At 49.3% G+C, this 251,974-nt stretch overlaps 86 protein-coding genes across 86 annotated transcripts in view; 45 read left to right on the top strand and 41 right to left on the bottom strand.

The window, feature by feature from the left end:
• The window catches only part of EI90DRAFT_2971042 (uncharacterized protein), a gene marked incomplete at its 5' end in the record, with an annotated part of 2,554 nt that extends 313 nt beyond the window's left edge, over positions 1-2,241 (top strand). Inside the window, 4 exons of the mRNA XM_039055711.1 lie at positions 1-19; positions 77-140; positions 197-349; positions 405-2,241. The exon at positions 1-19 is cut by the window's left edge and continues 34 nt beyond it. Of these exons, the coding sequence (XP_038917576.1) occupies positions 1-19; positions 77-140; positions 197-349; positions 405-1,903 (1,735 nt within the window). The 3' untranslated portion in view covers positions 1,904-2,241. The remainder of the gene's footprint in view (positions 20-76; positions 141-196; positions 350-404) is intronic.
• Positions 2,242-2,565: 324 nt separating this feature from the next.
• On the top strand, positions 2,566-4,272 carry EI90DRAFT_3121904 (uncharacterized protein; the record flags this gene model as incomplete). Its single annotated transcript, XM_039063446.1, has 11 exons — positions 2,566-2,728; positions 2,802-2,820; positions 2,891-2,967; positions 3,028-3,122; positions 3,176-3,408; positions 3,443-3,479; positions 3,528-3,650; positions 3,706-3,794; positions 3,863-3,955; positions 4,024-4,068; positions 4,122-4,272. The coding sequence occupies 11 exons, from the start codon at positions 2,566-2,568 to the stop codon at positions 4,270-4,272; spliced, it is 1,125 nt and encodes a 374-aa protein (XP_038917575.1).
• A 1,594-nt stretch (positions 4,273-5,866) lies between these two features.
• EI90DRAFT_2916367 (uncharacterized protein) lies at positions 5,867-6,862 on the top strand (the record flags this gene model as incomplete). The annotated part of the gene is made up of 3 exons (XM_039054582.1): positions 5,867-6,081; positions 6,146-6,352; positions 6,412-6,862. The coding sequence occupies 3 exons, from the start codon at positions 5,867-5,869 to the stop codon at positions 6,860-6,862; spliced, it is 873 nt and encodes a 290-aa protein (XP_038917574.1).
• A 1,065-nt stretch (positions 6,863-7,927) lies between these two features.
• Positions 7,928-13,010, top strand: EI90DRAFT_3153736 (NAD-specific glutamate dehydrogenase; the record flags this gene model as incomplete). Its single annotated transcript, XM_039065885.1, has 31 exons — positions 7,928-8,097; positions 8,155-8,258; positions 8,330-8,374; positions 8,427-8,487; positions 8,555-8,668; positions 8,733-8,860; positions 8,912-8,970; positions 9,033-9,059; positions 9,112-9,391; positions 9,457-9,512; positions 9,564-9,593; positions 9,650-9,853; positions 9,910-9,974; positions 10,033-10,155; positions 10,204-10,268; positions 10,327-10,458; positions 10,514-10,635; positions 10,692-10,773; positions 10,829-10,889; positions 10,946-10,993; positions 11,046-11,196; positions 11,258-11,290; positions 11,352-11,369; positions 11,423-11,466; positions 11,520-11,649; positions 11,700-11,966; positions 12,026-12,113; positions 12,171-12,211; positions 12,274-12,398; positions 12,457-12,792; positions 12,846-13,010. The coding sequence occupies exons 1-31, from the start codon at positions 8,056-8,058 to the stop codon at positions 13,008-13,010; spliced, it is 3,246 nt and encodes a 1,081-aa protein (XP_038917573.1). The 5' UTR covers positions 7,928-8,055.
• EI90DRAFT_2994520 (uncharacterized protein) lies at positions 13,002-14,862 on the bottom strand. The gene is made up of 6 exons (XM_039056165.1): positions 14,724-14,862; positions 14,544-14,652; positions 14,430-14,492; positions 14,284-14,377; positions 14,102-14,218; positions 13,002-14,049 (listed from the first exon to the last, which is right to left on the bottom strand). Exons 1-6 carry the CDS (start codon positions 14,827-14,829, stop codon positions 13,108-13,110), a joined length of 1,431 nt encoding a protein of 476 aa, XP_038917572.1. The 5' UTR covers positions 14,830-14,862; the 3' UTR covers positions 13,002-13,107.
• Positions 14,863-15,363: 501 nt separating this feature from the next.
• Positions 15,364-20,228, bottom strand: EI90DRAFT_3153734 (trafficking protein particle complex subunit 10). Its single transcript, XM_039065884.1, has 18 exons — positions 19,924-20,228; positions 19,665-19,864; positions 19,426-19,615; positions 18,983-19,369; positions 18,775-18,933; positions 18,464-18,729; positions 18,096-18,412; positions 17,923-18,041; positions 17,753-17,869; positions 17,534-17,690; positions 16,992-17,481; positions 16,818-16,938; positions 16,704-16,770; positions 16,606-16,647; positions 16,239-16,555; positions 16,102-16,185; positions 15,841-16,050; positions 15,364-15,790 (listed from the first exon to the last, which is right to left on the bottom strand). Exons 1-18 carry the CDS (start codon positions 20,197-20,199, stop codon positions 15,557-15,559), a joined length of 3,753 nt encoding a protein of 1,250 aa, XP_038917571.1. The 5' UTR covers positions 20,200-20,228; the 3' UTR covers positions 15,364-15,556.
• A 77-nt stretch (positions 20,229-20,305) lies between these two features.
• EI90DRAFT_3052391 (glutathione synthase) lies at positions 20,306-22,087 on the top strand. Its single transcript, XM_039059938.1, has 5 exons — positions 20,306-20,754; positions 20,805-20,956; positions 21,008-21,220; positions 21,270-21,705; positions 21,747-22,087. Exons 1-5 carry the CDS (start codon positions 20,380-20,382, stop codon positions 22,029-22,031), a joined length of 1,461 nt encoding a protein of 486 aa, XP_038917570.1. The 5' UTR covers positions 20,306-20,379; the 3' UTR covers positions 22,032-22,087.
• A 21,509-nt stretch (positions 22,088-43,596) lies between these two features.
• EI90DRAFT_2971031 (ArfGap-domain-containing protein) lies at positions 43,597-45,571 on the bottom strand (the record flags this gene model as incomplete). The annotated part of the gene is made up of 7 exons (XM_039055710.1): positions 43,597-43,849; positions 43,902-44,141; positions 44,191-44,206; positions 44,266-45,021; positions 45,071-45,271; positions 45,332-45,450; positions 45,503-45,571. The coding sequence occupies 7 exons, from the start codon at positions 45,569-45,571 to the stop codon at positions 43,811-43,813; spliced, it is 1,440 nt and encodes a 479-aa protein (XP_038917569.1). The 3' UTR covers positions 43,597-43,810.
• A 469-nt stretch (positions 45,572-46,040) lies between these two features.
• On the top strand, positions 46,041-47,093 carry EI90DRAFT_3052388 (5'-AMP-activated protein kinase beta subunit, interation domain-containing protein). The gene is made up of 3 exons (XM_039059937.1): positions 46,041-46,219; positions 46,268-46,775; positions 46,825-47,093. Exons 1-3 carry the CDS (start codon positions 46,071-46,073, stop codon positions 46,855-46,857), a joined length of 690 nt encoding a protein of 229 aa, XP_038917568.1. The 5' UTR covers positions 46,041-46,070; the 3' UTR covers positions 46,858-47,093.
• EI90DRAFT_3153730 (uncharacterized protein) lies at positions 46,954-48,150 on the bottom strand (the record flags this gene model as incomplete). The annotated part of the gene is made up of 7 exons (XM_039065883.1): positions 46,954-47,118; positions 47,172-47,621; positions 47,675-47,716; positions 47,774-47,815; positions 47,873-47,950; positions 48,004-48,036; positions 48,085-48,150. The coding sequence occupies 7 exons, from the start codon at positions 48,148-48,150 to the stop codon at positions 46,972-46,974; spliced, it is 858 nt and encodes a 285-aa protein (XP_038917567.1). The 3' UTR covers positions 46,954-46,971.
• A 22-nt stretch (positions 48,151-48,172) lies between these two features.
• Positions 48,173-49,619, top strand: EI90DRAFT_3052386 (ribosomal protein L1p/L10e family-domain-containing protein). The gene is made up of 4 exons (XM_039059936.1): positions 48,173-48,413; positions 48,467-48,733; positions 48,797-48,895; positions 48,943-49,619. Exons 1-4 carry the CDS (start codon positions 48,217-48,219, stop codon positions 49,442-49,444), a joined length of 1,065 nt encoding a protein of 354 aa, XP_038917566.1. The 5' UTR covers positions 48,173-48,216; the 3' UTR covers positions 49,445-49,619.
• EI90DRAFT_2916763 (kinase) lies at positions 49,551-51,001 on the bottom strand (the record flags this gene model as incomplete). The annotated part of the gene is made up of 5 exons (XM_039054595.1): positions 49,551-49,619; positions 49,692-50,150; positions 50,201-50,325; positions 50,378-50,654; positions 50,714-51,001. 5 exons carry the CDS (start codon positions 50,999-51,001, stop codon positions 49,551-49,553), a joined length of 1,218 nt encoding a protein of 405 aa, XP_038917565.1.
• A 719-nt stretch (positions 51,002-51,720) lies between these two features.
• EI90DRAFT_3145218 (glucosyltransferase) lies at positions 51,721-53,752 on the bottom strand (the record flags this gene model as incomplete). The annotated part of the gene is made up of 8 exons (XM_039065246.1): positions 51,721-51,963; positions 51,988-52,141; positions 52,193-52,783; positions 52,834-53,016; positions 53,064-53,128; positions 53,182-53,356; positions 53,408-53,570; positions 53,626-53,752. The coding sequence occupies 8 exons, from the start codon at positions 53,750-53,752 to the stop codon at positions 51,721-51,723; spliced, it is 1,701 nt and encodes a 566-aa protein (XP_038917564.1).
• Positions 53,753-58,009: 4,257 nt separating this feature from the next.
• Positions 58,010-59,270, bottom strand: EI90DRAFT_3121889 (uncharacterized protein; the record flags this gene model as incomplete). The annotated part of the gene is made up of 8 exons (XM_039063445.1): positions 58,010-58,041; positions 58,098-58,169; positions 58,232-58,317; positions 58,367-58,481; positions 58,549-58,739; positions 58,795-58,976; positions 59,029-59,144; positions 59,207-59,270. The coding sequence occupies 8 exons, from the start codon at positions 59,268-59,270 to the stop codon at positions 58,010-58,012; spliced, it is 858 nt and encodes a 285-aa protein (XP_038917563.1).
• Positions 59,271-59,331: 61 nt separating this feature from the next.
• EI90DRAFT_574356 (ribosomal protein L5 domain-containing protein) lies at positions 59,332-60,778 on the top strand. The gene is made up of 2 exons (XM_039067821.1): positions 59,332-60,359; positions 60,426-60,778. Exon 1 carries the CDS (start codon positions 59,518-59,520, stop codon positions 60,337-60,339), a length of 822 nt encoding a protein of 273 aa, XP_038917562.1. The 5' UTR covers positions 59,332-59,517; the 3' UTR covers positions 60,340-60,359; positions 60,426-60,778.
• Positions 60,779-61,392: 614 nt separating this feature from the next.
• EI90DRAFT_3052367 (uncharacterized protein) lies at positions 61,393-63,470 on the top strand. The gene has a single exon (XM_039059935.1). The coding sequence runs from the start codon at positions 61,610-61,612 to the stop codon at positions 63,272-63,274; it is 1,665 nt and encodes a 554-aa protein (XP_038917561.1). The 5' UTR covers positions 61,393-61,609; the 3' UTR covers positions 63,275-63,470.
• A 201-nt stretch (positions 63,471-63,671) lies between these two features.
• On the top strand, positions 63,672-68,456 carry EI90DRAFT_3145216 (uncharacterized protein; the record flags this gene model as incomplete). The annotated part of the gene is made up of 24 exons (XM_039065245.1): positions 63,672-63,723; positions 63,788-63,876; positions 63,938-63,967; positions 64,021-64,170; positions 64,218-64,389; positions 64,440-64,491; positions 64,548-64,674; positions 64,728-64,923; positions 64,978-65,250; positions 65,303-65,496; positions 65,549-65,681; positions 65,747-65,890; positions 65,939-65,997; positions 66,050-66,091; positions 66,143-66,289; positions 66,341-66,475; positions 66,525-66,571; positions 66,635-66,654; positions 66,709-66,811; positions 66,866-66,974; positions 67,026-67,239; positions 67,291-67,457; positions 67,511-67,791; positions 67,844-68,456. The coding sequence occupies 24 exons, from the start codon at positions 63,672-63,674 to the stop codon at positions 68,454-68,456; spliced, it is 3,549 nt and encodes a 1,182-aa protein (XP_038917560.1).
• Positions 68,457-68,693: 237 nt separating this feature from the next.
• On the top strand, positions 68,694-72,044 carry EI90DRAFT_3052363 (P-loop containing nucleoside triphosphate hydrolase protein). Its single transcript, XM_039059934.1, has 13 exons — positions 68,694-68,864; positions 68,923-68,971; positions 69,023-69,268; positions 69,320-69,537; positions 69,587-69,710; positions 69,763-70,194; positions 70,259-70,764; positions 70,813-70,902; positions 70,952-71,095; positions 71,146-71,292; positions 71,350-71,436; positions 71,490-71,628; positions 71,688-72,044. Exons 1-12 carry the CDS (start codon positions 68,700-68,702, stop codon positions 71,598-71,600), a joined length of 2,319 nt encoding a protein of 772 aa, XP_038917559.1. The 5' UTR covers positions 68,694-68,699; the 3' UTR covers positions 71,601-71,628; positions 71,688-72,044.
• EI90DRAFT_575902 (GPI transamidase component PIG-T) lies at positions 71,555-73,861 on the bottom strand. Its single transcript, XM_039067823.1, has 9 exons — positions 73,821-73,861; positions 73,418-73,767; positions 73,179-73,365; positions 72,987-73,120; positions 72,669-72,929; positions 72,452-72,622; positions 72,349-72,399; positions 72,106-72,291; positions 71,555-72,048 (listed from the first exon to the last, which is right to left on the bottom strand). Exons 2-9 carry the CDS (start codon positions 73,635-73,637, stop codon positions 71,636-71,638), a joined length of 1,623 nt encoding a protein of 540 aa, XP_038917558.1. The 5' UTR covers positions 73,638-73,767; positions 73,821-73,861; the 3' UTR covers positions 71,555-71,635.
• On the bottom strand, positions 73,717-74,701 carry EI90DRAFT_2916284 (Thioesterase/thiol ester dehydrase-isomerase; the record flags this gene model as incomplete). Its single annotated transcript, XM_039054579.1, has 8 exons — positions 73,717-73,767; positions 73,821-73,858; positions 73,925-73,990; positions 74,042-74,119; positions 74,174-74,202; positions 74,260-74,324; positions 74,511-74,584; positions 74,644-74,701. 8 exons carry the CDS (start codon positions 74,699-74,701, stop codon positions 73,717-73,719), a joined length of 459 nt encoding a protein of 152 aa, XP_038917557.1.
• A 540-nt stretch (positions 74,702-75,241) lies between these two features.
• EI90DRAFT_2971007 (alpha/beta-hydrolase) lies at positions 75,242-78,810 on the top strand. The gene is made up of 18 exons (XM_039055709.1): positions 75,242-75,516; positions 75,581-75,820; positions 75,873-76,140; positions 76,197-76,310; positions 76,361-76,462; positions 76,520-76,557; positions 76,612-76,726; positions 76,779-77,238; positions 77,292-77,300; positions 77,354-77,381; positions 77,438-77,451; positions 77,506-77,663; positions 77,718-77,773; positions 77,823-77,886; positions 77,936-77,983; positions 78,040-78,215; positions 78,274-78,342; positions 78,394-78,810. The coding sequence occupies exons 1-18, from the start codon at positions 75,338-75,340 to the stop codon at positions 78,470-78,472; spliced, it is 2,217 nt and encodes a 738-aa protein (XP_038917556.1). The 5' UTR covers positions 75,242-75,337; the 3' UTR covers positions 78,473-78,810.
• A 325-nt stretch (positions 78,811-79,135) lies between these two features.
• EI90DRAFT_3052352 (PP-loop family-domain-containing protein) lies at positions 79,136-81,071 on the top strand. The gene is made up of 4 exons (XM_039059933.1): positions 79,136-79,219; positions 79,272-79,810; positions 79,861-80,158; positions 80,215-81,071. The coding sequence occupies exons 1-4, from the start codon at positions 79,141-79,143 to the stop codon at positions 80,925-80,927; spliced, it is 1,629 nt and encodes a 542-aa protein (XP_038917555.1). The 5' UTR covers positions 79,136-79,140; the 3' UTR covers positions 80,928-81,071.
• A 1,408-nt stretch (positions 81,072-82,479) lies between these two features.
• EI90DRAFT_574645 (Translin) lies at positions 82,480-83,836 on the bottom strand. The gene is made up of 11 exons (XM_039067822.1): positions 83,801-83,836; positions 83,705-83,726; positions 83,577-83,653; positions 83,419-83,509; positions 83,265-83,361; positions 83,087-83,202; positions 82,979-83,035; positions 82,901-82,923; positions 82,740-82,835; positions 82,643-82,683; positions 82,480-82,589 (listed from the first exon to the last, which is right to left on the bottom strand). Exons 3-11 carry the CDS (start codon positions 83,634-83,636, stop codon positions 82,517-82,519), a joined length of 654 nt encoding a protein of 217 aa, XP_038917554.1. The 5' UTR covers positions 83,637-83,653; positions 83,705-83,726; positions 83,801-83,836; the 3' UTR covers positions 82,480-82,516.
• Positions 83,837-84,242: 406 nt separating this feature from the next.
• Positions 84,243-86,418, top strand: EI90DRAFT_3052349 (kinase-like domain-containing protein). The gene has a single exon (XM_039059932.1). It carries the CDS (start codon positions 84,340-84,342, stop codon positions 86,296-86,298), a length of 1,959 nt encoding a protein of 652 aa, XP_038917553.1. The 5' UTR covers positions 84,243-84,339; the 3' UTR covers positions 86,299-86,418.
• Positions 86,419-88,362: 1,944 nt separating this feature from the next.
• Positions 88,363-90,752, top strand: EI90DRAFT_2970998 (uncharacterized protein). The gene is made up of 6 exons (XM_039055708.1): positions 88,363-88,886; positions 88,940-89,006; positions 89,064-89,174; positions 89,228-89,256; positions 89,317-90,342; positions 90,463-90,752. The coding sequence occupies exons 1-6, from the start codon at positions 88,766-88,768 to the stop codon at positions 90,558-90,560; spliced, it is 1,452 nt and encodes a 483-aa protein (XP_038917552.1). The 5' UTR covers positions 88,363-88,765; the 3' UTR covers positions 90,561-90,752.
• A 1,124-nt stretch (positions 90,753-91,876) lies between these two features.
• Positions 91,877-94,314, top strand: EI90DRAFT_3153717 (T-complex protein 11-domain-containing protein; the record flags this gene model as incomplete). The annotated part of the gene is made up of 3 exons (XM_039065882.1): positions 91,877-92,105; positions 92,158-92,963; positions 93,021-94,314. 3 exons carry the CDS (start codon positions 91,877-91,879, stop codon positions 94,116-94,118), a joined length of 2,133 nt encoding a protein of 710 aa, XP_038917551.1. The 3' UTR covers positions 94,119-94,314.
• On the bottom strand, positions 94,218-95,171 carry EI90DRAFT_574086 (uncharacterized protein). The gene has a single exon (XM_039067820.1). It carries the CDS (start codon positions 94,843-94,845, stop codon positions 94,336-94,338), a length of 510 nt encoding a protein of 169 aa, XP_038917550.1. The 5' UTR covers positions 94,846-95,171; the 3' UTR covers positions 94,218-94,335.
• A 202-nt stretch (positions 95,172-95,373) lies between these two features.
• Positions 95,374-98,143, top strand: EI90DRAFT_3052336 (Pleckstrin homology domain-containing protein). Its single transcript, XM_039059931.1, has 10 exons — positions 95,374-95,410; positions 95,462-95,671; positions 95,726-95,908; positions 95,962-96,005; positions 96,061-96,391; positions 96,452-97,024; positions 97,135-97,442; positions 97,502-97,735; positions 97,788-97,874; positions 97,931-98,143. The coding sequence occupies exons 2-10, from the start codon at positions 95,549-95,551 to the stop codon at positions 98,013-98,015; spliced, it is 1,968 nt and encodes a 655-aa protein (XP_038917549.1). The 5' UTR covers positions 95,374-95,410; positions 95,462-95,548; the 3' UTR covers positions 98,016-98,143.
• On the bottom strand, positions 97,872-98,790 carry EI90DRAFT_3052332 (ribosomal protein S12/S23-domain-containing protein). Its single transcript, XM_039059930.1, has 3 exons — positions 98,376-98,790; positions 98,248-98,321; positions 97,872-98,185 (listed from the first exon to the last, which is right to left on the bottom strand). The coding sequence occupies exons 1-3, from the start codon at positions 98,753-98,755 to the stop codon at positions 98,154-98,156; spliced, it is 486 nt and encodes a 161-aa protein (XP_038917548.1). The 5' UTR covers positions 98,756-98,790; the 3' UTR covers positions 97,872-98,153.
• Positions 98,791-99,531: 741 nt separating this feature from the next.
• EI90DRAFT_3052329 (uncharacterized protein) lies at positions 99,532-100,015 on the bottom strand (the record flags this gene model as incomplete). The annotated part of the gene is made up of 3 exons (XM_039059929.1): positions 99,532-99,716; positions 99,768-99,829; positions 99,930-100,015. 3 exons carry the CDS (start codon positions 100,013-100,015, stop codon positions 99,532-99,534), a joined length of 333 nt encoding a protein of 110 aa, XP_038917547.1.
• On the top strand, positions 99,865-100,771 carry EI90DRAFT_573586 (uncharacterized protein). The gene is made up of 2 exons (XM_039067818.1): positions 99,865-100,542; positions 100,606-100,771. The coding sequence occupies exon 1, from the start codon at positions 100,008-100,010 to the stop codon at positions 100,440-100,442; it is 435 nt and encodes a 144-aa protein (XP_038917546.1). The 5' UTR covers positions 99,865-100,007; the 3' UTR covers positions 100,443-100,542; positions 100,606-100,771.
• On the top strand, positions 100,772-102,129 carry EI90DRAFT_573587 (uncharacterized protein). Its single transcript, XM_039067819.1, has 3 exons — positions 100,772-100,822; positions 100,875-101,809; positions 101,870-102,129. The coding sequence occupies exons 2-3, from the start codon at positions 101,090-101,092 to the stop codon at positions 101,909-101,911; spliced, it is 762 nt and encodes a 253-aa protein (XP_038917545.1). The 5' UTR covers positions 100,772-100,822; positions 100,875-101,089; the 3' UTR covers positions 101,912-102,129.
• Positions 102,130-102,609: 480 nt separating this feature from the next.
• On the top strand, positions 102,610-104,773 carry EI90DRAFT_3052323 (uncharacterized protein). The gene is made up of 6 exons (XM_039059928.1): positions 102,610-103,127; positions 103,176-103,306; positions 103,361-103,577; positions 103,632-104,075; positions 104,102-104,581; positions 104,638-104,773. Exons 1-6 carry the CDS (start codon positions 102,771-102,773, stop codon positions 104,677-104,679), a joined length of 1,671 nt encoding a protein of 556 aa, XP_038917544.1. The 5' UTR covers positions 102,610-102,770; the 3' UTR covers positions 104,680-104,773.
• Positions 104,774-105,510: 737 nt separating this feature from the next.
• On the top strand, positions 105,511-107,413 carry EI90DRAFT_3052317 (uncharacterized protein; the record flags this gene model as incomplete). Its single annotated transcript, XM_039059927.1, has 7 exons — positions 105,511-105,871; positions 105,920-106,050; positions 106,105-106,321; positions 106,376-106,438; positions 106,619-107,086; positions 107,113-107,310; positions 107,372-107,413. The coding sequence occupies exons 1-7, from the start codon at positions 105,515-105,517 to the stop codon at positions 107,411-107,413; spliced, it is 1,476 nt and encodes a 491-aa protein (XP_038917543.1). The 5' UTR covers positions 105,511-105,514.
• Positions 107,414-107,540: 127 nt separating this feature from the next.
• On the bottom strand, positions 107,541-109,033 carry EI90DRAFT_3052315 (putative vacuolar atp synthase subunit D). Its single transcript, XM_039059926.1, has 6 exons — positions 108,973-109,033; positions 108,817-108,916; positions 108,557-108,728; positions 108,323-108,501; positions 108,044-108,257; positions 107,541-108,023 (listed from the first exon to the last, which is right to left on the bottom strand). The coding sequence occupies exons 1-6, from the start codon at positions 108,991-108,993 to the stop codon at positions 107,630-107,632; spliced, it is 1,080 nt and encodes a 359-aa protein (XP_038917542.1). The 5' UTR covers positions 108,994-109,033; the 3' UTR covers positions 107,541-107,629.
• A 1,202-nt stretch (positions 109,034-110,235) lies between these two features.
• EI90DRAFT_3121875 (alternative oxidase) lies at positions 110,236-112,073 on the top strand (the record flags this gene model as incomplete). Its single annotated transcript, XM_039063444.1, has 13 exons — positions 110,236-110,392; positions 110,456-110,524; positions 110,563-110,594; positions 110,651-110,715; positions 110,778-110,895; positions 110,959-111,079; positions 111,138-111,228; positions 111,291-111,329; positions 111,388-111,444; positions 111,510-111,554; positions 111,636-111,695; positions 111,761-111,904; positions 111,983-112,073. 13 exons carry the CDS (start codon positions 110,236-110,238, stop codon positions 112,071-112,073), a joined length of 1,089 nt encoding a protein of 362 aa, XP_038917541.1.
• A 1,790-nt stretch (positions 112,074-113,863) lies between these two features.
• EI90DRAFT_3052304 (uncharacterized protein) lies at positions 113,864-114,764 on the bottom strand (the record flags this gene model as incomplete). Its single annotated transcript, XM_039059925.1, has 4 exons — positions 114,462-114,764; positions 114,319-114,426; positions 114,173-114,271; positions 113,864-113,958 (listed from the first exon to the last, which is right to left on the bottom strand). Coding segments are annotated over exons 1-3 (308 nt in total), but the record flags the coding sequence as incomplete, so codon positions are not given.
• A 913-nt stretch (positions 114,765-115,677) lies between these two features.
• EI90DRAFT_2970988 (uncharacterized protein) lies at positions 115,678-117,392 on the bottom strand (the record flags this gene model as incomplete). The annotated part of the gene is made up of 5 exons (XM_039055707.1): positions 117,074-117,392; positions 116,915-117,004; positions 116,551-116,817; positions 116,339-116,480; positions 115,678-116,215 (listed from the first exon to the last, which is right to left on the bottom strand). Exons 1-5 carry the CDS (start codon positions 117,321-117,323, stop codon positions 115,678-115,680), a joined length of 1,287 nt encoding a protein of 428 aa, XP_038917539.1. The 5' UTR covers positions 117,324-117,392.
• Positions 117,393-118,353: 961 nt separating this feature from the next.
• Positions 118,354-122,990, top strand: EI90DRAFT_3052302 (uncharacterized protein). The gene is made up of 8 exons (XM_039059924.1): positions 118,354-118,869; positions 119,009-119,158; positions 119,225-119,315; positions 119,382-119,500; positions 119,552-120,197; positions 120,271-122,226; positions 122,288-122,454; positions 122,518-122,990. Exons 1-8 carry the CDS (start codon positions 118,759-118,761, stop codon positions 122,896-122,898), a joined length of 3,621 nt encoding a protein of 1,206 aa, XP_038917538.1. The 5' UTR covers positions 118,354-118,758; the 3' UTR covers positions 122,899-122,990.
• Positions 122,680-124,479, top strand: EI90DRAFT_573232 (uncharacterized protein). Its single transcript, XM_039067817.1, has 5 exons — positions 122,680-123,249; positions 123,341-123,914; positions 123,972-124,102; positions 124,158-124,221; positions 124,300-124,479. The coding sequence occupies exons 1-4, from the start codon at positions 123,031-123,033 to the stop codon at positions 124,161-124,163; spliced, it is 930 nt and encodes a 309-aa protein (XP_038917537.1). The 5' UTR covers positions 122,680-123,030; the 3' UTR covers positions 124,164-124,221; positions 124,300-124,479.
• On the bottom strand, positions 124,225-125,902 carry EI90DRAFT_2994468 (uncharacterized protein). Its single transcript, XM_039056164.1, has 4 exons — positions 125,658-125,902; positions 125,323-125,589; positions 124,493-125,260; positions 124,225-124,426 (listed from the first exon to the last, which is right to left on the bottom strand). The coding sequence occupies exons 1-3, from the start codon at positions 125,745-125,747 to the stop codon at positions 124,691-124,693; spliced, it is 927 nt and encodes a 308-aa protein (XP_038917536.1). The 5' UTR covers positions 125,748-125,902; the 3' UTR covers positions 124,225-124,426; positions 124,493-124,690.
• Positions 125,903-125,929: 27 nt separating this feature from the next.
• On the top strand, positions 125,930-127,285 carry EI90DRAFT_3052296 (histidine phosphatase superfamily). Its single transcript, XM_039059923.1, has 5 exons — positions 125,930-126,022; positions 126,072-126,125; positions 126,186-126,719; positions 126,789-126,968; positions 127,044-127,285. The coding sequence occupies exons 1-5, from the start codon at positions 125,957-125,959 to the stop codon at positions 127,140-127,142; spliced, it is 933 nt and encodes a 310-aa protein (XP_038917535.1). The 5' UTR covers positions 125,930-125,956; the 3' UTR covers positions 127,143-127,285.
• Positions 127,286-127,694: 409 nt separating this feature from the next.
• On the bottom strand, positions 127,695-130,932 carry EI90DRAFT_3121870 (uncharacterized protein; the record flags this gene model as incomplete). Its single annotated transcript, XM_039063443.1, has 6 exons — positions 127,695-127,998; positions 128,055-128,656; positions 128,704-129,239; positions 129,294-129,620; positions 129,668-130,313; positions 130,375-130,932. 6 exons carry the CDS (start codon positions 130,930-130,932, stop codon positions 127,695-127,697), a joined length of 2,973 nt encoding a protein of 990 aa, XP_038917534.1.
• A 337-nt stretch (positions 130,933-131,269) lies between these two features.
• EI90DRAFT_3145207 (histidine kinase, phosphotransfer Hpt) lies at positions 131,270-131,727 on the bottom strand (the record flags this gene model as incomplete). The annotated part of the gene is made up of 2 exons (XM_039065244.1): positions 131,270-131,522; positions 131,606-131,727. The coding sequence occupies 2 exons, from the start codon at positions 131,725-131,727 to the stop codon at positions 131,270-131,272; spliced, it is 375 nt and encodes a 124-aa protein (XP_038917533.1).
• Positions 131,728-134,560: 2,833 nt separating this feature from the next.
• EI90DRAFT_3052286 (uncharacterized protein) lies at positions 134,561-135,303 on the bottom strand. Its single transcript, XM_039059922.1, has 2 exons — positions 134,762-135,303; positions 134,561-134,664 (listed from the first exon to the last, which is right to left on the bottom strand). The coding sequence occupies exons 1-2, from the start codon at positions 134,957-134,959 to the stop codon at positions 134,629-134,631; spliced, it is 234 nt and encodes a 77-aa protein (XP_038917532.1). The 5' UTR covers positions 134,960-135,303; the 3' UTR covers positions 134,561-134,628.
• On the top strand, positions 135,294-136,906 carry EI90DRAFT_3121868 (uncharacterized protein; the record flags this gene model as incomplete). The annotated part of the gene is made up of 4 exons (XM_039063442.1): positions 135,294-135,803; positions 135,861-136,103; positions 136,158-136,790; positions 136,847-136,906. The coding sequence occupies 4 exons, from the start codon at positions 135,294-135,296 to the stop codon at positions 136,904-136,906; spliced, it is 1,446 nt and encodes a 481-aa protein (XP_038917531.1).
• Positions 136,907-137,060: 154 nt separating this feature from the next.
• On the top strand, positions 137,061-139,173 carry EI90DRAFT_568338 (uncharacterized protein). The gene is made up of 5 exons (XM_039067807.1): positions 137,061-137,218; positions 137,276-137,797; positions 137,862-138,104; positions 138,164-138,778; positions 138,839-139,173. Exons 2-5 carry the CDS (start codon positions 137,327-137,329, stop codon positions 138,896-138,898), a joined length of 1,389 nt encoding a protein of 462 aa, XP_038917530.1. The 5' UTR covers positions 137,061-137,218; positions 137,276-137,326; the 3' UTR covers positions 138,899-139,173.
• A 27-nt stretch (positions 139,174-139,200) lies between these two features.
• Positions 139,201-141,030, top strand: EI90DRAFT_3183265 (PapD-like protein; the record flags this gene model as incomplete). Its single annotated transcript, XM_039066370.1, has 7 exons — positions 139,201-139,243; positions 139,329-139,420; positions 139,483-139,543; positions 139,659-139,774; positions 139,872-139,988; positions 140,068-140,371; positions 140,411-141,030. 7 exons carry the CDS (start codon positions 139,201-139,203, stop codon positions 140,722-140,724), a joined length of 1,047 nt encoding a protein of 348 aa, XP_038917529.1. The 3' UTR covers positions 140,725-141,030.
• Positions 141,031-141,272: 242 nt separating this feature from the next.
• On the bottom strand, positions 141,273-143,752 carry EI90DRAFT_2970966 (DNA polymerase alpha/epsilon subunit B-domain-containing protein; the record flags this gene model as incomplete). The annotated part of the gene is made up of 10 exons (XM_039055706.1): positions 143,655-143,752; positions 143,196-143,591; positions 143,087-143,125; positions 142,941-143,029; positions 142,603-142,881; positions 142,368-142,538; positions 142,091-142,315; positions 141,820-142,040; positions 141,525-141,750; positions 141,273-141,464 (listed from the first exon to the last, which is right to left on the bottom strand). Exons 1-10 carry the CDS (start codon positions 143,734-143,736, stop codon positions 141,273-141,275), a joined length of 1,920 nt encoding a protein of 639 aa, XP_038917528.1. The 5' UTR covers positions 143,737-143,752.
• A 107-nt stretch (positions 143,753-143,859) lies between these two features.
• On the top strand, positions 143,860-145,709 carry EI90DRAFT_3153702 (CobW/HypB/UreG, nucleotide-binding domain-containing protein; the record flags this gene model as incomplete). The annotated part of the gene is made up of 8 exons (XM_039065881.1): positions 143,860-143,882; positions 143,949-144,047; positions 144,103-144,154; positions 144,202-144,226; positions 144,347-144,538; positions 144,591-144,688; positions 144,748-144,788; positions 144,841-145,709. The coding sequence occupies 8 exons, from the start codon at positions 143,860-143,862 to the stop codon at positions 145,520-145,522; spliced, it is 1,212 nt and encodes a 403-aa protein (XP_038917527.1). The 3' UTR covers positions 145,523-145,709.
• On the bottom strand, positions 145,532-147,474 carry EI90DRAFT_3052268 (ERG4/ERG24 ergosterol biosynthesis protein). Its single transcript, XM_039059921.1, has 8 exons — positions 147,374-147,474; positions 147,002-147,316; positions 146,728-146,942; positions 146,462-146,671; positions 146,171-146,411; positions 146,037-146,118; positions 145,846-145,980; positions 145,532-145,791 (listed from the first exon to the last, which is right to left on the bottom strand). The coding sequence occupies exons 1-8, from the start codon at positions 147,417-147,419 to the stop codon at positions 145,725-145,727; spliced, it is 1,311 nt and encodes a 436-aa protein (XP_038917526.1). The 5' UTR covers positions 147,420-147,474; the 3' UTR covers positions 145,532-145,724.
• Positions 147,475-147,481: 7 nt separating this feature from the next.
• On the top strand, positions 147,482-148,064 carry EI90DRAFT_2970958 (Sybindin-like protein; the record flags this gene model as incomplete). Its single annotated transcript, XM_039055705.1, has 3 exons — positions 147,482-147,616; positions 147,674-147,835; positions 147,892-148,064. The coding sequence occupies exons 1-3, from the start codon at positions 147,550-147,552 to the stop codon at positions 148,062-148,064; spliced, it is 402 nt and encodes a 133-aa protein (XP_038917525.1). The 5' UTR covers positions 147,482-147,549.
• A 610-nt stretch (positions 148,065-148,674) lies between these two features.
• EI90DRAFT_3015394 (mono-functional DNA-alkylating methyl methanesulfonate N-term-domain-containing protein) lies at positions 148,675-152,954 on the top strand (the record flags this gene model as incomplete). Its single annotated transcript, XM_039056894.1, has 16 exons — positions 148,675-148,863; positions 148,917-149,161; positions 149,275-149,664; positions 149,723-149,849; positions 149,907-150,113; positions 150,165-150,206; positions 150,256-150,353; positions 150,409-150,780; positions 150,838-151,325; positions 151,361-151,473; positions 151,525-151,681; positions 151,731-151,999; positions 152,059-152,319; positions 152,369-152,465; positions 152,519-152,696; positions 152,747-152,954. 16 exons carry the CDS (start codon positions 148,675-148,677, stop codon positions 152,952-152,954), a joined length of 3,441 nt encoding a protein of 1,146 aa, XP_038917524.1.
• A 116-nt stretch (positions 152,955-153,070) lies between these two features.
• On the bottom strand, positions 153,071-156,729 carry EI90DRAFT_2916517 (uncharacterized protein; the record flags this gene model as incomplete). The annotated part of the gene is made up of 7 exons (XM_039054588.1): positions 153,071-153,215; positions 153,274-153,387; positions 153,441-153,554; positions 153,612-153,759; positions 153,816-154,503; positions 154,556-154,714; positions 154,768-156,729. 7 exons carry the CDS (start codon positions 156,727-156,729, stop codon positions 153,071-153,073), a joined length of 3,330 nt encoding a protein of 1,109 aa, XP_038917523.1.
• A 498-nt stretch (positions 156,730-157,227) lies between these two features.
• Positions 157,228-159,413, bottom strand: EI90DRAFT_2916457 (beta-tubulin; the record flags this gene model as incomplete). The annotated part of the gene is made up of 16 exons (XM_039054586.1): positions 157,228-157,261; positions 157,319-157,422; positions 157,477-157,515; positions 157,570-157,628; positions 157,683-157,708; positions 157,772-158,014; positions 158,077-158,118; positions 158,178-158,297; positions 158,358-158,424; positions 158,490-158,520; positions 158,571-158,656; positions 158,709-158,831; positions 158,885-158,964; positions 159,027-159,034; positions 159,095-159,229; positions 159,330-159,413. The coding sequence occupies 16 exons, from the start codon at positions 159,411-159,413 to the stop codon at positions 157,228-157,230; spliced, it is 1,281 nt and encodes a 426-aa protein (XP_038917522.1).
• A 1,705-nt stretch (positions 159,414-161,118) lies between these two features.
• On the top strand, positions 161,119-162,449 carry EI90DRAFT_568546 (uncharacterized protein). Its single transcript, XM_039067809.1, has 3 exons — positions 161,119-161,557; positions 161,622-161,706; positions 161,768-162,449. The coding sequence occupies exons 1-3, from the start codon at positions 161,243-161,245 to the stop codon at positions 162,265-162,267; spliced, it is 900 nt and encodes a 299-aa protein (XP_038917521.1). The 5' UTR covers positions 161,119-161,242; the 3' UTR covers positions 162,268-162,449.
• Positions 162,348-162,996, bottom strand: EI90DRAFT_2916125 (HIT-like domain-containing protein; the record flags this gene model as incomplete). Its single annotated transcript, XM_039054576.1, has 4 exons — positions 162,348-162,500; positions 162,569-162,630; positions 162,699-162,833; positions 162,888-162,996. 4 exons carry the CDS (start codon positions 162,994-162,996, stop codon positions 162,348-162,350), a joined length of 459 nt encoding a protein of 152 aa, XP_038917520.1.
• Positions 162,997-167,071: 4,075 nt separating this feature from the next.
• Positions 167,072-169,462, bottom strand: EI90DRAFT_572922 (origin recognition complex subunit 2-domain-containing protein). The gene is made up of 2 exons (XM_039067816.1): positions 169,197-169,462; positions 167,072-169,106 (listed from the first exon to the last, which is right to left on the bottom strand). Exon 2 carries the CDS (start codon positions 169,069-169,071, stop codon positions 167,215-167,217), a length of 1,857 nt encoding a protein of 618 aa, XP_038917519.1. The 5' UTR covers positions 169,072-169,106; positions 169,197-169,462; the 3' UTR covers positions 167,072-167,214.
• A 100-nt stretch (positions 169,463-169,562) lies between these two features.
• EI90DRAFT_3153694 (uncharacterized protein) lies at positions 169,563-171,669 on the bottom strand. Its single transcript, XM_039065880.1, has 5 exons — positions 171,497-171,669; positions 171,295-171,449; positions 171,178-171,237; positions 170,993-171,099; positions 169,563-170,936 (listed from the first exon to the last, which is right to left on the bottom strand). Exons 1-5 carry the CDS (start codon positions 171,587-171,589, stop codon positions 169,912-169,914), a joined length of 1,440 nt encoding a protein of 479 aa, XP_038917518.1. The 5' UTR covers positions 171,590-171,669; the 3' UTR covers positions 169,563-169,911.
• A 9-nt stretch (positions 171,670-171,678) lies between these two features.
• EI90DRAFT_3052241 (uncharacterized protein) lies at positions 171,679-174,630 on the top strand. The gene is made up of 3 exons (XM_039059920.1): positions 171,679-172,689; positions 172,744-173,079; positions 173,150-174,630. The coding sequence occupies exons 1-3, from the start codon at positions 171,796-171,798 to the stop codon at positions 174,377-174,379; spliced, it is 2,460 nt and encodes an 819-aa protein (XP_038917517.1). The 5' UTR covers positions 171,679-171,795; the 3' UTR covers positions 174,380-174,630.
• A 30-nt stretch (positions 174,631-174,660) lies between these two features.
• On the top strand, positions 174,661-176,040 carry EI90DRAFT_3052239 (uncharacterized protein). Its single transcript, XM_039059919.1, has one exon. It carries the CDS (start codon positions 174,858-174,860, stop codon positions 175,848-175,850), a length of 993 nt encoding a protein of 330 aa, XP_038917516.1. The 5' UTR covers positions 174,661-174,857; the 3' UTR covers positions 175,851-176,040.
• Positions 176,041-176,054: 14 nt separating this feature from the next.
• On the bottom strand, positions 176,055-179,560 carry EI90DRAFT_3145195 (uncharacterized protein; the record flags this gene model as incomplete). The annotated part of the gene is made up of 14 exons (XM_039065243.1): positions 176,055-176,096; positions 176,151-176,325; positions 176,382-176,482; positions 176,539-176,809; positions 176,866-176,981; positions 177,035-177,150; positions 177,202-177,520; positions 177,572-177,718; positions 177,781-177,886; positions 177,940-178,027; positions 178,088-178,284; positions 178,342-178,444; positions 178,502-178,662; positions 179,262-179,560. The coding sequence occupies 14 exons, from the start codon at positions 179,558-179,560 to the stop codon at positions 176,055-176,057; spliced, it is 2,241 nt and encodes a 746-aa protein (XP_038917515.1).
• On the bottom strand, positions 179,391-180,604 carry EI90DRAFT_569143 (mitochondrial carrier domain-containing protein). The gene is made up of 5 exons (XM_039067811.1): positions 180,103-180,604; positions 179,924-180,036; positions 179,750-179,861; positions 179,558-179,688; positions 179,391-179,506 (listed from the first exon to the last, which is right to left on the bottom strand). Exons 1-4 carry the CDS (start codon positions 180,515-180,517, stop codon positions 179,645-179,647), a joined length of 684 nt encoding a protein of 227 aa, XP_038917514.1. The 5' UTR covers positions 180,518-180,604; the 3' UTR covers positions 179,391-179,506; positions 179,558-179,644.
• A 430-nt stretch (positions 180,605-181,034) lies between these two features.
• EI90DRAFT_3052230 (mRNA splicing factor RNA helicase) lies at positions 181,035-183,474 on the bottom strand. Its single transcript, XM_039059918.1, has 11 exons — positions 183,354-183,474; positions 183,197-183,299; positions 183,013-183,146; positions 182,670-182,960; positions 182,242-182,619; positions 182,011-182,180; positions 181,910-181,956; positions 181,725-181,849; positions 181,514-181,665; positions 181,422-181,459; positions 181,035-181,368 (listed from the first exon to the last, which is right to left on the bottom strand). The coding sequence occupies exons 1-11, from the start codon at positions 183,465-183,467 to the stop codon at positions 181,262-181,264; spliced, it is 1,659 nt and encodes a 552-aa protein (XP_038917513.1). The 5' UTR covers positions 183,468-183,474; the 3' UTR covers positions 181,035-181,261.
• Positions 183,475-183,613: 139 nt separating this feature from the next.
• Positions 183,614-184,775, bottom strand: EI90DRAFT_571409 (uncharacterized protein). Its single transcript, XM_039067812.1, has 2 exons — positions 183,860-184,775; positions 183,614-183,794 (listed from the first exon to the last, which is right to left on the bottom strand). The coding sequence occupies exons 1-2, from the start codon at positions 184,599-184,601 to the stop codon at positions 183,697-183,699; spliced, it is 840 nt and encodes a 279-aa protein (XP_038917512.1). The 5' UTR covers positions 184,602-184,775; the 3' UTR covers positions 183,614-183,696.
• Positions 184,776-185,421: 646 nt separating this feature from the next.
• Positions 185,422-186,320, bottom strand: EI90DRAFT_2994418 (HIT-like protein). Its single transcript, XM_039056163.1, has 4 exons — positions 186,038-186,320; positions 185,869-185,978; positions 185,785-185,808; positions 185,422-185,719 (listed from the first exon to the last, which is right to left on the bottom strand). The coding sequence occupies exons 1-4, from the start codon at positions 186,180-186,182 to the stop codon at positions 185,579-185,581; spliced, it is 420 nt and encodes a 139-aa protein (XP_038917511.1). The 5' UTR covers positions 186,183-186,320; the 3' UTR covers positions 185,422-185,578.
• Positions 186,302-190,664, top strand: EI90DRAFT_3121852 (uncharacterized protein; the record flags this gene model as incomplete). The annotated part of the gene is made up of 3 exons (XM_039063441.1): positions 186,302-186,737; positions 186,798-186,878; positions 186,946-190,664. The coding sequence occupies 3 exons, from the start codon at positions 186,302-186,304 to the stop codon at positions 190,662-190,664; spliced, it is 4,236 nt and encodes a 1,411-aa protein (XP_038917510.1).
• A 235-nt stretch (positions 190,665-190,899) lies between these two features.
• EI90DRAFT_572078 (uncharacterized protein) lies at positions 190,900-192,306 on the top strand. Its single transcript, XM_039067813.1, has 3 exons — positions 190,900-191,715; positions 191,769-192,143; positions 192,197-192,306. The coding sequence occupies exons 1-3, from the start codon at positions 191,056-191,058 to the stop codon at positions 192,215-192,217; spliced, it is 1,056 nt and encodes a 351-aa protein (XP_038917509.1). The 5' UTR covers positions 190,900-191,055; the 3' UTR covers positions 192,218-192,306.
• A 1,547-nt stretch (positions 192,307-193,853) lies between these two features.
• EI90DRAFT_2916382 (uncharacterized protein) lies at positions 193,854-194,201 on the top strand (the record flags this gene model as incomplete). Its single annotated transcript, XM_039054583.1, has 1 exon — positions 193,854-194,201. The coding sequence occupies one exon, from the start codon at positions 193,854-193,856 to the stop codon at positions 194,199-194,201; it is 348 nt and encodes a 115-aa protein (XP_038917508.1).
• A 1,087-nt stretch (positions 194,202-195,288) lies between these two features.
• Positions 195,289-196,105, bottom strand: EI90DRAFT_3153687 (camp-regulated phosphoprotein/endosulfine conserved region-domain-containing protein). Its single transcript, XM_039065879.1, has 5 exons — positions 195,963-196,105; positions 195,796-195,873; positions 195,621-195,693; positions 195,530-195,551; positions 195,289-195,460 (listed from the first exon to the last, which is right to left on the bottom strand). The coding sequence occupies exons 1-5, from the start codon at positions 196,002-196,004 to the stop codon at positions 195,349-195,351; spliced, it is 327 nt and encodes a 108-aa protein (XP_038917507.1). The 5' UTR covers positions 196,005-196,105; the 3' UTR covers positions 195,289-195,348.
• A 619-nt stretch (positions 196,106-196,724) lies between these two features.
• On the top strand, positions 196,725-197,822 carry EI90DRAFT_3052221 (uncharacterized protein). Its single transcript, XM_039059917.1, has 2 exons — positions 196,725-197,278; positions 197,349-197,822. Exons 1-2 carry the CDS (start codon positions 196,963-196,965, stop codon positions 197,483-197,485), a joined length of 453 nt encoding a protein of 150 aa, XP_038917506.1. The 5' UTR covers positions 196,725-196,962; the 3' UTR covers positions 197,486-197,822.
• Positions 197,823-199,939: 2,117 nt separating this feature from the next.
• Positions 199,940-203,898, bottom strand: EI90DRAFT_3145192 (uncharacterized protein; the record flags this gene model as incomplete). Its single annotated transcript, XM_039065242.1, has 14 exons — positions 199,940-199,963; positions 200,037-200,156; positions 200,223-200,363; positions 200,413-200,573; positions 200,652-200,794; positions 200,846-201,085; positions 201,139-201,391; positions 201,475-201,927; positions 201,985-202,117; positions 202,168-202,430; positions 202,485-203,066; positions 203,118-203,381; positions 203,440-203,848; positions 203,884-203,898. The coding sequence occupies 14 exons, from the start codon at positions 203,896-203,898 to the stop codon at positions 199,940-199,942; spliced, it is 3,201 nt and encodes a 1,066-aa protein (XP_038917505.1).
• Positions 203,899-204,079: 181 nt separating this feature from the next.
• Positions 204,080-209,223, bottom strand: EI90DRAFT_572278 (ras guanine nucleotide exchange factor domain-containing protein). The gene is made up of 12 exons (XM_039067814.1): positions 208,902-209,223; positions 208,260-208,823; positions 206,941-208,201; positions 206,088-206,885; positions 205,821-206,030; positions 205,603-205,768; positions 205,398-205,548; positions 205,087-205,344; positions 204,931-205,020; positions 204,729-204,875; positions 204,595-204,664; positions 204,080-204,533 (listed from the first exon to the last, which is right to left on the bottom strand). The coding sequence occupies exons 2-12, from the start codon at positions 208,734-208,736 to the stop codon at positions 204,232-204,234; spliced, it is 3,930 nt and encodes a 1,309-aa protein (XP_038917504.1). The 5' UTR covers positions 208,737-208,823; positions 208,902-209,223; the 3' UTR covers positions 204,080-204,231.
• Positions 209,224-209,633: 410 nt separating this feature from the next.
• On the bottom strand, positions 209,634-213,577 carry EI90DRAFT_3121847 (translation elongation factor 2; the record flags this gene model as incomplete). The annotated part of the gene is made up of 13 exons (XM_039063440.1): positions 209,634-209,823; positions 209,883-209,934; positions 209,987-210,124; positions 210,185-210,313; positions 210,369-210,586; positions 210,644-211,067; positions 211,119-211,215; positions 211,274-211,395; positions 211,445-211,487; positions 211,543-212,416; positions 212,490-213,085; positions 213,143-213,282; positions 213,346-213,577. The coding sequence occupies 13 exons, from the start codon at positions 213,575-213,577 to the stop codon at positions 209,634-209,636; spliced, it is 3,255 nt and encodes a 1,084-aa protein (XP_038917503.1).
• A 110-nt stretch (positions 213,578-213,687) lies between these two features.
• Positions 213,688-215,376, top strand: EI90DRAFT_2970915 (UAA transporter). Its single transcript, XM_039055703.1, has 5 exons — positions 213,688-213,878; positions 213,929-213,953; positions 214,008-214,911; positions 214,968-215,107; positions 215,161-215,376. The coding sequence occupies exons 1-5, from the start codon at positions 213,825-213,827 to the stop codon at positions 215,217-215,219; spliced, it is 1,182 nt and encodes a 393-aa protein (XP_038917502.1). The 5' UTR covers positions 213,688-213,824; the 3' UTR covers positions 215,220-215,376.
• A 63-nt stretch (positions 215,377-215,439) lies between these two features.
• Positions 215,440-216,915, top strand: EI90DRAFT_3052202 (protein-tyrosine phosphatase-like protein). The gene is made up of 7 exons (XM_039059916.1): positions 215,440-215,569; positions 215,639-215,746; positions 215,951-216,073; positions 216,191-216,252; positions 216,318-216,457; positions 216,514-216,638; positions 216,692-216,915. The coding sequence occupies exons 1-7, from the start codon at positions 215,505-215,507 to the stop codon at positions 216,747-216,749; spliced, it is 681 nt and encodes a 226-aa protein (XP_038917501.1). The 5' UTR covers positions 215,440-215,504; the 3' UTR covers positions 216,750-216,915.
• EI90DRAFT_3153682 (uncharacterized protein) lies at positions 216,784-217,724 on the bottom strand (the record flags this gene model as incomplete). Its single annotated transcript, XM_039065878.1, has 2 exons — positions 216,784-217,422; positions 217,492-217,724. The coding sequence occupies 2 exons, from the start codon at positions 217,722-217,724 to the stop codon at positions 216,819-216,821; spliced, it is 837 nt and encodes a 278-aa protein (XP_038917500.1). The 3' UTR covers positions 216,784-216,818.
• Positions 217,725-218,059: 335 nt separating this feature from the next.
• EI90DRAFT_2970908 (Mdm33 family-domain-containing protein) lies at positions 218,060-219,137 on the top strand (the record flags this gene model as incomplete). Its single annotated transcript, XM_039055702.1, has 2 exons — positions 218,060-218,353; positions 218,413-219,137. The coding sequence occupies exons 1-2, from the start codon at positions 218,086-218,088 to the stop codon at positions 219,135-219,137; spliced, it is 993 nt and encodes a 330-aa protein (XP_038917499.1). The 5' UTR covers positions 218,060-218,085.
• Positions 219,138-219,179: 42 nt separating this feature from the next.
• On the bottom strand, positions 219,180-222,832 carry EI90DRAFT_3121843 (DNA repair helicase; the record flags this gene model as incomplete). Its single annotated transcript, XM_039063439.1, has 20 exons — positions 219,180-219,288; positions 219,343-219,433; positions 219,489-219,507; positions 219,565-219,789; positions 219,840-220,079; positions 220,135-220,305; positions 220,358-220,617; positions 220,677-220,719; positions 220,773-221,075; positions 221,133-221,206; positions 221,254-221,349; positions 221,428-221,500; positions 221,567-221,646; positions 221,698-221,878; positions 221,946-221,994; positions 222,058-222,188; positions 222,238-222,363; positions 222,420-222,442; positions 222,501-222,662; positions 222,715-222,832. The coding sequence occupies 20 exons, from the start codon at positions 222,830-222,832 to the stop codon at positions 219,180-219,182; spliced, it is 2,574 nt and encodes an 857-aa protein (XP_038917498.1).
• An 85-nt stretch (positions 222,833-222,917) lies between these two features.
• On the top strand, positions 222,918-226,778 carry EI90DRAFT_3052195 (DNA unwinding-related protein). The gene is made up of 10 exons (XM_039059915.1): positions 222,918-223,306; positions 223,362-224,015; positions 224,072-224,339; positions 224,396-224,564; positions 224,618-224,759; positions 224,809-225,349; positions 225,399-225,560; positions 225,618-226,217; positions 226,289-226,553; positions 226,709-226,778. The coding sequence occupies exons 1-9, from the start codon at positions 222,999-223,001 to the stop codon at positions 226,427-226,429; spliced, it is 2,985 nt and encodes a 994-aa protein (XP_038917497.1). The 5' UTR covers positions 222,918-222,998; the 3' UTR covers positions 226,430-226,553; positions 226,709-226,778.
• On the bottom strand, positions 226,554-227,812 carry EI90DRAFT_3052192 (uncharacterized protein). Its single transcript, XM_039059914.1, has 7 exons — positions 227,538-227,812; positions 227,426-227,455; positions 227,196-227,321; positions 227,096-227,134; positions 226,941-227,036; positions 226,709-226,869; positions 226,554-226,651 (listed from the first exon to the last, which is right to left on the bottom strand). Exons 1-6 carry the CDS (start codon positions 227,724-227,726, stop codon positions 226,753-226,755), a joined length of 597 nt encoding a protein of 198 aa, XP_038917496.1. The 5' UTR covers positions 227,727-227,812; the 3' UTR covers positions 226,554-226,651; positions 226,709-226,752.
• A 5,784-nt stretch (positions 227,813-233,596) lies between these two features.
• On the top strand, positions 233,597-234,790 carry EI90DRAFT_3121840 (uncharacterized protein; the record flags this gene model as incomplete). The annotated part of the gene is made up of 3 exons (XM_039063438.1): positions 233,597-233,689; positions 233,743-233,929; positions 234,591-234,790. The coding sequence occupies 3 exons, from the start codon at positions 233,597-233,599 to the stop codon at positions 234,788-234,790; spliced, it is 480 nt and encodes a 159-aa protein (XP_038917495.1).
• Positions 234,791-235,308: 518 nt separating this feature from the next.
• Positions 235,309-236,039, bottom strand: EI90DRAFT_3052184 (uncharacterized protein). The gene has a single exon (XM_039059913.1). The coding sequence runs from the start codon at positions 235,689-235,691 to the stop codon at positions 235,359-235,361; it is 333 nt and encodes a 110-aa protein (XP_038917494.1). The 5' UTR covers positions 235,692-236,039; the 3' UTR covers positions 235,309-235,358.
• Positions 236,040-240,333: 4,294 nt separating this feature from the next.
• EI90DRAFT_3052176 (uncharacterized protein) lies at positions 240,334-241,253 on the top strand (the record flags this gene model as incomplete). Its single annotated transcript, XM_039059912.1, has 3 exons — positions 240,334-240,465; positions 240,560-240,675; positions 240,737-241,253. Coding segments are annotated over 3 exons (456 nt in total), but the record flags the coding sequence as incomplete, so codon positions are not given.
• Positions 241,254-241,771: 518 nt separating this feature from the next.
• EI90DRAFT_3052174 (uncharacterized protein) lies at positions 241,772-242,486 on the top strand. The gene is made up of 4 exons (XM_039059911.1): positions 241,772-241,802; positions 241,868-241,937; positions 241,984-242,124; positions 242,185-242,486. Exons 3-4 carry the CDS (start codon positions 241,998-242,000, stop codon positions 242,454-242,456), a joined length of 399 nt encoding a protein of 132 aa, XP_038917492.1. The 5' UTR covers positions 241,772-241,802; positions 241,868-241,937; positions 241,984-241,997; the 3' UTR covers positions 242,457-242,486.
• Positions 242,487-244,650: 2,164 nt separating this feature from the next.
• On the bottom strand, positions 244,651-245,091 carry EI90DRAFT_3015372 (uncharacterized protein; the record flags this gene model as incomplete). The annotated part of the gene is made up of 2 exons (XM_039056893.1): positions 244,651-244,910; positions 244,968-245,091. 2 exons carry the CDS (start codon positions 245,089-245,091, stop codon positions 244,651-244,653), a joined length of 384 nt encoding a protein of 127 aa, XP_038917491.1.
• Between the last annotated feature and the right edge of the window lie 6,883 nt (positions 245,092-251,974).

The raw sequence follows: 251,974 nt of genomic DNA, 5'->3' as shown, positions 1-251,974 counted from the left end.
AAATTACGAGACTACCTTAGTGAGTAAACGCAACCCTCCCTGGATGAAACGCTCAGCAGTCTGCGCTGCTGGATAGGAAGAAATGGCGGCCGCCTCTTTGGATGCAAACTTTAAGGAGGAACTCAGTGCAATTGAACAATGTACATCAGCCTTACTCAGCCCTGCCAATTGCATTATACTCAACTCTATTTGATAGGGTTTCGGGTTCTCTCTGAAGCGGAGAGGACCGCTGCTCTGTACAGTCTTCTGCAGCACTCCACGCAAATGCAAATTCGATTTTTTGTCACGGTGCTACAGCAGATGGCTCGCTCGGATCCTATGACAGCGTTGTTGAGTCCTGCAATCGGGGGTGTGTTGTGTGACACATTAGGACGAACCCTCTAACTGACAATGGTCTCCTATAGCGTCGATGCAGTCTCAAATGGAGGCAAAATTAGCAAGCATGGGACTTAAGTCTCCTGGACTGCCTGCTTCCCCTTCCACTAGGACGTTTGGCTCCTCCCTTAACCGCCAATCTATTGCTGGAGATTCTTCGAATTTCCTCTCGCCTGATTCTGCCAACGTCAATCCGGGACCCGGTGGATCTGGAGAAGCCGCTGCGACTTTGGCACATCAACGGGCGAAACTGAAGGCTAATGCTGCTCATCGTATATCCGCCCCTGGTACACTCATTAGCGAACGCGGTGGGACTGTGTGGACTTCCAGCCAGCTGGGACAGGTGGCAGAGAGATCTCCCTCCCCCAACAATGAAGCAACACTTTCCCTTTCCCCTCCCGTCCCATCTTCGGCGAGGCCAAAGAGCACTGATTTCACTGGTGTTGCCAACTCGTTCCGCCCACAGCGCATGAACGCTGTTCAAGCTGAATCGAATTATGAGGACCAACTCTCCCCCATGGTTGGGGGCAACTGGGCGAGTATGGTTAACACCCCTCTCAACCCGATGTTTGGGGATAACCAATCAACAGCCCCGAATGGCAACAATCTCGACGCTGCAGCCGTCAAGCTTGCTAATTGGAATATGTCGAATAACGCAAACGGACGGGTAGTTCTCGACGACGCTCGGAAGTTCCGTCGGCCGTCTGCCGTTAAGCCCGAAAATCCTGATGCAAAAAATGCTTTATATGGTGACGATGGCGAGCCCATCAATTCAACCCCCATGAATAGCCGAGGCGTCCTACCCAAGAACGTGTCCTTGACAAATTCTGCCGTCGCTGGTGGTCTATTGCCTGGCGGCCAGAATTGGGCTGCTAACCCTCAAAGGAGTCCCGCTTTATCTGCTGTCTCCGGGCGATTCAACAGCAATGAGCAGGAGGCAATGGCAAACTTAAGTTTTGCCGCCTTGGGAGCTGGAGGACCGTTGAGTGCGAACGGGATGGGTATGGGTATGAATGGCTTGCCATTTAACATGTTCAATGGCATGAATGGGATGCCCAACCTTAGCCCCATGAATGGACTCGTGGGTGGCATGGAGGGTTTGACGCTTAATCCGCTCCAACAGGCTCAAATTCTCGCTGCGCAGCTTGCAGCCAGTGGGTTTCACCCCAATGCATTCGGCGTAGGTGGCCTTCAACAACAGAGCGGTCGTCGTCAGGGTGGACGGTCACCTGGTAGGTCCTCTGCCAACGGACGTACCGACGGTGCAGGGAAAGAAGGCAAAGATGACGAAATTAATCCCGAATTGCTCACCGACGTGCCTGCCTGGCTCCGATCCCTTCGTTTGCATAAATACACGCCGAATTTTGAAGGCATGACGTGGAAAGAAATGGTGATGTTGGACGAGTCTGAATTGGAGGCGAAAGGTGTCGCCGCTCTCGGGGCAAGGCGCAAGTTGCTGAAGACGTTCGATGCCGTCAAGGTCAAGATGGGGATGCAGGAAGCGCCTGCCACTCCTTCGTCGTCGTGAACAGCTACGCTAGCCTTTGCTGTTAGTTCCAATCTGCGCCTGATGCCGGGGCGCGCCTATCTAGTTTAATGTACTGTCGCGTTTCTTCATCTGTGTCCATTCCGTGCGCTCGTCCAAACATTGCGACGCCTCTGGCTGAGAGTTTGTGAAGGACGCGTTTCGTGGAGTTAATTGATGGTTTTCTCCTGTAAACAGCTTACGACTGGAGTGTTCGAATGGGGATACTTTAATATTAATGTCGATATTGCTCCATTTGCTTGAGCGCTTTTTCTTTCCATCGACGGCCCCGAAATAAATGGGTGGGCCTAGAGCTCTTGCGATGGGATGCAACACCTCTGTCCGCATGCAAACACTTGCGATCGCGATATTAAAATTGAGATTGCAAAATGCCTAGCTTTCCTTAATACATGCGTGTGCAAACCTTTACATATAGAATGGTATCGGCCTCTAGTGACTTCTAACCGTATTCGATTCGGATAACTACTGAACTAGGGTGAAAAACATTTTGTCACTCGGCAGTGCCAGCTATAGTATCCAGTAGTGGTCATTCTCTAAAGTGGTTGTGAGATGGCGCCTCATTCTATAAATTCTCTGATCAATAATCAATCCCTTCCTCTGCCTCCCCAATTTCAAGTCAAGACTTCAACTCCTGTGATTAATCAATGTCCCGCCCATCCTCGCAATCTCGACAGCCTTCGCCACTCTCTGCCAGGCGACTAAGGAATGGTTCTGATGTCGCCGAGCTTCTGGGAACAGACTCGTCTGCCATTTATGCCGGCAGAACAGCGGTGATTACGGGAGCAGCCAGTGGTATCGGTTTAGCGGGTGCGATCGATCCGCATCCCTATATGTGGTTATCATCTTCCCTCCCTGCCCACTGATATCCTTTCTTCCCCAGCTGCAAAGAAGTTCGCTCAGTGAGCCCTCCTTTCCCGTCTGTCCATCATCATGGCACATCGTCTGATATCGCCAACCTAAATTAACAAGACACGGATTACAAGTTTGTTTGGCGGACATTGACCTAGACCGATTACTACAGGCTGAAGCAGAGGTAGCCGAAATCAGTGCGGGCCTTCTTCTATGACTATTTTAGGCTGGGCAAACTCACCTGTGGGAATCCCAAGTCGGCAAAGAGAATACGCTGGCCGTACCTACAGATGTCTCCAGACTCGATCAGGTCGAGCACTTGCGCGACGAAGTCTTCAAGAAATTTGGCCAAGTGCGTTACTCATGCATCCGATGGGGACGTAATGCGATAGGTTGAACATATAGGCCAACGTGCTCATGAACAATGCCGCAATTTCCAAAGGCAGAGATGGAACAATAGGCGCCTCGTATGAGAACCTGGGGACTTGGAAAGATGTTTTGGATGTGAACCTGGGGGGTGTAAGCCTTCACATCCCTAATCTCAAGGATGAGATTCCTCATCTATCCTTATCGATCCAGGTAATCAATGTTATTCACACATTCACCGCCCCCATGATTGCGCAGGAAAATCCCAGTTTGTGAGTCATTAAGGTATCAGCTCAAATTGTGCAGGCTTGGCTCTGACAACCCAGAGGCAGGATTATTAACAGTATGTCTTTCTTCCGAATCATTCGATCTGGTTTCACAATCTTGCCAGCTGGGTCGAAACAAGGCATCACCAATCCTCCGTAAGTTCGAGTTTTATGCCCCTATGCCAGAATATATTGAAATGAATCTGGACGACGATGGGATCATCAGGGGCAATCCTGCGTATAATGTTGTAGCATACTTCTATTTCTGGAAGTCAGTCTTCGACTTACTGTACGTCGTTCTAGGTTTCTAAAGCTGCAGTGAAAATCCTGTCGGAACACTTGGCTCACGATCTAAGGACTCGCGGCGCTCGAACGACCGTCCACCTCTTTGTGTTCGTTTGCATCTTTTAATCTCCTCTTCCCTGTCCTTTCCTAACCGAACCTGTTCATTCGCTTCAAGCCCTGGGTGGACTTGGACAGGAATGACTGGTGCCTCGGTCGTGGCAGAAAAGCCTGATGGAGCATGGACAGCTGAAGAGACGGTGAACTACATGTTCGACAGGCGAGTCAATGTCAATTTCCTTTAGTTTCAATGGTCGTGACGTGCACGCCTTCTCACAGGGTGCGACTTGGAGATTTCTATATAGTTTGTCCAGATAATGAGACGTGAGTTTCATCCCCATACTCAGATCATTTCTTGATCATTTCTCCTATCACAGGTCGCCTGAGTTGGATCGGTTGCGAATTCTTTGGGCTGCTCAAGATGTCGCTGAGGGCCGACCACCACTTTCGAGGTGGCATCCGGAATGGCATCCTAGGTTTGCTGAATTCGTTCGTGATCGCCTTTCGCAGAACCAATGGGAAGACTAAGAACTCCGCTGATGGAGGTAATTAGTAGTGAAAAACTGTCGCATGTAATACTTAAGTAGTTGTCGCGTTTCCTGTGTGCGCCTCAGTCAGAATGTTAGAGTGTGAATGATAGGCGCCTATTCCAAGGCACATGTTGTTAAATCTAAGAATTATTTCCTAATTAGGTCATCAAGTTGTGCCAAACCCCCACACGAAAGACTGCGAACTCCGGACACCAAGTTCACTCTAATATCTGCGAAAGTCTTACACCGGAGGCGAAATTGCTGAACTTAAATTTCTCCGCCATAATATTCTTTTAGATGAACCGCTCAAGTAGGCTCTCACATCATCCTGTACATAGGTCAAAAACTTTAACTCGACCATGACTTCGCAGACAGTATCACTCCGGCGCCTGGGTTGGGCTCGACAAGCAACTACAGAGTCCCATACCCCTCATCGGGTATGTCCCTGAAGTCCTGCACACCATTTGTTTCATTTGCCATCATTTGATTCCTTTTTCGCACTGAATGTGACGAACATTGACACTGTTCCTTCTTCAAGGTGGTCAAAACCCTCAGGCATCCCAGGCGTCTTTTGGTGTCCCTCGGACCTCCAACACACTGAATCGGAACGGCTACCCATTTCCCATGCCTACGGCGGACGATCAGCAAAGACAGCGACTTCAAACCTCCACGCTGCAACAGCAACACGCGATGCAGCAGCAACAACTACAGTTCGCCTTAGGACATCAGCAGCAGTCACAGTCTATGCTACCGCCACAGCCTCCGTCATCGTCTCAACAGCCTCCGAGTACCGGTACCGACCTCACTTGTTGACATTATTCTGGATCTCAATACAAGTAATTTGTGTCATTGATTGTAGATCTTAATGACTTTCCTGCTCTCGGCACGACGCTGCCATCCAGCGGGAATGTGGCCAACCCGGCCGGTGGGCAAGTCGCTAACGGTCACTCTTCAAGCTACGCAAGTCAGCTGGTCTCGCAAACCGGTGCGAATGTTGCACCCAACGGGATCGGCGCTACCGCAAGTAGTGGATTCGGCCCAGACGACTTTCCTGCTCTTGGCCAATCTGTTGGAGGACACTCATTGTCGACCCCTGTCGATGGACACTCCTTGAACGGATTCCCTGCACCAACTCAAGACGTCAATGCTCACCAACATAATCGTTCAAGTCTTCTTGGTGGCATACAATCTGGGTCTCGCCTCACCCCAACATCGGACTCTCAGAGGGTATGTTACAGCTGTGAATTTTCAGGGCACTCGCTCAAACCTTGCGTCAGTCAAATCCTCAGTATCAACTTCTCAAGGCGTATCAAAAGGACTCGAAGTCTTCCAGCCCAGCACCTCATGGCCAATTCGTGAACTGGAACCAGGCACCAGCTACAACTTCGAACCCACCAAATTTTCAGCCTTCGTCTAGCGTGAATTCGGGCGCGCCTGCCAACAGTGCTTTAAGTGGGCCAAATCTTGACACACTTTCTCAGCAACAAAGCAACAACTCGTCATCGGCCTCGCAACCGCAATCAAATAGCGCGCTGAACCAAGTGCAGAGTACGAATTTTCAGCAAACTGTGCCAGACATACAATCACATCCTATGCGCGATCTTTCCGTCCAAACTTCATTGGGAACCCAAGGTCAAGGCAACTCAAATGTACCACAGACGCCAGCACAGCAAGTTCTGATCAGTCCTGCAGATCGATGGGGACTCCTAGGACTGTTGGCGGTCATAAGAAGTGCGGACCCAGATACAGCGTTGCTGGGCATGGGGACAGATCTTGGTGCTGTCGGATTGGACATGGGGAACCTGGAGTGAGTGTTTGTTGTGACATTGCTGTCCTTCGGACAACTTATCTCATGTTTAATTTATGTACAGCAACTTGTATTCAGCTCTTATTACACCATGGTCTGACGCTAGCGCGGCCTTGGCGGTTGAACCCGACTTCCATGTCCCTGCTTGCTATAATGTTCAACCCACGCTCCCGGGCCCAACGAAGGCAGCCTCTTTCAGCGACGAAACTCTCTTCTGGATGTTTTACTCGTCGCCTAGGGATGTGCTGCAGGAGGTCGCGGCGCAGGAATTGTCAGTATGGATCTCGCTTTCCGTGTTGGGTTGCTTACTCGCTTAACGTGACCGGGAAGGTATAATCGTAACTGGCGTTTCCACAAGGATAATCGGTTATGGCTGACCAAGGAAAGTGGGACAGCCCCTTCGGTGAAGACGGCCACTTACGAACGCGGAATATACACCTTCTTTGATCCGGAGAATTGGGAACGAGTGAAGAAAGATTCTGTGATTGTGTATGATCTGTTAGAGGAGAAGATTCCGATGGGAGGTGTGTTGGGAGGTGTCCCTGTTGGTGGTCCACAGCAACAAGGGCCACCACCACCACCACCAGGGATGAATGTCCTCGGACCTGGAGCGGGGCCTAATCAAACCCAGCCCCAGCTGCCCCAGCAACAGCAGCAGCATCCGACGCAGCACCAGCTTCATCAACAACAGCTGGTTGATGCGCGTCATCGCCATAGCGAACTCCAGGGCATGCAGAACCCGCGTTATCCTGGGGTGGGGACACCAGGGCTGGGATTATAGTTGTATCTGACGGGTATTGGGGGGAATATTCTGGATGTTGTGCACATTCCATGGCTTTGGGACAGGCCTGATTGCCCATTGTTTATTCGCAATTTTCACTTTCCTTTTCCTTATTAAATGCAATATTCCCTGCATTTGAAGTCACCCTTGATCATCTTAATGTACGTTCAGACCCTTTTGAACTCAGAGCTTCCATATTATCCAGGCATGTTCGTTCTAGGATGGCCATTTTAAAGATCTGGCCTGTCTTGAGCATGGGGACCCGCAGGCTGAACGATTTTACGACCTTCATCGGGTTCGGGAAGTGGGGAAGGCCCAGCCCTGATCCATATCCGGCTGGAATATGGTGTGTTGAAGTCCCATTTGTCATTCGGTGCGTGATGGCATGGGGACAGCGCAAGAAAGTAAGAAGCAATGGCGTATACTGCGCAATGGATTCAATCGAAAGTCAACTAATAGTATTACATCCGCGGTGTCGCTAAGTAATGAGATGATGTGCAGGGGGGTCCATCATGGGGCAGCGGACATGGGTTGGTTGCGATTTGGCGTTGGTCGCAATTATTATTGTGAAAGTCTCACCAGCAGCCAGAACCGCCGGGTATCGGAACTGCCGTTCTTTGGAAGTCACCGCGCCATGCCTCGTTAGGGATAGGGTTAACGTGTCGAGCAAACGTGTGATACAAATCCTTCCCAGCTGACCAGTGCGAGTGGAATTGTGTCCATATGACGTGCGAGGATTGCCGCCTAAGAAATATCCTAGTGAGGAGATCTCATCACGCGAACGAGTCTGGTGATATTCCCATCTCAGGGCCTGTGAAGAGGGGCTTGCGTGAGTTGCGGTGAGGAAAGCGCTCGCGTAATGATAATTGACTCATTGCTGAAACAGGGGATTATGTAATTGAAATTTTGAGATCACGGGGTCTGGTGCGCGTGACATGCACGGATCTCTATGAGCTATTTTGAATTTAGAGTGTCAATAACCCCGTAAACCAGTGAACAAAGCAGATCCCTCTCTACTCCTCACTAGCACCCGGTCCAATGGTTTTTCGTAGACTTTGCCCCCCCAAAAAATAAATAATAAAATATACAGATCAAATTGAGAGGATCGTGATCGGGGTCTCCTCAGGGTATAAAAACCTGATCCCAGGCGAAGAACCTCGCCAAAACCGCGTTTCCCCCTCTTCTCGTATGTCATGTCTCTTCCACCGGATCCCGTCATCTTGAGGAACGCAATCGTCAGTACCGTCCTTCATATCCTGGCTTCGACCTTCCTCAACCTCCCCGTCCTACAGCTCGCTGGTCCGACAAACACGTTCCATGTCAATGGCGATCTCACTCCTCACTCAATTTCGAGTCCCGGAAGTGACATTTCCGTCCAGAAGGTCAAAAACTTACCGTGGGTGCTCTGTCTCCTTAAACTTAAACCACTCCTATCGTTTTTGACCTGGCCATCCTACCCTTCCTCAGAGGCTACAAGACTCCCATTTTCTCTGGAAAGGACGAACAACGCCTGTAGGAACCTTTCTCAGTTTCGTTCATGTCATATCTTTGATCCCGTCATTAGCAAAGTACAAGCGATCGCGGCGTCCAAAGGCTTTATTCCAACTGAACTGGTACCCACTGAAGTATGCAACCCCCCTTTGTGCAGATGATATTTCTTCCCAGTGAACCTTCCCCAAACGTTTACCTTAGGTCAAATGGTTTTATTCGAACCTCGGCGTTGATGATTCCTATTTCCAATCCGAGACTGCGGATGCAATCGCTGACAACATTTTGGCTCTCTATGGCGCGAAGCTTCTGGCTTACGTACGTTTTCTCTCATGGCTCAACATAATCCTTATTTGACGAGACCTTGTTTCTGTTCACGCAGGTCAAACATGATCCCGAAAAACTCGTCGTTGATCTAGAGAAGGTTCGCGATGATGGGGCCGTATTTATCCATACATCGCCCCCTGGTGTCACGTCCAAGGAAGGGCCAGGAGCGACTTGTGAACGGCGGTCGGTCTCTGCGTGCGTCTTTATGTTGGACTGACCCCAAAATATTGCCAGAATCGACGGGTGGCTCGATAATTCTTCCCCAGAAAAGGCTTTTCGATTAGAAACTTACCGTGAGTCCGAGGAGCGCTCATTCTTTGCGAATATGGGCATGCTTACAATTAGCTCACATTAGGTTCCGCTGGCTCCATAAGTGCTACTGGTGAATTTCCTATTCTTCATGCCTAGGAGGATGCCCCTGACTCTCCCATTAGCTTCACAACAGTTGCGATGCTACTTCCTTTCCAAGTGTCAATGGGTTGTGCCTCCAACGAACTCCACTGGGCAGCCGGAGCAGAAAACCGACATAAGAACCGTTTCAGATCGTGTTTTTCTCGAAAGAGCCTCGGAAAATACACTCGAGATTTACCAGCGAGTTATCTGGGATGTTGAATCACGCTATGGCCCTGTTATTGAGATTTTTGAAGTGGAGGGGACCCTTGAGCGGCGCCTTGTCATTGGGTATAAAATAGGCGGCACTCGGCATCTCTTCAGGTTCGTATCCAAGAAAGGAAGAAAAAACTCCCTCTGTGGTTCAACTCACTAAATGGTTTTCCCAGTGCCCTCTCTGAGTTGTACCATTTTTATGGTTTATACTCGTCACGCAAATATGTCGGTATGTGAGAACCATCTGTCAGACCTGTTCAATCTCTAACTTCCTCTGCAGAGCACTTTAGCAATGGAATAACAATTATTTGTAGGAAACGCAATATTCTCTCGTAGAAAGAGTTGATTTTGACTCCGCCTTTTTAGCGTTATACCTTAATCCAATGCCTCATTCTCAATCACCGCATATCGATCATTCGATTTTACAGATTAAGAAGGAGGCAAGTCTTTTGTACTGTCTCCCTGATAATCCGTTCTTCGGTACAAAGCAAATTACGGACACGGATCCCTCGCTGTCTGCGGAAATTTTGCAAGGTGGAGGACATGCGGTTCAGGAGGCTACGTATGCTTGTAAGTGCTACGAGTGCTGCTCAGTGGTGCGATGTTGCCTGACCGTCATTTGTAAGATGCGGGCTGGGTTTTCGCGCAACATTTCTGCAACAGACTTGGGCCTTCATATGTTGCGCTGAAGGTAATATAATATGCTTGATCGACGTTTATCTAGCCGTATCTGATTACCCCATTCCCAGAACGTCCTGGATGAATCTGACCCTGCACAAGCCGATGTTTTGAACGCCATTAAGACACGTTTCAGACAAGAAACTTTTACTCGTCAGAGTATCATGGAAGTAATCGTCGCTTACCCTCAGCTGGTAGGTCATGAATATATCGGGTCCACTTTCTCGCTTAACGATGGGCAGATTCGAATGCTTTATGTTCATTTTGCTGCGATACATTACCCTCCAGTTAATAAACAAGGGCTTGAGTGAGTTGTCTCCCCGATGACTCCAGGCACTAATCATCCATCTGACCATTCACGGAAGACCTACGCTGAGTTATATCCGACTCCAAAACGAGACGCCACTTTCGGATGAAGACCTTTACGACCGAATTCGCAAGACCGTTAGCAGCAAGCACGAGTTGCATGTCCTCGAGTCCTTCTTGATCTTTAACAAGTAAGTGGTCAAGCGATGGTAACACGTGTGCCTTGTCGATTTTATACCGAAATAGGCATGTTCTCAAAACGAATTTTTATACGCCAACAAAGGTCGCCGTTTCTTTCCGTTTATCACCTGCATTTTTGCCTGAATCGGAGTATCCGAAACGACCCTTCGGCATGTTCTTTGTGATTGGTTCGTCATTTCAGGAGTGTAGGCACTATCAGCGTGATTGGTGGAAATGTTTTTAGGTTCAGAGTTCAGAGGTTTCCATGTCCGCTTCCGCGATGTGGCTCGGGGTGGTATCCGACTCGTTCGGTCCCGAGGTCGAGAGTACGCCTCCAAAATTTGCCTTTTTGTGGGGGAAGTCACTTATTGCGGTATAAAGGAACTACTCGATTAATCAGCGTTCCCTTTTTGACGAGAACTATGCGTTAGCCTCGACACAGGTGGGTGAACTTCGTGCCAAGCATTGGCTTCATGATTTATGCATGCCTTTTTGTAGGATCTCAAAAATAAAGACATACCAGAGGGGGGCGCCAAGGGCACCATTGTTAGTCATTCTGTTCTCTGTGTGCCAGTTGTTACACTCAGAAGTCACAAAGCTTCCGAGTCTGGGCGCAAATCCACGTCTTTGCTTTGAAAAGTATTGCGACGCAATGATGGATTTATTGCTGGAAGGGGTGAGCCCTGGAATCAAGGAGCCCATCGTTGACTTGTGTGGCAAATCGGAACTCTTGTTCTTTGGACCTGATGGTATGCGACCTTTCGGACCCGACGCACTATGTATCTCCTAACTGATTATGGCTGTTGACAGAGGGGACAGCGGATCTGATGGATTGGGCTGCGCGTGAGTGAACAGTTGGTGCTATTGCCGCCAATCTGTAGTCATACTTTTATCTTCCCATTAGTGCATGCTCGCTCACGAGGTTGTACTTGTCGTGTATCCTGCGGTTTTCGAAGACTGAACAGCGGCTTGTAGGTGCGCCATGGTGGAAGTCTTTCACAACTGGAAAGAGTGCATCAGTGTGTACTATTACCGTTTGCTCTCTGACCTTCTTAAATCCCCACCTGTTTAGCTCCTGGGAGGTGTTCCCCATGACACTTATGGCATGACGAGCCTTTCGGTCCGGCAATACGTCCTTGGTATTTACAAACACCTCGGAATTAGGGAAAAGGATGTTACCAAGGTGCAAACAGGGGGGCCTGGTAAGCTCGACTTCCATGTTCTGCGAGCTGTCTGAAATTTTGCCTTCCAGACGGCGACCTTGGGTCTAGTGAGTGTGGTCATTTATGCGTCCCTCACGGTCGGCTTAAGGCTTCTTCAGACGAGATTCTTTTGAGTTCCGATCGAACCATTACCGTCATCGATGGTTCCGGCGTCATTCATGACCCAGCAGGTATCGACCGCAATGAGTTGGTTCGCCTAGCTAAAGCGCGCAAAATGATATCCCATTTCAACCGGGCTTGTCTTGGGAAGGGTGGCTACGTCGTCTTGGTGGAGGATCAAGATGTCAAACTTCCATGTACGTTGTTATAGTACGATGTCGAGCACTTCCTTCTGATCTACCTGGCATTGGTGTAGCTGGAGAGATTGTGGCTGATGGGACTGAATTCAGGAATACTGCTCACTTCAGGTACAAGGCTGACTTATTTGTACCGTGTGGTGGAAGGTCAGTGTTTCTGAGATGTATAGATCTGGTTTTGAACATTCGTTATTTGATGAATAGACCAGAGGCAGTGAACATATCCAACGTTTCGCAAATGCTAGGTGCCTCTGCTAACATCAATGTATATGTATAAATACTCGTGCTAACAGTCCGTTTTTGTTAGACTCGGAACTCAAGCCCAGATACAAATACATCGTAGAAGGCGCAAATCTCTTCATCACACAACAAGCACGCCTATTCTTGGAGAAGCGGAAATGCATCTTGTTCAAAGATAGCAGTGCAAACAAGGTTTATTCTACGACTATCATCCATTCACCCATTACTCATGGAGCAAACTGCCTTTCAGGGTGGAGTTTCTTGCTCGTCCCTCGACGTCCTTGCGGGTCTATCGTTAAATGATGACGAACACACCAATCTTATGACGTTCCCTAATCAACCAGTAGCTCCACCATTTTATCAGTCTTACGTGAAAGACATTCAAGACAAGATATGCCAGAATGCCAGTTTGGAATTTTCGTGTATATGGAAAGAGCACGTCAGGCTTGGAGGCACCAAATCGCGAACCATCCTATCTGACGAGTTGAGCACAAAAATCAACGAACTGCAAACCGAACTCGAAGCTTCAGATTTGTTCGATGACATTGCTACCCGAAAAGCCGTCCTCCATCAAGCTATCCCTCAGGTTTGTCTGTATGGCTCTTATGACGATATTTTCGTTCATATTGTCGGTTCTAGACGTTGTTGGCAGAGGTCGGTTGGGACACTCTTTTGAATAGACTGCCGACTGCATATCAGAAGGCACTTTTTTCGTCGTGGGCCGCATCGCATTTCATCTACACTTATGGCATCAATGCTAGCGCTGTGAACTTCTTTCATTTCTGCAGGGGTTTGGCGGCGTAATCTTATTCCACGGCGTGGAGCTGTTGCATTGTAAAAAAAAATTGGTACACCAATTAATCACTTGGACCTACTGGCTGTCTACAATGAACGTCGGGGATTATAAGCCTTCATCATACAACTTCCGGCACAATGCAATGTAAAAACGTTCTAGGTTGAAATGAAGCGGAGAGGTTCGAGTGACTCTGGGAGGTGACCGTAGTTCAGACGCAGAAAATGAGGCCGGGGTCGTGAGCTGAAGCGAAGACAGCCTTGACGTTGTATTTTCGGTTGGCACTCGGTTGGCGATCCACTTAAAGGCGGCTTTTAACTTGGTCCTCTCCTGAAAATGCTTCTCCTGTTCTACTGGAGATGGCTCATCGAGAATAGATGAGGCGTGCGTCTTCAAGGAGTCATTCACAGGCTTAGGAACTCCACAATCAGGATCAATCGCCAACTTCCCGCTGTCGCGAGAGTTCTGCCATCCGAAGAACTCCGACCAGCCACCCTTTCCACTGCGGCCTACTCTCTCCCATGCATTGGAAAATCCCTGAGCCCCTCGAATATCCCAATGGTCACAATTTTCGACAATGCCAAGAAATTCTCCCCATTTGGCCGATTCCACAGGAACGAGACCATCGTTACCGTGATCATAGCCTTCTGAGCCGTGAATGCCTTGAGGAGAATGACTGTTACGTAGGGCGCCTTCGGTTTCGTCGAGAATCAGCTTGGGGAGCCAAAGTGGGTGAAAGATGCTGGTCCGTCGCGTCCGTGCGGCGACACTGAAATATTTGACGTGCCGCATGTCCGGAGTGGCAGGGTTAAAAACATTGGTACAGAAACGCGCCGTCAAATTCCCATATGCAGGGGAATCTACCAAGGAAAGCAGTAAAGTTGTCAGTGATGAAGGTAATCGGATAAAACTTGGGACATTGTCCTGGCCGGCGGCAGCACCATTCGTTGGACTAGGGCTCGAAAGAATGGGACTTTTGAGGGTGTAAGGAAGGGTAAATGCTTTTGGATTGTCCAAGGCTTCGCGCAGAGCACCTATCCCAATGTTTGCCTGAAAATAATGAGATTGTCCACAAAACTTTAGTGTGTTCAGTGTTACGTACCGCGCACCAATCCATGAATGGACTCCCCCTATGGGGCGTACATAGGGTGGTCAATGAAAGAGGATGATACGCGGTGGGTTTGACTCGGGAAATTAAGTGTCGGCAGTCAAGACCCCCCTATATACATGTCAATGGTTAATGCTACAAGACTACTGAGACTATCTGTAGGTCCAATTGTTCACCATCGAATGTGCAATAAGGTTCAGTCTTTTGCCTCGATGATTGTTGTCCAAGAACTCATGCATTTTCTCGGCTCTAGACGCGACAGATCCCCTGCTACGATCTGATGGTATAGTCATTACATATGGCCAGCCATATAGAGCCTTACCTCGGAACACCCGTAACAATTACTTCCGCCCCGATCTTTCTGAGGACTGCCAGAATATTGGACCTGCACACGTTATAATGAGTATCCGCCGCATTAGTGTTGCTAATTAGATACCAGTAGTGAATTTGGAATTTCGGATTTGTAGCGGGACCAAATGATATGACGTCCCAGCCATAAAGCCCGTGAGCAAGAACCAAGCTGTGGTGCGGTTTGCGAACAGGTTCTGTCATGACCGCGGGATAAGACACGTAACAGGCTTTCGAGCTATTTCGACACTCTGTTGGTCAGACGCACCGTACAAGGTGGGGTTAGAGAGCAGTTGTTGCAGTTGAGAACCCTTCGGTAGGTCCACGCTTGCTTTGCTCTCAGCATCCCTGTCGTCTTCGCTTGCGAGTGGCATCTTTTGGGCACTAAGGGAACGACAGAGTCCGGCATCTGCTCGGATGGCACCCCTTGATGCCAACAACACCCTTTGGTGTCGGATTACCATTAATGTTCCCTCTACTAGTCACTCAGAGATCCGTGGGAATTACTTTCCCACCTGTTTACAGCGTTGAAAATTGTCACGTACCAAGTTGCACCAGCGATATGCAAAATGCCTCCGATGGCTAATAGTCAAAGAAAGAGCATCACAAAATGACACCAGTGGGAAGTTGAAGATGAACCGTGACAGCGAGTTTGTGGCAAGTACGAAAACTGGCGAGTATGAATGAGAGCACATGAGGAACGTGATTAATCTGGGGAGTATGTGGGAGTGGGAGAGCACTGGCGCAGCATGGTGGTGCTCTGGGAGTTGGGAGAGCAAAACCGAGTTTGCTGATGCACTCAGAATGTTAGGTGTTCGGCATGCAATCGTTGTGTGTAGGGCAGAGAATTTGGATGAAATCAGCATTGCTGGGCCAACCTTGACATGCCCTTTCTAGGGCCTTTCTAGCATACATCATCTTAGCAGCGTCGTTGGATCCAAGCCAAGTGAAAATGCTGAGCTACTTTTGTCTCTGTTGTCAAATGGGGCCCCCCTGAACGAAATATCAACGAAGCCAATCCTTCTGTTGTGCTCGATTTCATATTATTGTGCTCCAAAGCTTCAAGTCTTTGTAAATAAATTCATTGAAGTTCATTAACGGCTACGCATCGTAAATATCCGTCTCGCGCTCGGCCACTGGGAGGCTGACTAAAAACGATGCATGATTGCCTCTTGGGAGCACCTGCACCCTGGTTGCAGCCTGCTTTTGGTAAGTCTCATGCGTGTAGTTACCGCTATCGGCATCAAGCACAGGTCTGACTTCCACACTGGGGATGGGAAGTGATCCATGACGCAACGGGATTAAGCTGAGTCCGAATTGGTGCTGGACGCCATCCTAACAGACTGTGTCAAATTGTGACTGCATTAGCCTTCGTCGATGCACACCTTGCCGAAATATTCGCCTCGACTTGGCCCACTAATAAGCCATGCATTGCTCTCGGTTCCGTGTACATTGTACTTGAGACGGCAAACCTCAAGTTGCATCCCAGACCAGCGGTGTTGGAACAGTGTCAGAATTGAGACTTTGCAATCCACCGGTTGCCCAGCGTAATGACGGATGGAATCTGGTACCAGAACATCCACGCGGCTCAGAACCTTCCAAAGTGGTCAGTGGTTTGAATGCAGGACTGCCGATGCGAGACACACGTTCACAGCAGGAAGATCGACTGGCAAGATCATCTCTCTTTCTTTCCAATTATCCATTGCATAATTACCAGTGTCACTGAGATCCTATTCATAGAGGTTGAGCACCATTCGGAATGCAACGCATGAATGATTCCTACTACGACGATAGAACGGATGGAAGGTAGCAACTTGGAAATGATGGGAACTGTATCTGAGAAGGGGGTGCAACCGAGAGATGGTTCATAAGCTTTGACCAGGTTCTTCCATTGGGCGTCCTTAGAGCAGTCATCTTGATGTTCCACTTGATAACTCTTCCCCACGCGGAATACCTTTGTGTGCAGGTATGAGCGGGTCCAATCTTCGCTCTGCTGGACTGCTTCCTTGATGCTCTGGTGGATCACCAGTTTGTGTCGTTGGGCAAATGTGTTCCGAGCTAGACGTTTATTTTCCAGGTGTGCTAGGACTGCATCTAGCTCTGAGATCACGCATGTGAGGTAACGTCACTACGCTGAATCATCGGCCCACCTTCGTCTAGCGTGCGGTAAACCAAATGAAATGTGAGGCGCTCTAGATTCACAAGTAGTGTAAGAGGACGTTCCAAAGGTGGCAGACAGTCCGTCTACCTTGGACTCCCGCGCCTTCAGAGCGTATTAGGAAGAGGAAATCGATGGGTTGGGTGGGAGTTAGAATCTGTATAGTGGATAAATTACCTTTTCGTATATCAAGGGCTTTCTTACCTCTTCCGTAAACTTGTTGTTCGATGTGATACCTAAGCACCCCGACATGCTATTCAGGGAAACCTGTCTAATCCGGACCCAGTGCGTTCCGTCCGACGATACTGTGAAGCGAGATATGCATCTGCAAGCTGTGAGTTGGCAACGGGTATCTAGAAAACACGTCAAGAACTCAACCGTTGGTGGCGAATATGCTCTTGGACATTCACAATAACGGGAAAATCTTCCTGTAGTTGGGTTTCTTGCCAATATGATATGGGGTGTTCAAGGTGCTTCGGAAGCCTGTAGCCGACCTGCTCAAGGTTCCAGGGGATGCCTGATGTTAAATGTCGTGCAGTTGCATTACCTTGAGGCATGAAGTTGCAATGCTCCCAATGTATGGGGCTGCCACATGAATTATGGAGTTCGGAGGAAGATGCGGAATGACAACACGGTCTGGGTAAAATTCGGCTGATCCCACCCCCAAATTCGCTTTGGCTCAATTTCGTCAGTGTCATAGGATGCACATACTGATGGTGTGACGCACGCTCAGTGAATGATGCTGTGTTCAATAAGTAAACTACATTGGAATCTTTCTGGCATTTCTCCAGGACAATGGTAACGTCTTGAACGTCATCTAGGCCAGACTCGAGGGTAATAATTACGAAAGATGGTTTCCCAATTTCAACTGCGAGAATATCAATCAGCAAATTTTCGCATGATGTGCCTGGCAATCATACCGTGTCTCGGGAGCTCCAGCCTTGCTTGAAGCAACTGCTCTGTGTTTGGGATAAAGACTGTCGAAATGACCCTAGAGTCCTGCGTCGATAGCCGTAAGGTCAACTTCGAGATGTGAATTGAAACGCTCTCTACGAGCAATTGCCCCATTTGTCCAACCTAAGATGATATGCTAAGCCACGCTCCGCTACGACCAAGATGCATTTTACCAGCCCCCGCACCTCAAGGGTGTTCGGCCCCTGAAGAAGCTTCCCATCATCGCTTGAGAATGTGTATCGGACGGGTCGGGTCCCATTTCCGCGCAATAATTCAATACAGACCCGGCTGGCAAGGACTTCCTAGCACTATAAGATGAGTCTCAAAGTGGCAGTAGGAAGAAGCCATCACATACGAAAGGCAGATTATTAACGATCACCAGAGGGATGACGTACAGTCGGCTCTGTTCATCAAATCGAGCCATATGACAGCCGGATTTGAGGCTAACTAGCTGGTCACTGGGTACAGTTACCTCTAAATAAGGCAATAAGTACGCAGGGGTACGTCAATACATGCCAAGGTGATGACCTTTGGTTAACTGGGAAGCAGCGAAATGGAGTGCTTCACCGATCTTGGAGAATCCCTCGTGAGCATCCCGTCCGTCATGCCCCAGGCTTGGGAGTAACACATGCGTTGAATGGAGATCACTCTCTAGAGCGACCACACAGCGAAGAAAGGAAAGGGTGGCAAGGACCCAATCTTGGTCACGAGGTTTCGCTGAATGTTTCAGAATCTCGAGCGCATGTCTCCGCATTTTTCCCTCCAAAGCCATCCATCTAGTGCCTGCGTAATGGGGGGGCAAGGAGGTGAAAGCAAGGGACGCTGCTGGTGACTTATTGCGAAGACTGGAATCGGGAGTCAGGGCAGTCATAAACTTGAGAATTTGACCATCTTACAAGTCAAACGCAGCAAGATATCCATGCAATTTTAATGCCGCTCTTTTCCTATTCCCAGCCGTAAAACATTCGATGGCCCGGTGAGTTGTGATTGTGTAGAGTTTGTCAAATATGTCCTTTTGTTCCACCGCAGAGAGAAGGTCTTTTTGCGAAACCAACCGGCCCACAGAGTCAATTGGACCCACGTAAGAGCTTGAGCCTGACAGCGCGATTGTAAAAGGCGAAGAGAGTGGGAGGTGGCCACTCCGCATCCCAATTTTGTCAAGCTTAAATAATCAGCCTCGTGTGGAGAACGTCACTTCATCACCAACCTGCAACTTCGCTAATTCTAACAGCTCGCCTCGAAGACCGCTCAGCTTCTGGACCACGTCATTATGATCTGACGCAGGGGTCCATGTCTGGCTCATGTCCACCACATTCAGAGACCCAGAATATATCCAAGATTCCACAAAGAAAGGATGCAAGCCGTTCTGTCTTGATGGTCAGCGCAACTGAGGCGAATCAATGAACGAGTCCAACCTGTAACATGGTTCGACTGAATGTTTGGATGAACCGCAAACATTTCCTCAATGACCCAGTAACATCTCCAACTCGAGCAAGTGCACGGCACTGACGGGAAATTAGGAATATTCTGAAGTCAAACTCGGAAATGGTTTTCATGACGATCAGATCTCTGTATGGCTTTTTCGAAGCAGACAGCAACGGCAGAGAGTCATCTTTTACACCCAACCCCCCGAACGACCGGAGTGGGGACCTGCCCCATTCTTGGAGAGGGTCATTTGGGAAATTGTTTGGAGATGAAAACCTACCATTATACAGTTGGTAGAGGTAGGCTTCTAGCTCGTCGAGTTGGACGATGGTGTCTTCCCACAAACCCATTCGTTCGAACAGCGATGCCAGCGTGTCCTGCATCGGGTGACACAATGAAAATCAACAACAACGGGACCACCATTCTACAGCACCTTTATGGCACAGAACGCGCAAAATTCCCAGCCCTCGTGATGCCGTTGACCTTCGCACTTCTTTGCTTCTTCCTCAAGAACCAACACATACGAGTCAATGGTGGAAATAATACCCTCTTTAATACGATTGAGGAAATCTGCCCAAGGAACGGGATCTGTCATGCCCGGTGCCCATTGAAGCTGGACGCATCTGATTGGGGTTTGGGGGTACGAACAAGCGTTTGGTCTTGGGGAAATACCTTTCACGTTTTTCAGTCATGAAATCTGACTTTATTTTGTCCAAAACGGTGCTCTTCTTCTGGAATAGCCGTTTACTGCCTGTCTGCACGTCCGGTTTGACGAGGAGAACAATGAGCCAGTCCTGATGGGTTTTGGTAGCTATTGACTGCCTCCATTCCTGTACCTGTTTTCGTTCGGTAGCTCTGTATTGATCTACATCCTAACACAAAGCGATTCGAGTGAACATTCAGATGGTGTGCCAAGGCGTAGGTGCCGTACATCGCATATCATGAAGTAAATGTGTAGAAAAGGGCCGTCAAGAAAGATATTAAGTGGGTCTGTTGATGGTTCTGTAGGGCCTAGAGGTATCAGGTCAACATCTAACTCTTGGATTGTTCGGATAGCCGGCCGCGAGGCTGATTTCCAATGAAGGTTACGCAGAGGCATTTGGCCTGTTATGGATGCGAACAGATCGTGCCAGAGTTCGTTGGACTGTAGAGCCAGAGATATGGTGTATGTTGCCTTTACGATAACCATGTTGGCGGGCGGGCTCATGTCACTGGATCTGCACTCGGGACTTGCCGTAAACGCGTCACGCGAAGTATTTGGATTGAATGATAGAAGTTGAATTGATTGGCACCTTTCGGGGAGGCCGTGGGAACCGGTGAGGGTATCCAGAATTCGCACGGATACACACATTCGCCAGCGCAATTCTGCCATTTGAGTCCCAGATCGATGACTCCAATAATCCCAGCGTGGCCGCCTTCACTATCAAAGCAACAGCTTGATGTGCTGACATTGGAAGCAAACGCTTTCGCTTTATCCCATGGATTGTCCTACTTGCCCGAAGGATTTGAGGATCCCCCGACCAGCGCGATTCATGCTCCATTCACACTCCTGCCTACTCCCTTTCCCCGCGTTCTGTTCCAGCAAGCCCAAGGCCTTCAGCCGCTTTACAATGTGCTTTACTCAAAAGTGGCCATGAACACTGCATTGATTGATGAAGTTATGGGTGCTGAGGTCGGTGCAGGAGCAGCGGACGATTTTACTGGTACCTTGTGGAAAGGATGGAAAGGGCTTCGGGATCAGGTCACCCCTTGGCCCCAGCAAGTTCGTGTTTGCTCATGATCTGAAATCCAGACCCACTTAGTCTGCTGAAGACGATGCAGCTTGGCCTATTCCGATCGGACTATATGCTCGATACTGCAAGCGATGGCAGCACTGAACTCAAGCTCTCCCTGAAGCAAGTGGAATTCAACACGATTGCGGCGTCATTCGGGGCATTATCTGACCAAACGTCGAAGCTCCACAAGTATGTGGAGGGCTTTCATTTGTCAGGATTTGAGAACTGAGCGTTCCCAAGACACCTCCTCAACGTTTCCAACTTTTTTGGAGTGTCGCCGTCATTGGTTGCCGAGAACATGCCCTTGAATGGATCCCTCACACGCTTGGCGGCTGGTTTAGCAGCTGCCCATAAGCAGTACGGATCCATGGATGCGTGTATTCTGATGGTGGTCCAGCATAGAGAACGAAATATTTTCGATCAAAGGTTGCTGCAGTATGAGTTGCTGGGGAAGTGAGTTGATCACTGATGCTTCCGCAGTGGTACTTACTGGTCTCCGCAGTCACGGAATAGTTGTTCTGCGACTTACTTTTGACGAGCTCATTTCAAGTGCTACTGTTGATCCTGCGACCGGCGTGCTGTCTGTCAACCATGCGTTGGGTTCAGCCCGTGAAGTGGCCGTAATTTACTATCGAGCAGGATATTCTCCAGCAGATTATTCATCTTTTGAGCATTTCCAAGTGAGATTCAAATTGGAGGCATCAAGGTCTATCAAATGTCCCTCAATTCCCCTCCAACTTGCGGGTGGAAAGAAGATGCAAGAGTATCTAACACGCCCAGGAATTCTAGAGTCTGTTTTGCATAACCATCCTCATTCCACTTTGGAACAATTGCGGGAGAATTGGGTCCAAATGTGGAGTCTTGATGCAGAGGGAGCTGTGTCAAGAGTTTTTGAGCAGCACCGAAACCTCGTGCTCAAACCACAGCGGGAAGGAGGGGTAACAACATTTATCATGCCCAAATCCCAAATTTTTTGGAGGAGTTACCACAGAAGGAGCTACCTGCCTGGATTGCAATGCAGTTAATCTGTCCTCCAAACAATATCTTCAATTATATGGTGAAGACTGGCAAGCCTCAAAATGTTTGCACAAATGTTGTCACTGAGTTAGGTATATTTGGGTGGTCACTCTTTGGACAGCATGGGGGAGGGGAGAACATCATAGAGGAGGCTGCTGGCTGGCTTGCCAGAACCAAAGGCAAGGAAAGTGATGAAGGAGGCATAGCAGTTGGCTTTTCAGTGCTGGACTCCATTGTTCTGGTGTGATATTTAGTTAGACTACAACTCATCCCAAAATGATGACTTGTGATATTAGAATACCAACTCTATTCACATCTTGGAATGAGTGATGTTGTGTGGTGGATCCTTTGGGGTGCTTTGAGGTACTTTGATGCTTTTGTTTACAGCAAGGTGCAAAAAAATCGACATGCCCCAATTTGGATGAATGTCTGTGCAGGTCATGTGATGGTCATGTGATTATCCACATGGTAGAAAATAAATGATGATCAACTTGCAGTTTCCTAAATAGAGCTGATCACATGACCCAACATCCAAATCTATTGTGCCATTTGTTTTGCAGCTTGTGTCAGGGATGGGTCCAACCTGGTACAGTGCCCAGTGCTGGAGGCCTGATGAGGAGAGATGCAGGCATGCATAATGGCAGGCCCAATGTGTCAGGGACAGCTCCAAAAGTGGTGAGGTCCCAGCGTGCAGGACTCGGTGGGACAAATAGCAGCTATGCGTAGCGGTGATCTGTCAGAGTCCGCATGTCAGTTCGCACGTAAGGATCTCCCCGGGAAACTAGTCGTTGTAAAAGCTGGGGAGCCAACCCAGCTGGCAATAAGGCCTTATATACATAAGTCCCGCAACTCATAAGAGCGTGGCTACATTGGGAATACATGGTAGCCAATAGAGAAGCGACATGAGATAGGGAAATAGATCATGTGGATAAGGGGGCGATAATGGGTAAGGGATGACACAATAGCAGAAATAGCACATTGAATACAACCTGCATTCTAACTACGGCAAATCACACGCAGATATCGACTTACTGTCAGGGCACACCCGCCTGACCCGGCTCCACCCGGCCCAACCTGACCCGGTACCCCGCCAGTCCACCCTTCCTTACCCCCTCCCCCTTTCCCTTCTTCCCCCTCATCCTCCCCTCCTCAGTTTCTCCTTATCTTACTTCCCCTTTATTCTCTCTTTATTCTACATGGACGACTTTCTCTGTATCAATGTACAACTGACCCATCTGCAGCGCGCCCACCATGTACCCGGCCTGGGCACCTCGGGCGACTTCCCACTGTGCCCAGCACGCGTGCCTGCACCGGATACCCTCGGGATCTCCCACGGAGACACCCGGGTGGTTACGGCTGTGTGCGAGGGTGACGTGGCATCCGTCATGTGATCCAAGCCGCATGTATATAAATGAACCTGAAGTGGGAACCGAAGAAGTAGCCTTCTTCTCAACTTTCCACTTCAGGTAAGTAGTACAATATTTCTCCTTTAATAATAATAACAACTTTCCACTTCAGTCTAAGTGGCCAGGGACTACTGTCCCACATCGGGCCTGTCAGTACGCACGCCCGATCCGCCCCCCGCCAGGCTCTCGGTCCCGGACGCTACACCCGGACCCCCTCGACCCCGGATGAGTCCCTGACACTGTCGCTAATTCCACCCTTCATCTACCCACTCCACAATGCTCGATAAGGTGATTCTCTCATGAGCTTGCCGACCCTGTCAGAAACCCCCACAAAGGGATGTGAGACCGAATGCAGGTGGGGCTCAACTAGAGGGGTTCCGAGAGCTCTGGTAGTGAACCGAAGCTTCTCCAGGAAGCCCTAGTCTGCTGGGTTGTACAAGAGGCTCTAAGAAGGACACAGCCTCAGCGACTCGGAGGGAGCGTGTCAGGGACCGGTCCAGGGTCGAGAGCATCTGGGTATATTGCCCGGCGCTGAGGGCCCGGTGGGGTGTGAAGCGGGCGTGTACGGCAACGGGTCCGGTGCAGGCAGATGTCCCTGAAGTGGGAATGGTGTTAATTATTATTAGAAGGAAAACTCAGCTACTTACCTGAAGTGGGAATGGTGAGAAGAAGACTGCTTCTCTGGTTCCCACCCCAGGTATGTTTATATATGTACATGGTGCTCAGGTCACATGAGAGTTGCCACGTCGTCCCCATGCACAGCCCCAGCCACCCGGGTATTCCCATGGGGGATCCCGAAGGGATCCGCTGCAGGCGCGCGTGCTGGGCATACCCAGGGGTTGTCTGGAGCATCCAGGGCTGGGTGCATCGTGCATGGGTCGCAGGCAGGTTAGTAGTACATCGATCAAGGAAAGTCGTCCATGTAAATAGAAATAGGAAGAATAGAGAATGAGACAGAGAAGAAATAAGAAGAGGAGGAAGTGGAGGAGGAGACAGGAAGGGGAAGAAGGGGGTAGCGGGTGGGGTGGAGCCGGGTGGAGCCGGGTGAGGCGGGTGTGCCCTGACATCACCCCCCCTTAAGCCGCTTCACCTCGAAGCGGCCAGAGGGTTTTCCCTTTCCCTCCCTGGGGCGTGGGGGTGTGTCTGGTGGAACTCCTTAATTCGGTTGGGGGCATGGGTTAGTTGGTCGCGGGGAAGCCATTCATTTTCTGAGTCCGGCCAGCCAGTGAACTTTACCAAATACCAAAGTCTCTGGCATAGCCACTTGGAGTCCAATATTTTCTCCACCTCATATTCCTCCTTTCCATCTACAGGTTCTGGACCTGGGCGGGGGTCGGGAGGTTGTTCTGCAATCTCATCCGGGTGGTGCGGTCTGATGTTCGTCATGGACACGACTGGGTGGACTCCCTTTTGTCATGCGGTGAGTTGGAGTTTGACAGTGGCTGGGGAGACGACTTTAATAATCTTGAAGGGGCCTAGCCATTTGTGGTCCAACTTCTTGGTTGGCTGGTCCGTTGTGTAGTTCTGGGCGCTAAGCCAGACCTGGTCGCCCTCTTGGTACTTTGGGGCTGCCTCACGGTCTCGGTCATAATAGTGGGCCATCTCGTCCGCTGCGTGTTCCAGCGCTGCTTTCACCTCTTCCTGCATTTTCATCATCCTAGACAAGAAGGCATCTGCAGCTTCCACTTCAGATGTGCGTGTGGGTTCTGTCCCCATCCTGGGGTGCTGCCCGGTGTCGAGTTCGAAGGGGGTCCGGCGGGTGGAGGAGTGGACGCGGTTGTTGTGGGCAAACTCTGCCAAGGGTAGCCAGTCCGCCCAGTCGTCCTGGCAGTGGTTGACAAATACCCGGAGGTAGGCCTCGATCTCCTGGTTAACTTGCTCTGTCTGTCCATCCATCTGGGGGTGGTAGGGTGTCGAGGGGGTCAGCTTCACTCCTAGGAGGTCCGCGAGCTCTCTCGAGAAGCGGGAGATGAAGGCGCTCCCTCTATCACTGAGGATCTCTTCTGGGAGCCCATGGTGTTTCCAGACATGGTCCAGGAAGAGCCGTGTGATACCAGCCGAGTCCACTGATGTCATGGTGGGGATCGCGTGGATACGTTTGGATAGGCGGTCCACTACAACTAGGATGGCATTGTAGCCCTTCGACTCAGGGAGTTCTCCCACCATGTCTACTGAGATCACCTGCCAGCGGTGGGTAGGGATCTTGTTTGGGGTGAGCTTTCCCACTTTGCATGTGGGGAAGGGCTTGACGCGGTTGCAGGTGTCGCACCCACGTACGTATCGCCCAACATACTCTGCCATCTGGGGCCACCAGTAGTCACGGGAGACGAGATCCAGGGTTTTCCATCGCCCCGGGTGTCCTGTCGCCCATGCATCATGGTGTAGCCGTACCAGATCATGGCGGAGTTGGGGGTCCTTCGGGATGTACACCCTCCCCCGGTAGAGAACCAGCTCTCCTTGCTTCTCCCATTCGTCCGACCTGAGTGTTCCCTCTCCTAACTCTCGCATAGCTTTCACCACCCTCTCATCATGGTCCTTTGCCCTATGTATCCTCTCCAGTATACCTGCCTCTTCGCCTTCTACTGAGATCGCCTCCATCCCCCGGGCTTCGAACCAAGCTGGTTGAAGGAGCGTCAGCCCTTCGTTGTCATCCTTCCCTCTCGGGTGGTCCAAACGGCAGGAGAGTGTGTCAGGTTTCCCCATGAGTTTCCCTGGGCAATGGATGAGGGTGAAGTAGAAGCGGGAGAGGAAGAGGGACCATTGTGCTTGCCACCGGTTCAGCCTCTGGGCCGTCTGGAAATACCCCAGGTTACGGTGATCCATGTAAACCTCGACCCTCTCTTGGGTGCCCTCCAGGAAGTGTCTCCATTCTTCGAGAGCTCGAACGATCGCAAGCATCTCCTTGTCGTATATTTCGTAGTTGCATTCTACGTCCGTGAAGCTTTTGGACATGAGCACTACCAGGTGGAACTCTCCGTCCGACTGGAGTTGGGAGAGGACCGCGCCGGTTGCGAAATTGGAGGCATCACACTTGAGCCTGAAGCACCCGGAATCGGTGGGGAAGGAGAGGACAGGGGCAGTGGTGACGGCTTCCTTCAGAGCGTGGAAGGCCAGATCCTCGTCCGGGCCCCAGCTCCAAACCTTGGTCTTCCGGGTGAGTGCGTGGAGTGGGTGTGCCTTCTCTGAGAAGTCCTTGATGAACCGGCGATAGAAGTTCACGAACCCTAGGAAGGACTGCACCTCCTTCACCTTGGTCGGAACTGGCCAGTCAAGAACTCCCCGGACCTTTACAGGGTCCATTGCCACGCTACCTTCAGAAATGACGAGCCCCAAGTAGTCGATCCATGTCCATTCGAACTTACATTTCTCGGGCTTCAGGAAGAGCTTCCTCCTCTGCAGTGTCTCCAAGACTTCTCGTACTACCCTCCGGTGTTCCTCCAGGGTAGCAGTGAAGATGAGGATGTCATCCATGTAACAGATGACAACCTCTCAGTTGATGAAATCCCGAAGGATGTCGTTCATCATGGTTTGGAAAGTCGCAGGTGAGTTGCACAACCCGAAGAACATCACCAGGGGCTCGAACAGCCCTCGGTTGGTCACGAACATGGCCTTCCACTCGTCACCATCCTTGATCCGGACATTGTTGAACCCCCAGTGCAGGTCTAGTGCAGAGAAGTACTTAGCACCGCGGAGGCAGGCAAGGACGTCCAAGATGAGTGGGAGCGGATACGAGTTCTTCACTGTGATCTCGTTCAGCTTCTGGTAGTTTTGGACTGTTAGAACTAGCGGATTCGGACGACTCCGGAATGGAATCGGAGACTTAGCATGGAAGGACCTTGGCCTCAGTGACTCAGGCAGAGCGCTGTGCCATTGCTGGTTGTCCTAGGGGTCCCTAATTTCAGATCTAGCAGAGGGAAAGTCTCTTGGGGGAATTCAAGTCGATTTCGGACTGAGATTACAAGTTACTAGGTACATTGTATATAAGGAGGGGTCCGGAATCAAAAGGAACAAGGGTAGGACAAAAGGAGACAAAGGGAGATGGAAAGACGAACAACACCGAGGGTCAAGTGTTTGACTCAATGGTGTTTCCCAAAGGAGGAATGAAGGGCCAAGGCCCAAGGAGGAAGGAAGGAGGATGGGAGTCAGGAATGGCTAGCTGACTGAATAGAAGGAAGCAGCAGCCCAAATAGGAATGAGGGAGAATAGCGGAATTGAAATGGACAATGCAATAGTTGCAAGGTCCGGAGTAAGTCCGGAAAGTCCGAACTCGGAAGTTAAACTCCGGAATATTGGCAAACGTAATTAAATGGAATGAGCTAACCAATACAATGGGTATAAGTGGAGGTGGGGTCAAAGTCCGAGGTCGGAGCTAAGACCGGAGGTTCCGGAGACAGAGACGCAAACGGGATTCCGGAGCGGAGGTCCGGAGTCGGGAGCATAGGTGTTGCATACTTGTCTGGAAGGTGTCGAGGTTGGGGTCGGACCCGGAATGTTCCGGAGTCGGACCGAAGGTGGTGTTGGAGCCGGAGGTGGGATAACCTCTTGGGAGTCGGCAAGGAGAAGGTGACGGAAGGGAAGTAGGGCTCCGGAAGTCAGGTTCGGAGTTCCGGGAGCCCGGAGCAGAGGTCGGGATTGTATGGATATGACATGGACCAGGCGTAGGGACCTGTCCTTCTTCTTGACAAAGAAGACTGGGGCCCCCATTGGGGACTTGGATGGTTGTATGCACCCGTTCTGCAGGTTTTCGCGCAGAAACTCGTCCAGCTCCTTCTGCTCCGACCGTGAGAGTGGGAAGGTCCTCCCCCTGGGGAGTTTAGTGTCCGGTACCAGATCAATGGCATGGTCCCAAGGTTTCTGGGGAGGTAGCTGGTCAAAGGCCTCTTTCGAAAACACGTCCCGGAAGTCTTGGTACTGCTCTGGTACCAGTGTTTCAAACAGTGCGGGTTCCACCTCTGGGTTGTGGGCCTCTTGGGCCATCCGCTGGGAAGGGGTAGTAGTCGCCCTCAGTTCATGTCCCCAGTCTGGGGGGATGATTGCGGCATAGATCCCATCTCCGGGCTCTAGCATGGGGTCTTGCTCATCTCGTGCTCGTGGCAGCTGGCAAGAGGATGGGCAGCGGGACATGGTGATCTTTTGTTGTACCCAGTCCACCTCCGGGTTGTGGTGCAGCAGCCACGAGTGCCCTATGATGAGGGATTGTCACCCGAGGTTTGCGGGCCCGTTCTGTATGCTGTCCGAACGTCAGGAGGGCTTCTAGTTCCTCCGTTATGGCTCCATTCTCATTTGGGGTCCCATCGATGTTACGGACAGGGATGGGCTGAGGGAGCGGGGTGGTTTCGAGCCTGTGCTTCCGGATGAACTCGGGGCTTACGAAGTTCCCAGTGGCCCCCGAGTCTAGGAGGGCTGACACGGACACAGAGGCGAGGGAGGTGAGGGTGGTCAGCTTCACGGAGAGGTTCAGAGATCTCGGGGAGCGTTTGGAGAGGACATAGATGGCGGGTGGGGATACTGCTATTTCTGGGGCCTCCTCCGTGGCCTTCTCATCTCTGTGGGCTGAGGGTGCACCCTTCCTCCTCTTCTTTGCAATGAGTCGGTGGAGCTTTGGTGCTGGTGACGATTTACGTGTGTCGCTGCATCTGCACAGGCAACTCTCTGTAACCGGCCGGTGTGTATCCTTCGCGGGATGGTCCCCTGGGCGTTCTCTCGGGTCTGGCCTTACCCCCTTTTCCCTTGTCTCTGATCCTTTCGTTGCTTGGCCCTTCAGCCCTTTCATCAGCGCTTGAAGGTCTTCAGGGTGCAAGCGTTGGATCTGGTGGGCTCTGCAGTGCGGGCTCGTCCCTGTCTTGGGGTGGGCTGCAGGGGTTACGGATGGTGTTGGTGGGAGAGGGGGTTCGGGTGTGGGCGTCCATGGTTGCGTCCCCTGGAAGCGCTGCCACTGGCTGTCGAGGAGGGTGGCCTCACGCTTCCATTCGGCCCAGGTGGTGGGCATGGGGCGGAGCTGGTAGATGCTCTCATGGAGCCGGGGGTTGATCGCTTGCTCAAAGCGGTCGACTAGCCCCACATCGCTTAGCTGCGAGATGGGTCCCAGTACCTCAAACTCTTGGATGACCCTGTCCACGGACTCACTCCCCTGCCGGATGGTTGCTAGCTTCTGCTGGGCTGTAGCTCCCTGGTTCGGGTCTTGGAACATGGTGTCAAGTTCTGAATCGAACTCATCCATGGTGGGTGTGGGAGAGCTTGCTGCCAGCAGTGCCATGGTGCATTGTGTCACCCACGCCCCTGCAGTCCCTCCTTTCATGTAGGACAGCACAAAGAGGACCTGGGAGAGGGCGTCAGGGAACTCGTCCGCACGGACGTAGAGGTAGATTCCGCATTCGGCCCTGAAACGGTCGAGGTCCCTGCTGGCTCTGGAGAAGGGGGTGGGGGGGCGACCTTCGGTGGCTTGGGTCTGGGTGCATGCGTGGGCTGGTCCCGGGTTCGGCTCTCTACAATGGTCTGTAGTTTCTGGAACCGGGCCAGCAGGTCGTCATATTGTTCTTGCATCACCATGGCAAGGGGGGGGGTGGGAGAGGTGGGGGGGAATGAGGTTAAAGTCTTCTTCTGCTGTCAGGGACCGGTCCAGGGTCGAGAGCGTCCGGGTATATCGCCCAGCGCTGAGGGCCCGGTGGGGTGTGAAGCAGGCGCATACGGCAATGGGTCCGGCGCAGGCAGATGTCCCTGAAGTGGGAATGGTGAGAAGAAGACTGCTTCTCTGGTTCCCACCCCAGGTATGTTTATATACATGGTGCTCAGGTCACATGAGAGTTGCCACATCGTCCCCATGCACAGCCCCAGCCACCCGGGTATTCCCATGGGGGATCCTGAAGGGATCCGCTGCAGGCGCGCATGCTGGGTGTACCCGGGGGTCGTCCGGAGCATCCGGGGCTGGGTGCGTCGTGCATGGGTCGTGGGCGGGTTAGTAGTACATCGATCAAGGAAAGTCGTCCATGTAAATAGAAATAGGAAGAATAGAGAATGAGACAGAGAAGAAATAAGAAGAGGGGGAAGTGGAGGGAGGAGGAGACAGGAAGGGGAAGAAGGGGGTAGCGGGTGGGGTGGAGCCGGGTGGAGTGTCAGGGCACACCCACCTGACCCAGGTCCACCCGGACCCACCCGGCCACACCACACCCGCTCCCCACTGTCCATCCCTCTCCCTCCTCCTTCCTCCCTCTCTTCCCCTTCCTTTTCCCTCTTCCTTCTCCTTTCTTTATTTCATTCTTCTCATCTTCCTCTTCCTGTTTATCTCTTTCTATCTACATGGACCATCTTCCTTTGTATCGATGTACTATTGACCCGTCCGGCCCACACACCCTGGACGGCTTCCCGCTGTGCCCAGCACACATGCATGCAGCGGATGCTCTTGGGATCCCCCACGGGGACACCCGGATGCCTGCAGCTGTCTCCGAGGATGACGTGGCACTCGTCATGTGACTCAAGCCGCATGTACATAAATGTACCTGAAGTGGGAACCGAAGAAGTAACCTTCTTCTCACATTCTCCACTTCAGGTAAGTAGTATAGTTTTCCCCTTTAATAATAATAACACATTCTCCACTTCAGTCTGAGTGGCCAGGGACCATTGTCCCGGATCGGGCCCGCCAGTACACACGCCCACTCCACACCCCGCGATGGCCTCAGTGCCGGGCATTACTCCCGGGCCCTCTCGACCCCAGACGCGTCCCTGACATGGAGCTGGGTGAGGCGGGTGTGCCCTGACAGAGCGCTGTGCCTCCATTACATCTCAGTTAGTCCTTTCATTTCAGATGTCTGAGGTATCTTGTAGAAGGGGGTCAGGAATCACTCATAGAGGAACTTGGGGTAGTCTTAGTCGAGATTAGAACTGGCATACAACGGGTTCTAATCTACACATATATATAGAGGGAGGAGGAGAAGGACTTGAGTCAAAGTCCGAGTGATACCGACAGATACTGAAAGGTACTGAATGATTCCAAACAATGTTCGTTGACAGGTGTCAGGGCACATACCCTGACTTAGCCCGGACCCGGACCCACGTCCGGACCCGCTCCACTTCCCGCGCACTTCCTGTGCCACACGCTCCGTGCGCCGCATGATCCGACCCCGGATCCCACCTCATGTGACTTCCGGGTATCCCCGGAAGTTTTCGCCATATTGGGGCCACTGTGGGAAAGTGAGAAGTTAACCTTCTTCTCACTTTCTTACCCACAGTAGGTTATGCCTTAGGATAGGCTGTTTACACACAGGGCTGTGGGCTATAGAGAGAGGGGTCATGGGGACCCAGGGTTTGTCCCCTGACAACAGGGAACCAAGGTGTCGGGTTGAGGAGGGTGGAGTAGAAGGCCAGGGAATGAATGGGAATGAGAAATGGGTAAGGGGGAGTTAGCCAACTGAATGGAAAGAAGACAACAGTCGGACTACAAGTGGAAGGTGACTAATTTAAGATGACAAGAGTGGGGTCACCGGAGGATAAGGGTAGCTCCGAAGCCGGAGTTACATATCTGAAGAATGTTGGGTGACTCCACTAAATGAAATGGGAGGGGGAATGGTTTAGAAGTATGTAACAACATGTCGGAGATCCGTTGGGAGGTCCAAGCAAATCCGGGGGTTCCGAATGTTCTGATTCGGGACCGAGCTTCCGGGATGGAGATGGCCAAGGGCAAGTGTGCTGAAGTCCAGGCCGGAGCTGAGACAGTTGGGGAGGAAGGTGTCATTGGAAAGTGGGGAGGTATGGTGTAGGGGATGATGAGGTTGTTAGGAAGGTGCAGTGAGGTGGGAGATTATGGGGTCAGGATTCTGGGATATGACAGACCCGGCAAGTGGGTAAGTCCCTCTTGGGTTTTCCCTTTGTTCCCATTTGTCTTGTATTATGTATATAAGTCATGTACTGTAGTTGATGACACCTCAGTGCAAAATCGACAACAACGACTATTCCCCCAGAGTTCACGCCCCCACGTTCTGAAGTTAAGGACCTAACACTAAGCGTTACCGAACGCAGGCACAGCGCTCCCCTCTGAGTCGCTGAGGCTGCAGTCCTTCTGCTTGTCCTCTACCTCCAGCCTCCCTTCCAGGGAAAGGTCCAGACACGCCCCTCCCGGCCATGTTCTGACACGTACCAGGTTTGCTGATGTGGGGCATGAGATGTATAGTAAAGAAAGAGAGAATATATACACTTGCCTATGTGGGGCATGAGATGAGAAGAAGGGTAAAGGTCTCATCTCCCCACATGGTTGCTACATAAAGGAATGGGTTACATGCCCACAACTATACAGCTCCTAGAGTTGTGTAGTGTGACCCAGAGGGAACATCCAGGTGGCAGTGCCCAGAGTGTGGGGGGATTCTGGGCAAGTCGCTCACCCAGAATGTTACCACGGTTGTGGCTGTGCGGGATTCTGGGCAAGCTGCTCACTCAGAAAGTTCCCACACTATCCTGTGCATGTGGATACACAACACATAGAAGCAACAACAGGGCAACAATGAAGAAATGGGAGGAAGGGAGTGGTTGGGGAGTCTGGGGCACCCCAGGGCAGGGTGCTGAACCCTGACACTGAGTGGCAGGCATGAGAATTGCGAAATTAGCCCATGTGCAGGGTTAAACATCCCAGGAAGTGTCCGCAAAAGTTCCTAGGTCAATTTAATCTATGTTTGCATGTTTTGTGATTTTTCTGAATTTTGCTGGGCACTCCAGAGTGCATTTTGATAGTTTGTCTACTTCGGAATGGCTTGTGATTTCCATTTTGGGCCAAAAACCAGTTTCACAATCTTCCAAAGTACAGATCTCAGCTCCACCACACAGGACTTTTGGCACTGCCACCCTCATGTGTCTTTCGACATTGTGCGGAACCTTGTGGTAAGATAAGAAATTGTTGCCACCATTGCTCCACAATGGCTGGGTCGATCTGGATGAAACTTGGGGAATCCATATTTATTGTTTTTCTCTATTTTTTGAGCACTTGCTCGTCCCTCGGTGACCAGTAGCGCCAAGTGTAGTTTTTTGGGCTGGACCAATTCAGTGCTCGTGCCTTATGTGGAATTGTAATCCATAGGAAATGAAATAAAATGCATTAATGCTCCATGAGCATTGGCAGTTGGTCCTTGCATGTGGGGAACCTGTAAGGAATGTGTAGCGGAAAATATTCTGGCAGTGAAGGGTATAGGTTATCCTGCCTACAGCAGATCAGCCTTTACCTCTACCCTGTCATTATACAGCTCATTAAAGCGTATCATATAGATGGAACATCTGAGGCCTGAGGCGACCTGGGGAACAGAACATCACCATCCCCAACCAAGTAAGCAGCTCTACAGACCATGATTATTTATATGTTGGAAAAAAATAGAGAAATGCATGCTTTGCATGCATCATCCATTCCCTATTTATTCCTTACACCTTTCTTTTCTTTCCTTATCCCATGGACAACCTTTCCTTGTATCAATGTATCACTGACCCAGCTGCAGTCCATGCACAACACACCTCAACCCCAGGCACACTGGACGACCCTCCTGTGCACCCATTGTGCACCCACAGTGGATGCCCTTGGGATCTCCCATGGAGACACCCAGACAGGTGTGGCTGTGTGCAAGGATGATGTGGCAACCTCCATGTGACTCCAGCCACATGTATATAAGCATAGCCGAAGTCTTCAGTCTAAGTGGCCAGGGATGCATACCCTGCATTGTGTCAGGGCACGCCCTGACATGCCCTGCCTGACCCCCACTCCACTTCCCCACTCCACACCGCATCTTCCTCCCTTCCTCTTTCTTTCTTCTTCTTTTCTTCTTTCTTTCTTTCTTTCTCTCTCTTACATGGACCACCTTTCCCACTGCTCAATGTATCACCGGGGCACACGCCCATTTCCCCTCCTGTATCTTACCATCCCCATATCACCGTCATCGCCGCTGCGCTGTAATAATATTCAAAGAATAAAACAATGATCTATCAGAATAGTCAACAAAAAGGTGACAAGTTGTCAGGGGACGACTCCTGGGTCCCCATGACCCTCCCCTATGGTCCACAGCCTGGCCTATGAACAGCCCTGTCCAGGGCAACAACTCTACTGTGGGTAAGGAGATGAATAGATAAAGGCAATGTAGAATACACTTGCCTACTGTGGGTAAGGAGATGAGAAGGAAGCTAACTTCTCATCTTCCCACAGCGTGCGCGCATGCGGGAAGTGCGGCAGGTGGAAGCGGGTCCGGATGCGGGTCCGGGTCCGGGCTAGTCAGGGTGTGTGCCCTGACACAAGTTCAGATGTTTAACAGGTCTCATGATCTTTATGAGACTGGACAGACATTAGAAGATCATTATAAATTATCTACACCCATGTAGCATGAGATTTAATCTACTACAAGCATGCCTAGAACCTGGCATAGGTGTAATATTCAAAGAATATATCCCTACAACAAGAAAATAGCACATAGACGGCAGAATAAGAAGGAACATTGGGAAAGAAATGTGAATATCTCGGGAACCAGTAAACTTTTGACTGTAATCTTTTTACCATCTGAAAGGACTGTTTCTAAACTTTATCCACGGTTTTGTTTCATTCTAAAAGCTTCAAAACTGACGGAGATATCGCTCAAACAGCGAAACACCTTATAATTCATATATATTTATTTGCTAATTCTTATAAAAAGTAATGTGACTCAAGGGAAATATATTGGAGCCCGGAAGTCTGGCGGACCGAATACCATATGACAGAGTATTCCCCGACGCGGGCGGACAGTTTTTGATTGCATCAGAAGAGGAGAAAATGCTAAAAAACCGGATCTTGTATATTTTCCCATGATTCATCAAAACTTTTTGATTTTAAGCTCAAATAAATCGGAACAAAGGAATGATTGATGATCTGGATCTCGGATCATAAGCATAAAGTGATTCAGAAGTCCGCGGATCAGTTAATTAATTGGGAAAGCTCTAGAACATTAGTAATGATGCGGCTTCACAAAAAGGGGTGAATTAGAGAACAGTCTAGAAAGTTCCTTTATAGCCGAGTCATTTCTAAAGATAACCGTTCGTAATTAAGGTGGTGTAGAGCATAGCTTTAGCGCTACAAGACCCCGCTAAGATCGGCCCAAAAGACAAAGAACTGAATTACTTATTGCTGAGTCATGTCCTAAGTCCATTATTAAGCTTACACAGCCCAAGCCCCTATATCATTCTAGAACTATCTATAATACAAATGTAGCACATGTAACTAGTGCGAGGCGTGGGAGTAGAGAGGCCTCTGAAAAGCATAAAAGGCCGCCGCTTCTGCCCCCTCTCAAACCTCAGGTAGAAATAAAAGTTTAATTCTCCTCACCAGTGGTTGGTTCGTTTGCTCCAAAAGATAAAAGCAAATATTAGTTGTTAGCTAATATAAAAACTAACACGTCACTCTAAGCGTGAGTTAGGGTCAGTTAGACACAGCTGAACAAAAGTGTCATAGTGAGAATTAGTGAGAATTTGGTGGAGGGACTTCTTAATTGAATAATCTCTCAGCAATACTTGGTTATCACACCACAGGAGAAAAGTGAGCGATCCTGAACCTGCTAGATAACTAGCACGCACTCTAAGCGATAGAAAGAGCAGTTTGGTCACTCCTGTATTGAGTAACATTTATTGTGGAATTATTTTATTAGTAGTTTTCCTTCAATAAAATATCAGGAAAATCACGTCCTACTGAAAAGTGGTATATCTAGGTGTAATATTGACTAGAAATCATAGTAAAGTCAATATAGAATTTTATCCATAGACGATCTATACGTCAGGTGAGATCGTTGGGGGGTGTTTATTGTTGTTTAGACAGTGAACAATTATATATTTGGCAACCAAAACACGGTCAGTACGCAAATCAGCACAAACTCTAATATTGTTATTGGACGTAGGAAACTGGTTACATAAGGTGATCCAGCTCCGCTCCTTCAGCGCTCACCCTGCGCCTGCAACGGGCCCTCTCAGGATCTCCCGCAGAGACACCCAGAGAGCCATGGCTGTGTGCGAGGGTGATGTGGCGCACCCCACGTGATCAACCCTGCATGTATATAATAACAGCTGGAGTGGGAACCGAAGAAGTAGCCTTCTTCTCACATTCCCACTTCAGACTAAGTGGTCGGGGACGCTCACCCCACGACAGGATCGTGTCAGGGCACGGGCGGTTATCCAGCCGGCCCGGACCCCTATCCGGATAGGTTGAGTACCCGTAAGTGTCAGGGACTCGTCCGGGGTCGAGGGGGTCCGGGTGTAGCGTCCAGGACCGAGAGCCTGGCGGGGGGCGGATCAGGCGTGCGTACTGACAGGCCCGATGTGGGACAGTAGTCCCTGGCCACTTAGACTGAAGTGGAAAGTTGTTATTATTATTAAAGGAGAAATATTGTACTACTTACCTGAAGTGGAAAGTTGAGAAGAAGGCTACTTCTTCGGTTCCCACTTCAGGTTCGTTTATATACATGCGGCTTGGATCACATGACGGATGCCACGTCACCCTCGCACACAGCCGTAACCACCCGGGTGTCTCCGTGGGAGATCCCGAGGGTATCCAGTGCAGGCGCGCGTGCTGGGCACAGTGGGAAGTCGCCCGAGGTGCCCGGGCCGGGTACATGGTGGGTGCGCTGCAGATGGGTCAGTTGTACATTGATACAGAGAAAGTCATCCATGTAGAATAAAGAGAGAATAAAGGGGAAGTAAGATAAGGAGAAACTGAGGAGGGGAGGATGAGGGGGAAGAAGGGAAAGGGGGAGGGGGTAAGGAAGGGTGGACTGGCGGGGTACCGGGTCAGGTTGGGCCGGGTGGAGCCGGGTCAGGCGGGTGTGCCCTGACAGACAGCTATTGGATAGTGGGAAAACCTTTGTGGGATTGACGGAGGTCCTAGGAGGTCCATAGTAATGTTGGGTAGGTAGGAATATTAATAACCTTCTATGATTAGGATAAGGGGTACTGGAGATGGTACCGGAGATCAGAGGTGGAGGTGGACCGGAGGTATACTGGAGGGTATGGTGGAGGTTATGAGGGAGGATGGACTGGAGGTGGACCGGAATGGTGGTGGAGTAGATAGGAGGTCAGGTGGAGTTGGTATGGATATGACAGTACAGACCGCTCAGAGCTCTGTGAGCAAATTGAGTCTTTTGCTGTGCACCCTCTACACATAGAGTCAAGAAAATGAAATATATATATGATTTTGTTCTCATAAGGATGCAGAAGTGCAAAGATAATATGGATATCCATTTTTGGAAATGCATGTAAAATAGCCATCATCATCACTCGAAAAGCTCTATGAGCTCAGTGGGCTCATAGAGCTCATAGAGCTTTGTGTTTTTTTTTTTACTAATGAATGGTCTTCATGTCTCCATGGAATCTGCTGAGTTATCTTGGCACCAGTAGTGCAATGGTAATATGGATATATGTTTCTGTAAATGTGCGGAAAATAGCCATCCACATCACTCCAAAGGCTCCAAAGGCTCTATGAGCTCTATGATCTCAGCAGGCTCATAGACCTCATAGACCTTTTGTGTTTACTGATGTATCCATGGAATATGGTGAGAGACAGCACCTTGTTTATTGTTATTTGCAAAATTTGAGGAAAACTCAAAACTTTGCACTTTATCTTTCATCTCATTTCTTGCTCAAAACTCATCCAATTTTGATGATTCTATCTATGTGCATTGGAAAGCACTTAAGTGTGGCAATGTAACCATGCATGTTATGTAAATCAGTTTTGAAAAGTGTCCCAAAAAGAGTAAATTTAAAATACAGCCCAATAAAGCAAACAGAAAGCTGATGTATCCTTCAGATATCATCCATACATCCATACCAAGCCTTTTGAATTGTCAAAATTGGTTGAGTTTTGGGTGAGAAAGGAGATGAAATATATAGTGTAAATTTTTGGATTTTGGAGTTTGCCTTGAATTTTTCAGACAGCAAAAATTTTATGATAGAAAGGTGATTTCAATTTTTTTAAATTATTTCTAAATGTCCTGAAATTTCTCTCCCTAACATTTCCCAAGATTTCTGAATTTTCCCTAATTCTCCCTGATTTTTTAGAAATTTTCCTTTTCTCAATTTTTTTTGAAAGTCCCCCATTTCTCCCTGAATTTTCTGAAATTTCCTTAATTTTCCCTGACTTTTTTTCAAGTTTTTAGAAACCCCCCAGTTCCCCCTCATTTTCCTCCCATTTTCCCCTTCATCCCCCCCTCAATTCCCCCCCCCAATTCCCTCTGCAATTCTCCCCCCATCCCCCCCTTCAATTTTCCCCTCATTCCCCCCCAATTCCTCCTTAATTTTCTCCTCATTTCCCCCTCATTCTCCCCTCCAAATTTCACCCATTCCCCCCCTCATTTCCCCCCTCAATTACCCCCCATTTCCTCCCTCATTTTCCCCCTCATTGCCCCCTCCAAATGTCACCCCATTCCCCCCATTTCCCCCCTTTAATTTTCCCCTCATTCCCCCTCCCAATTCCCCCTCATTTTCTCCCTCATCCCCCCCCCATTCCCCCCCTCAATTTTCCCCTCATTTCCCCCCCCCCCCCTTTCCCCCCTATTTTCCCCCTCATTCTCCCCCCCATTTCCCCCTATTTTCCCCCTCATTTTTCCCCCCATTTTACCCTAAGTAATTTTGGATTAACCCTATTTATAACCCTAAATTCAGTGTATATATCAATTGGGTTGTGTGGCCTTGATGTGCAGTGCCACATGAGGGGTTGCAAGTTAAGTAGACTGTTGTCCAGTTGACCCTGGGGTAGGGACTTGACTGTGGCCAGTCACATGATAGTGTAGTCAAGCTTTTTAATTTTTTGAATATTTTGTGAATTAAACATGGGCTCAGGGTGCTCATAGAGCTAATAGTCCTCTGTGGGCAAATATATCTCTATGAGCTCTCAGAGAGGGGGACCTGCAATTTTCAAAGTTCTTAGCTCTGTGAGCTCTGAGAGTCTCATACCCCCTGGTTGGGTTTGCTGATGCTGGAACTTGTCTCCTGTGACTACTGGTGGCCCCAGATGGCAGAGTATGTCAGGTGGTATGTACATGGGTGCGATACCTGCAACCATGTCAAGTCATTCCCCTCACAAAAGGTCAGGAAGCTCACCCCAAACAAAGTCCCCACCTGTCACTGGCAGGTGATCTTGGTGGATATGGTAGGGGAGCTCCCAGAGTCAAAGGGATACAATGCCATCCTTGTTGTAGTGGACCACCTGTCCAAATGCATCCATGTGGTCCCCACTGTGACAACTGTAAACTCGGGGGGTATCACACAGCTCTTCCTAGAGCATGTCTGGAGGCACCACAGGCTCCCTGAGGAGATCCTCAGTGACAGGGGGAGTGCCTTCATCTCCCGCTTCTCAAAAGAGCTTGCAGACCTCCTAGGCGTCAAGCTGACTCCCTCAACACCCTACCACCCCCAGACGGATGGACAGACTGAGCAGATCAATCAAGAGATTGAGTGTAAGGAGTGGTAACCCCACCCTTCATTCATTATCTTATTGTATATTTGTCTCGATTTAAACATGTATAAACAATGTATATACAATAATGTGGGAATTTGGGAAAAGGAACAGAACTCCTTTTCCTCCCCATTGTTGATAATTAAAGCTCCATACAGCTCAACTTTATTGACGACCTGAGGATTGAGGAGAACTGGGGTTGGAACCTACACCAACCCCTTACATTGAGGCCTACCTCCAGGTGTTCGTCAACCACTGCCAGGATGACTGGGCAGACTGGCTCCCCCTAGCAGAATTCTCCACATCCACTCCTCCACCCACTGAACCCCTTTCGAACTCAACACTGGCCAACACCCCAGGATGAGGACAGAACCCACATGCATGTTGTAGGTGGGAATCTCCGCTACCATACAAACTAGCCCAGAAATTTCAATTCTAACACCCTGATGAACACCCCATACCCGAGGCACTTCATACATGGTCCCAGATACCTTTTCTACCATTTCCCCATTTTCCCAATTTTTCCGATGCATTTCCAGCCCTATGTCAGGGCACACACCCTGACTAGCCCGGACCCACTACACTTCCCGCACGCATTCCCACACCACATGCTCCATGTGCCGCATGATCCAGCCCTGGATCCTGCCTTCATGCGACTTCCAGATATTCCCAGAAGTTTTCCTGATATGGTGGCCACTGTGGGAAGATGAGAAGTTAGCTTCCTTCTCATCTCCTTACCCACAGTAGGTTGTGCCCTGGATAGGGCTGGTTACACCAGTAGGTTGTGGACCATAGGGGAGGGTCATGGGGACCCGGGAGTCATCCCCTGACACCCTACAGTCAAGATTCCCACGCCTGTCAATCCCAATTCCAGTCATATCTCAAGAACCACTGGATGGATTTGGATGAAATTAGTACCATTGGAAAGCTACGAGAGAGGAGAGTCCATTCGGTCGGCAGGAGAAGGTTGTTGGATGCTCGATTAGGAGGGATACTATTTCCATCATTCATTTTATTGTTTCTGATATTGTTTTCATTGCTTTTATTTGTATTTCCTTTCCATAACTTTCTTTGCTATTCTGTGTCACCATAGAGGTGAATTTCTATTCTTCCCCTTTGCCCTGCAATTTCTCACTTATAGCACACATTTTCATGTATGGTACAGAGGACTCCCCCAATGAGAAGGGACACCCCCACCAAGTAACAAGTTGTTTGATAAGTTTAGTGACGCCAGAGGGTGATGTATGAGTTTATACAGTATCTCTGACTCCTGACGATAGTCCAGAGTGACCAGGAGTGAGTACTTATTTTGTGAGATTTTGTTGATTGTTTTCTAGCACCCGGACCACAGCACAGTATTGGCACTGTTGCCACCATCCTTCCTTTCCCTCCTTCCAACCCGACTCAGACACTTCCCCCAGGTCCCTACTCTCTTGCCTGGGCAGCCTTCTTGCCCGGTTACAACGTCCAAGGTGGAGGCTGCTGATGCGTTCTCGTCAAGGATGATGAAAATGCAGGAGGAGGCAAAAGCAGCACTGGAACATGCAGTGGACGAAATGGCCCATTACTATGACCAAGACCATGAGACGGCCCCAAAGTATCAAGAGGGTGACCAAGTCTGGCTCAGTGCCCAAAACTACATGACTGACTGCCCAACCAAAAAGTTGGACCACAAGTGGCTTGGCCCTTTCAAGATTGTCAAAGTCATCTCCCCAGCCACCATCAAACTTCAACTTACCGCATGACAGAAGGGAGTCCACCCAGTTGTATCCATGATGAACATCAGGCCATACTGCCCGGATGACATCACAGAACAACCCACTGACCCTTGCCCAGGCCTGGAACTCGTAGATGGAGAAGAAGAATATGAAGTCAAGAAGGTATTGGACTCTAAGTGGCTACACTGGAAACTCTGGTATCTGGTAAAGTTTGCTGGCTGGCCAAACTCAGAGAACCAATGGCTCCAGCGGGACCACTTAGCCCATGCCCCCGACCAGATTGAGGAATTCCACAGGACACACCCCCAGGCCCCAGGAAGAGAGAGGGAGAACCACCTGGCCGCTTTGAGGTGAAGCGGCTTAAGGAGGGGGTGATGTCAGGGCACTGTCAGGGACAGCTCCAAAAATGGTGAAGTCCTGGCACAGGGGACTTGATGGGATGAGTAGCAGCTATGCATAGCAGTGGTCCTGTCATGGGGTGAGCGTCCCTGACCACTTAGTCTGAAGTGGGAAAGTGAGAAGAAGGCTGCTTCTTCTGTTCCCACCCCAGGTACTGTTATATACATGCAGCTAGGGTCACATGAATGGGGCCATGTCATCTCCACACACAGCTGCACCGCTCCGGGTGTCTCCATGGGAGATCCCGAGGGTGGCTGCTGTGTGGGCGGGGATGCATGCAGCAGGTGCAGCGATAGAGGTGGTGGCCTTAGGGTGTGGTGGTACATAGAGAAAGAGGAAATCAACCATAGAATAGGAATAGAAAGAAAGGAGAAGGAAGAAAGAGGAAAGAAGGGATAGGGGGAGCAGGGAGTGATGGCAGGGGAAGCGGAGTAGGGCAACGTGGTGCAGGGTGCAGCATGGGGTCAGGTGGGGTATGCCCTGACAGGCACACCCACCTGACCTGGCCCCACCCAGCCCCACTTCACCCAGTGCCCCGCTACCCACTCCTCTCCTACCTCCTCCCCCCTTCTCTTCCTTTCCCTTTCTTCACTCTCCTCTTATTTTACTTTCTCTTTATTTTCTCTTTATTCTACACAGACAACCTTCCCTTGTATCAATGTACCATTGACCCACCTGCAGCGCACCTACGACACACCTGGCCCAGGCACCTCAGGCTCCCGCTGTGCCCAGCATGCATGCTTGCAGCAGATGCCCTTGGGATCCCCCACAGGGACACCCAGGTGACTATGGCTGTGTGCGAAGGTGACATGGCACCCATCATGTGACCCAAGCCACATGTATATAAACATACCTGAAGTGGGAACCGAAGAAGTAGCCTTCTTCTCACCCTTTCCACCTTTAATAATAATAACACCCTTTCCACTTCAGTCTAAGTGGCCAGGGACCACATCCCGAGTTGGGCCCACCAGTATGCATGCCTGCTCCATGTCAGAGACCAGATTCGAGATGAGGGAGAGTCTCCATAGCGGAGGGCTTTGGCCTCAGCGACTTATGCCAAGAGCGCTGTGCCTAGTGACACGTCCATGCCCTAACTTACTGACTGGCAATCAGAACCAAAGGGGGGTAACTCTAGTTGATTTTATTACTGGAGTGTAACCTATGTACAAGTGGGATATATATATGGTTACAGCGAAGACGGGTCCGCAATTGGCAGAGCCAAACGGAGCAGAGCTAACGGGGTTAAACATTAGCCGACTGAATATTACCGATGAGTCGGGTCGCAGGGTTAGCGGAAAGGCAGGCGATAACCCAGAAACAGAAAGGAGGGATAGGCCTGAAGGTGGGCTCTGCAGGGCAGGCGAGTGTATTGCCCAGCGGAGACGGGAGTGCGCTAGCAGACGTCAGAGCTGTCCGGAAGTCTTCAGGGCTCCATACTTAGGGAGGCGTAGGTAATAAATTGAAATGAGGGGGTGGTGACCATCAAGGGGTACCGAGAGGATTGCGGAATACGGGAGCTCCGAGGTTAGTGAGGAAGGAGCGGAGTTAGACCGGAGGGATCGGAGGGACCGGAAGTCGATGGCCGGGGATGGATATGACACTCCACACCCTGTGAGGCTTCTGGTGTCAGGCATTACACCCCGGCCCCCTCGACCCCGGATGTGTCCCTGACACTATGTACAACTTGCTCAAACCAACATGGCAACAATGAGAATTGAATGGAATGAGTAACTATATTACAGAAGTCCCCTTTTGTATTAATTACATAAGAGTCTGTACCTTAATGCAATTTGAAATTTGACCCCTATACAGTTGGTCAAGTCACTAGTAGTGACCATTGGCTGGTTTCAAAATAATTTCCATCAATTTTCACATGACTATTGCATCACACTCTGGGAGGTTGGTTTAGGTTTAGTGTGATTATACAAGCTCCTCAAGACCCCCGGGTTCAATTCATTTGTAACAGTTGCCACATGCTATGCAAACTCCAGCAGCAGTGCTGCCATTAAAATCATAGAAACATGGTGTCTTTAATATCCATCTGACCTCTTATAACTAATGATAGCGAAGAGACAAGTCACCTCTGCTCGCTCATCTGTGCCAAGTAGTCCGAAAGCTACAATGAAATGTATTAGCGGTATTTGCAGATATGACCATGAAGTGCCCACCTTCAAAGCTCCGGCACGAATGGAATCAGCTGCACTCTGTACATCAGGATTCGACAAAACGCGGCTAATTGCATCCCTAGTAGCAGTCTCCAGCGCAGAGAGGGACTCGTTCCCAGTAAAAGGCCCAATGGACCCCGGCTCTGCTTCAGAAGTGGCTTCATCCTCGTCACGACCAAAATATTGATTGCTTGATATGCTAGTTGCATTTGAGAAGTTTGCCAACCTGGACTGAGCCTCATTCTGGAAGAGTTTTGAATAACTGAGTTTACAGCAACCGCAAATCACGTACCCGAGCGTGAGGATCACTAAGGCAGACAGCATTAGTATCTTAAAATCCCTCATCGTATCTAATGTGATAGCTCACTATGCGTTGCGCTCGAAATACATGTCTGAGGAAATTGCCTTTTGATTTCCAAACCTCTCACGGGCTGTACTTGGTGAATCGTCTGCAACCTTCACAATGGATGGGAGGACAGATGATGCAGAAGCAGTAGATTGGCCAAGCCCAAGCTTCCTGAAGCCAATGCCTAGCCTCTCAAGATCTTGAGTGGCATGTTTCGCATCCATTGCAATAGAGGGTGTCATAGTGGAGCTCCTTGCAGACTGTTGAGAGTCGGTTGAAATTTCAGCAATGCCAGGGGCCGCTTGGCCTTTATTCTTGTCTTGCTGAACCTCCTTTTTCGAATCGTATCCAAGCTGCTTGACCCTCTCTTCCTCCACTCGCGCCTTCTGCTCGGCTTCCTCGAAATTGACGGTAGGCCCCGCACGCTTAGCCCCCAACTTAACAGATCGATTGGACGATGCAACAGAAGGCAAACTGCCTAGCCGATATCCTTGCTTCGTGGGTCGTTGGGCTGACGCAGAAGATGAAGGGCTGCCGGCGACCGATGATGGCTGTGAAAGCAAAGCAGCTGAGGTGACAATCCGCGGCCCCGTAGCTGAGACTGTGCCAAAAGGTGGCGCAGACCTTGACATGCTAGTAGAAGGAGCGCCTGTAGTAGTAGTTTTCTGATCCCAATTCGAGAAGAAATCGTCTTCCTCCTTTGCTGTCTTGACAGTTGTATCGCCAGGAGATGGAATAGGATCCGAAATACCATCAAGATAGATGCCTTGGGGAAATCTTCAACCAGTTTAGTTGCCAATGCAAGTAGCCCCTCCGCAGAACTGACCTAATAACGTCATCGGCGACCCTCCTCGCAAGTTCATCCTTGTACAGCTCTGAAACGCGCCCAGAATATTTCTTCTTTACATCCGAGTCTGATAGAAGAGCCGTCGCCCCATTTCGCATATAGAATTCAGCAGCTGCGGCATTACCCCCGACTTTCATCGTACGGAGTTGATGCAATTGCCAGCTGTCAAGGGTTGTCGACCTTGAAACGAAGTAAACCTAGTCAATCTTGTCGGGAAAGTTCGGAAACACGCGCTCTAACCTAACAAAACTTATGTGTACACCCATGTTTCGATGAATGCTAGAACAATCGAGGCATATGTAGACTCCGAACGTCACGCTCGCCCATGTAGGGTTGCGAGCCTGGCAATCGAAACATGTCTGCGAATCGTAACTAAGAATGCAGTGACTTGTGTAGACTGTCCATCTGCACCTTGTTCGCCTTTTGGCATTTGAGCGCATTGAAAACTTCATCAGTCTGAGCTTTCGTCGGATCGAACATGACTTATTGCTGTTGGTCAGATGTATTGCCCGATTTGGAAGTCAATGTGAGAGCTTCATCCGTTCAACACTTTTGGAACATGGGCCAGAACGCATCCAACAACAGTCCAAGTCCACGCCCCGGAACACAGCTCCCTCAAGAGGCTCGAAGACGCCCACAGCCTTCGCGCAGAACTAGCCTGGAACTACCCGATATCAATCGTCTCTCCCTCTCGCCTCTTCGTCGTCCCGAAACCACCACCGCCCCCGCACCTATTCCCATTCCTCCAGGCAACAATACACAAGGAATGGTGGACATAGGGAGCCACTTGGACACCTCCCCTATTTCGCCGCCGAACCTTTCTCAACCCGAGTCCTCTCATCCTCGATATATCCCCCAAGCAGAGGCACCCCGCCACGATGATTATGCTCATGATTACGACAGGTATCCAGAAGGGGGTATGCATACACCGGAGGTTCACATCCATAGCAGTATCCCTCTAGGAATCCCTCTTCCTGTGATGGGGACCTCCCAATCTTCTCCTTTCCAGCCTGAAGGGAATGACGGTCTCGTGCAAACAACGATTACTTGGAGAGGAGGTGGGACAAACGTCTTTTTGTCGGGAACGTTCGAAAGCTCATGGAAGGGTCGTGTCCGCATGATTCCTGAGTATGTTGCTTCTTTGGCCTTGTACCGATTAATTGACGTTATTGGCAGATCAAGCCCTGGTGTTTTCTCTGTTGCGATTAGGTTGCCGCCCGGGAATCATCGTTTGAAATTCTTAGTGGATGACCAGTGGAGATGCTCAGACGAGCTACCCACTGCAACAGATAACGATGGACATTTAGTGAATTATATCGAAGTTCCCCCCTCTGCATGGGATCCGTCGGAGACGGCCTCATCCCGAACTTCTCGCCAACAAACACCGTTTATCAGTCACATTCCACCTCACCTCGTGCATTCTGCTGTGCAGGAGGAAAGGTACCTTTCCCAACAACTTGCAGATCCTCCCCCAATACCGCATCCTGCCACGTTGCCCCGTCATCTTGAGAAGGTCATATTAAATGCTCAGCGGCACGGACGAGATCGAGCTGTAATGGAGGGTAGCCGGGATGATAACTCCGTCCTTCCTATACCAAACCACGTCGTGCTTAACCATCTAGGCACCAGCGCAATCAAGAATGGGGTGCTGGCGGTCGCAACCACAATGAGGTATCATAAGAAGGTGATCACAGGGTTTTTTTTGGCTGTGCACGAACTAATGTTGTTCCTAGTACATATCAACACTATACTTCAAACCCGCTTGATCATAGGTTGGTATCCCCACGCCCGCGCCGTTCACCCTGCAAGACCATACGCTGGGCTAGCTGAATCTCCATTGTATTCCAATGTCCAGCTTCCTGCTGTACGAGAATTTGCTATCATCGCTTTGCTTTTTTGGAATTTATAGCTTGAGGTGCTTTCCGCTTCTTGGACGAACGAACTGAATCGGCTGTAGATGGAATATGGAGTGAGGATTCGAACAAAGCATGCCCGATAGTCTGGGCATCAGAAGTTCTCTTCCGACGCTAGGTGTGAAGGTCAATAACTAACTTGTGAAAAAACAATATATATGGCTCACACTGGAGGGAATTATTGCCATCTCATCCACCTCCGAATCGTTATGATCTTCTCCAGTGTAATATCCAGCTTCAGCTTGCCGACCATTAGAATGTCGTCGAAATGAAGTGTTCAGTGTGCGAGGATCATTCACGTCGCCAGAACTAGTCGATGGTCTCGTTACGGAAGTGTTGAACGAGCCCCCGAATCCTGGCATATCGGATTCGGTTTTGGCAGCTGGCTCGCAGTGAACAGCCTCTGACGAAAGGAAATTGTAACCGGGAATATTTCGTCCGTGATACAACTGTGAGAGGCTGGTGTGCCGCTCATGGAGAGCCTGGATAAGAGCATCAATCTGGGAGGCTCGTACCTCCCGAGCCTGCTCTATCCGAGTACATTGTTCGTGCCATCTGTTAGCCTCTTCCCTGGCTTCTGCAAGCGCTTGATTTTTCAGTCTACTGGTAAGTTCAGCCTATATAAAAGATTCATCAGTATGTTGTTTCAACTAGATTGCATGGGACCCACAGCGTCTCGGTGTGATCGAAATTCCTTCAAAGTTGACGAGAGCTTTGGGGAAAATGGTAAAGCAGCATTGTCCATGTGTGTTTGTTACGTCTACATTACCTGGTTTTCTAACTCTAACACCCTTTCGTTTGCTTGATTCAACTACATTGCTTGAATGAGCACAACGACAACCAACTTTCCACCTGTGTAAAAGCTTACATTGTCCTGAAGATTATCACGCTCCTCCGCCACTTTTTGGAATTCTTCTAATGTCACACTGGACTTGTACTCCCTTGCCTGGAACGAATAGTTAGGTCAGATTAGATCTGCGCCGTCAGTGGGACATTTACCAACGAGCCCAGCCTAGCTTCCTGTTCGCCAATCTGACAGGAATTATTCATCGTTCACGATGGGCCAAAATTGATACGCACTATCCTTGCGGCTTTGGATAACAAGTGAACAACACCCAAAAGTTCATCTTGTGGTTTGGGAGGCATGGTTGTTGACGATTGTTGATGACGAGCTTCGGTTCCGAACGTTCTGCAACGCTTTTTCATTCCGGCATGGAGGATCTCATCTGTTCTCGGGTCTCCCGGGCTCAAGTGAAGAAGGCGGTAAAGGCACTCTCGTCTTACACTCTAAAGCTAAGAGCAGAAGATGAAAAACGACTGGTTCTTGGTGCCAAAGACGACTTCGTATACCTTGTCATTGCCACCAAACCAATGCCTTCCGAAGCTACCAGCATTAGGCCAATAAGAATGTGAGTGTCACCTTACAGATCACATTTCAAGGGATGACAACATGCGCTGCTAGACCTATTACATATCCTATTGTTGACCCACGAAACCACCCAGTTTGCCTTCTCACTAAGGATCCTCAGCGAGAATATAAAGCCCTCTTGACCAACAAGCAGATAGGATTCATCAGCAAGGTTGTTGGCATCGAGAAGCTGCGAGGGAAGTTTAAAGCTTTTGAAAGCCGTAGAGAGCTCGTACAAAGTCATGCGTTGTTTCTTGCCGATGACCGCATCATACATCGTTTACCTCAGTTATGGGGGAGATATTTATTCAAAGCAAAGACGTATGTGCCTGAGCTTGCCTGCGTGAGTTCAGCCACACTGAGTCTTGCTTCATCTGATTCTAGGCAACCTCTCCCTGTCAACCTCCGGAGTTCAAACTTAAAAGCCGAGCTCGAGCAAGCCATTTGTTCAGCCTACATGCACAGAATCCAAGGGCCGTGTATGTGAGTACATTTTCCGCTCCAAAGTATACTGCTTAGATCTCCTGCAGGAATGTTAAAATTGCTACAGCAACATTTACCGACAACCAGATCATCGAGAATATCGCAATTGCTATCCCGGCGATTGTTTCAAAAATCGAAGGAGGGTGGGACAATGTGCAAAGTTTACACATAAAAACATCGCAAAGTGTCAGCCTTCCGGTTTGGAGCTCGCCACATCTCAACTTGGACCCCACTCCCACGGATGAACAACCGTCAGCGCGAGAGTCCGACCAAGGGACTGATCTAGAGAACCGAGTGGACACCAAAAGCGTTCCTTTTGACGCTCCCTGCCCCAGTGACCCTCCATCCCCACAATCAACCATGGCCGACCAGAATGTTTCAACAAACCAAGTGCTTCATCCCAAAGGACTGGCTGTGGAAATCCTCAAAGTTAAGTGCAAACCTGCCAGTCGGATAAAACGTAAAGGGGAGAAGGACAGAGCACGGAGGCGCAAAATAAAAAACCGAGGACCCAAACAGAATGTGCTTGGTGGAAGGCGCGGCCGATAAGCACCGGGTATGATATTCAAGGTCGGGTGATTTTGGATCGATTCCCGAATGCACCACCGGAAAAGCCATAATTATCAGAGCAAATTATACATATCACAGTTGCAATTTAAACAAGACTGGCCCATTGCTTCAAATCGAAATTGCTCGCGCGCGCCTGTACTATCCATTCATGAGTCTGTCAGAAGTTAGTAAGCAATGTACGAGAGCTAGTGTTCATGAGATCATTGGTTCATCCACCAATACTTACTAATAATTCTTTGGGCGTTGGACGTTCATGAACGTTCTTCCGCAGGCAAAGATCCAAGAACTCCTCGCTTTGCTTTGGAAACTTTCCATCGGGTGTAAGGCGAGGTGCTGGTTCGTTAACAATATGTTGTAGTAACTCCAGGATAGACATGGTCATTCCCCCGCCCTCAAGGCTCACACCTCGACTCTTCCGTTTGTCACGAACGGACCGTGTCGTATCAATCTGGGATGCCCTTGATACGGGAAAAGGCTGAAACGACGATGGTCTGCCTGGGTGAACTGTCGACTCGGTATCGTTGAAATGAGGAGATAATGTGCCTTCAAGGTCATGAAGGTCTGAGTCATCGGACTCATCGGAGTCAGCGAAAGGGAAACGCCCCAATGCCAACTCTATCAAACTGATGCCCAATGACCATGCATCCGATTTAACGGAGTACTGCGCCCCCTGGATTCTTTCAGGCTGTGGCTGGAGGTCGGTTTCTTACTTGAGCAAGTGGACTGACCACTCACACTCATGTAGGTGGAAGTCCCAACGAAAGTGTCGGCTATGGAGTTAATAAGTTCCCCCGATACTCCAAAATCGCATATCTTGATTTGTCCTTCAGAATTGAGGAGGATGTTGGAGGGCTTAATGTCTGGAAGTGCCCTGAGCGAAACAGGAATACCAATAAAAATCAGGGTATTCACCTCGATGAATGATGCGATGCTCATCATAAAGATAAGTGAGGCCCTCGAGGACTGCCAGCGAGATTAAAGCCACCACGTCGATCGGGATTGGCCCAAATTTCTTGTATACACCATCCAAACTACCTTTATCCATGTACTCCATGCAAATGCAGATGTGGGGATCGGAAATATAGGCGCCATGAAACGAAATGATATATTTCGAGTTGCAATGATGCATTATTTGTAGCTCCCGAAGAATCTGTTTTCGAACAACGGGCTTTGCATCTATGAGGACTACCTACTTTTGATTCTTGAACTACTGTGTCATGTTCGTAGTAAGGAGAAACCGAACGATACCTTCTTGGCCATGATTTTATGTGTAGGGATATGCTCAACTTTGGTGACGGTACCACCGTTCCCTTGGCCCAGCTCGCCAATGGTTCTTAAATCGTCCTGCCGAAGATCTAAGATAGCCTCAGGATTGCGGACATCCAATGTAGCGATCTGTTCCTGCAATCGGCTGTGATAAGTTGATCGCGATGCTGATGACGGCGCTGACTGGACTGGAGCCGCGATGACCAGGCTTGGAGAATCGATCACAGTCGATTCTCGATGAACAGGCCGCTTTGACTTGGTAAGATCCATGGCTGGAGGCTTCCGGCGCGGGGCGTTGGGTATGGCAGGAGGAGCCCTCGACGCGAAGGCAGTCACTCCCGTATTCTGCGGTGCTGCGGAACGCGATGCAAGAGGGGAGTCGTCAACTTCGGACTTTGATGACTCGACATCAAGGTGAAGGGCCTTGAAGTTTCGCTTCTTCCTAACGACAGAGGCAGCAGACATGATGATGGATGACCGGAGCCCTCCGCAATAGGAAACTACAACCGAAACTATAGATAGATTATTTACAGCATTAAACCAAATAATGACTGATCGCAGTAATGGTCAGCTTCACGTTGAGTGAACTGAGAATGTATATATACCTAATCGCTGTAATGCTAACATACATCGGTTATCAGTGAGATTCACAATAGCCAAGGTGGTCACCGCTCTCACCTCAGCTTCACGTTGAGTGAACAGCTGAGGGAGGCAGGATGCAGCGAAAAAGTGAGCATTTTGTAGATAAGAGTCAAGGACCCAGCGCGTAGTACGCCAGGCCAAAGAGGAATCAAGGCGCTCAAGGCGCTGTGTTTAGATGAAATAGAATAAAGAAAGTCAAAGTGAGGTTTCGGCACGCCACCTTATTTCCATCGTCGCTGCATAATGACGCGTACTGCAGATAGCCATCCACACATGCGTCGCGTCGGTCAAGGCCAAGTTGGGCCTACGCTATGCCCCCAAGTAGCCGTTGAATTTCCAACACATCATTATTCCAATTTTGCTCTAACATTGCGGGTGTCTAGCACGGCCCCATTCCGGGATGGTGTCGCATCCACCCAAGATATTGACCATCCGACTTCCAACTGTCGCTTCATTCCCCATAACCAACACATCCCAAATATCGCGGTGCATAGTACAACATTCAGAACCACGTAGAGGTCGGGATAGCGCACGGGAGGTGCTAGGAAGACCTCAAGTATATGCAGACAAATCAATCCACCGTACGATCCCTTCAATAGCACATCAGCGAGAACACTAGTGGTCACGAGGACAACCCTTGCCTGGGTGATTACTTTGAGCCACGAAGACGGCATGGTCCATGGATTGTGTCCAATGAGGTAGTTCCAAAACAGTGTCAATACTACGTATTGCAAAGTCTGGCCATCACGACGTAGCAATGGCCACAAACTGTCATCGAAGCAATGAGGAGTGGTGGATCTGCGGAAACCGGTTTCATACCTGAACACAGCGACATTGTTTAATAACACGCCCCACTCCCAAACTCCGACCGCGGAAGGGCCCAGATCCTCCCTGCCGCCCATCATCAATGTAAATGGTAGCAGGGGAAGAAGGATCGACTTTTCGTGCACCTGAAACGAGAATAAGAAGAACGAAAAGGCACAATTACCTAATACGTATGGTAAGAGGATTATCGTAGGAGCAGCAGGACGTCGCATCCGAAATAAATTTCGTATGGAGTTCGTGCTCCCAGGAGATCCGGTACAACCCTCATTTGATGCCAGTCTGGGCCGTAACATCCACGACAGGTACAGCATGTGCAACATGCTAGGTAGGAACCCTAGCGTGGTAAGAATAGTCGCGAAGAGGGGTAAACGGCCTTTTATCCACGATCTTTCTCTCCATTTCATGAGAATGTTAGAGGCGCACCAAAAGTTGGCAACTTTATCCTCAAAGAGACCTCGGGAAATTGGGAAGATCCGATGGATGGATTCCAGGAATAAAACTGGAAATGGACTTCGCAGAAAGGGGGAAAACAATAAACAAAGCGTTGTCAGGCTTGTGATGCCAAGGGCCAAGAATAAAGATAGCCTATAAGTCATTTTAGCATAGTATTTACCCTAACGGAGTTAAGGACACACCCCGATTTTCCACCCAGATAGATACACTTTCCAAACAGGTAGGCAAAAATAGCAGGGGAATAGTATAGGGCCATTTGTTTGAAAGTCAGAGCGAGGGTGAAGACGACAGCACCAAGTATGTCATGTCCTTCGTGAAACAGATTGAAAGAAATAATGCAGAGGCCCAGCATAATGGAATTATACCTTGAAATAGATGAGGTCAAGTATATCTGCCAATTGCGTGTCCTTACTGGAAATGCCCATGGTCGACGAGCAGGAGGGCGGGTTGCAAGAGTAGAGTAAGCATGGCAATCGTCTAATTGTAGGCGAGTAATGAGAGAGAAGTTATGTTCTTATCCATGAACAAACCTGAGATCTTTGGGACCTTGCTTTCAACCAGCACCGAGAGAAGCACCAAATCGATGGGGAATAGATAATGATATCCCAAGCAATAACCGTGCTTCGCATGTATGCCTTACTTCCGTCAGACTCAATGCCACGAGAGTCCGTTAGTGCGAACCACCGAGGGTCAAAAGTCTCCCCTCTTTAGTGGTGGTCAAAGACAAGTTACACAATTTAAGGGTCACAAACGTACATATAGCCACACAGCCAACTCACATATGCTGTGAGGGGAGGGTAGTCCAATCCCCAGTAAAGAACGTCATACTTGTACCACTGCGACACTGGAAGGTGCAAAGTCAGCTCCATCCAATGCCGCTGTGCCTCGAAGTCTCCATAGAGAGGTGGGGTCCCCTCGCCTGCTTTTGCATCAGAAAACTGTCGCTCAATGGATGAAGGGGTCAGTACGCGCACCTGAATATCCCCCGAGTCCGACCAACCACCGAATCAAGATCGACAAGAGAAGGATGGATGGAGAGGCCCAAGTTTTACTCCTTCCCTTTGCAAGCCATCGAATCCATCTTCTCGCCATACTGTCCATGTGAGCGCTGCGAAGTGTGCTCGTGCGAAGAGAGTTTGAATCCTTCACAGTGTGAGCATTGCACGTTGATGAGGGCGCGTTCAATGACCAGTTCATCGAAGAGAATGCTCCAACACTAGTATCGTCACGGAGTGGAGAGCCGAGTGAGCGCGGCACAGGAGATATGGGGCGGCTATCTTGTCCGTATAGCCAGGGCTGAATCAAATGAGATGACGACTGTCTGGGACGGGGCGCATAAAGGATGTCTCCACCACAGTCCGTTTCTGATCTGAAACCAATTGGGAACCATCTGGTGGGTGAGAGACATCAACTGCTGCATAGGGCATAAGACGTACTCCAGACGACTGTGACGAGTCGAATTTGATGCAGCACTAGACAGTCGCTGACGGGAAGGCCGTGTGAGATTAGGACCATAAACAGCACGGACTGAGGATTCAGATAAGGGCACCACATGGGAGCGTGACGACCAAGATAATCGACTGTGATCATCCATTTCAGGAAAGACTACAGGGTGCCAGAAAGTGGCTGCACGGATTATCACCTGTCGTTGGAGGAAATGGATATCTCCTCCATCGGCATATGCCGCGTCATGAAGTCGCCGCAAGTGGATGAGATGTTGAAGACAAACCACTGAAGTGGAGGTCGCAGTAATTCGTGGTTGGGTCGTGTTCCCTTTATAAGCCGTTACGTCCTCGAATACCTCGTGTGGAGTCGCCGGCAGGACCTCCGAACGTACCCGACCTCCCACCTCTGAATCTACCGGCTGGTGAACTCTTGGCGTTCAACCCCCTCCATTCCCAGCCATCGTCAAGGTGGAGGGGAGGGCTTGAACACCACTCTACACGGATGCCACGTAATTCACAAACCTTTGTCGTTGAGGGTCACCGATTCGTCGTAAGCCCTTATCAAATCCATATCGGGCATGGTGTGTACGCTTTCTTATCACAGAGGGAATTAGTGATGCGTAAAAGATCATCTTAACCATTGTATAATACACTCATTTTTAACATGATTAAAACTGTGTTTTACAATGTGGTCCATTGCATTTTACCAGGATTCCTTTACCACGTTAAAGGAGGTAGATGACCTGTTTTTTAATGATTCTCCACCACGATAACGATTGTAAACGGTCAATTTACAAGGGTGCATTTTGTAATTTACCAGTCGGATTTCGTCATTTACAATATTGTTAATTTGGTGAAAAACGTGGTTATTTATCGTCATTTACAACTACATTTATGGCGATATACAGCGGAGACTCTAGGTTACGTTGCAATGAATAGCAGTCATTGCAAGTGAGGAAATGAACCGAGTTGAGGTGAGCAAAAGACAGAAAGGTCAATTCGAGGAGTGACGAAGAAGACCCGATCCGGAAAGCATAACGCAGGATTGAAGCCTTGGGCTCACGAGAAAAGTACGGAGTTGAGTGCGAGCAAGAGACGGGTAGCATAAAAGTCGAGCATCAATTCGATTTTGATGAGGTTGATTTGACAGAGCATAACCTAATGAAAGTGGAGGAAGTCTCGGGCTGTGAATAAGACGGTAGAAGATACCATAAGTGAACTTCAACCCTTGCGCACAACTTCGCGAGGCAGTCTTTCCTTCTGAGTGGGCCAGGTTAATCGATTCAGACTTTCTTCTGTTGTGGGGCCATCATAGTGACGGCCACGGGGGTTCTTTTTTGGCAGTACTAGTAGAGGTGGTTGTCATCGGGCCTTGGTCATTATCATCGCTTTCGAATTCCAGTCGCGTTTTTTGGTTACTAGCACAGGGGGAAATTAGCAAGGCAGCAGTGGGGGAAGAGGTAGTTGGGAGATAAACTAATGAGCGCACATGGGGCCAAACTACGCCCTAAGCAGATGCACGAGCTTTTCTACCACAGGTGTGACCCTTGGGTAACATAGATTCCTGTTTGCTGTGAGAGGCTTGACGATTTTCTAAAATAAATAAATAAATAAATGCTATTTCTCATTCACCAATGAGTTAAAGACGCGTAAAGACGCGTTGAAACACGTCCAGATGGAAGCCATTCATGGCATCGCTGTCAGTGAGGCAGCATGCCCAGTGTCCATATTCATAAGTACTTGCCACTTCTGAGAAGAGTAGCTAGTTGCATAGCGAAAGGATAGTCAAATTGGGAGGAAATGAGCAGGTTGCAGAACGTGTATGGTATGGTCGAGAGGATAAGGCACTGAGTGGAATGGAAACTGCCGAGAACAACTTAGTCCGATTTCAGTCTAAGCGCCACAGTCTCTGCCCACCTACCCTTACATCTTTAAGTGCCAGCTTCCATACTTGGGGCTCCTCGCGACAAGAAACATTCCTGACAATTCCACCCATCGCAAAGTCGCGATCTAGTTTACTAATGTCTACAACAAGCCGTACCAACATATAATCGAGCTCTTGGTTATGCCTCGCTAGGGAAATCATGCATTGTCGGGGGAGGTGACAAAGTTTCCACAATGTGGGCCCAAAAACGACGAATTGAATTTAGGGACTTATCCTTCGTCTGGGTAGGAGTGTTTGAATTTCATGGCTCTCACTATTGAGCTGAAGTAGCTGTGGACTCAAATCCCCGAGCACGTCACAAAACGTCGCTTGTGAGAACATGCGTCACCTCGTTGACCTTGTCTCAGATAGCGGTGCTTACATGGATGCTGCCTTGGCACCGACCTCTTTTACTACACTCAAATTATCGCTCTCGCTTCGGTCTCTTCAGTATGTGGCCGATTTCCCTATGGTACGTACGCATTCCCGTCGTTGGGCCATCATCGATCGCAGTTGCAAGCTCGCAAGGTCAATCGACGACGATGACTAACCGAACTCCGGCCGTCCATACCTCTGACCTTTGTACAATACATCGCAGCTCGAATACCATGAATTGAGTGGTAATTTATGCAGGGAAGAGTCTGGTATTTAGCATCGTGAAACGTATATTGTAATTTACAATGAAAAAAATATCACGAAAACAATGGTAAATGGTCAAAAACCAGACCAAAAATGGTTTTTTACGGCCATTTACTTCCCACAGTGTTATGCCACTTTATCAGGTTCCAAGGGCTCTACTGGTCCAAAATAGCGATGTATTCCTCGAGATCAGTTCTGATGCAATGACCACATTGGATGATGATGCCTGCCTTATCTCACTCATGGCACGTCTCCTTATTCATTTGGCAGGAAGAATTTGGCCTCATTCAGCGCCTCTGTTCGCCCTTCTCTCCCACTTCAAATTTCTCCTAGGCTACACCATCGCATGGTTCCCCATGCACGCTGGCCCTGTATTTTCAATCAGTTTAGGTGCTCATTACATAAAACATCGATGTTTATGCGTCCGCATAATATTAAATATACAACTACGTATCCTTGGTGCAGTTGCCCAAATAATTCACGCTTGCCTTCCCTAAGAATGAACCAATGTCAGCATCTCTCCGAACAGCAGATCACAACTAAATGCCACGGCTCAGAGAGTAATGCTATATCAATCCAGCGATAACTGGTCAACAATAGCCTCTAGTACGAACATCTCATCATTGCCAAAAGGCAGCTACGCTGGGAACTCACCACTAGCAAGGAAACGTTGACGTGAATGGGTGACGAGGATGACGATCCGCCCTGATACTCGCTACCATCCTGACCGGGTCCAACGTAAAGTTTGGCGTTGCCTCAACGTCTGACGTTCAAGTACATGTAGGTGTTCAATCTGCGAGAACGTGCTTTTTATGCATACCAAGAGTGGCAGTGCAATCCCGCCGGAGTCGGCCGATTGCAAGGCCTCTATCGAAGTCATAGACCTCCTGACCCCATGTAAGCTGGATGAAGCGGTGTAATTTCTGAAGTAAAAGCCTCTCATCCTGTGGCTATCTCGTGCCCCGTACATCACAGAATGACGATCAAAATTTTAATTAACCGACCAGCTGTGATATTTGTCCACAACTTGAGCCTGGGGAAGACAACGCGACCATTTCAAATGTACCAATCTGTAATTTCTTCAGCAAGTCAAGACAGATTGCTATCTTGATGAACAATTGTATTTCCCCTCCCATCTTGCTTGATGGGTGTTCTCCAACCTACTCTTAGATATGGCTTCTGTGTAAGAAAAGTCCAGGTACCGTGCTCATGAAGTGGTCCTAACAAACACACACACTTAGCCGTATCACCGTCGCCTTTTCTGGCACGACTCGTACCTGGAGTCATTCATGGTTATCAGCATCATCAAACTAACACAATGGTAATGTACGGCAAAATAACCTCCACCCTTCAAAAGTCATATTCGCTGTCGTAATCGCCGTCTGACAACGCAACACGACATCATCCTCTGAGTGTTTGTCAGGCCAGCAGAACTCACCACCAAAGACATCCACACTTGCGTCTGAACCCCCGGATTCGTCTGGATAATCATTGAGTGGGTTATCTTCGGCTGTTTGAATCACGATATGAGACATTACGATGAGGGGTAGTGATTTCAACTATGACGCGCACCGTTTGAGTCGACATCATCTTCATATGGCTCGGTTTCATCGTCAGAGGAACTTATGAATTCGATTTCATCTTCGGGTTGCAAAAAACTACCCCAGGATTAGAACCGTACTTATTCTGGCCCAAGAAGGGACGTACACCAGGCCAACATTGGTGGAGTCTAAATCCATTCGCTCTGTTGAGCTCTGTCTTTGGAGAAGGAATAGATCATATACGTATTCGTCTTCAATTTCAGAAGATGTCACCACCCGCCCTGCACTGGCGAATCTGTCAACTCTGATATCGTTCACTAAAGTGGTGATGCTATCATTAATAAGCACAAGGACATAACAAAGCATTCAACGAGCCTGTTAGGTATTCTTGGACCATGCGGTTGAACTGCTCCATCTCAAAACCTGAAACGGAATCACGAAAATCGCCAGTTGTGGATGATGGAGCCACGCCGCTGCTGCGCAGTGTGGCGCCGTGAGGAATCGCATCGCGAAAACCAACGGCATCTCGTGAAATTTCCCTGAAAATGGGTGGCCATGGGCAATATTGTCGGCTTGAGTGGTTCATCAACTCACCGAATACTGGATCCTGTCTGCGCAAACTCATCCACATCAGGTACCGTGCTTTTTCTTATTGTGAATCTAGGAGTGGTAACGCGGTTCTTGGCGGTCCCAGATAACAATTTGACGGAGGATATGGAATGGTTCGCACATGCGCTTGATGTGTTCGGGTTTGTCGAGTATGAAGCAACACGAGTCTGAGTGACATTCATTCACATCCGCGAGGGTTCAGGTCCATAACCACCCTACCTCCAAGCTTCGCCTTTTTTCAACGTCTAAAAATTCCTCATCTCCCTGCACCGTCTCCAAATACTTGAAGATGCCAGCGTTGGCCTCGCGTTGTTTCTTTCGGCGCAAGTCGACAACTGTGCAAATCCACCTGTGAAAAAACCATAAAATAGGGATTCATAATGCGCAGGGCATCTACCAAGAGCATCGAGCGGTTCATCATTACGCTTCCTTTTCACCCTCAACACCAGGTTGGCACTCATGGATGTTTGCAAACTGACGGGGGTATCAGTCATGTGACCATGCTCTTTTGTTGGGTGGCCACCAACGTTTATTTTTTAATATCTTTTTTTTCGTGTTCCTTGCTACTATGAGAATCGAGGATGGTCGTTTGCATTTTATTGGTTTTGCCCTGGACAGACCCACATTGAGTCAGGCCCTATGTAGCTGTTGTAGCGGAGTTGGCCGAATGCATTCTTGTGTTTGTCAACTATCTGCCGGTCAGCGCTGATGGTTGGGCGTTGGAAACCGCGCCATATCCTACGAATTCCACCTGTCCATATCCAAATCGGTCCTACACACCCATCCCGGCTCGCCAGCCACTATAACAATACCCTCGTTCATGATCTCCTCTATTTGCACTATTCGCACACCCATGCTGCCCATGCGACCCATGGACCCAATCTTTCACAGCTAGACCCCTCCAACCCCTACCAATCCAATCGGAAGTTATCGCCTCTTAAGGGGAACCGACCGCCCCGACCTTCCGCCCTCCCCATCTCTACCGAGAACGTTACGCGACTCGAGCGCATCATCCTTCATACAATGGTGAAGGAGGCTGTCACCAGCAAAAATGCCCTAGTGTCGGCAGCTATGGCATTCAAGGCGCTATCTGGCGAGTCATACCACGGAGGAGGCAATTCCAATTCCCTCGGGGTGCAAATTATTAAATCCAAGTCCGGGGTCGCGGAGTTCAAGGTTCGCGCTGGGCTGCAAATATCAGCTCAGGTTGAACTGAGAGGGGAAAAAATGTGGGAATTTGTCGGATCATTGGTGGACTTTGTGTTGCCCAAGCTTCGAGATTTCCGCGGTATTCCAATGCCTTCGCCATCGTCCAGTTCTACAAGTCCTAGCGCTGTATCCGGAGTTGTGGCCTTCGGACTACCACCAACTGCGATGGGCCTGTTTCCCCAAATTGAGGTCAATGTAGATTCATATCCCCGATTGCCTGGGATACACATACAGTTCATTACGAATGCCAGGGGCAAAGGCGCGCAAGACCGCGCACGGGCATTGCTGTCCGGGCTACGAATACCATTTATTAGGGGGTAGGAATGGGCAGGAATTTTGAGGTAGGATTGCACGCGGTTATAGCCTCTACATATTCTGATATGGTTCTGGGACTTTGAAATATATAGATGGTACACACAAAGATGCATAATTTCCTTCCAATGAACGCCGAGTACAAGTGTGAGCACTGGACGGATAGATGAGTGGACGTTTCATTTTGGCGTGCATCCATACTGTTTGATTTATGCCGCTCAAAAAAAAAAGTGGGGGCCATGTGTATGTGTATGTGGGAGGTCGGAATGATGAAGTCAATGAGCATGGGGCATGACCGCACTGGATTGGCGCAAGTGGTGTGAGGACAGTAAACGAAGTTCAAACCAAGATAGGGCGTATGGGATGGCATGAACTAAGTAAATGGGTCTGGCTATATATAGATGTGCTGAGTGATTCGCGTCCTGCCCGGACGAGGTTGAGGTAGCGTGTTCCCATCTGGTGGGTTAACATAAATTGAATGATCCAATTCAGCCATAGCGCTAGGAGGTTGTGGGTGGGCCGTAAGGTCCACGTACGTGTAGGCAATGCTATCTCTCAACCCTCTACGGATGCTTTACATAAATAGTGACGTTGTCGTGTAGTGTACTTATATAGAGGCTATATACTGTACAGCCTGCGTGAGTGGTGACAAGCGGCTTCTTGAGCTAAATAGCGGCGAGAGGCTTCTGAGCGCTAATTGAGGCTCCTGGCTTGAGTGGACCGAAAAAGGGAGGGGGAGTGGAAGGATTTGTGACAACGACTATGGCCGAACAGTGAATTTGGCCAACTCCGCTTGCAAGCTACAGACTCTCTGAAGACAATGATGACAATACGGACCAACTCCGGACAAATAGACAAATTCGACCAACTAATGTTAATGTCACATGATCGTTCACTTGCATCCGCCACACGGTTCGAGTCCGCCTCCGCCCCAAATCAATTCTTATCTCGGGTCTCCTTACATTGTATTTCAACTCATCGAGAGAGACGAGAACGCCCTAGACGTGTCGTCCACTCCTTTAACCTTTCATTATTTTTTCCTTCCCCCCCTCTTTTGTCACTTGCTCTAATCTGTCGATCATGGCCTTGATTGCTCCAGCAGGCACTCCACCTCACCTCTCCCATTACGACAGGGATCTATATGAAGACCAGATAGTTCCGACCCTTAGGAAGAGTTCGCTTTTCTATTCTAATGACGTGACGAAGGGCTTACTCTGAGATTGCAACAGGGCTTGAGGATGAGTCCCGTCGCCTGGACAGGCGGATATCCACCCATTCTATGCTTTCGGGTGATCAGTCTCCTATCATCCCGACCCATCATATGCTCCCAATCAATGACCGAGGTGATTATACAGCCTCTACCAGCAGTTCAGGCCTTAAGGGCAATGGCTTCAACAGCCTGCCTGACAACTCCGTGAACGTTGCTCTGGTGCGGTCTTCCCAAGCTGCATCGTCATTTCCGTCGCCTCCATCGACAGCATTGCCCGTGCCCTTCCGTCGTGTGCGCACATACTCTACCCCCCGTCCGTTCCATACCAACACACAACATAAGCAAGAAGCACCAGTACTGCAGGCAACTTCATCTGAATTCCGCCCCAATCCCTCTGGCTCGAAACTCCCCTCACGCATCCCAAAGCCAACACCCCGAGCACGTTCATCCTCTCGACGAGAACCAAATCCGTCTTCTTATGGCAACCCACTTCCTCATGACCCATCAAGCCCGACGACTTACAATGGATCCGCCCCTCATAACATTCTTGGAACTATTAGCAGTAATCTCAAGACCAATGGCTCGGCTTGTCACTCAGATCCAGAAGACGACTCCTATGAGGCGTCGCAACAAGATGACAAGCCTCATCAATATGAACACTGGTATCGTGGAGAAGGACGTGAAGGAGGAGGAAGGAATGGGGGTAGAGGCGAAATCTTGGCCGGCACCAAAGAAATGCTAGAGATTGCAATGGGGGGGCACCCCCCAGGGAGTTATACACGACGCCGCAGCTGGAGAACTCGATACGACCCACCCGTCAATTCTCCTGACGCAGAATCATTCTGGAGCTCAAGCCGTCCTGGCTCGTCTGTTCATAAGTGGGAAGACGAGTACATGCTGGACGAACCTCCGTTGACCGATTTAGAGGCTGACGACGGTGCAACAATTAATGATTGTGAGCCGACATTAGGAACCCAGAGCCCAACCCAACCCAATCGCGCAGTCACACCGCCCAAAGTGACACCACCCGTTTCTGCGCCTCCTGCTTCTGCCGTGACTCTACGGTCGAATTCTAACCTCCAGACTGAGAACGTGCCTCGATCCAATGCTGCTCTCACACATAAATCGGCAAACATTCCGAGTGCTGTCGTTGCCAAGAAACGCCCCAGAAAGCAGTCCATTTCTAGGCCTAAGAATTTAATGTCGCGATCTCGCTCTGCTCATGAGGTCCCATCGCATGACGGCCCGCTTGCCGATGCCATCCCCCCTCAGCCAGACACTCACATTATACCCCCATCGGGCAATTGGGACGATGTGATCCTTCCTACGGTTGCGAAGAAACTTAGGCTCGCACGAGGGCAGAACAGTGACGACTTTACAACATTCATAGCCACTCCAGGGAGCCAAGCAGATGTTATTCAAAAGTTGGCGGTAGTCACCCATGAAGGAATACACCCTGAGGCAGCAAATCACAATTCTCCACACCACGTGGGCAACGTAGAGCTAGCCGAACTGGGAATGCGAGCCAGGAATCGGCGCTCTGTCCAGCGGACCTCACTAGCACCACCCCCAACATCACCACCAGACACTCGCACTTCGCTTCCCAAATCTTTTCCTGGGTCGCCCATGACAATGAATCCGCCGTTACCGTTACCCGAGTCTCAAGAGGGAAAACAATTCAGGGAGCATGATGACATTCACAGTAGCGGATGCTGCAGATGTGTTATTATGTAGTTTCCACAGCCTATGTCCATCATGTCCACACCCAATTACCCTGTCTTCAATTGTCTTCCATTTGAGGCCCCACATAACCTATATCTCATCGCTGCCTTTTCTTTCGTTTTTTGCTTGGTCGTCTGTAGTCATCTGGTGTTCCATAAACGCTTTTTCTCTTGAATATCCCAATGCATCTTCATTTAGGATCCTTGCGAAAACCCAAGCCTGTTAGATTGACCAATATTGGCATATTGCTGCAATACCGCAAACCGCGGTAGTGGCTGTGCATTGCTTCAAGTTGATACTGCACGTCGTCAGGGGCGGTTTGCCCACGTTGAACCCCCCCGAGGATGGGTACCACCATCGCCAATTACGTGCGTTCCCCTATCCTCTTGATACTTACTATTTACTTTCAATGCAGCAACTCGGGGATCTACTTGGGAAAGGTGCCTTCGGCCAAGTTTACCGTACATTCCACCCACTTTTTAGCCATTGATCTCCACCTCATTATATCTTGTCCTCTGCGATTAGGGGCGTTGAATTGGACAACTGGAGAAACCGTTGCTGTTAAGCAAATCCAGTTATCCAGCATACCCAAGGCTGAGCTTGGGGAGATCATGGTGGAGTCTTCTTACCCTTCATCAATTGGGCAATTGGGTCATGCTAACGACGATGCGACAGTCAGAGATAGATCTACTAAAAAATTTGAATGTTCGAATTCATTATGATTTTGCCTGCGGCCGCACTGATGCACACAACTTCAGCACCCAAACATCGTGAAGTACAAGGGCTTCGTCAAAACCCGTGAATATCTATACATTATTCTAGAATATTGTGAAAACGGCTCCCTCCATAATATTTGCAAAAAATTTGGGAAGTTTCCTGAGAACTTGGTCGCTGTCTATATCTCACAAGTTAGGTGTTTATGGAGACTTTTCTTCTGTCACTTATCCAGTCTTAGGTTCTGGAAGGTCTCGTGTACCTTCATGAACAAGGCGTTATCCACAGGGATATCAAGGGAGCAAACTTACTTACAAACAAAGATGGACGTGTGAAACTTGCGGATTTTGGGGTGGCGACCACCCATAACGGAGCCATCAATGACGCGGCTGTGGTCGGATCCCCATATTGGAGTGAGTTGAATAGCAGAGACTCTGAATCATATCCTAACAACGTCCTTAAGTGGCGCCGGAGGTTATCGAGCAATCTGGCGCAACTACGGCCTCCGACATTTGGTATGCATTATTCCAGCGTCATATCGAAACACTTTCTTATCGTACGATCTGTAAAGGAGTGTGGGATGCGTCGTTATAGAGCTTCTGGAAGGAAAGCCCCCATACCATTTCTTGGACCCCATGCCCGCTTTGTTTCGCATTGTACAAGACGATTCCCCACCAATACCTGAGGGCGCTTCTGCTGTCAGTTGCCTCCTTGATTTGCCTTGTCTTGGCTAAGACTCCTTTACCCCCAGATCGTGAAGGATTTCCTTTATCACTGTTTTCAGAAGGATTGTAACCTGCGAATTTCAGCTAAAAAGCTACTCAAGCATCACTGGATGGTATCTGTACGAAAGCAACTGAAGACTGATGGCATTTCGGGGGAGAATTCCCTTTCAAATTTTGATGAAGCCTTGCAGAAGGTGCAAGAATGGAACGAAGCTTTAAAGTGTTCGTCTTCGGCTATTGGCTCAAAAAGATACTGACTGTTTGTCATTTCGGTAGCACCTTCCCGGCCGTTGAGGCAAAAAGATCAAGTTTCTCCTTTTGAACAACGTGATCGTCGAATAGTTTCACCAACACTACCCACTTCGAAAAACGGAACGAGCAGCAATAATCCCCTGTTAAATTTTTCGCACGGCCTTTCTCTCCCTCTGTCAAACCAACTACTCCCTGTTGACAAGAACCCCAATGGAGTACTCATCCAGCAACCGGAAGAAGACAACGATAACTGGGACGACGACTTTGAGGGTAATATCCTTCTCGAAAAACTCAGAGGTGTGTCTTTCCCTTCTCCGGATAAATCTCGCGCGCCATAACCTTCACGCAGCGGATAAGTCTGTCGATGCGGATAAGTGCGAGATGGAAGACAATGCGCAAACAATTCGGCCCACTAAGAGTCCAAGCATAAAGGGTCTTGATGTTTCGGAACAACTGCAGGATTTACCCCCGATTGTTGAAGACTATTCCGACATCGCTGGAGATGAAGATAACGATCTTCAAGCAAAGGTCAAGGAATTCAAAGTCAGTGTACATACTGCCGGGGTTTCCGCCACGTCCCCAACAATTATCACAGATGAGGACTACTGCTCGGAAAACATTGTATCATCCCGATGACATTAAAGGCCTCGGGTATACACAACCTCGGTCACGGTCCGGACCTTCATCTTCAAGCAACTTTTCCTCATCCCCTCCTCGTTCTCCCTCTAGTTCCTTGGCTTCCAGGAGTGTAACGACAAGGCCGGGTCTCTCTTCGATTGCCCCCCATCTGCAGGGCATACTCGTTCGTTATCGTTGGGCAGTGGATCAGTGGGCAAGTCGGAGGCGCGTTGGCTCCATACCCAGAGTAAACTTGGCAGATACATCGAAGGCGATGAGGAAGATTATGAAGATGTATTTGCGACCTCAAACGATGCGCGTAAGTGTGTGTTTGATGCATTGGTAAAATGTGCTCAACCTTCCCGAGTCCCAAGCTCTTCCGCTTCAACTCTGCAACTGACCACGCGGCTCTCGAGAAAGTCCTGGGTGAGCAGCCTTCATGGTCCATTCTCATTGCGTTTCCATGAACAAATTCTAGTTCGGTGACGATGACCTGGGCGATGACGACCCGTTCGCTGAAGTGAGCAGACTATTCCGACTGAGTGCCTTGTTCTCAAGTGCGATTCCGTAGATAGATGAAGAGTTCGCCGAGAACGATCTTGAGACTAACCTCATTCGGGACAGATTTGCTCGACTGTGCGCTTTAATCTCTCAGCTGGTGGACCAACTTGTTCCCACTGCTGCTGATTACACCTTACGAGAGATATGCCATCAATTAGTGGGCTGGAAACTCTGCGACACCCTTTATTTCTTCTGATGCACCTTCTAGTTAGTTGTGCTCACAGAAAACCCAGACATGCAAGTTCAGTTCGTTTTGTCCCACGGACTCCTTGCTGTTGTTGAGATCCTGGAATCACGACCTTCTCGGGATGTCCTAATCAGCCTTCTCAAATTAACTAATATGGTAAATATTCACTCCACTATTTGGGATCAGCCTGATCAACATATCCCAGCTAGTCACAAATGACTTAGGCATCCTGGAGAGTTTCTGTTTAATAGGGTATGTTTGTGCAATGCGATACCAACTAAGCTGATTCCATACAATTTTATCTTACTACTGCAGAGGTATTCCTGTCGTCATGGGTGTGTGGTCCAAATAGCTCGTGTGTGCAGCGCAGTTTCACTCACTAATTGTAGCATTCACAAGCAAGAAATATTCCTTGGAATGTCGTTCGGAAGCCTCCAACTTTGTCCAACTTCTTTGCCAATCCTCGATGCTGACCCTACAAATGTTCATTTCGTATGTGCCTACTAGACAACTTCCAGTCTTCCAGATCCCAACAACTCCATGTAGCTGTCGAGGACTTAAAGTCCTCGTTGAGCTACTCGACGAGGATTATTCAGAGCAGAAAGACCTCGTTGTGCACGCTTTGAGCGGTGTAGCCAGTGTTTTCGAACTGCAAGTAAGTTGCTCCAGTTTGTACGTCGACCGCTCTAATAATCATGTTCGACAGAGTCCCACATCTAAAAATGACTTCTGCAGGATGTTCATTCGGGAGGGTCTGCTGGACCCTCTGACGTCTGCTTTACTGAGTATCATTGCGTCTCAGCACGCTTCGAGTCCCGAGCCTAAAGCAAAGGCCTTGCAAATACTTCTCATCTTTTGCCAGGTCTCGCAATCGGACAGCCATGTGCGCCAAGCTCTTGGGACTCGAAAACTGATTCGACGTACGCTAGTGTCACTATTACCTTTCCGGTTGTCTGACCCACCTCAACAAGGCCTGTTACGTGCATGTGAACTTCTCGACCCTGAATACATCGTAACGATGTTGAAGGCGATTAAACATCTTTCAATGAATTCGACACTTCTGGATGTCCTTCAGAATTCGAATGCGATTGAAATCCTGGTGCAAATTCTTGCTAAAGCCATGGACTCCCAAACCACCGTAGGTTATCCTGCACAATGCGCTGTGCGCTTTTCAATTTTTCGCCTTCTCAGGAAACGTCCAATCACATTTTCCAAACTTGCTTCAATCTCTGTCGCCTCAATAAGCTGCGACAAGAGGAGGCGGCACAAGCTGGAATTATTCCACACTTGTTGAGGATCATCGACGTCAACTCGCCTCTCAAACAATTTGCTCTGCCCATACTTTGTGACCTAGCAAGTGCCGGGAAGAGTTGCAGATCACTGCTATGGCAACACAATGGCCTATCCGTTTATCTAAATCTCTTATCAGACCCATACTTCCAGGTCAGCGCCTTGGAAGCAATATTATCGTGGTATGTCCATTTCAACTACCAAAAGGCCTTGACGCTGCTGATGGTTGGAAAGGCTTCAAGATGAAACATCGCGTGTCGAAGATATCGTCGGCGAAGCCACAGCAGTGGATCAGGTGGTCAACTGCTTCATCAACGCCAAGGCCAACTCTTTCGAAAATCTACTGGACCCATTCATCAAAATTTTTCGAATATCATCTTCCATCACTCTGGCCATTTCGGCATCTCCAAAATTCCTGAAGAAGCTGGTTGAACGACTTAATCATAACAAAGCTATTGTTCGCCTCAACTTGCTCCGCATCCTCCGAGCAATCTGCGACACCTCACAGGATAAGCAAGCTCTTGTTCAACGCTACGGTTTTCACAATGCCGTGCAAAAACTCAGCCAGAATGATGGTGCCGTTCTTGTACGAGAATTAGCCCGGGAAATAGCACCGGCCCTTATGCCAAATTCATCCACGGCGGGCGGCGTTGAACCAGAGCAATCGAATACTGATGCACGAGGGGGAAGAAGGCGAACACCTGGGCGAAGAGCTGCATCGGATGCCTCAGGACTTGCATATAAAGTTGAAACTGTCTTACTTCCCAAACCTGGGCGTGGGCGACTGAAACCGGTGCCACGGACCAAATTGAACGACCTATGGAGAGCCTCGGAAGACAGGAATTAGGAACCTAATCGTAATCATTATACCAATGCCCATTTTTTTTTACCCGCTGTTGTACGTATTCCGAACCACTGTGGTGATACTATCTATACATACCTCGGTCACATTAACAGTGATCTGGGTCCCGTATCACCTCCCTAACGGTAATCGTGGCCCAGAATCACATGGCAGTGCGTCTATCTCGTCGTTACATCAGGTGTGCAAGTAGCATTAAATTTGCCGATCCAATCTCGTTGCACTGCCACAATGTTAACTTTCCTCGCCACTGGGCTTCAGAGTCGTTCCACGAATTGCGCGGAGTTACCATTCAATGGGTGCCGCCGTGTTCACCTAAACCAAGAATTTATGAGGAAAAATGGGATATCATCAGGGGAATTGTTATTCTTAAGTGCCAGTGCCGACCCCAATCAGGTATTTCGCTCGCGTCTGTCGCTCTCTCACACGCCAAACATTCGCACAACCATTCTAGCCGTATGCATTCTCTACTGCTTGGCCCTCCGCCGAGCTACAGACATCATGTAAGGCACACTGCCACGAGTTCCAGAGCTTCACCTTGAGTCCCCAGCCAGGTATTGAAGTCTCTTCATGCATCTTGCGAACGATAAATGCTACAAACGAAGACATGCTTTCGGTTGCAAAAATTATCTCGGCTCGTGGACCCCATCCGGCTTGTGGGGACTTCCCATTAGCACGAGCTATAATCGTTGAGGAACTTGACATTACATCTCATTCCTTCGGGTTTCGGCATGCTACTACCAACGAACGTAGTGATTCAGTTTCTGATTTGCTTTTACTCTCCCTCAAAGAGAAGCTTGGTAACTTGCTCCCAGGTTTATTGATATTCACACAATTGATGTTTTATTCAGTAGGAGTAAGACATATTTCAGATCAGCAAATTGTTGAAATAAACTATCAAGGGGTTAAGCGTTCGTTCAGAGTGGTTTCAGTGCGCACGTCACTTACCACGGCTGCAATCGAGGACTCGTTCGGCGACCTTGCCCTCTGGGAAGGCAAGCAATTTTTCGCTCATGGCGCATGGCGGGTTGGTTGGGACTCTGATGTTTCAATTCGCCAAACCAACGACGTAAGGCAGTCCCCAGTCCTAATGGTTCGGTCGCGGCTGATTTACACAGGGTCTTGAGTCAATTTCAAAGTACACCATAGACCAAGAACTGGGAGGATTGGAACGACAAATTCAGGAAGTCAGAGAACTCATCGACTTGCCTCTCTCTCATCCTAAGCTATACCGTCAATTTGGTTTGTCGTTTAAACATCTGGTCATTCGTAAACTTCACATCTTCAATGGCAGGGATTAAGCCACCTCGAGGAATCCTCCTTCACGGCCCTCCCGGTACAGGGAAGACTCACTTTGCTAAAACTATAGCCAAATCATCTGAATGCAACTTCATGTCTGTGTCTGGACCTGAGTTATCTTCTGCTTTCCATGGGGAAACAGAGGCCAAGTTGCGATCCGTGTTTCGGGAAGCAGAACTTCGAGCCCCATGCATCATACTTTTTGACGAAATTGATGCCATATGTCCTAAACGGGAAGAGTCGGGTGCAGGCGTCGAAGCACGAGTAGTGACGACCCTTCTCACCCTATTGGATGGCCTGACCAGCACGCAATCCGAAGCCAATGGCAAGAGCTCGTATGTGATCGTTGTGGCCACTACTAACCGCCCAAACGCCATTGACCCTGCCCTGAGACGTCCAGGCCGGCTCGACAGGGAAATTGAAGTTGGCGAGTACACATTCCACATTCAAAGCACTTGGCGGGAAGAATTGAGAAATATTTTTGTAATTAGGAATTCCTGATGCTAAAGCGCGGCATTCGATCCTTTCAGTTCTACTGAAGCAGATACCTCATACAATCCCACAGACAGAGCTCCAGCAAATTGCATTCCAGAGGACTCACGGCTTTGTTGGTGCTGACCTCGGAGCCGCTATTCGAGATGCAAGTAATCGTGCTATTAGACGGTTTCTTGAGGAAAAGGTCACTTCTGCCCCTTCTGTCACTTCCGCGGACCTTCTTCTCGCGATAAGCTCCACTCGACCCTCAGCCCTCAGGGAGTACTTCGTGGAAACACCAACAGTCCGCTGGGGTGACATTGGTGGTCAGTCGTTAGTAAAACAGAAGCTCCGGGAGTCTGTTGAATGGCCTTTACTTCACTGGGAGACGTTTAATCGTCTAGGCGTTAGGCCACCAAAAGGAGTCCTTCTATACGGGCCTCCTGGCTGCAGCAAAACCCTGACCGCGAAAGCCCTAGCCACAGAAAGCGGCATCAATTTCATTGCTGTGAAAGGTCCAGAAGTAGGTGTATCTCACGTCGTGTAGTCAAGATTCTAAATCCGCCCCTAGCTGCTCAACAAGTATGTGGGTGAATCAGAACGGGCAGTGCGTCAAATATTCCAAAAGGCCAGACAGGCTGCACCTTCCATTATTTTTTTTGTACGTACGGGGGTCACAAGCGCTTGCGCGAGGTCTCATGGCAATAAAGGACGAGGTAGATGCACTGGCTGCGTCGCGCTCTGGGGAAGATCATCATAAAGGTGTTCTCACCAGTCTTCTAAATGAATTGGACGGTATACAGGAACTAGTCGGTGTCGTGGTGGTGGCTGCAACCAATCAGCCCGAAGTCATGGTATGGGCCCGGACTTGTGGAGCTTTAGGTAGTATTCAGTATCTACGCAGGACACAGCTATCATTAGGCCAGGCCGCCTGGACCGTTTGTTGTACGTGGGTCCTCCAGATTCAAGCGCTCGGCTAGAGATTCTGGAAGTGATCACAAAGAGAATGGCGGTGGATCCCTCGTTGAATCTAGAGCAGTTGGCGGAGCTGGTAAGCAACACCTCTCAGCCCGCCTAGTTACTGCTGACTTTACATACATTCATGCAGACGCATGGATGCTCAGGGGCGGAGATTGCATACATGTGCCAAGAAGCAGCTCTATTAACGATGAAACGAGACATTGGATCTCTATTTGTGCGAATCAATCCCTGAAGATTTTTTCGAAGTGTTGATCTCCTTCCTACTAGGTACACCAATCGGACTTTATTCAGGCAGCTCGCAATATTCAAAGGCAGATAACACCGGAATTGATTACCAAATTTGAAAGATGGGGGCAAACCTGTGGCGCCGGTTATTGAGTAACCCTCCATATTCGAAAAGTATATTGTAAGCATTAATCTGTTTTCAGCTTATCTTCCTTGTCTAATGGCAAGAGACGTATCCAGGCGAAAGACCTGGTGAACAGGTTGAAAATGCTACCGAAGAAGAGAGCCATCAAGGTGCTTGTCATGATAATTACGTTGTAAGGCATGCTGAAATCTGGAGTTGCGAGGTCGCCTAGCAGGATGTGTGTGTAAATCCGCTTCACCGTTCCAACGTCAGACAACGAGAAAATGGCTGGAGGTAAATCCCAACCACGGCTGGCATCCGGAGGATGTTCTGTGTAAGAGATGGATGCCTTGTTTAGGTCCATTTGAAGGTTTAGACGTGACAGTGGCGGGAGGTTGATGTTGGCCTCCAACAGCAGCGCCTGTTTTTGAATGGGTGGATTATAGGAAAGAATATCCACAATGTCCTCGACTTGAGCTGAGAGGATCAGATATCCTCAGTGGATAGGAGAACAAAGTAGCAATCACAACGCACGTTGTTCTACCCCGTTCAGCGCAGCCCGCAACGTGTGGAGATAGTATGTTACGAACCAAGGCATAGTTTCCAGCCATTGAATTACCACGGTCTCGTTCTTATAGTTGTGAAGATCGATGACGAGTCTCCCGTACGTTTGACCACCCTGCAATTGGCGACGAGCAACAAGTGGGAACTCCAGGTAATCTCCTAAATGAAAGAGTGTGAGGCATAGAGAAAGAAAAACAACTGAAATGCGCCCACTTGATCGTCGAATAGGCGGCCACTGCATACCGAGATCGAGTGTGCCTCTGACTGCCAAATAACATCGAACCAACAGTTTATAAGGGGAGAATAGTAGACGTACGATTACGAAGATCATATTTCGCAATACCATCAGGGGAGGTAAGGGATGTATCTGGAGTTGGAGTCAATGCATAAGGTTGACCAACGGGTAATTGGACTTCGATGTAACTGCTGGTGGCAACTAAACACGAGCGAGTAATCGCCCTGTCGAATGAAGACCTGAAAGACCAATCTTGGCAAGGTCAACCGTATGAAATATCGAGTGGACACTATCTTACCCCTAACGAGCGGCTCATGGGATAGCCTGGTGGGGTCTAATACTGCTGTCACTGTCAGTCGAAGTTCGATCCCTTGGCCCTTCAACCAACGGGCATGTACGCCGATTCCGTGCCAGTCCGCATCGAATAGACGGTGAGGGTCAAGGAGCATGGCAATTCCGGAGTGTGATTTGCAGGGGAGGAGCTTAATAAATGGAGTCAGGTTTTCGGTGCACACGTTCTCAGAAGGCAGTGGCGCATATAACAAAGTGTGGTTCATCCCTAAAATCTTCCACATGAATTGCTGATTCGAGTGTGTTTGGCTAGGAAAATGCTCGCCTGGAGGCAGATCGCCTTCTGGTCTCAAAGCGAAATTCGGCGACACCGTCCTCTTTTCGTCTAGTGAGCCCAGAGACGCGCACAGCAATCCGGACAGGCCATTAGTAAGGCCCTTCCAGCGCTCCCTGGCGCTTCTATAATGGGGAAGGACTTGATCAGGGCTTTCTTCCTCGAATTAAGGCAACTCATTACGTTTGGCTTTGTATAGGCATCCATGCCCAAAGATCTGCCCCAGACCCAACAGAATCATAAGGCGGGAAGCCCCATGATACATAGTCCCATTTCCCAGAATTCAGAGTCAGGTGCATCTCGGCAACCTTATGTTGTTGTAGGATCTGTCCAAGGGCCAAGGGGAATCGTGTGAAGTGATGCTCACCCACTGGTCCGTTCAGAATGGTATGGAAACATTTAGTAAGGAGCAGACAGCTTACGCTTTACAGAAGGAGACGAAAACGGCTGCGACTGGTTCAACTGAACAATGAACTCAAAGTGCGCCAGAAGCCTCCCATCTCTGATAGGGCGAAGGTGTAGGAGCTCATTGAAGTGCTCGGCATTTCCGGAGATCTGCCCATCATTAGCCCGGGAAGGTGTCACATTAAGCGCAAACGAAAACAACAACAACAACAACATAGAGTGTCTGAGCGAATTCATGTTGCCATCAAACGACGTAGGCTGTTGGTTTTGCACCGCCACACAGGCCACAATGATTATTAATGTACATGCGCATGACTCAAGAGCCCTCAATCACCTGATCACCATTTTCCAGAAACTTGACGTTATCCTATTGAAAAAATCCTTTCAGCGGAGGCCAACTCGGGAACGCTCTCATCCTACCGCACGTCCGATAATACTGGCTATATACTTGGTATGGCCTGGTCCAAACGCATTTCAGCATGATGGGAGACATGAGTTCCAGAATGTATATGTATCAGTCTCACTTCCATATGCAACAAGCTTCCCTGCCGAATCCTCGACGTCGATCCTCGTGTAGGCGAGCGTTTTGCCTTCAGAGGCCGAACATGAACGCGCACACTTGATCTGATGTGATAACATACCAAAGCCGACTACCCTCCCCCTTACGTGTAAGGTATCACCAGCAATGCCAGCCGGCCTGAGAAAGCTTCCATTGATATCTGCATATGTGCTCACATCGGCAACTACTCTGAAAATATCCCGTATGTTCTCACCGACTGAAACCCCAGTCATGAAGTGACCCCTTGTCTCAGTCAGTCAGAGATACGCCCCGCAACAGATTTCGAAAGAAATGCCATACTTGCTTGCCACGGCGAGCGAGCCGACAGTGTCGACGAGAGACAGAATAAGTCCTCCGTGGACAGTCTAGCCGATCTAAACAGAAATGGATAGCAAAAAGATTGGTCTCTGATCATACCTTGTTTCGGTTTACTTAATCCAGTGAATAAGTTCGCTTTGCACAGCGTGCAGCATCCATACTACTTACAGTTGTAGTCGACAATCTTTAAAAGGGTCAAGGCAACCATGGCCTATTTCTACTTAGCAGCTCACCTGAAGAGTGCATTCGATCGTTCCCGGAACGGCCCTCTGAATCTGAAGATTTGGGAAGCATCTTGCATCATGTCCTGTGATTCAATGATATGGTACGTGAGATCAAAGAAGCGGGTAATACAGGTCAGTGTACCACAATTTTCCAAGAAGGACTTCCAAACTCTTTGAGTGAAGCGCAAACACGCTGTCATTATGTCAATGTGAGGGCTTGAGCAGAATTCGTCGGAAGATCGATACTGTCGTGGAAAGTGCCGATATATGAGAGAGGGACGGGCATCCACCAGAAAATTGTGAACGTGTGCATTCCACTGAGGCATTTCTCATCTTGAGATGACCAAATGGCGGCCTGACTGGATTTAGGAAGAACCGTTCTATTGAAATATCAACGTTTATTCACGACAACCGAGTGGCTACGGAGGTATCGCGAGCTTCGGGAGCTTTGGAAGGACGAGGACGTTGTTTGTTTTTTTACATGTTCCATCATTGTTCACAATTGTCCGATGACTTTGCCACTGGGCACTAGTCATGTATAAAGGGGGGGTTTTTGGAAAGCCTCACCCTCAGTCTCTAAGTCGAGACTGAGGTGAGGCCATGCGATCTTTTCTATATATTTTACACGATAACTTCGTGTCGCAGCTAATGCGACATAGATAACTACAATATATATTAAGTGGAGACTGAGCTAACGCGACAACCGTTCACTGTTCACGGTGCTGCTTGTTTATGGTCCGGTTGATACCGGCGGACCATTCAATCGTTGTAGCCAAGCTGTCGATCTGGGCCTCAATTCTGGCCTCGGAGGATCTGTGTGACTAAACGCTATTAGCATGGACCAGCTACCAATATCGAGGGATGCCCCTCAACAATCTTTTCAGTTTCGAGAGGATGCCTCCATCCTTTCTCCCCGCGAGATGATAGAACTTGAGCGACCGGAGACAGGCGTGGCCAATTCTGTTGGCGATCTTGCCCTTCTGCCCGTAACCCAGCATTCGCTATCTGATGGCAAGTAAGTCGCTGACAAATCACTTACCCAACATAGCACACTATCTACGCTAAACTTGTTCCTCCAGATCGAAGAGGCACATATACATCGTGTCTCTGGACTTAGAAACAACTTCTTTCCGTCACCCTTTCCTCGATGAAGGAGAAGCCTTCTGGCTAGATTCTCGCACGATCGGCTACGTGAAGACATCCGAGGCATCTAACCAACAAGAAATCTATGCTGTGTCTCTGCAGCACTCGACGGGAGGTTCGTTTGAACCTGTTTCTCCGACGTTGGTTGGAAAGCTCCCACCAGGGGCCTCTGCTGCGTAAATGCGATAATTGCCACAGTTGTCGGCATCTGGCTTACCCCAGCTACAGCAATTTTAAATACCTTGTTACTCAGGGCACTTTGGTTTTCTCCGCCTATGTCTACGATGACGAAGACTTGGACACAGTGCAGGACCAAGATGACACATGGAAAGAAAGCAAAGTTACAGCTAGAGCGTACGATTCACTCTACGTCCGGCACTGGGATCGATACATTGGACCCAAACATTCGTCTCTATTCACTGTGCGATTGCACAAAGAGAATGGCGTCTGGTCACTTGAGGAGAAAATCCATGCTCCGCTCAAAGGGACTCGGCATGTGAGGCTGTTGTTGAGTTTCTGTATCTGTTGGATGATGATCGACTTGCTCTGTAGTCAGTGCCCGTGGAGCCTTTCGGTGGTCCCAAGGATTTCGATATTCATGATGTAGGTCTCGTATACACCACTAAGGACCCTACCGTAAATGAGGCAACACACACACGCCAAAACGTATGGGTCAACTTATAACTGGGTCACTCACTTCTGACGGTTGGGCACAGATTTACTTGGTGCCCTCACAACTCGGAGAGCGACCGAGGCACCTTACTTCAGGGAACCAGGGAGCCACAAGCAATCCCGCCTTCTCTCATGACGGAACCAAAGTAAGGAAGATATTAGTCATTCCGGACTGTGCGGTGTTGTAATGAATCCCTCAATAGGTGGTATGGCTAGAAATGGCTACCGATGGCTATGAATCGTACGCCCTTCTCAACCACACTTCGGGATATCGGATCTGAGAACATGCATTCAGCGACCAGAATTTTGTTACCATCTACGACCTTGCAGTCGAACGGCGGTTCACCGTGGACTTCCACGACGGAGGCGAACTACCTTCGAGGTGGGATAGAAGTCCAAGCGCGGTTACTGTAAGCCTTGTCAGGTTTCAGTTCCCTTCTGAGGGTCTGATCACGCTTCAAGTGGTCTCTAGATGACAAATCCTTATACATAACGGTTGGCGATTCAGCCAGGGTCAAGATATTTCAAGCCAAGGTACCTCTGACCCCCACAACATCTGAGACAGGAGAGTGGGACCCTGTCGTCAAGGCTCCATTGCCTATTCCATTCACTCAAGAACATGCTGCGGGAGGCGTGCAATGCATCAATGATGGATTGCTTCTGTTTACTAGGTCGTCTTTGCTAAGCCCGAACAATTTATATATTCTTTCCGGTTTAGCAAACTCCGGGAAGGCTCGCCCAATTCATCAGCTTACAAAGTTTGGTGAACCTGTGTTGAAGGATAAGAAGCTTTCCGATTACGAAGAATTTTGGTTTGAAGGGGCAGAAGGGGCACGCGTGCAAGGCTGGTCGGTCAAGCCAGCGGGATGGTCGAAGGATGATAGCAGCGCTACCTGGCCAATGATATTTTTGATCCACGGAGGTGAGGGGCCCTTGCCAGGGAATACCCATCATCTGTAACAGTCGCATCCACAGGTCCTCAAGGTATCTTTCCATAGACTAGTGGCCATGCAACTGCTAATTGCAACACTTGAAAGGAGCTTGGGAAGATCAATGGAGTACTAGGTAAAGTTGCGGGTCGCTTCGAATCATTGTCGCTGCTCTTACTCATCCGTGATCAGATGGAATCCCATGGGTGAGTGAGATATCTCTGCTGTAACTTGTCCCTTTCGAATCCTTTCCATGCAAGTTTTTGCTCAGCAAGGGTACTTTGTTGTGGCTATCAATCCTACTGGATCCACGACATTCGGTCAAAGCTTCACAGATGCAATAGCGAAGGACTGGGGAGGACGACCCTTCATTGACCTTTCCAGAGGATACAAACACGCTCTGAGAATTTTTCCTGAAGTGAGCACATGTCTCCAGAGATGCTCTTGATAATGGCTGAAGTCAACGTCGCAGATCGACTGTGAGAGAACAGTTGCTGCCGGAGCTAGCTGGGGAGGCTTCGCAATTAAGTAGGCTTATTCATGCAATATTGAAACTACAAGCTTAAGAACGTGACAGTTGGATAGCGGGACATCAAGAGAAATATGGTTTTAACTTCAAGGCTTTGATAACGCATGACGGAGTACGTTTTCTGGCCCTAATGATTTACTTCGGCATTAACTCGCACCAAGATATTTGACACTCGATTCGGAGGATATGTGACGGAGGAGCTTTTCTTCGTTGAGTACCTAATGGTTCTAATGACGGGGAAATGACTGAGATGGAGTCCGAACAGTTCATGCATGAATTTGGAGGTCCCCCATATGATCCAGAGGTTATAAAGAATGCAGAGCAGTTCAACCCTGCGAACCACGTCTCCAAATGGAATACACCACATCTTATCATTCACGGGACTAAAGATTACCGTCTCCCGATCACTGATGCTCTGGCTGGATTTACCGCATTACAGTTGTGGGTGGTGCCTTTGTGCTCATGGACATATGTACGCTGAGCCATGATGATACATTAGGAAATCCGTTCCCAGCCGTCTCGTCGTCTTTGAAGAGGAAAATCATTGGGTGCTCCGGCCTGAGAATAGGTGAGGACGCGACCGTTTGTCGATACAAGCGTTCTGACCTTAGGGAACCAGCCTTAGATGGCACGAGGAAGTTTTCAGTTGGGTACACAAGTACGTTGGGAGAGGCAGCCATTACAGCAAGTCCGGTTGAGCTGTGTTGTATACGCTAATTGATGCCAGGGTCACAAAAGCGTATGGGATTTCGATTGAAAATCCCGCTGCGGACGACATTCGTTGTTCGTATGTAGCTGTGGTGTAATGGATAGTGGCTCGGAAATTCTGCGAGTGCATCCCAACCTTCAAAAAACGATGCCAAACAGAAGCGCAATAACAACTAGAATTCTCAATGCATGGATCTACGCAAAGACCGTCTGAGAACGGGGCCGCTTTGTTGACGAAGTGCGGTGTTTATGAGAAGAGGCTGGTAAACGAATCACAGCTGACCGTTTCGACACCGGCAACAGGTACTTAAACCTATCAACGATAGGCAATCTTAAATGGATCCTACTAGTAGGACAAGAGTGGGCGAGTGGATTGAAATCGAACTTGATTCCATTTCTACTATAGTTTCGTGTGCTATTACTGAGATCCACCAGGATGCTTTGCGAGCAGCTTAATTATTACAATACCATTTGCAACTTCCAAAATACAAATGATCAGTGGGTGGCGCCAGTCGCTGTAAGTGCCCGCTACTCACCAGTCGCAAACCAGCTGCGCGCTTAGCAGGGAAGACCATGTCCTTTGAATCCTCATTGCTGTAACTGCACTCAGATGCCAATAAGCGGAATCAGCCGAATTTTATAATGAGTGATTAGATTTATGTTCCCCATATCACGCCTTGAGTTCTTGGAGGTGACCAAACCTCTGCTTGGTCCATTGCAACATAAAACGAAATTAGGTGCCCCGGTTCCTATGCACATCGGCGGAACGACTTATCTCTTATCTCTTAGCACTAGCTTTCTCTGGTGGGGCGGATTCGCTTTGTTTGCTGTTCCTTTTGCATCGTCTCCTCTTATCAAAAGAGGGCAGTGCTTCTTGTTTCCCTAAATCGACCCCTCCAACAATTGTCGCCTTCACGATTGATCATGGACTTCAGAGGAACTCCAAGGCCGCCGCAGATCAGGCCGCAGAGCTTGCACGGCGACTGTCTGTCGAGCATCATACCATATCCATACCATGGGACTCCCACCCATTCCCATCCAAACCCCTGGATGGCTCGGCAATGGAACAGAAGTCCCGAGATGCACGCTATCATCTCATGTTTGCCGCAATGCAGAGCCATCACATTAACTGGCTGGGACTAGGGCATCACGCGGACGATCAAGTTGAAACAGCTGTAATGCGGCTGAGTCACGGAAGTGCACAATTCGGGCTCTCCGGAATGCGACCTATACGCCGTTGGGGAATGGGAGGACTCTCCGCACTAACTTGGGCGGGGCTACCGGGCATGACTACTTGGATTGCCCGACCACTCCTGACGTTTCCCAAGGTAGCAGCGGTGAATTGCATTAGTATATCCATTTCTCAATGTCCCAGTAGGAACGCATCATCGCGACATGCTCAGCTGAAGGATTGCAATTCATCACCGACATCACCAACTTCCAGCCATCACTAACTATTCGCAATTCTATTCGTGCAACTATTGCTGCTCTGGATTCAACAGGAGGGTTGGCTTCCGACTCCCTTCCTTTGCTCGGTCGTGGTCCCTCTATGGTCATGAGAGCAAAAGAGAATGCTCGGCATTGCTTAAGTGAGGATCTAGAAGAATCCACTTCTGCTCAGCTTCATAGGTGGGTAACGCACCACGGGTCCCAATCTCAATACCACGAAAAACAAGGTAAGGCATCACATACCTTCATCACCCACGCGAATGGCCTAGAACGCTCCTTGTAGCTAGCGAATACATTAGTAAATATTCCAGACCATCACCACCGTCTACATTGCTCTTATGTACACAGCTAGTACCTTCTCCGGAGGTCCAAGCCGCCATCATACTCCGCGTCCTTCGATACGTGTCTCCAAACCCTTGGGGACACAACACGTCACAGTCAAGGAGGAAAGCCACAAGTATCGCTCTCATAGCCTCTCGACTCTGGCCGATGGCGGGGCAAGAGCTTCATGCCCCTTTTGCTGCTGGTTCTCAGGTTCTCTGGGCCTCGGTCCCAACATTGCAGGAGGGGTTGCTACTACGCACGAGCTCAGTTTGTGAAAGGGGCGCGGTCACACCTGCTTGGCTCGCGGTCCGCCAACCGCTGTATCGCCGTAGATGTCCTTGCCATAATAATGGTTCTCCCGAAACTGGTTCTCTTTGTCTTCCTCATGATGGCGATGGCACGGTTATCACTGTTGTATTTGACCTTCGCTTTCTTATTCGCATCACACCACACGCGAACCCTCTCATCTCTCGTCTCAAAATGGACAAGCTCTGCTTCTCAGTCTCCGGCCATGGCCCTTATCATCTTCCTCTCATCACTCTACGGGGTCCGGGTCTGTCTGGAGTTGTGATTTGGAAGCTAGACACCTCGAACGTCCCCCTTTCGGCAACTGTCCTCACAAAAAGTGAATGGCTTGAGGTGAAACTGATACGTTCGCTGGAACCATGTTGACGAAGAAGTACTCTGCGCTACACCCCACGCCATATTTTGCACCGGATACATTGTATGGAAAGAGGGAAGAATCCCAGTCCGAGCTGACCATGTAGTTGACGAAATGCACAAAGTCCCAGATCGCTGGGGTCTTTAGGGATGGGTCCGGTTCGGAATGCCACTAAAATGTCGGCGTAAGTGGTGCTGCATGCCTACACCGGGATACACTAGCACTATTGGAGAGATCATGGAAGGGTAGCGATTTCTTTGGCCTGTCGATAATCCAAATAATGATGCCGCCCATCGATGTTCGGGCGCCCCAGCAAGTAAAGCACTTCATCCGAATCCTGACGAAATCAAATTGTAAATATACTTATACTAACACTGAGGACATGAGTCTACCGACCTAGGAAGTTGATCGGGTAGGTGGATTCAGTGCTTGAAGCTGATGGTTGGCGAGATGCCAGAGGTCAGATCGATCTGACGTCAGAATCAAGCCTGAATCTATGACATTTCCAACTGAACAGCAGTCATGGGAGTAAATAAGTTTAGAAGTTTTCTTGGCACCTCACGAGATTCTTTCTGGCGATCAAAACGCCGGAGTGCAAATATTAAATGTAGGTTCTGAACGAAGGCATTCGTTTGGAATATATGATACCATGTCTAGTTGATCTGATAAATGAAACGAGAGTAGGCAGGACTCCAGCCTCTAGGGCTTCGTAATATTCGATAGAAAGCGAGAAAAGATGGCCTCTGAGCTAGGCCAAATCGATAATGTAGTCATGCATGGAGAATGTACGACAAGCCGTGTCAGAATAATGATATATGACCTCTAAATTGTGCAATAAAATACTACAAGAAAGGAACGTGTCACGTTGAACTAGTGGCTAGTCCATCATGTATCGGAAATTAATAATTAGCGTCATCTACATATGGTTTCCTGCATTTCGTCGCCAGGTGTTCAATTATAAATCTGTAGTGGTACAACTTTGCCTCATTGCAGCAATCCCATTCAAGACGTAATGGGTACCAGATAGGGTTGATTGGCACTTTCCAAACCAGACGCTCGCAACTGAGTGCCAATAGACAGTGCACAGACACCCACAGCTCGATGGCAGCGACGTCAAGGCACATTGCTGGATGCTGGAGATGTCCGTGACTCCGCCCCTCTCCTGTTAGTCTTTGAGAGACTCTTGGATATGACGATCCACCCAGATCAGGTGAGAAGGGAAAAATATGTCGACAACATTAATCCCGAGGCATGAGGGCCAGTCGAACGCACATGTTCTACGACTGCCCAACATCGAACCACTTCGGTCTGCTGAACCGAGGCGACTATTTCGGCGAGTCCACCGAAGATTGGGATCTAACACTCGCACAGAGGCACCTCGACAACCTGAGCCCCTACAACCAACGCTCGATGGTCACCCAAGAGAGAACCAAGACTTGAGTCAGGATGCAATTGGTTTGATGTGGGTAATGCATACATCCTATGTGGGTGGATGTACACTACACATAGATGAACGGGGAATGTAGTTCGATCTGATGATTCCGGGTATCAACAATCTTGCACTAAAATTTCAACACCCATCTTCGCTCGGGACGCGAGTTCAGGCGGCGTTCAACCCCCTTAAAGATATATCATACACAACTTCTTCAATCTTTTTCACATCGTACTTGATTCTGCAGTGTTTTCTAAGTGAGCGATTTGGTTAAAATACTACTGATCAACGTACGAGTCAAATCTTCTCCGAAGTGAGTCATTTTTGAGGTTCAACTTGAGGTTACTACGGCGTCAAAAATAGCAGAAAAGGCACGTCATATTGGACGAACCAGCTGGAATGCGCTAAAGAGGTCCTTAACGAAAGAATTGATCTTGTGTGGGGCTTTATAATCTCCCAGAGTTACCATGTTAATGGCAAGCCTTGACTTGGAAAACACGGTTTGGAGTGAACCCTGCACCAGGTGGGAACATGCTGACGGAAATAGCGCACCAATTCGTTTATGAGAAGGATGACTGGAGAAACCTATGTTGAGCAAGGAAGACAGGAATCCCGACAGATTTCACCGACGGCCATGCAAGTAATCCTCGACTTGAAGACAGTACCTGTCTTTCCACGCATCCTTCACTATAATCCAGTATCGATCAGAAGGCTAGAGGCTGAATAGTTGGGACTAACTCCCGAGGACCTCATTGGCAGCTGTGATGGAGAGCAGCTGCCCAGATTCCAAGTATTGAAGGAAAGCCGAAACGAAAACCAGATTCTGGATATGCCTTGTCCAGAGATCCTTCCATCTTAACCATTGTTCGGTATGCGGGGACGTCCTGGATAATTGATATGGGAATCGATCACTTACCTCCAATACTGATTGGGAGGTACAATTTCTGCGAGTTCGACCGAGTGTTGAGGTATAGTTACAAGAATCTCACGCAGAGATAATAACAGCGGTTGTACTACGAGGGGATTGTCAATGTCATCTGAAAAGCGATACCACATGCAAAGCAACAGACGATCTTTGGGTTGTGTTGAATGAACTTTGTTGAGCAAGCCCAACATTGTTCGTAATTTCTTGTCAAGTTCGATCGTCTCATCACGGATGCGCTAAGAGGGAGCGTGACCATGAGTCGGCGGGCAGATATTCCTCGTATGCGGGCTATAAGATCCTTACGTCTCGGACATGAGTTTCCTGTGAGAGCTGTAACTCAATCTCAAGGAGATCGATCTCCATGATATGTCAGGGTCCGGCTGAGACAATTTTAACTGAAGGGGATGGTTGTGTCGTTGAGCGTCGCTCACGATTTTTCCGAGGCTAACACAACTTGTGTTATCCAGAATATCAGCGCGACGTTTGGCCCAGTGACCGGGCGCTGAATCTTACTGAAAATAGCATACCGGATCACGCGGGATGGCCAATACAATCGCTTCGGGCGGCCAGCTGTGTGAGTTCCTGTGGGCGAAGCAACCAGATTATATATCGAGCACTCAAACATTTTTCCTGAGGGTGGGTGTGGTACGCATATGAAGCCTCGGTAGGAGAAAATACACATCTGCGGTTCATCACTGGAAGCGGTGACGGTTTATATTGTAGGATCCCCTTCGTCTGTATATAATGCAAAGCGGCTGGTGTCCTGTTTTACTATACTACTACTGCCACATCGGGATGCTCAGCTGCTGGAGGCTTGGTCAGGCCTCTTAATGAAGATCAGCCGGAATGAGGGATAAAAATCCACCATCCCAAAGTCAAGGGGACGGAAGATTTTTTTTCGGAAGGGCCCGAAGCGGATAACATGGCATCGCCACAGAAACAAACCCCTTGTCTCAGCACTGGCTCACAGTCCAGGATCACCTCGCACTCACCTTTGGTTTCCCCTAATAACCCCCTCAGGAAAGTTCACTCTAAAACTGCTGATATTCATTCACCTAACCTAAGAATGAACATTCCGTGTCCCCCTCCCGTAACCTCTCTCACGAACCATCTAGGCTTAGGGGAGGGCACCGACTTACACTTGGGACACTCAGATGCTGAACCCTCTGCACTTCCTCCATCGGCACTCTCACCTGCCGCCCTTTTCCTTGCCTCTTTCTCTCCTCCAAGTCTCCACGACGTTGCTTTTCTAACCTCTCCACAAAATGAAGAGGGAAATATGTCCTCCCTTTCCCCAGCCGCTCAGTTCCTAGCATCATATTCCTCGCCTCCACCCCCTGCGACGCTTGGCCCCAAACAACTCCTGCATAATCACGGCTATAGTCTTGGCCGTCATCTTGGTACCGGTGGATTTGCGTCTGTGTATGAAGCGGTTTCGCATGCCACAGGGGCGGCGGTCGCAGTCAAGATTGTTAATAGGATTTCCCTCGGTTTCTCCTCCCCGCACGCGCTGTTGCGGTTGGGGAAAGAAGAGAAGATATGGAGCAGCCTTAATCACGAGCACATTCTTCCGCTATACTCAACACACCACACCTTTGATACGTCCTTATTCTTCATGCTACTCTGTCCCGAAGGCAACTTGTTGCAGATTCTGTCGAGGGAGCAAGAAAGCTATGGGAAGGGCCTTGAGCATGATGTAGTGCGGACATTGTTCCAGAAGATTATACGTGGTGTGAGGTATCTCCATGAAACGATGCGGATCGTGCATGGGGACCTGAAGCTTGAGAACATCTTGGTTGATGATAGCGGGATGCCACGCATCACCGACTTTGGATTGGCGTCATACATTGAGGATGATGAATCTTCCTATCAATCGGCCGGCGAACATCCAGAAGCCGAAACCGATTCAGTACGCTCACATCCCTCGATCCGCCGTCCGGATGCACCACACTTTCGTCACACCAGCGTCAACACTCCTCATGAGGCTGTCGAGGTTGATGACGGCTACGGGATGGCAGGCTCTTTGCACTACGCCGCGCCAGAAATTCTACGGCCATCGGCGTCTGCATCACGACGCAAGTTGTATCCCAGCCAGGATGTGTGGGCTCTAGGATGTATTCTCCATGCGCTCCTCTCTGGAACCCTCCCGTTCACGGATGCGTTTGAGCCCCGCCTAGTGATGAAGATAGTAAATGGGGACTGGGAAAGGGACAGTACTACAGTGGTCGAAGATAGGATTGTTTTGAGAGGCTGTTTTGCCTTGAATCCTGACGACCGCTGGTCGATTTCAAAGTTGGACGAGAACTCACATCAGATTGGGGTTTCGGAGTACCAAAAGTTACGGGATTGTCGCCGATCTCCCCCAACTGCTTTGCATTCGACGTCTCGATCCCGCTCACGCTCACGCTTTAAGCACGCTACGCCCTACACCGTGTCGGAAGGAGCGGAACATGAGGGAAATTCTGGCTACGAAGTGTCGACTTTGGCTAGCGAGCCGAATTTCCGGCGTGCGCGGTCCACATCGCGTTCTCGGATGAGGCGCCGGGTGAGTCTCCCATATGGGAAAGGCGACCCTCGAGGGGTGAACTCGTTCGATGGAAGTTCTAGCCGCATCAGTACCGAACGGAGATTGCTCACAGCTTCGCGTTCCTTGTCATCGGACTCGTACTCTCTATCTGCACTGGGCTCCGATGACGCCACAAGGACCCCACCTGATGACGGCGACCTATTCGTTTTCGAGCGGCATCCTAGGAGTGACAAGCGGTCCAAGTCGAGTGTCGCTAACCGGCGCGGGCTCCAAGCCCGCGCCTATCGATCAACCTCTCGCAATTCACGAGATCTAATTCCTCGACGTTCAAGGAGCAGAGGTCGCGCTTCTGCACGTGATTTCTCTGAGGGAGGAACCTTCCTTGACACTCGGATCCACAACCGTGAGCTATCCGAACACGGTGGTCTATCCACGGCGATGTACATCCGGGGACTGCAGCTAGAGTCCACATTGAATGATTCGAAGGAAATTGGGTAAAAAGGGTGTGTTGATTTTGCAGGGGGTCAGAATTGTTTTAGACCTCCCATATTCCAACTTGCTCGGTATTTTGAAAGGACTGGACATTCAGAAAGTATGCATAATCACAGATTGATATATTGGGGTGTATATTCCCGCCACCCCCTGCGGGTCTTGCAAATCTCTCGGACCAGAAATACATTCACCTCAAAACCCCTTACCTCCACTTGTCCATCCCTGCGCACGCAAATGGATCTTGCTCCTCCACTAGGTTTGTGCGTATTGCCCTCTTTTGTCTCTTTCTGAGGCCTCGATGGCTTTTGACTCCCGCCATATTGAGTATCCTCATATGATGACTTGCGATGCTGTAATTCATGGCATTTCTGTAAATATTTTGTCCATAATTCATGTTCGTGAACGTTTGCTTGGTCATACGTTAGAGTGGCCTAAAATATATCTAGGTGACATCGAGTTTGGGAGAACGAGACGGGATTGCCTTGCGCGAACCAAAACCCCAACTTGCAAACAGTCTGTGCAGCCAAATGAAAGCACCGTTCCACCAGTTATTAACGCACGGCGTCGACACTTAACAGGCGGGCGCAAAATGGATAAAACTCGGGCGGTTTCCGGTACGTGAATACAACATGATTCCGGACGGCCACTCGAAGGTGTCCCGAATCTCTTTCCCTCTTCCAGGTTTAAAGCTCGTACCAAAGCACCGACTCGGTGATATGGAGTGTCTATCAAGGACGGTGAAATGACTCGAACACTAGATAATGGCAAATATTCGCCGTCACGCTTGAGCCACCTCTGCATGAAGACAAGTGATACTTTGGGGGTCAGCAAATGAAGGGAGACGTCTGAGGTAATGTTGTAACCACGTGATACAAAAAAAATGGCCGTCATCCTCATGCAAAAACAATTCCTCTTGACAGTACAACCATGTTTCAAGTATTACCATAATTATTACTTAATAATGATATTGAGATACCGCACAGGATGTGAGCCCATTTTGAAGCGGTTTTATGGATGATTATGGAATATCACAAAATGTGCGGGATCTTCTTGAGCTTTTCTCATGCACCAGGAAGAATTTCGGAAATCCACTAGGCCGAAACCTGCATTCGCACCTATAGAGCAATCTCGCAAAGTTTGAGCCCAATCGGAAAAGAGGAAAGGTACATTCTGTGACTTGGAAGCCACAATGGATGTAGTAGGCCCAAGCTCCATATAATATATAGTTGTGCCAAGGTAATAACTGAGCAAAGAGTCAGTCCAATGCTATTTTAGCATTCCATCGAAGTTTGATGGGTTCATATGTAGTTATCATTGAGTTATAAAGCAATATGTTAAAATGCGATTTTATGTATGATGAATAACTTTTGATTGAGGAAGAATTTCCAAAATCCGGTAGGCCAAAATATAAACAGACGATACATCTACAATCATGCCAAAAATCAAGCAAAAAGAAGAGGATTGAAGGTACATTTGGGGTGCATCTTTCCAAAATGTCGGGATAGGCGCAAAAAGGAATCACGTGCCGGGGTTTACCGACGTCGCCTGGCCCAACCTGGGATCTCTTGGCATCTAACCTTCAGTCTTATTGGCTTATTAATTTGGGGGCAGACACCCACACCCACTTCCTAGTCTCCCAAATGCCAAGGGATAGAACTTCTTGGACGTATTCCAGGAAAAAGATCACCTCCCCCCAAACCCGACAATTTACTAGAGCTCGGGCTCATATGACTGGCCATGCTGAACAACAGTCAGCAAGGGGGACCCATAGATACAAGGAGAATTTATGGCGACGCGGAATGACAGTGTTTAGCCCAACCACGGTTTCATAAATAAAAAATCCATCTAATTACTCACCTCCACATGTAGATAACTTCCGACCTTCACATCATTGTCATTTACACAAATTCTAGATAGTTTGCAACCTAAAGATGATGTGTTTTGAGTGGGAGGATGGCACGGCCAGAATCGAGACGCATTTTGCTTATGTAAGTGTCACAAGGTCGCAACGTTGGTTGCCGACCCCCAGATACTTGATCTGTCGTACCACGGCAACTTCCAACCGATGATAACACGTGACTTTCAGATGCTCCTGCAAGTGGACCGGTAGCTCGCTCGCATATCTGCAACCCGAGAGTTCCAAGTGAGGGCTTGCCGCAAGAGGGCATTCTATGCACGCTCAACTGTTCCGGGGATGTTGGGGTTCGCATCGATTGGTTCGCTCACCAGATGCAGCGGATTCAAACTGCAGATTCTGCAGATTGCAAGCTTTTTCTGCATTGCAAATTTGTTCGCTATCCAAAGTCATAAGCGAATGATTCGCTCCGAGTATGATAACAGAGAACAATGCAAGTGGTTTAGGATGCCGGTGGGAGAGCAGGGGTTACCGAAGAGGAGCTCAATAACGTTTCACCAATACCTCACGTCGTGTACAATGTTCAAACCTGGAGTTGATCCTGGAAACAGCGTGTAAATGAATATCACCCTGGGACCTGCCACTTGGGATGGTGAGAAGAACGCGTTCTGTGTGAAGCCCCACCTTGGTCAAAACGGTGCATTCCGTTTCGTGAGATTCAACGTGCAAGCCTCTGGTCGTAAGCAGTCCTAGCTGGCAAAATGAGACTCAACGTCAGACCGTCGTTTGCAGCATTGAACCGTCATGGACGCTACGCCTTCCGCGAACCTGCCATGGATGTTGACCATCTTGTCGTTGGGTAAGTCTACTCTTCAGCACCACGAGGTCCCTGATCCCTACCCGGGGAACGTATTAGCGGAGGTGTAGTTGGCCTGGCAATAGCTGCCGAGCTCGTGAAAATGTATCCACATCGATCCACAATAGTGGTAGAACGGCACTCGCAGGCGGGGCAGGAGATAAGGCAAGTGTGTTGTAGTTTTTTTGGTGTGTTTTTTTTTTGGCGTTAGCTTTTCTCTTCAGCTCGCGGAATTCTGAAGTTATACATGCTGGTGAATAAGCGGTCTGCTCGTGAAAGTGTTCTACGGTTCCTAGTACTCCGAATTCTTTAGGTCTTTACTACCCTCCCACATCCCTGAAAACCCGGCGCTGCCTTCGGGGTCGTCAATTACTCTATGAGTATTGCACCTTGCATTCGGTTCCCCACAAGCGCATTGGAAAGCTCATTGTCGGCCACCAACATCAAGTTCAGGACTTGAAGGCTCTCCATGAACATGCTCAGAGTGTATGGAGAGCCGCATGGGCCCCAGAAGGGCCTAATGATTACACTGCAATTCAGGTTGAGGACCTGACTCCCCCAACTCGGTATCTAAGCGAAGCTGAAGCACATGAACTGGAGCCGGATCTAGGGCCTGCCATTAAGGGGGCAGTGCTAAGCAGTTCAACTGGGATTGTCGATTCGCATGCCCTTCTCCAATCTCTAGAGCGTGACATTCAAAACTCTGGAGTTGGTATTGTTGCATACGCTACGCGTGTTGTCCGCGTCGATCCTGCCAAAGATGGTTGGGTTGTTCAGGCCCGCTCAAGTAACGGACCAAACACGGATTCCATTCGTGCTCGCACGCTCATCAACGCATCGGGATTGTCTGCTAACCTTATCCCGAATAGCCTAAGGGATGGAAACTCGCGGATTCCGATGTACTTTGCCAGAGGGTCATATGCAGCATACAGTAGTAAAGTGGGCGTCTCGAAGATTTCCAGACTATTGTACCCCGTGCCCGAGGCAGCACACACCTTCGCGTCATTAGGAACACACCTCACGATTGATATGGCGGGTAGTATACGCTTTGGCCCCGATTTAGAATGGGTAGACGCTCAGGATGACGCGGATGAAGATGAAGGGACGTGGTGGGAATCGTTGCTCGAATGCGAGCTGACAGAGGAGCGTCGCGAGGAAATGCATCAAGCTATTACCCAGTACCTTCCAGGAGTGAAACAAGAGGGTCTTCGTGAGGATTATTGTGGAATTCGCCCGAAACTGGTGGGCCCAGGAGCCGGGTTCCAAGATTTTGTGATTCAAGTGGATAGTGTGTCCGATTATGGGATGCTGGGCAATGCTACCATGATTACTTTGCTTGGTAAGAGTTAACATTTCCAATCACCCCTTTCTCGCAGCGGCACGAGGAAGCCACAAACTTGTGCCCCTGCAAGTGTGTGTAGGACAGGTGACCTGACGATGCATCCTCTTCCATCACTAGGGATCGAAAGTCCTGGACTGACCAGCTGCATGAGTTTAGCCGAACATGTCGCTTGGGTGGTTCAGGGTGCCGAGAGCCGTATCAATGTGGGAAAATGAAGTGGCCGATTGGAGTGTAGTATACTTAGTGGGGAAGTGGCCGGACACTGACCACGAGAAATTGAAGGCCCGATTTGACAGCACGAGTCCGTGGTTCTTTTGACAAATGCTCAAGGTTTTTATATATGCCAAACGGCCGGGCTCATGTACTGTAAGCAACCCGTGAAATGAGATGAGGACCGTAGTTTGCATGAATTACTTAATGTATTAGCGGTGGGATCGCCCACGAAGTATGGGGAAAACACTGCCACAGCCTCATCGTTCCTGGTAATTCCCTGGTCTGCGAATGTTTGGGCATAGACATAAGTCGAAATTCATCTGTTTATTATTCGGGTCATTTTTTCCCCCGTTTGAAATTCATAATTTCAATGCATTGCCGCTTCCCCCGATGTCAATAACTACAAATAATTCTCATGCATATCAGCTCCTCACATTTCGTCCTTTCGACCGGCTATGCCGCTGTCGCTGGAACTACTCGCTTCTCCTCTTCGTGGTATAGTTATTAATACTTCTCCATGTTCTTTGCCTGTATTGGCGGCCAACTTCATCAGTGACCTCGATAAATACACGCCCTGAGCTACCTCGCGTTCATGCCCACTTCCCTCCTGTAGTTGCATTTCGACAGTCACAGGACGTATAGACGCTTCTCAGTGTTTTTTGTGCCTGCCATTTTGTCTGGTTTATGCATGGGCTTGTTTTCGATGCCCTGCAGCACAGAAACCGCCGACTGTGTCGGACATACATGTGAGTAGTCTGCTTCTTTTTGTATTCTGTGGCATGGTCTTCCTGACTACGTGTTGTTATCTTCGGTCTCGTTTCCCCATGTAGGGGACCCTTCACCTGCGGTCTTTCTCCATCTACCCTACTATCATTGTGACAGGTGTGTGTTACTTCCATCAGCTGCGAAACAGCCGGAAATAGAGTGTTTCGCTAGCGATCCTTCTGTTCCTTCATCACCGAGTCGTTTCGTTGATCCGACTCGCGCGCGCCTGGACACTATACCCGACCGTGCCTCGCCCGTAACCATATCTTTCGATACTCCTCAAATTCCTTTTTCCCCGACCCGCAATACAAGGCATCGCTCAAGCCTTCCAGCGTTTCGCCCACAGCGCGTCGCCATCAAATCCAAACGGTCCCATCATCGGAGGGTTTCACGCTCCTTCCACTGGCCACACCCCAATTTCCCCGTCTCACGCCGTCGCGTCCTATTGGACAGATTTTCGAATGTTTTCACGCGGCTCCCTTCCTCTCTTCGTCATCCCAGTCATCGCGGTCTCCCTCCCCCTGTTTTGAGAGAGATCCAGTCCAACATATCCATGACCACCCCCATCAGTGCCTCGCGATCCTCTGCTCAGAGATTGCCTAAAAATGTCGTGGCAATCAATTCACCTCATTCTACCCCACTTCATATCACAACGCCCACAACAACATGCACCTCCACTCCACACGGTGATCCAGGTGATTCGCCTGCCCTTGTGCCCCCCATCCGTCTTGCCACTCTCGTGGAACTTGACCTCGAATCGATTTTGAGCAATGTTCAGCTAAGTGTGTATGGCGGTTTGCTTATCATCTTGGCGAGCTGCTGATTTTCCGTCAGGACACGATCTTTTGTTTGACCCTGGCTTGCAATTCAGGCCCACCATTGGACGTCGGAAGCGTGAAGCGGCTAATAGATACTGGACAGCAGTACAACGAGAGCTTGAGATTGGCTGCACATGCACCTCATTTGATCATTTGGGACTCGTGCTTCCTTGTTCGTGTCACTCAAATAGTGCCCCCTCTTCTACTCTTCTGCAGCCAGGATCAATGGCCCATATTCCTTTCTCCAAAAGCCCAGGGGCTTCAAGGATGCCTGCTCTAATTGAGGAGTTGCGCGAGATATTGTTGACTGTAATGACACCAAGTCCTATCCCTTTACCCGATATTTTAAATTTGGATGTCGCCAGCGACGATGCCTTCAGCGATCTTTTAATAACGCCATTAGGTGTCACCAGCAAGCTAGTCGTAAAACAAGCCAGAAGCTCCGCAACAAATACTCCACCAGCCCTTGCAACAAACCCGCCACCCAACCAAAAAAGTGGGAAATCATTGTCCTGCTTTCCAATCATTTACCCAGCATTGTCGCCGCGCACCTCTCATCAACATCGTCAGGTCCGTGCCATGCTTGATGTGCCGTTAGTGTTGCAGCAGATCCAGCACGGTGTTTTCGATCCAGTACAGCTTCTTTCGTCAATAGGGCGTCTGCTGAAGTTTCATTGCGCCCCTATTCGCGATGGCATTGTGAATGATATGATGGTGTTAGCTGAGAGATCACGGAATGCTGGGAAAAACGGGAAACTAGATTTAGGCATTGCGGTACAGGCCATTCGGCGTTGCTTTGATGTATTGGAGCTTATGCGATTGGTATGTGACTGGCCTCGAGCAAAATTTTATCAAATGCTGAACTGGGGATCCCCCTAGGATATCGCAAATCATCAATTGCAAACGCTTCGTCCTTACTTAATGAAGTCGGCTGCTCAGACGGAGTTGGCCGCTGTGCTTCAGCTGCAACAGCGTGGCTCAATGTCTTTGCAGGATACGCGATCTTGGATCAGCAAGCACCTTTTATCGATTTCACCCTCGATCGACCACCCTGATTGTTCCAAGCGGAGATCACTTGTCTTCGAAGCCGTTGCAGAAGGCATAGTTGATCTAGTGTTTTCTCCTCCGGCCTTTTCTCCCTCTACCATCGCATCCTTCTCTCGCCAGATCTTCCTCCCTCCTTCCCAGCAACCCAGCGAACCTCCTCCATCTTTATTCTGTCACCAACAACCACAGCAAGCACCAAGTTCTGCGGCATCTGGCTATCCGGAGACATTGTGGTTAGATCAGACGAGACTCGGTATCTTAAGCGCGGATGCTGCCGATCTCTCGGTGTTGTACATGCTCATACTGCTTTTCCGACAAGTGGTGCATTCTGTCAAACCATCTTCCTCTTCTCCGCATATTCAAGCCTGGGAATTAGACCGCCTCAAGAAGGAAATTTGGGAACTTGGGCCAGAACGGCCCGGCTGGCGGTTCTTTAGGGGCGGGATTGGTGCGATTCACAAGCCCACTCAGGAACAGGAGACCAGATGGGAATGCTCGATGCGTGATGTTACTCTGCAAATTGGGAGAAGAGCTGTCGAGATAGCCTCCAAAACGAAACCCTTGGAGGAGTCGGCGACTTTAACAAGCGATCATGGCGTTCGATCAACGAAGGTTCCCCTGAGTCCCTCCCTTCTTTTGCTGTTGGAGGGATGGGTCGAGACTAATTTGCATACGGGTTCCTCTCTTCGCGTCTTGACGCACAATAGGCTTCGGGCAGCCATTTTACAATTCGTGCGAGCGTCAACTTGTCACAGGGCAGACGTCTCTGGTCAAACGCCGATGGAACCCATTGTTCCTCCCGGCGTTGGTTTGGAGCCTCTCATTCCGGAAATTCGACACCTGAGCGAGCGCATAGGCAGTCTTGTGCTATTCCATTGCCAAGTGTTTGGGCGGGTCTACGAAGACCCTGATTTCATGGTTCCCTGTTGACATATTTATTTTGCTTCGTTAACCTAGCTTTGGCGTGTCATTTCTTGCGCCTTCGCCCACTTGATTGAGCCAATATGAGGCTTCATTTGAGAACAGGATGAGATACCACTTTGTGACCAGCTGTTAGGCATGAATTGAATGATCCTGCAAGTAGATCGAAAGTTGCTTCAGGCAAAACGTCAAAACGTCATGGACGGCACGTGGTTCAAAATGGCAATTACCAAGAGGTCAAACGATGCATCGCGCGAACCTTGACAGCAATCAGTCGACTCATCTCGATGCGACTGGCTCGGGTGCCCACTCTGTCCTTCCAGCTCCCCAGCCAACTGTTCACATCGATGATCATTCCTGTGTCATACGTCAGTTCATTGGCCCCATGCCTTTTCGTGTCGCAGCCCCCCAAATTCGCAAAACGCGTCAAGTGATCTCCGAGGTTGCTCGGAACGACCAAGCTAATGCGGATGATAGCATTTCTGATGAAAGACTCTGGCATGTTATCCAAAGAGTTATTCCCCACTCCAGCCGGAACCGCGGCATGAATCCTAGCCGCCAGGAAGAGCTTCTTCGTAAATTCAAGCAAAGCGCCTGGTCGGGGATGCCTGAAATGATTCGAAAAAGGAAACAAAGTGTCTGGACTCGTAAGGCGAACATCAAATGGGTCGGGGATTCTTTTCAAATTGGCGAGGACATTTTTGGGGAAAATGTTTTGCCTTCCTTGGACTCTCATCTAGTCGACTCTCCCTTACAGAGCTTCGATGAGGACACATTCCCGGCTGTTGAAACGCCAACTTCAGGCCGGAGGCAAACAGACGACAGCGCGTCCTTTCATTCCGCTTACTCGATCTCAAATGGACATGCTGTGTCCTCTTCACCGTTTCATAGCGAAAATGGCGATGGATCCCTCCATGACGAAATCAACACCACCCAGCTAAGTGATGAGGCCCAAACTCAACCCACGACGTCAGATACGGCTCTGCTGCGTCAACAAACCACTCTCGCAGACTTAGGTCGATCGGGGGATGCCTCCGAGAATCCTGATCGAACCGATTTTAATGATCCTCAACGCCCTTCTACTTTGAGATCGGCATTCCAGCGTCCTTTCACTACGTCAGCAAAGAAAAATGGCCGCAGCGTAAATTTTGCGAACAATCAAAGCGATGGCCTCGAATCATCGCCTGCCCCTCCGGTGGATGTATCATCTGGGACAGGGGCCCATAGACAACTCACAGGCACAAGTACTACTATTCCTGATCAAGAGCAATCCCAACCTTCCTCCGAGCTTTTGTTGCAAGGTAATGCAGTGCTCTCTCCGGGGCAGTCTTAATGGTGACACGGTCTCCTAGACCGAATGATGGTAAAAATTTGTACCAGCGCATCCAGTCTTCCGAATCCGTTCGATGAGATATGTGCCCGCCGACACCCAGAAGTGAATGAACAGGTACATTCGGGCAGCAGAACGGATTTGGCTATTAGTTAATGTACATGATGAAAAGGAATGGGGTGAATATCTCGTTTGCTGGAATAAGGATCGTATCGAGTTGTATGAAGACTATGTAAGTACTTCAAGAGGGTTTCCTCCCGCAAGCAGGCTCTTGAAGGATTTCCAGGTAATTCCAGGAAAGGAGTGGCTGCTCGGTCGTAAACATTTAGCACACTCAATCCCTCGGCTTCGCGTAGCTACTCGCCTCTCAGTCTTCTCCTACGTCGATATGAGCTTCTCTCTTGTTTGTGCAGCAGAAGGTGATAACAAGCTTCTCAAATCTCACCGGACCACCGTATTTGTCATGAGGGTGCGAAATACTCTTATGGCTTCTTAACCGCGGTGGTGCTGATAAATTAGCAGTGCTCCACACGATCGCGATCTATAGATTGGATATGGTCCCTTTGGTTGGTCAAATTACCCGGCAAGCAGTTAATCGTTAACCTCTCATATCCTACTCAGGCGATTCCTGGGGGGAGTATTCCCGGCCCAGCTGGATGTTCATGTCCCAGTATTGGGTACTAAAATCTCACTGGATGTGCCCAGATATGACATTGTGGAGGACCGTGAAGGCTTTCGGAACCTAACTCCCGATAGAATCATTGAACTATGCGAGGATGCCCTCCGGAATATTTCATCGTATTCTGACTTGATGAATGCTGGAATGAAACGTGGCGCACGTCTGGCACTCGCGTGGAGGCATGGGATGAATCTGGAATGGGCATGGCTAAAGGAGGACATTCATGGTCGGCTGCGAGACTGGGCAGGTATTTTTGGCTGGGCTCTACAGCAGGTGATTTCCAACTGTATTTCAGGCTTGGCATACATTGACCCGTTTTCCCTTCCCAAAAAGCGTGGCTCTTCGGTACAGCTGGAGCTACGGCTTGCGTCTCACTCGCAGTCCAAGTTGAAATTGACGAGTGGTTCCATGATCCATGAGCCTGATGCCATCGAGGGCTACTTGTACCAAATTCGGCCAAACAGCCAAAGTCGGACTGCTGTCTACGTTTCCACGCACAGTGGCAACCTCTTCACCATGACACACTGGCATGCTTTTCCACCTTCAGTCCCCGAGCTGCGTCCTAACACAGGCGGCATGAATCGGCCGAGAGCTCAAAATGAATTGCGCCGCGGCTCAGATCAAGTCCTCCATGCCAACGGCTTTCTCGATCTCAGGGACATACTCTCCGTGCGCAAGGCGCTTGCTCCGCTGGCCCCAAGTCAGAAGATCGCAACATTGGATCCTTCGGAGCTCGGTGGTCCCATCCTTGTGGATGTGGACCACGACGATGACTTGAGAGATGTATTTGGTCAAGATGCGACGGGTATCGTGGAGGATGAATTATCGGGGCAGGAGGATGAAACGGTGAGAATGAAGAAATCCTTTGAAATAGTGATGCGGACGGGTGCAGTGATCAGATTCGAGGTATGCCAGTTGACAGCGGGCTTCCTGATACCTAAATTAATTTCTGATGTAGACTCACTCCATCCGCAACGGTGTGTGAAGTTTCGGGGCCCATCTCTCTTTACTTACAGTTGCCGAACTCAGCCCACGAGTGGATCACGAGGCTGAGGACCCTAGTTCGTTATTGGGCCCATCATCACCGACAGAATGCTCGAACTGAGATGGATTTGGAACATTTCAATGCTGGAAAGCCGCGCTTTGAGAAAATCAAAAGATCACGGCCACAGGCTTCTCGGATCTATTCGGGCACATTGCCAGACGTTCAGGAGGTGTCGCGTAGGCTGAGCACTTTCTGGTCCTGGTGTGTTCTCGCTCCTTGCCGGCCTTTGATCAAATCCGGAAAACTGTTCGCAAAGACAAAGCCCCGTGCACACTACAAGTGAGCACCGAATACTCAATCTGACAGTGAGGGCTTTGCTAAATTGGGTCTTGGTTGAGGCATACCTTCATGACTCTCACCGCTGGTCACATTGCAACATTCAGCATCACAGCTGCCCAATCCTGTTTCCACCAACGTTCAAGAGTCATCAATTTGGTAAATTCATACGTATATTCGGGTTTGTTCGCTGCTTCGGATGCCACGCCACGCATCGACGATGCTTTCTCGCCCCGACTGTACCAGGATGGGCTCGAGTCTGATGATTCGGATGTCGACACCATATTCGTAGTTCGGTCTGTGATGTTCAGTATCCAGAGTCGGGACCTTGCTGACATGAATGCGTAGTTATCATTTGTACCACGGTGAACCGCAGCCACGGGGCGGACCCCACGCAGCAGAACGTAGCAGCTTTGGGCCTCCACCGCCACCAAGGTCACTACATCTACTAAGTTGGGCACAAAGCCTAAATTCCTTATACTTAAAGCAAGAAGCACTTTGGAGAGGGATGCATGGTGCTGGGCGATAAATACTGAAGTAGAACGCATCGAAAGGAGCAGAAATGAGGTCTCCTGAGCCTAAGGAGTCAGATCTCGACAGCAAATGATTTCATGGTGGCAGTTGGGACTGTCGAGTATGATTACAAGGCATGGGCTGTATTCATCATTCGGCAATGAATTATCAGCCAATCTTCGCCAACAAAAGCACAAGTTATTATGCGGGTGAAGCTGATTTTGGTTTTTTTGCTGATATGACCAAGAAGCATGTTTGAATCGGCACCCTATTGGCGTTTGATAAGGAGACTTACTCCCATATTTACTGCGTGATATAACCCGGCCAGCGACAGCACCGAAATCAAGCGCACCACGAACAAGCTTATATCTTGATTGACGCGAGTAAGAATCACCAATGAACATCACCGAACAGAAGACATGCCTGAGACCAGGAAGATCCTGAGTTCGGCCCCCTCTGACGAGCACAACACTATGTTCTTGAAGGTTGTGTCCCTCACCAGGAATGTACGCAAGCACATTCTTTCCTGTCGTCAGCTTGACTCTCGCGACTTTCCGTTCGGCAGAATTGGGTTTCTTTGGTTTCATGGTCATTACAGCGAGTGTCACGCCTTTCCGCTGATAGCAGTTTTCTAAGGCTGGCGATTTAGACCGATTTAAGAACTTTTTGCGTGCCCCCCGCATAACCTGGTTTAGTGTAGCAGATAATGGCAGAGAGGACGAAAAAAAGCGAAAAGAAGGCACAAATGGATGGAACAATATGCTCGCTGGCAATGTTTGTCGAAAGAAGGAGAGTCGCAACATCTCGGAGGTTGTGTGACAACCTTGCAGGTTCGTGGGAATTTTGAACAATCACATGACCATCATCGGGCGCTTTACATCTCAATCGACGATCCCCATGCGGGGTAGGATAAATATCAATATCCCAAACGACGTTGTAGCTTTAGCACACATACAGCATAGACTCCCACCCTGATAACACAACCCAGAGCATCCCGTCAACCCAACCATACCAACCTGTAACCCTGATCCTGTATAAGTAGTCGATCCCCTCATGTACGCCCAGATGCAATGAGCCGGCCCCAATCGACAAATGTCTCATCTTCCTTCCTCTTGTTATCCTTTGTATATAGCCTTTTCTACTTTAATTGATTTACTCGCACGTACATAGTCATATGTCCTCCTCATGCCGTGCCACTATCTCCGTCTTTTGGTGACCCCGAGTATCTCTTCTGTTTTATCTGATATTCCGATAATAACCACAACAGTCCCTAAGCGACTTCTCAAATACAACACGTCGAGGGTGCCGCGCACCCAACCTTTGTGATATTTCCTCATCTCATAATCTTGAACTTGGACCATTGCACGAACACACTTCATATCTTTCCATCATTTCGAGACGACAGGCAGGGATTGATACTTCAAAATGATTTCGTCCATCCGTCCACGAATAAACTCTTCCGGGCAAAAAGACGGATCACAACGTACAGAAAAAACAGATGTACAAATTCAAGATGTGTATCAATCGAAATAACAATTTCTCGTCCCAGCCGTTATGCCAGTCTTCAGAACTCTGGTCGTTACGGTTTTGTGCCCGCAGACTGTTGGGATGAATGGGTCCCTGAGTTACTGTCATTCACCTTAATCGCAGAATCGCAGTCATTCAAGACGCCGTAGATCCTCCCATCTCTCTCGAGATACATGATATTATTGAGACAGACGTCGCCGTGGACGACATGTGCAACATCGTGGAGCCAATGAAGATCTGATATGAGATGGTTACTGGATGGGAAAGAACCCCCCAATGACAACTTACATGTCAGGATATCATGATAGACCGACGCCACCTCGTGTGGGTTGGGTAGCGGGAAGGTTCCTCTTGGCAGTCATTCTCGCAACACGCTTATGCTCGCGGCAGGAGCCAAGTCAAAGGAGGTGTTTCCTTCTTATGTGGTGCACCAGAGGTGGCCCGTTGAACAGGGAGGCGGCAGCACCCGACTCCGCGAGCAGCCCGTGATCCTTGTGCACACAACACCAGTCTCTGCGCTTCAAGCCCATGAGCATTGCGGAACTTTCAACTGAAACCTTGACTCATGTGCTCAGCAAGCTTGAATACTTCGAAATATTAAAAGCCCGAAGGGTGTGCAATCAGTGGAAGCAAATTATTGACAGTTCATTGCTGTTGCAATATTTGACGGAGTTGGGATGCCATGGCAAAGTGGAGGGCTGTTCGGCCAAGTTGACCACTGCTGAGAAGCTACAGCGGCTCCTATTGCACGAGCATCGATGGATTAGCTTAGAACCCCGCAGCGTGTGCGAGATAGAACCCCCGTCAGACGACATCTACGAATTCGCATGCTCAGTAGTCGGGGCAGGAAGGAGATGCTCTCCTATGGACCTATTTTTTGCGGAGGCAAGTGGTTGGTCGCGCCCCATCTGGCATGTGGTAACAACCCCCAGCTTCCTTCAGCCGTCAATGGCACGCCATTAAGAACGTGGACGCACCAAGATTCCTCTTTGTTACTTCGCGATTTTACAATGGATCCGAGTCAGGATTTACTTGTTCTGCTAACATACAGCAGCCGCAATGCGTACGCTTTCATAGGTTTGGACGCTTTGTGTAAAGCAACTGACCTCTACGCATGATCCCACAGCGGCTCGAGATTTGAATGGAATATTCGTCTTCATTCGTTATCTACCAACAAGGCACATAGCCGGGCAAAAAATCCAATATTTCCCCTGAAACTTGCGATTATGCCTGGGGGATCATTTTATATTCAAGTGTTTGGAGAGACTCTTGCACTCCTAGAGCCAAACTTGACATCGCATATCTTGACTGTTCGGAACTGGACGAGCGGCACGCTCTTGCTGGTGAGATTATCTAGGAGCTACTTTAGCGATAATTCTGACTGCGAGATTAAAGAATTGGGAAATTCCTGATACACCCTTGCTCTGTTGTGGCATTCAGTTCCTCTCGAATGACACTGTCATTTTGCCAATGCTCCCAGATATTGGTGACAACCTCCCGGCGAGGCTAGATATATACACACTTATAGCCGTGAACCCTCATTGGAAAACGCAGACGAAGGGTTATTAGTTCCGTCCCTCTCATGTAGCCTCCTTTTTGACAACGGCATCATGTTATTGAGCCTGAAGCTTGGCAGCCGGCCCTATGCATCACTCTCTGCGTCCATTGTTGGCTGTGGTTCGTCTAAGCTATTCCGCCATAATGGGGACCAAATTGTTATATTGGAGTTGGTGACCGGAGACACTCGCGTGTCCAGTCTTGCAATTTATGCTAGTCAGTTTCTAGCATTTGCGCGAGTGTCTACGTCCGAGGGACGGGCCCGCCGTGCTCCTGGGCTTCCTGCGAATGCAAGTACGATATCTTGGTCAGAATGGTCAGCCAATACGACGAGCGTCCCGACGTCTTGGGGTGGATTGGACGCTTGTTTGGCATATGGGGATCGTTATGTTATCCTAGGCGAGACTCCAGAGGGCATACCTACAATCAGGGTCTTTGATTTTCGCCCCTCCAGAATACAAAGGTTCCGTGGTTCATTGTCAACGGCTTCAGTGACTTCACATAGCCGCCCATGGCCGTCGCCACTCCGATCTCAGGATGGCCCAAATGTAACCACTCGTTTGATGGAGGCGAGGCCGGTTGCTGGGACACCATCGATTTCCACCGAGCTCGAAGCTGCCAATACCGACGACGAACTCGATGGAGGGATATTTCGGCCAGGCAGTTCTCCATCCCATTTTCCGTGCATTGTGCTAGAGCGCCAGTTGGGTAGAAGGCGACATGTCCCAATGAGTGTCATGATAGACGAAGAGAACGTAGTTATCACTTGGGATGTACGTGAATACCACGATATGCCCCTGATTAGAGACACTGACTTACCCAACCCATTCTAGTGCACCCCTGGGAGATTCAAATACGAGATACTCAATTTCTGATTCAGCGTCCCATGCTCGCAAGTGGGGTCCAAGTACCAGTTATCGATCCTCCGGAGTTCATGGCTGGCCATTGCTGGTTTAGTGTCAGTGGAATCCGGCTCTTGGGATACTTCATCGACGGTTGCCCACTCTCAATCATATGGCTAGGGAGGGTTGGTTTAATTCAGTCTTGAAATTCACCCGCGGTGCGACGGAAATAGTGTTCACGAGTTCTTTTCATCCCAGACACCCCGCTATCCATGCGATGCTCCGAATCCCCTGTTCCTTCAGCTTCATGTCGGCAGTACATATCATTGAACTGCTGCGAGAAGGCAGTCTTATACAAATGCACTTCGGGCTCAAAGATTTGCTTATGCTGCAGCAAAAATATGGCAATGTACATATGCTTCTTCCCCGCTGTCCACAAGGATCCGAGGAAACATAGTTCGGTCTTGCCTTAGCTGTACCTTAGTGGAGTGGTCCAAGTGCATGGATGTGTTAAATTTGTAATATTTCCATGATGACGTGAAATTCCTAGTATGATGTGGTCCAGGTAAAAGAATATAACCCCGCAGAGCGACTGATCTTGTATCACCGGCCAGTGTTGAGTATGAACACTTAGCCGATGTTGGAAAGTTATTTCCCCAATAAACAAAGGCTCTTTCTCGATATCGCGTTGCATCATGCAATCGCAAGTCATTGCGTCTGCGTCTTTCACAGTTTTGGGCCCGCTCAACTATCGCAGAGCTCAGTTTTCGAGCTGGTTGGCGGCTGTCCCGCTTGGATTTGTAGGGCTTGCTGTCATCTGCCTCGGCGCTAAGTGCCCAAGATATTCAGAGTGTGGGAATATTTCGGTGGATCGGTTTCTGGTTTCGATTCGATGAGCATTGCGGAACTTTCAACTGAAACCTTGACTCATGTGCTCAGCGAGCTCGAATACTTCGAAATATTGAAGGCCCGAAGGGTGTGCAATCAGTGGAAGCAAATTATTGACAGTTCATTGCTGTTGCAATATTTGACGGAGTTGGGATGCCATGGCAAAGTGGAGGGCTGTTCGGTCAATTTAACCACTGCTGAGAAGCTACAGGAGCTTCTCTTGCACGAGCATCGATGGGTTAACTTAGAACCTCATAGCCTGTGCGAGATAGAACCCCCAATAGACGAAATCTATGAATTCGCATGTTCAGTGATTGGGACAGGACCGAGACGCTCTCCTATGAGCCTATTCTTTGCGGAGGTAAGTGGTCGGCCACGTCCCATCTGGCATCTAGTAACGACCTTTTAGCTTCCTTCAGCGGTTAATAGCACACCATTAAGAACGTGGACACACCAAGATCCCTCTTTGCTACTTCGCGATTTTACAATGGATCCAAGTCAAGATTTACTTGTTCTGCTAACATACAGCAGCCGCAATGCGTAAGCATCTATATGTTTGCGTAAAGTGGCTGATCTCCATGCATGAGCCTATAGGAGCCCAGAATTTGAATGGAGTATTCATCTTCATTCTTTATCTACCAACAAGGCACATAGCCGGGCAAAAAATCCAATACTTCCCATGAAACTTATGATCATGCCTGAGGAATCATTTCGGATTCAAGTGTTTGGAGAGACTCTCGCGCTCCTAGAGCCAGACTTGACGTCACACATCTTGACTGTCTGGGACTGGACGAGTGGCACGCTCTTACTGGTGAGATTATATTCAGGAGTCGCCTTAACAATAATCCTGACGGCGAGGCTGAAGAATTGGGAAATTTCCGATTCGCCCATGCGTTGTCGCGACATTCAGTTCCTCTCAGACGACACCGTCACTTTGCCAATGCTTCCGTACATCAATGAGAACCTTCCGGCGAGGCTAGATATATACACACTTGATAAACAGGAACCTCCTTTGGAAAACGCAGAAAAAGGGATATTAGTCCCGTCCCTCTCATGTAGCCTCCTTTTTCCCGGCAACGGCATTATTTCCCTGAGCCTGAAGCTTGGCAGCCGGCCCTATGCGTCACTTCCCACATTCATCGTTAGCTGTGGTTCCTCTAAGCTATTCAACCATCAAGGAGATCGAATTGTTATCCTGCAGTTGTTGACCAGGACGGATGAGAAAATCCACAAGTGTAGCCTTGCAATTTATGCTAGCCAGCTTCTAGCGTTTGCGCAAGCATCTACATTAAGGGAACGACCCCGTTATGTCCCTGGGCTGCCCGCGAATGCAAGTATATCTCTTGGTCAGAATGGGCAGCCTATACGACAAGCGTCCCGACGTCTCGGAGCAGATTTGATCCTTGTTCGGCATATGGGGACCGTTGCGTTATCCTAGGAAGGACTCCAGAGGGCATATCCACAATCAGGGTCTTTGACTTTCGCCCCTCCAGATTCCGAAGGTTCCAACATTCATTATCAGCGGTTTCAGTGGCTTCACGTAGCTGCCCATGGCCGTCGCCACTCCGGTCTCAGGATAATCCAAATGTGACCACCCGCTTGATGGAGGCGAGGCCGGTTGCTGGGACACCAACAATTTTCACCGAACTCGGAGCTGACGACACCGACGACGAACTTGATGGAGAGATATCTCGGCGAGGCAGTTCTCCATCCCATTTGCCGTACACTGAACTGGAGCGCCAGTTAGGTGAAGCGCAACGTGTCCCACTGAGAGTCATGATAGACGAAGAGAATGTAGTTATCCTTTGGTTGTACGTGGATACCATAATATGCTCATGTTTAGAGACACTGGCTTATTCAATCCATTCTAGTGCAGGAATGGAAGATACAGATACGAAATACTCAATTTCTGATTCAGCGTCCCATGCTCACAAGTGGGGACCAGTACCAGTTATCGATCCTCCGGGTTCCATGGGTTGTACTTAAATATAAATGAATCATGGCTGGCCATTGCTGGCTTAGTATCAATGGAGGGCGTGGCAGGGAAAAACTGAATTCCAGCTCTTGGATACTTCATCGACGGTTGTCCACTCATCATATGGCTGGGAGAGTCGGTTTAATTCAATCTTGACATTCTCTTGCGATGCGATGGAAATAGTGTTCACGAATTCCCTAATTCTTTTCATCGCCAGACACCCCGCTGTCCATGCAATGCTCTAAATCTCCTGTTCCTTCAACTTCATGTAGGTGCGGAAGACAGTACCATTGAATCACCGCGAGAAGGCAGTCTTATTCAAACCTATTTCGGGCTCAAAGACTTGCCCATGCTGCAGCAAAAAACCATGCCAATCTACATGTATTTCTTCCCCGCTGTCCACATGAGGATCCGGGGGAAACAGGATTTGGTCTTGCCTCGGCTGTGCCTTAGCGGAGTGGTCCAATGCATGGGTGTGTTAAAGTTGAAATATTTGCATGGTGACGTGAATTTCCTAGCATGATTGGTCCAGGCAAAAGAATATAACGACTGATCATGTATCACGCACCGTCCAGTGCATGAACGTACGCTTGGCTGGAAAGTTATTTGTCCAATAAAAAGGACCCTTCCTCGATATCATGCCCCCTACAAATCCAAGCGAGACAGCCACCAACCAGCTTGGGAACCGAGCCCTGTGACAGTTAAGCGGGAACACTGACCTGTCGAAGTTGTTCAGTGCGTGGGAATATTCTGCTGCATCAGTTTCTGGTTCGATGAGCATTGCGGAACTTTCAACTGAAACCTTGATTCATGTGCTTAGCGAGCTCGAATACTTCGAAATATTGAAGGCCCGAAGGGTGTGCAATCAGTGGAAGCAAGTTATTGACAGTTCATTGCTGTTGCAATATTTGACGGAGTTGGGATGCCATGGCAAAGTGGAGGGCTGTTCGGCCAATTTAACTACTGCTGAGAAGCTACAGGAGCTTCTCTTGCACGAGCATCGATGGGGAAACTTAGAACCTCATAGTGTGTGCGAGATAGAACCCCCGACAAACCACATCTATGAATTCGCATGTTCAGTGATTGGGACAGGGCCGAGACGCTCTCCTATGAGCCTATTCTTTGCGGAGGTGAGTGGTCGGTCATGTCCCGTCTGGCCTATAATAACAACCTCCTAGCTTCCTTCAGCGGTTCATGGCACTCCAGTAAGAACGTGGACACACCAGGATCCCTCTCTATTACTTCGCGATTTTACAATGGATCCGAGTCAGGATTTACTTGTTCTGCTAACATACAGCAGCCGAAATGCGTACGCATCTATATATTTGTGTAAAGCAGCTGATCTCCATGCATGAGCCTATAGGAGCTCAGAATTTGAATGGAGTATTCATCTTCATTCTTTATCTACCAACAAGGCACATAGCCGGGCAAAAAATCCAATACTTCCCATGAAACTTATGATCATGCCTGAGGAATCGTTTCGGATTCAAGTGTTTGGAGAGACTCTCGCGCTCCTAGAGCCAGACTTGACGTCACACACCTTGACTGTCTGGGACTGGACGAGTGGCACGCTCTTACTGGTGAGATTATATTCAGGAGTCGCCTTAACAATAATCCTGACGGCGAGGCTGAAGAATTGGGAAATTCCCAATTCGCCCATGTGTTGTCGCGACATTCAGTTCCTCTCAGACGACACCGTCATTTTGCCAATGCTTCCGTACATTAATGACAACCTTCCAGCGAGGCTAGATATATACACACTTGATAGACAGGAACCTCCTTTGGAAACGCAGAGAAAGGGATATTAGTCCCGTCCCTCTCATGTAGCCTCCTTTTCCCCGGAAACGGCATTATTTCCCTAACCTGAAGCTTGGCAGCCGGCCTATGCGTCACTTGTCGTTGGCTGTGGTTCGTCTAAGCTATTCAACCATCAAGGAGATCGAATTGTTATACTGGAGTTGTTTACCAGGACGGACGAGGAAATCCACGAGTGTAGCCTTGCAATTTATGCTAGCCAGCTTCTAGCGTTTGCGCGAGCATCTACATCGAAGGAACGGCTCCGTTATGCCTCTGGGCTGCCCGCGAATGCAAGTATTATCTCTTGGTCGGAATGGGCAACCTATACGACAAGCGTCCCGACGTCTCGGGGTGGATCGGATCCTTGTTCGGCATATGGGGACCGTTACGTTATCCTAGGCGAGACTCCAGAGGGCATACCCACAATCAGGGTTCTTGACTTTCGCCCCTCCAGAATCCGAAGGTTCCAACATTCATTATCAGCGGTTTCAGTGGCTTCACATAGCTGCCCATGGCCGTCGCCATTCCAGTCTCAGGATAACCCAAATGTGACCACCCGCTTGATGGAGGCGAGGCCGGTTGCTGGGACACCAACAATTTCACCGAACTCGGAGCTGACGACACCGACGACGAACTTGATGGAGAGATATCTCGGCCAGGCAGTTCTCCATCCCATTTGCCGTACATTGAATCGGAGCGCCAGTTAGGTGATACGCCACATGTCCCACTGAGAGTCATGATAGACGAAGAGAATGTAGTTATCCTTTTGGTTGTACGTGGATACCATAATATGCTCATGTTTAGAGGATACTGGCTTATTCAATCCATTCTAGTGCTGGAATGGAAGACTCAAATACTCAATACTCAATTTCTGATTCAGCGTCCCATGCACGCAAGCAAGGCCCCGCACCGGTTACCCATATTGTTGATTTCCAGACTCCATGGGCTGTACTTGGATCATAGTTTAGTACCAGTGGGGGGATTAGCAGAGCAGAACTGAAATCCGACTCTTTGGATACTTGATATGGTCGCGGAATCTTCAGATTCGCGTACGATGCGATGGAAGCAGTGTTCATTTAGGGGTAACAAAACTACCACAAGGCCACAAATTCCCCAATTCTCTCTTTTCTTCTCATTGCCAGACACTCCGCTATCCATGCAATGCTCCGAATCTCCTGTTCCTTCAACTTCATGTAGGAGTAAAAAACAGCATAGTTGAACTGCTGCAGGAACGTAGTCTTGTTCAAATGTACTTCGTGTTCAAAGAATTTCCGCTCCAAGGACGCGGCGAGGGCAGATTCGGGGTCGTCCTCTTCAAAGGAGCGCGTGTCATCTGCGGCACTAACGGTCCGCGACGCACTCGTATCAAAGAACGCTCGGTATTCGGGAACACCATCACAGGCTTGCCGTACAGCGTCAAGGTCATCAGCCCTAGCTAATGCATTATTACCGCCCGGATACAGCCGCCCTATGGTAGGAAACAATCTTGCCCGTGCCTCTTCGACAATTCGGTCCCGAAGGAGTTAAGAGTGATGTTAATCGTACGGCGGTCGGCTTCAAAGGCGAGTATGGCCTGCATTGACTCGGCCGTTGGACCTCCTATTGATGCACAAAAATTGGAGAAATCTTCCAAGTATGCTCTATAAAGGGTGTTTCGGATGATTTCGATGTTGAGATCGTCCAAGTCATTTGCGGAAAGAGCGTCTCGGAAGTAGGGTGCTTAAAAAAAAATAATGTCAACAGAGTTCCTCCATCTAACCGTAGTTGTGGCGGCCAGAAGTTACCTAGGGGCGTTTCCACCAATACACTATGATACAACTCCTCGACGTTCGTAGCTACGCACAGAGCGGGAAGGGTGTCAAACACGCCCAAAGGGTGACATCGCTCCAGTAGCTCGTGTGTATCGCGCTCATGGAGCGTTCCAGTAATGATAAGGACGACATTGTCGATCATGTACGCGTACCTACCTCAATAACAATAGTTCAATGTCATACGAGGGCTAGCAAAGAGATACTCACGTCATGTATTCCAAGAACTTGTCCAGAGGATGGACAGAATTATTTCTTAAATAATTGAACTGATCCACGAGTATTTGCGTCGCTCTTTCAGAAATGGTGGTCGTTGAGATGGGCAGGGGTTCATTTGCTAGGAAGTTGCCATATTCTGTGGCTGACAGTTGCATTCGGAAATCTAGAGTACAAAGAAAATCACCACATTAGTGGGTCTCACGCACAATGGCACAAGTGCCCTCGTAAATGTGAGTGTGTGGGTGCCATACCTTCCAACGTATCACACTGTGTTAGATTGTTGTAATTCGCCTGCGTTAGGAGACCAGCTTTGTAGCCGCGGACGACCCCTTCCAGAAAGCCAGCATCGGCCTGTAAAAAAGGAACTGTTCAATACGTGCCATTTAGCGAATAACAACGTTCGATACGTTGAAGAATAAGGCCTCCATACGGGCGCGGACAGGTCAAGTCAACTGAATGAGAGGTGGCACGTGACCAGGATCAGGGAATCATCAGACACTCGCACTCACCTATCACTCACTAGTGCAAGTGCAACGTCCTGTTTTGCAGGTTGGTAAGATAGTGGATGAGGTTGTACGGCTAGCTTTTTAGTCTGTCAGGTTGGTGAGGTTTCAGACTGCTCTGGAGCTTGTTTGGCCTTCTCCCCGAACTAGTGCGGTAGGCAGAGTCTTCGTTTCTTTGCGTCGTGGAATACGTATCGAGTCCGTGCCTGGTTCACTATTATCTGCTGCACTTGGTCCTCGCTCATACGTCCTAGTTTTGCGTGTAGTACTTTACATGCGCCTCTTTCACCCAAATTTTACGCTGGAACCAGAGGTTTTCCTAATATTGGTGTGCACTTTTCAGGTCATGGTGCAGAAATGCTTCATATCGCTAAACCTAACGAAATCCCCATTTCCGTATTACATAATGGGATCATTATCTTGGAATAGCCCTGCAGTCAACAGGGTCGTCAGTTTGGGATCTTGGCTGGGACAATCACTTCCAAGTTCTATCCGCGATGTGAACGGAGCAATGACTACCAGGTCTCTTCGGCCCCTCGGTCGCGAGTGCCCGTCTCCCGTTACGTCTCTCACGGACAGGGATTCGAGAAGATTCAGATTCTTGAATTCTCACTTCTGTTGAGGCATGTGGAACCTGGTGAAGACATTGCAGAGCCACTTCCTAGGAACGGGCTGACCAGCCGAAACCTGATCGGCAATCAGATGTATGCGCGCTCAAGGCACCCATTATCAAAGCTAGCGCTCATTCTCATTGTCTTCTCAGTCACCGAATCCTCTCTTAGCGTGCAGAGGGCATGAGTCATATGAAGAGTTCTAGGCTCATGGAAGAGATGCTAGGTGGATTCATAACCCAATTGCATACGTTTTCAGCCTAACGACGAGCGAAAATGTTCGGCAGGGAATAGATCATGCATGGCAAGCATGCGTGAGCGCCGGCTTGCCAATACATTAATGACAAATCCTCTTGCTCGGGCAGTTCCGCGCTGCAAATTCCGACATCCGCCTTGTCCCGAACTCAATTTAACATGCAACTCACTTGCTGGCGCTTATATCATTTCCTATATATTCATCACCCCAAGCTATCCGCAGCCCCCCTCACATACAACTCGAGCTGCTTCGCTACTTGTTTGAGTTTCAACTTTCACTGACGGTCGCTGTTTCAATAACATGCTGTACCGCCCGACGATTGCGCGCACAGTCATTTATGGTGTCTCGCGGCGGGGCCTGATCACCTCTGTTCGTCTCCGCGCTCCCCTCACAGCTGCTCCTGTGACGGAAAGAAGAGCGCCAGGCCTTCAGCCCCCCGACTCGACACATTTCAAAGGTCGGTTACCTTTCGGTGCTTGCTCGCCGAATCATGTTATGTAATTTGCTTTCTGTTTTACAGACTCACCAACTCCCATACATGAGCACCAATCGAATAAAATCCTAGGGGATTGGGTGTTATTCCATCCTGGTATGTATATATACATGTGCTCAGGAATATCCACGTAGTGTATACAAAGGAAGAAAACGAGGCAGTTGAAGTGAGTTCTTCATCGCGGTCCATTGGCTTCCTCACGGACTGAACCACATTACTAAGGTTCTGCATCGTCCGCCTACATCAATTTCGGATCGTGTGGCCGACTTGTTTACGAAAGTAACTCGGTGTGTAGTCGTCCCTCAATTTTGACCATACGCGCGGAAGATTTTATACCGCCCGTTTTAAGATGGGGATTCGATTTTGTATCAAAATACGAGCACAAGGAAATACCCCCAAATCATAAGATGTCCCTGGCCGAACTGCGTGCGGGTGGTTACACGATGAGTGAACGTCAATGGCTTGCCGTGCGTCCTTACCTCTTTCGACTATGTGTTCTCAGAGTCATTGATACATCCCTTTACATATAGAGAATCCTTTTCCTGGAGTCAATTGCTGGAGTTCCGGGCATGGTCGCCGCTGCATGCCGTCATCTGAGAAGTCTAAGACTTATGAAGAGGGATGCGGGTTGGATTCATACACTCCTACAAGGTACAAGTTGTCACATTTGAAGATGGAAGTGACAATGTTTGAAAGACGTGTTGGATAGAGGCAGAAAATGAGCGAATGCATCTGATGACGTTCATGACTCTCAAGAAGCCGAGCAGGTTCTTCAGAGCGTCGGTTCTTGCGGCACAGGGGTACGAATGTATTCAGATATTTCTCTCACGAGATGACACTGATAACCTTCTTTGTTCGCCAGAGTTTATTATAACGCGTTCTTCCTCGCATACCTCATAAGGTCCGGTTCATGATGACATATGGCATTTTTATCACGAGAATTTAACTCGTTTGGTTAGCCCAAGAACGGCCCACCGATTCGTAGGTTACCTTGAGGAAGAAGCGGTCTTCACGTAGTGAGTTGTTTACGCTTCAGGTTGCGCGCACACTTTGAATCAACCTATTTGCACCAACAATTCAGTTCCCGGATAATAAAAGAGATCGAAGACGGCCACCTACCAGAATGGTGAGTATTTCATTTCAGGTCGGGGTACGTTGGGGGCCAAATATCGCTGTGTGTGTGTGTGTGTTTTTTTTTTATAATTAGGGAAAATCTCCCCGCACCTGCCATCGCCATTGAGTACTGGAGGCTCCCAGCGGACGCCAAGTACGTTTGAGATTAATTGGTAGAAGACGTGCGTTTTTTTCAATCAGCAACTACTCATTCCACAGGCTCCTTGATGTCATGTATGCGGTTCGTTCTGATGAATCGACACATCGGTTCGTGAACCATTCGCTTGCAAGCCTGGAGACAGGTGATACCAACCCATTCGCACTTGGTGAGCCTGGAATGAAGTTGAAAGGAACGAAAATTGGGTGAGTTCAACGGTTTTTTTTTTTTTTGTTTGGCTTCTGTGGGTCGTTCCAGAGCTGACCCCCCGCATTTGATGCTAGATTTGAACGAGACGAGAGCGCTCGCTACGTACGGCAGAAAGGGGAACAAACCCAGCATGTAATGGAAGAGAAGCAGAAGAAGGAAAAGTGAACTTGCTCGGTCCCTACTATCTCTCAAATAGGGATATAAAACTGGGATTGATCATCTTCATCACTCTCTACTACCCTGACGTTGTATCGTCATCCCTTGGACTGGGTTCTATTTTCGTCCATCTTCTTCAAGGCCCGATACCATCTATTGTCAGTCGCTGCGGAACGCAGGGGCTGGTTACTTGTACTTAAGCCCGCATCCACTAATCAATCACCACATCCTTGTTCTTCCGATACTTATGTTTACATGTACATAGTTTACTTTGCCATCATCAATTGCATACCCAACCCCCACTCCCTGCTCCGGATCCGGGTTAGGCCCTGTCTTTGAATGGGTTTCAAACCCTTGGGGAATTGCCCAATGATCAATCAATCGAGCCGAAAAGAACTGAAGCAAGGGGATCTATTTACGAGATCATCAGGCGTGAGACGTGCGGCGTTGCTCGCATGCATAAGTATTGCATGCATGCTGTGTGGAAGGGGGACGCAAAAGTTTGATGAACGGGCACGTTTGTTGTGGAAGTTGTACTATGATGGCTTCGATGTACGGTTTCGAACCTCTTGAATTGTCCCTAGCTCGCTGCTACTGGCGGAGATATCGGCAAAAAGGCGTGTGGCGTGTGCATCAGAGAGCAATAACACATCATATATGGGAGCTTCATATATACGTGCAATTTGTACGGCGAGCGGCCACCCACATATGTAAGTCATCGGTCTATCGTAAGGCATGTACCCTCAAAATGCGCATCGTCGCAAATGCCCGATAGGGAACCAGCCTCTCTTAGAGAGCGCGGCAGGTGGTATCATGTATCTCTCTGCGCCACAGCTTGCAAAGCCACGCAAACGTGATAAACTATCTTTAACGCATTGCGGAGCGGATGCCAACTCGCCCATAACATACTTAACAGCTAAATGGGAGGTGGATGTGGCCGGGTGTGGCCGTGTGGCACCACATCATATGAAATAAGTCACATTACATATCAAAATCGATAAGGAGATGGGTAATGATTGGTTATTTTATCGTGCGTAATCGTATGGGTGTCATAGGGGGGGGGATGACAACTTGCACCAAAAAAAATAAATAAATGCCGCTCGCTATTATTTAACATAGCTTTTTCATCGCTTTTTCATCGCATATGCATATGTATATGTATATACATTCGTTGATGATGTTAGCTTTGATGTTGATTGCGCCCGGCGTGATATCCCGACAACCCCTGGGGCTCAAGCTCAAGGTACTACATGATTGCGTAAGATCAATTACATAAATCCCCCAAAAAAAAAACTGGGGGGTGCTTACTCTTATATCCACGCATATATTGTCATGCATGTCCCCCAACTAGTGTTAAGTAACAGCGCATATATCCAATCCAATCGCAGTCAGCTGTGCAGTATATGTAACCGGTATGCACTTTGCACTTATGTGTACTTCGACACATGATGCATGTTGGGCTTGCTCAGTTATATAAGCTAAGTCAGAAGCGGCGGCGCGGCGGGGAAAGTCCAACCTGTACTTATTGTAAGGTTACTTACATAGCTATGGAACAAGAAATATTCCTGATACATGAAATGAGCTTTTTCGCGCCTAAGAGAGCGCTTAGCGCTCACACTCGATCGAATCATATATTCCCCCTGTTAATCTGTTGGCAAGATATTCTGAACAATCTCTAGGTACATATTGCATTCGCATGCATGGATGGCGCCATACAAGACAATTATGAAGGTTTTTTTTTTTTTTTTTCTGGCACAAGCTGGTAATGTATATAATATATATATATATGTAAAAAAAAATGTGATGGAGAACCAGCTGGTTGTGGGGTTACTTGTATAGATATATAACGAGGGAGCGAAAACTACTGGAGCTACCAAGAGCTGAGAGAACAATGGTGGTGAATGTTAATGTGGAAAGAGGAATTAAAAAAGCTGGTCCCGCGCGGTCACGCAAGCTGCTGTTAACTTGGGCTACCGAAAGAGGTCGGGGTTGGGACTTTGCATACAACAGCTCGCTTGGCTGCATGTGGGTTCATACGGCGAGTTACCTGAGGCGAACACGGAAACGACCGCAACCCCCGGAACGGCCAAAAGAAAAAAAAAAACAACCGAGAGAGAATCGAGAGAGAAGAAATGGAAATTAACTCCCCGCAGTTGCGCTTCATACGTTTTTGTTTACGTTTGTACGTATAATGTACGTACAAACCACTTTGATCGAAGGAAAGACCAGCAAAAAGGCAAGAAGGACGGATGACAATCGAGTTCGAGTAAGAAGCCCCCCGTTACTAAAAGAAAAAATATAAACCAGCACAACCCCATATTGAACACAGGAGAGAAAAAAGAAAGAAAGGAAGAGAGAACTGCTGCAATAGACATAAATAAGTGTAATGAGGTTGACCATGCACGTACAGTTTCGGTTCGGGAAGGGTTGCTTTGCAAGAGAAGATGCGTGTAAAAAAAAAGAGCGAAAAGAGCGAAAAGAGCGATAGACAAGACCATGGTATACTGGAGCGACGACGGTGATCACCCAAAGCTCGGTCCAAGATGCTTCAAGAAAGTGATTGATCGTAGGCACGACAAGTGTTGTTTTCTAGGAACAAAAAAGAGAGGTATAAAGAAAGAAGGGAGAAAAATGAGCGTGTGTTGGTTTCTAAACCTTGGTCGCAGATAACAACCATTCGATGGGTGTGTGTGTGTGTGTGTGTTTGTTTGTGTGAATCAGAATCCCATCACCAAGAAATGACCGATCACCAATGACCCTGCCCTCGGCTCACCAAGATTAACCGTCTACCAGTCCGTCCGTCTGCCCGCCCGTGATCCGCACGCAAATCACTGCCATGCGGAGGACACTCGCCGCAGGTGGGTTTAAAACAACAGATAACGGAAAGACCACGGCGGCGGAGGTATGACATGTTGGGGACGAGGATGATTCGGGCCCTTCTTCCAGGGAGGTGCCAATTAGAATCGAGGATGCCAAAGGACTCGATGTGAAGTTGAGCGTGAAGTTGCAACGAAAAAGGGTGGCCCGAAAAGAATTGATGAATTTGATTGAGGCGGAAAGAAGAAAAGAATTGGAAAAAATAAATCAAATGGGGTGACTAAAAGGCGCACTAAATGTCGGCGGAATGATAATGATGATGGTGGGGTAGTGATGGCATTGGAGAGGTCGCGTCTGACAGAGTACGCGAGGGCGGAGACTAAAGGAAGAAGTATTGCGGGAACGCATGTCGGTAAGGAAAACAGACAACGTCCGTTGTAGTGTGACGGAATAAAGAGAAGAAGAATACTACAATGGAATAACGATTAAGGAAGGGGTTGTAGGCCAGGCCATGTCTGGGTGGCTTATGGAACAAGGGTGAACCCAGCGAGCTATCACCTGTCTCCAGCTCGTGGAGTAGTCAGGGAGAGCGACGCAGAGGCAGATGTCCATCGAACGACCATCGGACGAAGGCACGGCGTAAGGGGCATTACAGCATTACAGCAGCATCAGCAGCAGAAAGCGACGAACAAATGACGAAGAAAAATGAGTAACCAGTGTAACCGAGCAAAACGCGGTGGAGGGGATCGATCAACGGCTCGATTTTGATCCTACCCTGTCTCCGCAACGGCGTTCCTCACTGCTGCTGTGCACTGCTCCCTTCAACTCTAACATCCCTAGCGCTAGACACGCTCCTAATATCCCTCCCTTCCTCCGCCAATTCCCGATTTAATAACTGCCCGTTATCGCCTTCCTCCAACGGCCCAATACTTCTCATTGCCTGCCGGAAGGCATCGCCTAGGATCTGGGCATCAGCGGTGCTGATCAGTCCTGGTTCCGAGCTAACCATCGATCCGCCATCAGTGGCTGGGCCTCGCACAGACGAATCACGTTGTACGGCGCCTGCGCCAAATGCTGCCCCGACAAGCGAACCCCCTGGAGCAGGTCCAACTCCCCCGCCGGCTTCAGGTTGGCCGACTGACATAGGTGAAGTGGGCGCAGCAATCATAGGGGAACGACTTCCTGTTGAGTTACGCTTCGCGAGATCCTGTTTTCTTCGCATTTTACGCAGCAACATGTAGGAGAAAGCCAACAGCGCGAGCACAGCCAGCGAGCCAAAGACAGCCAGTAGGGCGGTAGCCCAGTGCGGAAATTCACTGCCCGTATTGGATGCACTTGCTGGGAGGCCAGTTCTAGTGCCACTGGGTGTTACGGTGTAGACAACCCCACTACTCGTAAAGATGGTAGGCGACATTGTGCTAATGACGGAGATGATGGATTGTGTAGACTGAACGGACTGAACGGATTGGGTGGAGACAGATGATTGGAAAAAAATAGAGGAGGTCGAAGCCACGGACTGTGAAGACTGCACAGACCGTGTTGATTGTACAGACGATACCGACGACAGAGACAGCAAGGCCGAGTTAGGTAAAGCAGTTTCTGATAGCAAGATTTTGCAAACATTAACACGATGTGAAACGAGAGAGAAAAATGACTACATGCTACTCACGAATGCCCGTGAAAGTGGGTTCCGTTCGTTCACCAAAATGGAGAGTTGCGGTTGTGGGGAGAATGACAAAGTTGAAGGGGTAGGATTGATTCTGCCCAGATTGTATACTCAAGCCTTGCGTACCCCAAAAGGTATCGTTAGCGAGGACTTGCAGGGTCCCTTGCTGTTTAGGCAGTGTCCAATGGGCGAGTGTCTGATCCGAGTTGGCACTGAGAAGATAAATATCCACGTCTGTGACTTGGTTGAAGAGTGGATTGCCAGTGCTCCCTAAAAGTGACAGTCATGGCAAGATGATAAGATAAAGCAAGTCAATAGGACATCCTTCTGAAGGCGCAAACGAAGGAAAGAGGAGAAAAAGACAGACATTCAAACGTGAACCATTGATTCTGGATAACCTGTTGATTTTGTGTCGGAAGGCATGATAGCTGAGAGTTATCTGCGGGTGAGCAGTTGGCTACGTGGTACGTAAAGTGAGTTGACCGGAGATCTGGTTCACGGGTAAAGTTGGGAAAAAGGTCGTTACCTCTTGAGGGGAGGTCACGCCGTCTCCGGCTCGGGTGCTTGTTGGTTAGGTGGTCTTCGTCCAGGCAGTCGAACGTTCGGAAAGGAATACGCGGGTGGTGTTGATCGAGCAGAGGGAGGATTTCGTGGTGTTGCGCGTGTGACTTGAGAGGTTTCGACGGCAACGAGGAACCTGTCGGAGAAGGAAGGGCCTGACGATACGACGGGCGAGACGACGTGGGTGGAGACGGTGTAGCAAGAGGCAAGAACATGAACCCGGGCGAACAGTTGTCAAGGTTGTTTCGAGGCGAGTTGCTGCTGCTGCTGCTACTGCTAGAGATTTGTGGATTGTGACTGGATTCAAAGATATGATGACGATGACGGTCTTCAACTAGTGGGTGAAGGACACCGTGCATGCGTGAAGAGAAGAAGGAAAGAAGAAGGAAGGGAGGGAGCGGAGATGGATGAGTGCGGTGAGGAAGATGATTGTTGAGGACGGTGAAAGGAGAGAAGGAAACCTCAACGCGAAACGAGGAATAAAAAACGATTTATTCAGCTGGATACCACAAAAATGGTTTTATTAAGTAATATATTCATGGCAATTTGCGATCCCACCCTCAATTTGGGCATCAGCGGCGGAAACATCCGACAAATAAATGTGTGTGAATTCACATTGAATAGACCACAAGAAAACGAGGGTGGTTGTGACGACGAACAATTCAGTTGGTTTGGGTGGTTCCTGGAAGCAAATAAAACACAACTATTGTACTCGCCACGAAAGGCCGGGGGAAGGGAAACAAGACGACTTGATCAAACAACCGAAGGTTGTACTCTATTCGTACAGGTGCACTGCGTCCCCACGCAGGAGGACGGAAGGGGTTGGACAGCGGTCTAATGCGTGATGATGGTGGAAGAGAGGAAAATTTGACACAAGTCCAATCACCCCTTACAATTGGGCCAGTCTAGATCAACCATCAGGTCTATTGTTAGACAGCAACGTCCACTGGCAACGGTTGCAACTAATTAGCGTCTGCAAAAGAAACAATAAATACTGTAACGTGCGCACGCGCACACCGATCGGTAACTCAGTGGCTGGTCATCCATTTTCCTACTATGGCTCGTGTCGCAAATAAGAGGATACTCCATCCGTACAACTGAGCAAAGATGACCGAAGCGGGGGCCATCCAAACAGGTCACAATGTCGGATTAGATTTGGGTGTAACCGAGACGCTTGCTGTAAGGAATTACTCCAGTTACTTATTTAAGGGTCCCTACATCGCCGTCGACAGCATACAACATCCGCGCTGCCTGGCTTCTCCATCGTGTTCCTTCTTCGTAATGTGCATGGTTGACACGCAACCTCATCGTGGGACATGATGTTGTTCAAGTCACGAGCGCCGATGAACAACGGAATTCCACTGAATTGAATTGGGCGCCTACCACTTTTTTACAAGTCCGTCCTCGACGATTCGCCGAGGCTCCTTCTCTGGCTTCTCTACCGTCAGCCGCGCCCCATTAGGGTTCATCCGTTTCTCTTCTCTAATAATTTTCTCAGTTCTCCATTTCTTTGCCTCGCTTCTGGGTCTAGTCTCTGTGGCCCATTTGCACAACCACTTTTGATTCGGTTTTCTATCTCGCTGTTGTTCTGCGACTCCAAACTGGCACCGTCTCCAGCTCTTCACTCAAGCCACACAGCGAGGCCCCATTATGAATACTGAAAAGCCCCAAAAACCGCATCGCAATCCTCGTGCAGGTGGTAAGGCAGACAAGAAACTAAAGAAAGAAGGCAAAGATCGCGGGAAAGGATACAACGAAAAGGTGAGGCAGTGATGAAGATGCACAATAACGCTCTGAGCGTCCAACTCCCATTCCTTCTTGGGAGGAAACGTTTGCTAACTTCCCTTGAACATATGTTGCTTTACTGGTCATTTCGAACTCGGGCTCTAACTTGGTCTAGGCATTTGCACCTCGGTCGGCCATAAATGCTGAGAGACGGGCTAGACGAAAGGCGGAGTTAGACCAAACAAGATTACACGTCCCTCTCATCAATCGCACACCCGAGGATGAACCTCCCCCCGTCCTCATCGCGATCGTTGGCCCCCCAGGAGTGAGTACAATCAATGGAACCCACTCACTTCACTGATTCATGGTCTATTCATCTATCTCCTCAAAGGTCGGAAAGACAACCCTCCTTAAATCCCTTGTGAGGCGATTGACAAAGTACACGCTTAGCAATCCACAAGGTCCAATTACAGTCGTCTCAGGTGCACATTCTTGTTCACCCACTCTTGTTCACTGGGGCTAGGCATAATAACAGAGTAAACATACAGGGAAACAACGTCGACTTACATTTGTCGAATGTAACAATGACCTCAACTCCATGATTGACATTGGGAAAGTAGCCGACCTTGTCCTTCTAATGGTTGATGCAAGCTTAGGCTTCGAAATGGCACGTAACCGTTCCCTTCCAACCTTCTCATCCGACTCATTAACCCCCCAGGAAACCTTCGAATTCCTTAACATCCTCCAAGCCCATGGCTTCCCCAAAGTAATGGGCATACTCTCTCACTTAGACCTCATCAAGAAAATTGCCCAACAACGTGAAACCAAAAAACGTCTCAAGAGGCGCTTCTGGACTGAAATCTACGCAGGCGCAAAGCTATTCTACCTCTCCGGCGTCATCAACGGTCGTTACCCAGACCAAGAAATTCACAACCTTTGCCGTTTCATTTCCATCATGAAGTTCCGTCCTTTAGTCTTCCGAAATGCCCATCCGTACCTATTAGCCGATCGACTTGAAGATTTAACCCCTCGAGAAACGATCCGGTTGGACCCAAAAACCAATCGAACGATCACACTCTATGGATACCTCCGAGGGACGAACTTGAAGACGTCGACAAAGGTCCATGTTCCTGGAGCGGGTGATTTGGCGATTAAGAGCATTACCAAGTTGGGGGATCCGTGCCCTATGCCTACGACGGAGAGTGAGAGAAAGAGGAAATTGAGTGAGAAGCACAAGTTGGTTCATGCGCCTATGAGCGACATTGGAGGGATCATGTATGACAAGGATGCGGTCTACATTAATGTCCCTGGAAATTTTTCGAGAAAGCAGGCAGATGGGGACGAAGGCATGGATGGGAATGCTGGTGAGATTTTTTCATGTGCCCTCCAGTTGCTATAGGATGAAAGGCTTATTATTTTCTTTATCGACCCCTGTAGAGGATTTTGGGGAGGGTGAAAAGATGGTTATTGATTTACAAGACGTCCGGTCCACTCTTGCGGATAATATCTCTAAGAGCAATATCGTCTTGCTTCCTTCATCGGCTGCTCCACTTCGAGTTGGCGATGGTATTGACAAAGACGGTGAGGAGGAACCAGGCGACGATGACGTTGAGGATTCATCCTTGGTCAGCGATGATGACGACGAAGACAGGAGTGAAGATTTCGATGATGAGGATGACGAAGACGAGGATGAGGAGGATGAGGAGGATGGTGGTGAAGAAATTGAGACAACTTCGAAGCAGCAGGGTGTTCGCGGAGGACGAACTTCCCTTCGCACATCACGAGCACTCCCTTCATCTTCATCACACCGGGAAAGGGGTAATGATGGTGATGATGTAGCTTTTGCTGACAGTGATTCGGATCTGGAAGCTGGTATAGACTCCGATGGTGATGGTGAACTAGAGTGGGAACAAGATGGGGAAGACCGAATTGACCTCGATGATGAAGAGGAAGACGACGATGGAGGCGGCCAAAGTTACGCCATAGACGAAAATATGGCCGATCAAGAAGTTCAAGCGGAGGAGCAGGTTCCTAGATGGAAGGAAAACCTTGCCGCCTTCGCCCTCGCCAATTATCAAACAAGGCGCCGGAGAAGAAACCTCGTTAAACTCATTTACCATAGCGAACTTACGTCCGAGCAGATCGCCGCTGGAGAGACCGTGGACAGCCTCAAAGAGGCTGCGAAGGAGGCTGATAGGGGCAAGGGAACGAACGCCGCTGGTGATGACGAGGACGAAGACTTCTTCTCCATCAAGAAACCTGCTCAAGTTGAAGGTGAAACTCGCGTTTCGGATCGGACGAAGGAGGTCGATGTCATCCCGATTTCTTCATCGTCGGGAGAGACGTGGGATGATGAAGTGTTGGACAGTTTCCGACATTTTTTCATCACTGCTCCTCCCACGACAAAGCGCAATGACTACGAAGATGCTTCCGATGCCGAGCCGGATGGTTTCGTCGATCTCGAGGCTACCGGAGGCGACGGTGGTGAGGATGAAGACGACGACGACGAGACGGACGATAACGTTGCCGGAGCAAAAGAACAAGAGGAACGTGAAGAGGTTCAAGCCCGTACGCTTGCCGCGAAGAAGGCGGATCTCAAGCGCAAGTTCGATGAGCAGTATGATGACCCTGACGAAGACGAAAAGACGGATCTCTACCAGCAGGCGAAAGCCGAAATGGCAGAACAGCTTAGGCTCAACCGACAAGAGTTCGAAGGCGTCGATGAAGAAATGAGGTTCCTCGTTGAAGGTTATCGTTCGGGGATGTACCTTCGAATCGAACTTGAAGAGGTACCCTGTGAACTCGTTCAGAACTTTGACCCTGCCTATCCTATCATTGTCGGTGGTCTCCTACCTGCAGAAGAACGCCTCGGTTACGTCCAGGTCCGCATCAAGCGCCATCGATGGTTCGGCAAAACTCTTAAAACGAACGATCCTCTCATTTTCTCCATCGGGTGGCGCAGATTCCAATCGCTTCCCATCTATTCCTTGGACGATCATAGCATTCGTATGCGAATGCTCAAGTATTCACCTGAGCATATGCATTGTTTTGCGACGTTCTATGGTCCTGTGTCCCTTCCCAACACGGGTTTCTGTACTTTCAACGCGGTATCGAACGATACTCCGTCTTTCCGCGTTTCCGCTACCGGTGTCGTATTGGATGTCGACCGTTCGGTGAAGATCGTCAAAAAGCTCAAGTTAACGGGGTATCCTTATAAGCTGTACAAGAATACGGCCTTCATTAGGGACATGTTCAATAGTCCGCTGGAAGTGGCCAAGTTCGAAGGGGCAATGATTCGGACGGTTTCGGGAATCCGTGGGCAGATTAAGAAGGCCCTATCTAAGCCGGAAGGAGCATTCCGTGCGACGTTCGAGGACAAGATCCTTCGGAGCGGTAAATATCTCGTTATCCTAATGAATTGTTTTCAATGAGACTCAACCTCCTTCTCCCTCAGACATCGTTTTTCTGAGGGGATGGTATTCCATTCAACCGAGGAAGTATTACAATCCAGTCACTTCGTTGTTGTCTGCGAAAAGGCAATGGGCCGGAATGCGGTTAACAGGCCAAATCCGATGGGAGAAAAGCCTCAAAGTCCCCACGCGTAGTGATTCCTCGTACAAGGTAGGAATCTCTTATTGTTGCCCTTGCCTTAATTTGCACTTTCGCTTACCTTTTTTTTGCTAGCGCATTGAGAGGCGCCCACGTGAATTCCAACCCTTGAAGATCCCAAAACAACTCTTGGCTGCTTTGCCATACGAACACAAACCCAAAGAAGTCCTACCTCCCGTTGAGAAACGTGCGGTCATCATGGAACCGGAGGAGCAGAAAGCTATCGAACTTCTTCAGCAGCTCCGCGCGATCAACAAGGATAAGCTGGAGCGGCTAGAGGCGAAGAAGAAATGGAAGAAGGAACAGTTCCAGAAGAAAATCGCTGAGATGGAGCTGCGGAAGACGAAGAAGAGGAATCAAGAGAAGGCGGCAGCTTTGAAGGTTATAGGACAAAGGCAAAAGGCGGCCGAAAGGGCTAGTGCCAGTGGCCCGAGCCGGAAGAAACGTAAGACCTAGTTAAACGTCACCCTTTGGATACACTTCTTCATAATCGCCTGTATATTATTGATCTTTTTTTGTGGGCTATCCTAAACCCGTCTTCGGTCCCGCTTATTGCGTGGCAGTGCACTCGTCTCGAATCACAAGTCTATGGATTCTGCTGAAGGAGATGAATTTCTCGACACTGTTGAAGGCGAATCCGCCTTCTTTCAGTCTGTAGCTCGCGCGAGACCAGCGGGAGTGCACCGCTATATGAACATCGTGTCTATTCGACAAAATATTAACGAAATTTCAGGGAAATGGGTCACGATCGAACATATCTGGAGAAAGCTCCGACAGTACTATGCCATGGATAACATTGAAAAGATCGTGAGTAACTCTCAGGTGTACTCGGGTTTCTGGGGTTCGTTCGAGTGATATGCTTTCGCCTCGGCCCTGAAAACCAAAAAAAAATACACAGCGTCGCCAAGAAGGTGCACCGGATGACCCAGACTTTCCACCTCCGCCTCTCCCTCGCACTCCTGGAGAGCGGGACCCTACTCCTTCCTCATCAGATTCTCCTCAACCCGCAGAGGTGCCGGAAAGAATAGAAGATGAAGAGAAAATATGGATGCAGGCTCACTTTCGCCTGACGTTCTCACTTCCAGAAAACGAATTCTACGAAATGATGGAAGAGCGAGCCAAGAGAGGGAGAAATGACCCATCTACTCCGGAATCTGATTATCGGGAGCTTTCCGATGATGATGATGATGATGATGAGGAGGAAGATATGAAAGTAGACAAACCTCTTTCGTCAGTGACGAGACGTTCGAGTAGTCACAGTCATTCCCAAGCACCTTCGATGTCATTGGACCCAATACGAGCTAGCGGTCTAGCAGCCGCAGAGGGCAGCGAGTCTTCCGACCTGACCGACCCTGAAGATGACAAGAAGGGCTATACCGATGATCGTGAGAGCACTTACAGTGCAACGCGACGCAGTGTCGCTACCCCTGAAGACGAAGGCGGTGGTCCTGATGGATCGAACATCTTGCCTGGTGAGCCCGTTTTTTTTTTGGTTTTCAGAACGAGTATTTAAATAACGTTCCTCCTAGTTTTAGCGCGAAAGAAACGAGAACTTACATCCGACAGTGTTGCCTCGAGAACTACAGCTCGCAGGTCCATCGGAGTGGCCTCAAGTAGCAGAGCCAAATCAACTACCGCATCCACCAAAAAGAAGCGAAAGGTATACATCGTTGTTAGCTGGTTTTGCTTTAAATTTGCAACTGATCCATTTCCAGCGGTAAAGTAGGCGTCAAATACTACGTGAATCCTTCGCCTTGGTATCCATCCGCCAAACAACGTGTACGCTACCCGCATCTGCATCTAATTAACATTGCATTTTGGTATTTATGACAGTGCTCTTCGCATCGTCGTATCAAGATTCCGCACTAGGTAGTAGAAAAACCCCTGCTTTTCACATGATAATGCAATCCTTCCCATCCTTTTTAGATGCCTTTTCTAATAACTCGTTTTCCTCGAGCATCTGCCTCTCGCTCTCAGTTAAAAGCTAGTTTGAGCCCAACGGACATTAATGAATTCACGTTGCCCAGGGGTGTGGGATTGTTGCACTCACCCCTTTGCGAGCCCTTTCTTTCAAGGCTTTCCGCTTACTTTCCATCTCAGCTCGCGCACGTCTTGGGTATCATTGCATATGTTTGGGCATTAAGTGATGGTAAATGGAAATATAAAAACAGGAAAGTTCTTTCGTCAGACCGCTGTAGCAAGGTGGGTATATAGAAGGATGGAATCAATGTGTAAACTGCAGACACGTCTATGCGGTACCGAACAGCGGTCGGGGAATAAACGAGCTAATCTCGATGTGCGGTTTAGGCTTGGACGCAATATCTGCCTGTACCGCTTCCATCGATGTAGTCGATGCCCTCCCCTGCAGCGGAGAGGAAGGGGACTTGGGTGAGGTGGATGGAGATGTATGGAATGGAGTGGTCGATTTTACAGGAACGGATACAGTGGACAGTGAAGACTTCGTGACTACTGACCGGTCGGTCTTAGAGAACAGATTACGACTGGTCGATGCCGACGACGTTCCGGGAGGTCCCTGAGCTGGGCTTGGCAAGATTTTTCCCGAGGTCACACTTGAAGCTGTAGAGAGTGTTGGAGCTTTGATTGGGGACTGCGCAACCGGCTTTGCAGGAGTTACCGTGCTCGAGGAAGATCCACGTGGAGAGGATCCGGCAGGAGTACCGAGTCGAGCAGCAAAAGCACGAAGCTTGGAAGGACTGTTTTGAGGGGCTTTGGGCAACGGAGAGACCGATGAAGGCGACGCGACACATTTATGTGAGGTTGGGTGCCGGTGAGTGGCGCAGAACTGTTTCTTGCATGCCTGTGATGGACGAATGAAGCCGCTAAGCCAGGATCCAAGAGTGAAAGGATATAAATGCGGACCTCGCACTGAATAGGCGCATGGAGCACCTTCTCGCAATGCGCCCTGGCACATCTTGGGGAGCCACTTTTCTTCTTCCCCATTACCTCACACGCTGTATTAAAGTGCCTCTCCATAGCGATGTTTGGATCTTCCCCCATGGGGATGGTGACAGGGGTTTTACACAGCGGACACGGTGGTGCTACACGATCATTGTTCACTTCTTTCTCGCACTGGTGAGCGGATGGCCGGAAGTGGTCAGCACAGAACGATTCTTCACAATACTGGCACTATTGCGTTTTCGTTGAGCAGTGAGTACAGTCGGTATTGATGGATGAACATCGAGGAGCGTGTGTACCTTGTAAGGAAGATAGTCATACAACCCGCAATGAGGATGTGCACACTTCGCGCCTGCAGAGAGTAGATGGGGATTGGCAGGAGACTCCATGATAGTGGTGACAGTGGCAGAGATAGCGCCAGCCAAGATACTCAGAGAGGGCTTTATATACCCTCCAGAAGAAAGATCCAGAACAAGCGCGAGGAGGACGCGTCAGCAGTCAAGTAAGCAAGAGATCACAGCTTGTCCGATAAGCAACGGATTGGGTAATCAGTACAGCCACGCAATTCGTAGCCATATTCTCACGCTTCTTTCGCAACATGGACGTCCCTCAGACCGAATTCGCTGTCACCTTTGTCAGGCACGGAGAGAGTACAGATAATCTCGTGAATAACTTGCTGACTTTTGTGTTCTGAGCTTACTGACGATCTGGAGAAATCTATCTGGGCAGGGTGGAAGGATGCTGGATTGAGCGTGCATGGTTTCAACGTGAGTCAAGGGACACGTATTGGGCTTTCGTCCTTAGCGTTGACGTCCTTTTCTCATCAGCAAGCGGAGGCATCCGGAGCGTCCCACGCAAACATCAAGATTCATACCATTTTCTCCTCTCCCCTTGAACGAGCTCATACCACGGCGCTTCAGGTTCTAAAGCATCAGCGCGAACCAAAGCCTCCGCTCATTCTCACACCTTTGCTTCGGGAGCAGCATTTTGGAATAGCAGAGGGTCAAAAAATATCGTACAAACGCACCACCACGCTTGGAAATGGCAGTTCAGAATTTTCTCCACTTGAAGACCGTACGTCCAAGTTTCCCCAAGGAGAGTCGGCCGAGGACGTAGCTATCAGAGCTGATAACTTCATTGATGAGTTTTTCTACCCTCTCATGGAGGATATCTCGACTTTAAGGTCCTCAGAGGATCAGCCCCAGGCTCGAATTCACATCTACGTTGTCAGCCACGGGATTGCCATCTCGGAGCTTGTAGCCGCCTTCTTAAGACGTGACCGCCATGCTGACACAGCACAAAGCCAGGCTTGGCGTGGACTCCGGAATACAGGATGGACGAGAATCCTTGTCGGACTTGACGTAGGTGATTATGGTCTGATCCCTAGAGCTTGCTGATCCATCCAGGACATACACAACATGGTCCGCTAGCCGACGGCAAACGAGTCATTTAGTACTGCTCCATCGATGACGACGGTAGAATCTACGCCCTCGGATGTTCATTCCATTCCCGAAGAGAATGCGACTCAAACGGGACCAGCGACATCCGCCAAACCAAACATAATTGTTCGCATAACACATGTGAATCAATCCTCCCATCTGAATAATCTTGTGAGTCTGAATGATCTTTCCTCCATCTCCATTACCACTGATAACAGATGCTGCTGCCAATCTTCCGGTTAACAGAAGCGTCAGAAAGGCATCGGCTCATCAACATATGACCAGAACCAAAAACCTATAACGGATTTCTTCAGCGGTGGGTCACTTGCGAAGAGCCAGTCATGAGTCGTGCGTGATCCACGATATGCTCGATAGCCTCTGCTATCAATCTTCAATCAATTTCGCAGGCGGTAACGCAAACCAATGACAATGTATATATCCTTTGTAAGCACCACCATTGGATTGATGTGCCATCGCAATACTAGGTGATATAGATAGTACACAGTGATTGAAAAAGTGGCCCATGTCAGATGAAGAGAATTGCGCGTGCTGAATATAAAGATGAGTAATCGTGTGGGTGCGTTGAATGTGAACTCTGGGTGGGACGTTTGATCCATTTTGTGGGGGTGTCCAAAGTATGAGGGTTGTGCTATGATGCCAAGAGGCTGGATGCGCGTTGAGTGGTTTGATGGGAAAGAGGAGTGTGGGGATTTACCGGTGGCAATAGATGGCGGAGATGCTCGCGAAGAGTTGAATATGAAGTTTCGCAATGTGTCAGACAATAGAATATACCTAAGTATAAGCAGCACTTAGGGAGCCGGAAATTTTCTGTGCGAAAAGCGATGTTGGGATAAGCATGAAAGTAGAGAGGGCCAAATGATGTAGGGTGGTGGTTCTTCAGATCCCCCTTGCAGCTTTACGATTCTCGTTCCAAAGCCGAAGTCTTTCTCGCCTGGCAGCCTTCGTTCTCGCCACGTCCGGAACATATCGCACGCTCGCCAGCGGGGAACCACCACTACCAGTAGCTGTAGGGGACTTAGTGTCTCTAAAAGCGAGGAGCTCATAGAAGGCGGCAATTTGGTCTCCCTTGATTTCAAGTGAATCAATGATCTGCTTCAAATGCTCGGCCAGGACGTTGCGCTTTAGAACATTGGTAGCGGGATCCATGGAGCCATACTGCTCAGCAAGTTCAAAGTATATCCTGCATAAGTGTGACGTGAGACATAAGATGGCAACGGGCGGGGACACAGGCCTCACGATTTGTAGTGCGTAAAGTCATCCTCCAGCTCCCTAACAGCTCGCGCGACGACGGTTTGGGGAGGCAACTCGGCATCATCCAGCTCATATGCACCGCCATTATACTCTCCGCGTGCACTGCGACTAGCCTTAGCACGATCGAGAGCCTCCATCGCAGCATTAAGGACCTCGCTCGTATTCGGGAGGTCCTTATCATCTTCCCTGCGTCCACGAGCTGGATGGTTCCTGCCGTCCATACTCTGACCCAATGAATTAGGCTCATTAGCTCGTCTTTTACGACAGACATGGCAAGTTGTCTCGTTGTGGTCAGGAAGCGAGAAGAACAGCTTCTCCATCCTGGCACCACGAATAGTGGGGAAGGGATCGCCTTGGTGGGATCTCGGTTTGCTCGTCTGGGGCTTTCGAGGGGCTTCGTAGTCGGACACCGTGACCCTTGGGACCGGTAGCTGGATAGGCAATTGCTTGGGAGTTGTTGAGGGGCCAGGTAATCGTGGCGGGGGCGCCATGGAACACGACGAGACCTCCAAGTCCCCGCACATTCGTCCAGATAAGAAAGATCGTCGTTCCTCTACATCCGACTCCACCCGTTCGAGCTCCGCATCCTGAAAAGATCAATGGAAAATTGATCAGAAAAGCATAAGAAACTTACAGTGATGAACCTTTTCATTGTACGAAATGAACTGCCGACGGTAGCGCGAGACTTGAATTCCAATTCATCAACGGAAATATTGGATTTATCAAAATCAGAAGCGCGAGAAACAGGTCTCGCGTTACCAGGGATTTCTTCAGTATCAAGAAGTCTTGGATCTTGAGATGACTCCTCAGGAACAGGGCTCAGCGCGGTGACCTTGGGGATGGACAAGCGTGAAACCTCCTGTTCTTCTTTTTGTTCTTGTTGCTGCTCCTCCGCATTCTGCGCCGGGAGCTGGAAGTCTTCTCGTTGTTGGCTAACCTCTCGACGTTCACGAACGCTATCCTCGATAATGTCGCGCAAGCGCATTACCTCATTACCCAAACGTTCCACTTCGGCACGAAGTTCTTCAACCTCCTGGCTGCGCTTTTCTATCTCAGCTTCATCCTCTTCATGCAATGCCCGGAGCTCATCCACAGCTTGCTTGTAAACATCGAGCTCAGAAGTCATCTGCGCAAGCTGCTGCCGTAGAGTCATAACGAGGGTCTCGAGCTCTACGCACAGGTTAGCAATCGAAGGCATTCAGGGCAATTATCTTAGGGACTCACCTCTTTTCGTGTCTACTACGTCTCTATATCGGACCTCCCACTTGCGAAGCTCCTCACTGCTTAAGGGTTTATTTGACTGAGAGTAGGCATCGACTGTATCTGCACGACCCTTTCCCTTACGATCTGAAGTAGAGGCAATGTTCTGAGCATGTTGAAGTTGTTTTTGGATTTCCGCTTGCACCCTGTTGCGTTCACGGACTACCTCTTCACGACATCTTTCTAAATCGTCTTCTAGCTCTCGAACGTGGCGACGAGAATTTATATTCTCCTTCTCTAAGTCACGGATACGATGGGCAAGCTCATCAATGGTGGATTGAACGACGGTAGCTTCGGGGTTGTCAGAAAACATACGTGAACTGAATAATGATACTAACCATCGACAGCACCATTTCTCACCGACCTATACCTGCGAGATGACTTGATGGGGGTATCAACGGCAGACGTGAGGCCAGTCACATCCGGAAGATGGACGCTCCCGCTGGTTCTATTTGCACGACGCGACAGCGCTGAAAGATGATTGCGGACATCAGAAAGAGGGGCACGAATAGAAGGTGCAACGGATGGTTTGGAGGTTGGGGGATCCCGATACCTCTCGCCTTCGCTAATCCCTTTCTTTATGTCGCGCTCGATTTCACGTCGGGCCTCCGTGAATTTACTCGTGCTAGCGCCGCGGGCAGCAAGGTTCTCACGTGTTTGACCCGAAGAACGTCGCTGACTGTTCGTCGCAACTCGTGGTCGCCTTGGACTAAAAGTCCCTCTTGCAGATTGCAAAGTTTCTGTTAACTTTGCACGAGATGCCCGACTGCTGGCAGAGCTCCCAGAATCACTTTGTTGCGAACTGGAAGAAGTGTCTTCTTCGGGGTCGGAGACGGTGCGGATTCTAGGCGAGATGTGGCGCATGTTCGTCTGTTTGGTCTTGGTGTCGTGTGAAATATCCAGGTAGCCAGATTCAAGAGCGCGTTCGAGCTCCGCCGTGTCCTCCACAATAATAGGGTCCACACTTAGAGAAGCAGCAATATTCTTCACGCGGAGAGAACGCGTCTGTTAAGGAGGTAACGCGCAGGATGGATTTGGAACATACGGTTTGACGTGTTGGTCTCTCAAATTGAGTAGACTGATTCATCGTTATTGACTCCCCTAACACATCCCTGAGACCTCTCCTCGGTGAGAAATTAGGCAGTGGTCGATCTGGGTCGAATTCTGCAATGCCAGAACGTGAAGGTGTTCGGCCCAAAGCACCGCCTAAACCAGCACCTAAAGTAACAGCAGAAGCATGATGCTGGGCAGTTGATAATGTTTCCCCCGTGGTCATAGCAGAATCGTCAATAGTGTGCTGGAAAGAACGAAGATTTGGTGCGGAATGTTCGGTGTCGTCCGGGATGAATTGAGAAAAGTCATGAGGTTCGCGCAAAGAGAAGGTCGGAAAGACGTCGAGAGGTGGGGGGTACGGTCCATCGTTGGGCTGGAGGTGTCTAGGGTACTCTACGCTGGACTCCGTCGAGTGGGTGGACGTGTTGTCGAAAGTTAGGTCTGCAACTCGACTTATCATCTCCTGTTCCAGCCGAATTCGCTCATTTTCTTGTTCATCGCCTGGAATGCTCCAGTCCGTATGTCTGCCCCTTCTGGCCTCCGACTGCATACTGGTCAGATTCGCCTAAGGAAATTGAACAAACGGACAGTCCGACAAGAACTGGAGATCGTCGGAAGCAAAACAACAAATAAATGTCAATAAAAACAAAGTGCATCAACGCCCCCAATATGGTGAATAAGCTGCTTTGACTGTAATGCACGGTCTGTTCATGATTGAGGGACATGATAACATACAAGATGGAGAGAGGGAAAACAATGACAAACTTGATGATAAGAGTTATGGTGACAACGTGAAGGCCGTGAAGGCGGTTGTAGGGCGGAACGGTATCGCGTGTGCAAACGAAGGTAGAAGGATGGGTGGAAAAGGAAGGATGGGATAAAGATGCTCAATAGGATTCGTAATGCTCCTTGAGCCACTTCTCAGCTTCGGCGTAGTCGACCTTGAGCTGGGGAATGAGCTTTCCGATGCGCTCCAGTGCATCCTTCTCGGTAATGCTTACGCCCTTCTCCTCATCTCTGAGCTTTCCGTAATGCTGCATTCGCTCACAGGATTCTTGCACTTTCTTTACACCAAGCGCTGCAGACGATCCTTTCAAGAAGTGTCCATGCCGTGACAGGGAGGCCAAATCCTCCTTTTCCCTAATTTTGGAGCCGGTTAATTAGGAATCGAAGTAGGACGTGCAAAAGGAACATATTAAGGGGTGTGTAATATAAAGACTTACAGCGCACTACCCATTTCCTTGATGGTGCTTTCAGCTTGATCGAAGTAATTTAACACAATGGACCAAGAGAAGTCATGATTCTCATCATCATCCATCTCAAGAATCTGCTCGAACGTTTCCATGTCTACTACAGAGTTCTCCTAGATTAGGGGAGAAAAGCGCATAGTGAAGATAAGATTGTCCAGAGGATCACTGATCGCAGACATACCGTGGGGTCAGGAGAATCAGTGCCCTTGCGAGCTGTGTCAGTTGCACCGGGAGATATTGGCCCCCCCTCCACCTCCTTGGGTTCTTTAATTGGTGTCGTAGCTCGCTTAGATTTCGGACTCGATGGGGTAGGATCATGTAAGGACGGCCGAGACGATGATGATGTGCGTCTGGGCATCGGAGGAGGAACGGGTTTAGACTCTGCAAGCTTTGGGCTATCGAGGCTTCGTTTAAGCAAGTGAGGGTCTCCTCGAGATGTAACATCGCTGCGGGAGGCCATTTGAAGGGGATCGAGTCTGGTATCGTTAAGTGAAGGTCTGCCGCTTTTTGAATCTAACAGCTCCAATTGCGGGCACTGCCGCACGCTCTCCGTCAGTGACCAACTTCAGCCACCCGTGGCTGGAACCCTTACTCATGTTGTTGCAAGAGGTGAGCTTTGCAAATACCAAACCAAGAGTATTATACTTGAGGCTAATCGGCCGCCTGGGGCGTAATCCAGGAACCGTTCCAAACATTTCGTATAACCCGTCGATCATCATTAGTAATCAAGAACCCCCACTCCAGCCTCTCCGGCGCGTCAAGCGCGGATTCGCAGGAATTCCGAAAAAAATAAGGGACCATGACGATAGGTCTAAGAAGGAAGCGCACACGTTGTGTACAACAGACGCCTTATCTCACATCTCCACTATCTACAAATGTTAAGCTACCAATTGGTCGCCAGGAACGCCCTAAACTTAGAGATCAAATCCTCGTCTGCGTGGACGAAGAGCCTCCTCATGAGGAACTATAGGGTGGGATGCGATGACACGGTGTTCCTTAAGGAAGCACAGGAACCCGGCTATGGTGATCGCCACGTGGGTATTGAAAAGCTCGTCCAAGCGCATCGCGTTCCTTCGGAATCACATTCATGCGTGATTTTGGAAGTCAAGCTAGGCAAACAAAGGCGTGGTAGAATTATTCACGCTAGCTTGCATGTCCTGTTAAGGCGTGGTTGAGCCTCAGGACATCAGGAACCATTAATGCCAGCCTGGCAATCCGGCCATCAAGCCTCAGGGTCAATCTAAGCGAACCGACGGGGGCCGAACCTGTGCGTACCTCATCACTATCTAGATAAAATGATTCTGGATCTTGGAGGCCGAAGTATATCTCCAGAAGCTAGCTGGAGATTGCGTTGTCCACAGCGCTTTTGCCAGGCACAGCTTGGTCGATCATTGATGGTCCCTGTCTCCGCAATATTGAGCTTGCCTGGGAAGCACCTCGGTGCCTCAGAATTGCCCGTATCTGTATTGCACCACCGCTTGCACGAAACCGCCATTGAATGCCAATTACAGTCGGTGCGATGAGCCCTGAATCATGTTGGAGGAGAGTTGGCTATAGCGTGAATTGGGTTAGTGCTTTACTTAATGCCCATCACACAGCACTGCACATCATATTGCGGCGAACGCGACAAAGGGCTCCGCTGGTCGACTACCCTGTATCATGCCCGTATTACCTGGTAGTTGACACTTCACATCGAACAATTATTGTGGGGTAATTATCATTTCACAGACCCCAGATGTTTTCGCATGAAGGAAATTCAACCACCCTTTAAAAATTGGTAAAAGGGGGGATGCATCCACACAAATTAATGGGCACCGTGCGAGCGACTGTGAGGACTTGCACGAGGAACCATTTAATGGAGTGTATACCCTCATCCACTTACTGAGGCTGGGATCCTGCCTGCATGAAAACCTCGTCAATGAATACCCCGCTGTGGGAAAGGAGCAGCACACGATCAAATACTCGGAACCAACCCGCCACACACCGTTGATCGACCCCAGGAAACGTGACTCTCCCTTCCAAAGCAAAGCAAACCTGGATCGAGAACATCACAGAAAATTTGAGAATAACAATTCCTTCGCTGTGATGCAATCCAGCGAAATAACCACTAGTACCCGTACTCCTATGGCAAGTGATCTAATGACTCTTGACGCTGCAAGCCGAAGCTAGGAAGATGCAGCGATCGCCCTGGATGATTGAAATAGTCCGACTGATTCACATGGCGAAGGCCATTCGGACCATGGGACATCTATCCCAGGGGATTACCTTGCGACGAAGTCGGGGATGATCGTAGCGCAACTGTGTGAGCGCAAAGGTCAAATACATGGACCAACGAAACTGGACTCGAAAATGACGTCGGTCGGCATGTCACCCAGCTTTGTCTTAGCAGCATGATATCACCGGTAGGTGGGTTAGGTTGAACAGTTGTGCGAACAGCAGTTGAGTGCTGGGCCTCGGGCGGGGGAAAATATGATTTAAGGAACATAGCTGGTCATCGTTGGGGTTGAAGGAGACATCGCTCTCCAAGGAGGGCGGATCGTACGATTGTAGACACTGTTCCCCGGGGCCAACCCAACCCTCCAGGTATGGGGACCCCAATGATTGGTTGACCCGTCGGATTAACGGGGACTACAGGGACCTCCTGGGGCGCTTGCGCCTCCACAGCCAATCGGAGCATCTTGGTCGTGGAGTTCGAAGCAAGGAAGGATTAGCATGCCATTCTTGAGCAACGCCATCTTTTCAACATTGGCATCGCGACAAACCTGTAACGCAAGCTATGTGAATTCAGCTGATTCCAGCAGGACCAACCCCTCGCACATGAGTAATGTAACGACCCCGGATTCACCAAATGATTGAACGGCGACCTTTTCTTCTGATATCATGAATCTATGGGTTCCAGGACCGGGAGCGGATAAAGATGAAGCTGTGCTTGGGGATGAAGTCTGCTTCCTGACAACGTGCGGACATGTAGCTTGAAAGGGAATATCCTTCGGGATTCAGTCTGAGATATGTGCACAGGACTTTATTCCGTCGTGAGTATTTTCAATGTTTACAAGAAGGTCTTGCAAAGTCTCTTCTTTGAAATTCATTGTAATTGAACTCCCATATCATCTCCCCATGCCCGAGAAGCTCAATGATGAGGCGAGTTGATGTGCCGTCGATGTACCCGTGTCCGCAACTTGCTTCCAGTGCCTGCGGGTGCGGTATGAATTGCGCCGAGCAAAACATACCACATCGCAGTTGCGGAGAACTGACAAGGCAAGCTTCAACAATCCGCGCATAAGCAAGGCAAGCCGGAATCGCAATCAGCACTTCATTGGGTACCATCGGTTTCCACTCCTGGATCTCCGGCGCCAGATGAAATTGACGTGCAGCAAACCGGACAATTGCGCGTGCTTCGCGGCAAGCAAAACTGATATTAATTTCTAATATTCAAGGAGAAGCTCTGACCACTACAGTCGTAGCGCCGTAGTTGCTGAGGCAGCTGCGCAAACTTCTGATAACTCGCCTACATGTACTGCAATCAAGAACTGAATATTGTAGATGGCTGTGCTGGGCTGTGTGGCGACTGAACCACAGGAGTCATGGACATAACCTGAACCATCGCCTTCATCCTGCTTCCGACACTTTAGCACCGATCCAGCTCGTAGCCAAAGCTATCATGAGCCAATCTCCCTTTGATGCGAGTCAAACTCCGTCGGGCCACTCAGCTGACCCTCATTCGACATCTCAGCCGCCTTCCTCAGGCCCTTCTTTCGCCCAACCTCCAGGCGCTCCTTATGGATATCCTCCCCCTGGCGTCCCTGGAGCACCGTTCCCTTACGGATACTACCCTCCTTATGGAGGACCGCCTTATCCAAATGTTCCCCCTTATCCCCAACCGGGACTCGCTGCAACTCAGCCAGGTTTTCCCGGAAGCCCATCTCCAAGCGCTCCGCACCCAGGAGCTCCTCCACCAGGAGCGTATCCAGGTGGCGCTCCTCAGCCATACGGCGGACATCCATCCAATGTTTTCTATCCTCCACAGCCAGCCTCTTTTCCTCAGCCCGGCGCGTATAGTCCTGTGACGTACCTAGGTGTTGCTATCCCACAATACCAAGTGTGGTTTACGCAGCCTCCCCCAGTACAAGGATACCAGGCGGAAGTCCAAAAAATGCGCAAAGCCACAAAGGTGAACAGCTTCGTGTTCAGTTGATGAACAGGCGTCATACTAACGCAGTCGCTTTAGGGGTTCGGGACTGATGATAAAGCTGTTATCAGCGTCTTGATTTCTCTTGATGCAATTCAAATGGACGAATTTGCACGAGCATACCAGTCCACAATGGGCGATAATTTGGTGGAGTTACTCAAGAAGGAAACGAGTGGGAAATTTGAATTCGCATTGGTTGGGCTCGCCGAGGGTCCTCTCAAGTGGGACGTTATTCTACTTGAAATGGCCCTTCATGGATTGGGAACCAACGAAACCCTGCTTGTAGGCTTTTAACCCTTGCAGATATGGGACATCACTAATCAAACGCCCCTCCAGAATGAGCTCGTCTTAGACCGTACAAATGCTGAGCTGCATATCCTCAAGGCAGCGTACGAACGCAAAACCGGTAAGAAGCTTGAGCAGGCTGTGGCGGACGACCTCTCGCTTGATACCAGGAAACTGTTCTCCATTGTCCTTGTTGGAAATCGTGACGAAACCGACTTCCCGAACCCACACGATCCCAACCATCTGTATAGGCCGGATGAGAATCGCATCAAGCAGGATGTAGCAGCCATCCAAAGGTTTTATAGAGGCGATGGTGACTCGATTCCAGTTTGCAACATCATCCTGAACTCAAGTAGGACTCATCTCGCCGCCGTTGACGCTGGTGTGCTTCATGCCACCCAGCGCACACTCCATCACATTATTCTAGACAAGTTTTCGGGACACACGGAACGAGCCTTGCTATACGTCCTCGCCGGATGTACCATCACGGCGGGCTCCGGAGCGCATGGGTATCTACACGGAATCGAGAGAGACGCAGAACTGATCTCTGAGGCTATGAGAGGGATTGGTACCAAGGATGAACAGCTTACCTGGAGAATTGTCAGGAACCATTGGAATAAGGCTCGCTTCGAGGCCATTAAGACTGCCTTCATCCGCAAGGACGACAAGACTCTTGCTGCTAGGGTGGGTCCAAAATCCGAGGGAGTAAACAGATGCTCATTTTATCCTTTCCTTTACAGGTGAAATCTGAAACTAGTGGATCTTACCGCGACTTGTTACTTGCGATAATAAGTAAATGAAGCGCCTGGATACTCTAAACTTTTCTACACGTCGATTACCTTTTTTCTGAACATTTTGTAACCTTGAAATGATGTGTATAATAGGGTGACTTTGTATGAAAATTGCAACCAGTGTTGTTCCAGAAATAACAGTCGATCTGCTTGACCGACTCCACCTATAAAAACAAAGGCAAATCAGTTGACGCAATCGATGCGCAGTTGAATAGAAATGAACGCGGCAAGTCAGCAGTTACACCCAGCCACGTCGTTTCACCAAGGCAGCGCTTGCGCGATTTGCGACAGGCAATACCCTTTATTTTTCAATAAGCAACGGTAGGCCCCTATTGCCCCCTTTCAAAGGCGCAGAGCACCTTATAAGTATCAGGTTAGCGTTGGGTCAACAATTTGTCATTGCATAACTCGTTCGATCCCTCCGTCATCATGAGCTATTATCCTCCCTTCAACGGCTACCCGCCTGTGCAGGACCCTTACCATTCGTCGTACCCAGGGTATCCGTCCCCCGCACCGCCTATGCCACAGGGACCACCACAGGGCTACCCACCCGGGCCTCCGTCTGGATCCCAATCTCCTTACGGATACCCTCCGCCTAGTGGTCCTCCTCCACCTCAGTCGGGCTATCCAGGTCCTCAGTCAACCTACCCCGGCGGCCCTCCTCCAATCCCTTACAACTCCCGTCCTGGAGCTTATCAGCCTGCCTCTTCACAATCACACGGTGGTCATACATATCCAGATGCTCCATTCTCCCATCCACAACAACCCTCCTACCCAGGTTATGGAGGCCCGCCGATGTATCTTGGGACACCCATTCCTCATCACTTGGTGACGTTTTATCAGCCACCACCAGTTCAAGGATACCAGAATGAAGTTCAGCGAATGAGAAAGGCTACAAAGGTTTGTGGCATGAGATCCGCGAAAGCAACGTGTGCTTTGATCATGATTGATCCTCTCTGTACAGGGCTTCGGGACTGATAACAAGGCCGTAATCGACATTCTCCACCCCTTGAATGCCATTCAAATGGACGAATTCTCTAGGGCATACCAGGCTACCTTCGGGACGAATCTAATTGACCTCATGAAGAAGGAAACGAGCGGCTATTTCGAGTTTGGTTTGGTTGGACTCGTACAAGGCCCGTTGTTATGGGACGTTACATTGATTGAGAAAGCATGCCACGGAGCCGGCACCAATGAGATTCTTTTAGTGAGTCTTTCCGACACCCGTTCTATTTGGTTCTAAGCGGACGATGTCAATATCTATAGAATGAGCTTCTGTTGGATCGCACGAATGCCGAAATTTCTGCCCTCAAAGGAGCTTACGAGCGGAAACACCGCCGGTCGCTCCAATCAACGGTCGAAGGAGAGTTATCTCTCGACACCAAACGCCTCTTCAATATTGCACTGAGCGCCAATCGCGATGAATCAGACACTGGAAACCCTAACTACCAGCCTGACCCGGCTCGTGTCAACCAAGATGTGCAAACAATCAAGAATTACCGCGGATATGGCGACTCTATGCTTGTTTGCAACATCATCCTCAATTCGAACAGATCACATTTGGCAGCTGTCGCCCAAGGCGTGTTGCACGCTACCAAGAGGACCATACAACGACATATCCAAAGTGCATTTTCGGGACATATGGAACAAGCGCTACTCTATGTTCTTGACGGGATTTCGACGACACCCGGCCCTCCACCTGAGGGCAAAGTCTACGGCGTGGAGCGAGACGCAGGATTACTGGTCCAAGCCATGAAGGGTTTAGGCACGAAGGACGAGCAACTGACCTGGCGTATCATCAGACTGCACTGGAATAAACCACGCTTTGAAGTTGTCAAGGCCGCATTCCATCACAAGGAGGGCAAGGCGCTGGTCGCGAGGGTAAGAGTGTCGTCAGACGAAACCTTACATATGGTTGACATACTTTCGATCGTGTTCCAGGTCAAATCTGAAACAAGCGGTAACTATCGTGATTTGTTATGCATCATCGTGGCCAATTAGTTTGACACAAGCTTGGTCTGTGTGTTCCGGAGTTTCGTGTGCGAAACCTGGATCTTTCAGCGGTTTATTCTTGGCAAGCTTTTCTTAGAATTATATCATAGTTTCCGCCCGTACATTCGGAATCGTGCGTTTAATGTCCTATGAAATCCGTAGAGTTTGCGCCCGCTGGTGTAAATCCGCTGTATGAGAGATCTGGCCTTCGTTTGACAGCCGTAATTTGAATTTGCAAGGGCCAACGGGAATAGCCGGACTGGAGCAACGTTGACTGCAACACTCTGTCCGTCCATTCGAAGTCTCCCTCCATGTCCGCGTACCTCAACCCGTCGAGCCAACTTGGCTTCACCAGTGAGTCCATCGCATGAGATACTACCGTTGCGCGTTCGGACGCTCACATTTCCTATTCCCCATTCCCCATTTTTGTGTGATCAAGGGCCCCTCTCCCAAACCATAACTAGAACCCTTACAATCACGAATCCGAATGAGCTGCCGATAGCTTTCAAGGTCAAGACGACTGCACCAAAGGTCCGTTCAACATAAGTGTCAGCTCTTTGTGTGACGTTAAGCGCCTTCACGTGTTGACGCAGTTGTATTGCGTTCGTCCGAACTCTGGCCGTGTTGAACCTAACCAAAGTGTCGATGTCTCCGGTATGTACTGGCTTCATACGGTTCACCCCCCTACTCTGCTCTTTTCCGCTGCTTCAATCTTGGTTGCTGACGGTGAGAATTTGTGGACGCCCCACACGCGACTTCCATGCTGCAGTCATCCTGCAACCTATGAAGGAGGAACCTCCGTTGAATGCAAAATGCAAAGACAAGTTCCTAATACAGACGACCTTGATAACGCCGGAACGAGAATCACTCCCAATTGGAGATCTGGTGAGCCCCGAATAATTCCGCACCGAGAATCATATTTCTTAATACCAATTACATTTTACCTTGCATATGTTGTTGGTTGACGACCGACGACTATTAGTGGACTGGTCCGGAGACGGATGATGCTACTAAAATCCACCAGCAAAAGCTTCGTGTCGTGTACCTCCCAGCAGAGGGAGTGCCAATTCCAGAAGATGCGGCTGAACAACCCAGCATGGTGACGTCCGATGGTGATACTTCAGTACGTGTTGTCAGCACCCTAGTTTACCTCGTCAATGCTTTTCGGAGTAGCTGAGACATTCGAACAGCGATTCGACACGATCAGAGATATATCGACGAATGGCCATCCAGCTGCTCCAGAACCCCAACGAGTATCGCCCTCACCGCCCGCCCCTGAGCGCGCAGCGTCTCCCGCGTATCTTGTCGCACAGGAAGAGACTACTACGACTACCCAAATCCATCCATCCTCTCCGACTCGTCCTCCACCGGTGCCTGCTCCCGAACCACGAGCACCATCTCCCATCCCAGCCCCTATTCCAGTGTCTATTCCCGCACCCGAACCAGTGCCTGAACCCATCCCTGTGCCAGTGCCTGCCCCGCGTTCTGCTACGCCCACTGCGGGAACGGTACACACCCAAGCAACAACCAGTCTCCCAGAAACCGATGACCTTACCAATCGTTATGCCGATGCTTTGGCTGAAATCGGAAGACTAAGGGCACTTCTCACAGAAGCGCAGCAACGAGCTACGGCTGCCGTGCCACCTATCGGTGTCAGACGGCGCACAACCCGTGTTGTGTCTGAAGATGGTGACACTCTTGCTCCTGAAGGTAGCGAAGATGAAGAAGGTACACTTGTTGACTCACTAGCAGCGCCACAGGCCGAAGGCGTCCCCGTGCACATTGTGGCGGGTATTGCATTTGCTGTGTTCCTTGCTACCTACCTCTTCTTCTAGGCCAGTTGGTCAAGAGTCAACGGGTTGTTAATTTTATAGATGGATCTGCCCGTTATGTTTTGTACGACTGACCGAATCGAAACGTACATATCTCAGCTCTCCATGGGCACATCAGCCTTTATGCTGAAGGGCAATCGCTGCTGCATCGACGATTCTTCCATCTTGTGCCTGTCGTCCGTCGTTCCTGCACCTTCTCTATCTCTTCCGGTTGTGCGGTTTGAGCGTCTGCCTTGTTCACTATCCTGCTCCTTTCAGTGAAGAACATTGCTCACTGCCATATTCTTCCTGTACATTTATGGACGGTCTCACGGAAGTGCGCTTGTCAATTTACGCCATTCCTTTTGGCTGCCACTTATCATGATTTATTTATCTGATCCTGACTGACTATTCTGTGGACCCATTGGGTTGACTGAATATAATAACTATGAAGGCGTCTATTCCCACCAGTCCAAACAAGCGGTGCGCCAGATGTCAATAGTGAGGACGGAGGATGACATGTTTGAGAAGATCAATATCTGCCTCTTTCGCACATACAGTTCCATCTTGACTCAGAAATCCATTTTCACGAGGTCGACACTCATCTTGGAGGCCAGAGATGGCGCCGGGTCGACTGAAGCATCGTTCAATGGGGTTGCAGGCCCAACGGATGACGCAGGAGGCACCGACATTCTTGCATAAGAGTTCACGTCTTGCCCCCGAGTGGCAAAGCTGGGGTTTACCACCATCGTGTGATCTACAATCTACAAGCAAGGAGAGTCGGTCTCCGGGAACCATGCAAGGGCTACGACAAGGTGACCCACCCGGTGGAATTGCTTTAAACGGCTAGGTAAGATAAGGATGTGAGGCGCTGAACCGTCCCAGGATTCATCGAGTGTCAAATCATGCTCTTCCCTCTTTATTGTTCCCTCTTCTTGTTTCGCGGCACTGTCAGGACGTGTCACGCCTATTCGCAATAGATGGGAATGTGTGACATCTAGATTAACAGTGCTTGACTGCTCTCGAGGACCAGGATTTACGGGATAGAAGCTGATAAGCGAATCCAGTCAGTGGCCATGAAGAAACGTCTCGGAGTCAGGTTATGAGGGAGGGACGAACCTTCGTTGTTCTAATATGTGGCGAGCGAGGAGGGACATGGGGTCAGAAGATTGAACTGCAGACAGATACCCAGAGGTGGATGGAAGCGGCGGCTCGGAGGATAAGTGGAAGCGTTTCAAAAATTGCTGACCGTTGATATGCATCAGGGTGTCGGCAGTGCCAACGCCAATAGCAATATCATTGATGGTAAAGATGGAAGGATTCGGAACGAGATGGATATACTGCGTGAAAAGCTTCTTAGCGTCATCCAACAACAATAACTCCTATTCACCTTCGAAAGGCCCAATCTCTCATGAGCGAGGGGTTTTTGAGGGGTAACACAATGGTCATGAATGACATCTCGGATACTCGGTACTAGGACGACTGATAGGCCAGGAACATTTCCCAGTAGCGCGGCAAGGGGTGCCGAGATACACTTTTGGAATGTGTCAATTGGGCTTTCAGTGATATTGGCTGTCTTGATTAACTCATTATTACAGTCAATGAATGGGCCCATCTAACGTGCTGGGTCAACTTCGATCAATGTTGTACGAAGTGTCTTTACTAACCAGGATTAAAGCGGTTGGTTGTCGTCTTTGCACTTCAGAGAGAAGCCTCGAGAATGGTGTGAATTCCAAATCTTTGTCGAAGGTGTACGGCCCGGCAGCGACCATGATCTCTGTCCTTTTGGCGGCCCCTTTCGCTGAGTATATGTGAGAGGGTGCACGCAGCCTCGGAAGCTACAACAAAAACGGAATGCCATGAGGAAGGAGCGATCCGGAGGCTGTTCGGAATCGCACTGACCGGCCAAACTTCCGACGCAACGAATCTCAGTCCGTCGCCATTCCTCCCTTTGAGAAGAACAAGTTGACCAGGAAAGAATCCCATACCCGGTCGCCCGGATCCATCGAATTGTACACCAGCCTCATTCCTAATGCTGCATTCAGGAGAGAATGCCAGAGGCACTCGGCTACCATGCCCTAAATTGCGCGAGGATTCGAGTAATATTGAGTTTTCGGTTAACTTCGTGCCAGCCTCTAGATCAAAATCGGAGCATATGCGAGTGACGACCATGACGCCTTCCTAGTCAATGTCCAGATATATCGAGAGCTAACGACTACCCCTCGAAAATTTTGGCATACCTCTGAAACTCGCGATGGATCGTGAAATTCTTCTATCCCATAGTGGGATTTAATGATTTCTGAAAATTCGTCGATGAGATCATCCATCACTGAGGGGAAACCCATCCTAATTAGTAATTTCTTATAGTTCAACACAGCACGCAAACCTTCAGAGCGTTCCGACAGCTTCTCATACATATATCGATCTAAGGATAGTTTAGTCGAACATCCCGTGCCTAACGGCACCAATTTGGCGCAACCCAACAACGCACGCACAGTCGTAGTCAGTTGAGTTGTAAGGGGGTGTGAACTGGGCTTCGGGTTTATGGTGAACTACCGTGGAGCCGGGCGATTCTGCTGGCTGCTTGAGCACAGCTGCATTCTTAGGGGTGGGAAAGGGACTTGATGCAAGCTTGGAGGTCGAGCTGGTAAGACCACGCAGAGCCGAAGGTGGGAGCCCCCTGGCTCGAGAGCTGGTCTGCGTACTTTTAGCTGGAGTCTTCAAGGACGCCATAGCATGTTCCTGTCGCAATTTCTGAGCCAAGCTCTCAGCGCCTTCCGCAGTTAAGAACGAAATCATGCTATTCTGCGTTCTCGCCGAATATGAGAAAGCCTCCCACTTGTAGTAAAGATCTTCTCCTGTTAGGCCCAATTCGGTGCAAATGGAAACGCCTGTGTGGAGGTCCACGTTAAGTATTCACTCTGAACTATGTGGGACGCGTTTTAAGCCCTCACACTTCTCCATTAGATCATCCTGGTTTACAGCAGCCCCAAAGTGCTTAGCTAGGTCTTTCCGAATTGTATCTGTGGTTGACATGTTGCAAGGCGAAGAAATAATCGATTCGGATTCATCGGCGTCAAGTCACATGGTCACTACTCATCCGGCGCTCTATCCTTCTGCTATTATTGTGCCCGCATTGAGCCACCCACGCCAGTCAGGATGGACATTGAGGATGAAGCACCGTTCGTACGATCTAACGTCTATGCTGCCCAATTTTTTTCATTTATCCTGACGATTCTTTGATGAAGTGACCTCCTTATTCCCGATGTGCCCGCGAACAACATGTCCCAAGTCCCACTTACCATTATCACCGGGTTTCTTGGCGCTGGGAAAACTAGTCTTCTTCAGTACGAGTCGATAAAATGGACATCGAAAGTATTCATTCCGATCTGTTTCGTGAAGATACATCTTGAACGCCAATCATGGGTACAGAATAGCCGTCATCATGAATGAGGTGAGCCGATCCCGGGTTAGGAAGAGGCATATTTGAATAATTTATAGTTCACAGACAGCGCGGATATTGAAGGTACTTCCCTATCCATAAAACTACTCCGATGACCCCTACTGCCCTTGAATGATGGAGTTCTTCGGAGTATCAGGGAAATTTGATCCAAGTCTCGTTTTCTGACATTCCGGCTAAATCCAGGTAGGGCGATTAATGTGAAGGGCCCGGACGACCCGCCAGATGCGCCGCTTTCGGAGGAGGTACTAGAGCTTGCGAATGGCTGTCTTTGCTGCTCCATCAGGGACAGCGGCGTGGCCGCGATCGAAAAACTCATGCATAAACGGGGCCGTTTTGATTATATTATTCTGGAGACGACCGGTCTCGCCGATCCAGGTTGGTGTCAAGCTTGTGTAGTATCACCAATGGCTCTCTCATTCAATGCTAGGGCCCATTGCAAGCATGTTCTGGGAGAATGAGTCGATGAGCGAAGCCCTATATCTCGACGGAGTGGTGTGTGTCGTTGACGCCCTGTACGGGATGGAGGTAAGCGAACTTGGATTGAACAGTTGTGTGTCTCTCCAGCTAAAAGGTGGGACTTCTAGGTTATTGAGGGGCCGGATCGTATCGTGGCTATAGGGGCGAGGTCTGCCTTCCTTGTTACATGCAAGCTAGCTGGTCTAATGGATTACAAATAGTCAAGTTGCCACCGCCGACGTTATACTCCTAAACAAAGTGGACTTAGCTTCGAATTCGGCCACTTCTCCTTCACTTGAGTCGACCGACGCTGCTATTCGGAAGCTGAATCCATCGGCTCCGATCTACCGAACAGTGAGGGGTATCCTCGATGGCCTCAGGCTTATCATAGGATTAAACGCTTATTCCTCGAATCCGTTCCGGAATCCTGCTTCCATTGCCACCGTACAGGATGAACTTGATCATGAGCATTCCTGTGTAATTAACCACAGTCATGACGAGATTGGGGGGATCTCGTCCATGGTCATATCATTACCCATACTCGACTCTGATCAGGCTCAGTCCCTCGACCGTTGGCTCAGCATATTATTATGGGAAGGTCGCATTCCTCGGGTAGTGTCGGATCCGCTGCTCCCGGAGGACGCTAAAACGGAGATTCTTCGATGTAAAGGAATCTTCAACACAAAGGATAAGGAGACGTTCCTTGTTCAAGGTGTCCGCACGCTGTATGAGATTACGCGGCTTCCTGACAGGAAAGAAGGAAATGACGAGGCAGCAGTGCCGGGCAGATTGGCCTTGATAGGACGGTTCTCGTCAGGTGCAGCCCGGGCCACCCCAGACTTCGTCGACGTGCGGACACTTGTCACCAGTAGCTTAAGTGCAGCATTAATGGAGCGACGGTGACCCAGTGGCAAATGTCGCCAAAGATAGGATATAAATGATGTGTAATTATTGAAGTAGATACATGAATTCTCCCCTAGAGGCCTTGCACAGGGGTTCCAAGTTATTCGCGAACAGGGACGAGGGATTGCATTATACATAGCCTGGATCCATGGTTAGGGCAATGGTAGCTGAACCGCCAAAAAATGTCAAATGTGGGTCTCCATCAATAGACGTAAGGGAAGATACGGTATGGTACCAAATTAGTGTAAATGGTCCAGTCCCGTCCATATCTCGTGGTACGGAGTTCATCAATCAGTTCGTATAATAAGTGGTGAGAGGCTCACTTCTTTCGGCAGTCTTCCTCGTCCCTAGCTTGGCGGTGGAGAAGTAGAATGAGAAAGTATGTAATCTGGAAATAGGGTATTGGGGATTTGAGGCCAGTTGCGGCGCACCAAGAAAAGGTCATGATTAGGTCACCACTAGGAGGATGTTCCGCTGATTGGCATTGCGATAGCACAAGATACAAACGGCGTACAGATAATTGGGATGCTGCAACCATCCCCACCATCCAGAGATCAAAAGTTTCGAACCTCTCTCGGTTGTCATGAAGGTGAGATCTATCATGGCCAGAAACGGTAAGACAGAGACCATACGCAAGTGTGCGCTTACTTTTGGGGTTCCTGCCCATCCTGAACCCGTCTTTCTCACTATTGCTTGCTCGAAAAATCCAGTACCCAATAGCTTGTAACGTGAAAATTAACGGGGTCCAAATTGGGCCGAGGTTCACAGGATTGAATGCGAGGAATCGAGCTTGAAGTGAATATGTGAACGGCACCCAAGCAAGATCCCCAACTGTCAACATGAATCCAAAACCATCAGTAACTATGTCCATGGTGGTAAATATGGCCGGCTTAAAGAGTGAATTAGTCAAAAAAGCTCCATTACCCTGATCAAACAAACCTCGTTATAAAGCGCGTCAAAAACGTAGGCGGTTTGGAAGAGTACAACGAGAGCCATTGAGTCAGTGATGGTGCCCCCGTTACGAACAGCTTGCTCGCACGCCATACTGATGTCGACGAGTACCCACCCAATCAAACCGGGTCGGAGTTCGAAGAACGATTTCAAGTCAAATGAACAAATGGATGGGTTTAATTCACGGCCGATCCAGAACTAATAACAAAATTTGAATTAAACGTCTGAAGATGGTGGAGATAGAAGATACGCACATTATAGATGTGACTCTCCGAGTTACCTCCTAGAGCCAATAATGATCCTTCACGGAAAGAGACGACATACAGGACGATCGCCTGAAGAAAGGAGTAGATAACGGACGCCGTTACAAGGCCAATCCAATGCTCATAGATCCATGTAAAGGACTCAGGACCTCCACGAACTATGGTTCCCGTAACAATTCCAAGGGTGAGAAGGAGGGTGGAAAAGGCTTGAACAATCACAGCTTCAATGAGACAGAAGTCCGGATAACATGAGAGTGAAGCTCACCGTTAATCTTATAACGCTTCTTCGTCCCATTCCTGATTTGTGTTCCCTCTACCCAGTCACCAGGGAGTATCCACCATGCAAGAATGTTATAAGCGAGCCACGCCAAGTAAACAAGGAATGCTTGAGTATCCCATAGGCTCCTCCACCACGATGGGTCAGTTAGCGCGTTATGAGCGTAGATAGGAAGGACGGTGAGAGGGGGCGGGCATCCCCCAGAATGTTCGTTGCAAACAAAGTACAATGCGTAGATTACAGATGGGACAAGAGTGGTGCATGCGCAAGTTCCAACCACTCCAAAAAACTCGGACGCAGCACCTAAATAAAAGAGTTGTTCGGTAAACCGACGCTGACCATGAGTTATGAATTTCTTACTACGAGGATTGAGGTCACTAGCAGGAGGCGTACTCAGGATACCCATGATGATAACTAAGGTTGAAGGTGTCACGGAACGTACGTTTGGATGGGCGTGCCGGGATTTGCCACAGCTTTAGTGAATTGATTGTTCTTGCTTCGATTGCCAAAGTCCTTCCAGAGCTCCTGTGGCGGTGATGGTTGTATTTGGGCTTTGGATCATAAATAAAGCTGGAGGATTGGTGTATCAGCGGAACTTCAATGGTGTGTGTAGCCTTGGAATGAGTGAAGGTGGTGGAAGCTGCTCATGAGCATTTGAAGAAGGGCTAGTCCAACTGTCACAAAACGAGTATCTTGTGCTTGCTGGTACTCTGCATGGCATACATGCTATCACGAGTAGGCTTTCTCCAGCTGGCAGTAGTTCTGGTGCCCAAGTTATTGAAGGAGAAACATTCAAAATGACTATCTTTCTGACATCAACGGGTTGCCTCTTCTTTGTCCTTCGCTACAATTTCTGCTGCTGACGCGCGTACAACTAGGGACCAAATTTGTTCTCCTGACTACGATTCCGGACAACACTGCGGATACTTTGTTGCCAAGGATTTATGAATCTTATTCTGATTTCGCTATGAAGAACCCTTTCCACACTCCCGAAATGCCGATACGGAGCGAAGCTTTCGACCTGCGTATGACTGCACTATTGGGCAGCTAACTGATGTCGCATTTTGGTGCGTCTGGTCGTTACTCGCCTGCTCCGCACCACCTGTGGCCATCTCATACGCATGGTCTTGCCTCGAGTCAAATCGGACATACAGTCTTCGTGTCCTCCCAATGGCGAGAAGCATCCCAACGGAATTGTACTTTCGGCCCACTTACTCTCAGTAACACACCAATAAGATCTATTACGGGGGTTAGAAAGGATCTGACCTGAGGGTCTGCGTGATCGATGACAAGGAGTTGATGGCATATGTATGCAGAAATATCATCACCAGCCCCAAACTGGCTAGTGTCGAGAAGAATATGATGATGCCTTGCCGTGTCAAATCAAAGGCGCTGACCGACAACTACTGCGTATTATTGGTGGAATTTTGTGTGAGATTTGTGGTTGAGTGCCGCACTTATGAGCAACAATTGAATCGTGCTCCCGACATGGTCGATCAAGCCCGCCTTCTGTTCACCTAGCCAGCAGACGATGATCCATGTTGCTTGAAGCCCTACTTAATCATGCCCTTGGGGCCGTGCAATTTCATCTGAGCTGTGGAAGCGCCAACAGCAATTGAATGACGGCGTGACTATTTCGACAGTCCCCAATATTGCTGTCAATGCATATCGTCTCGACCTGGAGCCCCTCAAGTTCGGTATATTTTTCAGGGAAGATCGGAGAGAATGCTTTGGTCGTGGCAAAATCGAATAGAATCGAGGTGATCGAATTGGCGCCTGACGGGTTACATCATAGATGTAGCTTGGAGATCTGGGGAACTATCACTAGCTTAAACGTCCTAAGGCAGTCTGTGAGCATCGATGCTCTTCACCGGGACCTGAGAAAGGCTCATTGTCCCTTTAGCCATATATATTGATCACTACCGACCATCCTCGCCCCACTGCTGTGGTCATCAACTACAATGCAAAACTATCTGCCTTGACTGTTATTCGCACGGTGTCACTGCTGGAACGCTCAAGCCGCTTCGCCGAGTATTATCAAGGGGCGGAAATCCATGAAGCCTCTGGTATTGCCGTTGCACTGTCCTACAGCGCGAGTCTGAAGGTCATCCCAGTTTTGAGCAAGGAATTGGCAGAGTTTGATTGTCGGTGAGCGTGTTTGACCACTGCTGTGAAAGACCTAGGTTTCCATTTCACATCTTTGGCTGACACCGCAGAATCCCAGAGCTCCATGTTTTGTCAATGTGTCTACTTCCTTCCAGCTCTTCGGCCACGCCATTACCCACAGTAGCGATGCTCTACATCGATCTCCAACTACGTCGTCGGATTGTAGCAAGAGAGGTGGATCTTGAGAACAAAGAGATATCCATTGAACCTTCACCTATGTTGCCGCAAACCCAGGTGTCGGATGGAGCGACACTGATTGTTCCGCTGGAAGGCGTTGATGGCCACGCCGGATATGTCTTGGTGCTTGGCGGGGGACAGGGGCAGCTGTTTGAGATATATGGGACCGAGAATTTATCGCCTGCGAAAAGGATCCAAAGGAAGGACAAAGGAAGCGAGACACCGAACCGGAGGAAGCGCGCACGAGATTCGGCAGATGTTCGAAACAGCGATATCCGAGTTGAACTGCCGTTCGCTGAGGTTGCTGCGTAGGTGGCCCGGCCTTCCATACGAATGCCTTTAACTTCCCATCTCTCACCTTACCAGCTACGCTGAGATCGATTCGCAAAGAATGCTTCTTGCCGACCAGTACGGACGATTGGCAATCCTCCTGTGCTTATGCACCCCAGATAGCGGTGCAATAAATGAGTTGAAGTGTCGAGTTCTTGGAGAGGTGAGCGGGCATTTCCAGTATCAGCTATACGATGTCAAACATCCTGGTCATGGGTAGGTCAATTCTCCTTCCACCATCACGTATCTCAACGACGGAATTGTTTACGTGGGTTCGCATTTCGGAGACTCCCAGCTGGTGCGAATCTTGCAAACGCCAGTGAAACACGAGAATGGCACTGTTTCTCGGGTTGAGGTACTTGAGACGTACAAGAACATTGCACCTATCGTAGATGCTGTGATTACACACACAGACGGATCCAGTCAGGTTCGCCTCGAGGTTAGAACGAAATGACGGCCATTGACCTTTTTATCTCAGGTAGTGACATGTTCGGGAGGCTACAATGCGGGATCACTGAGGGTAATTCAGCTTCCTCTGGCGAAATATATTGTCTGACGGGCATGTTCAGGTCGTTAGAAAAGGGGCGGACTTCAAGGAACTGGTAGCAGTGGAGAGAATGCCCAGAATTTCGGCCATGTGGCCGCTGCGTTTCCCGTCTTACGATAAGTCCGTACCAGCAGTTTATTTATATTACCCATTGTCTTATTGACGCGTCCACCAGGATAGACCGGTTCCTTCTCTACTCTACACTTTACTCTACTGCCCTCATCGACATTTCGGATTCAGGTCACCTGGAAGAAATGACACCGGATCGCTTTCCCGACCTTGAGCGAGGAAGACCCACACTTGCTGCTGGAAGCCTTGACGGATACGATGGAAATGCGTTTGTACAAGTAACCAACAATCGTGTCATCATTCTGGATCTGAGCATTGGGGCAAAGATCTCAGAATGGCCAACCCCAAAGAACTCGAGACGAAGCATAGTCTCTATCACTGTTGCCTGCGTCAATCCTACCCAAATTGCTTTAGCTCTCCAGGGAGGAGAGCTTCTTTACCTCATTATTGATAAAGATATGAAAATCATTGAACAGAGGTGATTGTTGGCCTTATTCCTATCACGACGCTTCCCTCATTCGTTTTGTTTTACAAGCTCGAGGATTTTCCGTGATGGAGGTGAACCACGGGAAGTATGTGCTCTTTCCATCAACCCCATGTGGTCTTCCTTCCCCCATGAGTCTCGAGTCTTGGCGGCCGCGTTTTGGGGATCAAACGCAGTAAATCTTCTGAAACTACCCACCCTTCAACCAGTTAGCGCCATACCATTATCACAAGGAGAATCCCATCTACCCCGGTCTGTCTTACTCCACACTTTCGGCGACACGCAACCGTATTTGCTCGCTGGTTTGGCAGATGGGTCACTAGTTGCTTATGAGCTTGAGAAACGTACCTTAGAGCCTAGAGGGAAGCGAGTAATGGGCTTAGGAAACTTGCCTATGATTCTCACACCATGCAGGCACGGTGCTGATAAACCTGTTGTTTTCGTTTCTGGGAATCGACCAGCGGTCTTATTCTTGGACAACGGCCGATTGCAGCACTCACCGATCGTGTTGAAGGCTAGTCGTGGATTCGGGTTTACTAGTAATCAGGGCTGAGCTTTACATTCCAGGATATAGAATGCGCTGCCTTGATCCATTCAGTGAAATATCCCGATGCCCTGCTACTTGCCGGTCCCGACAACCTGGTTATCGGCCAATTAAGAGAGCTTCACAAATTGAATATCCGAACGGTGAGACTGTAAGTATATTACTTCCATGGTTAATACTTTTGTGGTGTGCAGATACCTCTTGGCCTTGATAATCCGCACAAGATCTGTTATGACCCCGATAACAAAGTGTTTGGCTTAGGAATCCTGCGGAACGAGCCAAGCGGATTAAATGAGTTATCAGTAGAGAGCACTCCGTCCTTCAGAGTGCTTGACGAGCTTACGTTTGAAAGTGAGTTTAGCCATGTCGCAGATTAGATTCTGCTAAGGATTTCTTATAGCCTTTCACGACTTCAACTTACCATCATCAGAGGAAGTTACAAGTATTGGGTCGTTCCTACTGTCGTGTTCAGGAACGGTGTCTCGTTACTTCGTCATTGGAACAGAGATCACTGCCCCGATCCCTAACAGTCCTCACAGAGGGAAGATTCGGGTTCACCGAATGGTATCTGTGCATGCTGTTGATGATATTACAACACTTCCTGTGAATGGGGGTGTGGCAAGTCTCGATTGCGTCGATAATAAAGTCGTGGCCTGTGTCAATTCGGCGGTGAGCCCCTTCCTGACAGCACGCCTACTGTATACTGAGTTCCACAATTACATTTTTAGGTGATCCTGTACGAGCTCGCACAGACCGAGAGCGACCTCAGACCAACGTTGATCAAGCTTGCCAGCTGGGATCGCGGATATCATCTGCACACCGTGCGCGTCCGTGGCGATGTACTTGTCACCGCTGATGCGCTTCGCTCCCTCGATGTTCTGACGTACAGCGGGAAGGGCTTTTCGCTCCGAGCACGAGATCACAGCGCCTTGTGGCCCATTGCAATGGAAACGGTTGATGGCGAGCATATCATGGTTGCAGAGGCATGGGTCATTTATCACTCCAGTTGTCATGTGTTGTTGACTGTTCCCTTGATAGGGGCACAAAAATTTGTTCACTTATAAGGCGGAGGGGGGTTTATTGGACAGAATCGGTACATATCATCTTGGGGAACGGATAACGAGCCTGCAGAAGGGTGAGTGCGCCGCCCTGTTGTACTTTGGATTAGAAGTCATGCTTCCTTTGAAGGTTCCCTCGTCACCAATGACAATAAGGGCGTGCTGTGGCCATCCTTGGTATATTTCACTGTGAACGGTCAAATTGGCGTGATCTCGGAAACCCAAGGAGATTTCCCTCTCCTTTTAACTGAATTGCAGCGCAATATGGGTTATGTTCTAGAAGGGCCAGGCAAGGTCGAACATGCGGCGTGAGTAACGTTCCGCTTCAGCTCACCTCTACATTCTGAAGTTGCCTTAGTTGGCGGTCCCCGGTCAACATCAACGGTAGTTTGGAGGGGGACGCAATTGGTTTCATTGATGGTGACTTCATTGAAAGATTCTTGCTTTTTCCAAAAGACTCGGGTGAAGTTGCAAGGATAATGCAAGGACGTAAGAGTCACGAAACTCTCAAGGTGTCGTACGAGGAGATTCTCCAAGCGCTGGAGCAACTTCAGCTTGTCCACTAGTTCTGGGATATCCATTTCATTTGTTGTGAGAACGAGATGTCCCGTGAAATATATATTATGATACAACTATTTTCAATAGTGGGGTAAAGTAGCATCGGGATGAAGAATGAAACTTGTCAAGATGACCAAATGGAAAAGTAGAGTGTCTGAATATACCCCCATAGACCGGAAGGTGGCATGAAGTTGCGATGCAACAGGGTGAGGTCTTCATCATTGGTCCGAGGCGGGGCGAAGTAGAATCCAGCGACCAAGACAACGTAGCTGCGTAGGGCTCGCTCGTCAGTACCGATCGTTGCCAAGTAAGGAAGTAGCAGTTCACCTGAGAACGAGGATACTGCCTCGATAGTAGTTGGCCTTGGCTTCTATATATGTGTATGTGAGAAGGAAAATAGAAAGGATGATGGCGATTACATCCCAGCGGGGGAAAATGAGTCTGTCGAAGATGAATGTCGTAGACTGATGTGACCGACAAGTGAATGCACTCACGTAAAGGTATCGGCGATGCTGCTAAGTGCAGGGTCAGACCATGCAGAAAACGCCACCATCGCTGGGATTTGAAGGAGGCACACTTGAAGGGCGTAAGCTGAACCAATTTCCATACTTTCGCCAAGAACATCGGTTAGTTAAAGTTACGAAGGATCGAGTGTTTAAGCATACCTCAATGTGATATTGTCGTTCAAGGCAAAAGAGATAGCATTCATGAATTCTGTCGTATTCGGAACCAAAGCCAATAAGGTAATCCCAAGAAATTTCTCATCCAATCCGTAGCCAACAAGCAGAACGTCAATGGTGTCAACCAAGATCTCTGTCGATATTCATCAGTTTAGTCAAGATATAGATAATCCAAGTTATAATACATACCAGCGATTATGGCATATAGTACAGTGCAACCAAGAAGAACGCTAGCGCTGACAAACCTGCTCCAGGCGGGGGCATCGTGGCCTCCATGACCACCCTGGCCACCTGGTTCATCGTGGCCACGAACCTTGGGGTGGTCCTGCTGGTGTCGTAAAGCTGACACAGTAGCAACGGCCACGGCTCGTGTGAAATCATCTGTGGTGAGGTTCGGGGGAAGCTGCATCGGAGCAATATTGGCGTCCCTTACGGCCAAGTTGACGCTATTGATAAGAGGTGTATATGCAAGCGGGCCTGGACTACGTGGGGTTTGACCAACAGGTGTACTTGACGCAACGGCAGTGGGTCGTCGAGTTATGGTGGGAGATTCTAGAGACGCAGGGACTGGTGTTGTGCGACCACTTCCGGTTTGCGAGCTCTGATCTGAGGCCGAAGGTTGTTGTGAGGTTCCTCTGCCCCTTTGATGCTGGTTCACGGGAGGAGGCGGCCCTGTCATAGTTACATTGCTGGTCTGACGATTGAGTGGACGGTGAATCGGAAGGACTTGGGAGAGTTGCTTGTACATGGACATGCGACTCGCGGGATTTGTTATCGAACTGGCAAGAGCATCGAGGGGTTGCATTAGCTGCTGAGGATTTTGCCAAATTTGTGAAGCGTGAGTTCGCAGAGAGAACCAAAGCCCAATGAGATAAGACTGAACAAGTGTCAATATATTTCCGATAACAAAGATGCCGTATCTTGCTCACTAGAAGGAGGACGGAGGCGCAAAGGTACATGAGGCTCCTGACGGTCGTCTGATAGAAAGGATCGCTTGCTGGATCAAGGTGCTCATAATAACACTTCCGGCAGTGCCAAGGAGATCCATCGCCACTCAAAGGAGGACAGCCGTCACACACAAGCGTGAACTGAAGGGAACCAAGTCAGGAAAAAGACGACTTCATTGTCTAATGTAACGCACTTCACCGAATGTCTGATAGAACAACGTAGGAGTCAGCGTCCCAATGATGGCCATGATCAGCATAGTGCTAGTGACGCCGGCGCTCTTCGCATTGAACTTCTGCTCTTTGGTTCTCATAGCACCACTACACATACTGGTACCAGGCATAAGCAGCACGCCGGCAAGCAGACTGCCCACAATACAACCCTCCACGATCCTTCCTTTTCCAGCTAGCAGCATTCTGGAATAAAGAATAATTTCGATGATTGAGCCAAAAGTAGCGTTAATAACGGCCCCCATGCCGATCGATGATTGTGCACTGATGCTGGCCACGGCCATCCCAATGAAGTAGGAAAGCGGAATCACGCTTGCCAGGCTCAGGGAAAACAGCAAGGGACCTGAGGTAAGGAACAGGAAAAATCGGTTGATCGGCTGACCGGAGTTTTCGCTTCGTCGGCGTATGGGCACAAGGACGAAGAAGTCGAATATGACGAAGAATACGACAGGAAGAAGGTTGACAAACATGATGTTCACACCTCCAACTGTGTACTTGTAATACTGTAATCCAACGGCCCGATAAGTGCAAAGAAGCACCTTAGAAGTAGGCTTTCCAAAAGGAGCAATTTGTCCCGCCCGGAGGCGAGGTTGTTTCACGGTGAAAGTAGGTGTAGCGGAGTTGAGAGGTGATTCGGGAGGGGGAGGTTGGACGGTAGGTGGGGGAGCCTCTCGGAAACGGACACGTAGCGGGTGGTAAAATAGGTATTTGAGCAGCTCTTTGTTGAGCCTGGCCATTGGGATGGTAAACACCAAAGCATAACAAACCAAGGCCACTACGAGCATGACCGGAGCAATGATGGATATGAAGAAAAGATAATAGATAATGGTGCAAAGCATGTGGGCTTCCACGCGGTCGACTTCATTTCGAGGCAACTCTAAACCGTAGGTCTTGGTAGATCGCGCAACACCAGGACTTCCATTCGATGATAGTAAAGGAGCACGTTCAGTCTCAGGCCGCAGCGAGAAGGTTTGAGGAGTGATAGTAGATTGCTCGGAGAGCAAAACACCAGTTGGGACGTGCGGTGGAGTCTTGGAGCCTTTCACCGTCCCTCCAGCAAATTCCGATTCCTCTACGAGATTGGAAGTTTCTTCGGGGATTGGGCTGACATGGCCATTATCTGCTTCATCATCTTCGTCTTTAGGGCCCTCTTCGTCCGAAGGGTCTTCGATGTCGCCTTCAAGATACTTGCCAAAAGGCCAAAATAAATACCACCCAAGGCCGCGTATGAGCCGACCAAAGCGACTGCCACCTCTAGGGACACAATACAGAATAGTTGCAACAAGAAAGCATATCAGAGCCATCCACCAGCCAAACAAAAGTGCCCAAAACACGTTGCCTGGATGAAGGTGGCGCTCGGCGGTCGCGGATGGGATGTTGTGCAGTGCGTGTTCAGCATCACGAGTTACGGTTCGTGATTTTTTATACAAGGCGGGCTTCCAGATAGGGAGACCGAATGGGTGCTCAACATTGATGAGGGACTGTCGTTCTTTGAGTGTAACTGGGTCTAAAGACCCTGACTCGCTAAGGGCTTCCTCGCGCTCCAACACCCGAGTAGCTTCACCTTCTTCATCATCACTACTGGACGAGCCATCGCCATCAACAGCTGGCGTCACGTTACGCCGGCGACGTGGTGCTTCTTCGTCCTCATCCTCCTCCGACACAACTGTTTCCTGGTACCGTGGCCTAACACTGGACACACTGACGCTTCGGCCCTGGCTATGCCGTGGATTCGAGGGAACCGGTGGGCGGGTAAGGCTGGGTCCCGCTGCGGCTGATGTGCCGTGCATTCTGCGGTTGAGACTTGGCGATATGGGTCTCGACTGGAAGTATGATGTCCCTTCATTATGATGCAGAGGACTGCTGTCCGGAAAGTTAGTTCGAGTCTCACGACGGGTGACATGAGGCCGAGGCAGGGATATACTCATGTTTGTTGAGCTCGCATACGATGAGGGGCCATCCTGTGCTTCAGATGCACCAGGATAGGAGGGTGACGGGGGGCGATCATAGTTGTATGACATGGATGTCTGCGTGTCTCGTCCTCCGTCCCAGATGGATAGAGGTAGGGAGTCTCACAGTGCTTGCTGTATGCGCACTCAATGTGTGGTCAACGTCAGCGCCAAAATGTCGAAAAGGAGGAGACCCCTGACGGCAGCCAAAGAAACCCACGCGTGACATTACTCAATGATTTGAATAGGTAGGGTAACATGAACGACGATAATTGATATCCAGAAAAAATGAGGTATATTGAACCATCCATCAGAACTTCCCTGCTGCCACACACCTAACTGGCATCTTAGTACTCAGTTGGCGCAATGCTCTCTTCATAATTAACTTGTTGATTTGCATTTTCGGTTCCATAACCCTCCTCATCATCCAGTCTAAAGGAAGCTGAGCTAATTGTGCTATCTCCGTAGATGGGTCACTTACTCTGCCTCTTGGTATTGCTGGTACTCAGACCTACGTGCGATGGAATCTATCAGAAAAATTCATGAGTGGACAAGAATGTCAACTCACATCAAATCAAGAACGTTGTTTTCCGCCTCTGTGAACTCCATCTCGTCCATGCCTTCATTCATGTACCAGATCATGAATGCACGACGCTTAAACATGGCGGAAAACTATAGCGAATTAATTTAGTTTGGATGGGAAATGAAACGATTGACAACCGATACCTGAACTTGCGTCCTTTGGATGACTTCGGCGATTGCAGTCTGTGAGCATCTTGACTTCAGGACTACAAGCACTTGAATTGTTCAAACACTAACCGTATTTCCAAGACACGTTGCAGCCTGCTTCTGTCCTACGGGAGGCACGCTACATAAAGCTGTTTACCCGTTAGCACCTCTGTGACCATTTCATTCCAAAAACGAGGGCTTACTTATTGAGACGTTATCCGGGATATAGCTACGATAGAAGATCAAAAGTAAGTATAATACTTGCATCGGAAAACATCGAATTTTCACACACTCGACAAAATATGATGAATTCTTTCTTTTCATGTCGCCAATTGCTGCCTCAGCATCCCTGGAGTTCACACTGCCACGATAGATAGCCGCAGCGGTAAGATAACGCCCGTGGTGAGGGTCTAATGCTACGAGCATATTCTTGCGGTCAAACATGGAGGTCGTCAGCTCCGGGATCGATTGCGATTGGAATGCCCGGCTCCCTGGAGCGACGATTGGAGCATATGATGGCGCAAGGAAGTGCAATCTAGGTTGTGGAGCAGGCTCAGCAACGACAGCTGGGTAATTGACTTGCCGAGAAATGCTAACCGAGGGAATGGGACTAAATTCATAGCAAGCTTGCGCAAGTCACTAGCCACAAGATGATATGAGTGGTGCCCAGTTTTGCGAAAGAGCCATATAAACCGCACCCGTTTAGCTGCCCAGGGAATCGTAAACTCGTTGATACCCCAGCCATGACGGTTGCAATGATCTGGTTCAAATTCTCGAACTCTGGTGTCTTATAACCAAGACGGTGGGAGGTGTCATAACTGTACAACAATGCACAAGTGAGTCTTTGATGTGTGAACGATGCCCATTTCTGCACCCACAGAGCCTCATTGTCGATACAAATTGCCAAATCACTGTTCTCTGTCAATTGGTGAATCGCCAGCATGGCTGAGGTGTAGAGAAAGGTTACGTGAGCGTTTGTATTCTTGTGGACCTGCTTAATCGTCACTCACAGTTATAGGGCTCGACGACTGTGTCGGACATCTAGGACGAAGTATAAACTTGGATATGTGGCGAATTTAAACAATCTTCACTTTAGCAGAAGGCAACACCGAGAAAGTTGCAATCATGGCATCGGGAACCTCTTCGCGAACTTTCCCAGCAAGTAGAGCACCAAGACCTAAATTACAACCATACATCATAATTCCGTGGTAGAATTCATCTATCCATACCTGACCCTGTACCACCACCTAGGGAATGAATAAACTGGAAACCTTGGAAACTGTCACAGTTCTCGACTTGCTGACGTAGAACGTCAAGGACTTGATCCACTAGCTCTGCGCCTTCGGTATAATCTGGAGCATCGCCATCAACCACCAAAATAAACATAGTATGATAAACCACGCACAGCCCTTGGCCCAGTTATTTCCTGCCCCGCTCTCGCCATGGATGAATGTGTCTGGGCGAAAGAGATGCCCCAAGGGTCCACTGGAAAATGGTTTCGCCGATGATGAGTTCCTTCACACTTCAACTCTACATGTGTAACATACGATCGTAGCTATCGTGATATATCTACTCAGCACAAACCAGCTTATGATGGAACTGAATTGACACTTACATGATTGCAAACGCCTGCTTCCAAATCAAGTTGCACCGATCTTGGGACATACTTTGGACTTGAACCTCGTCCCCCGACTTCATTGAAATAAACCCCCGCACTTGCTTGTTGAAGAGGGTCACTCCCCACATATGCCTGGGGGGACACGATGAGGAGGATCACGGTGAGATGCGGAAGTTTCAAAGTAAGGATATCCTAATCATTGCCGAGCTAAAGCGTCATAAGTGAGGCTTACTCCGGAATCGTCCATTCCATGCTCGCGAAGAATCGTCTTCCAGAACGTCTCTCCTATCTGGGCGCCAATAATGATGATGGTCATCGATAGTGCATGAATGGCCAATCAGACTCAAGAAAACGACGCGTTCAACAAGGAAGAAACAATTGCTTGCCTGGTTACCTGCCTGCTCGGTAGCGTTGCGCGTGTAGGGAGGTGCGGAAAGCACTTCATAATGGGATCAACTGCGAAAAACGTCATGCACGACTTACTTGGCCCAGCTGGTGCAATTTTTGCCGTTCTAAGCGCCATTTTCGCCGCGAACTAGAAGGCCACATACCTGTATATTGATGATCTCGCGAACCATTGTTTGTCGAGAGGTCGATATGAGGAGGAAAATGGACGGAAAGAAAAAAAAAAGGTTGAGTGAGCGTATTGAGATCCTTCAATTTATTCACTGGCTCTTCCTTGACGCGTCATTTGCGGTTGTTCCCGTGTTTGCTGAAAAAGGAAAAGGACCGTGATTGATGGCTCGACCGACGGACGCGCGGGCGCAAGTAGACAGAGCCTCAAATAATGTTTGAGCCTGGCACTGAAAAGGTGTCCCAGAAATCGCCAACATGTCACCATGTAAATTATTCCGGGCAAGGTGATTAGTGGCGCAACCCCCGAATTAAGGACGGGAATGAGGACATGTATATTCTTTCGGCGTAATTACAGGTGTACCTCGATAGCATTGGGGAATGGTATGAGTTGCACGGCTGAAGAAAAGAACGAGCGGGGTTAGCTAAAGTTAGGGATCCATTGGGATGGAGGTTTCTCGGGTGTCGTTGATGTTTAGTAGAGGCTGGGATCCTGCCTATCGTTGATGCTGCTTTCTGGATTCCGTCAAAGAACAGAAGTTTACGAAGCCTCTGCCACCGGCAGGTTCGGGCAGAATTTATGTTTGGCTATTGTGTCCAAAGACTAATGTACCACCTCCGGTTAAGGCGAGGCCGCTTGAGAAGCTAAACAGCGAGAAGCGTAATATTGTCGAACTGCCATTCTCCGTCGAGATCACTGCGCAAGGGACGGGCGTACTGTATACTTCTTCGTGTTCACACCACATCGCTCACCGTCGCTTAGCAGCTAAGCAAAAATATGCCAAAGGATGAATTTTGCCGAACAATAAGGACCATTGCAATGAGTCGAGATGCTGAGTCCCTGGCCGGAGGTAGATGAGCATTTCCGCATCAACCCCCTATTCCCTTCCATAATCAAACAAGACGATATTCTTTACATGCTAGTGCAAATCTGGCAACGCCAGAGAATTATGCACGAGGACGACACTGTGCCTCGCCCCCAGATAGGAATACTGGAACCATCGTATGCACACGGATAGATCCAGCCTGCTGCGACATTAGGCGAAGCGCGTGACGGTCGTGTTAAATCGATGGTGTACAGATCCCCTAGTGGACTAACAAAATTGGTGGCGAAGGTCAAAAGCAGTGAGTGGATAAAGGGGCTGCCTGTTTGACTGGAGAGTAGAAGCAAAGAAGGGGGGGGGGGTCGGTATCATGAGCAATACCCGGAATAAACCGAACAAAAGTGGAGCATACGAGAAGGACAGAATAAACACACCCCGAGATATGACACCGCTGGAAGGAACCCAACCCATTTTCGAAATCGACACCCAAAAACTGTCAACCCAACACGACGACTCAAAAGTGGAGCAGCATTCGGGCAATGCCTTATCGGAGAGATCAAGGACACCCTAATCGGACTTATTTCTTTATTTTCTCACCTTATTTTCGTGTATTTATCTCGATCCCTACAGTCTGCAGGTTATGTAAATATCCAACAACAACAACACGTGACACGTGACGTGCCCTGGACCGTCTTCTCGACAAGCCTGCTACTGATATCATCCAAAAGACGTCAGGGCCATCTGCAACATGGATGAAACAGTCGATTCTTCCATCCCCCAAGTGGAGACGTTGAACGACGAAACCGAAGACTACCTTGAGCCAGAACAAGAGCAGACCAACGAGATCGAGTCTGACCCAGAAATCGCGGAAACAGAGGCGGCAACAGCAACAGCTGCTGATGCCGCCGAGCCTGCACCTAAAAAACCCAAAAGCAAGCCACCAACCGAACGCTTGCCCGGACAGTCTCTCTTGCCTTTAAGTCGTGTGTCAAAAATTATGAAAGCTGACAAGGAACTTGGAACGGCAGCAAAGGAGGCAATATTCCTTGTTGCTATCGCGACTGTATGTCCAAACTCCAGAATACGGGTGTCGCGTTTTTATGCACGTTCCTCATCACGTTTGCAAGGAGGAGTTCATCAAGCGTCTTGGTATCGAGGGTCACAACCAAGCAATACGAGAAGGGAGATCTATTGTAATGCTCAAAGATCTCGGTAAGATATTATAAATCTGAACAGAGTCTAAGTGTTTCTAACGGTTAACCAGCGACTGCAGTTCGCAGGACAGATGAGCTGCTTTTCCTTCAAGATATCATCCCTCATACCATCACAGCCTCCGCTGCCCTCACCAGGCGCTCAAAACCAGAAGTTACAGACCCATCCTTAGCACCAGCAGCTGGTTCAGGCTCCGCGTCGCTGCAGAAAGGTCTTGAAAAAATGCGCGTCAATAGCAACGAGGGGATACAAACGCCTGCTTCTGGAAGCTCGAGGAGGAAGTTTGCGCCGTCTGCAAATACTTTAGCGACCATGATGCAGAACGCTCGGAAGGGGAAGGGGAAAGAACTTGCAGTCGAACATCCAGTCGAGAACGGAGGCGTCTATACTGGATCTGCTTATCAGCTCCGTCCCGTGGCAAATCCCTCCTATTACACGAACCCAGCCGCAGCTCCCCTCCCTCCACCAGCTCAGCTACCTCCAAATGCCCGTCCACCACCCCCAGTGACGAGGTCTGTTTCGCGGACTGAGCAAGCCTCTGAAGCCATGGATACTTCTTAGTAGCATTCCCCTTCCTGAACAAGGGCGTTTACATCTGGTGGTAATACTTATAGGATCCCAAGGTATCAGAGCAAACATTTTCACAAGCGCGATTTAATCATTTTCGCCACTTCAATCGCATCGTCATCATCCAGTTGATGTCGCCCTGGGAATACTTCAACCTTGTTGTTGCCAACCCGAGCCGAAGTGGAGGTACTCCGAAAGTCAGGGGCGGGAACAATGTGGAAATGAGCCTTAAGGGTGGAAGACCGACAAATTTAGTGCCGACTGCAACAAACAAGCAGCCGTTGACGAAACTGACATGAGGAACAACCTGAGCGTAGACTTGATTCAAAGTTACTGTCAATGCCTGGTTATCAAGAGCTAAATAGGAGGAAAGACGTTGATACACGTTTCTACGATTGCGGACGATGAAAGTATCAGTGACATACCTAATGTCAAAGCCTTTGAAACTTTAACTAGGGCATCGCCCAAAGCAGCTGCGTACTTCTCCGGTAGTTGGGAAAACAACTCGATATGGACCTTCGGGATGATAAGGACGTGGCCTCGTCGTGCGGGTTGTATATCTGTGCCACGAAGTTGGAGCGTATAAGCTGAGCTGTTTGATAGATTACCCTCACCTAAGAATCCCACAACATAATCAGTCTCGTATATCTTGTAGCTAGGCTCAGTTCCCTCAATGATGTTGCAGAATGCACAGGGCTCCAATGACTGAGCCTTGGATGGCATGGGAAACAAAGCTTTGGTCACATGTAGTGTGGTTTGAAGATGCTGTCCAAGACAATCTCTCGACCCATAGAACCTATCGCAACGGAACCTACCGTCGACTTCGTGAGAAGAATATCACTGTGGGAAGTAAATGGCCGTAAAAAACCATTTTTGGTCTGGTTTTTGACCATTTACCACTGTTTTCGTGATATTTTTTTCATTGTAAATTACAATATACGTTTCACGATGCTAAATACCAGACTCTTCCCTGCGTAAATTACCACTCAATTCATGGTATTCGAGCTGCGATGTATTGTACAAAGGTCAGAGGTATGGACGGCCGGAGTTCGGTTAGTCATCGTCGTCGATTGACCTTGCGAGCTCGCAACTGCGATCGATGATGGCCCAACGACGGGAATGCGTACGTACCATAGGGAAATCGGCCACATACTGAAGAGACCGAAGCGAGAGCGATAATTTGACTGTAGTAAAAGAGGTCGGTGCCAAGGCAGCATCCATGTAGGCACCGCTATCTGAGACAAGGTCAACGAGGTGACGCATGTTCTCACAAGCGACGTTTTGTGACGTGCTCGGGGATTTGAGTCCACAGCTACTTCAGCTCAATAGTGAGAGCCATGAAATTCAAACACTCCTACCCAGACGAAGGATAAGTTCCTAAATTTAATTCGTTGTTTTTGGGCCCACATTGTGGAAACTTTGTCATCTCCCCCGACAATGCGTGATTTCCCTAGCGAGGCATAACCAAGAGCTCGATTATATGTTGGTACGGCTTGTTGTAGACATTAGTAAACTAGATCGCGACTTTGCGATGGGTGGAATTGTCAGGAATGTTTCTTGTCGCAAGGAGTCCCAAGTATGGAAGCTGGCACTTAAAGATGTAAGCAGAGACTGTGGCGCTTAGACTGAAATCGGACCAAGTTGTTCTCGGCAGTTTCCATTCCACTCAGTGCCTTATCCTCTCCACCATACCATACACGTTCTGCAACCTGCTCATTTCCTGCCAATTTGACTATCCTTTCGCTATGCAACTAGCTACTCTTCTCAGAAGTGGCAAGTACTTATGAATATGGACACTGGGCATGCTGCCTCACTGACAGCGATGCCATGAATGGCTTCCATCTGGACGTGTTTCAACGCGTCTTTACGCGTCTTTAACTCATTGGTGAATGAGAAATAGCATTTATTTATTTATTTTAGAAAATCGTCAAGCCTCTCACAGCAAACAGGAATCAATGTTACCCAAGGGTCACACCTGTGGTAGAAAAGCTCGTGCATCTGCTTAGGGCATAGTTTGGCCCCATGTGCGCTCATTAGTTTATCTCCCAACTACCTCTTCTCCCTCTGCTGCCTTGCTAATTTCCCCCTGTGCTAGTAACCAAAAAACGCGACTGGAATTCGAAAGCGATGATAATGACCAAGGCCCGATGACAACCACCTCTACTAGTACTGCCAAAAAGGAACCCCCGTGGTCGTCACTATGATGGCCCCACAACAGAAGAAAGTCTGAATCAATTAACCTGGCCCACTCAGAAGGAAAGACCGCCTCGCGAAGCTGTGCGCAAGGGTTGAAGTTCACTTATGGTATCTTCTACCGTCTTATTCACAGCCCGAGACTTCCTCCACTTTCATTAGGTTATGCTCTGTCAAATCAACCTCATCAAAATCGAATCGATGCTCGACTTTTATGCTGCCCGTCTCTTGCTCGCACTCAACTCCGTACTTTTCTCGTGAGCCCAAGGCTTCAATCCTGCGTTATGCTTTCCGGATCGGCTCTTCTTCGTCACTCCTCGAATTGACCTTTGTGTCTTTTGTTCACCTCAACTCGGTTCATTTCCTCACTTGCAATGACTGCTATTCATCGCAACGTAACCTAGAGTCTCTGCCATAAATGTAGTTGTAAATGACGATAAATAACCACGTTTTTCGCCAAATTAACAATATTGTAAATGATGAAATCCGACCGGTAAATTACAAAATGCACCCTTGTAAATTGACCGTTTACAATCGTTATTGTGGTGGAGAATTATTAAAAAACAGGTCATCTACCTCCTTTAACGTGGTAAAGGAATCCTGGTAAAATGCAATGGACCACATTGTAAAACACAGTTTTAATCATGTTAAAAATGAGTGTATTATACAATGGTTAAGATGATCTTTTACGCATCACTAATTCCCTCTGTGATATCCCACCAACTTATCGACCTCCCTCGAGGCCCTCACATTTCTAATGTTGTGATTCTCCCCACTCGTGGGAGCTCGTAGAGAGGAGCTGCAGCCTCAATACTCGATATATTTGTCGAGTCCCCTTGATATATGGGACTGTATGATGAATCGGCAGGTACATATGAGCGGCAGGCTGTTGTGTGGTGTTGGCAATGGTGTTGAGATGAGACCTTACCCAGAACGTTCAGCACGGTCTGACCGCATGATCACAACCGGTTAAACCTAAGGTCTTGTTAACTTGTCACTGATCGGATCCGATGGAGATATACCTGTCCACTCGCGCCATGTTATGGGCTCCTGTGCACGGCGTCTAGTCTCATCGAACATTCAGCTGAACTAGTTGGTTTTGATTGACATAATTTCGAGTTAGCATTAGGCTCCCATTGTTCTTTCTTTTGCTGTCTTGATCCTCCGCGGTACAGAACTCTGGTGACAAAAACCGCTTTCACTGAACGTCCTGCCTCATGTCACCATTTTCGCCGAGACCCCTGCCCTTGGCGCTCTCACGAGCAGCCTATAGTGTGCAGGTTAAATATCCAGAACTACACACACACACCATTTTCGCCGACAACTCCGTCCCCTCTTTCTTACATGACACTCACCCCCGACATCACCCACCCGCCTTCTTATTTTATGTCCTGATAACCCATACATGTAAACTCAATGTGGATCACAGTAGGACTGTTGCGTTGTCGCGCGACCGCGGGGTAACAAGAGAGAGTCCACACACACCCTACTTCAGCCAGAGCTTCAGGCTCCCGCCTTGCTGAAGTGTATATAAGAAGCTGTCTGCTGAACCTCGGCCCATTCATCCAACTACACCCTGAAAACACCGAGATTCACACTCGGCTTCGAGTCTAATTCCAACGTTGGAGAAAGGAATCAGACCGGAAAGTCAGCGGTGCCGGAAGGTGGCTATTGAAAGGGATGGACTTGTTTACAATGATGGGAGGCTCGAATACCCATCTCGGAGCCTCATGTAGGGCTAGATGGAAGGACTGGGCATACAAGAATGACTAATGCACCCGGCCTGGGAGCCTCACCCCTCCCTACGAACTCTCAGGCACAACCGGCTGTGCCCAGCGAAAGCTACGGAGACCACTCGCGTGCGGAAGTGAATCCGAACCGTATAATTCTGGAACGCTGCAGAACCTTTCATGAGCTCTGTAATATTGTTGTACACCAGCACGACCAGAGGCCCGGCCTAAGTCTATATCCTAACCTCTCGTGCAACCGACGTCCACCTGCCGTAAGTGCATAAATCCCCTGTTGACCTTGGCTACGCGTTACAGTGGCCAGGCCGCCCACTTCCGCAAGGGACGTCTCAAGGCGTCATCCAAACACCTCCAGACCCTATAGCGTCTTCTATTAACCTTTAGATGCTATAGAGGTGTCAGCAAACAGTTTGTTGACTCTCCATCCCTGATGGGTAACGGTTAACCCATCATGGCCGCTAGACTACGTTTTACCTCTGCACTTCATAAGCCGCGAGGACTTGCCACGGAATGCCGTGGTAGAAATCGTTACATAATGATACTTGCATGGTCACAAATCCATCGCAACGAAGGTCATAACGCTAAACCGCATGTATATATGTATGACGTGATGAGGAATGATGGTGCAAGAGCCCCGTACAAAGAGTCTTGAATTGGGCAAGCACTACACAGGGAATCGTGCAACTCTTCAAGGTTTTCTCATAAGTGGCGAAGCTTCTGGTCACAGGAGAGGTGACTGGACGCATACCCCTTGCATCTCGGAGTACGCTCCGTACAACTGGTGCTGCTACCCAACCGTTTGTGCACGAGGCTACATTGATACAAGGGCGCTACCATACTCAAAAGACCAAAGGTATACTTGCTCATCTACGTCAACCGGATCACAGCAAGAATTCGCTGCTCCTCTGATATTCAGAACAGGCCACTTGAAGGGACACTGTGGAATAAAAGGCAGCCATGGACTGTGATGGCCTCGAAGGTAGAGCATACAAACGGCTTGTCAGTCGACGTCCACCATTGCCACGGTTCTCTCGAGGAAATCTCGTGGCAATGGAATCCAGAACATTTCGCCAGTTTGAAGATCCTCGACTCCTTCCCCCAGGTTTAAGTCCGTCAACCTTGACCTCACCAACCCATGATCCCTGAACTCCTGTAGCAGCCCTCGTAACGCGAGATCGTTTGATGCAAGAAATTCCTCCTTCGCACGACGCATCAGTTGTGTATAAGGCATTCCTAGCGTATGCAAAGGATCACGCGAGTTCGGGTCGTTCTGCAATGCCTCCGCCCATCTTGTCAGCATATCCATGCCCATTGCTTTGAAAAGCCTCCGTGCTTTGAGGGTAACGCTGCCAAGAACCTGGCTGGCTTGCAACTCTGTAATCGGGGGACGACCACCTCCACCGACAAGGAGCTCATTTTGACCGCCGAATGGCGCAGTATTCACGAGGCCCAAATTACCTTTGCTTGCACTGGCTCCAGTAGGCGACGGCGATTTTGGAAGGGCACTTATATCGCGAGAGGCAATTATCTCCTCTGTGTAGGGAGCAAAAGTGGCCAACTCATGCCAAATCCATGCGAACCCGCGGGCAGAGGGAACCGGTGAGAATGCAGTCTCAGGGACTTCAGAATGCTTGCGACTCAACATCTCTTGTGTGGACCACATGATAGGCGCATGTATATTGTCAAGCGAGGCAGCGACATGTATCCGGGGGTTAGACGCGAGAAGGGAAAGGCACGAACGTGTGCGCAAGTTCTGAAAGTTAAAATGGGGCGAGTCAATGTTGTGTATAAAAAGAAAGAGCGGTCGGCGCGATCGGGATGTGGATGGAGGTTCTTGGTCGGTCCTATGCTCGGTATCAGCAGCCTCAGGCAGGAAATACTCGTATATTCTACGAGTTTGCCCCTCAATGCCCCCAGGATTAGGGACAGGCAATGAGCATAATCCAGGAATCTGCTCAATGCTTTCGAGAAGTCCCTTGAGACCAAATGAAGGCAAGTATCCGTTGACGATGACCACATTCCCTATCTTGCGACACACGTCCATCGCGAACTTATTGAGTGGTCCCCGTTTTGAACCATATCCGTAGAATAGTAGATTAAAACCCTGACCAAGCTCGAATTCCCACTCTCGAAACATGTTGACGTGCCGTTCAGAAGCCTGATCCTGGAGCGCTAGCAGTAAGGGTTTTCTGTTAGCGGGCGATTGTGAAAGAAGATGTCTGCACTCCTCCATAGTGAGGTAGGGCAGAAGAGCCGTGAAGACATTATCCGAGGTTTTGGATGGATGAGATGAAAGGCAAAAATAGATGTCGGAAGAAGTCCGTCGGACAGAGGAGTCATCATCAAGTGCAGCCCATGCCACAGAAAGATTTTGGCTTGACGCAGTCTTCCTTGGCGATGCATAAAGGTCATTCTCATCTGATTCGCTTTCCCCATCATCACTAGACACCCCCACTACGCGCTTCCCCTCGTTTCTGAATCGGGAACTGATGCGAGAGAAGCCTTCGCGTCGTCCTCCTGATTTGGATGGCGTTTGTGCCATATCATCGGAGTCATTTTCAAGCGCTGCGTCAATGGAAGCTTTCCCCTTTCCCTTAAATTCCTTTTCTTCAGTTGTATATGCCGGAATATGATTACCGGAGGTGGTTGATGTCCTGAGCTTCCTGGGCTTGGAAGGAGTCGAGTACGTTCGTGTCCGCTTGGCTGGGGTGGCAGAAGAGACTAAAATTATCTGGGGTTTCGTGTGGTCTTGGGCCCCCTTGCTAATAGAAGACGCGACTTCGGGCTTCTCTTCTGCACGCGCGCGTTTGGTGGGTGGCATAGAGTGGCTGTGCAAAACAGCCAAGTTCATTCTCATGTATGTAAATTTAAAACCTCTGACCGCAGAGGTTACTAAATAAAAGACATTATCATTAGCCGTCATTGCGCGATCCACGTAGATCAGGAACATCCAATGGCATCTAGAATGTCAACTCTACTTACATCGGTGGGTGACTGATGTGTAGCTGACCTTTTGGGTGCTTTGGTTTATATATTAGAAATTCCTTTGTGACGTTGTCACTCAGCGACGTTGCGTATATAAGAGCTCGAGAGTCCTCATTAGAATTTGAGGTGTGTTAGAGATTATATCGACGTCCCGTAGTTTATTGGCTCACGGACTTCCAGCCGCCGATGATTGCCCACAATTCCTTTCCCTTTTGTTGATAGACGTCGTTGTAGGTTTAAAAGCCAATGGACGCGACTTTTTCTTGCTCTCCTTTCGTGAACTGAGGTGAGATCTATCCTTTGTGTGCGACTATCCGAGCGCTAGTAGACTTTGAATGGGAATTTGGAAACACCCTGAGCTCTCGCTGAATGGTAATATTCTGGTATGTGGGTTGAGATAATTACCTATGTAGACCAATAATCTAAAAATGCAACATGCCCATTTTCAACACCCCGGTGCGACATGCGGCCAAACTTATGGCCGTTATGCTACAGTACACGCATACGGTATTGAAGCCTATATCTGGACTCATACAGGCATGACAAGCTAATTAGAATGATCATCCGGAAGTCGGAAGACGGGATAAAGAAAGGTTAGGCCAAAGGGCGGTTAAGATGACAGGTATCATGGAAGTGACAAGGTATGCGGGAATGAATGAATGCGGGAAGAAGACAACCGCAAGTATCGGAATTACCTCTGAAAGCGATTTAGTTACTTGATAAGTCGTTCCCGCAATTCAGCGCCTTTCAAACGGGCCCTTAGATAGTCCAGACGATCATTATATCGCTGCATTGTCTCCTCTTTCCGTCTTCGTATACTATCCAAGTTCGGGTCTGATCGCGGTACGGCCGGGTTAACGGTACCTGGTAACGGGGGAGGTGGTGGAACGGGTGATTCGTTTAGCGTAGATTCTGGGGAGGATATTTTCTGGTCTGTGGTAAGGACCGGTGTTGATTTTTTCCGGGAAAAAAACGAAGCCTTTGAGGATTTGGCAGGGACTGTTTCAGTGACGCCAAGTGATGCTTTCCGTTGAGCAACGCTCGGGCCAGTTGAGGGTAGTGGAGGTGGGGGGGGAAGAGGAGGAACGGGAGGCGGATTGGTGGGCGGAAGACGTTCTGGTGTCACTGTCCACAATGAGCTAGGTCGAATTATGGGGCTACTCAATGCAGGTGCATAAGGAGAAGCGTGAGGACTAAGGCTGGGTCCACGTCTCGTGGACGCCGAGATCTCAAGCCCTTCGAAGCTCTTCAGGACCTGCCGCATCTCCTCTTCGAGAGCCGTGATCTCTGCGCGAAGTTCGGCGGAAGATTCATCGCTATGACCGTCGTCATCCAGCCCGTTTGAATACTTGCCGATGCGTCGGGCTTTATAGGCAGACGGTGGGCCTTTTGAAGCGGAGGTACGGGCTGTCCTCGAACTCTTCCCTGTCTTCTGAGAGGAGAGAGAGAATGCATCTGCTTGGTAGCGAGGGGAAAGATTATTCCGTAGAGACAAATTTGACGGCTGTCGAGAGAGTTCTTTCCTCTTCTCTGAGGCTACAGACTGCCCTAAGATCGGGATACCATCTGCATCTACGCCTAAGCCCTTGTCTTGGGATCTTCTCCCAGAGACGCGCGTTATGACACCTTTAATGGCCGATGTTACGGTTGAGGTATGAGAAGTGTTGGAGTGCGTTGATGGTGCGTAAGTGACGCGAAAATTTGAATCAACTTGCAGACTAGTGCTTGAAGGAGTATCTGTTGGCCGAGAGGCTGAGATAAATTGTTCATCCGACATGAATAGACGTCCTTACTCATCTTGCCACCAGAGACTCGAACAACAGGGGACTCTGCAGGGAGTTGGCTGCCTGCACCAAAACGCTCGAACAAATTTTGTTTTAGTAGGCGGTACTCGTCATCTCTGAAGTTTCGTTTAAATGGGTTTTGGAAACGCGTCAGAAGAGAAAAATTGTGAAGACCTGCACAGACAAAAATATACCCTAATAAGCCATCCGCATTTGCGTTTGCCAACTCTTTCAACCGCTGAGCCAGGGTAGCACTGCAATCACCCAGATGCATTAGGATGAAGTATGACAAGAATACTGTATATACAAACGTTGTACGATCAGTAGTGGGACCCGCGACTGAATCTTCGGAGTTTCGTTGTGTACGGAATGAAGAGCGTGGAAGTGTAACATCTGAGAAGGAAGCGAGATATTTGGATGGACCAGGCTCATTGAGAGAATGCTTCGACGATCTTGACAAGTCGAACTATGCGGGTGTCAAACGATGGACAAATGGAGTCAAGCCGAGCTTACCCATCTCTGCTTCACCGACGCGACACGCTCGCTAGAGGAGCTTAGTGGGTAATTGGGAGCCGAGTGCTCTTTTCGCGAGGAAAAGAAACCCATTGCAGGGGCACCCCAGCCTCCTGGTAGTATTGCGCCTTGAACCTGAATCAGTCCCGAATCGTGCTTTCCCTAGAACAGCCTGGCTTCGGCAGTTTCCACAACCCGCCTTCCCCTGATACGCAACCGTCATAAAGGAGGGGATACGAGCATACTTGAAGCTTATCCCTTGCGTAGGCATACGAGGAACCCACTTGATCATACTAGCCATGGCAATTCCTGAAGAGGTTATTGGGATCATTCTGCGATTTGCTGTTGCCCAGCCGGGTGGCACACAGGACCTCAGCGCAATCGTCCCATGTGCAAGAGTCTCTTCATCGTTCAGATCAGAAGTCGAAAGGCTTCTCTATGCCTCCATAACCCTCACTCGCCCAGACCAAATCGTTAAGTGCTTCAAAACTATTGTTAAACGCCGTGACGCAGTAGCACGTTTCATTCGCCACTTGTCTATCGAACTTCGCGAGTATCACACGGCGTTCCCTTCGACATCCGGAGGAGCTCGCAGTCTTTTACTCTTTGGACGACCATCCCCTGGCAGTGGCGATGATGGGCGTCTCTTGAGAAGTTTCGCTCTCCTTGTTCTTCGCGCGCTTCATGGCCTGAAGAACCTCCAACATTATCACCTTCGTATTGGACGCAACTCCGCAGCCCAAAATAAATACAGCGAGCCTTTTTTGCCGCATACTGCTCCCTTTAAGCTCAGGAGTTTCCATTGCACATCCATGGACGCCAGCTCAGCTCTCTTCCGCTTTCTAAAGAGCCAGTCAAGCATAGAAGATTTCTCCGCTCCTGACATGTTTCCTCCATATCCTCTAGGGCCGTCCATCTTACCGTCTGTTAAGTCCGTTACCGGCACTCCTGAACTTCTCAAACGGCTTGTACCGAAACGACCCGTGTCAGCCGTGCATTGCACAGGACCTTTAGATTCTGAGAATTTATTACACCTACTACCAAACTTGGCTCTTTCGTCAGCACCAATAACGACTTTGGTTGTGCCCGTCAAGGCTCGGACTGCTTGTGATATCCTTCCTTCCATCGCTCGCACTCTCCCGGACGTGGAATTGCTATCCATGCCTCTACCAGCTGCTTTCATTGACCGCCATGTATGCCTTGTAGCTCATGGAGCTGTCCTAGAATACTAACGGTGATCTCCTTAGGACCCATACGAAGTGTATCAGGATGAAACGTTCGCCAGAGCCTTGGGCTCGTTTGATTCGCTGAAGCGTGTGGAGGTTCCCACCATGGATTCCGTGATGATTTCTCCGCCTTCATTCCCATTCAATCTTCCTAATTTTTTCAACCCACCCCCACCACCATTTAACATTAATGGCCCCATGGGACTTGCCAATGAAGGGCTTCCTGGTCAGGCTGCTGATGACGCGGGCCCCGACGGCGACGGCGGCGGCGATATGGTCATTGACAATGTTGCCGTAGATGTGAACGTTGCCATTGAGGTTGACGAAGGCAACGCACCTGCGAATAATGACGTCGGTGTCAACACTGACCCTCAATTAACTACACCTACTTTAAATGCCGCAGATCTTCCAAATCCCTCTGCTGCAGCTGAATCCGACAAACCAACCTGATACCAATGCACCTCCCGCAGTCCAGAATGGGCAGAACGGTGGCCTCGGAGGCTTATTGGGTCAAGTGTTGAACCAGGTGCAGGCGTTCAACCATGCCATGGGCCAGGTGGTCGGTCAAGTGAATGGCATTTTGAATGGCGTTGCTCAGGGCGGTGGAGTTGCACCAGGTCCTGCTGCGATTCCTGCTCCGATGCCTCCCTTGGCCCAACAACCACCTTTCCTGAATCCCCCGCCACCCTTATTCGCTCAGAACTTTCCGCAACTCAATCCTCACGGTCCGAATGGTCCCCCTCCTGTCGCTACCCAACCAAATGTCCCAGTTAATCTGGGTGGCGGAGGCGGGCCTCCTGGACTTCCGAATTTTATGAATCAGCTTTTAGGCCAAGTTTTGGGCGTCATGGCACCTGAAATAAATGCAGAAGGCAACGGTAATGCAGCGAACGCAGGTCCAGGGGATGTGAACAACAACCTTGGAAATGGCCAGCCACAACCACCGGTGGTGGAAGGTAACAATGACGACAACGATGGTGATGGTGATCCTTTACCCTTCCCTGGTGGTCACCCTCCTTTCCCCGGTCTACAGCTCCCCCCCTTGCCTGCATTCGTGCCCGGAGGGCCGAATGCATTCACTTTCAATGGTCCCAACTTCGATGCCATCCTTCAATTCACTCCTGCTGTCGGAAATCAAAATGCTGCTGATGTGGGCGCAGCCACCCCAGGCGGTGTGCAGGGACCCGTAGTTCCAGACGCCGGACCACCAGCCGCTGCTCCGGGAGGAGGCGTGTTTGGTGCACCACCGGGTGCCAATCCCCAAATTAATATTGCCCATCTTGTCCTCACTTTCCCACCAGTGATCACAAACGGGGGCCACACGGATGCCAATGATCAGCAAGATCAGCATACTGCTCATGTTTCCTCGCATACGCCTCACCTAACACCCGCTCAACAGGAGCAAGTCCGAGCTCGCGAAAGGAAACTATCTGACGTACAGCAATCTCGTGCTCCCGTCGAGCAAATGATTCTACATCTGTGGACATCGTATTGTCCTACATTAATGAGCGTCAAGTTCGAAATGGCGAAGAATAGGTATGTGGTTTGGCGAAGAGGGGAGGACTCCACTGGATTAGTGGAACCTGATGACGGAAGTATCGCGGATGATACATGGTCGTCTGAATACACACCAGTGCAAACACTGGACGATCCATGACTGTGACAAACCACACTGCGCACTCGCATTTCGAGCAGTGTTCCGATTACTCGAGAGCTTGATTGCTAACCAGACTACTGTAGAAACCAATAACGGACTGCCAGTGCTTCATCATTTTACGCAGATACGTGGACTCATGAACCCCTCTGATATTAACTTATTGTAATAGAGACTGGCTTCTCCCTGACTGTTGTTACTTTCATGTATCCATTCCATGTGTTTTGTAATGCATAGTGTTACATACATGTATGCAAACACCAAATTACATAATCGTTTTGACTCTTGGCAATGACTGCAGAAATGCATTGCAACCCGCGCGCCAACCTGTTTCTTTGCCCTTCTGGGGCGGCAAAGGGGCTGTGCAGCCAGCCAGGAGACTGTCATTCACTGAGCGCCTATGCACATTGGCGCCGTGAGGAGCTGAAAAGCTTGAAGCATCCCAGCTGGCAGCGAATCGTCGCGGCCCTCAATTCTGGTGATGGCACCCCCAACGTGTATTATTGCCCCAGACCCCGAAGTGTCGGGTATAGGGATTCGGATATCTCTGCATATAACTATCTTGCTCGTCTCGTTCATCCCGAATAGCTTTGGATGGATTCCTTCCTTCGAGCTGAGAAGTGCCCTTCTGGCGAGCGCTACCTTGAACGCCTTCTCCCTCCTACTTATCGGCATAATAAAAACTGCTTCCAAAGAGCTTTCCCTCTACCATGCAATTTTCATCATCCACAACATATGCGTCCTTGCAGTTGCGACAAATTTCGTCAGCGGGAGGTCCACACAATCGCATTTTGCAAGGGTCGGATTGTACTGGATATCAACCTGGATAGCACTCGCTGCATTTTTAGGCTGGTCCATTTACGTCCTGACCGAAACTCCCAATTTTGGTTCTCAACCGGAATGCAACGGTTCAATTGTCTACGTGGTTTGGTTCCGGAATGTGAGCCCGACCCACTGGGTGCGATGGGTGGTTATTTCTTTCATGAGTCTGTATGCAGTTGGGATGGTGGGGATCCCTTTGGGAAGTACCATCTTTCGATGCCTGCGGAGAGCGAAGGGCGGCGCCAGCGAACAAGTCGGTTTGCCGCATTCCGCACAGCATCTCATCCTCCCAGTGTCCGCAGCGCCGACAACGGGTGCTTCGGCTTGGAGAACCACCTTTGGCATACGGTCAATAGATACGGATACAAGCAGTGAGGCAGACAACGTCAGCGTGTTTGGAGCTTTCCCCAAGCGCCCGATAGACATATATGGGACCCCAAACGAATCCTCTTTCCGCATGTTTGTTCAGCCATTTGCCGCAATTTACGGAACGGTTATGCTTGAATTTTTTATTCGAAGAAATAATGTTGGGCCGGGTGAGGATCGATGGACATCGGGGCAGATCGTGATCATCTTACCGGTAGCTATGGGGGTAATTAACGAACTTATTCGAATTGTTCTTGGGGGTTTTGGACTGGGTTCCCAACAATAATCCACATTGTTCAACCAAGGTATTTATGGCAAAGTCATGTCCTACTTGATTTTGGGGTTTGTGTTCTCAGGACCAATTAGACTGGCGGCACCCTTATATCAAGGTCCAATTACAATCGCAACTAGATTATTTCCAGATCATCTCCATGTACTGGAATATACACTTTAATCCCATGATGAATGACAGCAGCGAGGCTCGACTGCATTATTCCAAGTCGATACTGATGATTTTAATGTCGTCAAATGGCTAGAGACAATGATCAGACAAGGGATGATAGAATCACAAACTCAGTACTCAGACCTTGTCACTTTTGTCCGTTCTGACGTTCTCAATTGCATGTACGACTTCAAGTCCCGAAAGCACGCGGCCAAAAATAGTGTGCTTGTTGTCGAGCCATGGTGTTACATTCGTAGTGATGAAGAATTGTGACCCATTTGTGTTTGGCCCGGCGTTCGCCATACTGACTGTATATGGGCTAGGAAATGGATTGAGGACCACAATACGCAAATGGTGGGCAGGTGGGAAACGTACCGGTCGTGCTTGAGGGCAGGCGTGAACTCGTCTTCGAATTCACGTCCCCACAACGATTCACCACCAGTGCCATCACCGAGAGGATCACCAGTTTGAATCATCTGAGAGTGGAAATAAATGTTCTGTTCACAAGGACACGGGGATGAAAAACACGTACGAATTTCTTAATGACCCGGTGGATGATGATATCTTCGTAGTAACCTTTGCGAACTAGTCCTACGAAATTTTCCACAGTTTTCGGCGCGTGCTCGGGGAATAACTTCATATGAATATCGCCCATGGTCGTGTGGATTGCTGCAGCTTGAGCATAGGGAGAGTTCGGGTTGGCGGAGAGCTTCGCTGAATCGCTGTGCTGAAGAGCAAGGGATTGCTCTTCTCGTGTAGGCTTCTCGTTGAAGACATCGCGATCTCCGCCATCCTTATTATCCCTAACAGGACGTAGTCTCTTTAAAAAGAATGTAACACTCCACAGCTGGTCACGTACTCTGGCTCGGCACGAGTAAACATATAGAATCGCGGACGTTTGAACGCGGTGCAAAAAAGGGTTGGGTCACGCTGCTCTTTGCTTTGAAGAATCGGATTGGCAGATGCTTTCATTGCCTGAAATGCAAAATATACTCAATAACTGTCAGCACCGTCAATGATGGACGAACCAACGTGGAGAAGCCTTTTTTAGCCGGTGCACCTTGATACAAACTAAGATTCAGCCATCTTCCTGTTTCATCTTTTCCCAGAAGTCTAACAACCCGATTGTTAAGGATATTCACAACTACCATGACTTAGCGTCCTAACGGAGATGTGAAAATTACGGAAAACGTACCTTTTATCCCCAACAGAGTCGGGTAGAGGATGAAGCTCCCACTCTCATCCCAAATGACGTTCATTATTTCCCCAGCACGTTGATCCTTTTCAAGCTCCCTCTCAACAGCAAGACGCCGTCCAAACTCCATATCATCGATATTATACGCAGCAGTGCCTGCTTGCTGCATCTCCTGAACCGCAGTGAGCGACTCGTCATAGTGGCGAGTCATTTTCCCTGTCAAAAAATTGAACACTCGTATCGATTGAGATGGAAACGATATGGTCGCGAAGTGAGTGGAGTCGGGGGAGAATGAAAGGTTGGTGGGTGTGGACTTTCTCTATTGCAGCTTCAGGAAATCAAGTGCGGTAGATACCACGGGATCAAATACCTTCTTAAATTCATACAAATCAGTGGAGCTCTTAAATTCCCACATGCCGGGGATGTCTTTGGGGGGTTCAAATGGCTCCCTTGGCTGCCAGTACTCCAAGAACCCCGACTGATCAGCAGAGATTACTGTATCAAAACGGTCTGTGTACTAATGGGCTTGCAAAGAAATTATTTACGGAAACCGCGAGCGATTTACAGGACAATCCTCACCGCCATTAGATGCACTGGGTATTTGTGCAGACCAATGATAGTCTCGAGCGGCTTCCCGTCGCCTCGGCCATCATAGATGCGAATGGTGCTGGAATCCTGGTCGGATCTGAATTCGTATGAGGCCAAAAACTATATATACACACAGAGTGAACAACCCACATAGCCAACAAGGATTGGGCTTGCCCCCGACGATGGACCCAACAGCAAGTACGTGGAATAAATCCTAGCTTCAACATGTTAATCATGTCTGCCCACCAATAATCTAATGAGTTCAGGTGTCATTAAATGAGCCAGCGTTGAGACGTACCGAAGTTGACGACATCGAAGACCTTCGCACTTTGGTCCTCAGCGATGCTCGCAAATAGCGTGCCATCACTACTCGCAGCGACACCAACTATAGGAGACAGGTGTGCGCGGAAGTGTTTGACGAATTCAATACCAACTTCTTGCTTTTTCCATAGCTTAAGATGTCCATCCACAGATGTGGTAACGACGAAATCCGTCCTGCAGTTGAAGCGTCAATTGAATGTCGACTGCATCGGAAATGAATGAAAAACTTACCTAGTGACGACGACGTAGTTAAGCATGTCCCGATGCATGAAGCTCTTCGAGTACCGATCAGCGCTAGGTAAATGCTCAAGGAAAAGCTTCTCATGAGGTAAGACTACAACAGATTTCAATACATGTACAATTTTATCATGCATAATCGACACACGCCCACCTTTCCGCTTCTTTCGAGGCACTCCATTCTCCGGCACAGGCATCGGACCAACGTCCTCTTCCTCCTCATCTGCATTTTGGGGCGCATCAAATTCAGCTTGGTCCCCCGTTGCATGGGAAGAAATGGCGGAAATTTCACTCGTCTGGAATCCCCCCGAACGACTCCGTTCCCCAAAGAGGTGAGTTCATCGGCCATGGTCTTAATGTATGAAAATCAGAAGAATGCACCCGGTGGGACACGTGACATCCGTGAGAAAATTTCAGATCGGGTTAGTGAATAAGTTGGCAAAGTGGGAGCTAACTTTTCACGACAGGGCCTAAAAGGTTTTTTCTGTCAGCTAAGCGCTGACGGCATCGGACCGATCGAACCGAGACTGTGCAAGAGGATTGAGATCAATGAAATGACATCTCTGGCAGGTGCCGAGATTGAGGGCAAACACGGTCACCTATTCTTCATCATTATTCAACTAAGCAGTACTGTAATAAGATAAGACCCCAATCGCGGAGCAACTGAGGGCGAAAATGGCTTGAAGACACAAACAAATAGGACGAAGAAATCTGAGAGTTACAGTAATAGGAATAAAGCCAATTGCCATTGTCATCTATGAATGTGACAGCGACTTTTGGCGTACCCCAAGATTGTCCATACTCATGTCGATTTGGTAAGCTGGCGCATAAGCAGCTCATATCTATGAAGCAAAACGAGCCCCGAACTTGATTACCAACTACGACAGCACCAAAATATTGTCATATCAACTCACGTAAGGAGCGTGATCCCGCTGTTCGGGACGGTTCGCATTAAGTTTATTGAAATCCCCCGGTACAGGCCCCTCCAACTGTTCTCCCTAATGATCAATCGCGTTGTTCGAATGATTGCTATGGAGCTGGCGCGGAACTGTACGGGATGGGGAGTTGAGACACCAGGGGACAATGATGACAATGGGGATAGCCTTCGGCTATTGTTTGGTAGTGAGAGGGTGCTTGCTTGCTCTGGTGATTTCTCTATCTGAAGCCGTGTACGGATAACTTCATGGGGATATGTAACGAGGGACGCAACCATTTTCGATATCGATGAAGCGAGAAGTATTGTACCAGAGTCTAAACCAGAGATGGGGATGTGCTGAGACTCGGCTGAACGACCGTGTTAAAACAAACTATCTTCACGATGGAATAGCATGTCAACGAAACCTACCAAAGAATGATTTCAGCTCTTCATAGAGAGGGAACTGAACAGCGACATGGGAAACACCGAGAAGGTTTGGCACTAGGCCACGGTAGAAGGCTCCAATGCCTTCCTTACGATAGACTCTTATAAACGCATCGAACGTGTGACGGTATTGAGGTTCGTTGGGAGGTTGAGTCTGTAATGAAGGGATAAATACGGAGCATCCCAATAAGAATAGATCTGTACAAGCAGACGTACCATGAAACGGGTTTTTATAACCCACAATGGATATGTTACAATGGATCCAGTCGCTCCGGCCGACATGGCGGCAAGAACGTGCAATGTCATAAAATCCCGCACGCTGTGCTCGGCTGGGATGTACAGAATTAGCCCACGCGGTTGCTGCACATCCTGCGATCGGAATGATCCCCACTCACATTCGTGATGAGATCTCAACAAGTGGCGTTTCTCGCGTAGGTGGGTCTTGATTCCATCGTAAAGCGAGAAATAGATGGCCCAACTTGGCAAATAACCGAGGATCGTTGGTCCCAATCCACGGTACATCCCTCTTATCCCGTTTCGACGCCATATATCTTTCACTGTGCCTACAGGAGGACGGGGAAACATGAACTCACATGACTCATGGAAGCAGATCGGCAACTGCATACCAAGGACTCCTAGATAATCTGCACTACCTCTTGCCGCTTTTTGGGCCTGAAGTTTCGTCTTTATAACATCGAGAGGGCAAGTGACGACGCTGGATACCAAGCCAGCGCCAGTTCCAGCAAGAGTAGCTGGAGCAGATGTCCATTTCCGGAGGGTATTACGGTTGGTAGGACTCGCCGCTTCCATAACTCTCCCCCCTCTAAGGAGGAGAAATGGTCTCGATTAGCACGGATAGGCGGTATGCCTAGGAATGTCGTACGGCTTGAAGAGGACCAGCAGCGGCCTCGTGACGCCTGGGACGCCGCACAGCACCGTGCTGTGGGAACTGGATTTGGTTCCTTATCTTCGATCCTGGACACACTCAAGCCCGGTTGGGATGAAGAGCTTTGTTTACAGAGAATTCTTTGTCTGACCCAGGTTGTAACTCCCGGTCGTCGCGCGCGAGTAGCTCGAAGTTGCGCATTAGATATGGACGTTCGCCGTTGGACAGGTGACCCGCCTCTGAGCAAGGACTTCTCACATGGTTTTCTTGGCCCAGCCCCCGCGCTACCACGAGGTTCCACCTGAGCATATTCTCTCCAGCCCGCAATCTTGAAACGTTCTTAGCTATGCTTTCGCCCAAAGGAAATTCATGCTAGGGTAATCCACCTTGGATGGACTGGTTCTTCAATCGCCAACGCACGAGTCCCACGTACACAGAACGGAATCACAGGGCTAATACTTCTGATAGGGGATGGATAATGCTCCGCGGCACTTCTAATGGCTGCTTAATCGGTCACTTGATGGTGATCCTTCCGAATGCCGTAGCAAATTGAATATGTTGATCTGTATATATCCACAGGGTACGTGCCCAAGGGACAATTCCCTCAAAGCATGTCATCGGAGTCGAAGCGGATAAGTAAAATAAAAATTCTCAGACGCCAGACAAAACTAGTCCCTGGGGTTGGCAGAGTTTGATGTGCCAACTGTCCTTGGCAATTTCCTGCTAGCGGCCGCCATCTCTTCGAGATCCGTTGGTTTGAAAAAGTGAGGCGCCACTGCAAATCAAAACCATGAATAGTAGAACGGGCATGATCAATCTCAAGCCTACCTTCAAGAAGCCATTGAGGCTTGATGTCCATTAGCTGTCTGCAGGCTTGCTTAAGTCGTGGGGGTCTGCAAATATGGAAATCCATTGCTCACCTCATGTATGACTTCGTTGTCTGAACAAGTTCATAGTACAGGACGAATTTAGGCGGTGGTTGATGTTGAAATAGACTTGATGACGGGTGAATATAGACGGTCTGTTGTGTCTTCATAGTTCGGTAAGAATCACCGCTCTTCTGCATGCGGGCCTAATGCGAGGAAAAATAAGACGATCCTGCTTTTGCATAGTACAGGGAAATGACAGCACCGTGCAATAGAAATACCCCGAAGTTATCGCCTTTTGAATGGGCGTGATGTCCGTGGCGTTTGGATTGCCCTGTACTACGACTTCCACTCGTTCGCACAGGCCCGCGAGCTGATCCCGAATGTCCCCTTCAACCATACAAATCATAATTATTCGCGAGGGAGGTATCCAGAGCGGGTGATACTCACGGACGCGGGACAGAACTTTAAACTGCAAGAATTGTTCGTAGCAAAATCTATTTTAAGGACTGGGTTGGATGCATTTTAAGTGAATGAGCTAGGCCACGCACGTCTGAGAATAATTGGATTCTGCCCATTGCTCCCATACGTTCAGTAACGTGAAGTGATCACCCCCCGGTCGTACGAAGTTCGCCCGTGCCTTATCCGCGTGCATCTTCTTATCCTTTGGTCGATAGAACAGAGACGAGGACTCGCTGAGCATCGACACAATAGACAGGACCTAAGGTCAACGCGTTACAAATTGGATTCGATTGTAGCAGTGAAAAGCAACTGAAACTGGCCTCGTCCGTGCAATGATAATCCTCGCTTGCAATGATAGCCTTACTGAGCATTGGATCGACCGGGAACTCAGCCATTCTTCTGCCGAGCTTCGTCAGTTCGCCTCTGTCGTTCAATGCACCAAGCGCATATAACAATTCCAACGCCCTCATCAAAGTCTCGCCCGGCGGGGGATCCATGAATTCGAATCCAATCAGGTCATTGATACCGAGGGACTTAAGAAGCAGAACAACCATTCCAAGGTTTGTGCGCTGGATCTCTGGCACGGTGTTTTCTTCCAATTCATTCGCAAAGGCCCATTTTGTGTACAATCGGAAGGCCTTCCCAGGACCCACGCGGCCAGCCCGACCAGCCCGTTGGTTGGCAGAGGCGCGAGAGCACTGATTAAATGATTGCAGTCAGAACAACTAAATCAGTGTGGAAAGCTTACAGGGACCACCGTCAATGATGCCATCCCGGTGCGAGGATTGTACGAATTTTGTTTGACAAATCCAGGATCAATGACAAAGACAACTCCGTCAATAGTAATCGAAGTCTCCGCTATATTTGTGGCAAGCACCACCTTCCGAGCGCCTTCGGGTGTAGGTTCGAAGATTTTCGCCTGCATTTCACTTGGGAGATTCGCGTAAATGGGGCAAACAGTGAGCTCCGCAACCTTGTTACCAAGAGCATGAAGAGTATCATTGATGTTTTCCATCGCAGTCTCGATTTCATCTTGACCCTGTGGCGCATGGGTTAGGCACCGTGATGCTGCACTATTATAGTAACCTCACAGTGAAAAACACAAGAACATCTCCTTTCGGCTGAGTAGTGTGAATCTGGAAAACAGTGGTGATCGCGGCGTGCAGATAATTTGCTTCGGGTTGGGGGGTGTAATGGATATCAACAGGATACCGACGCCCAGGAACTGAAAACCCCTCAAGTTGACGCCAAGAGCTATGAGGTTGGGACACTCACCGTAGAAAACCGGAGCACCGTCGAAGTATTCGCTGAACTTCTCGGCATCCATAGTTGCACTGGAGATGAGCAGTCGCAATTCAGGGCGAAATCTTGCAATGTCCTATGTGACAACAACTGAGTTCGCTGGGATCGACCTGCAAGATGAAACACTCGCTTTGACCAGAGCGAAGAGTATATCTGTACTGAGTGTACGTTCGTGAGCTTCGTCAATAATCAGGGCAGAATAACCAGCCAAATCAGGTTCAGTAAGGAATTCTCGCAGCAACATCCCATCTGTCATGTACTTCAGAATAGTCTTGTCGCTAGTGCAATCCTCGAACCTAATGGAGTACCCAACTTCGTACCCAACTTTTGTGCCCATTTCATCAGCAACACGAGCGGCAACGGACATCGCAGCTACTCGACGGGGCTGAGTGCACCCGACTTTCTGTCCACCTTTGGTATACCCTGCTTCGTGAAGATACTGAGGTAGTTGAGTGGTTTTTCCAGAACCAGTCTCAGCGACAACAATAAGGACTTGGTGTTCTGCTATGGCTTCCAGGAGCTGCTCCCGATACTGGTAGATAGGCAAGGACTTCCTTGTCTCCTCCATCGTCTTTGCTACACGATTTAAGCAAGTCAGATTTGGGTGTCAGGCTTCGTGAGGAATGCAAGGTATACCTCGTCGCTCGGCCTCTTCGATTTGCGCTTTGAGCAATGCGTCCTTTTGGCTCAGCATCGGCATGGTTCCGCCTAGACTCTGGTCCATGACGAATTGTATGGTCTGGCTTTCGTCAAACACATACTCATACTCATCAACCAGCTCAGGCTTGTCTAGGGCGCCAGTTTTGAAAGTGCTATTCCGGGTTTGACTTTCCTCCCACTGGTCCACATCCGTGACGAAATTCTTCTGGTCGCGGTTCTCCTCGTATCGTTGATACATGACAGACTCCTTCTTCTTCTTATCAATTTTCCCCTGCTCAGTGAAATAATCGTCTGGGAGCTGATACCCATCCCATTTGTCATTGATCCCCATTCGTTCTTCTGCAAGCCTAAGGACATCTTTCTTGTATTCAAGATCTCGTTGTTCCCGTTTAGTAATCTTCATGCCACGGAACAGGGCCTCGTCATCTGCGATCTCCTTACGAAGCAACTCGATTTGTTGGATCTCGCGCTTTGTCAAATATGCTTGACGTGAGCGTTCGCGAATCGAAGGGAGGGCAAGTAGTCTAGCCGTAGAGTCATCTGCGAGACGACGCATCTCTGCCGTTTCAGCTGCTGCGCCTTTTAGATGACGCGAAGACCGGTCCTCAACGATCTTCTTGGTTTTTTCCATGTCCCTCTTTCTCACTCTCTCCGCAAAAGCGTCACGTTCCTTGCGGTCCCTCTCGCGACGCGCCTCTTCGTCTTCCACATCATCCATATCACCTTCATCACGGTCTGTTGCACGATCAGGCCCAGTTCCCCGTGACTCGATAGGCGACGTGGGTTCTTCTGCGCGCCGCCGTTTTGCCGCCTTTTCCTCTTCGTCGCTCTCCCAGTCTCGTCCATCTGCGTCACGTTTACGCAGCCTACGCTCCTTCTTGAGGCCCTTCTCACGGCTAGTGCGGAGCTGGCCTTCGGAAGGGGCAGAGGTTGCGTCGTCCTCGTCAAGCACAAATGAGAACTTTTTCGATTTGAGTTGCGCAGCCTCCTTCTCCGCTTGTTTTCGAGCACTATCGGAAGAGGACTTATGTTTGGATTTCCGCGGGACCCTAGTGAATACTTCATGAATGAAGGTGTGTGCTTCGGAGGTGTTGGGAAGACCGGCCCCTTGCAGGGAGTTGAACAGAGCATCCGGGGATTTGGATGAACTGGCTGAAGCAATAACAAAATCAACGGTGCTACGGTCAGATAGCCCAAAGAACTAAAAAATGCCATTTGAGCTGCTGCATGATGCAGAAAACTGAATATGAGACTCACATTTATCGCATTGTCCGAGATGTACCTTTCTAACTCCGTTGGCATGGGGTATTAAGATAGGATTCCAGTGAAAAGGCGTGGATAAAAAACGAGGGCGGCGGCGCTGGGAAACGGGGCAGTGCAGAGGGATCGGCAAGTGCTCAAATCGAAACCAATGCTGACTCGCAGATACCTTCCAAATTGAACTCACAGAACGGTCACAAGACTATTGCGATAAGCGCTGGCGAATATAAATGGTATCTTTCTGACCATCGTTGCGTCTTCGCCCTTGGTGCTCTCAGCCCGGAGTTTGCAGGTTATATATCCAGAGCAATGACAACGACAATGACAACAGCAACCATGCTGCATTGCGACTTGCCATGTATTTACCAAATACATTTATAGTGCTACATTCATCATTACGGTTGAGCGGAAATAGACTTTTATGCCAAAGGGGTTTTACAGTTTCCCCTTGATTTCTTCCCAGACTTGTTTCAATTGATCGTTCGGCACCTGGTGAGCAGGCCAGCCGACAACAAGCCCCTCATTCTCGGATTCGGATGGCTTTGGGATCACATGGAAATGAACGTGGGGGACTTCCTACAATAACACATGTGTACGAGTGAACAAATGATGGCCGATTTACGAATGAATAGAACACTGACCTGATGTGCTATCCTCCCGTTATTCTGCAAGAAAAGTATCTTATGAGGAAACACCCCCATCTAGAGATTGATGAGCCTCCTCACCTGAAGAATATTGTAGTTTGAGAGGCCACTAGCGACCGCGATCTTCTTAGCGACAGGGAGTACATCGCTCACATAATCGTCTGGAAGCTCATGAAATTTCTCTGCGTGATCTGTGGATTGGAGGGCATTCAGAACCGTGGATCAAGCGAGATACTGGCAGTTGGATCACATTTCGGGATCACGAGTGAATGTCCCTTGGCCAGGGGATTGATATCGAGAAACGAGATCACCTTCTCAGTTTCCACAAGTTTGAGGGCAGGGATTTCGCCCTTTATTATTTTACAGAATATGCACAATGGAGAAGAAGCAGACATCTGCAACGACAGATCGGCGGCACAGGATAAGCGTTACCTAATCGATGCACCGAGGTGAATAGAAGATCGCGCGGGACATGTGACAGCATCTGAGGCCTGCGCTAATTCCATCCTCGCCCATGATTGGAAATATCACAGAACGCCAGCGCCGTAGCGCGCCTCCAGTCGCGCCTTCCATACCTCGCTCCGCTGGGTTTCCAAAGGCTGTACACCGGTCAAAGAAACTGGCAACTTCACCTGCCGCTCTAGAAAGTCAGCGTGCCGCAGACACGAGTTGGGTGGCCACGTCTTCTGCGGCACTCAAACAGCCTCAACTTCGCCCACCGCTTACACTTGATATCCCTTCAAACCCTGAAGAATCACGGCAGGACGACCTGGATCGAATGCATGCAGAAATATCAGCAGAGAATACGAACATTGTGAACAGGATGACCCCCGAACAACGGGAAACAGAGCGGCAGGAAATTCTCCAGAGATTTGGTGGTGATATTGGGGACATACTACGGAAAGCCCGTGAAGCCAGGGAAAAGGCAGCGAGGCGATCGCCTTCGAAGGGTTCGTCATTCCGTTCTCTTCCAACCTGATGGGCGCTGCAGCTAACTTCGCATAGTATAGGAAGTCTCCGGAGATCTTCTGTCTCCAGTGCAAGTGACATGGACATGAGTCCTGCCTCTAGAAGCGGGACACCTCATCCTGGTATGCGCATATACTCGTTGGTCCATGAACAAACAAATCTTGAACAATGTCACTTTGCGTGACACAGATTCCTTGAATACGACGTCTTCTGGGCTAAAGCGTACGCTTAGATTTGCGGACGTTAAACCCTCGGACGTCTATATTTACGAATCGCAACCATCGTCTCCCAAAAAGGAGCGTCTCGCCCTGCCGCCTCCCCCGGACCAGAAGGACGACTCGATAATATCTCTGTCACCGTCAAATGGGTCTCATCATCCACCGGAGCTATCTTCTAATCCGAACTTTCAGTCCCCCTCTTCCGAAGTTACGTTGTCACCACTTTCAGTGCATACCACAACTGAGGGCACGCCTGAAGATATTCGTCGTAGGTTTTTCCCCGAGGCGAGATCGGACGAACCTGCCCTTTCTTGGATAGCTGAGAAACCGGCTCCGAATGCGTCAGCTACCTCTGCATCGGAAACTCGTTACGATTTGGAAGGACACCCAATACCTCGACACCTGCATCTAACTCTTCCAACACACCTAGGGCTTCACCACCACGGTGCTGCCGACCAGGCAGCAGGATATACCCTCGATGATGTCCTGCATCTTGTCAGGTCCACCGTCCCTGCCCAGAGAATGGCAATGATGAGGGTGCTTGGTGGCATATTGCGCCATCTCCACGAAGAAAGAAATGGCGGAGGCAAGGAAGGCGACCCTTCATCACAGCTCGCGGAAATTGACTCAACACGAAAGAATATTGTGGCTGCTGGGATAGAGGCGCTGACCGAAAGGAGCCCTACCATTCTTGTACGGGTCGTAGATGTCATTTGGGAAGGCATAGGAGCTTGGGAAAAACAGTGGGATTCCTGGGGCCACGAACTGCCACTGGTTGAGTTCGAATTGCGAAATATCGACCCACGGAACTCCCTTGGGACCCCGCGAAGTTCATCCTCCGAAGCTGCGATAGAGCCACCACTGATCATCTCCGGTTTGCCGCTGCCGAGCATTCTGCCTCATTTCGCAGAGCTTCTGGATTCGCAAACGCTGCCGCTCACCACCCTATCAAAGATACTCTCCATTATAGAAACCATCTCACGGCAATCGAAAGAATGCGTTGAGGCTGTTGTTCATACATCTTCTCTGCTTCGAGCGCTCCTAGCCATATTTTTAGGATCACTTTCTTCACCCTCGGACTCATCCAAGTCACCTTCCCAAAATGGTTTGACGTATGGGGAGTCGCCGCCCATCGCTGTGACCACCCTTCGGGTCTTCAGGCTCCTTCTTGCTACCAAACATGCTGCCGTCAAACTCATCGAGACTGGAATTCCCGATGCTCTCCTACGAAGCTTCATAGCCTCACCGCTGGATCTTGTACTGCTGGCCGACTACTACTGTCAGGAGCTTTTGTACGAAACCTTGAAATTCTTCGCTAATATTGGGAAGTATGGATTGTATTGCTCAGCAGTCACCACAGCCCATGCAGCTTTCCAGGGAGTTGGTCGCCGCATACTGGACGAATTGAAGTCTTCATCAGGGTCAGATTCGAATTTCATTTCGCCCTCACATTCGGCTCCTACCCTGAGAAACCCGTCGGAGCCTAATAGAGTGTTTCCAATTTCGTTGTTAACATCCGCCTGGCTCGACCTTCTCGCGGTTTATCTCGCTTGTGCTCTTGACCCCCATGTTACAACCCCTGTGCACGATATCAAATGGAGCTTCGTTGGAAAAGATGGTTGGAGATGGGGCGATGACTTACTGCAGTTCAATGAAGTGATGACGGGTGTCGAAGATGCCCTGCCGTTTGCTGTATGGGCCTCGCTTTGGAACACCCTGGCTAGCTACCTGGAAGGAGCGTTTGTCAACTCCACAAGCCAGGGGTGGGCTGCAGAGAGGGAATTATTCAGGGGAGCAATTCAGGGGGGAAGGGTAGTAACCGGTGCTCTTGAGGAGTGCAAGGCAGTTCTTTCATCATTCACCACCACCACCAAAGAGAAGTTCTCACAGGAGACAGCAGCTGATTTACGAAGGCTCAGCTCAGCAGCGGCTTGTTTACATGCTTCGCTGAGGCTAGAGCTGGTACTGCTTCGTGAACCAACTCACAGCAATGAAACCCCAGCCACGGAGCTCGAAGCGATCGGTCAGCACCATGTATCCGGCGAGGACGTTTCGGAAATCCCGCTGGATTTGATTGGCGCGTTTTGTGACGCCGTAGTGACCATTGACAGTCCATGGCAACTGATCACCAAGGAAGGGGTGCCATCATTTGCATACACGTTCCTCCTCCCCCTCACGTCCCTCCTGTCTCTGGATCTGCGTCTCCGCCATGATATGAAACGTAGGCATGACACCGACTGGACGAAGCGTTGGCTGGCGCATGCAATCCGCGTGCTTCACCATCTCCTTCCCTCAGATGAGCTGCATGGTGAATGGATAATAAGTGCTGTTACAAGGTTAATGGGTGCCGAGTTGTCTGAATCTCTTCATTGGCGTGTCCCACGCAGTGTATGGACCTTTGGGGGTACAAACCTCATTGCTCCATTCTTGAAGGATGCGCTTCATCCGATTGGCATGCAATATGGACATATACCCATCCATTTGTGCCAGTTCAGCACCACATCAGACTCGGTCAGACTAGCCACCCAGCTTCTCCTTCCTTCTTCTTCTGCTATTAGAAGCCAGGTTTGTCGCGATGGCCCTAGAGGTTCAAGATGGGGCCTCCCCCTGGCACACGATTGGTGCTTTTCACCCTTGGATCACCTCTTGAAACCTGAGAAATCCAGGGTTCTCAGATCTGGTCTCCCGATGATTGGCCCGGATTTATCCTCCATATCCAACATCAAGTCTCCCGCCAATGATGAAGCGCTGGAAGTGACGGCGTCGGAGACAGACCTCGTTCGGGCAGCTCTCCTTTTCTCCGGCATATTAATGAACCTATATGCGGTTGAGAAATTGATTAGTGGTGCATGTGTCAGTCACTCCGAGACAGTGTTCGCCTGCATGAAGATATTTATGCTGGAGCACGATCAGAGACAGGGAGACTCTTCCGATGAAGTATTCCGAGACAAATTCGTTAGCAAAAGCATGCTTTCATTACTATCGCACTCCAAATTGGTTTCGAGACCGTCGGCAAAAGAGCTGCATAATCTAGAATTGGTATCGCGCAATTTCCTAGGCCCATCTACACCATTTTTTCAATTTTGCACTGATTTTATCATGCTCTATGATGCCCTCTCTTTTGCGGACCCGGTCTTTGCATCATTACTCATTCCCCCGCTTTCTATGGAATATCCATACGACTATCGCAGACTCCTCTGGGTCGATTTCTCGCACATACTCTACACTATCCGAACCGACACATCGCATCCAACCATTCGTGACATTGGGGATTACCTTTGGCCGGTCGAAACCAACGGAGATGTCATGAACGCGTACGTCAACATTCTGTGCGAAAGTGGTCAGCGAGCCCTGTCGGACGGAATCCTTCGGTTCATTGCTCTGCACCACACTGCCTGCTACATTTGGCCTGACATGATGACCCTGGGAGACGCATCGCCACCTACATGGAATGAGCCGAAAGCACAAAAGCTGTTCATGTTGCTGCTCTCCGCTCCACACGAAACCATGCGTCAAATGGTGTTTTACCGGCAGGAGGGCAGAGGCCAAACACTTGCTCCTCCCGCGTGCTTTGGTGTCGGGATCATGATGGGATCAACACTTTGGGAACAGAATCGGCGTGACCTTGCATTGCGGTGGGGAGGTGACAAATCTAGTGACAGGATTCGGGCTTTGTTTGAGCCAATGTAGAAGGTGTGCGTGACATTTTGTTGAGCCTGTTATGTAGCCTGTTTTGCGTTTCTTTATCTCACATAAAGCCAACTGGCTTTCCAGTGTATGCCCAGTTACGATCTATTAAGCCACCCGATGCTTATCGTGGGTTGAATCTATCCCATACCCCATGCGGTTCCTCTGTTGCTTCGCGAAGTATTGCCATGAACACCGAAGAGCTCTTCCATGGCTGTACTCCGGTCCCATAATTGAATTGACGCGCTTTTCATGCAAGGCTACCTTGCAATGGCATTGAGGCAAATCTAGAGCCTCCCTCTTTTCCTTCACAACCTCCATCTCTGTCGCTGTCTCTTACGCAGCAAGGCTGGTCTCCCCGCGAATCTCTCGAGCTTTCCGGATTCCCGAAGTGATGTATGGTCAAAGAAGGTGGTTGACCCGTTCCCTCTCTGATCCTACCTTACCTTCATCTTGGACACGCCGGGCGCCGTCCTCTACCATTTCTTCTCATCCTACTTCAGATAGCCTTCAAGACACCCGTCCTGGTGGTCTTCCCCAGTCATTGTTGAACACCCAGCCGACGTCGACGTCGCCTATCGAACCAAGCGCTACCAATCTGGCTTCCGTATCGAATTCGACTACCTTGAAACAACATGGGCAACCACCCACCCTGAACGATGGCCAACTGACCCCTCAGCGTCTCCCGCAGCGGACTGCAACCCTGAAAGACGAGACACGTGCTTGTCGCCAGGCTGGCCCTGCACATCCCTCCCGTCACCCCAAAAATTCCAGTGATCCGACGGCCCAGGGAACGTCGAAACATTCGAAGAGATCCTCGCACAAATTCACCGTTCCCTCTCTCTCGAACGTCTATACCCCACATCTATTCGAGATAAGGTTGACGCCTGTGAATAGACGAGTGCCAAAGCATCTTCGACCTACAGCATCGTTTACCAACCTTGGAGGTGACTCCATTGATCCCTCTCAGCAATCTACCCCCCGATCATTCGATGTTCGCGTTGAGATTCCACCGCGGAAACGCAAACTGGATGTGAAATCTTCGCATCACACGGTAAGGTCATTGTATTTGACTTGCGTAAGACTTGGTCTGATATGACGATGTAGAAGCCACAGGAACCAAAATGCCCCTCCGGCAATGCGCCACCGCCTACCAGTTTACTTCTCGGCATTAAATCCCCCAACACCCCACTCTCCCCTAAAGCCGACCGTCTAGCGTCCCCGACAATGGGTCCTCCATCTGCTCACCCCCAACAAGAGTCTGAGTTGGATATGCAAGCGACCATTCGTATTATCAAATCTCCATCGAGTGCATGTCCGGAGAACAACCCCTTCCTGACAGAGCCCAATGAGACAGCATCAGAGGAATCTGTCAAAATAGACCTGTCCGAAAGCACCGACCATGGCGAAGAGCAGGTCATCCCTGAACCCGACGTCCCTGAAACGAAGGTGGAGACTTCGGTGAGACTCGAAGCGGAGACGGTAATTGAGGAAATTGCTAAAGCAGTCATTGAAGCCGCTGAGGAGCTTGCTAGCGAGGTCGAGGCGCAGGTTAAGGCGAGCTTGGGAGTGACCGAGAAAAGGGAGTCTGAAACGGAAGAATGTGCGGATAGAGAGGATCCTGTCGTCCCTGATTTCCCGCTCGAGATCAAAAAGGGACAAGACGAAGTAGAACGATTGACAGTTTCGGAGACCGAACCTATTCAGACTGTCGAGACAGCGCAGGAGACTGGCTCAGGTGCGTCCGCCCAACCGGTTTCCCTGGCAGACCCGGAGGTGTCTGTCGAGGCAACCCCACCCGCAGAACTGAAGATGGAGGAGACACCGCATGTTGCAATAAAGGTGATAGAGACCCCCCAAGCGAACGAGCATCCCGAACCGGCAGACACAACGACACCGTGGTTGCCTGGGACAAAGAGCATCGGATCAACCACAACGGCAGTCGAGTCGAAACGCCCTGAATCACTCGCCGAAACCTTGTACGAGCGCTCCATCCCAGGTACACAGAAGTCCAACCTCCGCTCCCGGTCTCGGGCCAAAAGTCGCATAGAAGAGCCTGAGTCACTCCCGAAATCCTGTGCTGCAACGACCGAGAACCAGATTCCTGCTCCAAATCCGACAAAACCCCCTCCCGCACCTCAACCAGAGGCGAAACCCAAGCCTACTGAGCCGAAGGAGTCCGCTCAGAAGAAGCCAAACTTCGCCGCAGGAGATGATTTCGACACGGACAACGAGCCATCGTGGGCATGGGAGGAGTTGCTCAAGCAAATCGATGAGGAGGAAGAGAAATACAAAAAGGGACGGCACGCTGCCGATGTCAACATGTGGTGGATAGGCTTTGAGCTCGCATGGGAAGCGAACGTGAGGAAAGGGAGACCGCTCAGGTCATGGCTTGACGTGGAGAAGAATTGGCCGAGGGATGCCGAACGGGAAAGAGAGGCGAAAGTCAGTGAAACTGTCAGTGATCCCAGCAGGCTTCCGAAAAAGGTACCCAGTCAGCAGGAAGAGGCAGGTTCCAAGACGAACGCCGATCCCTCAGGAACCAATCCATCTCCGCAAGGCGAGAAAGATTCCGTCGTCACCTCGTCCACGAGTACCAACACTTCCTCCCTGACAACTCAGAAAGATAAGGAAGAAAACCAACGTCGAAGTTCTACAGGCAGCCTTAAAGGCGATATCTGGAAGATGTGGAAGGAGACCGAGCAACGCTGGGCGGAGGAGGAGCGCACAGAGAAGGAGAAACCAAGAGGGCCGGAGCCAGCACCAGCGGCGGCCTCGCAAGAGCCACCACGTTCGAAATTGTTCAACAATGATACCTTTCCTCGGAGTCGGTATTCGAGACGACGCGGCTCTGCCTGGGAGGAACGTCCCCGTAAGCCCGAGGAGACCCGAAAGGAGGCTGGTGGCGAACATTCCCAGCCGCAACCACAACCTCACCACCATTCGTATTCTTACACTCAATATCCCCAACAGCAGCAAGCTTACCCTCAACATCAAGGTCACTGCTATTCTCAGCCCTTCTCCCAATGGCAGCGGCGCCAGTCCGATGCAGCTCCCCCGCCGCCTCCACCTCAACCCAATACTACTCAGCATTCAGGCACTCAATCGCGTCGAGATACTTTCTCCGGGACCCAAACTCGCCCCAAGAAAGAACCCCGCATCCCACTCAAGATCCGTATTCCCGAAACGCCCATGGGCTCGGCATGGAGGGCTTACGAATCACGCTGGGAAACACTGCTCAACTCCCAAGGACCTATCACTTTCGCTTCCGTTCCATGGCCAACCCATCACCGACCCGCTGACCCCACCGCGATCACGATCTACAACATCGCCGCTTTCTTACTCTCACCCGAACACTCCAACGTCATGACCGCACGCGACAGACTGCGTAACGCCGTGAGGAAGTGGCATACAGATAAGTTTACGAGATTTGCGAATCGGATCGTCCCTGAGGATAAAGCGATGATCGATGAAGGGGTGGGCATCGTTGCGCGGGCGTTAACACAGCTCCTCGAGTTGGAGAAGAGACGTAGTGGTTAAAGATCTCATCTTGGTTACACGTATGATACCCTCCATTCTTTCTGCCTCCTGCATTTGTCTTTTTTTTTCCGTTAGCATTTCATTGTATAACTGACATCGACGTCGGCCTGCAACCGTTAACCTTCGAACACTGACACTTTCACTTTCGGGTTCTTGCTCTTTTTTCTCCCTTTACATCATGGTCAGGGCTATCCTTCGTTCGAATCGATATCCGCCAATCAAGGGAGCGCGGACATCGTATGAGGTAGACATGGGTAATTTTGGCAATTGATTTACTTCGTCTTTTCGCACCGGCTTGCGCTCAGCATTGAACCCAACGCATCATTTCACCGATCTATACTCGGACGATGTACTTCCCCGTATCTTGGCATAGCCAATACCAACTCCCATTTTTCTTCCGTTTGGAATCCCGAAGAATTATACATGTGCCCAACGGTGATAGAGCTGAAGTTTGATTCTTTTCAGCAGCACAAACGTGTAGGCGAAACTGCAGCCCAACAAGTATATAAAACAACCGTCATCATCGATTACACCATTCAACCGACGTGTGCCTCAGCTTCCTTTATCATTGTACACATGATGTTGTCTCATTGGGCAAAACATGCCCACTGGCGAGATGCATTCACAGAGCCATTTCAACCTTGGATTCCCTAATCGGGTCTGTCCCGGTTGTTCGCCCCTCGGCACACCGATGGACTTCCCATGATTGGGCAGCTTCCCGGAGTTGCCGTGGAAGCTAGAATGTTCCATTCCCTTGGGTCATCAAATGAAATGAGCACGACGCACCATGGCTCCCGCGTGAGGCCGAATGGTGAGAGAGTCTGTATGCTCCAGGCGACTGCGTGCGTGGTTACGGCCGGTACGGTATCGACAATAGGTGCTTGGACTGTCCAGGCACGAAGTCAAGATGTCAAGCTTAGCGTAAAAACAGGTATTTCAATAATTTTGAACGAGGGGAGTGAAGTTGCAGATTGTTCTTCGAAGAATATGAAGAATTGATGATAAGAAGCGAAAGAGCTGGAGTAGGTGATAGTACACGCTGCCATTCATCCGAAAAAATCGAGATGCATTCGCAGGAAGCAAATCGCAAAAGAAGATAGAGTCGATCGGGAAGTTGGAATGGGTTGTGACCACCTCGCATGCGCAGTCATTCCTTCAGGGAGGAGGGGTCTTTTGGTGGACTCGAAGAGCTAGCTCCGATGCTGGGTGACGTGAGGGTACCATGCGGGCCAATCGACGGCTGTGAAGCATGTGGGATCCTAAAACGAGGGGCGAAAGAAGATTGAGGAACGATGTTATCGCATTGAAAGTTGATGAGTAACACGCACTGCTCGGGCTGAGGGATCGCAGCTAAAGGAAAGAAGAAGCAAGGGAATTAAATGGCGTGCTGAGTAAGTTGGGAGCCATTGTTCCACTCACTTCCGACACTGGCTTGAGGTGCTACGCCAGCTTTCGAAAGAGCGTAATCACCAGAATCAAAGTACTTGCGTTCCTATTATTCATCAAGAGGGAGCAGCAGAAAAAAACGTTGGATAGTAATAGCCAAAGTTTCATTAGGCTGCGGCGATCGTGTTGGGCGATAACGGCTACTAACCTTTTGCATCTTCGCAAGCACATTCTTGTGTGTGGGTAGCTTTCCATACTTCTCAAACAATTTCTTCTCCTCTGGACTCTAATACGGATGACAAAAAAAGATCAAAGATTTGAGCGGCTGTTCCAACATCCAAAATTCACGAGGCATTGCCCGGCAAAGTGACGTACCAACTTACTGATGTCAACCTTCTTGCGCTGTGCTGGAAGCATTGTCGTGGAGGGGGGATCTGGGGGTGTGCGAAAGGCGGAGAGAGGCCGTCTTTCGATGCTGAGTAGACTTGGATCGGCGAAGGAGCGGGTGTTGTTGTGTGTGTGGCCTTTGTTGGGTGACTCCAAGCTTTATTATGGACATTGGCGGCTCAGCCCGCCGCAACACATGACTTGATGGACAACACAAAAAGCTGGCTTCTATTGTCAACACAGAAAATCTCTAGAAAATAATTGGCTTTCATTATACCCTTATGCTTTTTTTTCAAGAATCAAGGTACAATCTCCTGTTCTCGCGACGCCATTGTGGAGCCTGACATAAAGCTGGGACTCCGGCCCCATGGGATCCGATACGCGGGTGGTGGAAGGATTGTTGTGAGCCTCGAAGCACGAGAACCGCATCGACGGAGTACTACCAGGATTGGCGAGCCCCGAGGCTTGATACATTACCTCTAGACGAGCCTGCACCAGTTGCTCCAGAAGAGTGAAGCAAAAAAAAATCTCTTCATGTATAGCTCTCAAGTTAATCACTGAGGAAAAAGATTCCATGATAAAATCATGCACACGTGAGGATTCCGTGAAAAATCTTAGCACTGTGTAGGATTCTTGGTGACAGGATTTTTCGTCGATCCTGTTGCACGACAGGATTGGGGTTTCAGACTATCTAAATCCTGCGCAAGGAGGATTTTATCATCAAAACTTATGTGCACCATAATCTTTCAGCCGTAATATTACTATATTGTAATGCGTGTTATGACATATATTTAGGTGTACATCACGAACCTATGTCCTGTTGGGCACCCGTAGATAGTTCGAGACCAGGATCCGCTGCGATCTACAACTGCCCACATGGATCCACCCCCCCAACCCTGAGTCGACCAACAACAGTACATACAGCGTCTAGATTCACAACCTCGATGTATGAAACTGTTTTGAAATATGCTAGTTCAGAGATTCCATCATGTCCGATTTCGCGATTACAGCATATTTTGATATCGACGTTGACTTTGGAAGCGTCATTTCTCTTCGGCTCTTCGGGTGCATCGCGCACGCTCATGTCCCCGAAAAATTCCAGAAAAGGATTGGAGTGCAAGTTGTCGAAGGGACCCACATCGGATTCATAAAGGAGAGTGCTCGGGTGCTCCATGACCATGAGAAGCGCCAGATTATAAAAGCGCGCGATGTCGATTTTTTCGACACAGGAAGTAGGGAATGTGTCGGGGTGGAAATGGATGATAAGGATGGGGAAATGGGGAAATGGGGTGTAGGAAACAGATCTAAGGGCGTCACAGAACGTCAGAATGGCGACTCAGGGGGCGAAAGTCAGAAACAATGGCATGAGCATACCAAAAAACCAAAATTCGCGCATCCAAGATCCATCCACATTAATGCAAAGGGACCGCACGAAGAAGCCCCATCGTCACAGACTCCACTCCTCATCGATCGAGCCTGAAGCGCCCAGAAGATCTTCCAAAAGCACCTGATATAGCCTGGCGCAAGTGAGGCAGCGGACGATACAAAGATGCTAGTGGGCATCTACAAGCTGTGGCGTTCCAGAGAAGCTGTGGCCTATAGGAGTAATGGAGCCCTTGATTTGAACATATTAACGCCAGATGCAGAGTAGCAGAGACCCAATAGTAATGGGGATGTTGCAGAGCAATGAGTTGGGCATATAGCACTTCGATGTGTTGTGTCGGTCTGTTTGTTTCGGCCCTTGGGTTAACTCAATCCCCGTGATTTACAACTCGCCTCAATCTAGCCAGAAGTGAACAATCTCCCAGATCGGTTGGGGGCGGGGGAGGCCAGAAGCGGTCCGTGAAGGTGTACCCTTTCTCTCGGAACAATGCACTTATGTGTGGTTCACATTCGTGCCATGACTGTTGCATCTTCATGTTGGTAGATCGAGCTCCCGGCAGAAGATAACACGTGTAAGGAGCCATTTAACCTCTTTTTTGTCTTCAAAAACGGACTAGAGTCATACAGCGCAAAAGAAACGCGTCCAGGGCCGATTCCAATGCCATGCAGAATGCGTGTAAGCCCTCATCATTAAATCATTGAATGCTTAACACCTTAACTTCAGGAATCCATTTGCACGCGCCTAAATTTCCTTCATTTCTGATGACTTTCAGGTCAGATAACCCAACTCGTCGCTTCAACCTCAAAACTTGTCACCGGTACTAGGGCATCGGCAAGAAACCGCAATGTGGCCACCCATCTTTACCACATACTGTTGTTATGAGTAGACTGGCGATCGGCAGCTGCACTGCTCGCGTGATAACGAGGGACTAAGGTAAGTACTAAGGCTGATTATTATTACGTTTAACTATGGCATCTTTTATAATACAGCAAGGCCGTGATTGGCACACTCACCAATTGGGAAAGCGGTGATGCGTGTGTGAGATGTTGCATGCTAGCGCTGTGCATGGGACATGTTGCCAGAATGGTAACATGACTCGTAATCCAACATGTGCGTGCTTAACATCTCACCATGTGCTTCTCTCTCACTAGTAACGGTGCTAGGCACTAAATTTAACTCAACCACAGTATAATATGTCGCACCAAACCCCTGCCTCTATGCTTTTCTCCAACAACACTCATGGCACTCTCGACCCCCGTTGTTCGCTTCAAACCTTTTTTGCTGTTCAAGTCCTTGACACTGCGACAACTTTATGACCCCTCACTTTCGATTGTCGTTTCATCATGTTTTTGCAGCATTCCACTCATATTGTCCCATACCATCGTGTCGACTAGTCAATATATAATCCTGCCTCCAGTCAGACATAAGCCGTCATTAGACAAGATTTGACCTGCATTAGAGCATGATTCCCTATGATATCATCACGGATAATTACCTGATAAAAGGATTATTCCCTGTTATTCAGCAGGACTTTTTGACATGATTCTGGTCACAATCATGTACGGCAGCAGGATTGTTCTAACATAGAAAATTTAGACAAAATCCTGCTTCTCAGTGGGACTTTTATCCTACTTCACGGAGGATTTTCTCATGGAATTTTTTTTCTCAGTGTAATTCTGCGCGTGACGAAAGAACAAAAATTAATCAAAGAAATAAACGCGTTTCGTGCAGGGTGACCTTCTATAGTAGTTCCTGGCCGGTCTTAACTTTAATGAACGCTGCATGCCATGGCATCTCAGGTCAATAAAACAAAACCGAAGATAGAATCTGGGACAGCATCTCTCGACTGTATCAAGTCTGCAGCTAGTCGCTCTCGGAGACAACGAGATCATTCCTCTCCATAGGCGGTTGCGCTTCGGGACTACTAACATGGTTCTTCCTACAATTGCGCGAACTCGCAGGATTATTGAGCATCAGCACGGTCGTGATATAGAAGACGAAGACGAGGCTTCTTGTGCATGAAACGGATCAGTTGATTGTTGCAAGATATCCTGCATGTCGAGCTGCTTCCCTTTGTGGGAGTACAAATGACCCTTTCCCGGATTATCGACCCACGCGGCAGTCTGAGCAAGGGTTATACCCCTAAGTGCGATAGAACCAATGCGAGCTGTATGTCCGAGCGTTTGTATGTGCAGAGCAATGTCGGGAGATGGTATCGTCATCAGATGCACAGCAGTGCATTTTTCTCTTCAAAGGATTTCTTGGATCCAGTGCGAGCCATGCATCGCATACGCGGGGAGTAACCCCATTTGCTGTTGCCTCGGAGCGGCTTCAATGGATCCTCCCAGGCGATGAGGCCGCAACACAAGTACGGCACCATATATACCATCAATAACACAATTGCTCTCGCCGATACAGTCAATGTTCGCGGCGGTTACTCTACAGGAGCCGTACAACTTACAATACACATACATTCGCAGAAGAGACTGAACAGCACATTACCATAACCGAGGTATATATATGCAAGTAGGCCAACAATATTCATAACAAACCACACTGATCTAGGATACCCTGGTATGATTCAGTTATCAGCCCATGCAGCGACCTATTGGTGGGATCGGCAAAATTCAGCTCGTACAAGTCGAGAGATTGATAGTGCCAAATTCCGGGTTACTCACCCAACTGAAGCCATGGAACTGCGCCTGATCTGCGGTAGATAACTGTCCGTGCACCGGGGTTAAGGTGGGTTGCTCCCGCGTGAACTCTGTGTCGAAGTTGCTGACATCAGATGGATTGGCCTGGATGGCAAGGTGTGTGAGTCATCAAGATTTAAAACACAAGAAACGAAATGAATCTGTACATACAATTGTGGGGAAATATGGGGGTGGAATGCGCTTATGGAGCACATCATCAAAGTTGGTATCCTTGAAGAATGGATGACGTTTGATAGGCTCCGCATCGTCCGGTCCAGATCCAAGACGTCGCCCAGCGTCACGGGTTAAAAGCTGTGAAATTTTCGTGAATACCAAATTCAGATCGATCCTAATGAAGTACCTTCTGTAGGATTGAGACCGCGTCCCTAGGCATTGTGATGGGATACAGAGGTTCGTCTTCCAGGATAGCGTCAAAAATTTCCTCCTCGTCATCACCACGGAATGGCGATTGCCCCAGAAGCATCTCATACATCAAGACGCCAAAGGCCCACCAATCGACGGCTCTTCCATAACGTTGTTCGAGTAGGATCTGGGGGATTATTCAATGACTTGATGGCAGGATAAATTTGAAGTGGCAACTAGCCTCTGGTGCCATGAATTCGGGCGTCCCACAAAACGTGCTTGTCGTCTGTCCATAGCCCATACTCTCCTTACAGAGACCGTAATCGGCAACCTTTACATGACCGTCCAGCGTTAACAGAATGTTATCGAGCTTTAGATCACTGGAAATTTTCTTGTTATGGAGAAACATAAATAGAGGCGCTTACACTCACCGATAGATGATGTCATTAGCATGGAAGTACTCAAGGGCCAGAAGTACTTCGGCCGCATAAAACTTTGCTTGCCTAAGCGAGAATTGCCGGCGCTGGATGTGAAGCATAAGATCGCCGCCGCTCACATATTCCATAACGAAGTATATGCGCGTCTCTGTCTGGAAACAAGAATGAAGTCCCAACAAGAATGGGTGTCGCTCACGGGCCGCTGTGAGGAAGACACGCTTTTCCGATTGCGTGCTGTGTCATGATATTGGTAATCTCAACTCCGCCAATGCAACTCTGCGTCTCACCTTTCTACTTCGTCATTGTCGATGATAAATTCCTTCTTCAACACTTTGATGGCATACAAGTTATTGCTTCGCTTTTCTTCAGCCAGCATGACTTTCCCGAAGTTCCCTTTCCCTAGGACAGCGAGGAAGTTAAAGTCGTCAAGACCAACTTTCCTCCTCTTATGCCGAATTGGCGAAGGGGGAGCGACTGAGGTAGGAGTACCCAGGCCGGTGGAGTATTGCCTTCCAGGTGATGGATAGATGTCCGTCCGAACTGGAGGGCCCATCCTTCCAGGTGGTGTCTGGATTCAAATTGTCAATGACCAAAGACGCAGGGCGGCAAAGTCAGTGCGTTACATACGGGGTCGGGAGGTTTCTCTTCCGAGCGTCGTGGTAACGCAAGAGGTGGCCCAGGATATCCAGCGGTGCGGGGATCTATGCGAGGATCTGGATACGGTTGAGCCTGAACAGCTTTCGGAGTTGGAGGAAGGGGAGGCAGTCCGCCTTGGGGAGAGTGGGGAGAACCGTAACGAGGATCGCGAGGCTCCTGATATGGCGGGGCTTCCATGGAACTACGTCCAGAACTGATATCAACGCGATTAAAGTCGTTCACCACCGTCTCCAATGGGGGAGGTTGTGGCGCTGGGGGAATTGGCTGCGCCTTGGGTGGCCTTTGCTGCTGTTTAACTTGCTTCTGGTGAGACTTGATATCATGAATTTGGCTTAGCAATATGTTTGCTGTCTCCATTGACATTCCACAAAAGTCAGGGACCAGATGAGCGCAGCTCGCATGACAGGTGATATCACATTCTGAACAGATAGATAATCGGCATGGCCACAAGTAGAGAAATGAAATCAATATCTTACCACTGCACTTTTTTGCGTCTTTTCTTCCTAACGGCAACATATAACCACAATGGCAGCACCAGTTAGCGCTCATGTTTGTCATGGTTTCGAATCGGTGCGGTATGCGATGGTTAATCTTATCCTCGTCAGCCTCCTGAAATTACTATTCAGAGGGGGTTGGGACATTTTCGATGAAGATCTCACCGTCTCGGCATTAGACTTCGATATGCATTTCGTAACCGCCTTGGGGTAGCATTCCCGGTGGCATGTATACCGGCAATCCTCGCATTGGTAGCCAGAAGCCTTCAGCAAGAAATCGCCGCATAACGCGCAACGCATCAATTGATAGAATGATCGCTGCACGAATTTATGGCCATTCATCTCGTGCACTTGGCCTTTCCGGACACGGACGGCGCCTTGACGTCCAAGACCACCAGCATCAGGTCGGCGCTTCACATTCTCTTTGACTATAAACAGAAACCATCAGTGGGACTGCAGGTAGACGAACAGTGGTTGCGTACCGAAGTTAACATAAAGGTTTAAAGCACCTGCAGGCTCCACCGCGAACCAGGCGGCTACACCTTCCTGTGCTCCACCTGTGCTGGATGGACCTCCGCCGGCGGGGACTGAAACTAAATTGAGTGGAGAGTTCATGTCGCCACTAGCCCCTGGGTTTTCAGGTGGTGCAGGACCACCGGAGCCTTGCATTGCACCAGCGGCAGTAACCCATGCACCTTGCGATTCATTTCCGACCCTCTGACGCCGTAAAGCATCAACGATGTCGTTTAGCCTGAGCCAGAATAGACCGATCGGTGTAGGCTGATCTCCAGGCTGCTTGTCGTAAATGGCGATCTCCACTTCGCTCGCCTTGTCAACAGTGATTTCGAAATCCTCATTCCACCGGTCTGTCCGAGAAGGGCGGGAAGTTGCTCGCGAGGTCCCTTCGACTTTGATGACGACGGTAGTCTCATTGTATACCTTGGAGGATCGTTTCAATAGAGGTGAATGGTCGAGTTCACGGGCTGAGTTCACGGTGACGTAGAATTTTCCAGACAGTGGCTTCCGAAGGTTGTCCTTCCGATCGCCGTCGGCCGGAGACATTTCTGGCAATTCATGTCAGAATGAGTGAGACTCGATGCACCGGCGGTGCTTACCTTCCTCTGCTTGCGGATCATCAAGTATATGCAGATTACGATAGCGTTTAAGAGCGGTCTGAAGAAGTTGGATCTTCTTCTCGCTCTCTATCCTTTTAATGTCAGCGTCGGCGCGACTTTTCTTATCACCGTCAGCTTGGTACAGTTTAGCCATTTGTATGATCGCCTTTTTATACTGCAGCTCTACTTGAAGCTTGAATTCGAGCTGCTGGAGCATTTTGGTGATTTTGGCGGTGGTATATGGTGTGTCAGCCTTGATCAGATCTGGGTGGTCCATGTCAGCGACACCAGAGACACCCAATCTTGGGTAAACATGACATACCCAAATTATTATATTGCTTGGGACGAGGCGAATTGGCAAGAGACGTGTTAGGGGGATAATTAGTGGGCCCATAGTCGTCGCCAAAAGTTGGTGGTGGAGGTGGAAGTGCACGTTCCCGATCAGATGGTCGGGGGCTATTGGGGACCCCCGAAGGTGTTCCGGGATGTAGGGCGCCGGGACTATCACCAGGGCGGAGTCCACTTGGGGTTGATGCACGGAGGGTTTCGTTCTTGCGGGCCTGCAGCTCTCGTAGGGTTTGCTCAAAATAAGTTAACTGTCGCTGAGACTCTCGTATCGCTGCATCGGTGCGTCTGAGTACGTCCTGGTTCCCAGTAGCTCTCCTCAAGTTCTCTGAAGCTTGGATGAGCTTGCGTTCAGTTTGTATGCGCTTGTAAACATCCTGGATTTTCTGGTCAAGCTCGTGTGCCTGAGAAACCAAAATACGAAGATCAGGATCATCCAGATGCCCCGTAGAGGCAGACAGACCATTTGAAGAAATTACCAGGAGTAGACGTAAAGCTTCAAACCACTATCGCAGTTGATCGGGTTGGCGCGCTGGAACGAGCAGAGCCCGATTTACTTTACGTAATCACCCTAGCGCTAAAGGTCAAGTACAACAGTTAAAAATCACGCACGGGAATATGGAATATTCGTAAATACAGCGGATGAACCATAAGTAAAGTGCAAATACAAGAAGCATCGTAGAAATACACTAGTCAAGCCTGGAAGCCACCAGCAACAGACGTAACCAAGGGGGGAGATGGGCCGATAATGGCACAATATACACGTTATTTATAAAAAGCCTGACTCCTGAAGCAATCTCGCCATTTTCTCATCTTCGCGCTCGCGGGGTTCGAGCTTCAGGCTGAGTTCCCAAAAGTAGTCAGATGTTTGTTCGAGAGTGAGAGCGTCATCGATAAACTGCCGAATGACGGGGATGACGGACAGGCTGTAAGGGTGAGACTGGTAACGCTTGATTTCGGCAATAATGGCTGCCGCCTTAAGACGTTTTGCGAAGTTGATAAGATCACCTTCTTTGACCAGCTTGTCTTTCATTCCGTCTTGAATGAAAGTGAGGGTCGTGAGGTATACGCCTGGAAAAGAGTACAGCCATTTACATAGGCATCAAGGGAAACCAATATGGATAAAACGCACCGATGAAAGGGACGCACGGCAACGACACTTTGGACAGCATATTACGGTACTCTGCCAAGTTCTTTCCATGCTAAAAATGCAAGATGTAACGCAATTAGTTGACAGTGCCCTGCCTCATGGGCGGATTACTGTACCTGCATTGTTTTCTCAATGTCATCTAGAACAGCGATATTTCGTCTCGATACCACGTCCCATGTTCTCTTTAATCGGCGTATGGGCGGTGAATTGAGGGCAGCAACCAAGGCAGCCATTGTGGAGAAGTTATTCAATGAACGGCAGCGCTTCCGGTTGAAGGTGAGGTCCAAAGTTCCTCATGCCACAGCGTATTAGACCTACCTCGGCCGTCAGAATGAAGTGCTTGATCAACAGAGCCCTCTTCCGAGGATCGTCCTTGGACAAAACGGCATCATTTACCCAGTCAGCAAGCTTTGTGCAAATGCGAATCACGACATAAGTTTTGCAGGGTATCCATGTATTAGATTAGCCTCGTACCTTGTTACTCATGGAAATAATTGCCCGAATGCTGTCGTCATCAGACTGACCGTCCTTTGCCCGAGCCAAGCAATCCATCGCACGAATTTTCATGAACAATTCACTCTCCTTCAAAGTAAGTTGACGTGCAAATTCGAGAGGGTCGATATCCAAAAGCTTTAATTTACGATTCCCACTGACTCGAGGGACTACAGGGGCGGGGGCAGCGTGCGGCGTATGGCTTACCGGCAACTTAGTTACCCCATGCCCTTTGGTATTCTGCGGAAGGGCTGAGATGACACGGTTCATGACGATCATCGATGTATACTCACAATATTGTCGAGGAGGTTAATCAGTAACTTCATTGGAACATACTCTTTGATATATTTTGTTGCAAAATCTCTGATTCTTGCCAGGATTGCAACATCATTAGGACCGATCACGTCTTCTTCTGACAGAATGGCTTTAATGGTGTTGACAGCACTGCGTCACAAAACGTTATAATGTGATGATTCAATTGGTTTGGGCGAAACCTACCGTATGCGAACTTTGGCTTGTAGTTTGACTCTCCAATCCTCATATTCATCAGGAGTGATGCCTTCTGGGGGTTTAATTTCAAAACGAGCAACGAGGAGATCAAACAGTTCATTCAAGTTGGTGAACGACTTGAAAGTCATAATGAATGTGTCAAAGAATGTGTTATCTAATCCGACCGGAAGTCAGTGGCGACCTTGTGCAATTGAATCTAAACGAACCTCGAGTAGCATGGGTAGTTAGAGTTTCTACCAAGGCCTCCAAGGTACCGCCGCGGACGCTTCCGTCAGGCATGAGTCTGAGATCTTCTTCCCTGTAGGATGGCCGAAGGTACCAAGGTTGCTCCTCTAGATCAGGAGCATCTTGACCCAAGATTTCCTTAAGGTTTTTCTTGGCAACAGGAGTTGTCTTTGCTTTTAGTCGTTCGAATTCTACAAATGCACTATGATTAACACTGCACTCCGCTTAGTTAGTGTATCAAAAATTACCATCGTCTGAGTCTGGAGTGACGGGTCGAGCGTTAGATGCGCTCGTGCTCATACCGGATGGTTCGGGAGATGATGAATTAGGCACGTTAGGGTTTGTTGAAGCTTCGCCAAGAGAAGTAGACTGTGACGCCGCTACAGCGGTTAGTTTCAGTTCTGGCGTTGGCCTACTCAGCGCATCACCCATCGACAACATGCTGGATGCGTCTGAAAACGCCCTCTTGCCCGAACCAAACGCATCTTCCATGCCAATGAAATTGTCAATGAACGTCGACGGATCTGAGGCAGAAATTGTGATGAGAGAAGGGTCAATATCAAGACTAGGGACAGAGTAGTGCCCATTTGCCCGCGGCGGAATTGTATCGCGCGCCCTCGCTCGATTGCCTCGACGTGACATGGAAGCTGATCGGCGTGCCTCAGCTTGTGTCTCCGCAATGGCTATTAAGCCTTCCAGCGACACTTGGGCCTGGTTTATGTGAGCAAGGATGGACGATATGATTTGAATGGCCATGTGAGGAAGAGATTTTTGAGAGGATTTGCTGGAAAGTAACTCGGAGGATATATCAACATCTTGGCATACCATGAGCAGTAGCATGCCTTCGTCAAACATCGCTTGCTTAGACGTCTCAAGCTGACGAAGCATTATCCTTGCCTCTTTAGAAGCAGTGACATATTTCGAACCACCACGCCGAGATGCTGTTAGATCAATATATGAAGCAACGTCCACATCTTCTATGAGCGAAAGAAGACTGGAGAGTTCAGTGACAACAACAGGCCCCCTCTCCCTGATCTGAGAGTTTGCTAATTGGACACAAGATGAGTTTTGTGGAAGGTATAGCTGAGAGGGAGACGGCACCTTGTGCTTCCGAAGGAGAGGTACGAACAACTTCGTCCAAGCAGAGCAAAGAGCCGGCAACACGCGCTCGGAGTGCCTTGAACTCCGATGACAAGTTCCTCCCTAAAACCTGACGTTCAGACGAATCTTCCGCTGGTACAAAGCCCAGCGCCTTCGAGTGCCCCCCCAGACCCCCACCAAAACTGCCCAAACCAACGCCTCCAGGCCCTTCGGCAGATTCCAGCACCCCACGAAGACGTTTCACTCTTGACTGAGCAGTCTGGAGCTGAACTTCTGTCACAAATGTAACCACTGCACGATCCAATTCAGCTGCATCATAATCAACGCGTGGGCCAGCCTCTGAAAGTGTCCATGCAGAGTTTGTCTTGTTCGCTCGCGCAGACAATACAAGTTTTGAGAGCGTTGCAGTCACTTTCCGCTGCAATGGCTTGAGCTCCAGCATTGGAGATCGAACCGATTCTGCTGCTTCCACAGTTTGAGGCATCAGGCTCGATAATGGTGATGCAAGTGTTCCTGAAATGTAGAGAAGGTTCCGAACGGCCAACACGACTTCAGTCACACGATCCATCACGAGCGTAGCATTGTTTGTGGGCGAGGAATCTTGTCCATTATACGCAGCACCAATTGCAGTTACCTCCCGAATTGCTTCCCGGGCGGCATTCGAGTATGTCACCAGAGCCTCGGACGATGTGGGTGCGAGTTTGGTCTGAAGATCCCGAGTGTTACGCTCAGCGAGAGCAGTTTGAGGCAAAACATCCCCAACACCAAATGTCGCGGTGGCAAGGTCTACGTGGTCATTGTCAAAGGATGCATCGGCTAGGGACTGGATGTCGGAGGCGTCTGAGTATATGCTAGAACCCCGCAAGACCTTGTCTGCGGTGTCACCCAGCCCAAATAAATCTTGAGTGAAGCCGCGCCGAAGCGCCTGATAGCCATCTTCAACATCCCCGTTGAGGCCAAAGGCATGCTGGGCAGCGCTTCTGGGCTGAGAGATTTGCACGCTCGGTTGAGCCCATGATATTTCCCCATTATGAACATTATACCAATAAACGGATACGCCATCATCAGCGAGACGTCTGACCCAATGGGTTGATTCATACTCCGGATCCACGGAGCGGGAAGAATGCCCTAACGTATCGTACGAAGTGGGCCATCCTCTGGGTGTTGCTTGTTCCGTGTCAACAGCATCGTGGACTTCGCTATGGTTTTCGGATGGGAGGTCTCGGGCTTCCTCTCCGGTCTGCAGATTTCTGTAAAAAATCTGTAGCACATGAGTTCAGGGAATTGCCAATGACCAGTGGCAAAACCATTGAGCTTACTTGTCCGCTGGCGCTTACTTGCGGCGTCCAAAAATCATCTGCTGGCCCCAGTCCATCAGTGGGAGTATCAGTCTGAAAGTAATTATGTGAAGATTGTGGAACCAATGAAGTTGGCATTCCCTCTTCCCGTTCCCGTTGCCCAGAGTCAACATGGTCCCCGAGGCTTGACAGATACGTAGCTTCCTCTTGTGTGAGCAATTCAACGTAATTCCTTGGGAACCAACCACGTTCATCACCCAAGACGCCATCCCACCAACCAGTGTCTAGCTGAGTGAAGACTTCAATGATCGCACCCCTCTTAAAGGCTAGGGCCGAGGGATCTCCTCCCGGGTAATCATACATGGCACGGACTAGAACTCCTGGTTCAAGGTCTTCCGCTTGCACGTCCTCCATCATAGCAAGCCACTGATGCCTATACACGGGGGGTCGGAGGAAGCGATGTTGCTTGTACGGCAAACGCCGGCAATTTCCAACCATTCCGAATCTGTTGTTGTTGAATTTTATCTCGCTTGTTACTTCCTCCCGGGTGTAGCAGAACGTAGATCAGGTACATCTAACAACCAGCTGGCGAGTTACACAGTCCAAAACAAGATGTGACGTTCGTTAACCAGGTCTCAACCACGAAGCGAAATGCGGCCGCACCATTTATGCCAAGAGAGCGTCGAAGGGCAGGGAGCACACTGATGATCCACCTGGCAATTGGAGGCTGCATACTATATACCAGGAGCATGGTTCATACGAATATGCAAGAATTGATAATGACGATGCCAATGGGGCGGAGGCGAATTCTGCTCACGGAATGAAGAGGAAGCTAAGGAGAACGGAAAATTGATGGTGAACATATCACATCCTACTTGTCCCATACTGAAAACTCAAAGGCTTCATACCCTGCTGCCTGGATATGTACGGGATTAGAAGGCTTGTAATGCCCTATGGGATTTGTGTTTATCGCCTTCGGATCCCTAAACGAGTTCTGTCCACATGCACTTATGGCCTGTATGCCATAAGAAATCAAGTTGGTTGATGTAACTGCACGCCAGATGGTAGGACGTCCCCAGTGCGAATGGTTATACAGAGGTATTCCTACGACGGTTTCCAGCAATTTCAGTGTCGAATCCCCTCTTCTTCATGTGTAGGAATATCATGTAGTTGATAACAAGCTAAGCTGAGAACAGGACGCAAACTGGTCCATACCTCTTTCTAACTATAATCACACACATCTGTCGGTCGTCGACCATTTACCAGTTGCCCGCTTACCATGGCAACGCGCCCACGCCCCCCGAACAATTAACGGGATCTAATGCCTCCATAACCGCAACATTGTCAGCAGTCGTCAGCTAGTGGTCTATTTCTGGCAAACTCCCCCCGGAACCTCTAACGCTTCAATGTGCGTTGCTTTTCGGCAGACGCTATCCCTTTTTGCTCCACAAATAATCCCTTTCTCTTCCGAACCGTATCCATATACGCTCTCGCTACATTCTCACGATCAGCCTTCTCGCCCAGGTCTTCCAGCTCTTCTTCGGTCGTTGGCACCCAAAATGGATCCTGGTCAAAGATCTCGTATCTATTGGCTCAAACTATCGTCACCCGTTGTCACAAAGTTCGGGCCGTCCCAGTACTCACCCTCTGAAGATGAGCTGCGGGCTTGCGGCTCCAGAGCTGCGCTTTCGAAGTTCTGAAAACCAGGACTGAGTTGCACGCCGGGCAGCTGTGACCTCCTCGCTTACCGTCAGGAAATCCGAAACTCTCGACCACAGGAATGGTGGCACTAATAGAAAAGAAGGCAGTCCCTTCTTTCATTTCTTCTGAGACAATCCGCCCGCGCCTCCTGGCAATTACACTATAGACCTTCCCAAGCACATCGTCTGGGAAGGGACGGCGAAATTCAGAACCATGAGTCCTCGACAAAGGATTATACGACTAACTAGATGCTTGGATGTCACAGGAATAGATTGCTAGCATGAGACGTGGTGACCAATCTAACATAGCCGTCCGACAGGTCTCTTTTGACAGGGAGACCAGCGATCCACTAATTTGAGCCTTCTTGGCGTTCACTGTCAATAAGGAAGAGTCAATAAGGGAGAGAATATAGGAGCGCTTTATTCGTACCGTTTTCGCCTTCCATTTGAGAGGCATCGTATTCCAAAGATTCTAGGAAGAATGCCACTCCTTCGAGGGGCTCTCCACACATCGGTCCTTGGAAGGTGGCAACCCGAAAACCGGTCTCTAGACTAGTCTCAAACTCCGGAGGTATTAAATTGGTGTCCAGAACATCCTGATGGCTGATGCTATCCTGGCCTTCACGACGACGAGACCGAGCCTTCAGTCTGCAGCGCACACTAAGTAAACCGGCGCAAAGGAAAATAAATCGTTTTATCACCCACAGCATTTTGCTCCCAACCTTGCATCTCCAAACCAGCATATTTGGCCCAATGCGGTTCGGTCCAAATCCCCATATTAGGGGTGCAATGCCTTTCCATTCAGGTCCAGCCTCATCCATAATTTTTTCCAATTCTTCCCAGAAATCTTCATACCTGACCGAGGACTTCTGGTGAAGTTCCCCTTCACTGATGTCTTCGGTGGGTTCCGCGTCGAGGGTGTCTCCAGAGTACTGCGCTGCACTCTCGGGACGAGTGTTCGAACGGCCTATGTCGCGTTGTATGCGTTTCAACAAAGACACATTCGTCTTGAGGAATCGAGTGATGGAGTCGGGCATTGGCACTGCACGAATAGTGAAATTGACTACTTTATGACTTGATGCTGGAAAAGTGCCACGGATCCCAAGTGGTGATTTCGTAGGACGCATATCTTAACCTCCTAGTGCGTGAGATGGCCAATTAGTTGTGAAAACTTACGTACCAGGTGCTTTCACGATAGTCTCGCGGAATGGAACGATTGGCTTGGATGCCTGAATCTTCACTTTCGCAAACCGTTCCTCGAGATCTCTGAGGCAGCGCTGATTGGGAGCAAAGGTGTTGGCTCCTGGTTTATGCAGAGTCAGTGATTATCCCTACCTCCAGATGAAGTTCCCCAGCGCCGAGAATGACCCATTCTCCGGTCTGCTGCTGGAATGTTTCCACACAAGAGTCAGACTGACTTAGAAACTTGAGTCCTTTTACCAAACGAGGCAGAAGCGCTGAGAAATTATTAGCGCAATGCGCGCGCCACACAAATCGCACACTCACCTGGCTCGACGGGCTCGACGGCGATCCGAACGATTGGGGCGACCTGAAACCCTGCGGTGAGCGTAAGGCAGCGGCTGAAATCCTAAATAACATCTCACTTGTCCACCAACGCCTGCGAGATTGATAAGACAGTCCCTGAGGGTGTCAATGTTTTCTAGTGTTACGAAGCTATCTCCGCCTTCAAGAGACACCGACGAAGGCCGACACAGAGTGGCATTTCGGTAGACAGCGCCAGCGAGGCCTTCGATAGCAAACACATTTCCAGCCGACACTTCATTGATTCTCACCAAGTCCCTTCCCATCATTTCATACAAGGCCTCCACACGCACGCATGCGATGAATGGCCCATTTCGGGCATGAGAAGGTGTGGTTCCAGAATCTGCGGAGAACTTGGGAAGGAGACAATAAACGTGTTTCCCAGTTCTGAGAGTACCAGAGTATAATCGAGCAAAGCCAAGCAATACATCGTCGTCTTTATTGCCATCCTCCTGAAAAATTTCCTTCTCGTGCTGACCCGTGGGAACCTTCATGTGGGAATCGTTGAGAGAGATTCCTTCCACAGAAGGCAGCCCCCCGATCTTAGGATCGGTTTGTTTTCTCAGAGGTTGCGGGGCTTCATCTCCCTCCTTTTTCGGGAGGCGATCTTTGGGGACAGCAAACATCTTGCTAACGTATGCCACAACATTGGACGAGTCTCCCTTCCGGCACTCCCAGAGATCCTCTTCTAGCTTTGTTTTCGGAACTGCGGTCGTTTCCTGTAAATCGGGATACAGCATTTTGGGAAGACGTGCGCGTTGAGCGGCAGAAGGAGACGGCAAAATTTCGACGACTGTCTGGAAGGTGCATGTTGATAAGGACAGCCATTGAGAGAAGATGAGGTTCACGACGTGTCGAGTATCTTTGGAGCGAAGATCACGAGGAGGTATCTTGATTTCGAGAGCTGTCACGATCTTGGCCACTTTATCCGGGTTTCTGTTTTGATGTGTAGAGCCAACATTAGGAGTTCGCCAGTCTACTGTGCACATTGAAAGGGCGCCTGGCTTACGGATTCAGAACCACATTCTCATAGACAGCCCAAATGTTCTCGAGGACGAACTGCACAAAAAGTGGTTTCAGATTGCGGCCCTTGAGCTGCCTGTGAGTGACAACACGTTTGAACTTGGGATCCAGGTAGAATTCGCCCCACAAAGCTTTCCGCAAATTCCTCTCATTCACACCCAGTTTTTTGGCGTATAATTGAGCGAATTTCCCAACCCGGAAAGCCCAGCCGTCTATAGCTGATGCAAAAATGACGTTCCCTCGCTCGGGCGCGAAGTACAAATCCTCGTCATCTCGCTCCTCGAACGCAACGCCTCCATCAGCAGAATCATCGCCGGCATGTTCCTCCATGTTAGCGGCATCCATTTCCTTCCTCTGCGCAAGACGCCGCTCACGCTCTTGCCTCCAGCGATAGTCGTCTTCCATGCGTTCTCCCGCGAAAAAGTCTCCCATGACAGCATTCACATTCTCGATAACAAGAATGAGGTGATGATAAGCCTCAGAAGGAGATAGTTTGAGCTCTGTGATTAAACGGTCGAGCTTATTCAGGACGAGAATTGGACGCAACCGTTCATGCCATGCTTGTTTAAGAACTGCAATTGTCTAAGCCATATATAAGCGTAAGACGCTCCGAGCGGAAACTACCCAGCACTTACATACCTGTGTGCACACACCCTCCACTACATCCACGAGAACTAATGCACCGTCACATAATCGGGACGCGGACGATACTTCGCTTAAGAAGTCAACATGACCAGGAGTATCTATCAAATTAATAACATAATCGGCGGAGGCGTCCTCTAGGTTAACAAAGTAAGCGTCAGAAATGCTGCACAAAATGGTGAAGATGATTGTGCTATTACCCCCTGATTCAGTCCTCTTCAGCATTTTGAATCTTAAAGACACAGCGCTGCTCTCCATAGTAATTCCTCGCTCCTGTTCGTCCTCCCTACTGTCCATATATCGAATCTTCCCAGCCATGCGAGCTGAGATGATGTTGTTGGCAGCCAAGAGGGAGTCAACAAAAGTGGTTTTTCCATGATCGACGTGGCCTAACACAGTGATGCACCTCTGCGTTCCAATTTCAGCACTCATCGACGCCCAGCCTAAGCTTTTTTTAGTAAATGTTGAAGGTACAGTCTGGAGGGAGAACCGACTGACTGGACACCCGAAAAGGAAATGCGAGATTCCGATTGCACAGCCATCGCACACAGCCATCACCACGTCGCATCGTCAGAACACGTCACATTCTGACAATATCAGTCTTTCTGCTTTTGCGTTCCTCACTGAACAGCTATTGTGGGCCTGGTGCTCTCATTTGGCCAGCCTCTGCTATAATTACATGGCTATTTTGAAGCTGGGTGTATGCGTCGCAGGAGTTTATTCAATGTTTTTGGTAACTGAGAATTCCACTGGAATGTATCTCTTGCTAATTCCCCTCCGTAGCTTTGGGCTATCGCACAGGAGAGACGTATGTCAACACTATCCCCCAATTCTCTAACTCGTGTTAATCCTATTTGTTAAGTGGCCGTGCCGTTCGCTTCCACTGACCCGAGCAAACCACCCGAACGTTTCCATTCTGCACTCTTTCTAAATACTCTCCAGAGCCTAGCGAGTGTTATTTCATCGGCTATCTATATATGGATCCGCCGTGTGCCTGGGCAGAGCCTGGCTCAAATATTCGGTCTCAAATCAGCTACCAAACCAATGCCAGTCACTAATGGGAAAGCGAATGGACATGCAAATGGAAACGATGTTCACGGAAAGGAAATATCCCGCCCTAAATACGCTCGAGATATGCTCCTTCGGTGCCTTCAATGTGCGATCTTCGTCAGCACTGCTGCCCAATTTGGATTTGCTGCACTCTCACATATATCATATCCTACAATGGTTCTTGGGAAGTCCTGCAAGCTTGTCCCAGTGATGATTATGAATGTTCTCCTCTACCGCCGCAAATTCGCACCGCACAAATATCTCGTCGTCGCCCTTGTCACAATCGGCATCACTGCCTTTATGGGATCAGGCGACGCCTCTGCAAAAGGTGCGAAACACAAGGGAAACGCGCAATCCAGTATATGGGGCATCTTTCTTTTGCTGATTAACTTGATTATTGATGGAGCGACCAATTCCACTCAAGACGAGATTTTTGCTCAGTATCGCATTACGGGACAACAGATGATGTTCTGGTTGAACGCATGGAGCACAATTTTGACCTCGACACTCATCATGCTTCCCTTGCCATATCTCCCTATCCTCCACCCTACCTCTAAGTCCACGCTACCTGATCGATCGGAACTTCAGGGAGCATTGTCATTTATTAGAACACATCCGGAGGCTCTCAAGTCGCTGTTGGAGTTTTCGGTCACCGGCTCACTTGGTCAACTCTTCATATTTGAAACTTTGCAGCACTTTGGGTCATTGACTTTAGTGTTGGTGATAATTTTATTATATCTTTTTTGCATGCAGTGCTGAACCAGTTGGTTAGGATGGTAACATTGACGCGGAAACTGTTCACCATGATTCTATCAGTGGTGGTTTATAACCACAAACTCACTTACGGCCAATGGCTTGGTGCCGCCATCGTTTTTGCCGGAATCGGCGTTGAAGCCTGGGTGAAGCGAAAAGGTGGGTCACATTTCCATTCCTCTGGTTCCATGCTTCTGAATACCATCCCTCAGAAATTTACGCTAAACGCAGTCTTCAAGAGCGGGAGAAAGGTAAAATAAAAGCTCTTTGAATTATTAGCATTTAGAGGTTAGACGATTGGATGCACACTGTTCGTTCGTCCGCATTATGTATTGTATTTTCCACCTTGATAACGATAGACGAGAAGGCTCCTAGATGAACAGGGGCACTAGGTGACTATATCGCGGGATTTTAGCCTCACACCTGACAATTTGGTATATTACATAATGTGGATTCCGGTCGGTGGGAGTTTCAATTCAATCCACCTTCGGTTTGGATCCGTCGAGGTGCCTGTCACGAACCCCCCTCTCGAGATTATATTATTCACACCTGCCAAATGACAACCCCAACGTCGTACTCAACACCCGTGGACCTCTCAGCACCACCCGAGGCAGAATGGCGGTATGGCCCGGGCGCTCACACCATGACCGACTCGGGGCGCTGATCACTCTTCTTCCGAAATTCATTCAGCTATGAAATGCGCCGCGAGTGTCAAGAAATCCTTCCCGGACTCTTGCTTGGACCATTAACAGTATCGAAGCAGCTCGAAAAGCTGACTTCTTATGGGGTCACTCATATGTAAAAACAATCCCTTTCGGCTTCATTTTCATTCCCTTTGAGGATCTGGGTCTTCATCCGCGTTTGGAGGCGAATGGCAGACGCGTCATGGCGTGCGATTCGCTTCAGGATGTGAACAACGTCCACTCCGTCCCCTTCTCATCCTTTGTCGTGTTCTCGATTGTTCCTAATTCGTTGCTTACCCCAATCTCCACCTTCCCCCAGAGTTTGCATTCGTGACGCCAAAGAGGCATTCTCAGTCTACCCCCGCTTTCCCGACAAATTTAGCTATATGGTTCTCGATGTCGAAGATAGCGAAGAGCAAAATCTCATTCGATTATTCCCTGGGTACGTCTCTCCTTGCAAAATCGCTCAGCCTCACGGTTCCGAAATTCGCTGACTCATCGCTATCTTGTTCCGCGGCTCGGAACCTCTGTACAAACCTCTCCTCACTCACAATCCTAGCGCTCAAATCTTCATACAACAAGCAATAGCTGCTGGCGGTCGAGTTCTGGTTCATTGCAATGGTACAACCTAACCCAAAGACCATGAGGCTCCGATGATTCATCTAACGCTTTCATGACTTCGCAAGGCGGTATCAGTCTCTCCCCATCATTCGCAATCATGTTCGTCATGCAGCACTTCAAGTTATCCTGGGAAGACGCACTTCAGTATGTTCAGAATCGACGATATTGCATTTCACCGAATGGCGGCTTTTTAACCCAGTTGAAGGTTAGAGGGAAATATGAATCAATTTGATGTTAAGCGTTGAGTTGTTCATTTCTTAGGAGTGGGAATCGATTTATCGTGCTCGTCAAGCTGTTGCTGGGTTCTCGAATAGTGGATATACCCGTTCTGTAAGTCGACGGAAACGTAGTGACGACGAGGATGACGACGAGGATAGTGTACAGAGGCGAGTCTTTCTCCTCTAGTCAACGGGGTTTAGTGGTTTACGGCATCTCACAGGGTACCCGAGGCGCGAAGGCGATATTACGCTCCTGAGACGGACACTGAAATGGCATGATCGAGGCATACATAGGTACATATTTCACGGATACGAACAATAGTCCCCCATCTAGTTCTACCTTACATCCTATTTGCGAGCCGCTGGTCGCGTTGATATCCATAATGTCTTTGATTCGGATTGTACATTTTCCCAGCGATTATAACTCATAATTTGCTGCGCGTCTGTAAACGAGTCATGGATGGACGATGTTAAGCATGCGGTAGTCCAAAATTGAGAGATAGTCAGGAATGGGCTCGCCTTCTCTTTCCCCGGGATTAATTTGGCGAACAGGGGAGCTTGGATTCTTTCTGTCCTGTGAGCAGGGTGCTCATTGGTCACCTTGGATAACAACGCGCTGGTGGACGGCGTCTCTGAGTCCACCTTCAACACATGCCGGCAAAGCTTGTCGAGGCGATCATCGAGGCGATACGCAGCCGCCTTGGTCTCCTCATTTACGAGCTTGAGTTGGGAAGATGGCAGGTCATAATGGATGGACGCGGATCCTCCTGGTCGCTCGAGTACAAGGACCCGGTGGGGGAAGATGATAGTATTCTGAGAGTAGTTGTTGTACACAACCGCGTAGTCACCCGGTGGCGGTATGAGTTCGTAACGGTGAGTCTCCAGCCAGCAGTTGGGATCTTCGGGGTTATAGAGCGAACGGTACCCAGACGAAACGTGGTCATGGTCGCAACTGGGACGAGGCAAAATTAAAGGATAGTCTTCATCGTTAAGCACAAGGTGAACGGCAAGAAAAACTCACGCAAGACCTAAATTTCCAAAGTAGGGGCTTAGCCTTCCCCACGCAGCCTTCCAATCTTCGCCGTCCTTGAGGGTTTCGTCGAACACCTCGTCAAAGTACTTGAGGTACGTGTGATCCTTATAGAAGGTCTTGACTTGCTCATCCAGACGCGCCAGTGCCTCCTTGACAGGCACCTTACTTTCCCAAGAGACGCGGACAACATCATATGGCACAGACTGAATATCGTTTGACATTGCGGCAGGCGACGACCAGGAGTGTCGAGAGAATGAAACCAGGAAAGAGGTGATCCAAGGAAGGGCCCTTTAAAGTACAGCCTGTCCTTGAATCAAGCGGCGGTGGCACTACTCCTTCAGCCATCGTCTCGGACCTTGCGATCTATCCGTGAGGCGGAGCCGATTTATGTAATACTCCGAATCAAATAACGGAAAACAACTCGTGTCATCGGCAAGCTGTTGCCCAGTGATATGGTATATGTATAGTGAATTCGAAGATCACAATGCAACGGAGAACTGATTGCGGCGCTAAACCAAGCTCCGATGGATCTTGTCCTCTCCTACTTACATAAGCGTGAAATCACGTGCATAAGCGTTTAAAATGCGATCCCGGCGTTCGCTCTTGCTCTTGCGCACTGTCCGCAAATTCCCAATTCGCCACTTTTCCCATTCTCGATGTAGACAGCAGACACCGTGGCTTGAGAGTGCAAGAGAACGGGCCAAGTCATTGGCCAATGTGAGCCTACTGGAGCGGACAGATGCCTGGAAGACGAGGGCGAACTTGACGCTCTCACAGTTGGGCGGAAGACTAAACGAGGTGACGGGGTATCATACTATAGAAGAGCTCAAGAGAAGTGTGGTCGAAAAAGGTGTGAAATCATTGTTCATGAATGATCTTAAAACCATCACTCATTTCTCCCACGATCAGAGCAAGAGATATCGCGACTAAAAGAAGATGCACACTCCGTCAAACTATCTTACGAGGAGGCGGTCTTGACGCGTTCCGCATGTCAACGTGAGATAAACGACTTGCTGCCGCGCAAATCAAATTGGTCCGAATCGGATGTCTCCCATTTCACCAATCTCGTCCGGCAAGACCACGTCAACGCCCAGGCTGAAGTCACAGCTAAAAAAAAATTAGATGATACAGAGAGAAAACTAGAGACTGCTTTTGACGATCTTATGCGCTCTATCCTTAATCGGTATCATGAAGAACAAATATGGAGTGACAAAATTCGAAGCGCAAGTACCTATGGACAACTCCTCGCCCTCGCCCTCAACTTGGTCGTCTTCATCGCCGCTATTATTGTTGTGGAGCCGTATAAACGGAAGAGATTACGCGAAAGCCTCGAGGATCGCATCGAACTGTTGGAAAAGGCAAATCGGCAGCTCATGGAAGAAGGGATGAAGAACATCAATGAGCATTTTGCGAATCAGGAGGAGATCCTCACAAGACTCGCTACTGCCGCCACTAGTCACAGACTCATGTCAGCCGATGACAGCCCGCCATCGTCATTACCCCCAGCTGAGGTACAATTACCTTGGACTTCATACCAAATTCCTATATACAATCCGCAAGTTTGGTCAGCTGCTGCTGGTGCGGTGGGGGGCATCATTATCACCCTGCTACTCAAATCGACAGCGGTGGTATGAACTACATATAGAATTACTCAGAAAATGGACACATAATGTTGGTCACTGAGTTTCGAGGGCACCCTCCTCACGCTTCCTGCGATAGAAAGCACCTAGCTCCCTAATACCATCCCCCCACGTTTTCGCAACGATTATTTCGGAACGAATCCAGCTACAATTTTCGCCATGATCAGTCTTTCCCTGGTATGAGCGATCTGGGACTTACTTTGGCAACTTGTTCTGTATCCGACTTGTCGAGTACCGCTGGTCAATCAAGATAAGGCTGGCCCAATCATTCTTATGTCGGATAGCTCTTCCTGGACGTCGTAGAAACATTGGCTGTCGGGCCATCGGGAGGCGAATAGGCCTTACCTATAGACTGGTTCACTGCCTACGAGTGTGGATTCAATAAGTACCAAGGCCGCCCACGATACTTCTGAACACACACCTTCATGCATATGTTTTCGTATAACTCCATCCCGGCGTCTTTGCCACCAGTAGATCCCTTCCGGCGTACAAAATTCATCCGTTCTTTCAGTTCTCTCGAGCCAAGGTTTGCGTACGGTAGGCCAATGACTACAACCCCTCGGGCAAGGTCATCTGAAAAGTTGAGGCCTTCTGAGAGGCGTCCGCTGACGACAGCCATGAGGACCGCGCCGCGGGGGCTTCTCGACTGTCCTTTCTTTGGGTTGCTCCGCTTCGTTACAGTACTGCAACACTTACCTGAGACTCTCTGTCTTTCGTGGCGATTGTCGCACTGTAATCTCGCAGCACTCCATCGACGCTCGACCCATCCGCAGGCTCCAAAAAGACATTTTTTTTGGAGCGTATCCGCGTCATGACCCCTCTCTCTTCCCATATTTTGAGTGCGGATTGAAGGAATGAATGCGAGGGGAAAAAGATGACAAGTCCATGTGGGACTAGGACTACCAGATTAGCGAGGATAAGGCCAAGCTCTTCAGTCTGTGGTAGCACGAGGTCAAGCACATTACACATGGTTTCTGGGGATGGGCCGTACTAGTTCATTATTCCCTCGATTATCAAACTTGAATTTGAGTTCTTTCTTTCGCGGGCCGTGTGTGATAACGAGTGTTTGAAGACTCGATGATGGGATAACATGTCCACAAGTAAACATCGCAATTCTGTCCTCCGGCAAATTTGGAAAAAGTTGAGTTTGGATGTCAAACATCTGTTAACGTTACTTGGAGGTTCAAAGCCATCTTTGGGTAACGCCAACGTACCGGAGACATAGTTCCGCCGGCCAGTATCACAGACCGAGCTTCCTCGATAACATCTCTAAATGCATCTTCCGGGTTTAGCAGCTGGTACTTTAAAGTGACAGCATTGCGCGTCCTGTCGGCATCTTGACCACGAAACGGTCCCTCGACCGTGACAAATACCCGCCCCTGATGGTTTGGGCTAGTTAACACGAGAAGAAATGCTTCGACTGCATGAAGAGGAGGTGCAGCTCCGCTTTTGTGATCTCGCGCTTTCCCTGGTTCTGCAAAATCCCTGCCGCTTAGTCGCATAGATCAAGGTTCCATTAGATGAATTCATCACCTTTTGAGGCTTGAGCTAGCATGTCGTCGCAGTACCCAGAAATCTACTTGCACTCCGATCAGCGTAGGTAACATGGCGCTGGATAGTTAAGGGTACCTTCCGCGCCAATTTACTATCCCGGAGGTATTGTACCATCTCAAGGAGATTTAGGCCATCGATTCGTGTGTTCAGTCTCGACACCAATTCTCCAACCGTCATCATGGTTGTGTCACTACTTTCAGGATTACCTGCTGCGATGGCGCCGTCACTTTTTCTCGGTGTTGAACCCGACTCATTCTCATCACTAGCCATGGATTTGCAGAACCCGTCCAATGCCGCAATGAACATCACCACTCGCTTGATTGACAAGGCGTTCCGAGGAGAAAGACGATTTTTAAACTTGGTATGATACGCCTTGAGCTAGTGGATGGGGATCTGGTAAACGTAGTAACCCGGATAATTTGGGCAGGAACAGACCTGGGCGAGAGCGAGCTGGAGGGTTCGTGATGAAAGAACATGCGAATTAATTGATAGTACAGTGTCGATAAGGTCTGTTCATTATGCGTTAGGTGAAGGAGACACGAGAATCTGGACTCACTGTGAGCCTCATCAATTATCACAATGTGATCCTCCAGAGAAATGCCTAGAGCCTCGCGGGCGCTCTTCTGCAGCAGGAGATTATATGGCAGTGTGACTAGCTGTATGATATTTTAGGAAGGGAGGGTTGGTCGGGATCCGGGCTAGCTTGCCTCTGCGCGGTTGATGGCTTTACGCGACCCATAATATGGGCATGTTTTGAGCTCTTTTCCAATTTCCACGAGATCCTCGATATCTTTCGGGCTTGCCTACAGAAGCAGCCACCTACGGTGAACACTTCTTTCTTCTTTATGGGGTCATTCTCGGGAACCCACCAATATGTGATCACGGAAGTCAAAGAGTTTCGATTCTTCATCATGGGAGGGAAGATGTGGACATCGAGACCCCTTTTCCCCTTGGGAAAGGTTGGTTTTCCCCACCCCGTTGCTAGCAACCTAGTACATACTTGAGTTCAATTCCCGACATGCTTCGTCGAGGTCTCCGCCTCTTTCTTTAAGGTCCTCATTGATGCAAGTGTTTTTTCGTGAGCCTAATGAAACGCTGCGCGTATCGGAACCTCCTGTGATCTTCAAAAGCTCGGTTATAGTTTGGCTTAGTTGAGTATGAGTTCTAGAGGCAAAGTATATCTGTTGGTAAGATGTCAGTGACGCTGATGCTGAGTAGGGCATCGAGCATATTAGCTTTAGTGCACACTGGGTCCTCAGGCTGGGTTCGTGAGCGTTCCGTTGAGTGAGATTTGAGCCTGAGTTTTTGGGATCCGTCGGAATCGGTTTGGTGCTTACTGAAGGCGATCAAAAAGACTTACTGTTTCAGCTGTTCACGGACTTCCGGGGTCAGGTTCTCAAGGAAGATGTTATCATCTTCCTCTGGAACGTTTCTATCATCATCAGGAAGATATTGGTCCTCGTTCACGGCCAAATCGTCCCGTTCTACGCGCTATATCGATGTAAGCTCGCCTCATGCAATATGCAGTAGTGGACCTTACGGCTCTTTTGACTACCTTCCCTTTCTGTTTTCGTCGAATGATTTCTTCCTTTCTCCGGGCTTCATCCAAACGTCTCTCAAAGTCATTCTCCTCAGCTTCTAAGGCCTTTTGTTGCCTGGATAAACTCTGGTTGTAAATACAAATGAGCACAAACGTCTTCGCGGTGGCGTTCTGCCTAGCACCTGCTCGATGACCCACTGTGGTTCTATGATTCCCCAGGTTGAGCATTTAGTTCATACACGTCTCTTCCAATTCAATGTTACCTGACTCATCAGACTCGGCCGTTATCTTTTGTCGGAGGTCTGCTAATCGTGCATGCTTCGATCGGGTTTTGTTTTCACGAAGCCATGTCAGACTTGAGGTCAACAAGCTAAGCGTTTTCCCAGTTCCCGTAGGGCTCTCAATAATAGCAAGAGATCGTGACTCTGCTCATGATCCCAGTTGGTGCAATGCCCGAGGAGCAGCATTCGAGCTTACCAATTGCGGCGAAAAGATGCGCCATGAGATCACTTTGTATACCGTACGGAACATTATACGGAAACGCGTCAAACTTGGATGGAGTAGGAATGCGTATAATCTCCGATGGATCCTCCATTAGATAACGGGTTGTTTATGGAGCTAGCGCGTCTCAGCACTGTGGCACGGAAACGCGTCGACGCGGTCACGTGCACCCATCAAATCTTTGAAGACTACCCGAGCGGGTACCCCAGCTCTTCCTATCCTACTGTTCGAGTCGTGATCAGAGACACAAATTTGAGGAAATGTCTCAATTGTCATCGCCTTTGCCAAGTTCTGGGGTGCAAGCTCCGTTATTCTCCAGTCCGCGCCGTACCCAGGGTGCAGATCCTCGAGACGCGTACAACGCGCTTCGACGCGCCGCGGACCCTCTAGCTTTTGACAATGACGATGTTCGCGGTCCCGGTGAGGCCGAAGAAGAAGGAAACGCCAATAATGTTGGAGGGGGAAGAAGAAGCAGAGCTCGAAGTCAAGCGCTTGTGAGAGACGTGCCACCTGTGAAAGATAGAACCGGAGAGGCTGTCCTACAACACTTTGAAGACTTTCTTGATCAGTACGTTTTTAACACCCTTCTGGCCTTGGTACTGACCGCCCCGATTCGGATAAAGATACACTGAAGCCATAGAATTGCCCGCAACCCCAGGGGGAGACGATATGGACGCCGAGCCCCAGACCACACAAGTATACATTCAACAAATCAGGTCTATGGCCGCAAATGATCATCCTACCCTCTACGTCGACTTCAGCCACGTGTTTTCTCGAGACGAGACTCTGGGACGGGCGATCACCGAACAGTACTATCGTTTCCTTCCATATATCAAGCGAGCAGTTGCGAATCAAGTTCGCATCCATGCTCCAGAATATGTGTATCTCAATTCTCATACCAGTAGTACCGTCTCATCCGGGCTGCTCACGCGTGAATTTGGTATTGCTTTCTACAACTTGCCACTTGTCTCATCTATCCGTGATCTTCGAACACACCGAATTGGGACGTTAATGTCCGTCTCAGGAACCGTCACGCGGACATCTGAGGTGCGCCCGGAACTCATATACGGCGCTTTTGGATGCATGCTCTGCGGTGGCTTCGTTAATGAAGTCGAGCAGCAGTTCAAATACACGGAGCCCCTCATCTGCCCCAATCCTACATGTGGGAACAGAAAATCGTGGCAGCTGAAGGTAGAGCAGAGCCGATTTTCGGATTGGCAGAAAGTCAGAATTCAGGAGAATCCGAACGATATCCCAACAGGAAGCATGCCTCGCAGGTTGGTGAGGTGTTACTTGGATCTTTGGAAGAGCCTGATGACTCTTGCTTCAACAGCTTGGATGTGATTCTCAGGGGCGACTTGGTGGAGCGTGCTAAGGCTGGCGACAAATGCATCTTCACAGGGACCTTCATTGTTGTTCCAGATGTCTCGCAATTGGGTCTGCCTGGTGTCAATTCAGAGATGCAACGCGAGGCTACTCGAGGTGCCGCTGCCGTTGGTGCCGGAAACAGCGGGGTCACAGGTCTGAAGAGTCTGGGTGTGCGAGACCTGCAGTACAAGACGGCTTTCCTAGCTTGTATGGCCCAAGACGCAGACGTCCGAGTAAGGCACTGCCTCATCCTTCGTAGTATTTCTCATTATTTCTGTTTTTTTTTTAGAATACTGGGACGAATATTCGGGGGGAGGAGATGAGTGACGGCGGTCAAGAAAATCAAGAGGCTTTCGTTTCGACCCTTACGATGCCAGAGATCGAGGAGTTAAAGATGATGGTTCATTCCGATTATATCTACAATAGGCTGGTACAGAGCATCGCTCCCACTGTCTATGGTAAAGGCATTTTCAACTTCAACTTCGGAGACGGGGGCTAACATATATCGAAGGGCACGAGATTGTCAAGAAAGGCCTTTTACTACAGCTGCTCGGAGGTGTTCACAAATTGACTCCGGAAGGTATGCACCTCCGGGGTGACATAAATATCTGCATTGTCGGCGATCCTTCGACAAGCAAATCCCAATTCCTAAAGTACGCAACAGCCAGTTCCGCTACGACTTTTCCCTGACAATGCCTGTAGATACGTCTGCTCTTTCCTTCCTCGCGCTGTCTACACCTCGGGTAAGGCCTCGTCAGCTGCAGGTCTTACTGCAGCGGTCGTCAAGGACGAAGAAACTGGAGAATTCACCATAGAGGCTGGAGCACTGATGCTTGCGGATAACGGGATTTGTGCAATTGACGAGTTTGACAAGATGGACATCACAGATCAGGTTGCCATCCACGAAGCTATGGAGCAGCAGACGATTTCGATTGCGAAAGCAGGGATTCATGCCACTCTGAATGCAAGAACATCGATTCTCGCTGCCGCTAACCCAATTGGTGGGAGGTATAATCGCAAGCTCAGCTTAAGGGCAAACTTAGGCGGGGTTATGAGCGCACCCATCATGAGTCGTTTCGATTTGTTCTTCGTCGTACTGGATGAATGCAACCCGACGGTCGACGAGAATATCGCCAGGCACATCGTAAACATCCACCGGTTCAGAAGTGAGGCCGTTCAGCCAGAATTTAGTACTGCAGCACTGCAACGGTATATTCGTTATGCAAGGACATTCAACCCAAAGGTGGGACTTAGATGTCCTCCTATGGTCTTCATATTCAGCTTTTCCGTAGCTTACGCCAGAGACATCCGACATCATTGTGGAGAAGTATCGCCTCCTCCGACAAGATGACGCCTCGGGTGTTGGCAAGAACTCGTACCGAATAACCGTTCGCCAGCTAGAAAGCATGATTCGGCTCAGCGAAGCCATAGCTAGGGCTCACTGCACAGATGAGGTGTGGGGACGCGTGTTCCATTATTGCGATAACCACTTAATTTGCGGACTTTCACAGATCACGCCAGCATTCGTCCGAGAGGCATACTCCCTGCTCCGTCAATCCATTATTCACGTCGAACAAGACGACATTGATTTCGATGAAGAGGAGCTGCGAGGTCAACGACCGCATCAAGATGCCAACGCTCATGCGCCCTCCAGTGGTGATATCTTTGGCGAAGAGGATGGTACCGATTTCAACGTCGTAGGAGACATCACCGCGGAGGAACTCGCTGCCTTTAATGAGACAGAATCTAGTTATTTGAACGAGGAATCGATGCAGGTTCACCCAGGTACGCCCACACGAAGAACCACGGGTACGTCTTCGTCAGTCGCTCCGCTTGGTGAGAGGAGTACAACGGCACCATCATCTACTCCTGCACCGGCCCCCCCACCACCCAAGAAACAGAAGATGAAGTTGCCATATGAACAATATATGGCTATGCAAACTCTCATCCTGGATCACCTAGCTGGGCTAGAGCGTACGACCGGAAAAGGTTTAAATCGGGAGGATTTAATCGATTGGTACCTCGAGCAGAAAGAGGAGGGAATCGCCAATCTGGAAGAATTAGAAACTCAGAAGCAACTTATTCGAAGAGTCCTCAACAAACTGGTTAAGGTGATAATTTCATTCTTGGAAGAGTCGCATCTACAAAGGAGCGTTTACTGACGAGTCGATCAATGATTCAGGACAATTTGCTTATCGCCCTACAGGGTGACGTCCAGAACTCGTTGCCGTCGGACGACCAAATGGAGGTTGATCAGGACGACAACGTGCACTATATGATACATCCCTCCGTGGATCCAGACGTTCTTTCTTCCACTCAATAGTGCGAATCCCTCAACTCTTTTTTGGGTTTATAGAGTTTGCTTGCACATTTTATTTCTATTAGGAGTTGTTGTATGTATGTAGTGTGTCTAGGTCTATTGTGATGATAATTTATTTTTGTTTTGGCCTACAGACTTGGACGAAGGGGGAAGGGGAAAAGTAAGGAAGAAAAATTGTGCAATGATGCAGACACCCTATCCTTTTTTTTCACAGTTGTTCTCTTTCTGTGCAATGGGTCAGAGTCGGATTGAAATCGTGGAAGAAAAAAGATCGATACGGACCAGGGCCTGTTGCGCACCCTCGACAACTTTCTTAGGTTTCATTTTTAGGTTTCCTTTTGAGACCCGGCCCGTTCCTCTCGAGCATCCTCTGCTTTGACTTTCACATAGTCAGCGTCACCCTCGTCCTCACGGGCCTTGGCCGATTTCGGTGCATCAGCATTCTGTGAAGTGTAGGATTGGGTGAAAGGAATGCATTATTATATATGCACATATCATGCGAAGGGGGACTCACAATGGCTGCTTTTACGGAGGTCACCTCCGCATTATCTGTGGGAGCGTCTTCGGATGGTGAGGCTGGCTTTGTGGCTTCAGGGATGTCGCTAGCCGTCTGAAATATAAGCATAGAACATTTTTTCGTAGCATCCACGAAGCAGAGACGCTACTCACCCCTTCTTTCGTAGTAAGAGGTGGCTCCGCGACGTCATTCTTGCAAAAGTTGCAGAAATGTAAGAAAGAGAGAGTTACGCGCTGTTAAACATATGCTTACTGCAGGTGATGGAGGGCTTGAAGCGATGGCTAGTTCCTCGTGATTTTCTTTGGCGTGTTTGTCGTCATGGTGGGCGGTGTGGGTGCCATGGTCTTTGCTTTTACGTCTTCCATACAGGAAATATAACTAGTAGCAATTAATGAAATGAATAAAAGCGTCCAAACTTCGCAATTGAACACCCCCTAATGCGGACTCCCGAGTTGTTATCCTAAGAGAGAAAAATTGCTCACCCCGATGACACTGCCAACACCAGCACCAATCTAACAAAAAAAAAAACAACGGCAACCTCTTTTCATGAGCCCAGAGTGACTTCATTAGGCTATCGAAGCGAAATTTACTTGCCATCCACGGAGTGTCAGAACTGTTGGTCTGATGATGAGATGCAGAACTAGCCATTCCTCTCGGGGAAAACGTATTTCTGTGGAGTGCCAATGTAGATGAGGTGCAAGCGAGAGTAGACGTTGCATTTCGCCGTGAGGGTTGTAAAACGGTGCGAAAAGTGGTGGTGGTGGTGCGAGAGAATGCACTCATATTTGCTGTGAGAGGCGAGTTGTTGGGTAAATGCTCAGAGTGTGAGAATTTGTAATTTTCGACGAGGTGACGTTAACTCAATTGCGTGGTGAATGATTACATGTTTGTCATACGCACACGTGCCTCGTTTGCTGGTTCTCAAGGAATGTTCCTCGGCAGGCTAGTGGCCGCGCCACTCTTTTGATCTCTGCTAGGTCAGTGCAAGGTAGTGACAAGTTGTTACGGCCCTAAACTCGGGAAGTGCTTCCCTCCGCGCGCCGGCCAAGGATGTTTCTATCGGAATCATGCGTGTAGGTGCTTCCTCACGAAGTGGGAACGCAAGGTCATGGACAGCCCAGAGTCGGGCCACAGAACTCTGGATGCAATATACGGCGCGTTTACCAACTACATCAACTACCGGCCCCTTCATTTACGCCAAAAAAGGACCAGGCTCTCAGCATTACGCACTGCGGTCTGTTGCTCATTCTGTGCACGGTGTGCGGGCGTATGCAATATGTCACAGTGTCCACTCCCTCATTCTCGCCGGCCCGCACGCCATACTAAACTATCTGCGTGCACATCCCCCATTCACATTGACTGATGTTAGCGATTTTCCATAGATCGGTCAATTTAAAACCAATATGGTGCAGTTTGGGCAAGTCAGAATACCTTAGAAGTACGATAGCATCCATGCAAGATCACCTAATTCAAGACCCCTGGCATCGGCTGTGGGGGGAGATTTGGCGTAGCAACGATTGCGATTGGTCGCGACTCAGATCCTGAGAATCGGACTGGCCAGGTGCTCTCAGGTGCTCTGGAGCCTCCGGAGCGCTCTAGACCAGGGGACTTTGCTCCAGTTGCCTGTCCGATTTTCGTGATGGAGGTCACGGTGACACAGCACTGGGATTGGGGATCCAAATATGATATCAACTGTATTGAGGCTCTGAAATCAAGTTTTTAAACGTTTTAAACATACACGCGATCTAGTGAACAACATCCTGAGCCATTTATGTCATCAAGTTATACCCCCTAAGGTCTCATCAAACATAGCGGGTATTTCTCCCCCATCATCAAGAGACATCCTAGCCCGTATGCCGTCACGTAAAACATCCCGCATTTTTGTGGTCCAACTAATGAATCCACGAAAGTTTGTTGAAGGTCAGAGACAAGATATGGACCGATCCTCCGTAAAACGACGAATTTCGCCCTGAATCCTCTGTAATGCGCTGCGAAGTGCCCATGATGTCGTCGTGCTTCCTAGAGGCCTACATCAAACCATCATAACCACATTCTCCACCCACAGCTAATTGTTTGCAGCCGATGTCAGGTAAGGACAACAGGTTTCACTCTCACAACGCAGTCCTAAGGCAGTTGAGCTTTAAAATCGTGCTTCTACCCCGTTGATCAAGTTTTCACAGACGCCAGTAGTAACGATTCATTATTATGTAAAGTCTTATGTTACTTTTGCGATCAAGCAAAACGGCTCGTCGGTCATAAGTTTTTCTTGCGAGCAAGCAATGAATGTGGTCTGAAGCAACTCGCCCGGCGTCCTCTACAGATGGGGTGCAGAACCAAGGTTTCGGTTTCGAGCGCATGAGGAAGCGGTCAAGAAACAAAGAGTTATATTCGCTCAAGGTACCGCCATTTCGCAACACAGCTATACGGTAACCAGAGTATGTATTACAATCGAAGCTAAAACGAGTTAATAATTGAAGATTTGAGTGAGGGACCAACAAGCAACGAAGAACATCAGTCATCGAGACGCACATGCGAGCACAGGTACAGCACTCACTCAGAGAAGGGTGGACACGCGTTGAATGCGGTGAGGGTGGATGATATGCGGATATCGGTCAGATGGTAGACGGGTCAGACAAGTGGCGAATCGTGAGTTGGAAGTCGTCAGCACTGTAGCCCCAGGCCAACATATGTACCCCAGGCCAAAGCCCATTTACACAAATGCCCCAGCCATAATCTAGCAGCGCGACGCCCCGCTACAGCCCAGGCCAACATGTGTGTGTGCGTCCCAAACCAAAAGCCCATTGACATACATGGCCCAGCCAGAATTTGGCATCAAGGCACTTCGATGCTGCAGTCCCAGGCAAACACGTATGCGCCCCAGGCAAAAGCCCAATCACATAGAGGCCCCAGCCACAATCTAGCAGCACGACGCCCCGCTACGCTCCAGACCAACATGTATGCATCCCAGACCAAGGCTCATACACACACACACACATGCCCCAGCCACAGTCGGCTCTCACGGGACTCCAATCCTGCGGCCCCGGGCCAGCACGTACGTGCCCCAGGCCGAAGCCCATTCACACGTGCCCCAGCCACAATCACGCAGCACGGCGCTTCCAACCAACGCCCCAGCCACAGAATCGACACCGCTACCATCTAGACCTACAGAAGTGAACCGACGAACCCTGAAGCGCCAGGCAATGAGTCACGACCCCAGGCCAGATGGCCAATGTCAATGTCCACCCCAGCCAGAGCCACAGAGAAAGGCGCCAGCCACTCCTTTTCCGCACATATCACCGCTAGGTTGGAGAGACAAGTCATCGGGCAAGTGTGCGACGCCGAACAGAGACTGTCCACCGTTACCGGCCTGGACACGCCCAAGCATGGAGCCCAAGTGGAAACACCCCAGCCCAGGACGACCCCAGCGCCCATCACCGTAGTTGCGCCACCCATGCAAAAAAGAAGAAAGAAAAAAAGAAAGAAACCAAAATACACAAGACATGAAACAGATACACGACTATGAGACATATTTGCAAATAACATTCAGCAAGTAACCACGCAGAAACTTGACAACTACTCACCATTGGAAAAAAATCAGAACGGGAGCGGAGATAACCGTAGAATCAGGCGAATTTAGACACACATGGCTAAAAATACGATTCAATAAGTGCCGCGCAAAAAAACCAGCTATGGAGGCACACGTACTCGCCATTGGGAGAAGTAGAGTGGAATCCCTCATACTGGGTTCAGAAACGGGGGGTGGACCTTGTGGACCACCGAACAACAAGTCCGTCGGTGGCTGAGGAAAATGTTAACCACTACTGATGCCACAGTCAATTACGGCTTACTCACTGCACCCGTGTCCATCAACAGACAAGCCGTGTGTTCCTTTGTGTCCCATTTCGCCAGTGGTCATCGTGAGCGGCTGTCGAACGTTTTGCTAAGTTGGCATGATGTGTCAAATGACCAGAGACTATGAAGGAAACCAGTTAGCAATCGATCCATGATATCACAGCAGCGGTCCCCTAACGAATTTTGGCAGAGCAAATGAAAGTATCAACCGAGGGCAGTGGTCACTGGTGACTAGGACATCGACACAGCGAACAATCGTGGTGCACGGCGTAACTCGATATCAAAACACGACGAGCAGAGGTGCAGCCGGCGCCGAATGCAAGACAGAGAGGAGACGCTGATGAGAAGAGAGGAATCGTCCCAAAAAGCCCGCCTTTTATGCCTTTCCATGGCCCCAAGTTTCCCACAACCCAGGAAAACAGTACTGTTCTTCATCGAACAATCCTTGTGGAAAATACTTTGGATATCGATAAATTGGGTTACAGCCGCGTGCAGCCACTTTTTTGGTTCAGGGGAAAACCCCAACCAAAACTAAAGATTTTGCGATATCTCAGCCGTTTGACCACCGATTTGCACCGTTCAACCGCGAAGGTGGTGCGTTTGGGCATATCAACAATTTCCGTTCCAGAGAGTACAGGGGACGACAAGAGATCTGCGTCTAGAGGCGAAAGAAGCGGAATTGATGCTGTGCTCTCTCTCTCTCTCTTTGTTGAACCCTGACCCAGGTGTTTTGTACAGATCTATCCATCGAGATCTTTGGCATCCGGATACGAATAAGTTCATCCGTATCCGGGCGTTTTTTGTTGCCCAGTGGTCGGAATGGATTCCGATTTCGCTTGATAAAGTTCAGCGCAGAGAGCATCTGGGAAGGGCCTTGACACCGATGAACAGACAGGTCACACGCATAGCTGCGATCGATGCAAGTCATCGTCTCACGCTGTCAAGCCCCAAGTTTTCTTCCGCATCAATATCAGCCCTTGATGGCCAGATATTAGTTGGGTCAGGGCCTTATTGAACATCTGGCTGTCAAACGCATGGTTATTTTGGGAAGAGTGTCCTCTATTCCAATAGAGGCTGATAACCTCTCCTGTGCTCGCTCAAGGTAGAGTCGGAAATAGCCTCACTCGCTGGGCAGCCAAGCGAGTTTTGCACAGTTGGAAAGTACAGGGCGAGTGAGGTGGATGCGGTGGAAGCACAACAATCGGCCAGACGCTTGATTCACGGAAAAACTGTGACGAACTAGATTATTGGACCATACCATAAGAATTATATCGAAAAGGTGGGCGAGCACCAGAACACAATATCGAATCATGAGATTCAGTCGTCAAATATTGCAGAGATACGAACCCTGACAGAGACGGCGTGTTTTTGATTAGGGTGTCATCAGCTTGCAGGGATCACGGACGCACGATACCAATGAGTTCGGGAACCGCCTCCAGCGCTGCTAAGCTAGAAGGCAAGAGCTATCATCTGGTCGATGATTAAAATCCGAAAAAAAAAATCCTCGGAGGTTCTTGCGCTCCAAAAATAACTGCGCAAACGGAAGAACATCAATACTTCCAAAGCTGAGAAGGACATGCAGGACAAGTCCGATGTCTGTGCATTTGATATCCCCTTCATTACGCAATCTCATGAAATCCTCAGGCCCCCTCCAATGTAGCAGGGGTCGAGGAATGTTGAGCTATCTACGTGATACATGCGGTTTGTTTCCTGATTAAGTACTGTTGTGATTAAAAAAGGCGGAAAGTTACAATCGATACCCTCGTAGCCCTGTACATGCCATGATGAACCCTGCCTTTTGGTGGGCGCTAACCACTGCATTCTTTCGCATCACACGTTGGGCCCCGGATTCAAGGCAGGGATATTTGGACGTCCCAGGTAATGGTCAGAGGCTGTAGCGACCGGATGGAACGCTCTGAAGGCCGGAGAGTTGATCAGGAAGATAGAAGCCAACAAGATTCAGTGAACCCTCCCTCTGAGATTGTCGCCGAGGGCATCCCCCAAAAATGTGTGGCTTAGTCTTCCCGAAGAAGTGCACAATTGACCAGCTTTGTTTGCGCATCTTCAAAACATCCTTGGGTTTGTAGGGAAGTCATTTCCCAATATGTATTTGCTAGAATGGGCTTCAAAGTTGCCATCCAGTCCTCGTTCTTCTCTCCTCGGTTCTCCACATAACTGCCTAAAACTCGCGAAGACAGCGAAGACAGAGATGCGAGTCGGGTACTGCCGTTGCGCACTGCACGCTTATTTCCGACAACCCGCACAACGTTCCAATCCCAAAGGATACGCTTCACAATCCACGCAACCTCTCTTCTGTCTCGGTTCCTGCGGTCGATGACTGCGTGCCATAGTGCCTTTAACAACGTCAGAAAACAGTATCTCTCGATCAGTCCATAGATCACATCCTACAAGATGATAAGGACTTCGAGAGTATAGCAGCTAATAAGAAATCCCTCACTCTTGCGGACACCTGCAAGGTGAAAGAAGCAGGGAACTGCGTTCCATTTGTCGAACTCCAGAATCCTGTCGTTGAAAAACTGCGATCTCAGCTGCTCGCTTTTTCCGAAATGGTCTGGTCTGTCACACAAAAAACGGATAAGCCATTCTCTTTGTTCGTTCGGCTTCTGCGGGTGGGGCCGGATCAATGTAGACAATTTGTCGTTTCAAGGGCCTGAGAGGTGCCCATTTCACTAGGGACAAACTTTGAAACGAAGAAGGTGTGTTCCTCATGGGAACAGAACGATAAGGGTGCAGGGGACTAATGAAGCCATTCGCGAAGACTGGAAACACACCGGCTTTCAATGCCTCTCCAACGATATCATTTAGTTTACGGCATGCCCACAAGGCCCCTCGTCATTGCTGTCGTCCCAATTCGAAGTCTTCCATGGTCTGGGGTGTTCGCTCATGCCCCGGCTGCGTAATCCAAGTTCATCCTCTACCCGGACAGAGCCCCTTGAAAAAGCTTAAGAAAGATACCGAAATAGATGAGATGTTGCATCGTGCCAGCTATGCGCTCGAGTCTCTGGCACGCATAGCCATGTTATCGGTATCCATTACCGATCTCGAAGTTGCCTACTACAACAGCTTTAATCATCTTGTTTCAGAAGTGTTCGATTCTCGCGCTACCTCATACAGTTTGTATCGGTGGTGCATAGTTTAGCTTGTCTTGTGGATGAAAGATACGGTTTCCATGGACAAATACTTCGCCCTGAACTCTCTCTCGCATCTATGTTCACACACCATACATTAGACGGTTTGGAGACCACACTGGGGGGAGGCTCACTTGACTTCGAGCTTGGGGAGACTTTGTTTCAGCAGCATGGGCTGAGGGATGACCATTTCGCATGTTAAGTGCCTTCCTTGTCAATCGCCAGGCTCATCCCTCATTGGCGAATCCTTCATTGTCAAATTGAGCTACCTTGCTGCATCGACAGCACCCGAGAGATTCATTGTTGACTCTGCTATGGAGAGAGTGGGTTCATGACCGCTTGCCAGAGATTTTGCATTCGGAGGATGTTGGAAGTCCTGTTTAAAATATCCTCTCAGAAGTTTATTGGAGTGGACTAAGAGAAGTGTGTTCTGAGAGTGATTGTCTCGAAAGAGCTCTTTCCCATTACTCAGTTGACGAGGTTGCAGGGATACCTCGTGATGTCCTGAAGTGTAATTGTCATGGGTAACTTCCCTGACTGCCTCATCTCAGGTCGTAATCGGTTGTATAAAATCTCCTTCATGATGCCAGTTTCGATAACCTGATGTATCGCAAGAGAAATGGGAAGATCTGCTATGATCTTACAGTTCAGGTGAACGATGGTGACTCAAAAGGCCTTCATCTTGGGTACAAGACCATGGATCTCGTTGACCCTGAAGTTTCCCCTACTCGACATCTGTATCGTCGTGACTCCGAACCCATCATCTGTGTTATTATCGCACCACTAGACGTTACCGAAGGGGGCACTAATCTCGAATCCTCCATTTCAGGTGTGCTTTCACTCTAGCTCACATCGCAGTCAATGGCGCTACTACCAGGACAGTCCTTATCGAGCACATCATAGCCTGGTGGCACAATACACAAGATAACGAGTACCGAGTGATGCTGCTGACTGGCGTGGCCGGTGATGGCAAGACGTCAATCGCGCATTCTGTCACAGAGAGGAGCACGAGAGAAGGCATGCTATTATCGAGCTCTTTTAAAGCTGGAGCAGTCCCGGCTTGATCATCTGTTGGTGGCGCAGTCAGGTCTTTAGCAAACAGACGCGCTTCCCACCGTGCCACCATTGTTTCCACCTTGCAGAATGAGCCTACCCTATTCGCGGCATCGTTCGCAAGGCAACTCCGGAAATTTCTAGCGGAGCCCCTCCTATTGAGCCGCCCTCTGATCGTTCTATGGTTGTGATCATCGACGGTGTAGACGAATGCGAGCTTCTTGCCGATATGTTTAATGTGCCCCTGCAAACACTGCTTACAAGTGGTAGGGATTATATGTGGTGTACCAAGGAGAATGCATTCTCATGTAGCCAATGGTTCATGGATAGGGTCTGCGCCGAATGGCGTTTGAAGATCATATTACCAACCCCATACTCGCTTTACATAATGCGAATCTGGCATTGATTCGACTGAGGTTGGGAATGATAGTGGTGTCACCTCGTCCGACCCTAGACTACGCGAAAGAACCCCGCGGTACGACATCAACGAGTCTCGACCTGATTCAACTAAGATGGTGGTGTCACCACATCCGTAACAGTGGTAAAGGTATTCCGCCATAGGCGGGCTCGGGGTATCAGCTACTACAAATGCGAGTACCAATATTGAAGAGAGCTCTTCTGCTTGCCTCGCTCCAGCCTGAGCTAGCAGGGGCCTGAATGCAAATTCGACTACCAGACCGCACAGACTTGACATCCCGTGTAATCGCGGTACGATGTCAGCTTCGCAGGGATAGAACCAGCGGAGCTCCGAACCGCCTTTTCCGTACTTGTTTCCAACGATGTGGGCGAGATTTGTGCACAGGAAAGCATCACAATAACAGTTCCTGAATTGTTGAGCGTGACTTGGATCGATCGGATACAATGACGGGTACAGTAGGCAAGGGAGGAGTTAAGAAACATATAAAAGCTCCCATATAAGAATATTGGCTGAGAGAAAGCATAACATAGAAACCACCACTGCAAAGTCACTGGGGTTCCTGCCTGACACCTTCACCATAGATGGAATAATCGACAAAAGATAATTAAAGCTGAATGAGAAACACTAAAAAATAGCAAGAGAAATTAGGAGTATGACGATAAATAAATGGCTCGGGGGCCTATGCCGGCTGCAGGATAAATGTCATGAAAGCGACGCACATGCTTGGATGATGAAACCTTGATCGACCCAGGACATGTAATTGCTAGACCGAAGCGCGTGGATAATCATGCAACGAGGCTCACAGCAAGTACGATAAAGGTGTAAGAGCGAAAGTGTGCGAGCATGAATAATCTACTCTTGGATTGCCATTAAACTGCAATCATCCACCGAAGCCAGATAAGTGCTCAGTTGGTGACTATATTAACTTGCGAAAAACCCCGTCCCAAGCAAGGTCGGGGCGGAGCGAGTTAGCGTGAAGTTGTTTCAGTCTTCGAACGCGTCGCACGGTTATGTAGAAATCTGAGGAACAGAATCGAAAACACAGCCCCAAACATTAGATACATATGTAGTTCGTTCTGGAGGATCCCGGCATACAGATGTATTTGAGATGACTTCCCAGCTGCGGCTCAGTTTATGTTTCTCCAAGATTCTGCCCTTGGCGAGGGATGGGGTTCTTCACCAAATCCCGTACCGACCCTCCTCCCCCAGAGCACTCTACACGGTCGTGTGCAACCCCTGGTCACCCCGTAGGAACATTAACCATATTTCCTGGGATCTACTTAGCCTGAATCTGTGATGCAAAAGGAAGCGGCGGCTAGCAAGGCTGGTCAGAGTCCACGGTTCATGTATATAATACAAAGCTAGCATCTCAATCCCACCTTTTCAAACTCCGAAAAAGCCCTCAGCTTTGATTCTTCTTGCTTGGAACCTGCCAGCAGTGACATTCCCTAATTCGTCAACATCGTACGTCCCGTGGTTGCCCGGGGGATGACAACTTCGTCGGAAACCCATGTCAGGGTTCATATATACCTCAGCAATATCGCACCGCTGAATCATGACCCGATATCGTGCTCTGGTGCTAACCTTCCTTTTCAACATAACTTTTACTTATTACGTGTCAGTATGCCTTCATATATAATACTTAATATCTGGACATCAAGGACCGATATTGATACCCAAAAAGGCTACGATTGGGGTCGACAGCGTGGGACGATGATTTTGCATCGTAGCTGTGTGAAACCTCTGTCTGCTCGACTGTGTCAATGCTTTGGCCCTTCCCAGATGCTCTCCAGGCTGGAATTCATCTCGAGCGGAATCTCAACGTTTACTCTAACCATCAGACGCCCGAGCCTGTCCCTGCTATTGTCAAACTAGGCCAGGCACGCTAGAAAGGATCTCGATGGATGAATCCGTACAAGAATCTGGGTCAGGGTTCACGGAGAGAGCACAGCATCAACTCTACTTCTGTCCCCTCCAGAGGCACATCTGTTGTCGTCCCCCGCGCTCTCTGGAGTGGAAACTGTCGACATGCTTAAACGTACCATTTTCGCGGTTGGACGGTGCAAATCGGTGACCAGATGGCCAAGATATCGCGAAATCTTTAATTCTGGTTTTCCCTTAAGTAAACCAAAAAAAGTGACCGCACGCGGCCGCACCTATTTATGAATACCCAAAGCGTCTCAGGATTCTTCGATGTGGAACAACACGGGTTGTGGGAAACTTAGGCCCATGGAAGGGCATAAAAGGCGGGCCCCTTTGGAGGTGATTCTTCCCTCATCCGCACTTTCTCTCTCTCTTGCGTTCAGCACGGACTGCTCATCTCTATTCGTCGTGCCCATGCTTTGATACTACCACGATTGTCCGCTGAGTATGTCCTAGTCCACCAGTGACCACTGGCGGGGCTGCTCTCCATCGATCCCTACACCGTTTGCTCTGCCAAAGTTCGTTAGGGGCGGGCTGCTACGATACCCGGGATCGATTATGAACCTGTTCCCTTTATAGCGCCGGGCTTGACACATTGTGCAACCTTAGCAGAACGTTTGACAGCCCTTCCCAATGACGGCCCACTGGCACAGTGATAAAAGGGAACGCGCGGCTTTCCCGTCAATGGACGGAGCGGCAGTGGGTAAGCCATAACTAACTGTCGCATCCGCCTTAAAAACCGCAGCGGGTTAACATTTCCCTTAGCCACAGCCGCGTTGTCGTTTACCGACAAGACAAGGCCCATGTACATCCCCTCATTTCTGAACCCAGCCTGAGCGATTATCACCCCATTTCCGCGCTACTTCTTCCAACGGCGAGTACTCATGCCTCCACAGCTGGGTTTCTTGTTGACTTACATCTAGTCAGGTTTACGCTGTTTCTCGTGTCTTGACTCGGCATTGGTGGTTATCGCTCATGTTTTGATGGTTCCTATTGTGAGTGGTTGTTCCGCTTGTGCGCTAATACTTGCTGAATGTTGGAATGTTATATCTCTATGAAGGCCACATGGTCGTGTATCTGTCTCATGTTTCCTGTTTTTTTCTTGTACGGATGGCACAACAGCGGGGATGGGCGTTGGGGCCGTCCTAGGCCGGGGAGTTCGCACTTGCCAGTCGGCTATACGCTTACGGGTGCTCAACCTAGGCCGGCAGCGATGGTCAGTATTGGGCAACCTCTTGCGTGATTGTAGCTGGGGTTTTTGCGCGGCACTTATTGAATCTTATTTCTAGCCATGTGTATCTAAATTCGCCTGATTCTACGGTTATCTCCGCTCCCGTTCTGATTTTTTTCCAATGGTGAGTAGTTGTCAAGTTTCTGCGTGGTTACTTGCTGAATGTTATTTGCAAATATGTCTCATAGTCGTGTATCTGTTTCATGTCTTGTGTATTTTGGTTTCTTTCTTTTTTCTTTCTTCTTTTTGTACGGGTGGCGCAACCACGGTGATGGGCGCTAGGGTCGTCCTGGGCTGGGGTGTTTCCACTTGGGCTCCACGCTTGGGCGTGTCCAGGCCGGTAACGGTGGACAGTCTCGGTTCGGCGTCGCACACTTGCCCGATGACTTGTCTCTCCAACCTAGCGGTGATATGTGCGGAAAAGGAGTGGCTGGGCTGGCGTCTTTCTCTGTGGCTCTGGCTGGGGGGGACATTGACATTGGCCATCTGGCCTGGGGTCGTGACTCATTGCCTGGCGCTTCAGGGTTCGTCGGTTCGCTTCTGTAGGTCTAGATGGTAGCGGTGTCGATTCTGTGGCTGGGGCGTTGGTTGGAAGCGCCGTGCTGCGTGATTGTGGCTGGGGCACGTGTGAATGGGCTTCGGCCTGGGGCACGTACGTGCTGGCCTGGGGCCGCAGGATTGGAGTCCCGTGAGAGCCGACTGTGGCTGGGGCATGTGTGTGTGTGAATGAGCCTTGGTCTGGGATGCATACATGTTGGCCTGGAGCGTAGCGGGGCGTCGTGCTGCTAGATTGTGGCTGGGGCCTCTATGTGATTGGGCTTTTGCCTGGGGCGCATACGTATTTGCCTGGGACTGCAGCATCGAAGTGCCTTGATGCCAAATTCTGGCTGGGTCATGTATGTAAATGGGCTTTTGGTTTGGGACGCACACACACATGTTGGCCTAGGCTGTAGCGGGGCGTCGCGCTGCTAGATTATGGCTGGGGCATTTGTGTAAATGGGCTTTGGCCTGGGGTACATATGTTGGCCTGGGGCTACAGTGCTGACGACTTCCAACTCACGATTCGCCATTTGTCTGACCCGTCTACCATCTGACCGATATCCGCATATCATCCACCCTCACCGCATTCAATGCGTGTCCACCCTTCTCTGAGTGAGTGCTGTACCTGTGCTCGCATGTGCGTCTCGATGACTGATGTTCTTTGTTGCTTGTTGGTCCCTCACTCAAATCTTCAATTATTAACTCAATTTAGCTTCAATTGTAGTACATACTCTGGTTACCGTACAGCTGTGTTGCGAAATGGCGGTACCTTGAGCGTCTATATATATATATATGGATCTAACATGGTCTGTGTTAGCGCCATGACCGCGGGTCTACGTAAGGTGTGAACAGCCGTAGCCTCTTGATTGTACATTCCAATGCATTAGCAATGGGCGAATATGCCATTCAGGGTAGAGTTGCCAATGCATGGTCTGGACTCCCTACCCCATATGCGTTGGGGAGGCACCACGGAATGATGGTTAACCTGATGGTAGACGCTACTCGGAGCACCTAGGGTAAATCGAAGGGTGGGTGGAGTTGGAGGGAAAAAGGAGGAGAAACGCATTCTTTGCAATTGGTACCCCGGCATGGCTCCCGAGTATATTAAGTAATATTGTACATAAAGCCAGATCAGGAAGCCTCGGATCAGTTGAGTTAATTTTCAAGGGAAATTGTTTGAGCGATTGAATCAAATGTGAAATACATGTGTACAATGAACCAGTGCGGCCTGGACCGTGCACTCCCACTCACTCCAAGTTTCATGCGCCGGTGTGCATGACTCTGTCAGGCCCGCGGCCCGTGCGCAAGACTTCAAGCGTTATTCAATCGATTATTTCTATGAACCGTAGTAAGCAGGTTAAGCGTGTCTATATCCCCGGCCGATCAATTCCGCGCCACCGAAACTGAGGCGTCATCGTTTCGTGCGGCACAACACCTGCTTTACAACTAGGAAGACCCCATCATATGCTCGGTGTGCGCGGTCCATCGGTCTCATCTCCCACCCGACAGTCATCAGTGCTACTGCTTGATGCCACCGCGATGCAGCAGAAGAGGACCAGGCCTGACGTGGATCCGCATACTCTGGCACCCAAAGCAAGGCCCCATCGTTCTATCCAGCTGTTCGGAGCTTCCGCTGGTTCTACCCTAGAGAAGCACACACGTCCCACGATTGCACGGGATGGGTAGTCCGATGTCGTACCTCAGTGGTGGGATTTGCATTCAGACCCCTACTAGCTCAGGTTGGAGCGAGGCAAAGCAGAACAGCTCTCTTCAATATTGGTGCCCGCGAGCGTATGGTATCGTGCTTCCTAGAGTCCTACATCAAACGATCATGATACACTTGCGACATTCTCCACCCACGGCTGTGGCCCATCCACCGAAGTGTCGTAGGAGTTGATGGCTGCAACCACCGTCGGCTACAGTGTCCACGGCGTGCCTGCCGAATCCTTTTATTCACCCTCAATCCCTGCGACAGAGACTTTGTGAGCGTTCATTCGTGAGGACTGGAATCGCCATATCCTTCGGCAGCAATGAAGGCGGGAATTTCTTTTCAGCGCTGTATGTGGACGTAGTTGTAACGGGTCGCGTGTGGCTTGCTGCGCTAGCTGCCAATATATTCTGGGCCACCTTGGCCGTCTCCCCAGTCCCACCTGATCAGCAACCAATTTTTGAAACCTTTTCCACGTCTTGCATATGATCATTGTGTCTTGCACTAAGGGGCGCTACATATTAGGTTTAGTGCTGACGACGATCATACGGATTTAAGAAGCAAAGTACAAGAGTCAAAGCAGGAAATCTAGCCCCCCCCCCCCGCATCCAAATGTTGGGGCCTGATATATGTCTTGGACCCGCAGAATCCGAAACACCCCTCACTGAGAACAGTTGGTACCTCCTCTTCACATATATACGTCATGATCGCAAGGCAGCGATGTACAAGCGATGTGCTGATTTTCCATGGAACTCCTTTCATACGGCCGTTACATGCTTTTCATTTTTACTTCCGCCGATGATGGTTGCACAGAATGTGTTCGATCATTGTAAGCTCATAGGAACTGGTGCTACGATGCACACTTCCTGGCTATTGTAAGCGACTCGGGTCTAAAAGCTAATTAACCATCACCGCATAGATTGCTCTGAAATTCATTCATCATGCTGTTTATTATTTACATAGCGCGTTGTCGCAGTAATATTTGGTTAGCTGGTCATTCACTCCTAAAGGAAAATTGGAGGGAAGATTATCACTCTCCAAATATAACAGGGTCTCTTTTTATAACGTACCGGTTGGGTTTCCCCTCCTTTTCTCCTCCGCACTCACGCTCGAGACTAAGGTTAGCACTCCTAACTCACGTTACGCCGTACTCATACTGCCCGCAGTGCTGAAAGTCACAATGCAATTGTGGAGTGCCTTCGCCCCAATTACTCTACTTCCCGTTGTCATGGCTGGTTTTCTTGTCGGCGAAATCACTTGCGACCGAACACAACAACCGTTCGGGGCCATCGTCCCTTCATCTGCAGGCAGGTAAACCAAACCTAGACGAAACTTTCTCCTAGTCTTAACCTATGTTTTCCCAACAGACACTTGTCCTAAGGTATTGGACTACCACAACTACACGGGCGAGAATATGAGCTATGGGACATTGATGTCGGTCCAAGGGCTTTGCGGGGTTGACGTTGGAGTAAATACTGTCTCCAACTTTTGGACTGCCTCCAATGGTGCCATTGGACATTGTGACCCTGTTGAATCCTCAAACGAGACATGCATCAAGGGGGATCGCGAGAAATGCACATGGAGCATTCTGAATAATTGCGATACTATACACGTCTGTCCTCCAGGGTGGGGCCAGTAGCGATCCATGTAGATACATCACAATTTAGCGAGGCTGGAGTCCTGTCCAGTAGAAGTTATAGTGTGCATGAATGCCACGGCGTCAGCAGAAAAGGCATTCCAATGATAAAGGCAGTCGGCTAAGTTTAAGACACTATCTGAGGGTGTTTTTTTGCGCTTCAGATAGGGCCTAAATAGCCTATTTCCTGGACCCCTGGAAACATCCTGAACGACTCATCGTGCTACTACTTGAAGCCACCGCGAGCAGCTGGAAGGGACCAGGCCTGACCGTGGATCCGCATACTTTACCCAAAGTAAGGCCTCATCGTTCTGTCCAGCCGTTCGGAGTTCCGCTGGTTCTACCCTAGAGAAGCGACACCGGGATGTCAAGTCTGTGCAGTCTGGTAATCCGATGTCTTACCTCAGTAGTCGAATTTGCATTCTTCAGGTTGGAGCGAGGCAAACAGAAGAGCTCTATGTTGGTGCCCGCCGGCGCATGATATCGTGTTTCCTAGAGGCCTACCATCAAACGATCATGATACACTGTTCAATTCTCCACCCATGGCTGTGGTCCATCCACCGAAGTGTCGTAGGAGTCGATGGCTGCGACCCCCCGTTGAAGATGAACGGTGCACCACCTGTAACGTTCTTCAGAGGAAGTACATCAGCGCAAAATCTCGACAGCCATGAGCACTAGAATCGCCATATCCTCCGGCAGCAAGGAAGGCATCGACCTTTTCCTTCATCGACATGATTGATGATAGACAAAACAGCCTTCAGGTTAGACGTGCAACATCGGGGGCCCTCTATAGCGGACACGCGGCTGCAACACAACGTTTAGGTTGAACGTATAAAAAAGGTTGAAGTTAAGATAACTAGGCACTTTTCCTTCAACGACGACCGCGCGCGCGACCTGTCGCTTTGTTCCACAAGTCGCGGGCGGCATCATCCAGTTGTATGCGCTTCCCTCTCCTTCCACATTCCGAGCTTTATGACCTCGACTGTGTTAGGAGGCGGATTCTATCGTGAATCGGCGTTCAACTTGTTTGCAGCCGGCGCACTGGCACCGTGGAGAGCTCTACAAGGCAGGAACGACGTGTATCAGATTCGTGTGACCTTTGCACCGTCACCGTTTGGCCCTTCTGACCGCCGATATGGACACCAGATGTTACTCTCGCAACGCAGTCTCCTAAGACAATTGCACGTCAAAACCCTGCTTCTACCTCGTTTACACCGATGCCAGTCATAGCGATTCACTATTTGAATCTTATGTTACATGCGATTAGGCAAACTGGGTGGAGAATGTCGCAAAATTCAACCAGTGTATCATGATTGTTCGATGGTAGGCGATATCATGCGCCGGCGGGCACCAATATCATTGAATAGAGCTCTTCTGCTTGCCTCGCTCCAACCTGAAGAATGAAAATTCGACTAAGACATCGGACTACCAGACCGCACAGACTTGACATCCCGTGCAATGTGTCGCTTCTCTGGGGTCGAACCAGCGGAGCTCCGAACAGCTGGACAGAACGATGAGGCCTTGGTTTGGGTAAAGAATGCGGATCCATGTCAGGCCTGGTCCCCTCCAGCTGCATCGACGCGGTGGCTTCAAGTAGAGTCGTTCAGGATGTCCTAAACTTTCCCACGGGTCCGTCCTGGCAGCAAGGCCGCTTCACCAGGATAGGAAATAGGCTATTTAGGCCCTATCTGAAGCGCAAAAAAACACCCCTAGATAGGGTTTTAAACTTAGCTGACTAGCCTGCTCTATTGCCTTTATCATTGGAATGCCGTTTCTGCTGACCTGGCATTGATGCAGATGCATTTGTGCGCGCTGTAACTTCTACTGGGCAGGACTCCAGCCTCGCTAAATCGTTATGTATCTACTTACTGGCCCCACTGTTGTCGTGGCAGCCCAACGCCACACGAGGACAAAGGGGAGGCGGAGCTGCAGGCAAAGCGTTGCCGAGTGGCAAACCCTTAGTCGCACAAAGCGTCAGAGGCGCTAGTTTCACCGTTGTTATCTGCTTTGTTATATAGTTAGATAGACATAAAAGGGCGAGGAAGTCCTCAACCTTTACAGATTGTACATAGTTTACACCTTGCCTAACCAAACCACGCTTGACATCGCGCTCTAGACATCAGGTCTCAAGTCCGACCTCACGCCCCTGTTCGCCTGAGTCTTTCTCCCGCTGATCAACACCCACCAGATCCTAGGGCTAAGGGCAGATGGCACTATGGCAATGCTTCAGAATGCCCCATGTGCATTTCTGGCCATCCATCAGAATGGATGTCTGGTTCGACCAATTAACAATCGTGTCACAATGTCCAATGAGGCCATTGGAGGCGATCCAGAAGTTGGAGACAGTATTTACTCCAACATCAGCCCCGCAAAGCCCTTGGACCTCCATCAATGTCCCATAGCTCCTATTCTCGCCATGGTAGTAGGAGTAGTCCAATGCCATACCGCAGATGCTTGCTGGGAAAACATAGGTTAAGACCAGGAGAAAGTTTCGGCTAGGTTTGGTTTACCTACCTTCATATGGAGGGACGATGGCCCCGAACGGTTGTCTCTGGCTGCAAGTCATTTCACCAACAAAGAAATCAGCCATGACAACGGGAAGTAGAGTAATTGAGATGAAGGCACTCCACAATCGCATTGTGACTTTCAGCACTGCGGGCAGTATGAGTATGGCTATGTAACGTGAGTGAGGAGTGCTAACCTTAGTCTCGAGCGTAAGTGCGGAGGAGGGAACCCAACCGGTATGTTATAAAAAGATATATTTGGAGAGTGATAATCTTCCCTACAAAACGACCAATTTTCCTTTAGGAGCAGCTAACCGCATATTACATACTGCGACAGTGGGTTATATAAATAATAAACAGCATGATGAACAATTTTCGGAGCAAGCTATGCGGTGATGGTTAGCTTCTAGACCCGAGTCGCTTACAGTAGTCAGGAAGTGTGCATCGTAGCACCAGTTCCTATGAACATACAGTGAACACATTCTGTGCAACCATCATCAACGGAAGTAAGAATGAAATGCATGTAACGGCCGTATGAAAGAAGTCCCATGGAAAATCTTGTACATCGCTGTCTTGCGATCATGACGTATATATGTAAAGAGGAGGTACCAACTGTTCTCAGTGAGGAGTATTTCGGATTCGGCGGTTCCAAGGCATCAGGCCCCAACATTTGGCTGCTGGCGGTAGTCAATGCGATTGATAACTATAGTTCCGCGGCATGGGGGGCAGATTTCCAGCTTTGGCTTTTGTACCTTGATGCTTAGATCCGTATAATCGTCGTCATCACTAAGCCTAAAGCGCCCCTTAGTGGAAGACGCAATGATCATATGCAAGGCGTGGAAAAAATTGGTTTCTGATCAGGTGGGACTGGGGTTGTAGTGGGGAGACGGCCAAGGTGGCCCAGAATATATTGGCAGCTAGCGCAGCAAGCCACGCGCGACCCGTTACAACTACGTCCACATACAGCGCTGAAAAGAAATTCCAGTCCTCACGAATGAACACTCACAAAGTCTCTGTTCAGGGCGAATAAAGGCGATGGGAAGAATTCGGCAGGCACGTCGTGGACACTGTAGCCGACGGTGGTTGCAGCCATCAACTCCTACGACACTTCAGTGGATGGGCCACAGCTGTGGGTGGAGAATGTCGCAAGTGTGTCATGATCGTTTGATGTAGGACTCTAGGAAGCACGATACCATACGCTCGCGGGCACCAATATTGAAGAGAGCTGTTCTGCTTTGCCTCGCTCCAACCTGAGCTAGTAGGGGCCTGAATGCAAATTCGACCACTGAGGTACGACGTCGGACTACCAGATCGCACAGACTTGACATCCGGTGCAATCGCGGGACGTGTGAGGTTCTCTAGGGTAGAACCAGCGTAGCTCCGAACAGCTGGACAGAACGATGGGGCCTTGCTTTAGGTACCAGAGTGTGCGGATCCACGCCAGGCCTGATCCTCTTCTGCTGCATCGCGGTGGCATCAAGCAGTAGGACTGATGACTGTCGGGTGGGAGATGAGACCGATGGACAGCGCACACTGAGCATCGGTTTCTGAAACTATTGTGCCGCACGAAACGATGAAGCCTCAGTTTCGGTGTCAAATGAAGTTCGGCGCGGAATTAATTGGCCGGGGATATATGTAGACACGCTTAACCTGTTTACTATTGTTCATGGGCCAAAAGTTGGATTGTCCATTTGTGTGATGAAGTTTCCTCCACAGGTCATTCTATTGGACCTCCCTCCACTGCTTCCAATCCCACAGCTCAGCGGGCTTTGAAAGGTCATGTGATTGTCTTCCCTGCTGTCGGAAAACACGGAATTTCGTTTTAACGCGTTAAGAGCTCTCAACGCGTTTCAACGCCTTATTGATCCGTTCCAACGCTTTATTAATTTGTTCCAACACTTTGCTAGTCCGTTCCAACGCTCAATGCAAAAATCAAATTGTAAATACTCAGCCCCGCTGTAAACATCCCTGTTCACAAACGCATGGACGCAGTTCCCCTTCACTGCCAACCACGGCTGCAGCAACTGTACACTCACATTTCCATACCCTGTACTTCCAAGCCACATGGGAGTCCCCCATACTCAGGCAAACACACGTTCCATGATCCATTGCCACAAATTACCTTCACTTGCTTCACATCGATGACGTCTACCTACTTGACGGTCAAGCCACTCTCACAGCGAACGACCACTTCAGCAAGTGACAAATCCCCAACAACCCCACCGTTCTCTTCCTGTGTCATTTTAACCAGTGGGGTTCCATATGGGAGGCCGGGCACTGAGTCGTAACATGTCATTCAGGGACAGCATGGACAACGATTCCGACCACACACAGAGTGCACCCCCCATCAACTGTCAGTGTCCAGCATAGGAATCTTCCTTTATCGCTCCATGTTCCACCACCCTCAATGTCCACCGCACATTCTTATTTAAGCCACTTCGTTCACTGAGTTCTGATTTGTGTTTGCACTCATGTTCTCCTCAATACCACTGCTGAAATGAACAACAATCATGTTCAACTTTGTTTGAATTCTAACTCCACATAGCACCACCATTGAGAGCCACAATGAGTTAGACCTCAATCCCACAGCGGGTGCACACATATTGAGAATACTAAGTAACTTAGCCCATATACACTCAAAAGGCCTATGATTGATACAACTTTATGTCAACATATCAGCGCAGAGCTGAGAGTGCATGGTAGTGTAGCGGTTATGAATGTACTTACTATAATGATCACAGTGTTCCTCGGTTCAATTCCCACCTGTACCAACCATTTAATGATATTTAGTTCTGGTCCTATTCCGAAATGTGAGTCACCAAAATTGAGGATAATGTGTGGGGATGTAATGAAGTGAAGGTATGCTTCAATCCTGGCTTGCAAGGGGTTGTCTCTTTTTGTTGACCCTACCTTGTTGCCGTTGCAACGTGTTGAAACGGAGGCAAAGCGTTACAACGCCTCGAAGCGTTGGAACGATCGAGTTCAGTGTTGAGAGCGTTAGAACGGCACGTGCTGTTGAAAGGCGTTACAACGCCTTGTAATGGGTTACAATGCTTCCACAGTGTTTTCCAACAGCCAAACCAGAAGCATTGGCAACATTTTTGCCTCCTGCTCTGGAAGATGTCATTACCCCTGTTTGTGTGGTATTTGTTGGTCACACTACACCATCCAAAGAATGGTTACTAAACAATGTCCCTTAATAGTCAGATGAGAGAAAGTGTGTCTCGCTCTTGAATGGTTAATATGCCATAACCCTCTGTATGTGGATGTCACTCTGCATGAACAGCATCTCAATCAACTGCCTTTATTTGATGTCCCACTGCCAGTGCTGCTTCGGGTTCTTGATATGACAAATACCCCCCTTCCATCTCACAAATGCTTCCAAACACAGACCCCATCTTCCAAAATGTTGTGGTCAGTGACATAGACATGAGAGATGCTAATACAGCTGAAATGACTGCTGCTGCCATCAGGCATCTTAAACGTGCCAATGGAGAACTGGGTGCCCACATTCAGGTGAAACATTCACCTGATCCAGTCAATCACCACTCTGATCCCAATTTGCTCCCTCTCCTGTATCCTACTCTCTTTCCTTTCGGTGTTGGTGGCTACCATTGCAATTGTCGCACAACCCTGAGTTTGGAGAAAATGGCAGAACATTTGTTCTCTCTTGGTGACCAACAGTTTCAGGAGCACTACTCCTTCTTGTTTGTTGTCTTTAACATCATCCAACAGCAAATCGCCTCCTTTCAAACCAAACTGAAAACCACACATTCCAATTTTGACCAAGTGATCCATACACTCAGCAAAGTCTCATCCCAGACATTTGATGCTGTCATCCATCGAGTTGCCCATGGTGATCAAACTGCCCCCACTACTGATGATGAACGTAGTATTAAAACTCATGCATGATGTCTCCCTCATTTCTGCTAAAGTGCCAGGCTCTCAAGCTACCTGGACACAGGTGCATAACAAGATCAGAGCTCTCATCTTTGAATGTGGTCCCCCATCGTTCTTTGTCACCATTAACCCTGCTGATGTGGATAATCCAATAGTGAAGTTCCTGTCTGGACATGATTTTGATTTAGTGTCAGGGCCTGGCCCTCTGTCAGGAACGTGCCAGAAGCGTATCCGGGTGACCCACGAGGCGCGCGAGGTCATCCAGGCTCGTAAGGTCGGAGGGGCGGGACTTTAGCTTCAGCGACTCGGGTGGAGCGCTGCGCTTCGTTCTTACGTTGGTGTCCCAATTTCAGACAGAAGCCTTACGATGAGGATAAGAGTTTAGAGGGGGAATCCAAGTCGATATACGAACTAAGGTACATCCGGTGTAACCTACACGCGTTATAAACACAAGTAACTAAATGAGAGCGGCCCGGAAGGAGTGGCGGATCAAGCGCGATATTAATGAATGAAGAAAGGAACAAATAATCAATATTGGCAAACTTGGTCAACAAAAGGAAAGCAAGGAACAATAGGAGGAACAATAGTCCGCAAGCGGACAAAAGAGAAAAGGCCATCCGGCCGTCTAGCAAGCCGTCCGGCTGGGGGCGGACAACAATGAAGCGGGCAACCTAGGTTGGAAGGTACACGTGCGAGGGAGGAAGTGCGGATGAGGGTGACGGGTGGACGGATGGGTGGACGGATGATGATGATAGCGGGAGGGACGGGCCAAGTGACACTAGGACGCGTAGAGGGAAGTGTCGGATATGTCGGGTCGTGACACCCTCGTTCCACGACAGGCCCAGGGGGATCCTCCTAGTCGCTGGGGTATCTAGTCCCAGTCCGAGATCTTCAAACTCACTGAGGGGGCTAGCCCCAGCCTTCACAGGAAATGAGTTGAGAAGAAGGGTAACCTTCTCAACCTCCTGTGAAGCCGCTACAAATGGGAGTCGGGAACTATACAGTTTTCGGCTCTTTGTGGACTTTCCATAATTGGCACCCCCCTGTGGGAAGATTCTGGGCAAGCTGCTCACCCAGAAAGTTCCCATGGTCATGGCTGTGATGGTTTCTGGGCGAGTTACTTGCCCAGAATGTTCCCACGGGTCTGCATGCATGCAGGATTGTGGAACAGTGAAGGGAAAAATAGGAGAAAATGGGGTCAGGGTACCTGAGGGTGTGTGGGGTCAGGGGCTGTGCCCTGACATTTAGACACCATGTTGCCTTCTGAAGTCCCTTCTTAATGGGAACAAGCTTCCACTGTCACTCATAATCCATTCATTGCCACTCACTTCTTTAGACTGTTCATACAAGCATTCATTGTCTCATTGTTAGGTCACACTAATATGGATGGGATCTGTGCTGATGGCATCCTAGGTCCATGTAAAGGTTATTATGGAACTGTGGAAGCTCAAGGACGAGGCACTCTCCATTGTCACATGCTGGTATGGATTGAAGGGGCTCAACAAATCAAGGAATGAGTATTGAACAATGTTCACAGTCTTTGGTGCCAACAATTCTTAGATTTCTTGTATGACACCATTCGCAATGACATCCCCATCCAGACCCCTACTTCTGATTGCATCCCTGGCAACATGCATCCTTGTAGCATACAGTGTGATCCACTTTCTCACACACCTGCTGAAATCCAGAATGATTTACATCAGTTGGTCCAGAAATGTCAATCGCATTGTCACACTGGTACTTGTTACAAACAAGGGGATGGTGTCTGTTGATTTGGTCTTTCCCCTGATGTTGTCAATACCACATCCTCTGTAGACATGGACACTGGAGAACTCAAGCTGCGTATTTCTAATGGCATGATCAATAACTATTGTGACACCATTCTACAAGCAGTGCATTGCAACATGGATATCAAGTTCATTGGATCTGGGATGTCTGTCAGAGACCAGATGCGGGATGAGGGAGATGTCCCTGTGGTGGAGGGCTTCAGCCTCAGCGACTTAGACCAGGAGCACTGTGCCTAGTTACACGTCCATGCCCTAATTTACTTAACTGGCAACAAGAACTAGAAGGGGGATAACTCTAGTTGATTTTATCACTGGGGTGTAACCTATCTACAAGTTATATATATATAGTTACATGGGGGGTGGGCCCATGAACGATGGGACTGAGTGGAGCAGAGCTAACAGGGTTACATGTTAGCCAACTGAATATTACTGACAAGTTGGGTTACAGGTTTAGTGGATTGATGGCTATAACCCAGAAACGGAAAGGAGGGATTGGCCTGAAGGTAGGCTTGCAGGGCAAGCAACTAAATTGCCCAGCGGAGGTGTCACAGCCGTGCATTCTGGCCCATTCCTGGCCCATCCTGATGCCGCCTGAGCCTGTTCCTGCTATGCGAGCATGAGCGCGAGCCCCGACCTCAGCCCTGTCCTCCCTGAGGACTCCCTGCTCACTCCCCCGCTTGCCCCTAGGCTCCCCTGCACCTGGCCGACTCCCCCACAGCCACACCAACCTCCCCACCCTGAGTCCACCTCCAGCACCATGCCCAGCGTGACTCCCCTACCCCACCCACTTGGCCCCTACAGGGCCGCTACTATCCCCACGCCCGACTCTGGCCCAACTCTGAGTCCAGCGCCGCTATGATACCATCACCGCTATCGTGGCCCTATGCTCCTTCCTTTATTTATCTGTTATTGTTTGTTTTGACCCTCGGTCATTGCTGGCTGCTATGCAGCCAACCCCACTCCTTATTCTTGTTTGCTTCCAGACCCTTCGGCCTTTGGCCCGGGTCCGCTTCCATTCATTCCTTCCTCCTATCCTGTATACTACATTATAGTACTTCAGCTCTAATATTGATTTGACCATGACCCCCAAGTCCTGACCCCAGCAAGGCAACCCCAGTAAGTCTGAAATGAGGGCCAAGAGACAGCTAGGGGGCACAGCGCTCCTTTAGAGTCGCTGAGGCCAAATGCCCTACCCTCAGGCCTTGTTTGTGGCATCATGGCCATCATGGCCTACAGTGGCCTGCTAATGGCGACCTTCGGTGCCGACCCTGGACCAGTGTCTAACAGGAGGCAGGAGTGTGCTAGCAGATGTCAGAACTGTCTGGAGGCC

The sequence above is a fragment of the Cantharellus anzutake genome (assembly GCF_015039405.1).
Source record: "Cantharellus anzutake strain C23 chromosome Unknown EI90scaffold_17, whole genome shotgun sequence".
Taxonomy (NCBI): Eukaryota; Fungi; Basidiomycota; class Agaricomycetes; order Cantharellales; family Hydnaceae; genus Cantharellus; species Cantharellus anzutake.
The sequence above is the reverse complement of the archived record's forward strand: the minus strand, read 5'-3'. Positions and strand labels throughout refer to the sequence as shown.

Excerpts from the sequence above, each read along its gene's own strand:
- EI90DRAFT_2994520 (XM_039056165.1), bottom strand. The coding sequence starts at position 14,829 with ATGCCACTCGCAAGCGAAGACGACAGGGATGCTGAGAGCAAAGCAAGC. Across the intron at positions 14,378-14,429 it reads ATTGTTACGGGTGTTCCGAG|CAGGGGATCTGTCGCGTCTA; the intron begins GTAAGGCTCTAT and ends ATCAGATCGTAG. Across the intron at positions 14,050-14,101 it reads CATTCATGGATTGGTGCGCG|GCAAACATTGGGATAGGTGC; the intron begins GTACGTAACACT and ends CATTATTTTCAG.
- EI90DRAFT_3153734 (XM_039065884.1), bottom strand. The coding sequence starts at position 20,199 with ATGAGCCCGCCCGCCAACATGGTTATCGTAAAGGCAACATACACCATA. Across the intron at positions 19,865-19,923 it reads TTTACTTCATGATATGCGAT|GATGTAGATCAATACAGAGC; the intron begins GTACGGCACCTA and ends GCTTTGTGTTAG. Across the intron at positions 17,691-17,752 it reads AGGGGCCGAACACCCTTGAG|GTTGGACAAATGGGGCAATT; the intron begins GTGCGGGGGCTG and ends ATATCATCTTAG.
- EI90DRAFT_3052391 (XM_039059938.1), top strand. The coding sequence starts at position 20,380 with ATGACTCCAATAATCCCAGCGTGGCCGCCTTCACTATCAAAGCAACAG. Across the intron at positions 20,755-20,804 it reads TCACCCCTTGGCCCCAGCAA|ACGATGCAGCTTGGCCTATT; the intron begins GTTCGTGTTTGC and ends AGTCTGCTGAAG. Across the intron at positions 21,221-21,269 it reads CAGTATGAGTTGCTGGGGAA|TCACGGAATAGTTGTTCTGC; the intron begins GTGAGTTGATCA and ends TGGTCTCCGCAG.
- EI90DRAFT_3052388 (XM_039059937.1), top strand. The coding sequence starts at position 46,071 with ATGGGGACCTCCCAATCTTCTCCTTTCCAGCCTGAAGGGAATGACGGT. Across the intron at positions 46,220-46,267 it reads CGTGTCCGCATGATTCCTGA|ATCAAGCCCTGGTGTTTTCT; the intron begins GTATGTTGCTTC and ends CGTTATTGGCAG. Across the intron at positions 46,776-46,824 it reads CAATGAGGTATCATAAGAAG|TACATATCAACACTATACTT; the intron begins GTGATCACAGGG and ends TGTTGTTCCTAG.
- EI90DRAFT_3052386 (XM_039059936.1), top strand. The coding sequence starts at position 48,217 with ATGGAGGATCTCATCTGTTCTCGGGTCTCCCGGGCTCAAGTGAAGAAG. Across the intron at positions 48,414-48,466 it reads AGCATTAGGCCAATAAGAAT|ACCTATTACATATCCTATTG; the intron begins GTGAGTGTCACC and ends ATGCGCTGCTAG. Across the intron at positions 48,734-48,796 it reads TATTTATTCAAAGCAAAGAC|GCAACCTCTCCCTGTCAACC; the intron begins GTATGTGCCTGA and ends ATCTGATTCTAG.
- EI90DRAFT_574356 (XM_039067821.1), top strand. The coding sequence starts at position 59,518 with ATGGTTGGGCGTTGGAAACCGCGCCATATCCTACGAATTCCACCTGTC.
- EI90DRAFT_3052367 (XM_039059935.1), top strand. The coding sequence starts at position 61,610 with ATGCTTTCGGGTGATCAGTCTCCTATCATCCCGACCCATCATATGCTC.
- EI90DRAFT_3052363 (XM_039059934.1), top strand. The coding sequence starts at position 68,700 with ATGTTAACTTTCCTCGCCACTGGGCTTCAGAGTCGTTCCACGAATTGC. Across the intron at positions 70,195-70,258 it reads CGACAGGGAAATTGAAGTTG|GAATTCCTGATGCTAAAGCG; the intron begins GCGAGTACACAT and ends TTTTGTAATTAG. Across the intron at positions 70,765-70,812 it reads TTGCTGTGAAAGGTCCAGAA|CTGCTCAACAAGTATGTGGG; the intron begins GTAGGTGTATCT and ends ATCCGCCCCTAG.
- EI90DRAFT_575902 (XM_039067823.1), bottom strand. The coding sequence starts at position 73,637 with ATGAATTCGCTCAGACACTCTATGTTGTTGTTGTTGTTGTTTTCGTTT. Across the intron at positions 72,930-72,986 it reads AGAAGGCGATCTGCCTCCAG|GGATGAACCACACTTTGTTA; the intron begins GCGAGCATTTTC and ends GGAAGATTTTAG. Across the intron at positions 72,400-72,451 it reads GAAATATGATCTTCGTAATC|TCAGAGGCACACTCGATCTC; the intron begins GTACGTCTACTA and ends GTTATTTGGCAG.
- EI90DRAFT_2971007 (XM_039055709.1), top strand. The coding sequence starts at position 75,338 with ATGGACCAGCTACCAATATCGAGGGATGCCCCTCAACAATCTTTTCAG. Across the intron at positions 75,821-75,872 it reads CCACCAGGGGCCTCTGCTGC|CAATTTTAAATACCTTGTTA; the intron begins GTAAATGCGATA and ends CCCCAGCTACAG. Across the intron at positions 76,311-76,360 it reads CAACACACACACGCCAAAAC|ATTTACTTGGTGCCCTCACA; the intron begins GTATGGGTCAAC and ends GGTTGGGCACAG.
- EI90DRAFT_3052352 (XM_039059933.1), top strand. The coding sequence starts at position 79,141 with ATGTTCCCCATATCACGCCTTGAGTTCTTGGAGGTGACCAAACCTCTG. Across the intron at positions 79,220-79,271 it reads GCAACATAAAACGAAATTAG|CACTAGCTTTCTCTGGTGGG; the intron begins GTGCCCCGGTTC and ends CTTATCTCTTAG. Across the intron at positions 79,811-79,860 it reads CACTCCTGACGTTTCCCAAG|GAACGCATCATCGCGACATG; the intron begins GTAGCAGCGGTG and ends ATGTCCCAGTAG.
- EI90DRAFT_574645 (XM_039067822.1), bottom strand. The coding sequence starts at position 83,636 with ATGGAGATCGATCTCCTTGAGATTGAGTTACAGCTCTCACAGGAAACT. Across the intron at positions 82,836-82,900 it reads TCCTTCTCATAAACGAATTG|TCAAGGCTTGCCATTAACAT; the intron begins GTGCGCTATTTC and ends GTGTTTTCCAAG. Across the intron at positions 82,590-82,642 it reads CTTCGGAGAAGATTTGACTC|AATCAAGTACGATGTGAAAA; the intron begins GTACGTTGATCA and ends AAAACACTGCAG.
- EI90DRAFT_3052349 (XM_039059932.1), top strand. The coding sequence starts at position 84,340 with ATGAACATTCCGTGTCCCCCTCCCGTAACCTCTCTCACGAACCATCTA.
- EI90DRAFT_2970998 (XM_039055708.1), top strand. The coding sequence starts at position 88,766 with ATGAATATCACCCTGGGACCTGCCACTTGGGATGGTGAGAAGAACGCG. Across the intron at positions 89,175-89,227 it reads GGGCAGGAGATAAGGCAAGT|CTCGCGGAATTCTGAAGTTA; the intron begins GTGTTGTAGTTT and ends TTTTCTCTTCAG. Across the intron at positions 90,343-90,462 it reads TACCATGATTACTTTGCTTG|GGATCGAAAGTCCTGGACTG; the intron begins GTAAGAGTTAAC and ends TTCCATCACTAG.
- EI90DRAFT_574086 (XM_039067820.1), bottom strand. The coding sequence starts at position 94,845 with ATGAGAGTCCAAGGAAGGCAAAACATTTTCCCCAAAAATGTCCTCGCC.
- EI90DRAFT_3052336 (XM_039059931.1), top strand. The coding sequence starts at position 95,549 with ATGAACAGGTACATTCGGGCAGCAGAACGGATTTGGCTATTAGTTAAT. Across the intron at positions 97,443-97,501 it reads AAGCCCCGTGCACACTACAA|GCATACCTTCATGACTCTCA; the intron begins GTGAGCACCGAA and ends GTCTTGGTTGAG. Across the intron at positions 97,875-97,930 it reads GGGCCTCCACCGCCACCAAG|AAGCACTTTGGAGAGGGATG; the intron begins GTCACTACATCT and ends ACTTAAAGCAAG.
- EI90DRAFT_3052332 (XM_039059930.1), bottom strand. The coding sequence starts at position 98,755 with ATGTTGCGACTCTCCTTCTTTCGACAAACATTGCCAGCGAGCATATTG. Across the intron at positions 98,322-98,375 it reads CAGGATCTTCCTGGTCTCAG|ATATAAGCTTGTTCGTGGTG; the intron begins GCATGTCTTCTG and ends GCGTCAATCAAG. Across the intron at positions 98,186-98,247 it reads ATCACGCAGTAAATATGGGA|CAAAAAAACCAAAATCAGCT; the intron begins GTAAGTCTCCTT and ends TGGTCATATCAG.
- EI90DRAFT_573586 (XM_039067818.1), top strand. The coding sequence starts at position 100,008 with ATGAGCATTGCGGAACTTTCAACTGAAACCTTGACTCATGTGCTCAGC.
- EI90DRAFT_573587 (XM_039067819.1), top strand. The coding sequence starts at position 101,090 with ATGTTATTGAGCCTGAAGCTTGGCAGCCGGCCCTATGCATCACTCTCT. Across the intron at positions 101,810-101,869 it reads ACGTAGTTATCACTTGGGAT|TGCACCCCTGGGAGATTCAA; the intron begins GTACGTGAATAC and ends AACCCATTCTAG.
- EI90DRAFT_3052323 (XM_039059928.1), top strand. The coding sequence starts at position 102,771 with ATGAGCATTGCGGAACTTTCAACTGAAACCTTGACTCATGTGCTCAGC. Across the intron at positions 103,128-103,175 it reads TGAGCCTATTCTTTGCGGAG|CTTCCTTCAGCGGTTAATAG; the intron begins GTAAGTGGTCGG and ends ACGACCTTTTAG. Across the intron at positions 104,076-104,101 it reads TAAGGGAACGACCCCGTTAT|TATATCTCTTGGTCAGAATG; the intron begins GTCCCTGGGCTG and ends CGCGAATGCAAG.
- EI90DRAFT_3052315 (XM_039059926.1), bottom strand. The coding sequence starts at position 108,993 with ATGGAGGCCTTATTCTTCAAC. Across the intron at positions 108,502-108,556 it reads AAGTTCTTGGAATACATGAC|GTACGCGTACATGATCGACA; the intron begins GTGAGTATCTCT and ends TTATTGAGGTAG. Across the intron at positions 108,258-108,322 it reads ATTGGTGGAAACGCCCCTAG|CACCCTACTTCCGAGACGCT; the intron begins GTAACTTCTGGC and ends TTTTTTTTTAAG.
- EI90DRAFT_3052302 (XM_039059924.1), top strand. The coding sequence starts at position 118,759 with ATGAATACTGAAAAGCCCCAAAAACCGCATCGCAATCCTCGTGCAGGT. Across the intron at positions 118,870-119,008 it reads GGAAAGGATACAACGAAAAG|GCATTTGCACCTCGGTCGGC; the intron begins GTGAGGCAGTGA and ends AACTTGGTCTAG. Across the intron at positions 119,501-119,551 it reads CAAGCTTAGGCTTCGAAATG|GAAACCTTCGAATTCCTTAA; the intron begins GCACGTAACCGT and ends TTAACCCCCCAG.
- EI90DRAFT_573232 (XM_039067817.1), top strand. The coding sequence starts at position 123,031 with ATGGATTCTGCTGAAGGAGATGAATTTCTCGACACTGTTGAAGGCGAA. Across the intron at positions 123,250-123,340 it reads TGGATAACATTGAAAAGATC|CGTCGCCAAGAAGGTGCACC; the intron begins GTGAGTAACTCT and ends AAAAATACACAG. Across the intron at positions 123,915-123,971 it reads TGGATCGAACATCTTGCCTG|TTTTAGCGCGAAAGAAACGA; the intron begins GTGAGCCCGTTT and ends CGTTCCTCCTAG.
- EI90DRAFT_2994468 (XM_039056164.1), bottom strand. The coding sequence starts at position 125,747 with ATGGAGTCTCCTGCCAATCCCCATCTACTCTCTGCAGGCGCGAAGTGT. Across the intron at positions 125,590-125,657 it reads ATGACTATCTTCCTTACAAG|TGCCAGTATTGTGAAGAATC; the intron begins GTACACACGCTC and ends AAAACGCAATAG. Across the intron at positions 125,261-125,322 it reads ATGCGCCTATTCAGTGCGAG|GCATGCAAGAAACAGTTCTG; the intron begins GTCCGCATTTAT and ends CGTCCATCACAG.
- EI90DRAFT_3052296 (XM_039059923.1), top strand. The coding sequence starts at position 125,957 with ATGGACGTCCCTCAGACCGAATTCGCTGTCACCTTTGTCAGGCACGGA. Across the intron at positions 126,720-126,788 it reads GAATCCTTGTCGGACTTGAC|CCGACGGCAAACGAGTCATT; the intron begins GTAGGTGATTAT and ends ATGGTCCGCTAG. Across the intron at positions 126,969-127,043 it reads CCTCCCATCTGAATAATCTT|AAGCGTCAGAAAGGCATCGG; the intron begins GTGAGTCTGAAT and ends TCCGGTTAACAG.
- EI90DRAFT_3052286 (XM_039059922.1), bottom strand. The coding sequence starts at position 134,959 with ATGGTACCCAATGAAGTGCTGATTGCGATTCCGGCTTGCCTTGCTTAT. Across the intron at positions 134,665-134,761 it reads CAACTCGCCTCATCATTGAG|GACGGAATAAAGTCCTGTGC; the intron begins CTTCTCGGGCAT and ends GAAAATACTCAC.
- EI90DRAFT_568338 (XM_039067807.1), top strand. The coding sequence starts at position 137,327 with ATGAGCTATTATCCTCCCTTCAACGGCTACCCGCCTGTGCAGGACCCT. Across the intron at positions 137,798-137,861 it reads GAATGAGAAAGGCTACAAAG|GGCTTCGGGACTGATAACAA; the intron begins GTTTGTGGCATG and ends CTCTCTGTACAG. Across the intron at positions 138,779-138,838 it reads GCAAGGCGCTGGTCGCGAGG|GTCAAATCTGAAACAAGCGG; the intron begins GTAAGAGTGTCG and ends ATCGTGTTCCAG.
- EI90DRAFT_3052268 (XM_039059921.1), bottom strand. The coding sequence starts at position 147,419 with ATGGGTATCCTGAGTACGCCTCCTGCTAGTGACCTCAATCCTCGTA. Across the intron at positions 146,119-146,170 it reads GATGGGCAGGAACCCCAAAA|ATCTCACCTTCATGACAACC; the intron begins GTAAGCGCACAC and ends TGGCCATGATAG. Across the intron at positions 145,981-146,036 it reads TTGCAGCATCCCAATTATCT|TGGTGACCTAATCATGACCT; the intron begins GTACGCCGTTTG and ends ACATCCTCCTAG.
- EI90DRAFT_568546 (XM_039067809.1), top strand. The coding sequence starts at position 161,243 with ATGGATGAAACAGTCGATTCTTCCATCCCCCAAGTGGAGACGTTGAAC. Across the intron at positions 161,558-161,621 it reads TCCTTGTTGCTATCGCGACT|GAGGAGTTCATCAAGCGTCT; the intron begins GTATGTCCAAAC and ends CACGTTTGCAAG. Across the intron at positions 161,707-161,767 it reads TGTAATGCTCAAAGATCTCG|TTCGCAGGACAGATGAGCTG; the intron begins GTAAGATATTAT and ends CAGCGACTGCAG.
- EI90DRAFT_572922 (XM_039067816.1), bottom strand. The coding sequence starts at position 169,071 with ATGAGAATGAACTTGGCTGTTTTGCACAGCCACTCTATGCCACCCACC.
- EI90DRAFT_3153694 (XM_039065880.1), bottom strand. The coding sequence starts at position 171,589 with ATGGGTTTCTTTTCCTCGCGAAAAGAGCACTCGGCTCCCAATTACCCA. Across the intron at positions 171,238-171,294 it reads CCCACTACTGATCGTACAAC|TGCTACCCTGGCTCAGCGGT; the intron begins GTTTGTATATAC and ends GGGTGATTGCAG. Across the intron at positions 170,937-170,992 it reads AGTCTCTGGTGGCAAGATGA|ATACTCCTTCAAGCACTAGT; the intron begins GTAAGGACGTCT and ends CTCGGCCAACAG.
- EI90DRAFT_3052241 (XM_039059920.1), top strand. The coding sequence starts at position 171,796 with ATGGCAATTCCTGAAGAGGTTATTGGGATCATTCTGCGATTTGCTGTT. Across the intron at positions 172,690-172,743 it reads CTGCTTTCATTGACCGCCAT|GACCCATACGAAGTGTATCA; the intron begins GTATGCCTTGTA and ends TGATCTCCTTAG. Across the intron at positions 173,080-173,149 it reads CTGCGAATAATGACGTCGGT|CTGAATCCGACAAACCAACC; the intron begins GTCAACACTGAC and ends CCTCTGCTGCAG.
- EI90DRAFT_3052239 (XM_039059919.1), top strand. The coding sequence starts at position 174,858 with ATGGCACCCCCAACGTGTATTATTGCCCCAGACCCCGAAGTGTCGGGT.
- EI90DRAFT_569143 (XM_039067811.1), bottom strand. The coding sequence starts at position 180,517 with ATGGAAGCGGCGAGTCCTACCAACCGTAATACCCTCCGGAAATGGACA. Across the intron at positions 180,037-180,102 it reads GTTGAGATCTCATCACGAAT|CCGAGCACAGCGTGCGGGAT; the intron begins GTGAGTGGGGAT and ends TGTACATCCCAG. Across the intron at positions 179,862-179,923 it reads TTATAAAAACCCGTTTCATG|ACTCAACCTCCCAACGAACC; the intron begins GTACGTCTGCTT and ends CCTTCATTACAG.
- EI90DRAFT_3052230 (XM_039059918.1), bottom strand. The coding sequence starts at position 183,467 with ATGTTGCTGCGAGAATTCCTTACTGAACCTGATTTGGCTGGTTATTCT. Across the intron at positions 181,957-182,010 it reads GAATCCAATTATTCTCAGAC|ATTTTGCTACGAACAATTCT; the intron begins GTGCGTGGCCTA and ends TCCTTAAAATAG. Across the intron at positions 181,460-181,513 it reads ACAACGAAGTCATACATGAG|ACAGCTAATGGACATCAAGC; the intron begins GTGAGCAATGGA and ends GCAAGCCTGCAG.
- EI90DRAFT_571409 (XM_039067812.1), bottom strand. The coding sequence starts at position 184,601 with ATGGATGATGTGGAAGACGAAGAGGCGCGTCGCGAGAGGGACCGCAAG. Across the intron at positions 183,795-183,859 it reads CGAAGAGGCCGAGCGACGAG|ACGATGGAGGAGACAAGGAA; the intron begins GTATACCTTGCA and ends CGTGTAGCAAAG.
- EI90DRAFT_2994418 (XM_039056163.1), bottom strand. The coding sequence starts at position 186,182 with ATGTCTGCTTCTTCTCCATTGTGCATATTCTGTAAAATAATAAAGGGC. Across the intron at positions 185,979-186,037 it reads TTCACTCGTGATCCCGAAAT|ATCACGCAGAGAAATTTCAT; the intron begins GTGATCCAACTG and ends TCCAATCCACAG. Across the intron at positions 185,809-185,868 it reads CAAACTACAATATTCTTCAG|AATAACGGGAGGATAGCACA; the intron begins GTGAGGAGGCTC and ends CTTTTCTTGCAG.
- EI90DRAFT_572078 (XM_039067813.1), top strand. The coding sequence starts at position 191,056 with ATGTATGGTCAAAGAAGGTGGTTGACCCGTTCCCTCTCTGATCCTACC. Across the intron at positions 191,716-191,768 it reads TGAAATCTTCGCATCACACG|AAGCCACAGGAACCAAAATG; the intron begins GTAAGGTCATTG and ends ATGACGATGTAG. Across the intron at positions 192,144-192,196 it reads TGAGACTCGAAGCGGAGACG|CGAGGTCGAGGCGCAGGTTA; the intron begins GTAATTGAGGAA and ends GGAGCTTGCTAG.
- EI90DRAFT_3153687 (XM_039065879.1), bottom strand. The coding sequence starts at position 196,004 with ATGCTTCCAGCACAGCGCAAGAAGGTTGACATCAGTAAGTTG. Across the intron at positions 195,874-195,962 it reads AGGTTGACATCAGTAAGTTG|AGTCCAGAGGAGAAGAAATT; the intron begins GTACGTCACTTT and ends CATCCGTATTAG. Across the intron at positions 195,552-195,620 it reads ACCTCAAGCCAGTGTCGGAA|CTGCGATCCCTCAGCCCGAG; the intron begins GTGAGTGGAACA and ends TCTTTCCTTTAG.
- EI90DRAFT_3052221 (XM_039059917.1), top strand. The coding sequence starts at position 196,963 with ATGTCCGATTTCGCGATTACAGCATATTTTGATATCGACGTTGACTTT. Across the intron at positions 197,279-197,348 it reads ATGGGGTGTAGGAAACAGAT|CAAAAAACCAAAATTCGCGC; the intron begins CTAAGGGCGTCA and ends GCATGAGCATAC.
- EI90DRAFT_572278 (XM_039067814.1), bottom strand. The coding sequence starts at position 208,736 with ATGGTTGGAAATTGCCGGCGTTTGCCGTACAAGCAACATCGCTTCCTC. Across the intron at positions 205,345-205,397 it reads TTAACCTCCTCGACAATATT|AATACCAAAGGGCATGGGGT; the intron begins GTGAGTATACAT and ends GCCCTTCCGCAG. Across the intron at positions 205,021-205,086 it reads TTATTTCCATGAGTAACAAG|CTTGCTGACTGGGTAAATGA; the intron begins GTACGAGGCTAA and ends ATTTGCACAAAG.
- EI90DRAFT_2970915 (XM_039055703.1), top strand. The coding sequence starts at position 213,825 with ATGGCTATTTTGAAGCTGGGTGTATGCGTCGCAGGAGTTTATTCAATG. Across the intron at positions 213,954-214,007 it reads GGCTATCGCACAGGAGAGAC|TGGCCGTGCCGTTCGCTTCC; the intron begins GTATGTCAACAC and ends CTATTTGTTAAG. Across the intron at positions 215,108-215,160 it reads AGCCTGGGTGAAGCGAAAAG|AAATTTACGCTAAACGCAGT; the intron begins GTGGGTCACATT and ends ACCATCCCTCAG.
- EI90DRAFT_3052202 (XM_039059916.1), top strand. The coding sequence starts at position 215,505 with ATGACAACCCCAACGTCGTACTCAACACCCGTGGACCTCTCAGCACCA. Across the intron at positions 216,458-216,513 it reads GCTTTTTAACCCAGTTGAAG|GAGTGGGAATCGATTTATCG; the intron begins GTTAGAGGGAAA and ends TTCATTTCTTAG. Across the intron at positions 216,639-216,691 it reads GACGAGGATAGTGTACAGAG|GGTACCCGAGGCGCGAAGGC; the intron begins GCGAGTCTTTCT and ends GGCATCTCACAG.
- EI90DRAFT_3052195 (XM_039059915.1), top strand. The coding sequence starts at position 222,999 with ATGTCTCAATTGTCATCGCCTTTGCCAAGTTCTGGGGTGCAAGCTCCG. Across the intron at positions 223,307-223,361 it reads TTTGAAGACTTTCTTGATCA|ATACACTGAAGCCATAGAAT; the intron begins GTACGTTTTTAA and ends ATTCGGATAAAG. Across the intron at positions 225,350-225,398 it reads CAAGGACATTCAACCCAAAG|CTTACGCCAGAGACATCCGA; the intron begins GTGGGACTTAGA and ends GCTTTTCCGTAG.
- EI90DRAFT_3052192 (XM_039059914.1), bottom strand. The coding sequence starts at position 227,726 with ATGAGTGCATTCTCTCGCACCACCACCACCACTTTTCGCACCGTTTTA. Across the intron at positions 227,322-227,425 it reads GTGTTGGCAGTGTCATCGGG|TTATATTTCCTGTATGGAAG; the intron begins GTGAGCAATTTT and ends AATTGCTACTAG. Across the intron at positions 226,870-226,940 it reads CCTCCGTAAAAGCAGCCATT|AATGCTGATGCACCGAAATC; the intron begins GTGAGTCCCCCT and ends TACACTTCACAG.
- EI90DRAFT_3052184 (XM_039059913.1), bottom strand. The coding sequence starts at position 235,691 with ATGTCAAGTCTGTGCGGTCTGGTAGTCGAATTTGCATTCAGGCCCCTG.
- EI90DRAFT_3052174 (XM_039059911.1), top strand. The coding sequence starts at position 241,998 with ATGCAATTGTGGAGTGCCTTCGCCCCAATTACTCTACTTCCCGTTGTC. Across the intron at positions 242,125-242,184 it reads CATCGTCCCTTCATCTGCAG|ACACTTGTCCTAAGGTATTG; the intron begins GCAGGTAAACCA and ends TTTTCCCAACAG.